A 283571-nucleotide genomic window follows, 5' to 3' on the forward strand; every position below is an offset into this window, starting at 1 on the left:
TTCTTAGAGATCATCTGGCAACCACCACAGCCATTGTGCTTACGGAAGCCTGCAGCCCAGAGGGTGAGGAGGGGTCCAAGGTCACAGAAACGACCCATGTTTTTCCTTTTCAATTATGCCGGTCCCCCAAAAAATCAGGAGAAGGCCTAGGAGTCCTCTGTTGCCCCGGGATGCATGGATTTTTATTTGGAGTATTGGGAAGGCAGAAGGACCCCAGGCTCTGCCCCACAGATCTACAGTATTGCCTGTGAAAGAAGCACTGCTTTGTCCCAGACTCTCATTCTCACAGTTAAGTTTCATCCTGTCCTGGGACCCCTTTCCCACCCAAACCACTGCAGCATCGGCACCCGGCAGGCAATTCTGCACCCTTTATCTGGCTTTCACAAAAGGATGGTGCTGGCAGGGTGCTGGGCCCAGCACCCCACCCCACCTCTGCCGCTCTAGTCCTGACTCAAAGTCCGTAACTGCCCTTTAACCTATCCCTCCAGAAATAGGGCACCGTTAGCTGTTGCCTTTATTTCAGGACAGAAAAATGAAAACTCGGGGGTAAGGGGGATCCAGGAAGCAACATCTCTCCCTCCCACAAGGTTACAGACAACCTGGGAATGGAGTGGGGGGGTGCGTGGGGTGGGGGTGGGGACGGCAGGAGGGGCTGCAGTTTGGAGGTTAGAATAATGGCATTTCTCTGGAACCTGCTCTGGAGGTGATTCTGTCCCCTCCCCCCACCAGAAGCCCCAGTGGCTCATTCCCCTCAGGCTTGGGAAGTTCTTCCCTGTGGCATGGGATCCAAACCTCAGGCCATCACTGGGAAGGGGCCCTAGCTCCACCATTTCTCAGTCAGGAAATCCTTTGCAATGTAGCTTGCCTAGGCTTCTGTCTTGTCCTTGGTCTATGGACAGTAACGTCCAGTCAACATGCTGAGCTCTGTGAAATGCAGTCCCTGCCAAGTGTGCACAAGAAGGCTCCTTAGACCATGCTTTCCTTGACCCAAGGAAGGGGTGGGGTGAGGTAAATGGACCCCTGTCTCTTTCTATACCTGACCGTGACTGGCTGGATGGAAGTTTGCCCAATAAACAAAGACACAAAGAATAGACCGGGGAAAATAAAAGCAGACATGAAAATGAGCTGGCATGGCAGCAGGTGACATCAGTTCTGTGACAGCGTCCAGCATGGGACATGAGGTAGGAATGCTGGCAGAGAGGGATGGTGGATACACACACACACACACACACACACACACACACACACGCACACACACACACACACGCACATATATAGAGACACAGAGACACACACATGCACACACGCGCACACACACAGAGAGACAGACTCACACACATGCACACACACATACACACGTGCACATATACAGAGACCCAGAGACACAGACATACACACACATGCACACACGCACACACACACGCACATATATAGAGACACAGAGACACACACACACACACACACATGCACACACGCGCACACACACAGAGAGACAGACTCACACACATGCACACACACATACACACAGAGGCAGACACAGACACACATACACAGAGACACAGACACAGACACACACTCGAGCACACACACACACAGACACACACACACATGCACACACAGATACAGACAGAGACACAGCCACACACATGCACACAGAGACACAGACACACACTCACACAGACACAGAGACCCAGACAGACACACACACACACATACATGCAACCACACACACACTTCTCTATTGCTGTGACAAAAAACCATCATGACCAAGGAAACTTAGAAAGTAAGTTGGGCTCCTGGTTTCAGAGGGTAGAGACCATGCAGGTGGAGAAAGGTCATGGCGACAGGACAGCTGAGAACTCACTTTTTTTTTTAAAGATTTATTATATGTAAGTACACTGTAGCTGTCTTCAGACACCCCAGAAAAGGACATCGGATCTCATTATGGTTGCTTATGAGTCACCCTGTGGTCGCTGGGATTTGATCTTAGGACCTTTGGAAGAGCAGTTAGTGCTCTTGACTGTTGAGCCATCTCTCCAGCCCCTGAGAGCTCACATTTTGATGCATAGGTGGGAGTGGGGGATTAGGAATGGTGTGGGCTTTTGAAAACTCAAAGCTGCCCGCCCCCCCCCCCCCCCAGTGACCCATCTTCTCCAACAAGGCCATACCGCCTAATCCTTCCCAGACAGCTCTACCAGCGGGGGACGACGCGGTCACACAAAGAGCCTGTGGAAATTATTCTCATTTAAGCCACAGGGACAGAGTCGAAGGAGCCTGGGGTCACGTGACTATTGTGACTGGTGCTCTATGCTCCATGCGTTCTTTCTTGTGGCTTCTTCAAAGTAACAGTCGCCGACACAGGTGGAGTGCTGATTATTGCCAGGCTTGGCCGGAGGTGGCGCTGTCTGAAACCCACAGAGTGGAGCTGGGGACCCGGTTAACAGAATGCCTGCCCGGCGGCGCGAAGCCCCGGGTTTTCTTCCCAGTACTGCATAGGCCGGGCGGGCGGGCGCGGTGTGGCAGCCTGCTATCCCAGCGCTAGGAAGGAGAAGGCAGGAGGAGCAGAAGGGCAAGGTTGTTGTCACACGGAGGCCAGCCTAGACTATATGAGACCCTGTTTCAAAACCATTTTTAAAATTTTCTTTTCTTTTTTTTCCAGACAGGGTGTAGCCTGGCTGTCCTAGAACTCACTCGGTAGACCAAGCTGGCATCCGTCAAATTCTTAGATCCGTCTGCCTCTGCCTCCGGGGTGCTGAGATTATAGGTGTGCAACGAAAACGTTTAAAAACAAAGAGAAAAAAACCGGGTCTGGGGAGGCAGCTCAGTAGTTGGAGTCACGTCCTGCCTTGCCTGGCAACCTGAATTCAATCTGCAGGACCTATACGGACAATTCAGCATCCGAGAGTTTACCCACTACCACCACACTCATGTTATGACCCTCGTCCTCATGCCTGTGCACACACTGCCATCCAAGCACGCATGTGAGCGCACACACAGATGTGATAAGTAACACGTAATGAAAATGCTTAAGTTTGATTTACAACGGACTTAGGAAGAGAGTTCTGTTTCAATCTCTTTTTTATAGCTAAGAAAAACGGAAGGGCAGAGGGTAAGAACACCTTACACGGCAGACACTGGTATGGGAAAATCTTACACACATTAACCCACTTAGCAGCTGCGGAGTCCCTACCACTCAGGAGCTGTCGTTCCCATTTACGGCCAGAGAACCCCTGTTCATACCCAAGTGACATGGCACCTGTGATATGGCCTCATAGGCCCAAAACTCTGCTGTGTAGACTCTATTGATGACAGATCAGGTGCCCTGGGGATGAGTGTTTGAACTCCGGAAGTTCACCAGGCTGCAAGTTGCCTGTGGCCCCAAGTCTTCCTCGTGTGTGTGTGTGTGTGTGTGTGTGTGTGTGTGAGTGGGTGGGGTTTTGGTAAGGAGCAGGCTCAGCGGGGGCCTCAGGGTGTAAGGAGAGCCGAGGAGGCTCCTGTGAGCCTTGTCCTCTTTCAGCAAGTGCTTTGCGCATGCACGCCCTCCCCCGCCCCGCCCCTCCCCCCAGCAAGGATTAATCATCTTTACAGCCTGTGCTGGAGTTGTACTGGTTTCCCTGTCCATCTGAGGAAGCCGAGGTCCAGACTTAGGCCACTTGTCCGAGAGCACACACATTAAGAAGGGGCCTGGAGCCAGCGCAGCTCTTGGCTAATAGATCTCCTTCTTGAAGGATGAGTAGGAGCTGAGTGTCCTCGTGTGAAGAGGGCAGCATGGTGCGTGCCGAAGGGGGAAGGCCTGAGCTGCTCAATCACCCTGCAGTCTGCTCGGTACTGTCCCCTACTCCCCTAGGCGCTCCCCCTCTGATGCGGGAAGGCGCGTGGCTCTCTCGGGTGGTTACTACAAAGCAGCTTTCTTGTGTCCTCGTGTCTGTGTCTTGGCAGCCAAAGCCGGCGCCATGCCGCACTTTCTGGACTGGTTTGTGCCTGTCTACCTGGTCATCTCCGTCCTCATCCTGATGGGCTTTGGAGCCTGCATCTACTACTTCGAGCCTGGCCTGCAGGAGGCGCACAAGTGGCGCATGCAGCGCCCCCTGGTGGACCGTGATCTCCGCAAGACGCTGATGATGCGGGACAACCTGGCTTTCGGAGGCCCGGAAGTCTGAGACCCTCCAAGCTGACAGAGGACGACTCCTTCGATCTTCCTATCCATCCATCTGCAGCCCAGTAGAGGTCCTAGTTGTCCAGGGAAGCCCCTTTCCGTGGAAACCAGGCACTTGAATCTTATTTGCTGCTGCGAGATCAAAAACCTCAGAGTCGAGCCCGTTCGCCCATGCCTTCCATTCCTAGCTCTGGGGACATCCTTCAGTAGCTCTCCGTGCCTTTGCGCTGCCCTTCCCTCTGCCACTCTACCTGGAGTCAGGTATGACTGACTGTCCCACTGATCTCTCAGTTGCTTTCTGCTCCCGTCTCTGCCTGGCGGCTGAGCTGCACTGCCCTCAAAGCTGACCCAGGAAAAGGATCGAATTCAGCGGGATCCCGGCTTGCCATAGATCAGCCCCGCCCACCTCTGAGGGCTCAGGCTTAGAACTAGTGATAGTGTATGTTGGCTTTTGCAGAAGGACAAGATTTGGGAAGGGTGTGCCTGTCTGCGTGCGCACGTGAGGTGGGGGAGGAGAGGGAGGGAGGGACGGGGAGGAGAGGAGGAGAGAGGAGAGGGTGGGGCCCCTGGCAGAGCAGGCAGTGGAGGGGATAATGGGCTCTGTGGGTCAGAGGGAGGACTATCCACGGCAGGTTCCACCCTTTGCCCTAGGCTGCCCCACGCTCCCTCTCTGTCCCATGCTGCGCTGCCAGGGTTGAGCTTATTCCTGCCGGCCCATTCTGGACGCTCCCCCGTGTAGAGGTCTCATTACTTGACTTTGCATACAAACTGAAGCCTCCCTCCCTCCCTCACCCCACCCCCCACTCCCGCGGAGGCTTCCGTCTTCATTTCTCCGACACTAATAAAGGTTCCACGGCTACCTTTGCAGGGTTATTCTTTATCAAAGTGGGTCTTTGTGAAAAACACAACAGCTTAGGGGGTCCCTGCATTGGAGATGGTAACACCAAATCGCTGCAAAGGTGAGCAGAGATTCTCAGCCGACAGCCCCGGCCATTGTTGGTTATGGGCAGGGGAGTGTCCTATGACCGTAGGAAGATGGTTAGCATCTGGCAGGCTACCCCACTAGAAGTTGCGCTAAATGTCTCCAAGTACCTGCAGGGAGAGAGAGGACTGGAGTTACAGGTGGTGGCTGGCCTCCTGACATGGATTTTGGGAGCCAAACTTGAGTCCACTGGAAGAGCTTGTTCTGTCTCTCCAGTTCCTGGGGACACGTGCTCACTGGAGTCCCTGGAGGAGAGGACAGGCTAGGAGAGAAAATTAATCACTAAGATGCAAAACAGCAGGTGTAAACACAGAGAGAGTGCTCAAGGCTGGTTTGGTGTTCATTTCCATTCAGGGACCCCAAGGCTTCCCGCACACCCCACCCCCCACCCGCCCTCGCTTTACCACACTTGGGACATTGCCTGTTTAGCATGAGTTGGTTCCTGGCAACCGGAGCAGCTCAGCATCAGGGAGATGGGGGTGGGGGTGGGGTGGAAGGCAGGGAGCTGATGCTTCTCTGGAGGACTCTCTGGTGATGGTAACTATGTATCTTCTCTGCTTGATATTTAAACACGTGGCTATCCTAGCTGCAAGGGAGTCTGGGGAATGTAGTCTTGAGCTGGGTGACTGTGTGTCCAGTTAAAAAGTCCAGTTAGGACTGGGAGTGGGGGTGCATGCTTTTAATCCCAGCAGTCAGGGGGCAGAGGTAGGTGGATCTCTGTAAATTTCAAAGCATCCAGAGCTACACTGGGAGGGCCTGTCTTTTTGTTTTAGTTGGTTGGTTGGTTGGTTTAGTTCCTCTGTGTAGCCTTAGCTGTCTTGGAACTCACTCTGTAGATCAGGCTGACCTCAAACTCATGGAGATCTGGCTCTACTTCCCAAATACTGGGATTAAAGGGGTGAACCACCATGGCCTATGGAGACCCTGTCTTAAAACAAAACAAAACAAAACTCAATTAAGAATCTTCTAGAACAAGCTGGGTGGTGGTGGCACATGCCTTTAATCCCAGCACTTGGGAGGCAGAGGCAGGCAGATTTCTGAGTTCGAGGCCAGCCTGGTCTACAGAGTGAGTTCCAGGACAGTCAGGGCTATAGAGAGAAACCCTGTCTTGAAAAAACAAACAACAACAACAAAAAAAAAATCTTCTAGAACAAAAAAGATGAGGAACGTGAGGCAGTCTCTTAAAGGTGAGAAAGTTCTGAAGGTAGATTCTTATTGGTCCCCAAAGCATGTGAGCTCTGGTTGGGATACCCTGATTGGTTAGACTGCTGGAGCCAGAGGTGAGCTGGTCCTATAGTTGAAGGTGACTCTAGGGAAGGAAGGAAGGAAGGAAGGAAGGAAGGAAGGAAGAAGGAAGGATGCTGGATGGGTGAAGGAGAGGAAACAAGCTTGAGGAACAGAGAGCCAGGTCATTTAGGGTCACCGTCTTTCCTGCTACTTGAGTGAGGGACTGGAAGTCGGAGGGCAGGCTGTGTGGACAGCAATTCCTAGATTTTGGTGAACTTGAGAGCTAGGGTCTGAATATGGGCTGTGGGCAGGCAGGGTGTGTCAGAGAGACCAGCAGGTGGGTGGGCTCTGTAAGAATCTCTTAGAGGTCAGAGTCCTTCCCATGCTTGTCAGATCACCTCACAAAATCACAGGGGCCAGCCTACTTCCACACCCTGTGTCACCTCAGTTTCTTCTGCAATGCCAGGCTCTTGTATATTTTAAAAATCTCTTGCCTACAGGTTATACTTCTGACATTTGAGGCTTCTGGTGTCACAAGTCCCTTGTGACATTTGTGTGTGTGTGTGATAATCTAATTAGCAAGAGGTGTGAAGGTATGAAGCCAGGACCTGAAGCTCAGTGCTGTCTGTTGTAAATATTATTCAGGGGTTCCTATCTCGCCTTTGATCATTTAGTTCCCAAATAAAAGACAGAAAACCTTTATATTTATAATAAGCCTTAAATCACTAGAGCTGGGCAGATGCCAACCCTTGGTGCCATTTTGTCTGCTTCCCCATTAGCAACGCTGACACACTGCCATGTCCCACCCAGCCACCCCCACTCCTTCCTCTTTTCCCCTCGATTTTCTCTCTTTTCTCCTGAGACCCTCCCCCCCAAGCCCAGTACCCTTTTCTCTGCCCGGTCTCTTCTGCCCAGCCCAGGCTGTAGGTGTCCTCATCAACCAGTCCTGGATAACTTGGGGGGCAAAGTTTACACAACAAAAGTTGGTGTCCATGAGGATCTGCTTGTCTTGGAGTGGCCAGATCTCGGAGTACAGAATCTAGCATCTGAAGGCAAGCAGCACCAGACCCACCTCTACGGTTGCCTTTGTTCAGGGTTCCAAGGGCCTGAGCCTGCGCCATGCGCATGACGGGAGTAGTGGCTTCTAGAGCAGAAATCCATCTCCCCAGCCTGGGCGAGGAAGGGAGGGACCAGAGAACATTGTGAACTCTGGTTCTTTACATAAAAGTTAACAGGAGTTCATTCAAGCTCTCTAGAACTAGGTGGATCCTGGAGGATTTATTTTATTTTATTTTATTTTATTTTATTTTATTTTGGAGCCAGGCTTTCTCTGTGTATCCCTGACGATCCTGGAACTTGCTCTGTAGACCAGGGTAGTCTCAAGCACCTGACCCTGCCTTCCAAGTGCCCAGGCCCTGTAGGATTCCCCTCCCCCACACCTTAGAGATGGGAGAGATGGGAGCTGGGGGGCCTTATTCTTGCTAGGAGAGGTCTCTACCCCTGAGCCACACCCTGGTCCTCTCTGACAACCTTCTATTCTTGCTTCTTCGCACCTTTTAAAATCAGCCATTGTCCTCTCACTATGGGGGTGAGAGTCAGCTAATGCCAGCTTTTTCTATTTCCCACCTTCCCTCCCCTCTGTCATCGCACTAGGGTCTCCTTCAGCCTCAGTTTGTTTTAAATTATTGAGCTGATGCTGGATTTGAACTCCTGAATCTCCTCTTGGGATGACGGGCATGTGCCACCACACCTGGTGTCCACACCAGCAGATTTTTTTCTGCCTCATATTGCCAGCCACCAGACATGCTCACCTGCTCTAGGCTCTCCCTGAAGTGCCAATAACCCAGGAAAGGGACTTAGCCCTCATCCTAGGTCAAGCGCCCATTTTTGAACCCATTTTCTTAATATGGCTCAGGGCCCTACACATGGTCCAGCTTGGATCTGGGGCTTTAATCCCAAAGATAAGAGGAGAAAGACCGCCCACTCAAATCATCATGGCCAAGTTAATTAAAGCAAGCTTTTTTTTTTTTTATCATGTACACGGGCTGTGTCCCCCTAAAGAGGGGTTCAAGGGGTCAGCGTCAGATGTGAAGAAGACAAGGCTTTACATCTTAGGGGAGGGGGTTTCTAAATGGGGGAAAATGGGCGGGGCTACAGGAGCAGAACACAGCCATCAAGACAAGGCTATCACTACAGGCAGTCATAATAAAGTAGTGATAGGGGGCCATATAAACTTTAGGGTTGCAAGACAATTGCAAATATCTTTGAAACAAAGACAACAGTTGCTGTTGCCTGGAACAGGCAGTGCAGAGCCATTCGTAGTTAAAGTTACAAGTGGGGCATAGCCTGATCCTCCAGAGACAGATTTAATCATAAGCAGGGGCGAGCCTAGTTCCCCTTTACTATAAGATGGCTTTTAAGTGGAAGATGGCGGCAGGTTGCTTCTTCAGGCTCACTGGGGCTGACTGACAACGCGCCCTGGCCTTGAGCTGCCTCAGAACAGGGCAGCTCTCTCAGATTGTCTTGGGGCGGGGAAGGTAGGTTCCAGAAAGAACACTAAAGTCACCCACTAGTCACCCTGCCATACCAAACAGATCCTTTGGGAGTAGACTGGGCTTGACCAGAAGAGCCCCAATGTGGCCTGCAGGCAAGTCTGGTTTATTCAGAGCAGTGCTTTGAAAAGATGCTATTGGTTGCCAGCATTCGCAAGTCAGGAGGTTTCACTTTAGAACCTCATTTCTGACACCTTTAAAAATAGAATTCAAGGTACTCTGGGTCTGAAGTGTGAAATCCCTGGCTCTGGGTGTGACACTGTGCTTGGCTGGGGTCCGACCAGAGTCTCCTAGGTAGCCAGGCTCCCAGAACAGCTGCCGCCGCTGCCTCTGTCCAGTGTCCACCACCTAGTGTTCCAAAGCCAGGAGGGTCATCACGCCTTCTCATCTCAGATCTGGACCTCCTGCTGATCTCACCGTGGGCCCTGGTTCATAAATGAATTTTTCATATCCTGTCTTTCCAGAAAGAACCTATGATGGTTTCACACAGATCCCTCTCATGCGTGCACACGCTATGATGGTTTCACACAGATCCCTCTCATGCGTGCACACGCTATGATGGTTTCACATAGATCCCTCTCATGCGTGCACACGCCGGTGTGTCAGGAGACGAGTGGCGCTCAGCTCACTATGGTTTGGTAAAATTCCAGCATCAGGATTTTGCAAGGGATAGCACCTGACCTGGGCTGGGTAGCTCTGTTGCTCAGAATGCTTGCCTTGTGTGCACAATGCTTTGTATACAATTATTAGGCTATAAGCTGGCTATAATGGCATATTCTTATAAGCCAGCACCTTGAGAGGTAGAGGCAGAAGAATCTTGAAATACACATTCTGGCTGTAATACTGTTATTTTTATCCTCGAGTTTTTTGACAGCCAGAGACAAAAGAGAAGCAGCAAGGAAGTATCATCCTCATCATCCTTGTCATCCAATTCTTTTATACTCAATAGGGAGCGACTCTTCGTGAAAGGTATGTTTTCTGCCTCTAAACAGTGGAAAGACATGTCTCCGGTGGGATAGTTAGAGCAGCAGAGTCCACTGAATCCTCAGCAGGTCTTACAGGGTTAGGCGGCGTGGCCACCAGCCACTGGCCAGTACTGGGGAAGGCAGAGTCTTTCCATCTGCCTGGGCATCTGCCAGAGGACAGGGCAGAGAGGGCCCTGAAGCCAGGGCCTGAGAACAGGAAACGCAGCAACAGTGGGGATGTAAGAGGCGTACCCCAGACAAGTTTCCTGAATCCACCGAGCATTTCTGTGTGCTAGGCACTGGTGTCAAAGATGAGTCCCCCTCCCGGCACCTGGCCCCAGGCTCAGCGTGTGTTATCTGTTCTGTAGACACCTGTTTCTTTTTTCTTCTTTTCTTTCCTTCTCTCTCTCTCTCTCTCTCTCTCTCTCTCTCTCTCTCTCTCCCCCTCTCTCTCTCTCCCTCTCTCTCTCTCTCCAGGGTTTCTCTGTGTAGCTCTGACTATCCTGGAACTCTTTTTGTAGATCAGGTTGGCCTTGAACTCAGAACTCTGGGATTAAAGGTGCCCATCGCCACCACCTGGATTGACATCTGTTTACTTGCACATCATATCTGCAAGACCACTTCACTGGTGGTCACAATTGTTAAGGAAGTCATGGGGGGAAGAAAATATTATATAGCCAAGGCATGTCAGTTAGCTACAGAGGCAAGTCAGAACCTACTCTGACCCCACACTCATTCCAGCACGGAGACTGTAAAGACCCCATGTTGCCCCTAACTGCAAAGAGCTAAAAAACAAAAACAAAAACAAAAACAAAAACAAAAACCAAACCAAACAAGCAAACAAACAAACAAAAAAACCCAGGATGAATGGAAAGATAACAGTGGTCAAAGCTGAGGGGAACTGAAAACATGATTGTAGAGTCTCCACAGGGGCCTGCCAAGGAAGGCTTGCCCTAGGAAGTGATCAGGAGGATGGGCTTTGAAGGTTGCATAAGAGTTTTCCTTGAAAGGAAGGGGAATATGCCAGCAAAAGCTGTGGTGTCCCTAGGGGACCTCCTGAGAGCTGGGTGGTGTCACGAGGCCAGAGCATGGGGTACACCTGTGAGTGGAGACCGGAGGGTGGCTTTACTTTCCTCTCTCCTTCCCTTCCTTCCTTTTCCTTCTCCTTCCTTCCTTCCTTCTTCCCTTCCTTCCTTCCTTCCTTCCTTCCTTCTTCCCTTCCTTCCTTCTTCCCTTCCTTTCTTCCTTTCTTCCTTCCTTTTCCTTCCTTCCTTCTTCCCTTCCTTCCTTTCTTCCTTCCTTCTTCCCTTCCTTTCTTCCCTTCTTCCTTCCTTTCTTCCCTTCTTCCTTCCTTCTTCCCTTCCTTCTTCCCTTCCTTCCTTCCTTCCTTCCTTCCTTCCTTCCTTCCTTCCTTCCTTCCTTCCTTCCTTCCTTCCTTTCTTCTTTCTCCACCCCTTTGTGCTGCTGTTGTTCTTTCCTCCATGACAGGGTTTCTCTATGTAGCTCTGGCTGTTCTAGAGCTCCATCTGGAGACCAGGCTGGCCTCGAACTCAAGAGATCCACCTGCCTCTGCCTCCTAAGGGCTGGGATTAGTGTGTGCTGCCGCCACCACCCAGCTGGATGGTGGCCTTTCCTTTCCTTTCCTTTCCTTTCCTTTCCTTTCCTTTCCTTTCCTTTCCTTTCCTTTCCTTTCCTTTCCTTTTCTTTTCTTTTTGGTTTTTTAGATTTGGTTTTTTCGAGACAGGGTTTCTCTGTGTAGCCCTGGCTGTCCTGGAACTCACTCTGTAGACGAGGCTGGCCTCAAACTCAGAAATCCGCCTGCCTCTGCCTCCCAAGTGCCCGGCTGGAGGGTGGCTTTTCAAGACAGCTTAGACCAAGGAGAAAACCTGATGAACTTGTCACTTCTGACCCCATCAGCAACTTATTCCTGCCCTGGTCTGTGTGTGATTTATTGACACGTCATGGGGAGGTGTCTCAGCATAGCGGCCAGTAGGCCTGGTGTTCTGCGGGGAACCCTGGAGACTGAGATTGCAGGGGATTTTTTCCCCAGCTGCTTTAGGAGATTTTGTGGAGTCCCAGGGACTGGCCGGGCTTGCCGGGGTGGGTGCGCAGGGTCCCGAGTGGGAATGGCTGCGATGTTCAGATTCCAGTCGAGAGGGCGGGACAGGCTTCTCTTTGTTCCTCCCCCACTGCTCTGCTGGAGCTCGAAGGCTGGAGAGGCCAAAAGAGCGGCTGAGAGGGAGGGAGGGAGGAGACTCTCAGTGCCCTTGAAAGGTGGCGTCAGGAGTCCCGCATGGCATGGCGGCGCACACCTTTGCTCCCAGCGCTCAGGAGGCAGAGGCAGGTGGATGTCTGAATTAGAGGAAGTGAGCTCCAGGGCAGCCAGTGCTACACAGAGAAACCCTGTCTCGAAAATGCAACAAAGTGTCAGACAGTGGTGGCGCATGCCTTTAATCCCAGCACTTGGGAGGCAGAGGCAGGGGGATTTCTTGAGTTCGAGGCCAGCCTGGTCTACAGAGTGAATTCCAGGACAGCCAGAGCTACACAGAGAAACCCTGTGTCGAAAAACCAAAAACCAAACCAAACCAAACCAAACCAAAACAAAAACCCACAAAGAAACCAACAAACGATGGCCGCGGGGCTGGGAAAATACTCCGTTGGTGATCCGGAAAATACTCCGTTGGTGATCCGGAAAATACTCCGTTGGTGAACCGCTAGCCATGTAAGCATGAGCGGGCTTCCCAGCCCCCACATAAAGGTCAAGTGTACCCGGACTCTTGGTAGGAGCGAGGCAGAGATGTGAGGTCCCCGGCGTTCACTGGGCAGGCACCCTAGCTAAATCAATGAGCTCCTTGCTCACTGAGAGACTCTGTCTGAGAAAACAAGGCGGCAAGCGTTTGAGGAAGACAACCAACATTGACTTCTGACCTCTCTATGCAGACAGATATCCATGCATGCACAGCACACACATGTGTGCGCACACACGAACAGGCACACATGGTGGCCACAATCCCCGTTAACAATCTTTCTGGAGGACTTAGGTCGGTAGACCTCCTCCCTCTCGCCATTAGAAGTTGAAGTACGGAGATCTGAGAGCCCACGCTTTTACTGTGTGACCGTGGCTTTGAGTAGCTTTCCACGGGTTCATGGTACTCGAAAGAAACCACGGGGTGGTAAATAGGCAAGAAAATAGAAATTCCAAGGCTGCAACTGTGTGTATGCAAATGTGTGTGCATGTGTAAGTGTGTATGTGTATGCTTGTGTGTGAGTATGTGCGTGGGCTTGCATGTATGTGTGTGTGTATGTTTATGGCTGGATTTAATGTCTTGGACGCTAGGCACACCATCCACCAGTGGCCAGGCTAACTGCCTCCAGGGAGTCAGTTTTCCTGGCTTCCATGGAGTGAGTGCAGTGACGGCAAAGACTTAGAGCCTCCCAGAGGTCTCTCTCTCTCTCTCTCTCTCTCTAAGATTTATTTATTTCATATTTCATGTATGTAAGTATATTGTAGCTGTATTCAAACATACCAGAAGGTGGCATCGGATCCCCATTACAGATTGTTGTGAACCACCATGTGGTTGCTGGAATTTGAACTCAGGACCTCTGGAAGAGCAGTCAGTGCCCTTAACCACTGAGCCATCTCTCCAGCCCCTGAGGTCACTTTTAAAGCTACCAGAAAATGTCTCCACACCAAACAGTCCTGGCTCCTCAGCTCTCAGTGCGCCAGAGAAGTTTACCTTCCTACCTTCTCGTAGCGGGTGTCCCAGCTAGCTAGCTCTGGCTAACGAGTTCTAATTAGGTCAAAGCCTTTAGTGGCTGGTAAGGGGGATTCATTAATCTTCAGTTTGTCACAATCCCTGGCAATGACCTGGAGGGTGCTAGAGGGAGGGTGACGTGGGTGAGTTGTGGACAGGAGGAGTCATGAATGAGAAACTAGTCCTTGGTGTCACAGCCCCTAAGTTTTGGAATAGTCTGTCACCCATGAGACACCAACCCCTATTTCAGAACAACGTGGGTCTCAGAAAGACAAAGGGATATTCAGATTCATGTGGCTGCAGAACGTGCAAGTTTGAGAGCTATCATAGCATGTGCCCTTTGTCAGGGAGGCCACCTGATTGGAGTGGAAGTGTCTGTCCTTGGAGGTCACTTGCAAGCTTCTCAGGTTTTGATGGGAAAGTGCACAGATGCACATTATCATTTTGGCCACTAGAGGGCAGCTGAACACAAGTTTGTAATTGTTGGGGACTGGGGTGGTGGGTGGTGGGGGTGGGGCAGCAGTGAACTTGGCTAAGCCCCTGCATTCGAAAAACTGTGGGTGTCCACCAGAAAATAATTGTGGGAGCAGAGAAAACTGGGCAACAGCAAGAGGTTTCTGAATGCACAACAACCCAAAATTATCAAACTCCAAATGAATCCGGGCTGTTTCTGCCAACTCTTGTGTATTGGTATTGAACATTGGATGGGCACACTTTGACCCATGCATGGCATACACCGAGCAATGCCACCTAGAAGCTCACAGAGACTATGGTACTTTGTAAATTGTAGTGTCTTTGCTGCTAATATGGAAACAGAGCGGTTTAGTGATGGAAAATGAAGTCAGCATTTCCTCCTGCTGCTCCTCACGGGCTAAGTAGAAACTAAGCTCAATCCATAGCTGTGCATAACCCAGGAGTGGCACAGCTCGCCCGTAACCCCAGCCACCACCACTGGAGGCCCAAGGACACCAGTTCAAGGCCATTCTGGGAAATCTGGGGCCAACTTGGTATATGTGAGACCCCATCTAAAGCAAAAACATCTGCCTCAGTTGCTGTCTAGAGTCTTAGAAGAAGATTAAGGGAAATCTGACTTGGGGGTAGGGAAACACATTTCTAACAATTTCTGAACACATGTCCTCTGCTACTATTTTAATTTACACAAAATGGCACTCTTGGCATTGCCAATCATAAAATCAAAATATCTGTCAGTTCTACAAACCTCTGATGATACTTTACATTCTACCATAGCAGGTAAACAGCTAAAATTTAGTTACGTATAAACAAAGGAGCTTGTCTCTGTCTTACCAGTATGCAAATCTGCCTTGGTCTTTAACAAATGGTAAAATCTTACGAGCATCAAAAAATTATTTTAAAATAAATTTCTTTTTCGAGTTAATGTTATCTATTTGGCGTTTTGTTTTGTCATTCTTGTGGCTGGGGGACTGAACTCAGAGTTTTCTGCATGCTAGCTGAGAGCTCTGTCACTGCAGCAATCCCCAGGCAAAATGAATCAATTCCTTTGAATTATTATCGGTAAGCACTCGATTTACTGTATTATATACCCATATACCTGACATCAAGTCGAGTCCAAACGTCTTGGCTACAGCTGCAGATGGAAAAATGCTAAGAAGCTTCCTCAGAGCTAGTCGACGCTGGAGAGAAAGGAGGTAGACCAGCAGGCGAAGGACAGAGATGGATGAGACGTTGGGCTTGCTCTGACGGGAGGGAGGAGGGGTGGATTCTAGATCTTCAGGCTGGAAGAAATCACTTCAGGGCAGCTAATCTCTAACTGAGAAGACAGCTGAGACCTAGGAGGGTTTTGTTGTTGGTTTCATTTTTCATTTTGTTTTTTTCTTTTTCTTTCTTGAGACAGGGTTTCTCTGTATAGCCCTGACTGTCCTAACTTGCTCTGACGCCCGCCTCTACCTCCCAGTGCTGGGAATAAAGGCATGCGCGACCACCTCCTGGCCTAACAGGTCTTATAATGAGTAGTCAGGCAAGGAGAACCTAGGGCCCCTGATTTCAGCCCTGGCTGCTGGATCTCCAGGAGGTAATAGAGCAGTGGAAGGCCCCACATAGCCGTCATCCCAGGCTGTTCAGGGTGATTTTCTTTCCTTGGTGGTGGTGGTGGTGGGAGCTCAAAACACGTAGGGAGGGAAAGAACTCAGACAGCGCCCCTCCCCCTCCACTGTGATTTCTTGCAGGTTGCCTGGTAACCAGGGCATAGCCAGCTATGGAAACCTAAGGCTTGGAGGGGAGAGAATGGATCAGGAGAGGAGAGGATCCTGGGCCCACACGTCCACCATTCAGTCACTGTGCAGAAACATACTGAGTGATTCTTGTCAGGCCCTGGATCCAGAGAAGAAGAAGATCTGCGTCTTTCAGAACTGGGCTGCCCAGTATGGTAGATATACATTCAAATGAAATAAAATTGAAAAAAAAAATCCATGTCCTTGGTCATCATAGAATAATGGTAAGTGCTTGGGAGCCACCTGTGGCTGGTGGCTATTTTATTGGACAGTGGACATATAGAACATTTCCATTATCACAGAAAGTTCTATTGACCAGGCCAGAAGCTCACTCGCCAAGGAGAGCAAGCAGCTCATAGGAAAGCAGGCCGGATCCCACAGTGTTGAGGAGTATGGCGTCCTCATTGGCAAAAAGGAAGCAACAAGACGATGGGTAGGGCGGGGCCAAGGGAACCGTTTGCTTAGCTCCTGGCTCAGAATGAGTGTTTAGGGCATGTCTGTGGCATGCGCTCTGTGGCTGGCACCGTGAGGATCTGCTTACATGCCCAGCTCTTCCAGAAGACCCTGAGTCTCCCCAGCCTGGCTCAGTCCCTGGCACCGAGTAAGTACTCAGCCAATGGAGACTCTCCCTGCCACTATCCTTCTTATACCATTGTGGGGCAGAGCCGCCCAGTGCTGGGGAACACAGCAACGGGGACTTATCTCAGCCCAGTGGCCAGAGGCGGCTGAGAATCTGCCTTGCCAGCGACAGCTTGGGTAGGTCTGTGGATTTCTTTGAGGTCTGGCCGGGGGCTGGCTGTCTTCATGCCCTGAGTCTTACTTAGTAGAGGATCTGTCTGAAGCAAGCGGGTGTCACAGAATGGATTCGAAGGGTACAGATGCGTGCTCAGACATCCCAACATGAAGCATGCTCTCAGGAGTAAGGACACTGATCACCCTGGGGTCAGCAAAGCTGCAAAGGGAAAGCAGGAGGGCATGGGACAAACAGCGACATCACTGTTGGAGTAGCTCAGTTCCCTCTTACTGGTGAGACTTCTCAAGGGTCCGTCTTGGGGACAAGAACACGTGGGCCATCCCCTCCCTGGGTGGCTGTGTTTAGAGCAGCTCAGCTGGCTGACGCCCATAGCTCTGAAGGATTCCAGAGACTCAGAGCAGCCATTCACTGCCACCCACTCTCGAGAGGCCAGCGCCTCCAGGCCCCAGAGCCCAGCCCAGCTGCTGGGGACATAGCTAGAGGGACAGGCCAGGGGAGAATTGGGCCCCGGTTTGTGGACTGTGATCGGGAGGCTTAGAGAAAGCTCGAGAGAGGACCCAGAGAAGAGAAGTCTCTGAGCCTGGCCGTATGGCTAAGCTCTGGGTGCAGAGGAGGGGGTGGGGCCTACAGGAGGTCCAGCGTCCTTGACTGAAAAACCAGGGGTCTCTTTTCTGTCTTCTGATCCAGGTAGGTGTGCGTGTATGTTTTTGTGGCTGTGTGTGTGTGTGTGTGTGTGTGTGTGTGTGTGTGGAGGGTAGGACTAAGGTGTTCACGGGACACGGGGCTCATTGAGGAGGCAGGGATCTAGTGACACAAGAACAAGGTGACCTCAGAAATTCTTGTCCTTGGGCTTCTGGGTAAGTGCAGTGTGAACATGGCGTGCCCAGGTGCCTGTGCTGGGAACAATGAGCGAGAGAGGTCAGAGAGGCAGGGACAGGTCAAATGGGGAAGAGGCTGGACAGCTACTCCGTCAGAGATGATGGGTTGAGCGCAATCCCTTAAGGCAGAATGAGGGTCCCACGCTTCCTGCTTCTCCTGTTCCAAACTTCAGAGAGACGGTTAACATAACATGCTGCTCTGTCAGCCCTTACACTCAGATCATCACCTGCCCCCAACCCCCAAGCAGCAGTCTGTGATGTTGAAAGTAATGGGAATAACTTTGTCTCAGAGGCGGCACCAGCCAGCCACCTGGGGACCCTGGAGACCACCTTGGGTCGGATGGTTCACCTGTCCAGATTACCTGGCACTGGGGCATCGAGCTGGGGACCCATTTTTCTCTCAACTCCCTGCCCCGGGACATTCTTTTCCAACTCCATCCCTGACCCACTGCCCAGACATGGAGTTCTTCAGTCACGCCCCACAGATCGACTACTGTCAGATCCATTCCCAACACTTCCCCTTCGACCTGTCTTTGAACGGTTGTTCCGAAGAGCAGAGGGGGCCAGGCTGTCTCGCAGGACCCGAACACCTTTGCAGCTTTGCCTGGGCCTTGTCTGCCTTCCGCCTTATATCTACCCTGCTGTGCACAGTCTGGGAGCCCTGGGCTGGGTCTTTCAAAAGGAGGCTTGCCCTTCTCACTGTGGGTTGTCCTTAGGAGCTGCCTGATGCCAGGCACAGCTTCCTTAAGCTGACATCCACTCTATCCAGGCTTCCCCCAAATGTCTCTGCCCAGCACTAGTCTGGCTCAGGGGCTCTTTCCTGGTGTGGTGTAGGAACCCCTGGTTCAGACTCTGTCCTCAGGTCATCTGGACATCCCTCAGCCTCTGACCCATACACCTGGATTCTTGTTTTGGTTTCTATGGTGGTTTCTGCAAGAGACAGGCAGATTGCCTTCCTCCAGGGTCCTTGAATACGTATGTAACCTTCACAGAGCTGTCCAGGGAGAGCGGCCACCCTCCTACCCAAGAAAAGAGAGAGCTAAACTCCATCCTGGGTTCTCTGATATCAAGGGCAAGTTCTTTGATGTCAGTGCCCATATTGTGGCCGCTGAATGGGCAGCTGTATGAGGTGTGTGTCAATCGGTAGCAGGTGAAAGCCTTGGGCTATAGGAAAACACAAACTCCCCCAATGACTCAACAGGCCCTCAAATTAGGGTTCCCGCAGGCTGGCAGCGCCACCTGCTGGTTGGGAGGAGGAGAGCTGAGACCTCGTTCTTGTCTGCCCTCTTCCCTCGTGATTGCCTTAGGGAAAGCTGGCCGGCCCGGATGAACCACGACTTTGCACCTGCTCCTCCGGAGATGCAGCCGCACAGGGCTCCAGGCTCCAGAACATCTTTCTCTCGCAGTCACATGCTGGGGCGCCACACCCACCAAAAGCTCGCTGCAGATGTGTCCCCCCTCATCCCTGTCATCAAGAAAACTGTGCATTTGGATGCCTTCCCTCAAAGCAATGCCCTACAGAATTCCAACCAGCCAAGCATTAGATCCAGGACCTGGAGTATGTCCCAACAGGGCACTGCCATGGGGGCCCTGAGTCCCATGCCTCCTAATAGCTATATGCCTAGGAAACTCAGCTCCATTTCCTTAACAATTCGCCAGAATGTCCAAACACAGCCCCTAGAAGCCTCACCTTCTCATTGGGAAGAATTGCCCAGTTTGCACAAGGAGGCTGCCACCCCCCGAGAAGGGAGGCCGACTGCCTCAAGCTTGCCACTCATGGCTCAAGTGCCACAGGTCAGGACCTCCTCTGAAGGCCTCGGGAAGCCAGACCTTACCAAATCCAACAGAACGCCCGCAGGGGATAAGCCTCTGGTGTCTTCATGTCTGACCTTACCTTTCCAAGCTCAGTTCACTCCGAGTTCATCAAACCTTCCGGGGCCAGGTCCTGTGGGTCAAGTCCCTACTAGAACTTCTCCAGGAAGAGGCAGGTGCAGGCCCAGGGGTATTCCCAGGTCGCGAGTATGCCTCCAAAGGGCTACCTCTGCTACGAACTTGTCTGTTGTGAGCACAAGATTAGGTAAAGTCAGAAATACAGGCTCAGTGGCTATCAACAGACCAGAGTTAGCTATCAATATGGCCACAGCAAACCCATCCAGACTGGTCAGAAGCACAGAGCTTCCTGTTATGGATTCCAAGATGGACCTGACCATCAACTTACCTGTAGTATCCAAGTCAGGAAAAGTCATAGACTCCATTACAGCAGGCACAGCCAGGAATTTAGCTAGAGCAGGGACAACCAAGCTAGGCCAAGTTATGAATTTGGGAACTACCGAGTCAGACAAGCAGGAGAATGTCACGTCTTTGACCACAGGGGGCTCAGACATGGCTTTGCCAACATCGGATGAGGCCAAGCGGGGCATAACCAGGTTGGACACAGTCAAAGTTTTGGCCGGAGCCACTGTAGGCAAGCCAGACACAACTACAGATTCTCCTGCGTTGGACACAAGCAGACTAGGTACAACCGTGGACTCAGTTGTGCTGCTCTGCCTAGACTCAGCCAGTAGTGAGGCCAAGACACATCTTGTCAGCAATCTGACTATCCCAGACACTGCGACCTATGCTGCCTCTCCTCTAATGCCGAGTGGGAGAACAGACCTAGCCCAGGACCACATCACTGTGGATGCTTCCACAGACAGTACCGAGGACTCCACCTCACTGGACCTGGCCAGAGAACCCAAAGGTAAATGCAAGAGCTTGCTTGGGGAGGCCCTGCTGCTGGGCAGGCAGGGATGCATCCTCTAAACAGGCTATGAAAGAGAGTGGGGAACTCTCTGGTCAGAACTGACTAGGTGGCAGAAAAGGGGATAGGGTTGAGGGGCTGTAGGGAAAGGAACTGACTGAGGGAAGCTGTCAGCTGGGGGTTCACAGTTTAGGATGTGCTGAGGCCCCTCCTGAGCATTATCTACGCTTGCTTCTTAGTTCTCTAAAACATCAGGATAATTGGGTGGTTAATAGGTGAGTCCGGCTTTAAGGAAAGTCTGAATTCGAGGCCTCCCTGGTCTACAGAGCAGGTTCCAGGATGTCTAGGGCTACATGGAGAAACCCTCTCTGGACGCCCTGCTGCTGGACACAGATCTGCAGATCTGCTTCTTAAAAGGGATGTCAGGATGTCAGTGACCGGGAGCTAAAGAGGTCACAGCCAGCCTTATCTGGAAGTCTTGGCTCCAGCACTCTAATGTTGGAGGTGTGTGTGTGTGTGTGTGTGTGTGTGTGTGTGTAAATCCTTCACATGCCTATAAACAGGTCAGTACAAGGGCTAGAAATTCTATGGATGTCTCAGCTCAGATCCCAGGTCGGGAAAAAGTTTTGGGAAGTATCCGGTCCAGTGCTTGAGCTGAGCCCGCGGCCTGTCAGAGTCTCTCCTGTCCCACTGAGCACACAGCCTCGTCCTCACTCTTTGCCCTGTGACCCCGGCTCTCCAGCTTCAGCTCAGCTTGCTCTCCTGAACTCTGCTGGGCTCCTCCCCTCCCCCCATCTCCAGGACAAGTCCAGAGGCAGGGAGTCCTTTTCTTCTAGAACCAGCTGCTGCCCTCCCCCATCTCCCTCCCTCTCTGCAGGCACCATGGTGATGGGATTCCCAGGTAACCCCCAGTCTTCTTCATTTTCTTCTACATCCCATTCAGTTTATTCCCATTCTGACTTATGTTCCTTCTCTGTCCTTGACCATGTGGCTGTCCTCGAACTAACTATAACTATGTAGATAGGGCTGGTTTCAAATATATGGTTCTCTCTCTATATATGTTTGTTCCTATATACATATATAATGTTTTAATATATGCATATATACATATATACATACACACATACACATATATAATACATATATACATATACACATGTATACATATGCACATATACACACATACATATATACACATATATACATACACATATACACATATACACATACATATATACATATACACACATACATATGCACATATACATATATACATATATGCATACATATACATATATAATAGATATACATTTCTATGTATATATTATTTCTATGTAGCCTTGGCTTGGCTGTCCTGGAACTATGTAGATTAGGCTGGTTTCAACCGACAGAACGTCCTAACCTCTGCACAGCCACATCACACAGCTGTCGCTACTGTGTATCCTTCTGCTGCTTCCCTTCTCCACAAAGCTGCGACAGGCACTTAGTTATTTGATGGCAGAAGGCAATAAAGTCTCACTATCCCCACCCCTAGACCCTCACTGTGCAGCCTGCCTCTCCACTCTATTAGATGGGGTAGCCCTTGTCTGCCATCTTTCTTGCCTCAGACCAGGTCCACGTTCTGAGCACCTGCACCGCGCTCTGCCACCTCCGGGCTTCCTGCCTGCATTGCCCTTCACTGGAAAACGTCCCTTTACTTTAGTCTTTTTCTCTCTTCTCCATTTGCCTTTCCATGTTGGCCCTCACTTGCTCCAAATCTCCATGGTGCCACAGCACCTGTGCGAACCAACTTTCTGTTTTCTCTATTAAGATCCAAAAAGCTTTAAGGTCAAGGAAGTTTGGTCATCCTCAGTCCTGTGCCCTCAGGGTCGATCAACTAGTCGGCACCAATGCATCAAAGACTTTTTGGGTGGGTAAGAGAGCCTCAGGGAAGTTCAGGGTTATAGGGTTCCGCATCCAGGCTGGGAGCTGGGTCTAGAACCCAGTTCTCTTGATTCGGAGCTCAGTCAGCAACCGCGCCTGGGCAGAACCGCGGTGAGCCAGCGCAATATCCCAATCACCGCGTGACTCACGCACGCGCACCGTCGCCGGCAGCTGCCACCGGGCTCCTGCACCCTGGACCCGGTAAGGGGTTAGGGACAGGGTCTAAGGAGACCGACAGGGACTGGATGCAAACACCTTACCCGGCCGGGCATCCCCAGCTCCGGCGCCCGCTGCCGCGTACTGGCGCGGGAGCTGCGGGAAGGGGAGGGGCCCTCGACGAGGTCGCCTTGCGCGGGGGTCACGTGGTGCCGGTGGCAGCGGCGGCATCGGTGCGCGCGGGTAGGGGCGGCGCGGCGCCGAGCGAGCGGAGGCGAGGTCCGGGGCGGGCGCGGGGCGCAGGGGCGGCACGGCCGGGTGGCGGGTCGGGCGGGTAGGCGGTACGGCGCCGAGGGGCGAGGCCCGGCTGCAGGGGCCGCTTGGCCCGGGGAGAGCCCGTGCCCGGCTCAGCCTTGCAGCCCCGCGCCCTGAGCATCTCCCGGAGGACCCGAGACAAAGGAGGATTCATGTCCAAAGGTAGGATTGTCGCTTGGGCGCCTGGCATCGGCCTGGAAGAGGCTGCGGCCCCAAGCCCTATCAAAGGGAGGGTTTGCTGTGCTGAGGACCCCACGTGCAGTGACATATGCATGGACACACGCACACCCGGTGGCACACACTTGGAAGCAGTCTCGGGCAAAGGCACGCAGAGAAGCTTGGGGAGAGACCCAGATGCTTAGAGAAAGCCTCCTCTGGATCACACCAGGGCACGCACACACATTCACAGCATGTGCTTCAAGCTCCGGTACCAGACCACCTACCAGAGATCTGTGCGCTGACACATCCGTCAGTCCCCCTTCCCCCACACTGAGACCGAGCACAGAGACAGGCACCAGCTGGTGGTCTCCAAGGGAACTCATTGGCCTCCTGACTAGAATGGGGGGAAGGGGAGTGTCCCAAGGCCCTTTGCTTCTTTTAATGAAGAAGGATTTGTTTCTTTCTTTTTCTTTTTTTCTTTTTTGGAGCTGCCCAGGGCTGGAACTGGGATGAACTGGAATTGGCTCTATGATGGAGGTGGGACTTAAAAGCTGCTGGTTACCAAGGGCTGAATAAAACCCCTCAGCTTGGGAGGGAAGAGAAAGTCTTAGCATTAAGCTGAGGGGCAGACACTGTTCTTGAAAGATCTCCTTCTCCTTTTGCCACCTTTCCAACAGAGGGGTGGGGTCTGTGGTCCAGACAAAGACAGAGCCATTCATTTTCCTGTAGGAGAAAGCACTACATCCTTGCTTGCCTTAGGGGTGGAGTCTGCTGTCCTGAGGGGCCAGAGCTGAGTCAGGTGGCAGGTTTCTCTTTCTGGAGCCCTGGGGTGGCAAGTAGCTAGCAGGGAGTACTGAAGACAGATGTCCCCCTTTCTGGGTGAGCTGGGAGCTTAGGAGGGGGGGCCCCCAAGGATCATCTATCTAGCTGCTTTCTGTTGTGAGCACTGTTACGAGCTCTTTCCCTCTCAGATGCCGAGACGAGGAGGTTTCTATAGGTGTATCTACCTTGACTGTGGTTTACAAATCAGCTATTTGTTGATTGGGGGTGCGGGGGTCCCCCAATCCTGGTGCTCTGCACAGAAAGTATCCTCTGAGGAAGGAAAGAGGTTTCTGCAGGGCACCTGCCTGGTGGAACTTTGATTCACCCACCATCCATCCACCCACCCATCCATCCATCCATCCACCCATCCATCCATCCATCCATCCACCCACCCACCCATCCATCCATCCATCCATCCATCCATCCATCCATCCACCCACCCACCCATCCATCCATCCATCCATCCATCCACCCTTCCATCCATCCATCCATCCATCCACCCATCCATCCATCCATCCACCCATCCATCCATCCATCCATCCATCCATCCATCCATCCATCCACCCATCCATCCATCCATCCATCCATCCATCCATCCATCCACCCATCCATTCATTCATTGTTGAGGGTCTGTGATGTGCTAGATGTGCTAGCTACAGAGAACAATAAGGCTTGGCTCCTCAGAGAGGACTGGGAACTTGCCCGTGTTCACTGGCAGGACATGTTCATGGTTTTCCATGGCTTTCATAGTAATCTGAGCAAGGCAGGTACATTCCCCTATCTTCTGAGGAAAACCAAGATCCTAGTCTTTTTTTTTTTTTTTCTTTGAGACAGGGTTTCTCTGTGTAGTCCTGGCTATCCTGGAACTCACTCTGTAGACCAGGCTGGCTTCGAACTCAGAAATCTGCCTGCCTCTGCCTCCCAGAGTGCTGGGATTACAGACATGCGCCACCACCGCCCAGCAACCCTACTCTTATAGGAATCACTTAGCTGGGATTCACACCTGTGTCAGCTGCCCATCCAAGGATGGCCTGGTGGGACCTGGGGGACAGGAGGAACAGACAATGGAGCCCTAGAGGCCAAGTCCAGAGCAGCATTTGCTCTGTTTGGTGTTGGTCTGCTGGGTAAGGCACCCTCACAGACAGTGTGGGTGGGTCCTTCATGACAACGACCTTGGCGTGCTTGGTTTCGTTGGGCTTTCATTTGACAGCAGATGGGACGGCCTGGAATGAATGGCTATGCTAAGTACTATAGAACCTACAGAGGCCTGAGGCAGCCCACTGTGAGGGGCCCTCCACAGCCAATGGGAAACTGAAAAGTGAGGAGTTGTTACTCAGCTGGGGTTTTGAGCAGGGACAGGGTGTTCCAGCAGCATGTCTGTGGCACTTGTAGCCACCCAATCAGTGGCTTTTCTTAGCCTGTGACTGGCATGTAATTGGCATGTGGTCAGGAGGAGGCTGGCTCGTAGTTGTTCTGTACCTTGCTTGTCATGGATGCTACCGCTGCTCCTGGGAAGAATGGATGTGAGAACCACTCCTGTCCTGAACTTACCTCAAGCTGGCTAGAGTCTGGGAGTTATTTGGGCATTTGGTCAGCTCCCCCTTTTAGTCAGGGTCATACAGACAGAGCCTTGTAGGCCACCATGTAAAGACACATGCTCTGTGAGCATACTTACAACCCCCACATCTACAAGTATCCTTGCCTGCATCCCTGGTTGCTTGTGTCACAACCCAGGCTGTGGGTACCAAATGTGCCCGGCAGCCACACAGGAAACCAAAAGGGCCAGGCTCTGAGAACAGCAGGAAGAAGAAACGGGGGCACTGGCTCCCAAGGCAGATGTGCTAGAGGGGAACCTGAGCCAGGTATGGAGTGGAGGGGGCAGGCTCAGGCTGTTCAGAGTCAGCTGTCACAGGGCTGAGCCAACCCTGCTGCCCTCTGGAGCCACCTGGCTGGCAACAGCTTCCTGGGAAGCAGGAGGGATCTGAGCCAGGCTCTGGGGAGGTGTTAAAGCATTGTCAGATTTAGCTGTGCCTGAGGAGGACAGGGGAAAAGAAGAGTTTCCCAGCAGGAAGCACATCTTGCCAGTACCAGGAGAAGGACCAGGTGGTGGGGGTACCAGAGCAGACTCCTGCCTGGGCTTGGTGGTGGGGAGGGAGACACGTTCCCACTTCCTCCTGACCATCTGCTGCTCTGTCGACTCTCCTCACAAGGCTTGAGATGCAGGGTGGCAGTCATGAGCCACCCTAAGATGGCAAAGCAGCCTCTAGAGAACATGGAGGCAAAGACTATGTTTGTGAAATTAGCACCTGGGGGCACCCCTCCTCCTAAATACGCTCCTGTGCACAGTTTCAAACCTTCCCCTCTCCAGAAAGCCGAACTTGAAAAGGGCAAGGGCGAAAGGGCCTGGGTGTGTGAGGCTGTCCTCTGGGCCTGTATGCATCGTACCTCATGTGACGCTCACCACGGTCTGGTCTTCATTGTGGCCCTGCCTACTACCATTCTCCAGAGGAGGAATCAGACAGAGAAGGGAAGTGGCCCACACAAGCCCACAAGCTGACAGACAGCCGAGCTAAGATTTTTTTTGCCGTACCTCCCTCCCGGACTCACCTCATAGAGAGGGACCCGGAGTTGGTTTCTTCTAGGACTTAACTCTGTTGGCCAGTGTGTGACCTGCCACATCTCCCCCATGTGTGAACACATCCACGGTCTGCCAAGGGCACCTTTGATCTTCTTCTCTGGGGAGGGAGAGCTCTTTCCTCAGCCTCCTGCTCTGTGTCATCATAGGGAAAATGCAGTCCTTGTTTGGGACTCAGTCCTTACCATGGGCTCTGTAGACACAAAACTTGGTGTGGGAGGGCTAGAGGGGATCCTCCGCTGCGCACCAGCTGTGCGGCTCATGGCACAGAGGGGAAACTGAGGCTGAAGGTGGAGTAACGCTTACTCTGCAGAGCAGGGTAACTCCGATGGCTTCTAAAAGACCCAAGTAACCAAGGCCATTGACAATTACTAGAGCTAGTGACATAGACTTAGGACCCTAAAGGTTCTTTGTTCCATAGCTGGTAAGGTAAGATGCAGGTCTGAGTAACTGAGATGTTCCGTGGACCAGTGATCTTTTGGAATGGAGTTACCCTCCAGGAAGTATTTGGTACCATGTAGAGATACTTTTGGTGGCCCCATCTAGTTGACACTATGGATGCTAGTGACCTTCTTGCAGACATAAGACAGTCAGTCCTGCTACAATAGCTACTCGAACATCAGTAGGGCTAAGGGGAAGGGGCCCTTGGATTGCACATACAGTTGTAGTGCTTGGGAGCAGGTTCAGGATGATGCAGCGCCCTCTTCTGGCCTCTGAAGATGCATGGTACACACACTTATGTTCAGGCAATGCACTTACCTTATGCATTTACATATGCATACGTTGGAAATAAATAACTCTTTACATAATAAACAAACGGGAGAAGCACATACTGGGACAGAGGTCGACACTGACCTAAACTCTGCTCTTGAGTACATCCTCAGGGCATCAAGGTGGGACCCAGACTGGATGAGGTCACAGTCTCTTCCAGTTCCAACTCTGTGACTCCACATCAAGATACTCTTGGCCTTCCACGAAACCCTCGCTGTTTGCCGCTCACCCTGCCTATCTCTCCCTCCTTGGCTTTTCAGGGCTCCCAGAGGCTAGGACGGACGCAGCCATGTCAGAGCTGGTACCCGAGCCCAGGCCTAAGCCGGCAGTGCCCATGAAACCGGTCAGCATCAACTCCAACCTGCTAGGCTACATTGGCATTGACACCATTATCGAACAGATGCGCAAGAAGACCATGAAGACTGGCTTTGACTTCAACATCATGGTCGTTGGTATGAAAAGCCATGGGGTCACCGAAGGCCTAGTGGTGGGCAGCACCCACGATCCCATTTCCTTCCCCAGAGTGGCCTGGCTTCTCTAGGGTGAGCTCTTCGTAGGAGAGAGGATTTCAACATGCTGATCACAAGGGTCTGATCCCCTCCTCCCAACCCGCTGATTCAAGGATAGGAGATTGGGATGGATGGCCAGTCAGAGTGTAGACAGGTAGCCTGTTGGTCACTCTGAGCTGGCTTTTAGGTTTGTGGAATGGGGTAGTCCTTTCCCACCTCCAAGAGCCATGAGAGGACTGGGAGAGAGATGGTCTTATTATTCATGTTTGTAGAGCAGCAGTAAAGCTTCAACATTTTCCAGGGTTTTGGTCACTAAGTAGCATCGGCGAGCTTTAAGCAGTGAGTGTAGCAGAAAGGTGCATTTGTCTAATCTGAGTTGTTCCCTGAGTGTGCAAACAGAGCAAGGCCCTTCTCCCTCCCTCTTCTCCCAGTCCAATCAACAAGCCCTGACCCTTTAACCTTATAAAGGTCTCCTAGGTGTGTCAGCTTCTGCCCATTCCTCCACCCCTACCCTAGGCTGAGCTAGGGTCTCACCTGGATTACTGCAGCTACCTAACCCAGTGTTGCTCACCAAGTGCTGACCTGGAGCAGGATAAGAACTGTGGCCAGGGTAGAAATCCTCCCAACGGTTTGCTACAAATCCACCAGCTGAGCTGACAGTGTGCCCTCTGAGGCAGATGTTTAACTCTTGCGTACTCAAGAACCAGAAGCAGTTGGTTCGTGGACACTTACAGCTGGGCTGTGGGACAGTTGGGGTGACCTTGACCCTCCTGGTCTCCCTTCCTCTTTAGTTCCTTGTCCACTGGCCACCCAATGGCTCCTCCAACCTGCACTGAACCATCCATCCTAATTCCATCGCTCTCTTTTAACCTCGGGGTACTTTTAGACTTCTCTCCCGACTGGGAGCTGCTCCAGGCCGGCTCTCACCGGTTCCCATCTTCAGTCCACTCTGCACACCGAGGCCTTCGCCTTGCTCTGCGCTTTCTTATAGAGCCGTTATTACAGGATGGTTTAAGTGGCTTTTGCCAACTCCCCAGGTGGGATGAGACGATGCATCTGTTTGCCACTCCTCATCTCTGCGGGTCCCCTCCCTCCTTATCCACCTGTAAAGAGACAGCAGGGATCACATGACAAGCCCAAAGCAGTGAGAACACCTCAGCGGGTGTTCACATCAGCCCATCACCCTGGGCTCTTTCCTCTCTGCCTGGCCACGCCCCCAACCCCCACTGATGCTTTAGACCAGCCCTTCTTGGACTTTATCATCTAGTTAATTCCTCTTAAAGTCCAGTTAAGCCACAGGTTCTACATTGAGGCTCTGAGGTGGAACTTCTGCAAACATCTGGGCGAATGGCAGCGTTGGTCACCAGCTCTGAGGTGTTCTGGGTAATTCTTACGCATGTGGTTCTTGGGCACACTTTCACTTGGAGGCCCTCCTCCTTTTGAAAGCAGAGCTATACAACTAACACAGGAGGAAAGGGAGCCATTGTGGAGGAAGGTGCTGTGGTCCTGCCCGCCTGGCTTCCCCTCCTCTCCAGGACTTCCCCAAGAGGCCATTAGGCCGTCTTGGAACACAATTTAAAAAGTAGTTGGGGCCGGGCGGTGGTGGCACATGCCTGTAATCCCAGCACTCTGGGAGGCAGAGGCAGGTGGATTTCTGAGTTTGAGGCCAGCCTGGTCTATAGAGTGAGTTCCAGGACAGCCAGGGCTATACAGAGAAACCCTGTCTCAAAAAAACCAAATCCAAAACAAACAAAAAAACAAAAACAAAAAAGTAGTTGGGGGGTGGGAACGATGGTTTAGTAAGTAAGAACACTGGTTGCCTGAGGAACTGAGTTTAAATCTCCAGCATCTACATAAAAAGCCAGGTGCAGCCAGCTACACTTGTGCCTGTGGCCCTGGTGCAGTGGGGAGGAGACATGGGAAGCTGACTGGGCCTTGCTGGCCACCAGCCTAACTCCAGGCTCAGTCAGAGATCTCGTCTCAAAGGAATAAGGTGGGGAGTGATAGGGCAGCAGTCTCAGGCTTTCCTGGCCTCTGCAAGCACATGCACTGGTACACATGCATGAATATAACATACAACACACATACTCTACCACGCCCCCATATGTACATACACCATACGCATACACATATAACAGTCATTCATACATATACACATTCACACATACACACGTTAAACATACATACATATGCATGCACACATATCTACACATGAGTATATATCACACATACTGCATATATAGTATTTACACATATCACACATATTTAGGTATACATACATGCATGCATACATGAACATATAACATCTATCCATACATAGCATATGATACATTACATATACACAGACATACATCACCCACTACACACACATGCACACACATGCAACATGAATATATAATATACATATATACACAGAACACACACACACACACACACACACACACACACACACACACACACACACACAAGGCATCATTCCTGGGGTGTGAGCCCTGGTTTCACATACACTAGCTCTGCTGTCTCACATATGTTATATTAGAAGAGGTTTCTAGGGGGCTGGAGAGATGGCTCAGTGGTTAAGAGTCCCGACTGCTCTTCCAAAGGTCCTGAGTTCAAATCCCAGCAACCACATGGTGGCTCACAACCATCTGTAATGAGATCTGACATACTCTTCTGGTGCATCTGAAGACAGTACAGTGTACTTAGATATAATAATAAATAAATCTTTAAAAAAAAAGAAAAAAAAAGAAAAAAAAGAGGTTTCTAGGGCCATCTTAGCTAGGGCTATAACTCTGTTATGAGATACAGAAGGATGGTATAAAGAATGATTTTAGGGGTTGGGGATTTAGTTCTGTGTCAGAGAGCCTGACTGTCAAGGACCGTGCCCTGGTTTTCAGTCCCCACCAGTTGAGAGTGGTGGTGGTTTAAAGACCAATTTTATTAACAGATGTGGAAATGCTCAGGCATCATGAGTCAGGATCTGAAAGTAAAGTAATTCTGTTCTCACCGTTACTGTTATTAAATACAGAAAAGCTAAGTTGAGCAAAACCACGAGCCAAACCAAACCAGAAAACTACACCACACACACCACCCAAATGCACAAATCGTGCTTCCTCTCACTGGTCCTGGAGTTCATGAAGGGACATGGGATCCAGCTGTCATTCCCCAAGGCCACTCTCTGATAAAGAGTCCCCAGTTCCTACCTGACGCTCATTACTCAAGGGGTGTTCAAATAAGGCTTGGCCTGGACCACAGCCCTGGAGCGCTGTAAGCTGACAGGAGGGCTCTGCCGCTCAGGAGGCAGATGTGGGGCCTGTCTCCCTTTCTCCGTCTCTCCTTTCCGTGCTGCAGGCCAGAGTGGACTGGGCAAGTCAACGCTGGTCAACACGCTCTTCAAGTCCCAAGTGAGCCGAAAGGCCTCCGGCTGGAGTCGGGAGGAAAAGATCCCGAAGACAGTGGAGATCAAAGCGATTGGGCACGGTGAGGATGAGGCCAGGATCCTCTGTGGACATCACTGGGGGGTCAGGGGGGCTGTGCCAAGTGGGAGAAAGGAAGGGGTGTATTGGGAACTAAGATGTTGAAGGCAACTGCAACGTGGAATTGAGCCCCAGATTTGTTGGACAAACTCTTAGGGTGCTAGGCCTAGATAGTGAGGTAGGAATGGGGAGTGTGTCTGTGTTGGTGGGTACAGACATGAAAGAGGTAGTTCTTGATCTAGGTGAGGAAGGCCAGGCAGGATTTAGACAGAAGTCGAAACAGGAAGAAGCCGGTCACGGTCTCCTAGGTGTAGCAAACAGCATGAGTAAACGTGTCAAGTGGGAAAAGTCTGTAACCTTGACTTTGCGGATAGCTGCTTCTAAGAAGTATGGGTGCTGCTGGCCAGTGGGCTGCAGAGCCCCAGGGGTCAGCCGTAGGGGTCAGCGACCTCTCGGATGCTTTCTGTTCTCTCTAGTGATAGAGGAAGGTGGGGTCAAAATGAAACTAACGGTCATCGACACGCCAGGCTTCGGAGACCAGATCAACAATGAAAACTGGTATGTGCCTGCCTCTGAGATTTCCTTCCCCTTAAATAATTTGCTAGGAAGACATGACACAGACTCATTCCCATGGAGAACCACCTGCAACCTCTCTTGGCAAGAAGCTTGGTCCTGTGGGAGCTATTCTTGCTGAACATCTGTGGAAAGCTATCCATTGGGGAGTCTGAGGGAGATCTGGCCATTGGGTGGAGAAAGGAGGGAGTGAGGGACTGTGCCCTGACTGTGCCTCAGAGGCATGCTGGAGTTTCGTCCTTTGGAGGGATGGCATCTGTCTTAGGGTTTTCCTGCTGTGAACAGACACCATGACCAAGGCAACTCTATAAGGACAACATTTAATTGGGGCTGGCTTATAGGTCAGAGGTTCAGTCCACTATCATCCAGGCAGGAGCATGGCTCGACGTGGGGCTGGAGGAGCTGAGAGTTCCACCTCTTCTTCTGAAGGCAGCTAGCAGGAGACTGGCTTCCAGGAAGCTAGGATGAGGGTCTTAAAGCCCACGCCCACAGTGACACACCCACTCCAACAGGACCACACCTAATAGTGCCACTCCCTGGGCCAAGCATATACAAACCATCACGCCATCAATTTTTTTCTCCTGCCCCTTAGCTGGGAGCCCATTGAGAAATACATCAATGAGCAGTACGAAAAGTTTCTGAAAGAGGAGGTGAACATTGCTAGGAAGAAGCGCATCCCTGACACCCGTGTGCACTGCTGCCTCTACTTCATCTCCCCGACGGGACACTCGTACGTACCAGGCGCACTCTGACTGCTGGGCCCCGCTCCAGTTTGTGTCATCTGTGCCATAGGTTGCAGACTCCATACCTGGACTTATCTGGGGAGAGCCAGAGGGCTGGAAGGTCATGGCCCTGAGACCTTAGAGTTCCCCAGGCCTCAGAAAGAGAGTAAAACTGGCCATTACTGCCTTCCATACTGTCCACTGGTGTCTCCGTACAGCCCGACTGTACCAGCAGAGAGAACTTAAGCAGAGGGCACCTCGTTTGTTCAATAGATACTTGCTTTGGACAAGGCTCGGGTATGGGGGTGGCAGGAACGGCAAAGCAATGAGAACTGGGGTGCCTGGATTCGGGCTGGTATTTAGGCAAGATACAGAACTTGGCAGTGGGGATCTAGAGTGGCCATCTCTGCAGGGGGACCCAGACATCTAGAGACGAGGAGGCTATGCTGGGCACGTGATTTGTAAGCAGCAGATGGACCCCATGCTAGGGAGTGTGGGGACAGACAGAGGTCGGACAGCTCACTGGTGTTTCCAGCAGGGCCGTGTGTATCTCCAAGCCCCTCTGCAGGGTCAGAATTTAAGCTTTTGAAGTTTGAAGGTGCCAGGGGTACCCAGCCAATGGTGAGGAATAGAGGTTGTAAAACAATAACAACCCTGAATCAGATCTAGGACCTCAATAAATTGAGGGCTTTTTAAAGTTTGTTTTTGTTTTGTTTTGTTTTTTAAGAGTGGGTACTAGGGATTGAACTCAGGGCCTCACGCATGCTAGGTAAGCACTGTCCACTGAGCTATATATTCCAGCCCTCCTTTTACCTTCTCCTCCCCTTCCTCTTCTTCCCCCTCCTCTTCTTCCTCCTCCTCCTCATATATATATATATATATGTATATATATACATATATATATATATGTATATATATATATATGTATATATATACATATATATATATATGTATGTATATATATATGTATGTATGTATATGTACACATACATACATATATATATATATTTTTGAGGTAAGGTTTCTCTGTGTAGCCCTGGCTGTCCTGGAACTGACTCTGTAGACCAGGCTGGCCTCGAACTCAGAGATCTGCCTGCCTCTGCCTCCCGAGTGCTGGCATGCGCCACCACCACCTGGTGATCCTTCTACTTTTTAAGACATGGTCTTACTTAGTTGTCCAAAATTACCTTGAACTTCCTCTGAAGCCCAGGCTGACCTTAAAATTGAGATCTTCCTGCCTCAGCTAGCAAGATAGTTTTAGCTCTTCCCAGACCTCAGTTAGTGGAAACTATCAGATAGTCTGACTTAAGGGATTCCCCAGATTGCAAACTAGAGTCAGACTGGGGTGCTAGGGCTTAGCTCTACAGGATGAGCTGTGGGGGTTGACAAGAGGCCGTTGAGAAGAGTTCATGGTGATGACTGACCATGTTTTTCCCCAAAGAAAGAAAGTCTTGGGTCAGAGGTGTCATGGGTGATTTGAGAGGGTTTAAGGAGAGGGATGCTTTGTGTGGAAACCGAGGAAGATAAGAGGAAGCTTGACTCAGGACAAAGTTGGGGACACGCAGCAGGCGCTGAAGCAGTAGACAGGTGCAAGAGAAGAGACTGCAGCTGCAGGGCCTCAGCTGCACAGCCTCAGCCAGGTTTTCCCAGAGCAGTCTGCTCCCCAGGACCGTCTGGTGGTCTTGCGTGGTGGCAGTGGCTGAGTCAGGAAGGGGATGTGGCTCTGACCTTTCTGCCTTCTCTGGGCCCCAGCTTACGACCACTCGATCTTGAGTTCATGAAACACCTCAGCAAAGTGGTGAACATCATTCCTGTCATTGCCAAGGCTGACACCATGACCCTGGAGGAGAAGTCTGAATTCAAGCAGAGGGTGAGCTGGGCCCTCTTTGTCCCTTTCCTACCTCTAGAGCCGCCTTCCCCTCCTGAGTCCCTACAATGTCCTACCTGCCATGGCTTCCACGTCCCCTCTTCTCCAGTTCTCCACCCTAACTCCCTCCCACTTCACCATCGGGAGGCAAGGGCTAGACGACCTTCCTGGGACCAAAGGTGAGGCCATCAGTTCCAGGTTGCCTTCCCCTCCCCGTCCACACTTGGCCAGCAGAGGCTCCCATTCATCACGTGAACCCATCCTAGAGTATGCTAATCGGCAGCCAAGCCCTGCTAGTTCCCACTGGGTGAAAAGAAAAACAAAAGAACCAAGATGAACACTGAAGAGGCCCTGGAGGAAGAGACTTAAGACGGTCTGCAGAGAGAGCTGAGAGCCCAGGAGGCGGGCTTTACCTCCCTTCCCTGCGAGCTGGACATCCCAGGGGCGGAGCCTGTGCTCACAGGCTCCTCCTCCTGCTGCCCTTGGCCTGGACCGACTTACCACCTTGCCGCTCTAGGTTCGCAAAGAGCTTGAAGTTAACGGCATTGAGTTCTACCCTCAGAAGGAGTTTGACGAGGATTTGGAGGACAAGACAGAGAATGACAAAATCCGGGTAGGTTCGTGGGACCAGATGCCCCCTGGGTCCCTTTCTGGGGTGCCTTCAGGCCCTTCCTCCTGCTCTTCCCTTACTATAACCTGTTGTCACTTCACCTAACCCAGACCACAGGAACTGTGGATGTCAGTGATCCTCACTAGGACTGTGAACTCACAGAGGGGCTTCCTGTGCTCAGGAAGCTAGCCCCGTCCATCAGCAGACATTAGGAAAGCCTCACCTTCCTTCCCAAGAGTTGGCAAAACCATTGTCAGGTGATGGGACACTGGGCTGGTGCCCAGAGGAATCTATACTCTAGTCAAAGTTTGCCTCCGTTTCTCCCTCTATAAAATAGAGGCTGGACTAGGCGAGTGGCTTATAGGCTTTCTTTGTCCCTAGAAGAACTATTTAAAGAATACGAATGAGCTCATGAATTGTTTAATGTGTAAAAGCACTTGGTGACAAGCTGATAGCCTGATGAATTGGATAACCAGGATTCATGTGGCATAAAGAAAGAATTCACTCCCAAAAGTTGTTCCCTGATCTCTGTATATACTTGAGAGAGCATGAGTATAAATACACACACACACACACACACACACACACACACACACACTGTAATTAAAAATTTTAAACAAAAACCAGCCTTTAGGGCTCTAATATTCAAACCACCACAGCAGGACTGCTTTGGCTGGGCCGGAGGCACAGAGCTCTGCTGCCCCTGCGGCTGCTAAGGAGCCTTCTGTGGCTCTCACTGAACCATGGAAACAGGTGTGGAGACCATGAGGTATATGACGTCTAAGGTCTTGCTCTCAATTAAAAATCCTATGATTCTGCACCAGAAACCTGGGCCTATTGACCAGCCCGTGTATTCTGTGACAAATCAAATTTCTTACAGCTTAGGTTTTGAGACCTTCTAGACTCTTCTAGAAAGTTGAATACTCTAGAGAGAGGCCTTTTGCTCCTTATAGTGGGACACACAGACAGTTGAAAAAGGCAACTGGATAGGATCATCACTTTAAAAAAACCCTTTTAAAAATGTTAATTTAATTATTTGTGTGTGGGGTGAGTGGCAGGGAATTGGTACGTGTCTATGGCATGTGTCACATGTGGCATAAGGAGAGGTGTCACATGACACCTGTCAGGAGTTACGTTTCTCCTTTTACCAAGTAGGTCCCATGGATGTAACTCAGGTCATCAGACTCAGTGGCAAGCATCTTTATGCACTGAGCCATTTCATCAGCTTCAGCCAAACATCATCTTTAAAAGTGATGTTTACAAATCTTAAATGTCAAAGAAGAAATGTTTTAGGTAGCTAAAATGCCTTTAAAATATGTCACATCCATCGGCTTTCATGTTTTTTTGTGGTGCTAGGGACATTGCCACACTCTTTGATCACACACACACACACATACACACACACATACACTCACAGACACATACACAGACAAACACATAGATATACACACATACAGACCAGAGACCTAGACAGACAGACACACACACAGATAGACACATACATACACACACACACACATACACACACACAGATCACTCACAGACAAACACATAGATATACACACATACAGACCAGAGACATAGACACACAGACACACACACAGACAGACAGACAGAAACACACATACGCTTTGTGCAGTGCTGAATCCAGGGCCTTGGGTCTGTTGGGTAAGCACTCCATCACTGGCCTGTACCCTCTGCCCAAAGTCTGCTCTTAACACCAAAGCAATTCACTTTCATTATCTGTATGCATACTTGGCTTAATATTCAGAGAACAGCTCTACACATATGTGTCCTCAGTTTACATATTGAATCCACATACTGCATGAAGAGATTTTGGCCAGCTAAGGGCCACATAAGAGTGTTTACCTGCAACCATATCATCTGGTAACATGGTCACTGCCTTATTACTCTGCATACTTCTATGCTATGAGTTCACCCCGTGGTATAGTCACCCATGATCTTTTCCTGAGTTTACTCTGTCGTTATGCCACACATGACTCTTGGATCCAATGACAAACACACACCAGGCAGATCCATGTGGGTGTTTGCCCTGATGGAGCAGAGCCCTGAGAGCTCAGTACCTGGGCATCTGCCAGTAGGTTTCACGGGAGCCGCATAACACATCCCAGAGTCAGGCTGGCGCCTGGGTGGGTGCTGTTTGTGAGAGAGTCTCCTAGCTAGCTCCCAGAGTGGTTCCAAATCAAATGGAAATATGTGCCCGAGCACAATGAACTGTTCAAAGTGCTGTCTAGTTGAAGGAAAGCCAACTTACTGCGACTAGCCAGTCAGACTACAGCGAGGTCAGGGTTGGGCCCAGGCCTTGAGTCCCAGCTCAGGCTTTTCAAGGGGCCGAGTGTTGCTGCTCTGGCCACCAGTAGTGTCATTGAATGGGCAAAGGAAGATGTGAAAGGCGGTCCCGCCCTGGACACTCTGTTTGGAGCCGAGGACTGAGTATGTGCATCTGGTTTTTGCTTCCCCCCCTCAGCAGGAGAGCATGCCCTTCGCTGTGGTGGGGAGTGACAAGGAGTACCAAGTGAACGGCAAGAGGGTCCTCGGGAGGAAAACGCCCTGGGGGATCATCGAAGGTAACCCAGCGCATCTCCCAGCAGGGAGGCTGTCCAGGCAGCAGCTGTTAAATACCAAGAGTTTAAAGTGTCACTGTCCTAGAATACTAGGATATTATTGCCAGCTGGCTACTTCCCTTAAGGAACTGAAGAGTTTGAGATGTTAGCCACAGGCAGAAAACAATGACACCATTTAACATGTGACCAGGAGGCAATGACTTGGCCTGTCAAATGAATATAGGACACAGACAAACTCTTAAAAAAAAAAAACAAACCAAAACAGGGGCTGGAGAGATGGCTCAGCGGTTAAGAGCACTGACTGCTCTTTCAAAGGTCTTGAGTTCAAACCCCAGCAGCCACATGATGGCTCACAACCATCTCGTAAAGAGATCTGACTCCCTCTTCTGGAGTGTCTGAAAACAGCTACAGTGTACTTACACATAATAAAATAAATAATCTTAAAACAAAAAACCAAAACCAAAACAAAACAAAAAAACCCAAAACATTTATTTATTTTATGTGTGAGTACATTGTTGCTGTCTTCAGACACACCAGAAGAGGGCATCAGCTCCCATTATGGATGGTTGTGAGCCACCATGTGGTTGCTGGAAATTGAACTCAGGACCTCTGGAAGAGCGGTCCGTGCTCTTAACCACTGAGCCATCTGTCCAGCCCTGACCTTGAGTTTACAATCTTTCTGTTTCTAACTCCTAAGTGCTGGGATGACAGTGGCGGGCCACCAACTTCACTACACCCAGCACCTTGGGATTTTATTTCATTATTTGCCTTGAATTAGAATTATTCATGAGAATGTTATATATGCATCGTTAAGACCAGAGTCATGTCTTGCCCTCCTCTCTTCCCACAGTTCTTGGTGAGTGGTTTGCAGACAGCAGTCACCCCGTCTCTGTCGAATCAGTTATAGAATGTGACCTTTGGAAGCTGGGCCAGTTATTAGGTCCTATGTGTTTTAGCTTCTTTCAATCTTTATTCTATCTCTAGAAGAGAAACTGTAACAGGCCTTCACAGGTTTCTTAAACTCCCACATTAAATTTTTGTAAAATATGGGACAAAACCAGTCCATATTAAGATTCATTCTCGGGTGGTGGTGGCGCACGCCTGTACTCCCAGCTCTCTGGGAGGCAGAGGCAGGTGGATTTCTGAGTTCCAGTCCAGCCTGGTCTACAGAGTGAGTTCCAGGACAGCCAGGGCTACACAGAAAAACCCTGTCTTGAAAAAAACAAATCCAAAAAACAAACAAACAAAAAAAGATTCTACAGTAGTACTTTGTTCATTATACCTGATTTAAAAGTATTTACTCAGTTAAAAGAAAGAAAGAAAGAAAGAAAGAAAGAAAGAAAGAAAGAAAGAAAGAAAGGACAAGAAAGAAAGGAAGGGAGCTAGTGTATTAGCGAGCAAACTTCAAGCAAGTCCACATAAGAACTTGCCTCATGCTCCCGTTAGAGTGGCCTACCTGCTGGGCTGGCACTAGTGAACTGGCTACCTGTTTCCTTCTGTTTTGTCTGTAGTGGAAAACCTCAACCACTGTGAGTTTGCCCTGCTCCGAGACTTCGTCATCAGGTACGATGTGCCCCGACGCTCCCCCAGGTGGCTGGCTTCATTGTCTGTGATCAAAGGCCATCTGCTCAGATTTACTTCCTGAGCATCTACCTTCTCTTACCGAGCTCTCTGTCCCAGTTCTAGCCCCTATCTGAAAGGGGTTGTAAAACTGACATTGGTCCTCAAGGGTGGGTCCCAGTCACTGGGTCCAGTGTACCAAGGAGCTGTGTTAGCCTCAGAGGTGGACCACCTTTTCCTCTTCTGACCCTTAATAGTATCTGCTTCTCTTTTCTGACTCTGTGTCCCTTCAGGACTCACCTCCAGGACCTCAAAGAAGTGACACACAATATCCACTATGAGACTTACAGGGCCAAGAGGCTCAATGACAATGGAGGCCTCCCTCCGGTGAGCGCGGACACAGAGGAAAACCACGACAGTAACGCGTGATGAGCCCTTCTCTGTGCTGTCATACATATTCCCTTCTTCACACACATCCCAGATACCACCTCCAGCCACCTCCTCCTTTAAGCTCTGCCCCACGGGCCTGTCTGGTATTTGTGCAGTATTTTGTCGTGTGTGTGTGTGTGTGTGTGTGTGTGTGTGTGTGTGTGTGTGTGTGATGGAGAGTGCCTCTGTGTGTGTGTGTGTGTACACGTGTGCTCAGGGGTGAGGTATTTTCACTCTCTGGAAAGTCTTTTGTAAGTCTGCTTTTCTCCATGACTCTCCATTCTGTCTTCTTTTTTCTTGTGCTCCAGAACAAAAAGCTGTGCTCCTCACTCAGGAGGTCTGGGGAAGGTTTTATTTTAAAATGCTGGGAGCAGGTGAGCCACAGGCAACTCTTTCTTACTTCTGACCCACCCACAAACTGGGGCTGCAAGTATTCTTCATGGACTGGTGGCTGAGCTAGCCTGTGGCGGGCTGTGGGAGCTCAGAACAACTTTTCACTGTAAGTTGAGGTAATCTGGAGGAAGGCTAGGACTTCTTGGGAAAACAGAAAGAAAATTCATGGAGAGCAGAGAAGAAAGCTGAGGGGTTCCTGCAGAATTGGTGTCTGGAAATGGAGCTCTACCCTTGTGTCTGTGTCGGGGTCACCGTCAAACAGCAGATCATCACTGCTGCAAACCACTGCTTCCTGTGCCCGCCCTCCCCATATTTCCAGGCTGGTTAGTTGCCTCCTCTTCTCTTCCCTTCTCCAGCGTCCTTTGCCTCCTTTCTTCATATAGTCATACATTCGCTTCATTTCCTGCTTGTCTCTGACCTTTTATCTCCTTTTGGAATAATCTATGTTAGCTTCCTTTCTATATTTAGAAATCATGCCCAGGTACTTCCTAAATTGACTTTCTACTGCCCTAAGAGAGACTCAGAACTGGGGGCTGGAGAGACAGCTCTGTCTTAGGAGCACCTTTCACTCTTGCAGGGGACCCAGGTTCAGTTCCCAACAGCACCTTCTTGATAGCTTACAGTTATCTGTGACTCCAGTTCCAGAGGATCTGACATCTCTTAGCCTCCATGAGCATGGTATATCTATATGCACATAAATAGGCAAGCACTCACACGCATAAGATAAAAATAAAAAGGCCTCAAAAGAATGAGATCCCAAGTAAAAGCATGGGGCAGTTATATACTGAGCTTGCAAGAGAATTCAGAGTTAGAGAGGAGACTAGGAAAGGCGGTTTCTGCAGCTGAGCCCTGAAATTTTCTCTGACTTGGGAGTAGCCTGGGGAAATGGGAGAACTTGGTAACTTGGGCTGCTCCCAGTGTTCTGATCAAGGAAGCACATATATATTGGCCAAATGAGGCAACCTTTAAGTGGAGGAAATTACATTCACCAACTAATTCTGAAGTATTGGGAAAAAAATACACAGAGTTTCTTAGGCAGCTGGACTTCTGAGACCAACCTTCCAACAGGTTTCCCTTTCTCTAGCAGCCTCTGTGTGCATTACGCTGGCTTCTCTGTGCTTCGTCACTCACTCTTTCTCTGTTCTCATTTGTCGGTCTGTCTGTCTTGGCTTCTCCCCTCCCGGCATTCTCTCACCGTCCGGTCCTGCAGATGTTCCCAGGAATACCCACAGTCGTTTCTTTAGCCTCCCGTTGCCTTCTCAGGAGCCCTGTATTTATTAATGCATACTTTTGCTGCTCCTTGCACATATAAGTTATTCTTTTTTCCTGTAGTTTCTAAGGCTGCTTTAAGGAAAGCCATTTAGCCTTAGGAAAGGGAAGACACCACGTGATTCTGTTTACACCTGATCTATCTGCTATCCCACCTCCTGGTCCAGCCTGGGTGTTGAACAGGTCCTCACTAAATGTCAGCATTTATGACCTCAGTCCTTTATTACCCAGTCACTAGAAAAGAACAAAAAAACAAACAAAAAACACAAAAGAGTTAGGAGACCCATAATTCAGTGGGCCAAGCGGAAGAGGAGGGAATGATCAGATCACGTGACCCTAATCCTATGGTCTTCCCCTTTCCTGGAGACTGCTCCATCACTAGCCCTCATCCCTCAACCCCACTTTCCCATCACTAAAGAGTGGTCAGCTGTCAGGATGGTGGCAGCATTATAGAGCTCTCTGATTGCTCCAGTGAGCTGCTCTGTATGGTGGGTGACATGGGATTGGGCACCTAGGCCCAGCAGGGGTAAGGATGGTGGGCATTGGCGTGGCCTGTCGCCCCTAAGCCGTGGTCTCGCTCTCCCTGGAGAAGCTGTTTTATGTGTCTGCTGCCAGCTGCCGGTCTCCACACCCTCAACCGTTCTCAACTCCCCCTGCAGGGAGAAGGCCTCCTGGGCACTGTCCTTCCACCTGTGCCAGCCACCCCCTGCCCCACTGCTGAATGAAGGCCATTTCAAGTGCTGCTTCTCCCTCATCCCTCCCAGCTGTTATGGCTGCAGGGCCACGCCCCTTTTAGTGCTGTGCTTGTCCACCCCACCAGCGCAGCCCCTCTCAGCCCTCGGCAGGTGGGAGGGGCTAGCTGCGTCTTTAGGACAGCCGCTTCCTCTGTTTGGCCAAACTACTCTTGACCTCCCAGTGGTATGGAGTTCCCGCCAGCACCACCCTGCCCTTGTGTAGGGAGGAGGATCTCGTGGAGAGCTCCTGCCCTTGCAAGTGCATACCAGCGACTTGTAACTGTCTCCAAGGGAACCGGCATTGCTTTCTAACCATTCATCTGCATGAGTACTTTCTTGGCTACCTTAAACGGTCAAGAAAGCAACCTTCCTGCTTGTCAGAGTCACTGAGGTCAGCCGTGTGAGCCCCTGTGTGGGACAAGGGTGTCTCCTTCATTGCTTAAAGGTATAAGGGTGATTCATTATCCACGTTGGGGAGCCAGAGGGCTAGCGTCTTAAAAAAAAAAATCACCGCTGGTGGCTGGCCCAGTATTATGTGTGTAGACAACCTGTTTACCCCAAAATAATGGCTATCTGGGAAGTGGTTTTGCTGAAAAGAGGTTGCTGGAGTTGATTTCATCCCCAAACTTTAAAAGAAAGGGAATTAAACACACATGGACTACCCCCCCCAACCCACAAGCTCTAGGAAGAAAAATAGCACCCTTTTGTACATTTAGCAATAAGAGGGCTCTCTTCCCACCCCTACCCTGACTTCCTCCTCCCATCCCCCACCCCGTTAATGTGAGCAATGCATTAGCCTGACCACAGGTGGTCGCTGTAGGCTAATGGAAAATACCCAATGGAGGGCAAAGCCCCCCTCAGATGCATGAATGTTTGGGAACTGCCACTGCCCCATACACTGTGTCTTTATAGAATCCTCCCTCCGCCACCCCACCTGCCATCTCCACCTGGACACAACTTGCTCAGAGGCTGGTGACTTGTGGGCCATTCATCTACAAGTCCCGATGGGACAAGAGGCCCAAGCCTAGGGGATGCCAGAACGACCCATTTTTAAAACGTTATTAAGTCCCAGCCAATGTTTTGGTGATATTCCAGTTTAGTTTCCCAATTGAAAACAAGCCAACAGACACACAGACTGGTCATGTAAATGTTGCTAGCCTCTGTTGTACAACTAAACATTACTGTTTGAACAATAACGGACTGGTCTTTGTCTTATTCACGTTTCTTGCTCCTTGATAAAAATCAGCTGTGACTGACACGATCTCACTGCGCGTGAGCCAGGGACCCTCTTGGCGAGGCAAGAAGTAGCCACAGATATTAGATGCCGAACATGTGGCATGTCTTCATTTTTGGGTGACCTGAGGCTATATCCCACTCATTTCCTGGAATTTTGAAACTCTAGTGAGCAGGAGAGCTGTCTCTCTTTGTTTTTCCAGGAAGTATTTAGTCCCAACTACTACTTAGAATCTCTCCTATCCCCAAAGCATAAGGACCAAGTCTATAAATGAAAGCCTAGTCTAGCCTAGAAAACTATTTTACTATCAATATATTAAGAATCTAAAGGGACCAGTGAGATAGCTCAGCTGGGAAGGGCACTTGCTATCAAAGCTGACAATCTGAGTTTAAACCCTAGAAAGGTTTAAACGCAGATACATGGTGCAAGGAGAGAATTAACTTCCATAAGTTGTCCTCTGACCTCCACATGTTCTCTCTCGCTCACGGGTGCATGCATGAGCATGCAGACACATAGATTCACAATTTAAAAGGGAACAGGGAGATGGCTCTGCTGGTAAGTGTAATGGTCACGCAAGCCTTAAGACTTGAGTTCAGATCCCTAACAGCCACATAAAACCAGATACGGATCCAGAGGCCCTTGCGTGCCATGTGGTGTGGTTGGACAAATGATAGCCAGGCCTAGGTGATGAGCAGGGGTGTGGTGGAGATGGAGAGAAAGAGGTGGGATGGTTGGTGTGCTATGAAAAGAGGCAGACTTGGAGGCTGGAGGGTGGGGAGGAACAGCCTGCTATGTGGCCTGTGATGCCACCTAAGGCCACGGCCCATACTGTCACTAGGGGCCATGTCTGTGTCTGAGGTCCTGCAGCAGTAGAGGTCTACGTCAGTGTCTGTGGCCCATGTTACCAATAAAGGCCATGCGGATGTCCCTGGTCTGGGGGTGCTTCCTGTGGCCATGTTGATGTCTGAGGACTGCATAAAGCTGGCCCTGCCCCTCACCTGGGCAGCTTGGGAGAGCTGGGCCTGGTGGTGTGGCTGTGGAACAGCTGACCCTGATGGTGGAAGAGCAGGAGAGGTGGCCCTTGTCCCCAAGGGTGTGAAAGTGAGAGTGAACCTTGCACCTCACCTGGGCAGCACAGGGGAGCTGGCACTGGTGCTGTGGCCTCAGGTGAGCCAGCCCTGAGGGTGTGAGTGGGGAGAGCTGGCCCTGGTGCCAGGGATGCAGGGAGCTGTTGGGCTGATGTGTCAACAGGTGCCACTCAGGCCCAGCCCCAGGACCTTGAGTTGCCGCATCTGCCCCATCTATGAACTGCTGGAGCCCTGAAGGGGTCAGCCCTGCAGAACAAAAGCCGCAGGATCTCCATGACATGGGGCAACAGGATTTCCAAGAGGAGTCCTGATGAGGAGCCAGTAGTGTAGCAGAAGCCAGCTGTCTCGAAGCAGATCAATAGCTCCTTGCAATGAACATTTGCAAATAAAGCTGTTATACTGTGTGATAAACCATGACACATCTTAGTTTCCATGGCAAGACGGTTTTGTTCTGTTTTTGTAATATACATTATATACATGTATATTTATTTAACAATATATTATATTTAATTTAATATTTATTTTCAATTTATATTATTTATATTTATATTTAATTTTATTTTCAATTTATATTATTTTATTTTAATTTAAACATAAAATGTGAATATTTTATGTTCAATTTATATTTAACTATATATTTAAACTATATTTATTTATTTAAACCAGGCTAATATATGTTAAATATATTTTATATACATATGTCTATATATACATATATATGTATATATTTATGTACATATATATACACACACACATACATTGTTTTCTTTTGGTGGGAGGAAGGTTGCAAGGGCAGAGGGTGGCTATGGAGGGATGAGGAGATGTGTGAGATTGGGGTACATGCTATGAAATTCACAAAGACTCAATAAAAAATTAAAAACAAACCAGGTGTGGCCCCATGCTTACTGGGGATTGCTGGTCAACCAGTCTGCTTCCAGTTCAATGAAATATTCTTTCTTGAGGAAAGAGGAGAGTGACAGGATAGGTGACATCCTCTTCTGGCGTCTTCATGTGCACACAGGCACACACAGCCAAACACACAAAATCCGCACATACTACTTGTCCACACAAAGTTACATGGTAGCACTTTTCTTGAATTTAGGGTGACTCTTCCATTCATTCATAGCTTAGTAAATGCCACAACTCTCACCGCTTGTTATTCCTTAAATTTTAATGTGAACTTTAAGCATTTATTTGGGACCTTGACTTTTTTTTTTTTAACAAAATCTCAAACATTCGATTTTGCCCATAAAGACTCAGGAGTCAGAAGCTGCGGTGAGAGCCTGCTAGCTCAGAGAGGCAGAGGAAGCGCCCAGCTAATCCTCCTCCTCAGCCAACATCCCAAAAGAAAAGCTCTCCTTCACACTGCCTCCGAACCGCCTCCAACTGAGTGTCCCTCCCTTCTACTTCCTGCGCGCCTCTCTATCCATTCTCTTGACTTCCTCTTCCTCTGTCTTTTTTCCTATGTTCCCTCCCTGCAACTGGTTGCTTGCCCCACTTCTTGGCCTATTGTTTACAATAAATAGAAGGCTCTTGGATTAAATAAAGGCGTGTGCTAGGGCGGAGCCACACCATAACTAGAAATAGGTTTTCCATAAAATAACACAAATCTCGGGGTTCGTAGTGTGAACAAGTATCCTGCGACACTTGACTTTCCATGAGGTGAACCTAAGGGGTAAATGAATGAAGAGGAAGAGCTTGGAGGGGCCGGGATGGAAGATGGACCAAGAGGGTCTTGAAACCATGCAAGTAAAATGAGGAAGATACCAACTGATGGTAACACAACAAACACAGAGGAAGGGACGTGACACGTGGGAGAGGCAGCTGTTTGGTGGACATCAACCATCACAGCCACAATAATCCTATATGCTAACATTCACGTGTGGAAGGTCAAGTCCAATCTTCCTGCTCAAGGTTTCACTGACCATGACAGGAGAAACTAGATTTCGATGTTTGCCACTGTATACTATTCCTATTAAGTTTGAGTCTTAAATCTAGTAACTCTTGTATATAAGAAATTATCTGTGCTAGGTGTGGTGGCACATACCTTTAAACCCAGCACTTGGGAGGCAGAGGCAGGAGGATCTCTGTGAGTCTGAGATATGTGTGGTCTACATAGTGAGTTCCAGAACAGTTAGGGTTACGTAGAGAGACCCTATTTACAAAAACAAAAACAACACACACAAACAAAATCTGAAATCAGGACATGCTTTACAATGATAACGTCTGACTATTTGGCAATTTTCGTGTCTTCACTAACACATTAACACTCTAGAGTGTCTTGAGCAACAGACTGAGTGGGTCACCTACGAAGGCTCAATGGATCCAAGAATTGGACCCACTGAAGGTTGAAATTCAGTCCTATTTCCTGACCTAGCTCACCTTTTCTGGATGTTCTCACACAAGACCATCAGTTCTGTCCTAGGCCCTCTTTGATGGAAGGAAGCTCTGGACTTAAAAGACTGAAGGAAATGTAAACCCTCAGTCTGGGTTGGTTTGGGGGTAATCTGGACTGAGATTTTGGGTTAATGGCTACTTTTTAAACCACAGCTCCTAGCTCCTAGCAGGACCAAGGCTGGCTGTAGGCCTACAGTGACGGAGGCTAGTCACCCATCCTTCCGATCGATCGTTCCCGTTCTAGAGGTGAAGCCAGCTCCACGAACACGCCCCTTTTCCTCACCCAGGCCCTGACTTGTGACAGCTCCTCTTGTGACAGCTGCTCACTCAACTCCAAGGTTTCTGCGCCATAATCTCCGCCCTCTCCTCAGGGACCCGCCCCCTGCCTTGCAGGCCCCGCCCCTTCCCATTTGAAGGGCGGGCGGCGGCGGGAGGGGACAAGAGCAAGATGGCGGTGAACCAGAACCATACGGTGGACCGCCGTGGGGCCGCCATCCCTCATGGTGAAAGGTGCCTGAGGGGACTTTCAGGCTGCTGTCGAGGAGGGAGGAGATGCTCAGGGTAGACATGCGCGCTAGAAAGCCCTCTGCGAATCAAGGACTTTCCCGCCCTTTTCGTGCTCGGTCCTCGGAGCTCCGCCCCTGACGTTTGAGCGCATGCGTCCGCGGCAGCGCCTGGGAGCCTGTGGCTAGGCGCGTGCGCGGGGGTGCGAGGGGTGCGAGGGGTGTGCGGGGTGCGAGGGGTGCGAGGGGTGCGCGGGGTACAGGCATTCTCAGAGGAGAGGCCTGAGTGAGGTTTGTGTGAAGAGTGGCTCAACCCTGGCATCGCGGGACAGCCTCCACTGGCTGTGTGCGACTTGATGACTTTAAGAGGGTGACAGTCACCCTGAGGGTCCTGGGTGCGCCTCACGGGACCAGAAACTAAGCGGTAGCTGGCCTGGAAGAAGGGCTAGGATGTGGAGTGTAGGTAACTAATCCAGAACTGTCACAAGCCTTCCTCCAAAATCCTCCCGAAGTTCCCTTTCCTCATTGCTTCAACCTTGGACATGACTTTGTCACCTTTACTGAAAAGATTAGGGAGCAAAAGTAGGGGTCCCTAGGAAGAAGGTCACTCCCAGTCTCTCACAGTGCTGGGCTTGTAAAGTGGCTTCTCTGTCAGGAGAAGCCCACCTCTAGGCAAACTTAATGACTTTGACGCATTTTCCTCTTTAATCCCCCCTCACCCACTTTCCTTACCCTCTTTCTCTGCCTTTTCTAGATTATGTCCTCTCTCTGCTGATTTTCTTCACTTGTCTATGAGACTCATTCAATAAAGTGCTCAAAAAGAACTCCGAGGTCAGGTTGAGGCCAGCCTGGTCGACAGCTAGAGCTATACTGTAGAAAGACTGTCACCAATAAATAAATAAATAAATAAATAAATAAATAAATAAATAAAAAAAAGAAAAAAAGAAAAAAGAAAGTAAGAAAGAAAGAAAAAGAAAGAAAGAAAGGGAAAGTCCTGATTTTTTTTCTTGTTGTTCCTTTAAATTGTTAGAATCTTTCTGAGTCAAGCGGTGGTTGCGCACACCTGTAATCCTAGCACTTGGGAGGCAGAGGCAGGTGGATTTCTGAGTTCGAGGCCAGCCTGATCTACAGAGTGAGTTCCAGGACAGCCAGGGCTATACAGAGTAACCCTGTCTGGAAAAGTAAAAAAAAAAAAAAAAAAAAAAAAAAAAAAATTAGAATTAGTGATTTGAGTTGGAGGTTGGAGGTGAAGCTCCTTGTCTCCCTCCTGCCTAAGTGCAGACATGTTGAACATTGGAGCCAGATGTGACGATGCAAATCTGCTGCATGCATGCCTCCATACCTGGCTTGTAGAAAACTTGTCATCATGGCTGAGGGGTCATAAGCATATGGGCCAGGCTGTGTTGTAAAATGGAAAAGGCTGAAATGTTTTATCCATATTTAAAATTGTGTAGATACTTGATGTCACAGTAGTAAAACGGGGGGGGGGGAATTAATTACCCAAATTCCAACATTCAGTCATTTTTGCATTTTGGTATGCTTTCTCTGCACTTTTTCTTATGGACACTTAAGCTGGTTTCCCCCCTTACCAACAGCTTTGTGTCTAATTTATATTTGCTAATATAGTGGGACAGTTTCCAGTACCACAACTATATTACTGCTGTCAATGGCGATACTCCAGTGTGCATACACCCTTGCTTAATTCTCAACGTGAACTCTTCTGAGGCTCTCCTCTCATCTAAAAGCATTACTGTTTAGATTTTTTTTAAAATAAACCTATGTGTGTGCGTGTGCTCATGCCAAAGCACATATAAAAGTCACAAAACAACCTGTAGGAGTCCTCTTACCTTCTAATACGTGCATCCCAGGGATCAAACTCAGCTCACCAGGATCAGTGGCAAGTGCCTTTACTAAAGGAGCTATCTTGCCAGGCCCTGTCTGAAAACTTTTGAAAATGTATCTTTACCCATCTATCAAAATGTGCCTTTGAGGCTGGTACCGTCTGGTTCTCTGCCTTGCTTGTGAAGCCAAGGCTGCTATGAGAGACAAGGAGAAGCCAGGTTGAGCCTCTCTTGTGCTGTGCAAAAAAACCAGTAATGACTTGGTTTTCAATAATAGCACAATGTATTCATCCTGCCTGTCCTGGGTGTTTTTCATGTGTCATAAATTGTGAAGGGCACCACATTGAAAGACAAAGATACTCAGCATTGTGAAGGAGTTGCATTTATCTAACGTTGGATAAAGTTACACCAGAGCAATAGACAAGCCTGTCATTTGGTGGAGTGCTAAAGTTAAGCATTGTTGTCCACAGAACAAGAGTAGCTAAGTTCGTCTGAAGGTGAAACTACCTTCAGTTTCACCTACCTACGATCAGTTAGGGGACTCTGCAAGCAGGGAACCTTCAAGATATTTCTGTCCTAAAAATACACTTGGAGCATTTCAGTCTCCAAAACAAAAGCAATGAAAGCAGAGAAGTTTATATGCTCAGCCAGGCCAAGGTATCCCAACAAGCCAAAGCCAAAGAAGATAATGAATGGAAAATCAGGGCAGAGGTCCCTCACTGTCAGATTCAAGATGCCCAAGGATAAAGGAAGAACTTAGGGTCTGTGTTGTAATTATCTTAGTATCATTAAAATAAAGATCGTGTGGAGTTTGTACTCCAAATTACAAGTCGAGTACAAACTTTGTACTACAAAGCTCAGCTGGGCTGGAAACTAAACATTACTTTTAGTACCTGAGCACAAGAATACCTACTACCAAATAGTTTTTTAAATAATAAAATAGTTCATAGGAAAACTTTTAATAGTTTTAGTGTTATGTTTCTATCTTGTCTTCACCCAGCACAGGTTGAACATCTCTGATCTGAAAATCCAAAATCTAAAATACTCCATTGAATTCAGGTGTGGTTGTGTTGGAGCCATGACTCACCTATTAAGAGCATATTCTGTTCTGCTACAGGACCCATGGTCAGTTCCCAGAACCTGTGGTGAATGACACACGTGTCTGTAGGTCCAGCTTTAGAAGGAGCTGGCCTCCTCTGACCTCCAGGGGCACCTACAGACTCGCATTTACTCCCTCCCCCACAGAGGCCATACACATAATTAAAAACAATCCAGATGGCACGTACTGAAGGTGAAATCACCTTGACAATCCCACCACTCAGGATGATGCAAGAGGATTGTAAGTTCTAGGCCAGCCTGGGCTATATAGCAAGACCCTATCTCAAAAACAAAAGAATCCTTGAGGCTTCCACCAAATACCTTGTCTGGAAAATTCTACTGTATTATACTTTGTTTTATACATAACTTTGCTTAAAATATTAAAGATAGTTACCTTCAGGTCATATGTATAAGATATATATGAAATAATTGACTGTCATTTTTTAGACTTGGATCTCATTCCCCCAAATTTCTTGTATACTCAAGCATTCCAAAGTCTAAAACTGTTCAGGTCCTAAATATTTCATTAAGAGATATCCAAATTAAACTAAAAATCAGGATTCAAGTAATTAATCTTGAATTAATTTTAATAAAAGCAGAAAAATAATACCACTAGTTATCTATTGCTATCCACTATAAAAGCTTTATTCACACATGGTTGGTTTATGTGAATTTTTTTTTTTTTTGTATTTTGTGGTTTGAATGAAAATGGTCCCCATAGGTTCAGAGAATGGGCACTATTAGGAGATGTGGCCTTGCTGAAGAAAGTGTCACAGGGGGGTGGGGTTTGGGGTTTCAAGTGCTCAAGTCAGACCCAGTGTCTCTCTCTTCCTGCTGCCTGCCAATCCAGATGTAGAACTCTCAGCTCCTTCTCTAGCACCGAGTCTGCCCATGAGCCGCCATGCTTCCCACCTTAATGGTAACAGACTAAACCTCTGAACTGTAAGCCAGTCCCAGTGCAATGTTCTCCTTGATACCATCCTCATAGCATTTCTTCACAGCAGTAACACCCTAAGACATTTTTATTTATTTTGTTTTAATTGTGTTGTTTGGGTGTTTTTGCTAGCTTGTTTGATGTGTTCCATGTGTGGAATGCCTATGGGGGCTAGAAGATGATGTAGGAACTATAGTTATAGGTCATTGTGAGTCACCATGTAGGTGCTGGGAATTGAACCTGAGTTCTCTCCAAGAGCAGTCTTGGAGTTATAAGAGTGCTCTTAATAACCAAGCCATCCCTGCAGCCCTGTTTGTTTTGAGACAGCATGTCACTACAGAGTCCAGCAGATCATTATATAAGTCCAGGATGTAAGCCTTGAATTCCATGTATGTGTGTGAAGGGTGTGTGCCGTGGTTGTGGATGTGCATGTGCCTGTGCTTGTGAAGTGTGTGTTTGTGAAGCGTGCCTTCGTCCTATAGCTGTGCTCACTCCCAAACCTTTACTGTCAGAAATTAGTTTTATATATTATCACAACCACTACAAATGTGTAATTATTGTTTTATCCTATGATCTTAAACAGGCCCTTCTGCTCTGTCACTCTAGCTAGCACCTCTTCCTCAGTCCATGCTGAAAAATCTAGGGCTTGCCGTTTCTTTTTGCTGGTCCAGTGAATTCCCCAATCTCAAATCCCAGGCAGCCTCCCAGCTTGGTCTCTGTTCTTCCTAACACTGCTCATGCTGTGACTTGGCTCATCCATATCAAGACCTTCTCCCCAGCAGGCAATCCTCTTTCCATTATCTGCCTCTCCATCTCCACTAGTGCCATTGACCCCTTTCTGGATTGCCCCTTGTCCACTAATGCCATTGACCCCTTTCTGGATTGTCCCTTGTCCACTAATGCCATTGACCCCTTTCTGGATTGTTCCTTGTCCACTAGTGCCATTGACCCCTTTCTAGATTGTCCCTTGTCCACTAGTGCCATTGACCCCTTTCTGGATTGCCCCTTGTCCACTAATGCCATTGACCCCTTTCTGGATTGTCCCTTGTCCACTAGTGCCATTGACCCCTTTCTGGATTGTCCCTTGTCCACTAGTGCCATTGACCACTTTCTAGATTGTCCCTTGTCCACTAATGCCATTGGCCCCTTTCTGGATTGCCCCTTGTCCACTAATGTCATTGACCCCTTTCTGGATTGTCCCTTGTCCACTAATGCCATTGACCCCTTTCTGGTTTGTCCCTTGTCCACTAATGCCATTGACCCCTTTCTGGATTGTCCCTTGTCCACTAATGCCATTGACCCCTTTCTGGATTGTCCCTTGTCCACTAATGCCATTGACCCCTTTCTGGATTGTCCCTTGTCCACTAATGCCATTGACCCCTTTCTGGATTGTCCCTTGTCCACTAATGCCATTGACCCCTTTCTGGATTGTCCCTTGTCCACTAGTGCCATTGACCCCTTTCTGGATTGTCCCTTGTCCTCTAGTGCCATTGACCCCTTTCTGGATTGCCCCTTGTCCACTAGTGCCATTGACCCCTTTCTGGATTGCCCCTTGTCCACTAGTGCCATTGACCCCTTTCTGGATTGCCCCTTGTCCACTAGTGCCATTGACCCCTTTCTGGATTGTCCCTTGTCCACTAGTGCCATTGACCCCTTTCTGGATTGTCCCTTGTCCACTAGTGCCATTGACCCCTTTCTGGATTGCCCCTCGTATCCTTACCTCTGCCTATTTAAACACTACCTATATCTTAAAAATCAGCTCCAGCCATGATCTTTCACAATCATTTCCACCACAAATAATTCCTCCTGTTGAACGACTGGGACATTTTTGTGCCATTTATGTGACACATGTCTCCTATTACTTGCGTGATGTTCTCCGTTCATGCTTCCTTTTCTTTTCTTTTTTTAAAGAATAAATGTGTAGTGACTTTCCCTTTGGTAGAGCCACAGCAGTGAAGCAGGTGGTTGTTTGAGGGGCACTGAACAAATAAACAGCAACAACAACAACAACAAAACCAAAAGAAGAAAGAAAAAAAAAGAAAAAGAAATTAGACAGCTAGATTCCATGGGTGAGGAGAGCACGAATCCAAATTGTCTCCGTCTGGAGAGAAGCTAAACTAATGTGCCGGGGTGGGGGAGGTGGGGGTGGGGGGTGTGAACAAGCACCTCCCTGCCTTGCCTTCTTTCCCAGCCAAACGTTCTGAGAGCCCAGTTCTTCCCCAAGAAATTTAAGAATTAGTGACAGACGTTGAGAATAGAAATAAGTTTGAAAAGACAAAGAAAGCCCTGCGATAAAAAGGGAAGAGATCTGTCTGGTACTGAGTGCTGGGGTTAAAGGTGTACACCACTCCTGCCCTGCTCATTTTATGCCCATCATAACATGCTGTCTGCCTTGCCTTTCTGCAGTCTCTTGAAGAAATGTTCATATGTGGACCTCTCCTTTCCCCAGTCACCGTCGGGCTCCAGCCTCTTCAGTGGTACAAAGAGGGGGGCTCTGTTTCTCACCTCATACCGGGTAATTTATACTTTCCTTTTGATTGGCTGATTGGTTTACATTTGCTTGTTCCTATCACTTAAAAAAAAAGTTAAACATTGGGTTTGAAGGTGTTTTAAAACATTTTTACTTTGAGACTTCCACTTTGAAGAAGGATGGAAGGAAAGAAATGATGTTTCTCTATTAGGCCACAGTGCCCAAGTGACCTGGACCTTGCTTTTTCAAGTCTATCCAAGGACAAATTCTGAATTCCTTTCCCAAAGTTTCCTTCCTCATTCAGGTGATTTTTGTGACTTCACGTTCAGACAATGATCCCATGTTGTCATTTATGATGCCGTTTCATCTAATGAATAACTGCACCGTTGAACAACCAATCTTTGGTGCAAACTACATTAAAGGGACAATTCAGGCAGCTCCAGATGGTAAGTTTTTTCCTCTTAGAAGTGCCTCACCTACACCCCAGAAAAGATGCTAGAAAGCTTAAGATTAAGACTTGTTTTATGTTAGAATTCAGACAGAAGCCCGCCTGTTAGAGAGTGTGTTCCTCACTGTGGTAAGCGTTTGCCATTTCTTCCTCCAGGTGGCTGGGAAGGGTCTGCTACTTTTAAAATAGTCTTCCGGAAAGGAGGTGCTATCAACTTTGCCCAGTTGATGGCCAAAGCTGCCTCTGCTGGTGAGTGATAAAACCAGTAAAAACTGTAGGGGTCAAGGAGTTGAAACAGGACTATTACTCAGGAGAGAGTGGCTAGCCTGGGTGTCAGGCATTTGGTATTTCTATATGAATTAATTCAACAAGCATTTCTGAGTTTACCTATTGTCTTAGTCAGGGTTTGTATTCCTGCACAAACATGACCAAGAAGCAAGTTGGGGAGGAAAGGGTTTATTCAGCTTACATTTCCACATTGCTGTTCATCACCAAAGGAAGTCAGGACTAGAACTCAAGCAGGTCAGGAAGCAGGAGCTGATGCAGAGGCCATGGAGGAATGTTCCTTACTGGCTTGTTTCTCCTGGCTTGCTCAGCTTGTTTTCTTATAGAACCCAGGACCACCCGCCCTAAGATGGCCCCACCCACAATGGGCTGGGCCCTCCTGCCTTGATCACTAATTGAGAAAATGCCTTACAGCTGGATCTCATGGAGACATTTCCTCAAGGGAGGCTTCTTTCTCTGTGATAACTCCAGCGTGTGTCAAGTTGACACACAAAACCAGTCAGTACACCTATGGTGTGTCAAATTCCACACTGTGATTATAGATATCACCGAGTCCTGTAGGAGCTGGGAACCTGTGGTCAGACATCTACATGACTATCCTAAAACTGCTGGTCTTAGTGCCACATCCTGCAGACCTGGATACCTGGCTGATCTGCTTGGGAATAAAGAACAAATGCATCTGTGTACAGGATAGCTGGGTAGGGTGGGTTTGCCCACTGTGCTGGAGCAGCACCATGAGCAGCCCAGAAAGCCAAGAGTGTTGCTAGGAAAGCACAAGCGGAAAGGCCAGCTGTTCTCAGTAGAGGACTGTGTGCGAGCTGGGAACAGCCAAGGCTTTCTGTGAGCTCTGTCAATATTTGTACATGGATTACAGGAAGGCTTTGCCAATTCCCTGAGCCTGGCTTTGCCATGTGCATTTTGACCTCCTCCCCTGGCCTTGGCCCTGCTTCTCTGCTTGCCCTTACCATCCATAGAGGGGACTGGGGATAACTACCGCCCTACACTTCTGACCTCATGGCTTTCTACGACTGATAAAATACTCTTCCAACCCGGCTTCTCCTCATGCCACCCACACTCTCTTACAATCCAATCAAATCCCCTCTCTTCTCCGGGTTGTCATTTTGTCCTGTCAGGAAAGGCTCTTTCCTTTCTATTTTTGCTGTCCTCCTCAAACTCCAATCTAGATGTTAAAACACAGTCCAGTGAAGATGGCCATTTGCAGACACATATGTTTGCTTTAACAGATGCAGGAATATGGTGCTGCAGATAAAATGGAAGAAGGGTCTGATGTTACTATAGTATGTGAACTAGGATGCTGTGCATCATGGTCAAGACCCATGATCAGTGTTAGACTGAGAGGAAATGAGCTCAGCTTAAAGACAAGAAATTTAGCTGGCGCTTTTGAAATGTTGACTACACCGGGCAGTGGTCTAAGCCCTTTACAATGGCTAGCTCAGTGCTCATAAAACCTTATGATAAAGATACTAATATTGGGCTGGAGAGATGGCTCGGCAGTTAAGCACCAACTGCTCTTCCAGAGGTCCTGAGCTCAATTCCCAGCAACCACATGGTCGATCACAACCATCTTTAATGGGATCTGTTGTCCTCTTCTGGGGTGTCTGAACACACCTAATGTACTCACATACATAAAAATAAGTAAATAAGTCTTTAAACAAAAGATACTAATATTATGCTCACTTGATAGATGGGAAAACAAATTATGGGATGGTTATCTAGGGATGTTAACCCTAAATAACCACAGGCAATAAGACAAAGTTGCTACTCTCAAGAAGTATGCAGTTTAAGAAGAGGGCCACCTGTGGTTTTTTTTTTTTTAACCTGGTACCACAAGACTATAGTTGCCTCACATGTAAGGTCGCAGTCAGTGCTGATGGTTATTCAGTTTATAGCTGACGTATACCCGATTTAAAAGAATAAAGACTTCTTATTTTGCCAAATTGTCTTCTCAGCTGCCCAAGGAGTTCCACTCAGAGTTGCAAGCTTCTGGATGGGTCCTCTAGGAATTTATGTCATCACTGGGGACAGGAGCATGTATCCCCCACAGGCGTTCCAAGGTGAGGTGTGGGTACAGGAGCATGTACGCCCCACAGGTGTTCCAAGGTGAGGTGTGGGTACAGGAGCATGCGTGCCCCACGGGTGTTCCAAGGTGAGGTGTGGGTACAGGAGCATGCATGCCCCACGGGTGTGCCAAGGTGAGGTGTGGGTACAGGAGCATGCGTGCCCCACGGGTGTGCCAAGGTGAGGTGTGGGTACAGGAGCATGCGTGCCCCACGGGTGTGCCAAGGTGAGGTGTGGGTACAGGAGCATGCGTGCCCCACAGGCGTGCCAAGGTGAGGTGTGGGTACAGGAGCATGCGTGCCCCACAGGCGTTCCAAGGTGAGGTGTGGGTACAGGAGCATGCGTGCCCCACGGGTGTGCCAAGGTGAGGTGTGGGTACAAAAGCATGCGTGCCCCACGGGTGTGCCAAGGTGAGGTGTGGGTACAGAAGCATGCGTGCCCCACGGGTGTGCCAAGGTGAGATGTGGGTACAGGAGCATGCGTGCCCCACGGGTGTGCCAAGGTGAGGTGTGGGGAGAGGTCGCCCTAGGAAGCGGAAAAGTATGCTAGATCCTCGAAGACAGTTCCCCACTACCTTGCTTCAGGGTTTGGGGCTTTCATGGCTTTGTTTCTCGGTTGAAACCCAACAGTGATAAGCAAATGGCTGGACTTGCATTCCAGCTTTCATTTTGCTTGCTTGCCTGTAAGTTTGTGTGTTTGAAACACGGCTGGCCTGGAATTTGCCATTCAGCTTCAGCCTGCTGAGTACCGAGGTTGTGTGGGCGTCGCAGAGTCACTCTGATCTTGGTGCGTAGGAGCACCTAAGCCACTCCTGTTAGTGAGGAGATCGCTCCTGCTCAGAGCCTGCACAGCAAACAGAGCTGCCCACCTCACCTCTGGTGCTGCACTATCATGGCCTCAAGCCAGCCAAGCCTCCAGCCACACCCTGAGCTTCACGACCTGTGCCTTTTCACATCTACCGTGCCTAAGGTGGAGAAAGTTGCAGGCTTCCATGAAGACCTGGCTTGCTCAGTAGTTTATGAGCAAGGTACCATCTCAATTATTTATGATATTTTTGAGATAAATGTTACCAATATGCTAAAATAATTTCTCACTTTGAAATCCAAGATTAAAAAGCCGTATACATATATGTCCAGATACATATTGATCACAGGCAGCCACGCCCAAGCGTCTCTCTAGTCTGTAAATGCCTGTCAGCAGTTTTCAGCACTGGAAGGCTGACTTGAAACCAAAGGAGACTGCAGAGTTTCTAGGATTAGCAGTACATAGAAACAAGGAAATGAACTAAAGGTAGCGTCAAGAGAGCCTTAAGGGAAGCTGGAGAGAGGGTTCAGTTGTTAAAGGTATTTGCTGTTTATCCAGGGGATCGAAGTTCAGTTCCTAGCACCCACATTGAGTGGTTCACAACTACCTAGAACCAGCCCCAGGGGATCTGATGCCCTCTTCAGACAGGCATACTCATGGAGCACACGCAGCCACACATACACATAAATAAAAATAAAATGTGGGGTGTGGTGGTACACACCTTTAGTTCCAGCACTCAAACTCCAGAGGGCAGAGGCAGGTGGATCTGTTCAAGTTCAAGACCAGTCTGATCTACATAGTGTGTTTCAGGACAACAGGGAGATACCTTGTTTCAAATAATAATGATAATGATAATGATGATAATAATTTTTTAAGAAAGCTTTTGATGTCAGACCCAAATAGCACTTTAGTGTACAGAAAAAGAAATGTTGATTTTTTCCCATCTCTCTGTGTTAGATTTCTGCCACTGAGATAATTATTAAAAGAAAAGGTTTTGTTATTGTTTTGAGATGGGTCTCTTGTAGCTCAGGCTGATCTCCACCTTACTGTGTAAGTTGGAGATGACTTTGAACTTCTGATACCCCTGCCTCTACCTCCCAAGTGCTGGGATTACAGGTGTCCAGTACATACCTAGTTGTAATGACAAGGTCTCCCACTGTGGCTTAGTCTGGCCTGGAGTTTATTCTGTACGCCATGCTGGCCTTGAACTGTGGTTGCCCTTGCCTCAGCCTCACCTTGGGCTCAGGTATTGGGTGTGAGCTAATAATTGTTTATTTTGCTGTTGTTTTTTTTTTTTTTCTGTGCATGCTATAGCGTTCATGTGGAAGTCGGAGGACAGCCTGTGGGAGTCAGTTCTCTCCTGCCAGTATGTGGCTCCCGGGGATGGAACATAGGTTATGAGGCTTGGTGCTACAGGCCTTTATCTCCTGAGCCATCTTGCAGGCCCTTCATGTTTATTTCTGTGGTTGGTTGGATTTCTGTTGTTGCTATTATTTTCTTTCTAAGACAGACTCTCACTGTATAGCTTGGGCTGACCTGGAACTTATGTAGACCAAGGTGGCTTCAAATGTGAAGATTTGCCTGTCTATGCCTCCAGATGAAAGATGTGTGCTGCAGTTCCCAGTTGTTCTTGCCCTTGAATTCAGTTACAGAACTAGATTGTGGGTTTTGATCTGGGCAGGAGCGAGAATCTTCACTTTCTCTGGTTGTAGGATTTAGTTCTCTTCTTGCTCCTTCCCCTTCTGCTGTCTTTGCCTTTTCATGGTAAATGCAGCAAGCATCCACATCTTCCTCACCTGTACCCACTGTTACACTGAAGCCCAGTTTCTGGCCTCTATATCCACGTCTCTCCGTATTTGGTGGTGGTAGCTTGCTTTGGAGTCTTAATTCATTGATGGATTTTCAGCTCATCTCTCTCCTTTTTAATTGTTATATGGAGATGGAAGTGATGGTTTCCAAGGTCTTCTCTCCCTGCCCCCAGGGTTCCTCTGTGTAGCCCTGGCTATCCAGAACTTGCTCTGTAGACCAGGCTGACCTTGAACTCAAGATCTGTTTGCCTCTGTCTCCCAAGTACTGGGATTAAAGGTGTGCCACACTACCAGCTGGCTGGTTTCCAAGCTCTTAACCTGTTCTACCACAGACATTGGACTTGTGAGACTCTTGATTTTATGACCTTCTGTTCATCTGGCTTGTTGACTTAAAAGGCAAGTGTGTGTCATGACCGAGAGCATCAGGCATCATTCTGTTTTTTAAAAAAATATGTTTTAGCCGGGCGGTGATGGTGCACACCTGTAATCCCAGAATTCTGAGAGGCAGAGGCAGGTGGGTTTCTGAGTTCGAGGCTAGCCTGGTCTACAGAGTGAGTTCCAGGACAGCCAGGGATAGACAGAGAAACCCTGTCTAGAAAAAAACAAAATCCAAAAAAACCACCCCCCCAAAAAAAACCCCAAAATATTTTTTTTAATCTGTCTTAGTGAGAGTTTCCATTGCTGTAAAGAGAATCCATGACCAAGGCACGTCTTATAAGGAAGGCATTTAATTGGGGCTGGCTTACAGGTTCAGAGTTTCAGTCCATTATCATTTAGGTGGGATCAGGGCAGCATCCAGGCAGGCATGGTGCAGGAGGAGCTGAGACTTCTACTTCTTGTTTGAAGGCAAACATAAGACTGGCTCTCATGTTGCTAGGACGAGGGTCTCAAAGCCCACCCCCACAGTGACACACTTCCTCCAACAAGGCCACACCTCCTACTTAGTGTCACTCCCTGTGCCAAGCATATTCAAACCACCACATTATTTTAAATTATAATGAAATTACGTCAGTTCTCCCTTCTCTTTTCTTCCTTCAAACCCTCCCATTCTCTCTCCTTCTCTGTCTGTCTGGGTCTGTCTGTCTGCCTGTCTCTCTCTCTCTCTCCCTCTCTCTCTCTCTCTCTCTCTCTCTCTCTCTCTCTCTCTCTCTCACACACACACACACACACACTGCTCTATTTCAAACTCATGGCCTTCTTTAGTTGTAGTTTTGTGTGTGTGTATTCCTAAATATATGAGTGAGATCTGCTCAGTGTATATAATATCACTTACATGTAAATGTTTTCAGGGCTGACCGTTTGGTAGTGGATAACCAATTTGTGTGGTCTTTTCTGGGGAAGACTTTTCTTCCACTCTCAGTGTGTCTTTGATGCCTATAGGTTTTTTGCCTAGGGTTGCCTAGGCTTTGCCCCTTCCAGAGTACCTTGTCCATTGCTGTCCTCCTTCAAGTCATGTTTAAGCAGCCATGCTGGTAAGACTTCATGAGTTAGTGTCTCTGACACTTTTAGGAGACAGTGCTGGAGGAGAAAGGTTATCCTCAGTATCACTCAGCCACACACCCTGTCATCTTTAACATCATCCACCTACAAGATATACTGATCCAGTAGTGGCACAGATGTTATGCTAGTAACCAGACAATTTCAGTTGGATTTACGGCCCACCGCATTAAGGAACTCATACCTGAGACTAGAAAGTCCATGAGCCCAAGGGAAACACTAATACTGTTATTCTGCTAAAGGAACATAGCAATAGAACTTTTCCTAATGACATATGATGTGCCCATTGATTAGCATGTCACTCAGTCCTCATCAGAGAGGCTTCTTGTTACAGGGGATGGTAATTAACTCAGGGACCCACAACTAGACAAATGCAGAGAGTGAGAGACTGCAGAGCACTCAGTTCTAAATGGGATATTTTCATCGATCCTGTCTTTCTTTTCCATTGCCATGAAAACACACCAGGATCAAGGCAATTTATAAAATAAAGCATGCATTTGAAGACTTGCTTACTTATAGCTCCAGAGACTGAGTCCATGGTTGCCATGGTGAGGAGCATGATGGCAGACAGGTGGGCATGGTGCTGGAGCAGTCACTGAACATTTCTATCTTCTAAAGAAAGTAGACAAAGTTTAATCTGGGCTTGGTATGGGCCTCTGAAACCTCAAACCTCCCCAGTGAACACCTCCTAACCCTTCCAAAAACAGTTCACCAACTGGGAGCCAGATATTCAGATACATGAGCATATCCGTACCATTCTCATTCAAACCACAAAAAACAAAACAAAACAAAACAAAAAAAAAAAAACAAAAAAAAAAAAAAAAAAAAAAAACCTCTCCTAAAGGCCCAGGGATCTGTACAGCAGAGGAGGCAGGAAGATTCTAAGAGCCAGAGGTGATGGAGGACTCCAAGGAACTAATGTTCTCTAGACACAACAGGAAGGATGCATAACTCAGAGACAGACAGCACATACAAGACCTTCACGAGTTCAAAAGAGACAAAAATCCCCTTATTTAGGGAGATGGACACAAAGTAGCTATTTGTAACTGATACCTTCTGGAAAAGGGAAAACTAGTTTCTCCAATGGTGTGTCACTGGGTCTATCAACCACTCTCCAGGGGGAGGGAAGATTGGAAGTCTGGGAGGAGCTGGAGGAGAAGAACTGGAGTTATAAATGGTTGTGCCCTGTAAGAACTGGTAATTGAACCAGAGTCGTCTGAGAGCAGCCAGTGTTTTTAACCACTGGGCCATGTCTCCAGAGGGCTCCCCCCCAATGACCTTGACCATTCTAGTTTCCAAATTATACTCCTCACTGAGAGGGTTTCTCTTTTCATAACCACAACAAACTACCAAATAAAATATGTATCTGCACAACTCTATGTAATGACCAATGTAACGGGAAGGCTATTTCCAGTTAATTCAGATCATCTCACCAAAAGAAACACCACCTTCCCCTGGTAACGGCTAAAGATCAGGTATTTAGCATGGCTCGATTCTCATGTGTGTTTTTCTTGGCCTTTTTTTTTTTTTTTATTCTTTAGTAATTCATTATTCACAGGGTAACAATTTTTTTCCTTTCTTATTGCTATTCCCAGTTGCCTACGGAGCCCCGCCTGCGGGGTACGGAGCCCCGCCTGTGGGGTACGGAGCCCCACCTGCGGGGTACGGAGCCCCACCTGCGGGGTACGGAGCCCCACCTGCTGGGTACGGAGCCCCACCTGCGGGATACGTAGCCCCACCTCCCAGATATGAAGTGCTGCCTCCTGGATACGGAGCTGTGAGATACGGATCCCCTCCTCCTCTATACGTAGCTACCCCCGTGGCCTATGGAGTCCCACCTCCTGGGTATGGACCTCCACCTGGGAGATACGGATCCCCACCTCCTGGATATGAAGCCCCCACTGTGGCGTATGGAGCCCAAACTCCCAGATACGTAACCACACCTATGAGCTCCAGTTCCCCGCCTCCCGGATATGAAGCCCCGCCTATGGGGTATGGAACTCCTTCCGGGCGTGAGTCCAACCCTCCTGGATCCACAGCCTTGTCTGTAGCACAGGAAGCTCCACCTGCTGGGCCATCCCACGCCCGTGACAGCCCACAATCCTGAATTTCAGGCATCTTTTCCCTCTACCTCATCTTCACAAGCCCATTCTTTCCCCTCTAAGATGTAAACCTTGAAGTTTCACCAAGCAAAAACACACCCTGGTGTTGAAGTCAAGATAACACGGAGCACTTAGGTATCTGATCACAGACCTGTTCTAGGCAGTTTGTCTCCCACCTGGGGAGTTCAGTCACAGGGTGGAGTCAAGCCTTATCTCCATACCTTGATTTTAGAAGCAGTGTCAATTCTTGGTTAGCTGGATAAAGAAGGAACAGCACCAGAGGGTTAAATCCCCTAATATCTTGCTTGACACCGGAAGCATTTAAAACATCATTGATGTGAGTTTGCAAAAAGCCTCCTGCCTTTATTCTCCTCTGTGTTCAAAGCTGCTATACTACTCTGGTAGGTAGTTACTAAGAGCTATTAAATGTCATGTTGAGAGCTGGCCCTGCGGGTCCAGGCCTGGAACCCCAGCAGCCAGAGAGAGGCAGGAGGATGGTAAGGTCAAGGCTTGCCACACTGTGGAGTCCACGGCAGCCTAGGCAGCTTGGTGAGATCCCGTCTCAAAAACTAAAAGCGCCAGGGACAGAGCTCAGTTGTGTGCTTGCCTCGTATGCTGATGGTTGTAGGCTTAATTCCCACTGATTAATAAAATTCCAGGTGCCAGGCATGAGAGCGCACACCTGAAATCCCACAGCACTTGAGAGGCAGAGGCAGGGGGCTCAGAAGTGCAAGGTCATCTCTGACTCTGTTGGGAGTTAACCATCAGCCTGGGCTACATTAGAACCTGTCTTAAAAGGAGAATCCAAACCGCATCACATCGAACACAGCTGTTTCATACAGTGTTCTTTACATTAGTGAAAGACTAGGACAACCTTAATTTCCGGTGAGAGAGGATCTTATCAATGACAGCATATACATACAGTATATGAACAGTATGTAGATGTGGGAAGTATAGAGAAGGCGACCTCTAAAGAGGTCTAAAGAGACAAAGCAGTAAGGGGTAAAAACATCTCAGGTCCAAAAGAGCAGACTAGGGTAGTAATTTCCAGCATGTGCAGTAACAGTCTGTGGTCAGAATAAGTGAAGAGATGGAAGAGAGAAGTGGGGTCAGGGAGATGGTCAGTTGCTTACATGCTTGTCAGAAGGGCCTGACGTTGATCACTAGCACTTATAATAAACCAGACTCGGGGCTGAAGAGATGGCTCAGTGATTAAGAGTACTGACTGCTCTTCCAGAGGTCCTGAGTTCAATTCCCAGCATCTACATGGTGGCTCACAACCATCTGTAATGAGATCAGATAATGACTCTTCTGGCCTGCAGACAGAACACTGTATACATAATAAATAAATAAATCTTAAAACACACACACACAAATAGAAGATGCAGCCAGAGCCGGCTGCACACACCTGTAATTCCTATCCTGTGGGTGGGAATCGCTGATTCCCACTAGCTAGTCAGCCTGAATCAGCCCCAGACCGGAGACCTTGTGGAGCAACTGAGGAACACACCCGACCTTGACCTCTGACCTCTTCAAGCCCATCACACACATACTTGTGCACATACTTAAACATTTTTAAGTTTAAATTAACAAGGGAGGCAATAATGTTAGCTGAGGCAGTAACATTTATGACAAAATGCTTAAAGAGATGCTAACTCCAATAGTGCTGGGGAACTTTGACCCAGAATGAGAGGACATTTCCAGATATTGAATGGCTTTGCTCCTGCACTGCTGAGGATTGAGCCCAGGGTGGTCCACACACTGGCCACCCTACCACTGAGCTGCCTTCTCCACCCCTATTAAAATCTTTGCTGTAACAGACTCTTTCAAAGGAGTGAGTGGAGTGATTCCAGGCTGCACTCGTGACCAGGAGTTTTCTTCTGACCTTCTACCCTCTGTTTGTCAATCTTGGTGATTAGTGCTGGTTACCCAGCTTCTTCCTGACCCCCAGAGTCCTCTATACTTCCAATGCCACCAGTCTTAGGGTTTTATTGCTGTGAAGATACCATGACAACTCTTATAAAGGACAGCATTTAGTTGGAGCTGGCTTACAGTCATTATGGCCATGCCAGGAACCATGGTGACATGCAGGCAGACATGGTGCTAGAGAGGTAGCTGAGAGTTCTACATCCTGATCATCAGGAAGCAGAAAAAAGGGTGTCACAGTGGATGTAGCTTGGGCATAGGAAATACTAAAGCCCACCCCTATAATGTGTTTCCTCCAAGGCCACACCTCATAATAGTGTCACTCCCTATGACCCAAGCACTCACACATGAATCTATGGGAGCCATCTCTAGTCAAACCACCACACCATCCATCCTTATCTCTTTACTTGTAATCTCTCTCTCTCTCTCTCTCTCTCTCTCTCTCTCTGAAAGATTTATTTTATATATGTGAGTACACTGTAACTGTCTTCAGACACACCAGAAGAGGGCGTCAGCTCCCATTACAGATGGTTGTGACCCACCATGTAGTAGTTGCTGGGAATTGAACTCAGGACCTCTGGAAGAACAGCTAGTGCTCTTAACTGTTGAGCCATCTCTCCAACCCTATAATATGTTTTTTGATCCAGTGTTGTTGTCACTAATATTCTAGGTCCTGTTTGTTCTCTAGGATCCATCTAAAAGGCAGGCAGGTACTTTCTGACACATTAGTCAAAAAATAAATACATAAATAAATTAAAAAAAAATCTAAGCATCTCTTTTGGGATTGCTGGGTAGAAAATTCCCCCAAATAATCTGGGCAGGCACAGCAGTGCACATCACTGGGGGAATTTGTTCTTTCCTTTAGGCTTAGCGGTAGGTGCCAGCATTTGGGAAGCTAAGGTAGAAGGCCTCGGTTGGAGGACAGTTGGAGCTGTACAGTGAAACCCTGTTACAAAAAAAGCATCAAACAACCAACAATAGTCTAACCTTCGAAATACAATAAAGAGTGAGTCACAGTTCACTACATTGGCTTCCCCACTACTACCTATGCAGTATTGAGCAGACCTCTGGGATAACCTTAGACAGTGTAAACAGGTTGTTTCTGGCTGGGGAGCTGCGTGACTTGGGGAAAAGGCTGTAGGGAGACTGTAAACTCCATTTTTACCTTTTCAATTTTGTCCTGTGTTCTTGCAAAACATATTCTTTAAATGAATAACTTAAAAGATGAGTGGACAGCTTGCCTAGCTCCACTGTGCTTCCAAACAGTACAGTGGCTTCCCACAGTCTCAGGGTAAAGGCTAGACTTGTGGCTCTTGTGTATTCAAGGACCTTGCTACTGTTCGAGCTCTATCTGCCCTACACTGACGGCTCCAGCTGTGCTGAACACTGGCAGACACTGAACTGAGCTGGCTTTGCCCCTGCGTCTTCCCAGTCATCCCAGTCTTCTTTCAAACCAGCCCAGAAGTCCTTTCTCCTAAGAGTGTGCTCTGAGCCCTGCCTCTGGGTTAATTATCTTCTGTTGAGCATGTGGGGTGCCCTTTGTGTGTTTCAGCAAAGAGCTGTGTCAGTCCTGTAGGGACTGTGTGTGTATCTTCTCTCCCCTGAAACCTGTGGGTTCCTGGAGAACAGTAACTCTGTCTCATTGCCAGTGCTGGCCTTAGAGTGGGCCACTAGGAATTTGTTGAGGGGAAAAAGGGCACATTGTGTTTGGCTGTACCACGCACGCATGCACTCACACACACATGAACGCGTGCATGTGTGTGCATTGTTGACTTCTAGCCACCAAGTGAAGGTAATAATTTGTAGAATCAGTTTTGTTTAGTTAGAAGAGGTAAGAACGTTCAGACTTGGGGAGCATTGAGACATTGGGGAGCACTGAGACATTCAGTGCTGAAGGCTGGGCTTTGTTCCACCCCTCCCAGGTCACAGCCATGGTTCATGGACTCCAGATGGCCGAAACTGACAAGTTCTATAGTCCCACAGGAGTCTGTGCTCAAAGGCTTCATTGGTTGCCAGGCAATATGGCAACTTAACCCTAGGGCGAGCCAGTGGGGTACTTGCTGTTCATAGCTTCATCTTTTAAAAAAAAAAAAACTATTTATTACATGTAAGTACACTGTAGCTGTCTTCAGACACACAAGAAGAGGGAGTCATATCTCATCATGGATGGTTGTGGCTGCTGAGATTTGAATTCAGGATCTTTTGGAAGAGCAGTCAGGTTTGGCCAGGTTTGGCAGTGAACACCTTTAAATCTAGAGGTAAGAGGAGCTCTGAGTTCAAGGCCAGCCTGGTCTACATACTGACTACCAGGCCAACTGTGATTGCACAATGAGAATCAGAGCTGTCTGGCCCTGTCCTCTGGAAAGAGACCATGGTTACCAAGTTTTCCTGCCAGGAACCCGTCAACCATCTTGTGAAAGCCCACATCAAAGTCTCCCATGTGGAGGATCCTGGCTCCAGCTGTGGTTAACACATAGAATTATGTTTTTAATTGAATTTTTGGGACTTTCATATCATTTACCCCAATCCCACTCCTTTTCCAGTCTTTCCCTGTCTGCCATACACCCTTGTAACCTCCCGTCAATAAGAAATTAAAATAAGACATCTTGCCCACCCCTCTGGTGGCGACCTGCTCCTTTACTAGCTGTTCTCTCACACCTCTCCCAGCTGTCTCGTCCCTAGTGCCCCCATGGGTGTGCTGCCTCCCTCCTCCTCCTCGCCCACCTTGGCATCACACATTTGCCCGCTGTAGTGGCACTGGGAGCTTCGGTGTATCCCACAGGATACCCTATGCCCAAATAGCTTTGCTTGCAGATGTTCATTGCAGATAGTTGTTGTTACAGTTCAAAGCCTCCTCAGTATGGAACCCTCACTGAGATGCCTCTCAGCTCTCCTGCTGCTGCCCCAGTCCTGGGGGTCCTGGGGTTGGGCTCCCTCCCTGTGCCTACACCACCAGGATCAGCTCTCCCACACCCCTGACACTGCAGTCATTGTTGTGTGGCTCAGGACTTGAGAGCACTGACTGCACTTCCAGAGGTCCTGAGTTCAATTCCCAGCCACCACATGGTGGCTCACAACCATCTGTAATGGGATCTGATGCACTCTTGTGGTGTGTCTGAAGACAGCTACAGTGTACTCAAAAAAAAAAAAAAAGATACCTTTATTTGGAAAATTAACCCTTACATTTTTTTTTCTTTTGCCATCAATAAGAAATTTACTTATTTTAAAAAAATCCAAATGCTGGTATTGTCCAGAAAATTTTAACAGGTTTATTTATAATTGTTATAAAATTGAACTGTTGAAATGTGTTCACTGAAATTTTGCTCGCATTAATGCTTTACATCTTGCATTTATATTAAAAATTCACACACAAATGAATGTGGAGAAACTGCCAATACCTGATTCTGTCCCCTATGTTTTTTTCACTCGCAATCATATACTTGGGTACTTTTGACCCCATGGAAAAAATATCTAACATTCAGAACTACTGATAACAGGAAGAAGAGGAAAAATTTTTTTTTGAGAATGAAATGTTTCCCCTCATGGTGGACTCTTAAGCACGCTCTCCGTGTATGCGGCGTGCTAGCTGGATATCTTTGGGCATAATTGTTACACGTTTGGCATGGATAGCACACAGGTTGGTATCTTCCAAAAGGCCAACCAGATAGGCCTCACTTGCCTCCTGCAAAGTACCAATAGCTGCACTCTGAAAGCGCAGATCTGTTTTGAAGTCCTGAGCAATTTCTCGCACCAGACGCTGAAAGGGAGCTTGAGATCAGAAGTTCAGCAGACTTCTGATAGCGCCTGATTTCATGGAGTGCCACAATACCAGGCCTGTAACGATGAGGTTTCTTCACCCCTCCAGTAGAGGGCGCACTCTTGCAAGCGGCTTTTGTAGCCAGTTGTTTCCTGGGTGCTTTGCCACCGGTGGATTTGCGGGCGGTCTGCTTTGTAGGAGCCATGGTATGGGCACCTCCTTACTTACCCCCCTTCTCCTTCGGCTGGAGCTCGGCAAGCGAGAGGCGGCGCTGGCGTTAGAAAGCGGCGGCGCGCGGCGAAGGCTGTGAACACTAACCCTTACATTTTATTTCTCACAATTCACATACTCAAACTGGTTTACCTAGTGTTCCTTGTGTGTGCATTGCTTCTCAATGCATGTGTTGTGTATAAACTGATAGTTTTGAAATGATCGTTCCAACATTTGGTATGGTTTAGGGGAAGGATTTTTCAGTGTAGAGATGAAGAGCCAGAGGCGTCTGGAAGAGTCCAGAACGGAAAAAGTAGGGAAAAAGAGAGGGGAGAGAGAGAGAAGAGGGAGGGAGGGAAAGACCAAAATAGCTTGGGGGAGGGGGAGCCCATGAGCTGGAGAATTTTAAGGGAGGGGAGGGCCAGGATGCCAGCATGGGCTTTGAAATGTGTAACAGGTGCTTGTGATACTAGATACTAGTATGTGCTTTGATATGCTGGTAGAAATCACAGAGGTCATTTGTCCCTTCTGCCAGTGATAAGGAAATGGTTACTTTGGTAGCGGGAACTGGCAGAACCCACAAGGCTACATACATCCTGCCTTTGTCCAATCAGGAGCAAGCATACATCTTGATGCACTTGCTGCCTACATGTATCCTACATGTATCCTGCTTACGTGTGATCAAGCACATCTTGCACAACTGAGGCAATCAAGCTTGTTTACAGAAGCAAAAAAAAATGGTGTCCTGCCATCTTACCTGAACAATGGCCTCCCGCATTCCAGGAAGTTTTCTGTCCTTGGGCAAGTGGTGCTTACAGGTTAGAGGCCTTTTCATTTTATAGATCTAAGTAATTTAAGTAACAGACACACAGTCTGTTGAGAGGGCGACACTGTAGCAAATACCGGAAAGACAAAACAGGTGAAGCAGCTGGCCTTGCAGACATCTGGAGAGTTGTTCCCATAGAGCAATAGCTAGCTCAGAGCAACAGCTGTTGCAGGTGGCTTAATTCTGAAGTACCTGTATTACATCTAAAACCCCCAAATATTGGTGAGTATGAGTATGAGCATAATCCTGTTTCTCCGTTTTTTTTTGTTTGTTTGTTTTTTGTTTTGTTTTTTTTTTTGTTTTTGGATTTGGTTTTTTTGAGACAGGGTTTCTCTGTGTAGCCCTGTCTGTCCTGAAACTCACTCTGTAGACCAGGCTGGCCTCGAACTCAGAAGTCCGCCTGCCTCTGCCTCCCAGAGTGCTGGGATTACAGGCCTGCGCCATCAACGCCTGGCTCACAGTCCTGTTTCTCAAGGAAAATATTTGAAAAAAGTATAGACCAATCAGAGCAAAATACTTGATCCCATCTATGTAAAGTAGCCTAGGGACAGACAGGGATACATACATACATATATACATATACATGTATATACATATGTATGTATGTATATATGTATGTATGTATGCTGCTGGGGGACAGGTTACCTAGCAACAGTCATTTATACAGTGGAAAGGCTGAGAGCCCTACTGCTTACTTATTGAAACTGTACACTTCAGAGGTGTCCATCTGGTGCTGAAGGCCTGAAGATTCCCAGAGGTTCACTGGTCTGTAGTCCATGAAGAAAATAATTTTTTTTTCTCAGAGGTGTTGAGGCCACCAGTGGCCAATATTCTCTCTCTTCCCAACCTTGTAAAGCTTTTATGCTAACCTTCTAATCTTCCCGATCTGTTTAAACTCTAGTTTATGCAGAGCCCTTGTTACCTTCCAAGAACTTCCTTTCCCCTGGGTGGGCTGTCTAGCCTGGTTTGGGTAGTGGTACACATTTTGCAAAAAGACAATGTCTTGCCAAATTACTTTTGCTGTGTTCATGTTCATGTGTTTCTTTGTGTGAAGACAATACTGAAAATATTCTTTACCAAGTCCACCCTGGAAGGCTGATGAAGTCAGAGCAGGATGTCACCACAGGACACTGAGAGGCTTGGCACAGCTCTGTGTCTGGGACACACGTCGGAAGATGCCATAGGCCCACTCTGAGGTGGCCATTCCTACTCTTCCCCCAGTTCGTCCTTTCTGGAAACACACTGAGATGCTGCCTTTTAGTTAAGATCCTAAAGAAATGACAGAATTAACCATTGAGATTCCTCAATGTTTTCGGCAAAAGGGAAAAGCAGCTATTTGAAGAACACACCCAAAACATTTAGTTTTCTTTAACAAGAACTGTTTGACTATTTCATCATAGCCTAACCAGCTAGGCCTAAATGACCTAGTGAAAGAGAAAGCCCTCCTCACCCCCTCGCATGCAGCTTGTTGTAAATAAAGACTTGTAAGGTCCAAGGCTAGGTCAGAGTTCACCAGAGTCTGAGACCTGACCTGAGGCTATTAACTCCTTCCTATCTCCTTCCCTGACACCCACATAAATATGCCTCCTTTTTAACCATGGGATTGATTACAGCTGAATGAACAGACGTATATGAAGTCCATCTCAGAAGGCAGGTGGTACAGACTTGTAATATCAGCTCTTGGTAGGCCAAGGTGGGAAGATAGCAAATTTGAGCCCAGCCTGGGCTACATTTAGAAACCATATCTCAAAACAGTAACAATACATACCTCCCAATGCAACAATAAAACCAAAAACTGAAAAAAAGTCCTGACTTCTGTCTGTGAGATGAAGTGAACCCACTGGAGAGCGTCACCTGATAAACCTGCCTTTCTATACATTTGGCTTGAATTGGCTTATTTTGTGGGTGGAGCTAACCTATCAAAAACGGCTTAGAACAGAAATGAAGTATTCTGGTGAGAATTCACCAATAAACTAAGCACTGCTGAAGAGAAAGCCATTCAGTTTGTGTACGTGCCAGTATACCCGGCAGGGGCAGGAGAGACTGCTCAGTGGGAAGGACGTCTTGCTGAGCTAGCATAAGGACCAGAGTTCAAATCGAAGCACCCAGGCATAGTTCCTGTAACTGCAGCACAGAGGGCAGCAGAGACAGGAGGATGACTGCGACTTGCTGGCTGGCTGCCAGTCCAGTAGAAAACTGAGCTCCAGGTTGTGAGAGACCCTCCCTCAGAGGTACAAGGCAGAGTGATAAAGAGCCAATACTGTCTTCTGGCCCTGGAGCCTGTGTGAAAGCATGTGTACTTGTACATACACACACACATATACATACACACATACATATATGCACACACATACACACATACACACGTGTAATGACTGAGACTAAAGCGTGAAGAGAAAACAAAAGGTAAACTGCAGAAGTCACAAATGGTGTGGGGCACATATCATAGGAATACCAGGAAGAAAGAGACCATCACAGAATGACAGACAGGGCATCTTTTAGGGTTAGGATGGAGGAACTCCTACTTCAGGACAAGGACAAGAGGACAAACTGACCCTCCAAAGACAAAACAGGATGAAGCAGCTAAAACCCCACACTCAGTGAGAGATTATCCTTGAAATAAAGGAGAATGAAACACGAATTTGTCTTTGGTAGAGCCTTTGGGGGAACGGCAGCTTTCTCCAGTGATATGGCTGCCAGACTGGGAAGATGTGGCGGCCTCGTTAGCATGCTTGTTTTAAATATCAGCTTGCCCCAGCCCGGAGTCATCGGGTCACTTAGACTCAACTGAGGAATTGGTTACATTCACCTTGACTATGGACTTGTCTGTGGGGGTGTTACGCTGATTGCCTAAATTCATATGGGAAAACCCTACCCAAATTTGAGCAGAACTGTCTGGGGACAGTCTAGATATCAAAGGACAGAGAAGGAGGGCTATTGGCTTTCCCTGTCACTGCTAAGTTAATTTACTGCAGATGAATCCTTTGATATCAGTACTAGTTTTTCTGGGCTTTTAATAGAGACAGGAGTGGCTCTCCAGGAATTCTTCAGGGTCTTCTAAACCAGATCAGGCTGCCTACGCACTCAGCCTTTAGGACGTGAGATAGATATTGTTGGAGTGTGCATGTTGAGGTATCCAGCTTTGAGAATTATCGGTTCTTGACATCTCAGGTGTGAGATAGTTACCAATGAGACTATTCTAACCCTATTTCCTAGACCAATTTAATAGATCATTTTAACACACACACACACACACACACACACACGAGTGAGGAGACATGTTGTGTTCCTCTAGAGAACCTATGTATGTCATGGTCATGGGTCAAGTGTGTTCTAAGATTTTTACACCTTACTGTAGACTCAAGGACCTCAAAAACCTAAAGGTGAAGTACAGATCTACTCAGAAGAAATGGCGGGACCAACACAAGGCCTGCAGCTCAGGCACCCCTGCATTAAGGGGTAAGAAGGACCTATCAGCCTGCTCTGCCAGCAGCATTGTGAATGGCAAAGAACCAGAGCTTCTGGGTGAAACGGGTCCTACGTCCTAAGCTGAATAGAGAGATCGGGGCTTGGAAGTCAGAACCGGTAATGGAGGTCGGAGTCTCCCATTCCCTGACTGTTGCTTCCCTTAGGCAGAGGAAGGGGCAACAGACCCCGGCATGGAAAGGGCCCCAGACTTGTGACCTTAGTGGGGAAATTTGAATCTCTTCTGCTGCCAGAATGGGAGATAAAGAGAGTGGGGTAGGTGGCAGCTACCAGGTTGTGGAGCTGGGGGACAAGGGACACTGCTGGGCAGAGCTTATGCTGGAGGGTCTCAGCATATTGCTGAGACATCTCACTATGTGAGCACACCAGGGATGCCCAAATTGGGAGGCAAGCCTAGCATTTCCAGGAAGTAGAAAATTCAGAAAAATAAAATTCTAAAAGAAATCAGGCCCAAACGTCACTGGAACAATGAACACATACATCTTGTGTTGATGTATGAGCCTCGCCGCCAGCGTCTGGCTAGTGCAATCCAGAGTCCCTCAATGGGTTCCCCTGACCCCTGCCACAGGTCCATAGTACCACTGCGTGATTAGAGAACAGTTTAAAAAAACAGCTTTATTAGTGACCTAAGGGAGCTAAGGTCTCCGATCCGGCCCTCACTCCCCAGGGTACCAACTGCAAAGGCCTTCTCTAGTAGGAAGGCCAATCACATGATTCTGAGAAATTCCTGGCATGGAGTCAGGTCTCTATTCTTAATTTAAAAAAATTCCAAATCCTGATTTCTGAGTCAGCAAAGTCAGAGGCTGGAGTCCGACGGGCATCAGGGTCCTGCCTGTGGGGGCTTGGGAGGCTGGCGGCTGAGCTGTTCAGCAAAATTTGCAGAGCTATGTGGGGGCAGAGTCCCAAAGGCCACAAGAAACTGTCCCAAGAATTCCAAGTTTCTAAGAGGGCCCCTGCTTCAGCTAAGCATGGCATGGAACCTGGCCCCGCAAATGCACTTTGGGCATGATGGAGGTCACGTCACCTGCCCTGTCCTCAGCATGCTAAGGCTCCGTGGTCCCGGCTCAGTGGGGCTACAATAGCCTGTCATTCTTGGGTCCTCACAACTGGGACAGCATCTTGGAGATCCCCAGGCCTTTGATGGGATATAGGTACCACATCACAACCCCCGAAGGATTGATTATCACAGTGAAGTTGAATTCAGTCTGGAGGCCACTGATGACATCTCCTGTGAAGACGTTCTGGCCCTGTATTGCAGAGGAATACATTGTTATCAAGGCTACACATACACACATGCCCCTGCCACTGGAGAAGGCTGTATTTCAGCCTATCTGAGCAAGGCCTCTAGTAGACCCCATACTTACTAGCAAGGCTGACAGATGTTCAAGTGGCAAACAGAAAAAAACCCCAACCCATGGAAAAATGTAAGGACAATGGCGGCAAAACCTAACCGGTGAGTAGGGACCAGCTTGGGAGGTCAAGGGTCATTCATATGCAGCAGCTCATTCTACACAGCTGGAAGCAACAGCACCACCTACAGACCTTGGTACCTAGGGCTGCCCCACCCCCACCCCAGGACCACCTAGGGCCCCAAGGCATCGGGGATATCACACTTGAAGCAGAGCCACCTGGATGCCAGAGGGCTGGGCCAGGGACGGCAGGTGACAGGGCACTCACCTCATACACTCTGCCTTTCGGGTAGTTCAGTTCCAAGAGGGAACAACGGAAGTGGAAAGGCATGTCTGTCCTGCGGCTGAAGAAGACCAGGGCACTGGCCTCGTTAGACAGATACCTCTTGAACACTTCGATATGGGTTTTGCTCTAGGCATAAAAGACAAGCACTGGCTGGAGCCTCGTGTTCAGTCTGGCCCCGACATCCCCACCTTCTCTACCACCCCTGCCAGCTCTCTTCTATATCAACCTCAGCCCACAGCTCTGTCACGGAGACCCGAGGAGATGCGACGTCCCAGTCACCTAGCACCTACGCTTTTCTTTCCCTTCCTTCCTGACTCAGCAGGTGCTGACCCTATACCAGGCCCCCCACCTCAGGATGTCAAGAGGGACAGACCCGAAGACCTGAGGGCACACTGTATGAGACCTGCCAAGACCATTCTGGGGCTGCAGTTGTAGGCACTGCTAAGAGGGGACAATGGACAGGGCTGGGGAGGGTGTGCTGCTGGCCTCAAGCACAGTTTCAATCTCCAGAGCATCCTCAGGCCTAGTTCCATCATTAGCCATGAGGCAGGGACTAGTTATCTCCTTGAGACATCAATAATTCAAAAGTGTGCCTTCTAGCGGTTTCATTTTGGGGTAAGATTTATTATTATAGTCATGTGTGTATTTTGCCTGTATACATGCTATTAAATATATGCATGTGCGTGTGCACGCACATGCATGTGCACACACATCAGAAAACAACTTGTGGCATTTGGTTCTCTCCTTCTACCTTGTAGGGTCTCAGGACTAAATCTAGGTCACTAGGTTCTGCAGCTTTACCAGCTGAGCCATCTTGCTGGTCCTCAACAAGTACCGTCTATAGCATGGTATATTTCTTTTCATTAGAGGCAGGGATTTATGCACAGAACAAAGGCTTCAGGGTGACACTGTCGGGTTCAAGTATAAATGTGTGGCTTTGGGAAAACTGCTTAGATTCTGGAAGTTCTGATTTCAGTAAAACAGAGTTACTGAGAAAATGCATGCAGAGTGCCCAGCCCTCAATGATGCTCAGTGAACAGACGCTTGTGGTAACAAGAGTATACAGCAGATGCTTGCAGTAGCAACAGTATACACTAGGCACTTGCAACAGCAATGGCATACAGTAGACACTTGCGGTAGCAACAGTATACAGTTAGGCACTTGGGGTAGCAACACTGTACTTTGCTACCAAAGCAACAAAGACTTTTAGTCTTTGGCTAAAACCTTCTTGAAACTGGAGGAAAGCACCTATTTTCTGCAGGACATCCCGTGCATCCAGCTGCTGTGACTCACCAATCCTCTATGCTCCTGTCATGTATCCCCACAGTGACTCCCAGGAACTGTCCTGCTCTGACCCAGGCAAGAAGCCAGCAGCTCCCAAGCATCCAGAATGGAGACCTGGCCCCAACTCCACTGCTCTCAGGAGAGCCCAGTCCATCAACCTTCCCGTCTCCCCATCCCCATCCCAGTACCTTGAAGATCCTACGTCCCTGGATGCCTAAGGGGTCCTGATTGATTTTGATCATGAGTGGATTCTGAAGAATGTCTATATTCTGGGGGGAGATGGTACGCAGGTCCGTGGACATGAAGAGGGGGGCTGCCAGTATCGTCCACAGGGCCATCTGTGCTCGGGATTCATCGAAGCTGAGGCCAAAGTTTCCAATGAGCAGCTGGGGACAAAGGAAAGGAGCAGTGAGTGCTGGCCTCCTCCTGCAGGTGGGCCCCAGGGTTGTTGTCAAACCTGTGGGCAAGGTAGGGCAGGCCTAGCACAGCCAAGGTTACTGGGCCAGCAAAGCCACATCCTACTGAGCATCAGCTCCCTTCCCCCAACCCCAGTGCGGAGCTGGGTGATGGGACTTTTGTGGCTGACTCAGGGGATGGGATGGGATCCTGGGGTCAGAAAGTCTGTGAGTGAGGATATGCAGGCTCATAAATACAAGGGCCTGCTCTGGTTAGAGGACGTTCAGAGTTAGTCTGAGCAACTCAATGAGATTCCTCTCAAAGTAAAAAAATATAGAGTGAAGTGTATAGCCAAATGTAGGATGCTTGCCTAGGGTGTGTAGAGACTGGGTTCAACCTCAGTACTGGGAGAAAAAAAAAGCCAACAAAACAAAACAAAACAAAACAAAAAAATGGAGGAAAGGCTCTGGAATTCCAGAACTTGGGAAGAAGCAGCCGCAAGAGGACATGCATCCATTCGCGGTCGATAACCTTGGCTACAGAAAGGCTCCACTAAATGAGACGGTCTCAAAAACAAACACGAAGACGCACACCTTTAACCTCAGCACTTGGTGGGTAGAGGAACGTGGATCTCCATGAGTTTAAGGGAAGCATGGTCTATAAAGCCAACCAGGGCTATACAGATGTCTCAAACAGAACATAAAACAAAAGAAAGAGAGAGGGGAGGAGGGAGGGAAAGGGAGGAATGAAAGGAAGAAATGCTAGAGAGAAGTGGCAGAAACCAGAGCTCCTGTGACTGCCACTGGCCACTCCGTGCCACTGCTGGATGGACCACAGCGATTCCTGGCACTGGCCACCCTTCCACAGCCACAGCTGGAAGGACAACAGCGATCCCTCACCACAAGCAACCAAGCAGTCCATAGTGGAGATGCACACAATTATGACTGAGGCTGCAGCCCCTGCATTATTCTGTTTCCACATGACAAGACTGAGGCATAGAAGATATTAAAGGGGGCTGGAGAGACGGCTCAGTGGTTAAGAGCACTGACTGCTCTTCCAGAGGTCCCGAGTTCAATTCCCAGCAACCGCATGGTGGCTCACAACCATCTGTAATGGTGTCCAAAGTCCTCTTCTCGGGTGTCCGAAGACAGGGACAGTGTACTCACATACATACAACAAACAAATCTTTAAAGAAAGAAAAAGAAGAAGCTAGAATTCCATAATGACATAGTGAGAGATTGGGGGTAAGTGGAGAGAGAGAGGAGAGAGGAGAGAGGAGAGAGGAGAGAGGAGAGAGGAGAGAGGAGAGGAGAGAGAGAGAGAGAGAGCGAAAGAGAGAGAGAGAGAGAGAGAGAGAGAGAGCGAGAGAGAGAGAGAGAGAGAGAGAGAGAGAGAGAGAGAGAGAGAGCGCCAGGTTTGGATTGGATCAGGAGCTCTAAAGGAGGTGACTCAGGTCTCCAGACTGAAACTCCCCCCCCCACCCCTCTCCCAGGTTGTCATTCCTGGTGATGCTTGCTGACTATATGAACGGATAATGACAGGAATATCTGTGTAAGCCCCCAGGGCTGTGATTGAGATCCAAGGACTAAAATCAGGATGGAGGGCCAGCATGCTGGGGGGGGGGTGCAGGGCTGGGGTGCTTTGCAGCAGGACAGAGTAGAGCATCAGAGGGACCAAAGCAGAGGAGGAGGGACCCAGGCCAACCGGACAACTGGACGGACGCTACAGACGGGCTTTCAGAGCTCTTTAAGAGACATCAGAATGTCCTGGGGAAGTGCTTAACAATGGGTTTTCCCAAACTCTGCTCTTGAACATTCTGATGTGAAAAGAGGGGGCGGGGGTGGAGCTTAAAAGACCCCAACACACCCAGTCCAGGGACACAGAGTAGTGTTGATCTAGGCCCTAAAACAGTGGTTCTCAACCTGTGGATCAAGACCCCAGTGGGGATCACACATCAGATATTTACATTACAATTCATAAGAGAAGCAAAATTAGTTATGAAGAAGCAGTAAAATAATTGTATGGTTGTGGGGGAGTGGGGTGGGGTGGGGCGGGGTCACCACAGCATGAGGAACTGAGACCCACTGCCCTGGAAGAAAGAGAAGCACAGGGCGGTACGTCGGAAGGGCTGCAGGGATGGAATGGATGACTGGGCTAGAGACCCCCTCTCCTTCCATGCTGGTACCATGTCTGGATCGTTCCAGTGCCCAGGACCCGCCACCGGCTGCAATATGTCCTGGTGTTTCACAAACCAATCCAGAATGGACATCACGCTCTTCCAGGAGTCCTGGATGTCTTTGTAGTTGCGCCAGAGATTGCAGATGTTGGCGAGTTCCGTGTAGTTCACCTGAAAGTCAGAAGAGGCAGGAGCTAGCATCGGTCACCTTGCTGCTCAAGGGGCCACCTACCGGCTGGGGAGGCAGACAGCTGGAGACTTGGAATGAGGCAGAGAACAGGGTCTTATGGTGTGTAGTGTGGGAAGGGGGCCCCACTCTGGCAATGCCCAGTCTTCTCCGTATTGGGGAGGGGGCGCCTCATCACCCCCCCCCCCCCCGTACCACATACATGCCGTACACTCCCATTTCAGCGACAGTGCCACCACCTGCCTCCTTTAGGTTTGGAGGACTGAGCCCTTCCAAGGCTCTGCATGGCTTCATCAGCCTTCCCGGCCCACATGGAAGCACCCAGGGGTTCTGACCACTCGCCGGACATTGTGCCTGTGGCTTGCCTGCCTTGGATACAACCCCAGAAGCCCACCTGATAAGCTGGCAGAGGCTATAGCTCCGTGATCTGGTCTCTAGACACCTACACATGGGTGTGTTGGCTATGAGGAGAGCAGCTCTAGCTGTGGTGGCAGCCTCCCAGAGGCCTGGCAGGTGGGAGGTGAGGGGCCCGGGGGTGGGGGGATAGGGGGTGAGGGTGGGAAGCTGTGGCAGGCAGAATGGCTTACCTTGGGGGGTAGGCCCCCTTCATAGGCTGGCCAGCTGCAAGAGAAGGCGATGGGCCGGCCCGTGGCGTTCAGGGCAGCAGCCATCATGGGGTAGCCTGCAGAAACCCCAATTCGGTGACTGAGTAGGCACAGGGGACAGCCTAAAGGTTGACTTCCTGGGTGCCAAGCCTTAGGAAGTAGCAACGATGCCATAGCTTTAGAAGGACCCGGGAGCCGTAAGCAGGGGTGAGGGCCTTGGGAGAGCTGCCACCACTGTGCGGACGGAGCTCCACAGCTGCCGGCCTCTCCCTCTCTCTATGTTCCGGCCAGAGGTGAACTCACCCTTGGCACGTTCTTCGGGACTGGAGAAGCAGCCGTCTAGCTTTAGCATGTCCACCTTCCACTCTGCGAAGGTCTGGGCATCCAGCTCCACTTTGTCTAGGGTGGTACCAGGGTAACCCATGCAGGTCATTTTGCCCATGTCCTCATAGATGCCCAGCTTCAGACCCAAAGAATGAGCCTGGGGGGGGGGGTGAAGAGACATGGCTCAAGTGAGACCCTCTTCGAAGGCACCTCTGATAGAGCTCATTAAAACCTTCAGTGGCTCCCAGGGCTGGGTATTTGCCTAACATATGTAAAGCCCTGGGTTCTAGCCCCACTCATTGCATAAACTGTGCAAGGTGGCATCAGACGTGTAGTGGTGTTTGTTTGCTTGAGACAGGGCCTCTCTATGTAACCCTGGAACTCTCTGTGCAGACTAGGCTGGCCTCTAACTCACATAGATCTGCCTGCCTCTGAAGCACAGGAGTAAACACATGCATCACCACACCCAGCTAGTGCCAGAAGCTTAAGGTTATCCTCAGCTACAGAGAGTTGGAGGTCATCCTGGGCTACACAAGACCTTGTCTAATAAAAAAGAAGAAACTCTTAGTGGTTTCCACTGAACAAAAGCTAGGTCCCAGCTGGATAGCTTCTGCCAGCTGTGGCCACCTTTTTCCAGCTGTCTCGTGCCTTGAGGTCTTTGCTACCGCTTCAGAGGCCTCATCTCTGTGATGGATTCAACCAGAGGCCTCCTCCAGGGGACCGTTCTTTTTGCTAAGGCCCCTTTCTGGCTCTCACCTCATTAGACCAATAGTATGTGTTCATTTTCAGTTTCTGCCACCGTGCTGAGTTCTCTGTGTAGCCCTGGCTGTCCTGGAACTCACTCTGTAGAGCAGGCTGGCCTAGAACTCAGAAATCCGCATGCCTCTGCCTCCCAAGTGCTGGGATTAAAGGCATGCGCCACCGCCTGGCTATGCTGAGTTCTCAATGAAGACTGCTGAGTCCCAGGCCCCCACACTAAGAGGCAGGGCTGGAGCAGGACTTACATAGTCAGCCAGGAAGGCAATCCCATGAGGGAAGCGCTTGGGATCAGGAATCAGGCGACCGGTGTCGTCACGCCCACCAATCCAGCAGTCATCAATGTTGAGATATACATAGCCCAGGTCCCGCCATCCGTCCTGAGCCAGTCTGTCAGCCATCTCCAAGAAGAGCCGTTCACTAGCAAGGGCAGGAGGGAGGTGCTGCTCAGTAGACCAAAAACCAAGCCTCTGCTGTCAGCTGAGCTGGACCCAGATAACAAGTGTAAATGACCTTCCAGGATTAGTGGAGGGTAAAAGAGGTGGTCTGGCCTCCAGGCCAAAGGGCAGGACTAGGCCAAGGGAAGCATATGGGGCTTGTCTGGCCTTTTATCTTCTTTCAGTTACCTCAGAGGCCAAGTATACCCAGTGAGGCCCCAAGCAGTCATGGGGCTAGGTGTCAGATACATCTCAAATCATTCTGACCCTCCTTTTTTTTTTTTTTTTTTTTTTTTTTTTTTTTTTGCTGATGAGTGTCTTTCTGACCCTCTGACCCACTGACCCCATTCCTCTCCCCGCCACCGCCCCGGTATGCAGATCTTACTCACCTGATGCAGTTCTTCGGGTCCTCCTCACAGTTGATGTTACAGCGGAACCGTTCCCAGGCCAGCCAGCCCATGGGTGGAGTTCGCAGGAGTCCATTCTCCAGCATCAGTGCCTGAGCCACCAGGGCCAGTAAGAGCACTGGAGGGGGCGGGGGGACGGAGAGGTGGGTGGTGACTTGTAAATGGCTCCTCCCGCCCTCCCCAGGCACTGGCCAGTGGGGTTAGAGATGCCTCAGCCTGTGAGTGCAGTATGGCGGGGAGGTACATGGGGCAAAGTTCTGTATTTAAAAAGCCGTTGCACCAGGCACGGTGGCGCACGCCTGTGATCCCAGCACTTGGGAGGCAGAGGCAGGCGGATTTCTGAGTTCGAGGCCAGCCTGGTCTACAGAGTGAGTTCCAGGACAGCCAGGGCTATACAGAGAAACCCTGTCTCGGAAAAAAAAAACAAAAACAAAAAATAAAATAAAATAAAAAACTGTTGGAACAGACTGGGAATCAACAGAACTGACCCCTGAAGTCATGTCCTTGACATATATATGTGAGGGCAGATCTGCTCTCCCCTCGCTACACAGACGCGGCGGTACATTGTGGCAAGACTCTAGGTTTCTGAGGCATTGGAGATTTTTGCTTTCCACCTCAGAAAGCCTCAGAAGGGCCTAAAGGGGTTGGTTGGATGGACTCACATCCATCTGCTCACCGACACAAGCCCTTTCCTCTTGGATTTCAGTTTCCTTGTAGATAAATTACCATACCAACATGTCAGGGCTGCTACTGCAGGCCAGTATCGGTAAGATAGAACCTTTACACTGGAGCAGAGATGAGGGAGGAAGTGGCCTCTTGGGAGGGGAAACGATTCTGGGGTGTGTCTCCTTGATTTTCCTGGCCCAGCTTCAAGGAGAGATACACTTCTCCCCACATACCCACATCCAGAAAGAGGAGGGCTGGGGTTTCCTCTCCACAGTCCTCCCCTGAAGGCCACCCGAGGAGGTGAGGGTACCTGTCTTCTGCAACATTGCTTTGGAGTCAAATCTCAGGACCCAATCGAATCTGCTCTTAGCAGCTCTATATATTGAACTGTGGAAGATAACAGACGTTATACATCCCACCGGGCATATTGGGGCCCACCTTCAATCACAGCACTCGGGAGGTAGAAGCAGGTGGATGGATCTCTTTGAATTCTGGGCCAGCCTGGTCCACATTGCGAGTTTCAGGCCAGCCAGGGCTACTAGGTAGAGAGATCCTATCTCGGAAAACAAACAGATTCCACATTTGGTCCCAAGTCGCTTTCATTACCATCACTTCTTCGCCAGCCATTACCTCCCGAAATCTACGCTCTTCTTTTAGAACTACAAGTAGTCTAGGACTTTTTGCTGAGAACAGTTGCGCCTGGTTCCAGGAATACCAGGAAGAAGGAAGACTATAGGCACTTCCCGGTTCCAGATTCCCGTATGTGTTCAGATTCCCGGTTCTTAAACATCACAGGCCCAGGGTCCCCCTTGATTCTTACCCTCGCGCTCGCTCAGTCCGCGGTTCGCTTAAGCCTTGAAAGCCCCTGCTGCACGTACCTATAGCGACCGGGGAGGCTGAATGTCACGGGACAACCCTTCCCGAGCAACCAATCAGAATCCCCTAGCAACGCCGTGCCCTCCCTCTATGTCCCGGCTCCCTGCCTCCATAAGCTCCGCCCATCTAAGCTCGCGTTCTGCGCGCTCCCGAGGCGCGCTCTCGTGGGAAGTCGGCTTGGGCGCCCTGTGCGCGCGCCGCGGTGCCACCGGTCTGGTTGATGGCCTCCGTGCTCCGCCCCAGAGGGCGCGGTGGTGGCCCGCACTGCCCGCGCTCGGTGAGTAGCTGTGCAGTGAATTCCTACAGAGAGCGAAACCTTGCTCCTCACCGCTCAAAAACGGTAGTGAAAGAGGCTGGGTGGGATTTCAGCTCTCGAACGGGCAGGAGGCTGCCCCTTCCACCCGGCACCCAAGGGGTTGTTTGCCCGCTCACTCCCCAAATGTATTTATTTATCCATTAGTCATTCATATGTTGAACATAGGCTAGGTGCCAAACGCTATTTCTGGATGTCTTCACGCGGATGGTAATCATAGCCGTCTCCTACCCGAGTCTGTGCCCTCTTCCTCCTATCAGGTAATGAATGGCAAACCTACTTCTCTGTCCATCCTATCTTCCACATGCAATTCTCTCCAAATCCTGTGAGCGCTGCCTTTAAATTCCACCTCTCATACCACACAGCATCATCACCTATTGCCTGGATGACTGAGATGCTCCTTAAGGGCCCCTCCTCTTTCCACCTTACTTTTCCACAGCAGCCAAGGCAAACCTGGAAACTCAGTGCCGTGAGCTGCTAAGATGGCTCAGTGGTTAAGAGCACTTATTGCAAAAAACCAAAAAACCCCCCAAACCCGGGCACACGCCTTTATCCTAGCACTCGGGAGGCAGAGGCAGGTTGATTTCTGAGTTCAAGGCCAGCCTGGTCTACAGAGTGAGTTCCAGGACAGCCAGGGCTATACAGAGAAACCCTGTCTCGAAAAAACAAACAAACAACCCCCCCCCCAAAAAAACCAAAAAACAAAAAACAAAAAGCACTTACTGCTCTAGCAGAGCACAGGGGTTCTGTCTGCAGACTCACACGGTGGCTCACAACCACACCTTCTCCAGTTCCAGGGGATCTGATGCCCTCTTCTGGACTCTGAGGTTACCAGGCATTCCCACGGTGCACACACATGCAGGCAAACGGGCACACACTTCATCTGAAAAACGAACCCAATCCAGCCCTGGTCACGCCTCTCTCGAGTCTATGCAATGGCTACTCTCTTAGTTTGGAGAAATGCTGTTTCTAAACCTCACCCTCTACCTTTTGACTTTATTCCCCGACGTCTGCTTCCTCACTGCCCTTCTCGTGGTGGCCCCGCAAACACAGCCTTTGGAACAGCTGTGCCCTCTGCCTGGAATGCACTTCTAGATAGCGGCATTGCGGACACCCTCATTTCCTTTAATTATATGTCCAAGGGAGGTCTACTCTGCCCGTTCTATTTAAAACGGCAAGCTGTCCCCTCCCCCCCTTAGGACTCCCATGCTCTAGCCCCACCCCACCACGACCTTCACATTTACTCTAGCTGAAACTATTAGTTGAAGAAAAGTTAGTAAACACCCCCGACACCAACCGCCGCACTGCCCCCTAGAAAACTATACAGCAAAACTCAGAATGTAGGGTATGCTTGTCTACACTGGGAGGTGAGGGAGGGGACCTCCGAGCTGACAGCTAAGACCTAAATGTCCAGGAGCTCTAAGCGGGTAGGGTGAGAGGGAAGGGCCGTCTGGGCTTCAGGAACTGCAAGGCAGGGGCTGAGGTGGGAACCCGCAAAGCCCTTGGTTCGGCATTTGAACACACTTGCCTTCGGGGCGACGACGGGGGATCCTGGTCTCCTGCCTTAGTGCTCTCCCCGCAGTCTTCCCTGCAAGTCTGTGGACAGACTCCAGGTAGAGCCTCAGGACCACGAGTGGGCTGCAGACCCGCATTTGCGGCCAGTCTCTAGAGGCAGAGATGGGGCTAAGCTTGGTTGTGAACCTTGGCAGGGTTTTGCAGGCTGTGTAGGAGCTCGCCTTAGGAAGCGCCCTATCCGATGATTTGTCCGGTTTGGCTCTGCGCGCGCGGGAGGGGAGGCGGGGGATAGGGAGAGACTGGATGGGCTGTAAGGGGAAACTTTTAGGGGAAAAAAAGCACCCCGAATTCTCCTTCGGGGCTGAGCTGGAGGCCTGTGGGTAGCCTGAGGTCGGGCTCGGGGTTTGAGACCACCCCTCACCGACGTGTCCTGTGGCTCAGGCGGGTCCCCGGCCTCCAGGGCCTCAGTTTCCCTCCAGTGTGCGAGCCGAGGCGACTTTGCGGATCCGGAGGCCTGGTGGGTACTGGGCGGGGAGCGGCCGGGGCGGTACCCCGAGCCTCCCGGGCGGGGTCTCCCGGCTCCTGCAGCCACGTTCGTGACCTGGGCGGAGGCGCGGGGTTCGCAGCGAGAAAGCCCAGGGGGCGACAGCATCGCACCCGACGGGCCAGGCCCTCGGGCGCCGGAGGTGAGAGCGGGCCGGGCGGGCTTCGGGAGGAGGTGACCAGGAGGGCGTGGCCGTGGACGTGGCTGGAGAGCCCGGGCGGGATCCAGGGACCCAGGCAGCAGGGCCGCCCGAGGGAGAGGCGGCAGCCGCAGGCGCTCGTGGACTCAGCTCCTCCTTGGGGCCCACAAAGGGCTGCGGCTAGAATGGCCTTCCTCTATTCCAGACCTGCTTGCTTCTCTCTTTGGAGCCCTTCTTCCCCTCCCGCCTCCTGGCTATGATTTCATCATTCACTACTTGATTAATTCATTATTTATTTAATTGTATTTGCTTACGGCGTGTCTCTTTTGCGGGAAAGTAGATTTCAGGAGGACGGGGACCTCGTTTTGTCTACTGATGCATTCCCACAAATTCAGCAAGTCTGCACAGGCCTGATTATTGGCGATTATCGGGCAGACAAACTTAGCTCACTCTAGATGTCCCACAAATGGGGACAGTGATAAATAAAAACATTGGGGCGGGGCGGGGGAGGGGGAGGGGTGCGGCGTGAGAAAGGGGCTAAGCCAGAATCTGAGGGCTGCTGGTTAGTTGACCTTAGATCAAGCCACTTTGGGTCCATCCGTGAACAGGAAACTTATCCGCAATGCCGTGGTGGCAAAATCCCAAAGGGAAAGCCCAGAAACCTTGGCTGGCACTTAACTGATCTACCTAGCCCCAGGGGCCCCAGAATTACAGTCAAGAGACAGTGGGCCAAGACACACAGTTCAGTTGCCCTAGGGGGATGAGCGGGTCATTAAAATGGGGAGGCGGGGCTTCCTGTGAGAGGCTGCCCCTTCCCTGGGGCCCCAATGTTAGAACAGTTCTCACATTCTTTGAGAACTGTTTTGCAGGCTCTCTGGAAACCATGTGGCTGAACTGTGTGGTTAGATAAGAGGCCACCCTGTCCCCTTTTGTGGACTCCGCTGATAAGTGTGTCACCAGCAAGACCCCACCTAGAAGGTCTAAGACCAAGCCCTGACTCTTCATCATATGACCCTTGCCAGATCAGCTGTATAGGAACCTTGGAGCACAGAATTTACTGGGTATGTCTTCAGTGCCCCAGGACACTCCACTGGAGCTTACAGAGATCCCCTTTGCCTCTGGTCACCTCCTCCCAGAGCCTGCCCAGTCTGTTCTCACCTCCAGTATTGGTGGTGCAATGCGGTTACCCCTGGGCTTTCTCAGTCACCGGCCTCTCCTTCCCCTGCTTTTATTTGGCTCTGAAATGCTCTTATTAAGGTGGGCTGGGAGCTGGAGAGATGGCTCAGTGGTTAAGAGCACTGACTGCTCTTCCAGAGGTCCTGAGTTCAATTCCCAGCAGCCACATTCACCCGTAATGAGGTCTGACGCCCTCTTCTGGTGTGTCTGAAGACAGCTACAGTGGACTCACATACATAAAATAAATAAAATCTTTAAAAAAAAAAGGTGGTCTGGATACCACTGAGGCTAGTAGGGGCTCAGGAGGATCATGGGATCCCTGGAGGTTGGGCTCAGACTTGCCGTGGGCGGCCCCATGTGTGGGGATGTTTGAAGCACAAAAGTGTCTTTGGGTTTAAGGGTCCCTTTCATCCCTCCCGGAGGTTATTTCTTTGGGTTAAAAAAGAATGTCAACAGGAATACCCAGTTAGCCAGGGATTTGGTGTGACCCAGTTTGAAAGCCACAATAAAGACCAGAATTGCTGGGGCTCAGTGTGTCCAGGGCCCCTTCAAAGCCTAGCAGGACAGAAGCTGAGCATGGGGCAGGGGCGCAGGAAGCACTGGGGGTGGGGCAGGCACAGTCTGCTCAGAGGCTGAAGTTCCTCCATCCTTGGCTACAGAGTGAGTCAAGCGCAGCTTGGGCTATGGGACTCTGTCTTCCAACAAACAAAACCCTGTGTCTGTATCTTGCTATTCCTCTTCTCCTGATACAATTAATGTCTTTTCTGTTACAGCTTTTTTGATGTCCAGGTTCTTTTTAAAAATTTTTTTTTTTTTTGGTGACCCTTATGTGACTTTTGAGATGAAAGGCATGGAAGATTAGTCCTTCAGCTGAAGTCTGAGAGCTGCAGGAACACGCTCGGTAGGAGCCCCAGGACTGGGCTGCAGTCTTCCGAGCTGGCTCCTGCCCTGCCGGTGCTGCCATCTCTCTACCTCGCCATTCTCGTGGGAGCCATGAAGCTGAACAAGAGGACTGTGGCCCACTATGCGCTGAGTGACTCCCCAGCAGACCGCACTGGCTTCCTGCGCAGTTGGGGAGGACCAGGCTCCCCACCCACTCCCAGTGGCACTGGCCGAAGATACTGGTTTGTTCTCAAGGGCAATCTGCTGTTCTCTTTCGAGAGTAGAGAGAGCCGGGTCCCACTGAGTCTCGTGGTATTGGAAGGCTGCACAGTGGAGCTGGCCGAGGCTCCTGTACCCGAGGAATTTGCCTTCGCCATTCGCTTTGATGCCCCTGGAGTACGCCCACACCTGCTGGCAGCAGATGGCCAGGTTGCCCAAGAGGCCTGGGTGAAGGCACTGTCTCGAGCCAGCTTTGGCTACATGCGACTTGTGGTACGAGAATTGGAGAACCAGTTGCAGGATGCCCGTCAGAGCCTGGCCTTGCATCGCTGTGGGTCACAGAGGGCTGTTGCCAGTTGCAGTCAATCTCAGGCTCCTGAGCACCGGGCTCCAGGCCCTGAGAATGGCCACTTTCTCCCCAGGGATGGCAATTCCATTGGTACTGTGGAAGAAAGGGGGATCCGGCCAATAGGTCGGGATTTGACGGAGTGGGAGTTACAGAGCCCTGCTAGTCTCCTCCTAAGCATGGGACAGAGCCCCGTGTCCCCTGAGACCTCCTGTTTCTCCACCCTGCATGACTGGTATGGGAAGGAGATCATGGAGCTGAGGCGAGGCTGGCAGCAAAGGGCCAAGGGGAGTCAGCCAGAGAGCAAGCCATAGAATAGGCCCTGAGCCAGGGCCCTGTAAGCTATGGCCCTGTCCTGCTGGCCAGGATGCTGGGGTCAGAACTTCAGGGGTTAAATATTTACTCATTTACCAGGTTGCTGTGTGTGTGTGTGTGTGTGTGTGTATGTTTGTGTGTGTGTGTGTGTCCGTGTGTCCCTCCTGCTCTGTAGACTTTCTCCAATTTCCAGATCCTCCCTTCACACTGAGGTCAACTGAAGAATCTTGACTTCCTATTTCCTGAGGTCTAGAACGGCCAGGTGGCTGATGGGAAGATAATGTAATGCAGGAAGGGAGCTGTGCTCTCCTGCCTCTGCAGGACACTCTAGCCATAACGTCCAACACAAGAAGTCTTGGGCATCTCAATGCCAGAAGTGACAGGAAGTGGCTTGAAGATTGACATCGATGTGTCTTGGGCAGGGCTCTTTGAAGGAGAAGGTCTTTGGGTCCTAAAGAGGGATTTCTCCTCTCTCCAGGTTCCCTGTCAGTGTACAGTGCTGGATGTTGCCAGCAGTGAGGCAGGCAGCCTTTTATACAGGAGAAACGCTCCCTGACCTGTTGTAATGGTCACTTGTAGGGACTCTTGTTACCTATCCTGCTTGTTCCTAAGGCTTGTCTGCCGAGGGCAGCCCTCATAGCTACTCTGTCCTGTACTGTGCAAAGTATCTTTTTCTTTTGTTCTAGGGCCAAATGGCTGGGTCTACAGAGCCAGAAGCCAGGCCCACCTGTCTCCTTTGTATAGATGTAGTGACAGGGGCTGTGCCTCTTCCTGACCTCCCTCCTTTCCCTATCTGGGGCCTTGGGACACCCTGACCAAAACCCATCAAGGCCTAAAGGCAGAACTTTGCTGCCAGGAAACTGAGTTTCATGGTCTCTCTCTGGCCAGGGCTAATTCCTGTGATGCTAGCCATGTTTCTCAAGACTGCTTATAACACCATACCCAGCTGCCCTCCCACACCCCCAAACACCCCCCTCCCCCATTGTACACACAGCTACCACAGGCCTTTGCTAATTTTCTTGTCACAGTAGTTAGTGTTTGGTCTTTCAACAGTTTCCGTTTTTGGAGACCAGGTCTTTGTGTCCCATGCAGGTCTGGGACTCCTCCTTAGCTTTGCAAGTGCTGGGAGGATAGATAGTAGCACCTTGGTTTTGGTGTTTGTTTTGCATCAGGACCTGGCAGGAAGGCCTACTAGCCTCCCCTTGCCCCTTCCCTTTCTAACAAGAACAGTGGAGTTCACAGGGTTGGTAACAAAGAGGTAGGGGAGGATCAGGAGTTCAAGGGCATCCTGGACTACACCGTGAATTCTTGGCTATGGACTATGTGTGAGACCTTCTCAGAAAATTATTCATTTTGGTTATTATAATCAGTGTGTTTACAAATGAAGAATCAGGTTGTCAGAACTGCAAAGCCTGCGTCTGAGGCTAGCAATTGAGTCCAAGAACCTGGGTTGGTGGTATAACCTCTATCAGGCCAATGCCTCTAGTTGCTTGTTCCCTAGACCTGTATGGGAAGCCCACTGTTCACTGCACTTGTTGTACCAATGTTCACAGAAACCATGGACAACCATGGGCTATTGTTAACTTCTTCTTCTTTTTTTTCTTTTCTTTTTTTTTTTTTTTTTTTTTTTTCGGTGCTATGTAGCTCTGGCTACTCCGGAACTTACTATGTAGATCAGATTGGATATAAACATAGAGATCCTCCTGCCTCTGCATCCCAAGTGGTGAAGTGTGCTATCACTTTGCCCAGCTCTTCTTTTTTTTGGGGGGGGGGGAGGGAGGGTGGTGTTTCGAGACAGGGTTTCTTTGGGCTGTCCTGGAACTCACTCTGTAGACCAGGCTAGCCTCTGCCTCCCAAGTGCTGGGATTAAAGGCGTGCACCACCTCTGTCCGGCTCGCCCAGGTTTTTCTTAACTTTTTATTGTTAGTTTTTTTTTTTTTTTGGTTTGTTTTTGTTTTAATAAATCCAGATACCAAGTAAAGTTTTTCATTTCACATTCGGGTCCCTTAATTCGTCTTCCATAGGTGAGTGGCAGGAACACCTACAAGAGAAGCCCCTGGCGGCCCCGCCCCCTGGAGCTCGGGAGGGGCGTCGTTCTCTTGACACGTCACCACGTTAGCTGTGCGCCAAGGACTTTCCCAACGCTGCAGGAATACGTGCTCTGCGCAGGCGGGGAGGGCGGTGCTTCCCGTGGGTGTCACGAGTCTCGCGAGTTTTGGAGACAGTTTCTGCTAGAGGGCCACATTGGATGTGTGGGGTGTGGCTCCCGGCGAGGGGCGGAGCTGGACATGGCGTCCTTGGCGGCTCGGCGGCTGGCCTGGCTATCAGTCCGACCCGGGGCTCTCTGGATCGGGCCGAGGGGGAGGAGAGGTGGTGATGTCTACACCGTACGGGGCAGCTCAGGTCTCAGCCAGGTACCGTCGAGGTCAGTCATCGTCACTCGCAGCGGCGCCATTTTGCCCAAGCCGGTGAAAGTGAGTGTCTGTGTAGAGGCGGGGCGAAGGGATAGAGGCCGGTCATTGGGGAAGTACATGTGACCTGTTCTGATTGACAGGCGCAGAGGCCAATCATAGTGTTGGCATGGACTGCGCACTGGACCTTGGACTCAATTTGCACAGTTGGGTTTTGCTGACTTTGACAGGTGGAGGAAAATGCTTCCTTAAAACCCAGCTTGGTTCCAGGACACAAAAGCTGGAGGGCAGCAGTGAAATGTGCAATATCTTATCTCGAGGGACATAATGATCCATTTCTTTAGGGCCAGAAGAAGGGCTTTGTGTCGATTTATACAAGTCATGTAAACTCTGCCTCAAAGGTGATGGGATAAAACAATCCCATTGAGGGCTGGAGAGATGGCTCAGCGCTTAAGAACTCTGACTGCTCTTCCAGAGGACCCGGGTTTAACTCCCAGCACCCACAGGACAGCTCACAACTATCTGTGACTTCAAGATCTGACACCTTCGCATAGATATATGTGAGGAGGCAAAATACCAATGCACATAAAATAATAAGTTACTGAAAGAGTGGGAAGGGAATGCGGAAGTAATATACTTAGTAAAAAGGAAATGAACGGGAAATGATGGGGGGGGGGGTGTATGCGAGCAGGACCTTCTGTCCTGAGGAATGTGCAGATTTTACAGATGAAATTAGGGTAGAGCCCTGAAGCCAGCATCCAAAGCTGGTAGCAGAGTTAGGTCTTGACAGCCAAAGACCACATCCTGTTTTTTTCACTCCTGAACTCTGTCACTTTCCCTTTGTACTCTTAGGGAAAATGTGTGTTTTTTGACTGCAGGCCTGTGTGGAGTTGAAGGGAAAACAAAATTCTTGAGAGCAAATATGAGCTGTCCTAAGCATTCTGAGCAGTACTGAGTGAGAAACAGGAAGGTGCAGCTGCCGCATGAAAAGGCACAGAGAGCGAATACCGGTGAAATCCCACTGGCGTTCCTCCAGTCCGTATTGCCTTTGCATGTTTCTGGGGTTTAATATGAAATAAGGTTGCTCAGCACAGGAACTGGGAGGAAGAACCCTTCAGTGCACATCTCTGTGTAACTCGATTTTTATTTTATGTGTTCGGGTGTTTTGCCTGCATGTATGTCTGTGCAGCACTTAAGTGCCAAATGCCCACAGAGGCCAGAAGAGACTGTAGCCTCATTGGAACTGGAGTTACTTGCTTGTGAGAGGCCATGTGGGTCTGAGAACCAGACCTGGGTCCTGTAGAAGAGCAGTCAGTGCTTCTAACCACTAGGCCATCCCTCCAGCCCCTGAACTCTTTTGCTACAGCCCCGCCAGCGTAGTGTTCTCTCCCAACTGTGTATGGTTCTTGCAAGGAATTAGCTGGTTGGGCCCTAATTTTTAGTTGCTTAGATTCCTAAATTTAGTTTAGCTTTATGTTTTTCCTTCTGATATCCATTTTGATGGCCATAAAACTCATTTTGTTTCTTTGTTGCTCTGAGTTTCTCCAAAGACTTTAACAATCAATGGTGTCTGGATCTGGGGTTCATTAGTGGAAATGCCCTTGGGACTGGGGCTTGGGGTACAGCCTCTGGTCTCTGGAGCTCACTGAATTCTTCTGTCTGCAGATGTCCTTTGGCCTTCTCCGTGTGTTCTCCATTGTGATCCCCTTTCTCTATGTTGGGACACTCATTAGCAAGAACTTTGCTGCTCTGCTTGAGGAACATGACATTTTTGTTCCAGAGGATGACGACGACGATGATTAACAGGTAGGACTTGCCCCTCTTATAGATGGACAGGCACAAGTAGGTGGATGATCTGATGTGTGATAGTCTGGCCTGCAGAACCATTTGAACCCTCAGGGCAGGAGGAGCAGTGTGTTCACCCACTTGAGACTTTTCTTATGTTGGATGACTTACAGATCCACTAGGTTAAGGTCCTCAATGGCCTTTTCATTGTCCTTGATGTAACTTCAGTCAACTGACATTCTTTTTTATGACTTATTGTGCTTTATACTTTATGAAGTCATGCAGTTTCTGCCTCAGAGATGAAGGGATAAAGAGAATCATGAAGGACAAAGAAAGGGAATGCAGAAGACACCAGTAAGAAGGGGCTGGGAAAGGAGTGTTCCAGGGTGGCGCCCCACAGGAACTTGCACTTCCGACTTTCCATTGTTAAAGCTAGAGTGCCCCCCCCATGCCCATCTCCAGGTACTGGCCACCCTCCTTCCACCATGTAACCCCACCCACTCTTCATTGTCTGCCATCTTCCTTTACTTTCCTATCTGGAAGTGACTACTGCTAAACCCTGGTGTGGGGTCTCAAGCTTTTGTGATCCCAGCACTGAAGAAGTAGAGGCAGAGCTCAAGGATAGCCTGGGTTAACAGGAGAGCTTATCTCAGAAAACAGAAGAGAAATGCCCCAGGCCTGGTGGCACACAGCAGCAATCCCAGCACTGAGGAGGTGGAGGCAGGACCCCCAGAATGTCAAGATCATCCGTAGCTACAGTGGGTAGTACTGACTATGGGCTGCGCAAGGCTGTCTTAAAAGTGACCGATGCACGCCTTTCTTACAGGGCACAGGGAGTCCAGGAGAAAGCACTACTGAAGTGGCGGCATGCTCAGCTCCTTCCCTGTTGGCAGAAGGGTCAAGGACAGCCCTCAGCCTCACTCCTCACGGTTTGTGACAACAGCCCAGAATCCAGTGCTTTGGGAGGCTTCCTCACGACTGTCCACAGAGCACTGGAAATAACAAGCAAGCAAATTATGAGTATATAATAAATGAGTCATGTATGATGAAAGATGGTTCCCGCTTCTCACTCCCAGCAGGCGGAGTTGCACTTTACTGTCTCTTCTGTGTTCAAGCAGCATCTGGTTTAGAGCCAGAATGTCCAGGCTATTACACAGCCACGAATGCAATTAAGGGGACTGAGACCTTTTTTCTTTTAAAATTACTTTTACCTGTGTATCTGTTTTCAGCTGCTCTTGGAGGCCAAAGGCATGTGATTCCCCCTAAAGCTGGAGTTAAAGGTTATTATGAATTGCTTCATGTGGGTGCTGGGAACTAACCATGGTCCTCTGCACGAGCAGCCCTTAACCTCTTAACCACTAAGCCATCTTTCCACAGACACCCTCCCCTGACTTGAAATTTTTTTACTTTACGTAAGTCCAGCAAAAACTTGCCTCAAAGCCACTTAGGTCTCGAGGTGTTGCCATGTGCTGATCATGCAAAGCTTTGTTATTGCTTAGTAGAATATTCTGTAATACTTGGGTCCCTCAGGGAAAAGGAGGATCCCTGGTGCGTTGTGGTCACTCAGTAACTAAACCCCAAGACTGAATGCCTTCCTCCAGCATTCAGGACTGTCCAGGGAAGAAGGTAGAAGCAAGAACATTGGTAGTTCAAGGTCATCCCTGGCTACACAGGGAGCAAGGCAGGCTATCCTTGGCTACATGAGATCCTGTTTGAACAAAAAAGTACAGAAATAGTAGGACCAGTGTGCTCTGCAGAGAGGTAGTAGCTGAGCTCATTTATAGACCAGTGCTCCTAAGCAGAAGGGCTAGCCTTGGAGCAGTCAGTTCCAGTGCTGTCCCCACAGTGTCCCCTCGGATTGGAGAGCCTTGACGCCAATCTTGGAAGCTATATACATAAGTACATATGTCACAGATACAGTGACAGTCGCCAGCTTCATGTCCACTGGGAGATCTGGACATAGCTTCACATCCCTTCCCGCTTCCCCATGCGAGGGTCTGATTCAGTCAGCAGCAAACAACATTCTCCAGGACAGGGGATAAGCATGGCGTGTATGCTAAGGCAAGAAGTAAGAGAGACCACAGGAAAAGGGTTCACTAGTGCAATTTTATCACAAACAGCCATCAAATAATGAGTTTATTTGTACTCTAAAATAGTTAAATATTAACATGCACCTTCCCATCAGGTGACCTCATGGGTCATGGCCAATATAGAACTTGGACAAGAAATCCTTTGGTCTTGGTGTTTCTGTTTCATGGAAAAACCGCATAACATGTGTGCGCTGCTTCCATACTTTGATGGTTTCCTGGAGCTCCATCTTCCCCTATGCACAGGAAGGAAAAGTCGTCAGGTCCAGCCTCGGATGAGGCGCACAGCACTCAGGTTCAGCTCTGTGGTGTTTGGCACTGCCTTGCTAACGACTGTAGTTCCCATACCCAGAGCCACTCTGCCTTCCTGTGGTTGCAGACAGGTGAGACAGTGTGTTCCAGGGTGGCATCCCACAGGAACTAACACTTCCTACTTCACGCTGTCGTAGCTGCTGAGTGTCTCTCCTCCCTCGCCCCAGGCCTCCCCTTCAGGGCCCAGGCTATATATTGAGACTATCTCAAAAGTAGAGACCTCCAAGTGGGGGTATGGTGGTACACACCTTTAATCTTGGCACTTGGCAGGCAGAGGCAGGTGACTCTCAGGGCCCCCTGGTCTACAGAGCAAGTTCCAGGACAGCCAGAACTACATAGTGAGACCTTGGCTTTAAAAGAAAAACAGGGTCCTCCAAGTTGACTTTGGAGACATGGCAGCTGCTAAGCGGTATTTACTTGACTCAGAAGCACAGGACAAGCCAGCAGATCTTCTAAGTCTGTCAGCAAGGGTCAGTTACCTTAATGACCAGAAGATCAACCACTCTGGGGTCTGTGACATGGGCATTCTTCATGAACATTTCTCGGACTTTATCCCGTCCTTGTTTCACCGTGATATCCAGCTGCATTAAGTGCACTAAAGAGAAAACCCGAGTGTAGAAACCAGACCTTTTAACATGCTTTTAGAAACTTACATCAGTGAGTGAGCACTGGACATGTCCAAGTGGCTCAGTTCCTTCATGCCACATGGCCCAACCCCCAGCCTGGACACACATCTTACTAAATTGCCAGCCTGGATCTTAATGCTCTACAACAGACCTCTGGAGAAGCTGTGTACCTACTTGCTTTTCGTGTATGGGCGGAACAGGTTGGGACAGAATCTAGGGCCTTGCACATGTTAGGCAAGGGCTCAATCACTGAGGAATATTATTTTTATATGGAATATATATAATATACTACCATATTATTTTTATATGGAATAACCAGCAAAAATAAAGGCACCATAGTGTGGGTTGTAAGTACTATATGAATTTGGAAGCTGAGGGTACTAAGGGTTTGCACAGGGAGGGAAGGCTGTCATTAAACCACCAGACAACCTGGGGCAGGACAGACAGACTCTAGGCCTTAACTGAGAGTGGGACAGTCACCTATGACTGCAAACAGGATACATGGCTGCCACTGTGGAACCATGAGCCACGCATGCCACCCTGTACCTCCACTCCCATATAAGGGACTGAAACAGAACACAATAAACTTCTCTTCCCTTAAAAAGCGGGGAGAGCCGGGCAATGGTGGTCTTTAATCCCAGCACTTGGGAGGCAGAGGCAGCGGATTTCTCAGTTCAAGGCCAGCCTGGTCTACAGAATGAGTTCCAGGACAGCCAGGGCTACACAGAGAAACCCTGTCTCAAAAAACCAAAAACCAAAACAAAAAAGCGGGGAGGCTGAGAGGTGGCTCGGCAGTTAAGAGCACACACTGCCTTTCCAATCCCCAGCAGCCATGTCAGGCAACTCACAAATCACCTGTAACCCCAGCTGCAGGGACCCACATGGGCCTCTGGACTCTGCCAACACTTGCATTCACCTGCACCATCCCCTCCCCCATACATATACACAAACACACATGATTTTAAAAGTAATAAAATATATGTTTAAAGTCACAATATTTGCCAGTCTATTAAGTCAGTGCCTAAACAGTGGCACAAACTCAAGTGACTGAACTTAGTATTCCACATGGGAGTCCTTTAGGAATCAGGCTGTAAACCCAGCCTGCACTCCAGGCCTGCCATGCCTGTGTGGTGCTAGGGATCCACAGCAAGATCTTGTTCCAAAAGAAAGTCAGGCTGTAGTCAGCCACCCCAACACTCAGAGACATCAAGGGTTTGCAAGTATTCTGGTGACAGAGGTCAGTCTATTCAGTTAATGAGGATGCCTTGTGCTTTGGCCGTTCTTTTGACATGTCCACTCTGATCTATAAAACCACAATCAGCCAACCATGGTGGCACATGCCTTTAATCCCAGCACTGAGAAATCAGGCTGATAGATCAAAGTATTGAGGCAAAATCCTAACAAAAACAAAAACAAGCCCACTGTGGCAGCACAGAGGGAGAGGGCTCTGAGTTCAAGGCCTGCCTGGTTCACATAGCAAGTTCCAGGCCAGCCAATGCTACCATGTGAGACACTGTCTCAGAAAAACAAAACAACAAAAAGTCACAAAAACACACACAGACAAAAGCATGCTGTATCTAAATCAGGTTTGAGTCTTTTGTTATACTCAAATTCAGTGATCATAGAAATAGTAAACACTACTATGTTAGGTTCTCAAAGAGCTGGTCACCAAGATCAGCGGGCACACAGGGATTTCAGGAAAGAACTGTAAAATGACAAACTGAGAAATGCAAATTGATACGGAAACGGTCATTCAGAATCTTGGTATTCGTGAAGCATCAGGCCTAGAGTCTGAAGTGCCCAAAGTTAGAACTGCTGTCAGGTAAATGTGGGCCTGTGTTCTAAGAACTAGGAGAAATCTTTTCCCCATTAGTGCCTCCCCCGAGTTTTATTATCAGTTACTATAGTAACCTATTTAATACAGTAACCCCCTGAAGAAGACAGTATTATGGCCATTTCACAGATGAACAAATACTGATGAGAAATCTTACCCAAGGTCACACAGCTAATAAAGGTCAGAATCTGAGGACAGTGTGGCTGCGTCTCGGCAGCGCTGAGGAGTGTCTGCCAAGGGGCTGTCACTTATGGGAAAATGCCTTTTCCCTCAGATCAGCTGTGGTGGTTCAAGTTAAATACATGTCTACTCAACAACAAAAGATGTCCCTGACATTTGTGGAACATTTGAACTCTCACTCCCTTTTAAGATCCACAATAGTGGCAGCATTGAGACAACCAAGATAACAGACTCACACTCACGACTCAGGTGAACAGATTAGATTCTCCCACTTATGGGGAAAGGGGTGTTTTGCAGCAGTAGGGCCTTAGACTTCAAAATTCTGGAGCAAGCTGGTTTCGTGAGCAAGGTTAGAGAGCTTTGAGAGGCCATTTAGTCTGGAGGCTTCAAAAGGCACCAGGGAGCTACTGGATGACCTTGGCCAAGTCGTTTCCCTCCGGTGATGCAGTTTGTTCTCCAGACTGGGTAATGGATAACTGCTAAAGCCCTTTGTCACTGTGGTTACAAAAATCTAATGGGCATCTGGAACATTTTTTGGAACTGTAACTTGGTTCAAGAAGCACCCGGGGCTAGCTCGGGACCGCGGACGCGTCAATTCGTCTCTCACAGTCCCTGCTCGCTCGCCCCACCCAGGGGCTCTAAGAAATACAGGAACAAAGGCCACCAAAGCGACTAGGACGCTCGGAAGCCCTGCCCCAGTGTGGGGCACTCTGGCTCGTGTGACCCCCTTTCCTCGAAGCCCAGCTCTCGTTTCTGCCCTAGTAGGTGACCTCAGCTCGGCCGAGAGACCTTGGACAGGTGTCCCCGGGGTCCGGAATGCGCCCCTGCCTCTCACCAGTGTTCGGCACCTCCCGATACCAAGCGCGGTAAAGCTCGCGCACCCTCCGCTTGGCCTCGTTCAGGTCGCGACTGAAAATGGGCTTCACCGAGGTACTGGCTGCAGCAGCCGCAGCAGCCCGGCGCAGACCGCTGGACGCGGCCGCCATCTTGCCAAGGAAGTCCCACCTCTCCCAGCGCGCGCACGCGCGGTGCTACGGGACGCGACGGCGCACCATTTGCGGTACTGGGGGGAGGGGAGGGAGGAGTGACTGGACTGGAGCTCGCGGATTGGCTGGAAGCCTCTGTGACGGGCTCTGTGATGCGCATGCTCTGCCGCGGAAACACCGATCCGTGGTTGGCTCCCTCGGCGGCGGCGCTGAGGCGCCACCAGGGGGCGCAGCGTCGAGGCTTCCGGCCCCGGTCTGCTTTTTGCCAAAAGTTTGGTTTCAACCCAGCACAGCGGGCTGCAGGCTCAGAGCAGACTGCAGGGTAGATAACGGTGCCAGGCGGCGATGGCGGTCTTTCGGCAGTAACTGTATAACTGCTGTACATATTGTGTATGTGCTTCCGAAATACCGTTTCTTCAAGAATGGTGTAGATTGCTTAAGCTTTTTGGCGTTTCTTAGCCCAGGGATTATAATAACTGCATTTTGATTGTTTTTGTTTGTTTGATTACTTATTGTCATCGTTTTGAGTTGTCGTCTGATTGCGCCTGGCCTGGCGCAATTATTGCTCACTTATGTAGACCAGCCAGGCTGGCCTCAGAACTTGCAGTGATTTCTCTGCCTCTGCAGGTTTGTGCTCACAGCACCCGTGGTTGCCTTCTTGTAAATAAATGTGTATGGATGTTTTGTATGTTTGTATGTCTGTGCACCACGTGTGCTTTTTGGTGTCCACGGAGGCCGGAAGAAGGTGATGGATTCCCCTGGGGCCGACGGTTGTGAATTACTTGTGGAGCTGGGAATTGAGTCCAGGTCCTCTGGAAGAACAGCCAGAGTGCCAGTCGCTCACGGAGGCATCTCTCCAGCCCCTGTGGCATGGAGTAGAATGTGGCAGCAGGCAGGTGGGAATGGCACTGAAGCAGTAGGTGAGGGCTTACATCTTATCTGGCCTCTAGTCACCTCTAATGACAATCTTCAACAAGGCCATGCCTCCTAGTCTTTCCCTAAACAGTTCCACCAACTAGGGACCTAGCAGTCAAATACATGAACTTATTGGGGACAAACCACCACATTATTGATGATTTTTTTTTTTTTTGGTATTTTTTTTCTTTCATTCTCTCCTCTCCTTTTTTGAAACCTGGCTAACCTGGAACTCTCTGTATAGACCCATGTTGGATGGTTCACAACTACCACAAGTAGCTCTAAATGACCCAGTAATCTTCTGGCCCCTACTGAGCACGGCATTAGAATGTACTTGGTGCTGAGTAAATTTTTCTCTCAGCAAATGATCACAGTGTTTTAGAGGCTTCTATGGTAGAGCCAGGAGGAAGGGTCCGGGAACCGAGTCCTGTATTTCCTGAGAAAGTTCTGGCTGGGGTGGCTCCTAGTCTCTGACCTCAGCAAGGCGGGGAACCACAAATGAGAAAGGATTCATTAAAGCCTGTATCTGCTGCTTCTGAAAGCCTCGATGTCTTCTTCTCAGGCCCCCAAGGCTGCCTTCGGATATTCATGCTCTTCCACCAGCTGCAGGAGCATACTTCCTGTTCCCTAATCTTACTGCTCCCTAATCTCATGTGTACTCTTCAGTGACACATGGGGGGTGGGGGTGGGGCCCAGGCTGGCCCATTGACACAGTGCTAGAATCCAGATGTTCTAGAACATGAGCTACACACACACACAAACACACACACACACGCACGCACGCACGCGCTGCGCTCCCACTGAGAACAGTGGTGGAGACAGGCTAGCTGGATACTGCTTGATCCTCTGGGGAAGTATGTCCCAAGCTCTCTGTCAGAGTGGAGTTTTCTGTCGCTGGATGTTACTAAATGCGCTGAAGTGTCAGGTGCTCTCCCTGTCCAGCTCAGCTCAGTTACCATTCCATAGAGAAGTGACAGGTAGCAGGGCCATCTCTCCTCATCCTAACTCTGTGGGAGGGGACAAAGCACCCAGCAACTGCAGGAAGGAAGGGTTTATTTTGTCTCCCAGTTTGAGGGTGTAGTTTAGCATGGTGGGGAAGGCGTGGCAGCAGAGGCTTGAAGTGGCTGGTCACACCGCTTCTGTAATCAGGAAGCAGAGAGGGATTGTTGCTTCTCTGCTCGCTCTCTGCTTTGCTTCAGCCCAAGCCCAAGGTGCTATCCAAGTTAACTGACTCAAGCTAGGAACTCCTCAGACATGGCCAGAGACTTGTCTCTTTGGTGACTCTACATTCTGTCAAGTTGAAACTATCCCCCATAGTGGGAACTGTAGGCCAGCCAAGGTCACAGGCCCAGGAGGCAATCTAGTATAGCTTTCTCTGAGTAGAATGGGGAAAAAACCAAGCCAAGACCAGTCATACCATGTGGTGTAGTGATATATGTGTGTGTGTGTGTATTTGTGTGTCTGTGTGTGTACGTATATATAAGAAATAAACATGTATTCTTATAATATATATACATATTTTTTTCTTAAAAAAAAAAAACCCCACAGAAATGAGAATACATTACGTTACGTTCCACATTGGTTCTATGGGCATGAGTCAGATCATGAAGTCATCTGGGGTTATATTGTCTCCTTAGCACTAATAGTTTGACAGATATTATTTTTTGTTTTATACAGCTAAGTAGGCAGTTGGGCTATCAGGGTCCTATAGTGAGAGGTAGAGGTAGAAGGGTTAATGGGCCAGCTATGGCCTGAAGTAGAGCAGTTAATGCGGGTGGGTGGGGGGAGGGGCGGAGAACAAAGACTGGTACTTGTTAGATTTTGATATCTCTCTCCTGTCTCCGTATTTTTAAGGGTATTTATTTGTTTTAATTAAAGGTCCCCTCTTTATTTTCCTAGTTTTCATTTGTACTTGGGGCACAGAAAGTTCCCCAGCAGTGAAGAATCATTTGTCTACAGCGCTGGCCAGAAACGAGGCTGTATCCTGTGCTGTTCTCCCACCCATTCTTTCTACCCCACCCCCAGTTTGAATCAGTTTCATTCTTCTCGCATATATTCCACCCTGACCACAATTTCTCCTCCTTCCCTCCTCCTCCCCCTCTTGAAGGTTTTTTTTTGTTTGCTTGTTTTTTTGTTTTTTTGAGACAGAGTCTCTCTGTGTAGCCCTGGCTGTCCTAGAACTCACTCTGTAGACCAGGCTGGCCTCGAACTCAGAAATCTGCCTGCCTCTGCCTCCTAAGTGCTGGAATTAAAGGTGTGCGCCACCACTGCCTGGCTTCAAAGGTTATTTTTAACTATGGCTAAATCTTTTAACTATGTCTGATTGACTGCCATAGAAACAAGATTTTTGGTTTTTTTTAGTATGATATACGCTTGTCTCATAAAGAGGAGGTCCAACCCTCTTCATTCTGAAGAGCAACCTCAGCTAAAGAATCTAACTGAGCTTCCTGGCTGGCAGCAGTGTTTTTTGACGGCTCAGGTCTATGTGACTTGAGTACTGAGTGTTTAAAAAGTCGCTCCCCCCCTCCCCCCATACTAGGGCTGAAGTTTCAACTGCAGCAGAGCCCATGATACTGGCCACCACCAACGGGGGAATGGGGACAGCTCGTTGTGCATGGGGAAGCCTGGACTCTAGATTTCGGTGGGCTTCGTGGCCACCACTGCTGCAGCATTGCCATAGCAACAACAGCAGCCACTGCCTCTGAGCCTGAGGGAAATCACAGGCCATGGGGTGGGGGGAGGAATGAGGGTAATGGTAGGACTGTTTTCTGTCCACGTTAGATGTATCTCCAGTCAACAGAACTGGACTGGAGAAACACAAAGACTCAAAGTGAAGACAACCAGGGGTGGCCAACACACACACACACACACACACACACACACACACACACACACCTGAACAGACCAGAGGAGTCTGGTAATGTCTCATCTGGATCCCAGACATTGGGTCAGCCATGCTTCTTTGTGTCCTAAACAGAAGGCACTGTAACCTCTGGGGTAACAGACCAGGCAACTTTTGAAATTATTTTTTTTGGGGGGAGGTGTTGCAGTGTTAGATTCCTCCAAAGCTTTAGGCAGAGATTGATCAAAGGGGGACGTAGGGCCCTGGAAAGTCTTCAGGTTGCACACCTCCTGGAAGCCCCTGATGACCATACTCTTCTCTGCTCCAAGGGGATCTGATGCCCATGGTGTCTCAAGGTCTGGTCTCTAAAGATCTTGGTGGAACCTTTAGAAATGTGGGGATATCTACCAGAGAAGACTACTCAGATATGGATTTAAACCAATAGAAGGTCTTTATTAGCTGGCTAGTGACTATACTGGGTGTTCAGAATCCCAGTGTAATCCTGAGCTGTACTCAGGGTGAGCTTTTACCAATAATCATATCCTGGATTGACATATTTCAGTTAGCAAGAATGTTGACATACTTCAGTTAGCAAGAACAGTTAGCTAGAACTACAGAGGCTAAAAAGCAAGATTATTATCTCTAGAGACTTTCCCAGAACTGTGGGTATTGATGGATTAGGTCTTTGTTTTCATTGTGGCACGAACTGCTGTCTACGTGCTGGCCCATGTAGTTTTATGGCCCAAATGGTACTTCCATCACGGAGTCAGTTGTGCTAAGGTCTGGGAGGCTGTTTCAACAACAAGCTTAAAGGTCCTACCAACCCTGGTTACAGAAGCACTTTCTTACTGTGCATGGCCTAGACGCCAGTATCCCTGTTGGGTCATTAGTGGTGAAAAGAAGCTTAGTAGGTAACCTGCTGCTGGACTCTCCCTCCCATAAAGCCTCTTCAGGAAGCATGTGGTAGCCAACAGGTAACCTGATATGCACTTAACCTGCATATCATTTCCAGCCTCCATGACTTCTCTACATCTCTGGGATGTCATATAAGAAGTTGTGATGATGCTGGCTGAGCAGTTAGCCTTGGTTGTGTAGTGGGTCTGAAATGGGGGTGTCTAGGAGAAAGAGGTCCTGCCCTTCCCTCATCTATATATCTTATACTGTCACATCTCAGCAGTCCTTTCTGGCCCTCCTTCCAGGTGTTGGTATCTATGTATAAACATCAATTTTGGTGGAAAAAGTGGGGGCAGGGTAAAGGCAAGAATGGCGTCATTTCTGAGGCCAACAGAGCAGTCCTTCCATTGGGGTCAAGTAGTCAAGTAAGAATAAGTAGGGGGTGTGGAAGTCCAGGGAAGGCTGCTTAGGCCCCTCAGAGCCTGGAGATCTCACAGGGATGATTTAGTTTAGAGTAAAATGATTTATCGCACATTAGGGCCCTAGCAAGCACAATGAGTGAGATGTCGTATGTCCTCTTAGCGAGGCAGAGCACAGAGCTGGTAGGGGGATGGAGTTGTCAGAGCCTCAAAGACGCCATGGTCGCTGGGCCTGGGCTGTCCATCGGGCACCGAGAAGCTAAAGCGCTGCAGGAGGCAGGTGAAGAAGAGGAAGAGTTCCATGCGGGCCAGGGGCTCCCCCAGGCATGCTCTGCGGCCTGTGGGTGGGAGAGGGTTCAGTCAGTCTGGGACCTGATTGGGGCTCCACCCTCCATGGCACCCTGGGGACAGACAGGCAGCCAGGCCTCCCCAGGCACCTGCAGAGAAAGGCATGAAGGCCTCAGGCTTCACAAAGTGACCCTGGGCATCCAGGAAGTGTTCAGGATGGAAGTGGAGGGGCTTCTCCCAGATAGTCTCATCCTTCAGCACAGAGGACAGGTTGGTGATGAGGGTCGTCCCCTGGAAGGAAGCACGTGGTGAGAACACAGACAGGGTGAGGCTTACTCGACCCTTGTCACCAACTTCAGAGGCACAGCCTCTACCACACACACTAGATGGTTTCAGGTAACCCTAGCCCTAGAGGCTTCTCAGCACTCATTAATACTATGACAGGGATAAGTGACAATTGACAGATGTACACATGCTGTCACCTGCATTTATAGGTAGTGGCTATAAATACAGCCACTCAACTTTTACTTTGCCTGACTTTCTAGCTGGGGATTCCAGTATATAGTTCTTGCTACTCTTTGTCTTCCCATACTTACCCAGGGGAAGTTGGTTCTGTGGAGTTGACAATTGGGCTGCCTAAATTCCAGTACTTCAAGAGTGGACAGCTCAGGCCACCAGCTAGCTGGCCACACTGACTAGACAGGGTCATTGGAGGGTCCCAGGCCTACCTTAGGGATAAGGAAGCCCTGCACTTCAATGTCACGAGAAGTCTTGTGTGGCACACCAAGAGGGAGAATGTCCCCAAAGCGTTGCACCTCATGAATGACAGCATTGGTATAGGGCAGGCGGGCCTGGTCTGCCATCTCTGGACACCGCACCTGCCCTATGACCTCGTCGATTTCCTGTTGTACTTGGCCTGGAAGGACAGTATCTCCTTAGTTACGGTGCCCCAGGGATGCCCCCTGTCCGTCCACCACCTCTCTGTTAAGGGCTGGGTCATGGGAAAAAGATGACCATCATCCTTGCTGGAGTCTGGGAGCCACACGTGTCCCAGGTAAGCTTAAGGAGTGCGCCTCTACCCTCCTCCTCTTCCTTCCCAGCTCCAGCCCCAGCCAGGCTCACGCTGCACATCCGGATGCAGGATCATGAGCAGCAGGGCCCAGGACAGCGTGGTTGAGGTGGTCACCATCCCTGCAGAGAACAGGTCACCCACCACCAAGCGCAGGTTCCCATCATTGAAGCTGCTGTCAGGATTCCCCTTGGCCTGGGCCAGGCAGAAGAATGGGCTCAGTAGGGAGAGGATACTGCCTCCCATTGTCCCCAGGGCAGCCCAGGTGCTGAGTTACTTGGTGACACACAGGACCCCACCCTTCTGGCCTCACAGCTCACAGGCCCTCAGCCCACAGCCTGACCACATGTCCTGGAGCTTTCTATCACCTTCTCTATTTCTGCCAGGAAGGCGTCAGTCAGGTCTCGGGGCGGCTGGGCAGGGTCCCAGGTCATCCTTTGCTCAGTTAGCAGCTCATCCAGCATGGCAACAAAGGCCTTTTTCCCAGAGAATACCTTGTCAACCAGCCCTGGGATGCGCAGGAACACGGGGAACACATTCAGCAGCTGTTAGCAGCAGAGAGGAACCAATAAAGAGGCCCGGCTGTGCTCACTTGGAAGAGCCCCGGGTCCCAGCCTCCTCCAGGGTAGACTCATGACTTAGTCCCTCCCTGCCAGCCTCTGACCTTCCTCTTTGCCCTGAGCTTCCCGAAGGAAGGGCTCATCATACTGTGGAACCGTCACAGACGTCACAGACGTCACAGACGTCACAGACGTGTGTGGCTGCCACGGGGATGGGGGGATGGGGAGCAAGGCACTCACCATTTTCGAGCACTTGACCCCAGCTTACGCCCTCCCCTCCCACTGATGTTTGTCCATCTCCTCCCAGAATGCCCTCTTCCTGTCTCTCCCGCGTGTCAATCAACTCCCTGAGAGTCTCTACTCTGTGAAGCTATCTGGGTACAGACATGCCTCACCCCCTCCCGAGTCCCTCACCATGGGCAGGAATCCAGATTCCTCCTTAAGAGTATCTTTCAACAAGCCCAGTAGCCTGATGAAGCGTGGGTCATCGTACTCAAAGCGGCAGGCGTAGAGGAGGGACGCGATCACATTGCACACTGCTTTATCCAATAGAGTGTTAGGGCTGAAAGGGCATCCTGGGAGTAGAAACAGCAGTCAGGGTGTTGGTTGTCTCCCCCACCTATCCCCCACCTATCCCCCACCTACCCATCACCTACCAGAATAGTCAGCGAAGGCTGCACAGAGGCTTCTGGCCTCCTCCGTCACCCACTGCTCCAGTGACTTCTTGCCCAGGCCAAAGTGACGCAGTGTAGACACGGAGAAGCGCCGCTGCTGGCGCCAGGCAGGTCCATACCGCGCTAGGACCACACCTGGAGGGCCACACTTAGGCCTGAGTCCTAGCCCTCTTTTCTGCTCCTGTGCTACGTTACTGCCACTATAGCCCATCACTACTGTAAGATCCTTTGTCTACCCTTTAGCCATCTGCCTTTGCTGTCTTTTCTCTGTTCCTGTCCCCCCTCCAACCCTCCCCCCCACTTAGGTCCCAAACTGCCTCCAATCCTCAAACCCTCTCTAGCCCCCATTGCCCGCCACTCCTGCCACTGTCTGTATTTGCCTTGAGAGTGTGGTCCAAAGCCCAGCTGGTCATTGAAATGCAGCGGCGGCCGGTCAGCAGTGTCCTCACTGTATCTCACCAGTGCCTCTCGCAGGACCGTCAACCCATTTAGTACAACCACGGACTCAAAGGCCAGCTGTAGGCTGAACAGATCTCCAAAGCGACATCGCAGCTGCAGGCAAGGAGAGTGCATTAGAGGCAGGCCTGGATCCCTGCGCTTAGCTGTACCGGACAGCACTTGGCAGGGGAGACTGGGAGCGCCCCCCCGCCAGGATGACATCTGCTATCATTTGTCCAAGTCCTCCTTGGACTCTGTCAACTACTTCATCATGACCTTGCCAGTGTCACATATTTGCCAGTTGGTCCCAGTAGCATCCCAATGTCTAGATGAGGAAACTAAGATTCACAGATGTAAGGGAGTCTGAGAATCTGAAATAGCAAAAGGATGGAAGCGGGGCACTTCCATCTCGCAACTTTGATTTCCTGACAGAAACACTTGTTTAGGATCAAGACCGCTCCCTCATTCTTTTTTTAAACTTTATGTATATGAGTACACTGTATCAGACACACCAGAAAAGAGAATTGGATCCCATTACAGATGGTTGTGAGCCACCATGCGGTTGCTGGGAATTGAACTCAGGACCTCTGGAAGAGCAGTCAGTGCTCTTACCTGCTGAGCCATCTCTCCAGTGCCCCTCCCACATTCTTGAAACATTTCCCTCTGGTGGAATGAAAAGGAATGTTAAGTCTTGACTTGATTTTCCTTTTTAGTGTGGTATGGTGTGTGTGTGTGTGTGTTTGTGTGTGTGTGTGTGTGTGTGTGTGTGTGTGTGTGTGCGTATGTGTGTATGTGTGTGTATGTGTGCGTATGTGTGTATGTGTGTGTATGTATGTGTGTGTAATTTTTGTCTTAGTATGCACCAAGGCTGGCTTGGAACTTTCTATGTAGGTCAAGCTGGTGCTGAATTCAGAGATGCACTGGCTTTTACCGCCTCTGAATACTGGGATTAAAGCTCTCTACCACTGCTTTGGACTTTTTTCTTTTAAAATGTTAGATTTCATTTTTCTTTTTCTTTTCTTTTTTTTTTTTTGTTTTTTTTTTTTTGTTTTGTTTTTTTGTTTTTTTTTTTTTTTTTTTTTTTTTTTTTTGAGACAGGGTTTCTCTGTGTATCCCTGGCTGTCCTGAAACTCACTTTTGTAGACCAGGCTGGCCTCGAACTCAAAAATCCAACTGCCTCTGCCTCCCAAGTGCTGGGATTAAAGGCATGTGCCACCACCGCCTGGATAGATTTCATTTTTCTTTTGAAACAGTTTCATTATGTAGCATGGGCTGGCCTGGAACTCAGTATGGTATGTGAGAACACAGTGGCTCAGGACTCAAAGAAATATACCTGCCTCTGCCTCTTAAGTGCTGGGATTAGAGGCATGCACCTCCACAGCTGGCCCTTAAGTCTTTGTTTTAGAGATAGTTTCGCTATGCAATTTAAGATGACATTTATAATCCAGCTGTTTTAGCCTTCTGATTACAGGCATGCTGGAATCAGAATGCAACCCCAGCACCAACACCACCATCCTGTTAACTGGATCTCAAACTGGCTGCTAGGACCCATCCATCCCACCGCCTAGCTGTTGCCTTTGGAAAACCCAGCGTGACCTCGGGTCCTACACCACTCCCCTCACAGGGAGCCTCTTAACCTGTCCAGCATGCAGTTTCACCACCACCCACTTGTTCTGAATAGGGGTCACCATGGCTTTTCCTGCCCTCCAACAATTAATTCCCTTACCTTTTGTAACCCCGCTGGCATATTCTGGAAGTCCATCTGCGGCAGGTTCCCAAGCACAGGCCATGGCACAGGGCCCGGAGGGTAGCGGGCAGCCCAGCGCTGCCGCCGGTGCATCAGGTCCACCAGAAGCAGGAAGATGACCGTGAATATGGCCACCGGCCACAGGTCAGCCCCTGTCGGCAGCCTCATGGCTGCCCTGCTGCTCCTTGGGTGTCTTTGGAAACACTTCTCAATCCTAACTCCAGCCACCTAGGACAAAGGAGCAATAGTGTTATCAGATCCTGGGCGCTCACCTGGCCTGGGCTCTACTCTTGTAAAGGAGTGGATGCTGCCCTTTATCCTCTGCCTTCAGCCAAGCTGCTGCATTGACCACGCAGAGGGCAAGGAAGGGTCAAGGCAGGCCAGGGGCAATGGCTTTAGAGTGTCTCTTCCCCCACAACATTAAGCTGGCTGGCAACCCCCACTCTTCGGATGGGTTACCTCCGGCCTTTGTTCCTTGGAACAATAAGGCGCCTTCACCTTGACTACCAACATTGCCTCAAGGCGGTTTCACCTGAGACCCAGCAGAGACCCCGCCAGACTGGAAGCAGGCGACCCGCTGAGATCTGGAGCCTAAGAGTTCTCGGCCTGCCCTTTGAAGTGACCAGCTTCTGGGAGGGGTTGGGTTATTCCCCTAAGACTATAAATCTTGACATAGAAATATTAAAGTTAGTCTTGACCGGCACTGTCGTCTTGACTCAGTCTCTCCTTTCGCCCCCTTCCCATCACCCTCAGAATTCTCTTCCAGGTAACCCGGTTCGTATGTGGCCGCTGGCAGTCAACATTAGAGGTCCCTCCATCTAAGTCCTCTGTGTGTGTGTGTGTGTGTGTGCATTTGTGTTCAAGTTCAAGTGCGTGTTCGTGTGCATGTGTATTGCATCTCCCCAGGAGCATCATCTCTTCAGGAGGAATGACAAAATTATAGGCCCAGGGCTATATATTGCCCAGGGCAATAGCTACTGATGGTGTCCGGAATTAAAAAGTCGTGATTAAGGGCTTGCCTTCTGGCAGCAGATTCAGCGCTTGGATGTCTGTGACCTTATCTAGAACCAGGTTCTCCACAGAATCAAGGAACACAGGTAATATAAACTGAACCATCAGACAAGCAGCATGGCTTGGCTGGGCTCCTGTGTGGTGTCTCCCACTCCCACAGGCCCTATTTCACTCTGCCACATGCTTCTCATCAAACGGGATGGCCAAAAGCCAGCTCAGACGCGTCTCAGACCCTTAAAGTGTGAGCGGCTGGCAAGTGCTAGCAATTGCATGATGCTGCAGGAGGCTCCCAGGCCCTCCAGTTCATTTAATCATCAAAATCTAGGCTTTTCCTAGTGACCCAGACTGGTCACTGTCCACTCCAGACCCACGAGAATGAAGATCATAGCTCTCCAAGACCTCTCCACAAGTCAGCGAGTTTAACATTAGCTTCTTATCCTATTCTAACCTAAAAACTTCCCAGTCTCTAAGCCAGACTATGTCAGTCTGCAACCAAGATACATTCCACTGGCATGTTATGAAAACGCCTTTGTTTGTGGGCAGAGAACCAAACAGGAAAAAAATATCCTTTGTTGAGTTACAGTCAACATCACTGAGTGGAAATCGCACAGCTCAAGTCTCCCTCCCCGGTCTTTCCCCACCCCTTCTCTCTTGTTTCCAGACAGCTGCATTATTTGGCAATTTTGAGGAAGTCACTTAGAAACTCTGGCTGCTTTCTTAGCTGGGAGAACCATGTCTGTGCACAGAGCACACATCCACTGCACACAAATCTCATTCTGTGGCCCCCAAATGATGAAACTTGTTCTTACTTCACTTTCCCCCAAATAATAACAGATCAGAATTCTTCTGAAATCCAAATGTAGGTGACCCCTGTACTCTAGTCTACATATGTCACCTGCCCTGGCCTCTTTCTCTTTGAAGAGAAAATTCAAACACAGGAAGTAGATCTGACTTCAAGGGGATTAATGTATGCAATATATTACACACACACACACACACACACACTTTTGACCAAATACTTGTGAAGCCTTCTTGTAGTCGTAATGCCTGCTGCTATGCCACCCAACAGACAGACAGACAGACGAGCCTCATAGCACTCATAAATCCAAAATTCCAAGATGGTGACAAGAAATGTTTGGGAAGATGATCCGATATTCCCAAAAGGCTTTCCTGAGAAAGGTCGGAATGTCATTGGCCCTCTGAATGTGTTACTATGTCCAAAGGCAAGGAAATGAGTGCAGTGAGCCCAGAAAGCACAACTCTTCCCCTGGCCTAACCGATATTCTTCACCTACCACAGATGTGGCCAGCGAGGCTCTGGGAAGGTGGCTGCCTTGTCAGCGACCTTCAAAGTGACAGTGTATGGCTGCTTATATGATCTGTCAACCCTAAATCTACATAGCATGGTCCCACAATCCTACTTTTTTTTTTTTAAACACCAGAGTGTTGCTGCTGAGTTATAGGACAGGCAGTGAAGAGACCAGGCAGGGCTCCCTGCCCCCTCCCCACAAAAAGAGACCACACCTAGGAGAACTCTGACGGGGCAGTGAAGGGGTGGTGTCTTAGAAATAGGAACACTTGCTTTTTGGCAATCTATTTCCAAGCAAGTACCCTTGTGAGAGCACAAGAAACTTCCCAGCACAACCACTGAACGGGCCCTCTTCTGCCCACTTAGTAGGACCACAATCTTCCGTTGAGTGCCCCCCAGCCCCCGCCCCCACCAAGAGTTGCCTTCTCATAGTCTGTCAGGACATAAGCAGCAGCATAAACTGCTCAAGACCCTAACTTCCATCCCCCCCCCACCCATCACCTGTCTGTGAATAAAGAGACAACCCTGCCCTTTGAACAGCATTTCTGATAGTGGAGACAAATCTCCCAGGGCATGTCTCTCCTCTCCCCCTCAGACAGAATGGGATGAGGGGTTGGTGGTTTGTAGTTGAGTAAAAACATACTTGGACCCAACTGTCTCAAAGCCATAACCTCTCATTTATCACTAGCATGGACTTGCCAACTGTGCCCTAGAGCTTAGAAATCACACATGGAACCGGCAGGTTCAAACCGGGCAAGCCAGCAGTCTAAAGGTCTAACACAGAGAGAACGCAGAGGCTGGAGACCCACTTCAGTCACTGCCAACACAGCGGCTGAGGCTTTTGGAACAACATCTCATCCACTTTCTCTTGAAACATTTTGTCCCATAAGAATTACTCCGAAACATTTTGATTTTTTGAACCTTCCTACCTTCAGAGCTGGGAGGCAGTAATACTTACAAAACTGTAGTTAAATACAAATAGTAGCTGACTTGTAATACCAGCCTTTGGGAGGCAGAGGCAGCAGGACTGTATCCACTGTGAGGCCAGCCTGGGCCATGGTATGAGATTTGGCAGAAAGCCGCAAAACCAACACAACAGCAGGGAAGAAAACCAAATCTCTACATTAGTTAACATAGGAAGAACTGGAGGACTCTTAGTTGGTGTGAGGAATGTTTGACTGTCACAGAAAGAATATGCCAGTGTCTGCTGCTGCTCTGACGCCCACAAGAACCGGGTGGGCTGCTTGGGTAGGGATAACAACAAGCTATTAACCGTAGTTCTAGTCGGTGGTCTGTGGGCATTTACTGTGAAACTCCTTGTATGTTCAGTGTAGAAATTCCCTTTTTTTCCTGATCATTCGTTTATTTGTTCATTTCTTTCTTCCCCCCTTCTTCCCTTCTTCCCCTCCCTCCCTCCTTTTCTTCCTTCCCTCCCTCTCTCCCTCCTTTCCTCTCTTCCTCCCTCCCTTCTTCCCTCTTCCCTCCCTCCCTCCCTCCCTCCCTCCCTCCCTCCCTCCCTCCCTTCCTTCCTTCCTTCCTTCCCTCCTTCCTTCCTTCCTTTCTGTTTGTTTTGAGACAGAGTCTCACTATGTAGCTCTGGCTGTTTTGGAATTCATTATGTAGATATGTAGACCAGGCTGTCCTGGAAACTAACAGAGATACTTCTGCTCCTGCCTCCCGTGTGCTGGGATTTGGGGGTCAGCTCAGTGTAGAATTTCTTGAGTTTTTTTCCTATTAAATGGGGGTGGGTCCTCTAAGATAGCCAATCAGTGAAAACAACATCCCAGCTCCTGAGAGTGAAGCAGGGTTAGTGAGGTCCGGGGTCCACTCGCCATCCCACCTCCTCCCTTCCCCACCTTTGCTGAGCCTCAAAGTGTAAGAAGCAGTGTCTCCGCAGAGAGCGCTGGTTGACTAGGCTGCTGCCTGTCCCCACTAAGGCCAGAATACACTCCAAAGGGCAAGTTATGCAAAGGTCCAGGGTCAGGCTCCACCCTGCTCATTGAAGGACAGAGATCCGCAGCCCTGAGGCCTGGCTACAGGTGGGTTCCCGGGCTCTGTGACTTCTGGGATGAACACCCTGCCCCCCACCCAGCTGCCCTCTATCAGACTCTAGGTGGTTCTAGCATTTTAGCCTCAGCCTAGGATAAATGAAAACAGTTAACTCCGAGGCCCTGGGGTTCCCCTCTGCCCACTCCAGCCCGGCCCAGAGGGGAGGGACTGCTATGCTCCAGTGCCAAGGTAGCCCCGCTCTGGAGTTGAGGGTGGGTTCACTCCCCCCCCCTCCCCCCCCCCCCCCCCCCCCCCGCTTCGCACCTCTTGCGCAGCGAATGGGCAGACCCTCAACCCTCTCTTTTACCAGTGCGTTCTGAAACTCAGCGGAGGAGAGGCAAGAGGTGTCTGGAGCCTCGCAGGGACGGGAGGAGGAGGAGCTCAGAGGAAGAAGAGCAACTCAGAGGAGGATCCACTCTGAGGTGGACGGGGAGCTGTGAGGAGCGGCAACTCTGAAGAGGAGGCACATTCTTAGGAGGAGGAGGAGGAGGAAGACGAGGCGGGGGAGGAGTCGGAGGAGGCGGGGGAGGAGTCGGAGGAGTGTGGGGGGGAGTTGTAGGCGAGTAGGCGGAGGAGGAGAGGGGGAGGAGGAGCAACCCTGAGGAGGAGGACCCACTCTGGGGAGAAGCTTCCACTCTGAGCAAGAGGGGGGGACACTTAGAGGAGGCAGATCCACTCCCGGGAGGTGGGACCTGTCGGGGTCCAGCCTCAACACAGGATCGGAGTTCTCAGCTGGAGCAGGGATATATGGAAGGCGCATACTAAATATACACACTACTTTTTTTGGGTACAAGCTGACGGGCAAGTTTTCAAGGCTTAAAGTTTCTCTTCTCTCTCATTTTTTGCTCTCTTTCTCTCTCGCTCATTCGCTCGCAGCTCGAGGCTGCACACAATCTGCTTTCTCCTGCGCGCTCCGCGTTCCCCATGCGCTCCGCGTTCCCCATGCGCGCTCCGCGTTTCCCATGCGCGCTCCGCGTTTCCCATGCGCGCTCCGCGTTCTCCTGCGCACTCTGCTTTTCTTGCACTCTCACTCTCATACACACCTCTGCGTGTTCCCCTTTCACTCTCCCACACAATCTTCACACACATCTCTCTCTCTCTCTCTCTCTCTCTCTCTCTCTCTCTCTCTCTCTCTCTCTCTCTCTCTCTCTCTCTCATACACACACACACACACACACACCATATGCACTCTCCTTTCACTCTTCACACACACACCTCACAGTCTCTCTCCACTCACTCTTCATAAGCTCTTCTCATGATCTGGGTATTCGGTCTCTCACTTGCTCTCCTCATGCCCACTACTCGCCCTCTACTCGCTCTCTTGCCTTCTTTTTGCCCCAGTCTTTTATTGATACTCCAAAAGCAGATGAAAAAAAAAAAAGACATTGTATAATCGTTGCCAAATCCAATTCAAAAGAATAACCACGTCCCACAAAGAATCAAGAATCACAATTGTTCCCCAGAGTTTCCAGCTTCCCTATTCCTAGGCCTATAGCCAAAATAATAATAATTACAAACTTATCATTATTTAAACTTTAACTTTAACTTATTGTACTTCAGAGCTCAGAGCTCCGAGGCCAGCTACTTGCATTTTCTTTTGAAGCTCTAATGATAAATGACATGGACAGAGCTGCCTTGCAGTGGCCAGAAAGAATCAAGTTGACCCTTAACTCAGTAGTTCCCCTAGCTTTCTGCTTCTACACACTGCACACAATGACTCTCCTAGGAGTCCCATGTTTTGACTTAGTTTTATGAATATAAGATTTTACATATTCTATACTTGCCTTTCCAGGAACCACTCTCAAATGTTATGCAAAACTTATTTCATAACTTTAATAGTTTTTTTCCTTTGGGGTCCCAATGTTGGCTCTAATTCATTTTCTTTTCTTTTTTCTTTTTTTGGCTTTTTGAGACAATGTTTCTCTGTGTAGCCCTGGCTGTCCTAGAACTCACTCTGTAGACCAGGCTGGCCTTGAACTCAGAAATCCACCTGCCTCTGCCTCCCAAGTGCTGGGATTAAAGGCGTGCGCCACCACTGCCCAGTGTTCTAATTCATTTTCTAATAATTTTGTCAAACTTTCTTTGTAAGTCAAGCATTAATCTGGAACTACCATTGTGCAGTTATTACATTGTTTCCAAGATGAGAGCACACAGCATGCACCTGGGCCATTGGGACTGTGCTGTGGTGTGCCCCATGCCTCAATTTATTTATTTATTTATTTATTTATTTTGGTTTTTTGGATTTGATTTTTTTGAGACAGGGTTTCTCTGTATAGCCCTGGCTGTCCTGGAACTCACTCTGTATACCAGGCTGGCCTCAAACTCAGAAATCCTCCTGCCTCTGCCTCCCAGAGTGCTGGGATTACAGGCATGTGCCACCCATGCCTCTATTTTTAATTGTTTAAGAATCATTACATCAGGGAACATCTAGTTTCACAGAATTCGCCAGAGTAGAAGGAGAAAGAAGAAAGTAAGTCAGATATGATAGAATAATTGTGTACACCAAGGTCAACTAAAAAACAGTCACACACAAATGAAATCTATATAGCCGTTGTCCAGGGCTAAGGTTAGTAGAAATGGGTACAACTGTTGTTACAAAGAGCTGCTGTGGGCTTCTGAGATGTCTCCATCCAGGCCTACTGCAGGCAGTCCCTTATTTCAGATGACTGGTCTCCTGGAGGAATGTGTCTCCTGCTTCTCAGGGTCCCTGACACTATCCTTTTCTACAAGGAGCTATCATGGGCTTCTGAGATGTCTCCATCCCAACCTGCTGTGGGCAGTCCCTGTCTTTGCTGTCCCCAGCAGGGACAGATCTGAGGAGAAGGGGGAGGTCTTCCTGGGAGTGGGATCTGCAATGAGAAAACAGGGCTCTGAGGAGGAGGCTTCAGCCCTGACAGGTCCAAGGTCAGAACTCTGCCATCTCCCCCAGCACTGGGACTTAGCTTGTGCTCCCAGAGGGATTAGGGACCTCAGTGAGCCATACTCAGATGGTTCTTGGGGACACTTAAGACAGAGGAAACTGCGGCGAGAATTTAAAAAGCAGTATAGAGTGCTCATTCACCTTTTACACACAAGGGACCATGATGAGATTAACAGTTAATTTCCGATCAGAGACCATAGGGACTGGAGGACAACAGGATAACACACACAAATCCTGAAGAACATCATCCACACCTTCTTTGTTAAGAAAAAATTTATCCTTCAGGAGTTAAGTAGAAAGCAGGTCATTTCCAGATAAAAGTTGAAGGTAATCATTGTCAGTGGACTTGGCAGTAGAGGGCGTTCTCCATGCTGAAATGAAGTGGTGCTAGCCAGTTAACTCTCAGCCATAGAAGAATTGCTGGCAGGGCATAGTAACAACACAGGGAAAGTGCTAGTGTGCTTTGGGTTGTAAATCCTTTCTTTTTGTCTGTACGCCTGAAAACCAATGCATAAAACACCAATTACAAGTCTGTGTTGACAAGTATAAAACATAAACATGCTGCTATCTGTGGCAAAGATAGCATAGCGGGGAAGGGAGAGAGATGGAAATGAGATATACCTGTATACTACAGATATGTCTGTATATTACAGAAAGTAATTTGTTATTCAAATAAGGATTTTGTAAGTTTAAGGTGTTGGTTTATTCCTGGAAGCTCCCTGGCTGGCTGTCGTTGGAGTATGTGGTGTGGCAGAAACAGCAAGGGAGACCTTGCCTTAGCAAGGAGGAAGATGAGAACTGAGTCCAAGATGTTGTCCTTTGACCTCTCTAGATGCTCTTGGTGGCATCTCCCCTGACCCCATGTACACACCCTAATAATGAAGGTGTTGGCTTAATCCCCAAAGTAAATAATGGGAATCAAATAAAATGCATTAAAGGAGGGTCAAAGAGGAACACTAAGATATCAACTGCATGAGAAAGGCAAGGGGAGGGGAAGAGGAAAGGAATGCAGAAATAAAAAAGAAATGAAAGAGGTGGTGTGTCGCTGTATCGCTGTATTGCTGAATCGCTGTGACAGGAACACTTGGATCAACAGTGACTCTGGGGAGGGAAGGTGGTTTCAGCTTACACTTCTAAGTCACAGTCCATCACAGGACAGTTGTGGCAGGAGTTGAAGCAGATGCTTAGGGGATTGTAGCGCCCCCCCCCCCCAAATGTTGCTTTTTGCTTCCCATTTTTTCCTTTATATTCTTATTGATACTTTGTGAGATCTTTTATCTGTCTCCTCACAATATCTTCTCTGGTTCAGCTCAACTGTTACCAACTGTCACCAACTGTCTTCTCAGTCTGCTAGCCCGATTCACTTTCAACTCTCTCATATTTTTGCTCTTCAAGAATAGCTTCTCTGTAGCCCTATTCAGCCTTCTTTCTTCCAGCATCAACTGTCTTCTCTGACTCTACTCTTCTGTCTCCTGGACCTTGCTTCTACTCACTCCCCAGTCCTAATACTCCCTCTGTCTCCTACAACTACTCTCTCTAGCTCCTTTTTCTCTGCTCTATTGTACTTGAAATCAAGCCTCCCATTCTGCCTAGCTACAATGGCTGCCACATGTCTTCCAATGTTTCTTTTCCCTTTAAACAACCTGCCACATTAGGTGCCAAATGTAGCTTTTTGTAAATGCTTCTTTTGGTTCTTTAATTCTTTTTTCTTTTATTTTTAACAGCTATTTTGTATGCTAAGAAGATCCATTCTAAAGTATCATCTTCTCTTTGCATAATGAGCCCACTAGGAGAATGAGTAGAAGGCAAATTACTAAAATATAATACAGTTTGTGAATCTATGCAATCCAAATATGCATCTTGGAATCTCTTTTCTACTAAATTTAACCCTTTCTCTGATTCCTTTGTTAGCTGTCATGGAGTGTCTAAGTCTGAATCTCTTTATAATGTTTAAAACAAATTACTTAACTGTATCCAATGAATATCTCCCATTAATTTTTGAAAAATTAATGATCTCTCCTGATCTGTATCCTCTGTAGTTGACTTTGTTTTTGATTTATTTTATAACCTAGATGGTGTATAGAGTCTTATCTCTGTTTTTTTTTTTAAACAGAAACAATCTGTAAACTCCAACAAGGTAGAATTCTTGTTTCCCCAAACATTTTCTCTAAGGTATCTGTGTTCAAGTCAGCCAGTAAAATATCATCCATGTAAATAACAGATTGAGGGAATTGCCTATGAATTATTTCTAGCTGTTGTTGCACAAAATATTGACATAAAGTTGGACTATTTAACAGTCCTTGTGGAAGAACTTTCCACTGATATCTTTTTACAGGTTGCTCATTATTTTATGTTGGCCCTGTGAAAACAAATTTTTCATTATCCTGCTGTTACAAGGGGATAGTAAAAAAGCACTCTTAAACCAATTATTATTATAGGCCATGCCTTAGGTAGTAAAGAAGGTAAAGGATTCCAGACTGTAATGGACCCATTGATTGGAGTACTTTGTTCACCACTTTCAATTCTGTTAACATCCTCCATTTCCCCGATTTCTTTTTTATAACATATATGGGGGGTGGGTATTCCATGGTAGACTCTTCTATATGTTGAACCTCCAGCTGTTCTTGTACCAACTACTCAAGTGCCTGTAATTTTTTTCTTCAGTTAAGGACCACTGCTCTATACACACAGGCAGGTTTGTGAACCATTTCAAAGGTAGTTTGTTGGTATAATTTGAGCAGTGCCCCCAACCATAAAGTTGGAAACTCAATCCCTGTTGCATCCTGACTTTAGACAACCTGCACAGTCTGGGATTGTTCTGGATTATATTTTTCAAGACCCTCCACTGAAGCATCTTCCACCTCACCCCTTATTTTAGGGATTGTCTCTGGAATTGAGGGAATATTAATCTGAGTTTCCAATGCTGTAATAAATCTTGTCCCCATACATTTATGGGCATGTTGGCCACTAAAGACCTTAACTTTCCTATTGACCTTCTGGTCTCACACATTTAACCCATCACACATTTTGTTTTATCTGAGATAAATTTCCAACTCCTAGAAACTTGGTCTAAACCTTTTGAAGTAGCCATGCTGAATTCCAAGATGATGATGATGATTAGTGAAATGATAGTTACATTAGCTCCTGTATCCACCAAATCTTCTATTTCAATGTCATTCACTTGTATCCTTAATTTTAGCCTCTGATCATTAACAACTACTTCCCAGAACACATGCTCTCCAGTATTTTCAAACCCTCCTGGTCCTTTCACTGGAGTAGCTTTGCCTTTGATATAAGGAAACAGTAACAGCTGAGCAATTCTATCACATGTGTTAAATTGTATCTTCCTGTCCCTCTCCCTCTCCCTCTCCCTCTCTCTCTCTGTCTCTCTCTGTCTCTCTCTGTCTCTCTCTCTCTCTACATAAGCAAGTATTTTAATTTCTCTTTTGAAATCTTCATATATAATTCCTGGATGCACAATAAATCCTTGGAAAGTCAAACTGCTCCTTCCGGAGACCATTCCTACCATCCCTGAGGGCAAAGGATCATAAACTCCAGTAGATATTTTATAACATATAACTTTCAGGGGTAGTGTAAGATGTTAATCTATGGCCAAGTCTAGGGCAGTTTTGCCTTTAGACATGGACTCATGGGTTCATGAAGACATTGCACCTACATGCATCGCCACATTGTCTGCACACTTCTAAAAGCCTGCACCTTCTTTCTGATTTATAGTTTTAAAAACCATTGCTCTTAGAGATACCTTGATCACAATTTTGTTTCAAATGTTCATATTTCCCCACACTTAAAGCACTAGGCCTTTTGATATTGGAGACCTCTAGCTATAAGTTGACCTATTTTAGCATGTTATACATTAGAACTAATATCATTTCTATCCTTTATTCATTCATCTATGGGTAGGGCCCATGCCTTCAGTGGTCTTATGACTTTTCTTTTACATTTTGCATTTGCATTTTCAAATGCTAGGGTCACTATCAACACCTATCTTGCATCAGGGTCTGATATGGTCTTATTTACTGCTGAGATCAATCTTTGTAAAAAAATCAGGGAAGGCTTCTCCAGAGCCTTGTATAATTTTTGTAAATGATGTGGATTTCTTTTCTGGCTCCTCAACTCTGTCTCAAGCTCTTAAAGCTGCTAGGTGACATTGTTCTATGATTTCATCTTCAAAGTGGACCTGCTCTTGTATATCAGCATAATAACCTTCACCTATCAACTGGTTCCTCACTATACAAACTCCCCTCGCTCTATTGTGCTGTTCCAAACTTCTGGCTTCTTCTCTTTACCATGACAACCACTGCAATTGAGGACCAACCTCTAGTATAGCTGTTACCAATGCCCTCCAGTATTGAGGAATAACTTTATTTTGCGTCGCCCAATTACTTAGAGAATGTTTCACATAGGGTAAGTGTGTACTGTAAGAAGTCATTGCCTCTTTAACTGCTTTAGGTCCTTTGTAGCCGCCTGCAGCTAAGGGAGCCAAGGTCTCCTGGAAGGAAAGCTGGGGATGAAATAGAACAGGCTTTCAAGAGAAATAAGGAACCAAGACAAAAGGTTTTCTGATCAAGGCTCGAAGTTTAATGGGGGTCTCCAAATATGAAGGCGGGGGCCGGGGGTGGAGTGGGACTCTTCCTCCAATGCTGGAAACTTGTCCACAAAACCCTTTCAGTTCCTCAGCAAGTGTTGGCTCCACCGCTCGCTGGTCATCTGTTTAATTTAGGAAATTGTAGATCTGGAAGAACAATGGACTTCACTTTGGTCCCAGTGCTCCATCCTAGGTAGGGGAGATTGTGGTTAGCACTGAGGTCTGGAATTCTTGTTCAGAAGGCTGCAGGGGGAGGGCACAATTCCTCCCTTTTGATTTATTAAAAATTGACTGGACTGGGGCAAAAGATTTTCTTATGCTCCATAGTCCTGTCTGGGAATTAAGGTGGCTGGTGGCCCTGCCTGTCTTAGGTCAGAATTCTAGACTTTCTCTAACCCGTCTTTGGAAATGCATGTGCATCTTGTTTGTGTTTATTTGCACAAACAGCCTTTAGCATTTATTTTAAATAAACTCGGCCTATAGGCACAAGTTCCTATCTTAGGCTGATGAAAGATCATAGAATTTCAGTTGCCCATCTCTGGCTAATAGGCCTTCATAGCACACCTTTTTCCTAATACAGACCAAGCCACAAAAGAACCTACAAATGTGCACTCAGTCCATTTCTTCATAGTGATGAAAAAAATTGTCACAGTGAGCCACTGAGCCTTGCTTGGATGAAAACAATCAACCTGCTTAAAATACAAAGTCAGAAGTTAAGAACCAAACAGGGTTAATTTGTCTTTGGATGGCCTAAGGTATTCAATTCAGTTGCAAATTAGCAGCTATCAGACACAAAGTCTAGTCTCTGCAGTGTGGGAGATAGCTTTGAGAATCAACAGAGAAGCTCTTACTAAATTAACTCAGCTGGCTGATAAAGATTACTAGCCATCTTCATAATTGGAATCTCTGATTTTGGATTTATTTCTAGAGCAGCTCATGACTGAGTCAGAATAACTGACTCACATTAAAGGAAAGAGAAGAGTCATTATAACTTCTCCTTTAGATACATTTTTCTAAGTTAGTTTTCACAGTCTCCATGTTCTCTGTCCCACAAAGTCTAAAAGCTTGAAGCAAAGCAGCTTGTCTTGTAAGACCCCCCCAAAAAACCGAGGGCGCCCCAGCACCCCACGCCTTGGAAGGTGACACCCATATCACTAGTGAGAAACGGTCTTGATGCAATAAGCAAGAGGATTTTTATTCCAGAACTCTGGGTTTCACAGCCGTACACCACGCAGGGGTAGAGGACTGTGGACCCTGGGCAACTGAAGTCAGGGGTATTTAAAGGGGAAAAATCACAAGGCAAGGGGTGGAGGACAATCGTGCACCAGACGGGAAGTACAGAATGAGCAAGTCAGGCAATAGTTTATGCCTTAAGGAAGGTTAAAGATTATCTGGAGCAAACATCCTTGGGGCACTGTATAGTTAGACATTGGGCCAGTCATCAGATGTGTCAAGAATGTGGTGAGCTTGTTCCTGGGGCAGGGTGGGCTACCTCTTGAGGCCAAAGGTCTCAAGCTGAGGGAGGAAAGGCAAGTTACTCAGTGACTCAGTGCTAAACTAATTGCTGGGGTCTAAAAATAATGAGTTGGGGTCTCTCAGTTTAATCTGGGGCATAAGCAAGTAAAGGTGGGTCAAGAACATACACCCAATACAGCTTTCCTGTCACCACTGTCGGGGCACTCAGCAAGCTCACAGTCGACATTACCTTCAGCATGCCATACCAATGACTCTGGCAGCTAGCATGCTCCTGCAGCATTCTGCGGAGAAAACACAAACATGCCTTCTTCCCCATATTAAATACCTGATTAGGATCATGCCATATGCCAATAAGTGGATCTTCCATCTCAACTAGGCATGAGTATGCCCAGTTGTAGGATGCTATAGACACTCAGCAAGGAGTTCCTTGGCATCCAGATTTTAGGATTTTCTTAAAAATATAAAAGCATGATTTAAATAATATGCACAGGGATATAATTTCTCCCTTTTTGTTTCTTTTAAGAAGATATTGTTTTAAAGTTCCACAATACCTCATCCTTGAGAATTATAAAGAAATAAATTGTTAAATTGTTGTCAAAACATCTCAAATGTTTGATGACTGTAATAAATAGCTAGTTCCATTATCTGTTTTAATCTAAGTTGGAACACCAAACATAGACAATAATGTAGGCAATGACTATACAAGCATAGACAATAAATGTAGCATTTTTAGTTGCTTTTCCTGTTAGAGCAGTTGCAACTAGAAAGCCTGAAAATGCATCATTAGTCATATGCACATATTTTAATTTTCTAAAATCAGAAACCATTCTAATTTTCTAAAATCATTTGGAAAATAATTTTCTAAAATCAGTACCATTCATTTGTAACAATTGATTAATTTCTCTAGAATTAACACCATTATGTGGCACAGGTAGAAACTGAGGACCCGCCGGGTGGTGGTGGCACACGCCTTTAATCCCAGCACTTGGGAGGCAGAGGCAGGTGGATTTCTGAGTTTGAGGCCAGCCTGGTCCACAAAGTGAGTTCCAGGACAGCCAAGGGCTACAGAGAAACCTTGTGTCAAAACGAACAAACAAACAAACAAATAAAACCAACAACAACAACAAAAAAGAGAGGTTGGCGTAAAAAAAAATACATGATTTTTTTTTTAAAAAAGAGTTACTAGCGTTTAATTTATGTATGCTGTGTGTGAGTGTGTGTGTATGTATATATGTGTTTGTGCACACGTGTGTGTAGTGTATGTGTGTCTGTGTGTCTGTGTGTCTGTGTGTGTGTGTATGTGTGTGTGTGCCATACTTGTATGGGTGCCTAGTTTCCTGTAAGGCCAGAGGATGTTGGATTCCCCTGGAGCTAGAGTTACATTTGCCTTGGTGTCCCCAGTGTAGGAGTAAGATGTAACTTGGGCCTCTGGAAGAACAGTAAGAGTGCTTAACTTCTGAGCCATCTCCACAACCTCTATAGGCTAAACACACACACACACACACACACACACACACACATACTATGATGTTTGTTTTATAAATCATGGGCCTCAAGAGATTAATAGCAATAACAAATGAGAGTTGTAAGAAACAAAAGACTTCCATGAAAGTTCTTCCAATGGGAATCCCTTCTCTCAGGTATCTCATGATTATCTACTGTAATTGAAAGCAGAGAAAGGCCAGTGCATTATGGGTGAACAGTGTTCATTCCTACAGTTCATCTATAAAGAGTTAGCGTGGCACCTGCTGAACATGAAGGAGCCTTGAAGGCTTAAGTCTGATTGCCCTCTGTCAAATCACAGAAACAGAAGGCAGAATGATGTGTGCTGGGGTTGTGCAGAGGAGAGAAAGAGGAGCTACTGTCCTGGGGTGCAGAGCGCCATTTACCAGATGAAGTGATCTGGGAGGGGTTGCAGTGGTGGCTGCGCACTGGGAATGAATTGCAACACTGCGCTGTAAGAGAGGATGAGCTGGGGGCCACTCACTGGAGCTGACCGCCTGAGCGCAGGCCTTGGGGTCAATCTCCAACACCACAGGAAATACAAGGTACTCCTGGTGGATATTAGTGATGCCGGACCAAAATAAGACAGAAAAGGCGCTCAGACAAATGCACCAATCTGCCTGGAACAGCAAGGAGTGTGGGCAGGACTGAAGAGCAAATGCAGGTTAAGGAGTTCTGTCCTGCACATTCCAAGAGAAGTGCTTGAGTCCTGTCAGGAAGAGGGAGACCTTGCCTGAGAGCCTGGGGCATGTGACAGCAGTGTCTCTGCACAACTGGGTCTTAGGGCCATGTGGCACCACTACACCTGCAACAGATTTAGGCAAATGGTCCCTGGTCACTTGAGTGTGACTTGGAGAGTCTGGGGACAAGTCAGCCATGTGGGTGCTCCATCTCTCTGGCACTCACAAAGACCCTGGACAGTGAGGCTCACTGAGGTTCCTTGTGAGCAGTGTCCTCAGCCTGAGTCACCCTGGTGACTGGGAGTCCCACCCTCTGACACATCTGACAGACAGCTGGGAGTGTGCCAGTCTCCCTGAGCTCTGCTGTCACTTTGCCTGCTCTTTTCTTCTCTGTCATTCTCTGTGGTCACCACTGTGAGGACAGAAGCTCCTGTCCCTGGGAGCCTTCCCAGTCACTCCTGGCTTCAGAGAGTGTTGGGGACCCCTGTGTCATGTCTCCAGACAGGAGAAGTGTTGACTCTTCACAGAAGCCTGCTACACCTGTCTCAGAAACCCAAGGAGACCTGACCTCTCCCTGTGGTTTGTCAACAACCTGGTCATCACTGATGAGCCTCAGTGGGTGATGCAGGGTCAGCAGTGATTGATGAACACAGCCTATGTTTTGGTTCTCTTCCTTCCTCCTCCCTTTCTCCCTCCCTCCTTCCGGTCTTCTTTGTGCATTTTCTTTGTAGCTCTGCTTTAGATTTACCAGGCAGAATGTCCTGGTTGTACAGCCCAGGCTGACCTAGGCCTTGCTGTATATCCCAGGATAGCTGCACACACAGGATTCTCCTGATTTGGGCTCCCAAGTGCTGAAACTGCAGCCCTGTGCCACTGGCCCAGGCTCAGGCATACCCTTTAATCACAGCAGTCAAGTTGTCTGTTGTGGAGGGATGAGGCAGGGGGGAAGGTTGTTTGGAGACTGTTGACTGAGAACTCAGCAAGAGAGGGCTGGGGACAAAGCAGAAAACAGCAGCAGCAGCCACAAGCCTGTTTTATTTTGCATGGCTCAGCCTGCCCTGCAGAGCAGGCCTGGACTTAGTGTCCTTGGTCACGAATCACAGCACAGAGCTGGTAGGGAGTGGGGCCAACTGGAAAAGGAAAGACACCAAGGTTGCTGGGCCTGGGCTGTCCATCGGGCACCGAGAAGCTAAAGCGCTGCAGGAGGCAGGTGAAGAAGAGGAAGAGTTCCATGCGGGCCAGGGGCTCCCCCAGGCATGCTCTGCGGCCTGTGGGTGGGAGAGGGTTCAGTCAGTCTGGGACCTGATTGGGGCTCCACCCTCCATGGCACCCTGGGGACAGACAGGCAGCCAGGCCTCCCCAGGCACCTGCAGAGAAAGGCATGAAGGCCTCAGGCTTCACAAAGTGGCCCTGGGCATCCAGGAAGTGTTCAGGATGGAAGCGGAGGGGCTTCTCCCAGACAGTCTCATCCTTCAGCACGGAGGACAGGTTGGGGATGAGGATCGTCCCCTGGCAGGAGGCAATGGTGTGAACATGGAGTGGGGTGGGGCTGCCTAGACCCTGGTCACTAGGATAACATGCAAAATGTCTTCCCTACACACACTGGATTCCCTCATTCAACCTCAACCCCAGAACCTCCCTACACCCTGGAGGGTTGAGTGACAGATCTCCCATGGGAGGCCAACCCAGTGTCCATCCCTGTGTGTGGTTCTCCATAAAGTGGCCTTGTGGCCTTATCATGTGACATTTCTCTTTCGTGAGGACTCTCGAAAGCTACAACCTGTGTGCACTCTGGTCTTGTGAGCACGTTAGGTATAGGATGTGGTGGCCTTGGTCTCTCCTGTTCTTCTTTAATAATGATCAAGATGAAGTGGTGACAGACACAGGCCTACCTTGGGGATGAGGAAGTTCTGAACTTCAATGTCACGACTAGTGATGCGTTGCAAATTCAATGGAGCAATGTCCCCAAAGCGCTGCACCTCGTGAATGACAGCATTGGTGTAGGGCATGTGGGCCTGGTCTGCCATCTCTGGACTCCTCACCTGTCCTATGACCTCGTCGATTTCCTGTTGGACTCTGCCTGGAGGGACAGCATACCCTCAGTGAAAGAGTCACAGGGGCTTTCCCTGTCTTACAACCATGCTAAGGACTGAGTCCCTGTGAGAAGGACACCAGTGAGTGGCACTGGAGTCTGGGTTGAGTTCCCACTGGCATCTCAGTCATCTGGGGAGTGTCCCTCTACCTCCCTCCCAGCCGCAGCCCCAGCCAGGCTCACGCTGCACATCTGGATGCAGGATCATGAGCAGCAGGGCCCAGGACAGCGTGGCTGAGGTGGTCACCATCCCTGCAGTGAACAGGTCACCCGCCACCATGCGCAGGTTCTCATCATTGAAGCTGCTCTCAGGATTCCCCTTGGCCTGGGCCAGGCAGAAAGAATGGTCCAGGGGCTAATTTACTTTAAGATATACAGAACCCCATCCTTCTTGCCTTACAGTTGACATGACCTCATCCCACAGCCCCTGGTGACATTTCTTGCAGCTGCCAATCACCTTTTCTATCTCTGCTAGGAAGGCATCAGTCAAATTTCGGGGTGGCTGGGCCGGGTCCCAGGTGGTCCTATTCTTAGTCAGCAGGTTAACCAGTATGGCCATGAAGGTCTTCTGATCTCGGAAGACCTTGTCAGCTAGCCCTGGGATGCGCAGGAGTATCGGGAATGAATTAAGAATCTGCAAGAGACACAGAGGAATTCTTAGAGATTCTTCTTCATAAAATTATTAGGGGATCAGGATCATGTATGGGGTTCATGTGCCACATTGTGTGGGAGCAGGTGATAGGACAATGCGTAGAGTCCATTGTCTGTATCCTACATGGGTTCCACACATCAAACTCCAGTCAGCAGGCTTGCTTGGCAGCTCTTATCCCACTCAGCACCTGTCTGGCCCCTCGGTGCTGGTTATGCTCGGTACCCACCTGGACCAGGCTCAGTTGCCAGCCTCCTTCACCACGGACCCAGAGCCTGTCTGTCCCCACCCGACACCTGCCTCCTCCTGAACTGTTAAATTTGAAAGTGCCACCTACAGTCTCTTGCAGCCCCAGATGAACAGAGGAATATTCTACCCCTACAATAACCACAGGCTTTGTGTCTTCCATGCAAACAGAGACCTCAGGTTCTCTCCTTTTCTTGGGAAATCCTGGTCTTGGTCCACATCTCCCCTCCGGTCATTGATGCGTTGTCAACAGGTGTATCCTGCAGTTGACCCCCAGATGGTCTCTCCCACAACCATGGCACATAGCTCCCCCCGCCCCCCTCACCCCCCCCTCCCCCCGCAGGGAAGACGGACTACACAGAAGTGGCTTTGTAGGCTGCACTGAACCTCCTACCGTAGGAATGAAGCCAGAGATTTCTGTCAAACTTTCTTCCTGTACTTTCAGCATCCTGATGAGGTGAGGGTCTTCATATTCAAAGCGACGGGCAAAAATGAGAGATGCAATCACATTGCACACAGCTTTGTCCAACATGGTATTTGGGTTGATGGCCTGCCCTGGGAGTGGAGGTGGAGTGGAGATTCCAGTGAGTCACTGGAGTGCCCATGTCTCCCTGTGCCCAACCACGTCCCTCACCCATCACCCACCAGCCTGGGCAGTGAAGGCGTCACAGAGATGACCGGCCTCCTTAATCACCCACTGCTCCAGAGATTTCTTGCCCAGGCCAAAGTTGCGCAAGGTAGACACAGAGAATCGCCTCTGCTCTCGCCACTCGGGTCCGTAAGATGCAAGGACCACACCTGCAGACACATCTGTGTGTAACCAACGATGCCCAGGCATGGTGTCTCCTGCTCTCATCAATTCTCTTTTCCTCTGGGTTTTGTCCTGCCTCTGAGCCTCCCAAAATCTTGCTCCCCCAATCCAGTACATGCAGCCTGGATGTCAGTGAGTTTTCCATGAATTGCTGGACCACATTCTCACCCACATTCATTCCCCGTGCTTCCTCTCCTCATTGCCATATCTCAGAAGCCATCTGCATCCTCCACACAGCCCCTTACCTTGGGATCTGGGCTTCACACCCAGGTACTCAAAGATGGGCACTGGTGGGCGGTCAGCGGTGTCTTCTCCATGGGTCACCAGCACTTCCTGCATCGCCTTCAGCCCGTTGATCACAACCACAGGCTTCCAGGCCATCTGCAGGCTGAACACTGCACCATAGCGGTTTTGAAGCTGAAGTAGAGGGACAGAGCACGTAGGGAGTAGAGGTCTCCAGAGATCACAGAACCAGGCTCACAGCACAGTAATGTTCAAAGTGTGAGCATGCACAGGCTGTTTCTGTGTGTGTAGGTGCATATTTGTGTATGTTTACACATGCATGCCTGTATATGTGATGTGTGTGTGTGTGTGTGTGTGTGCATGTGTATGTGAAGCCATGTCTCTCTCTGTGTATGTGTTCATGTGTGTCTCCGTGTATATATGTATATTTGTGTGTGTCTTGTTTGTTATTGACCCTTGGTCCTCATGTATCCTGGGAAAATGCTCTTCACTGAGCTCCATCCCCAGTCTGAGGATTCCCACCACTGTGGCATCTTATGTTTTAAGTTCAGGAAATGAATCATAGTAGATGCAACACTCCAGTGGTGACTTTGCCAGAGCTCAAAAACTGTCTTGTGGTCCCTTAGCATGTTTCTTCATGTTACATGAAGAAACTCTGGCTCCTCGAGATGGGCAGTGAGGCCAGAGAGCACAGTAGCAAGAGGTTCAGGCAGCCACAGCCCCTCTCTGCACTTGGTGTCCTGACTGACATGGTGGGGCGGTAGACCTCCCAGCAGGTCAAGTCCTCGTCTTATCAGGACCATAAGGGACATTGGACCTCTATGGCTGCTGCCCTGTCCAACCAGCCTGAATGTTGCAGCCACATCCTGCTTTACCTACTGGACTTTGACCTCCAAACCTTTTGCCCCAAAAAGTCCCAGTGGCTGCCACCAAAACATTTTTAAGCCTGTCCCCTCTTTGGGGCCCAGATCCCTGTGGCTCAAGCCCTACTATGGACAGCATGACTTCAGGTCCCATCCACCACTAAGTCACTCACCTTGTACAAGCTGTATGGCAGGTTATTTGGGTCCACCTGCAGCAGGTTACCCAGCACAGGCCATGGCACAGGGCCCGGTGGGTAGCGGGAAGACCAGCGCTGGCGCCGGTGCATCAGGTCCACCAGTAATATGAAGATGACTGTGAATAGGGCCACAGGCCAGAGGCCAGTCCCAGACAGCAACTCCATGACTGCTCCACTGCTGCCCAGGCTATCCAGAAACGAATGAACAACACTCAATACAGCACCTAGGATCAGGAAGTTCCAAGCCTGGATCCTGCCACCTTATAAAGGAGTGCCAGGCTTGCCCTTTGTTCTCTGTGTCCAGCCCCAATCCTGTGTTTTGTTTGTCCAAATGTTGAGAGGGCCCAGAGTTGACCAGTGCCTTCTAAGTATTGAGCATGCTGATTCTGCTGGGCTGAACACTGTAGCTAAATGTCCAGTGGACTCCTGCTTCAAGATGGATGAACTGATCATTGCGTGCAGAAAAATCATCTGGTATGCTACCCATGCAAAGCTTTGGGGCCTGAGGAAATTGCCTCACAGAGGAATGAGACATCCTAGACCTTCATGGAGTACTTTGTTGGCCGAACAGGAGGGCTGACTGTCATCTAGTCAATGGCTTCTGTGGGTGTGTGAGCAGTGGGAGGCTGTCTTCTGTAGTTAAGGGAAAAGTCTAGAGACCCTATGGGCAAAGGAGGGCAGTGGGAGAGGGAAGCTGTAATCCCTGGGGGTGAGTGGGGCAGGCAGCTGGAGCATTGCCATCTTCAGTACAGTTCTGTGGTCATCCAGTTGATTAGGCAGGAAGACATACAAGTCGGAATTTCTATGACCCAGTCTGTGGAAACTGAGAAATGTTGTGAGAATCTTGGGGGGTCACTAAGTAAGTCTATGGAACTGTCACATGCTGGCCTCTGTCTCTTATTCACACTGTGTTTCTTGCTGGGTCAATCTCACCTGGCCAGAGTCTTCCACCTGGAGATAGGTAAGGCAGTTTTCTTCCTCATGCCAGAGGCCTGTGGCCAAGGTGAGCAGCCATGAGGAAAACAGAAAGATGACTCCTGAGCCGTCTCACAAATGGTTTTTGTGTGCTGGTCACTGCTGGGGACACCGCACATGCCAGGTCACCTTTCACTAGGGTCAGCAGTGGCTCAGTCCCTGTCCTTGCTAGGGATACAGATCTAAAGATCAAAGGCTCAGAAATCCCTGTGGAATCCAGGCAGGCTCTCTCTGCTGCACCTTCCCTGCTCCAGAAGCGAGGCAGGGGCTGAATGGAGACCACATTGTGCAGCCCCACAGCAAAGACTAGGCATGGGACTGATCCTCTCTGAGGTGGATGCCACCACTGCACTGCCCAGCTCTGTGTCACTGGACCCTGTGGGTGACTCCATGGTTATTGCTGGTCTGAACCCTCCATGTCTTCTTCCTCTTCCTGTCCATGCTTCTTGGCCCTGCTCAACCCCATTCCATAGAATGGCACCATAGGGTGGGGCAGAGACAAGGGTCTTTCTCAAGCCTCAAAGGCCTGAAAGGGGGCCTGCATGGGAGGCAGGACACCAGCATGGAAAATGGTCAGAAAGGGGGATCAGGGATGCAATTTGCTGAGGTCGCTGACAGACTCAGGCTACTGGGCTCCCCTGGTTTGCTCCAGGACCCTTCAAAAATAACTTCTGGTACCTGATAACAAGCCCTGCCTGTCAGTGCTGGGACAACACATTTGGTCTCTCATCTCTGTCTGTGTCAGACATGACATTATCTAAGAGAAGCTGTGGTGCTGACTGGGTACTGGCTCCAGCGGGGAATGGGTTGACTCAGGTTGGATTTTCCTGCATCAGGTAAGTGAGCCCTTGTGAGGTAAGTGCACAGACAGCTGAGGGATGTCACTCACTGTGTGCTGTGATGGGTTTCCTGCCTGGCTCTTGGGAGAGGACAGTATGCTCTGCTCCTCCTGTGGACTGCTCTGGACAGACTGCTCTGTCCAGTTCCCTTCATCCTCTGTCCTTGTCCTTTCAGCCATGGTAACCACTGTGGTCTGTCTGGATCATGGGACTCGAGGGGCACTGGGGTCTGCATGTTTATGTTTGCAGCACAGGTGCACCATGTTCACAACAGGCAGCTGGGACTGAGTCCCTGTCCATCAAGCACTGTTGCACTGAGGCAACAGTGTTCCTAGGTTTGCAATTTTCTGCACACATGGCAACAGATAGTTGATCGCTGTACTTTGGACTCCACTAGAAGAGGTCACATGCAACCCAGGCACATTTGGACTCTGTGCCCGTGCAATTTATTTTTCTTTTTCTTGTCTTTGATTTGCCTAGTTTCATTGAAATCCAGATCAGAAGTGAGTCTCAGAGCCATCACTTTGTCTTCCTTCTTTCTCTAAGCATCCTGGGAATTGGGATGCGGCTCACTGGGATGATTGAGACTTTTGAGGGCAGCCTTGGGAAAGTTCAGTTTGGGAAAAGGCTGGGTGAAGTTGGCTATGGTTGGCTCATCCCTGGGTGGATACTGTACCCCTCATGGTGTGAGGTCACAGTGGGACTGTGTTCCATTACCATGGGCTGGTACCTATGAAATCTCAAACCATGGAACCAATGATTGATCAGCACTTTCAGTAAATAACAAAATTGCAGGAATTGTAAATATTTTGACTTAACCTCCATAGTAAACAATGAGAAAATAGTTACAAGACAGAAATGCAAGAAAAGGGATGGGAAGTTCCGCATGGGAACATCAGGTCCCAGACTGAGACTCACCAGGAAGAGACAAGTGTTGCTCTATGACTAGAGAGCCATGATTCTAGCCATCCTGGACAACTGAGGCAGCTCTGCATTGGTTTTTAGGGATTTAAAGGTCCCCGTGTTAGTTGAAGGGAACAATTTGAGACATAGCTCCATGATGAGAGACCTTCCCAATAAGGCTTCCATGGGGTTTGGTATTGTGGCTTACTGTTGTGTGGAGGTGGATGCTGGGATAGGGCTTGGAGCACACAAGTCTGAAGGACACATAGTAGAACCATGAGAGGTGCCCCCAAAGGAAACCTGCTCCTCACTGGACAGTAAAGCACATGCTTGTGGATAGAGTTACAGGAAATGCTAGGATAATGGAGATGGCAAGACTGAGACAGTAGACGGTAGAGAAGACCGAATGGAAAGGAAAGTTATTTGTTGTAACTTGTGAAAGTCATACTACATGTGGTAAAATTGTTGAGAAATACCACAGTCAAAGGGCAGAGCTGTGGGGTGAACAGGCCCTTTGTAAACAAGAGACACATGCTGTGGAATCCCAGAGAGGCCAGCAGGGAGATCTGGATATCAGAAGAGCTCTGGGGGAAGGTCTGGACGTGGTGTGGGTGATTGCAGTGTTGGTGGGCGCTTAGATGGAGGATGTGGCGTTCTAGGTACAGCAGGAGATGAGTCTGAGGTGATGTCCTGGCTATGGCAGTAGAGGGGCTGTGGTGATGGTTCACCAGGACATGGAAACCATGGTGCTGCATGCAGTGCAGGTGGGGAAGATAGGATGGCAAAATAAAGGAGGAAACATTGGCAAAGCTATCTGTGGGGAGGAGACTGTAGGGGTTCTGTAAATTACTGTGGATAAGAACATGAACACAGGCTACTCTTCCAGAGGTCCTGAGTTCAATTCTTAGAAACCACATGCTAACTCACAACCATGTGTAACAGGATCTGTTGACTTCTACTGGTATCTGAGGACAGCTACTGTGTACTCAGACCTAATATATAAAATGAATAAATAATTCTTTAAAGAAAAAGAACAATCAAATTTTGGAGCCACGAACAGAGTCAGGGTCTGTACAGGGCACTCAGCACTACAGATGGTGGTGGCTATGGATAAGGTGGTGCCATGGTGGCAGAAACAGTGGAAGATGGATCTCTGTGTCCAAGGCCAGCCTGTTCTGCATAGGGAGTTCCAGGCCATCCTGGGCTGCATAGAGAGACCCTGTCTGTAAAAAAGTCAAAAGCAGGATCTTTCCTGCCTCTGTGGCATGAGGCTATAAATCTACAGTTCAGTAGTGAAATGGAGCATGTGGAAATTAACAACAAAGATCTCAAACAACCAGATGGGCAAAATGTAAAGGAAATAAGACAAACTGAGACAAATGGAAACAGTATGGTATGTAAAGTACAACAAGAATGCCATCAACTTTCGCATTCATCCAAAAGGTTAGGGGTGTGACTAGTGTGCTCCAAACCCTGGGATCAACCCACAGCACCTCAAAAACTTGTACACAGAACTATCCAAGGAAGAAGCAACTGGAGTAGATCCAGACCGCCACCCTTGGGTTTCTATTGCTGTGATCTAACACAAAGGTGGGAGGGAAGGGTTCTATCATCCTCGAGATTACAATGCCATCATTTAGGGCAGTCAGGGCTGGGACCCAACGCAGGAACCGATGCAGAGACCATGGAGGAGTGCTGCTCACTGGCTTGTCAGCCTTCTTTCTCATGTCATTCAGGACTACCTGCCCTGGGGTGGCAGCACCACAGGATACTGGGTTCTCCCACAACACCCATCAATCAAGAAAATGCACTACACTCCAGTCTGCTGGGAACATCTTCTCAATGTAGGCTCTCTCTTCCCAAGGGATTAAAGCTGGGTCCCCTAAAAGTACATCATACAACAGTCTTAATTCATAATTGGGTAATTTAAGAAAGCTTCTAACCCAATTAATATCTCCAAGTAATTTTTGAAAATCATTTAAAGTTAATAATTTATCTTTCCTTAATTCTATCTTTTGAGGAACGATTTTATCTTTACTAATCGTGGCATCCAAGTAATCAACAACTTGGCCCTTTTGCACTTTCTCAGGGGCAATAAACAATTTTTTCTGTTCCAACAATTTAATTAGACAAGGATAGGAATCTTCCAAAATCTCATTATTCTTGGCAGCTAACAAAATATCATCCATATAATGAAAACATTTTCCTTGGGGAAATTTCTTTCTCATCGGTTCAATGGCATTACCAACAAATAATTGACACATAGTGGGACTATTTGCCATACCTTGTGGTAGTACAACCCATTCATAATGCTGATCGGTCTGTTCATGATTACATGACGGGAGTGTAAATGCAAAGCGTACACAATCTTTCTTATTAAGGGGTATGGAGAAGAAACAATCTTTAATATCAATGATAATTATGGGCCAATCTTTAGGCAAAGCTGATAATAAAGGAAGTCCACATTGCACTGGCCCCATGATCTGCATCTGCTGATTAATAGCTGTCAGATCATGAAGTAATCTCCATTTCCCTGATTTCTTTTTAATTACAAAGATGGGTGTATTCCAGGGAGACACAGAAAGCTGGATATGTTTAAGGGCCAATTGCTCTTTAACCAGCATTTGGGCAGCAGCTAACTTTTCAGAGGAGAGAGGCCACTGAGGAACCCACACCGGCTCCTCTGTTTTCCAGGTGATAAAAATGTTCTCCTCAGCGGCCCCTAAGAAAAACCCAATCCTTTCTTATCTCTTTTAGAGGTTGCTGTTACTGGATGTACATTCACCTGAGAGTCTTTACCCAATCCTTGTCCAGGTTGCCAGCCCATGCGCCGCATCATCTGCTGTGAGGCACTGAGTATTCACCATTGGTCAAATGATACCCCATGAGTGTTAACAGGTCTCTGCCCCATAAACTGATAGGCAACTCCAGCACATAAGGTTGGAATTGACCCTCATGCCCTTCTTCATCCTTCCAAAAGAGGAAGGCTGCACTCATATTAGGAGCTTTTGCATACCCCAAGCCCTGTAGGGACTGAGCAGATGCCTGTACTGGCCAGGCAGTAGGCCAATCCTTAGTGGCAATGATGCTACGATCAGCCCCAGTGTCCAATAGGCCCTGGATTTTCTTGCCACTAACGGTTAGTTGTAACATAGGCCGATCATCCAGATGTAAACTTAAAAATACAGCATCATTGCCTGTTGAACCAAACCCTTGATCACCGCGGCGAATTGTATGTGCAGCAAATGATCTATGGCAACTGGGCAAAAGCAAAAGTTGGGCAATACGATCCCCTGGGGAGATGGCTGTAACCCCCCTAGGAGAGGAGGCCATGATTTTGAACTGCTTCTTCATATGGCCCAAGATGGTGAATCCCCCATGTCTACCGACAACACTCACGTCCAGGCTAATGACAGTGGAGGCAAAAACAGCTGACTAGAGTTATCAGAACCGCTGCCACAAACACTGAGATGACAATTAACAGAGGGATTCCTCCCAGAATGAACATAATCTGTCGGCCGCTTTTACTTTCGCTTTAAGTAGCCTCCTTCCGAGGACTTAGAAAGAATGAGGCCTCCTTCCGAGGACTTTCAAATGCGGGGCCCAGCTTACCGGCCACTTACCAAGCACTTGCTCTGACTCTCAACAGGTTCTGGAACTCCCGGGATGTGAAGAACTCGTACGGGCCGCGCCGCCATACGATCTCCTGAACAGCAGGAAAGAACGACTAGCACACCAGTTCCTTCCAGAGAGAGTTTATTCAGAATGTATGCCAAATTACAGCTTGCTGGATATCTCCCTGAATCTCCCTTGAGTGCGACTGATATACCCTTGCTAGTATGGCCCACTAAGTGATCCACACCCCAAGCCTTATACGGACTTGTTTACTCCAGGCGGCCAGGCTCAAGCAGCGCCATCTTAAAGGCGCGGTCAGCTCTCCCCAAGGGATGATAGCTTTTGTCCAGCTGTTGGGACTGTCACATGCAGAGACAGCAGAGGGGGACGTATGACAGTTAAGAAGTACGATAAGGATGAGGAATCCTTGTTGAATGATCTGGGAGGAGTTGGGCAAGCAAAAAATAGCCAAAATTTATCAGATGGAACAACTTTATTTAGCCAGGTGCATGCCTTTAATTTTGGCATTTGGGAAGCAGAGGATGGTGGATCTCTGTGTTTGAGGCCAGACTGGTCAACACAATGAATTCTAAGATAGCCATGGCTACATAGAAAAATTCTGTCTCAAAATATAAAACCAAACCAAACCAACCAAATGAATAACATTAACCCCCCTACATGTATACAATTCCTTGAAAAAATAGAAAGTGGAGAGAAATCCCCGCAGCTAGTTGCCTCAATGATGTAGCTCTCAATGTGTATTTCTTTATAGCACTTCGAAGGCCAGGCTTTGAAAGAGACCTCTCTGTTTATTTGGGTTTCAGCCCTGTGGACAGGCACAGGATGGCTTCTTTCACCATTCAAGGTCAGTCAGATGCCAGGGTGGGGCCAGGCAGGAGCAGGGGGAGGGATCCTTAAACCCTGCAGGGTCCTCCTTTGTGCCAGGGCTACCTTTGCTGCCCTTCTGTGCCTACTAAGATATATTACAGTCCATAGGTCTGTGACCTTCAGTAACCATAGCATAACAGGATGGACTGGAAAACCTAGAAATGTTGTGACTTCTGAAATGTGGCTGGTGGGCAGGGCTGTGGGGCCTGTGCCCTCCTGATTCTATTGATGTGGTGTATGAGATTGTAGAGCAGGTCTGGAAAGCAGTAGAGTAGATCAAATCATGCAGAAAACGGGAAGGAGGAAAACCTCTAAAGAAACAGTCAGCCTAAGTAAGGACAGTGCTGAGACATGTCATGTGCCCCAGAATTGCTGTTTCTGTCACCACATCCAGGGGACTGCAGGGAGGTGGCTGCAGAGACGTCTCAGGTGGTAGAGGGCTTGCTGTCAAGGCACAAAGACCTGAGTTCAGATCCTAGTGCCTATGCGTACCTGGTCTTGACAGTACCTGGTCTTGTGTGACAGTAACCACAGCAGTGGGGGCAGGGACTGGTGCATCCTGGGAACTCACTGGCCAGCCAGGCTCGCTGACAGGATGAGCTCCATGTTTTCCATAGTCCAGGTGAAGAGGGACACTGAGAGACAGTTGGCATTGACCTCTGTGTGTTCACATGAATGTGCAGGCTGGAGCATCCCTACACACGCACATATACACACATGCACACACAGACACACACAGAGGCACATGCACACATATACACACTTTCACAGACACACACATAAACATAGGCACAAAGAAACACATGCACACACACATACATGCACACACATATACACACAGAGATAGACACATGAATACACACATACACACAGATACACAGTGATACACAGACATGGACACTTACATGCATGAACACATGAAGAGATGGATGGACACACACTTGCATAACACATGCACATACAGTCACTTTTACACACTGAGACAGACAGTTGGTTACACAATTACTTATAATACACATACAGACACAAGCCCATTCTCACATGTACACACAGACATATGTACACATGTATTCATTTATAGCATATACACACATGGCAATGAACACAAACCTATACCACACACATGCCCACACACAAATGTACCAATGCTACAGGTATGTGTCCACATAAGACACACATGAACACACACATACATACACTTTTGGGTATGGTGCACTGGAGTGCTCTGGCTGAGCATACATAAGGCCTTGGGGTGAATCCCCAACACCATGAGAAATACATGTTACTGCTTGTGAACATTAGTGATGCCTGACCACAATAAGACAGAAAAGGCGCTCAGACAAACGCACCAATCTGCCTGGAATGGCAAAGAATGTGGGCAGGGCTGAAGATCAACCGCAGGTTAAGGAGTTCTGTCCTGCACATTCCAAGAGAAGTGCTTGAGTCCTGTCAGGAAGAGGGAGACCTTGCCTGAGAGCCTGGGACATGTGACAGCAGTGTCTCTACATGACTGGGGATGAGGGCCATGTGGGACCATTTATATCTGTAACAAACTGGGTTAATGCAAGAGGTCCCTGGTTACCTGAGTATGATTTGGAGAGTGTGGGGACGGGTCAGCCATGTGGGTGCTCCACCATGTGGGTGCTCCACCATGTGGGTGCTCCACCATGTGGGTCCTCCATCTTTCTGGAACCAACCAAAACCCTGGACAGTGAGGCTCACTGAGGTTCCCTGTGAGCAGTGTCCTCAGCCTGAGTCACCCTGGTGACTGGGAGTCCCACCCTCTGACACATCTGACAGACAGCTGGGAGTGTGCCAGTCTCCCTGAGCTCTGCTGTCACTTTGCCTGCTCTTTTCTTCTCTGTCATTCTCTGTGGTCACCACTGTGAGGACAGAAGCTCCTGTCCCTGGGAGCCTTCCCTGTCACTCATGACTTCACAGAGTGTTGGGGATCCCCATGTCATGTCTCCAGAGAGGAACAGTGTTGACTCTTCATGGAAGCCTGCTATACCTGTCTCAGAAACCCGAGGAGAACAGACCTCTTCCTGCAGTCTGTCACCAAACTGGTCACCACTGATGAGTCTCAGTGGGTGACACAAGGTCAGCAGTCAGTGCTGAGCACAGCCTACCTTTGTGTTCGCTTCCTTCCTCCTCCCTTCCTCCCTCCCTCCTTCCTGTCTTCTTTGTATCTCTGCTTTAGATTTACCAGGCAGAATGCCCTGGTTGTATAGCCCAGGCTGACCTAGGCCTTGCTGTATATCCCAGGGTAGCTGCACACACAGGATTCTCCTGATCTGAACTCCCAAGTGCTGAAACTGCAGCCCTGTGCCAGTGGCCCAGGCTCAGGCACACCCTTTAATCACAGCAGTCAAGTTGTCTGTTGTGGAGGGATGAGGCAGGGGGGAAGGTTGTTTGGAGACTGTTGACTGAGGACTCAGCAAGAGAGGGCTGGGGACAAAGCAGAAAGCAGCAGCAGCAGCCACAAGCCTGTTTTATTTTGCATGGCTCAGCCTGCCCTGCAGAGCAGGCCTGGAATTAGTGTCCTTGGTCACGAATCACAGCACAGAGCTGGTATGGGGAGGGGACAACTAGAGCAGTAAAGATGCCATGGTCGCTGGGCCTGGGCTGTCCATCGGGCACTGAAAAACTAAAGCGCTGCAGGAGGCAGGTGAAGAAGAGGAAGAGTTCCATGCGGGCCAGGGGCTCCCCCAGGCATGCTCTGCGGCCTGTGGGTGGAGAGGGTTCAGTCAGTCTGGGACCTGATTGGGGCTCCACCCTCCAAGGCACCCTGGGGACAGACAGGCAGCCAGGCCTCCCCAGGCACCTGCAGAGAAAGGCATGAAGGCCTCAGGCTTCACAAAGTGGCCCTGGGCATCCAGGAAGTGTTCAGGATGGAAGTGGAGGAGCTTCTCCCAGACAGTCTCATCCTTCAGCACGGAGGACAGGTTGAGAATGAGGGTCGTCCCCTGGCAGGAGACAATGGTGTGAACATGGAGTGGGGTGGGGCTGCCTAGACCCTGGTCACTAGGATAACATGCAAAACATCTTCCCTACACACACTGAATCCCTCATTCATTCCCAACACCAGAGCCTCCTAGCACCTTGGAGGGCTGTGTGAAGATCTCCCATGGGAGGCCAACCCAGCATCCATCCCTGTGTGTGATTCTCCATAAAGTGTCCTGTGGCCATTTTTGTGTAACATTTTTCTCTCCTGAGGATGCTTGCTCTTGTGAGCACATTAGGATGTGGTGGCCCTGGCCTCTCCTGCCCTTGTTTGATAGTGATCTTGATGAACTGGTGACAGACCCAGGCCTACCTTGGGGATGAGGAAGTTCTGAACTTCAATGTCACGATTAGGGATGCGTGGGAAATTCAGTGGACTAATGTCCCCCAAACGCTGCACCTCATGAATTACAGCCTTGGTGTAGGGCATGCGGGCCTGGTCTGCCATCTCTGGACTCCACACCTGCCCTATGACCTGGTCGATTTCCTGTTGGACTCTGCCTGGAGGGACGGCATCCCCTCAGTGAAAGAGTCACAGGGGACTTCCTTGTCTTACAACCATGTTGAGGAAGGAGTCCCTGTGAGAAGGACACCAGTGAGTGGAGTCTGGGTTGAGTTCCCACTGGGAGCCACAAGCATCTCAATCATCTGGGGAGTGCGCCTCTACCTCCCTCCCTGTCCCAGCCCCAGCCCCAGCCCCAGCCAGGCTCACGCTGCACATCTGGATGCAGGATCATGAGCAGCAGGGCCCAGGACAGCGTGGCTGAGGTGGTCACCATCCCTCCAGCAAACAGGTCACCCACCACCTTGTGGAGGTTCTTATCATTGAAGCTGCTCTCAGGATTCCCCTTGGCCTGGGCCAGGCAGAAAGGATGGGTTCAATAGGGAGAGGAAATCCCACAAGGTCCCCATTTTCCCAACCTGCCCCATTCTGAGTTACTTGGTGAGACACAGGACCCCACCCTTCTGGACTCACAGCTATGTGTGCTTTATGGACCTCAGCCCACAGCCCCTGGATACAGTTTTGGAGCTGCCAATCACCTTCTCAATCTCTGCCAGGAAGGCATCAGTCAAATTTCGGGGTGGCTTGGCAGGGTTCCATGTCGTCCTGTTCTCAGTCAAGAGGTTATCCAGTATGGTCATGAAGGTCTTCTGACCTTGGAAGACTTTGTCATCCAGCCCTGGGATGCGCAGGAGTATTGGGAATGCCTTAAGAACCTGTGAGAGACACAGTCTCCACCACTAAGTCACTCACCTTGTACAAGCTGTATGGCAGATTATCTAGGTCCACCTGAGCAGGTTACCCAGCACAGGCCATGGCACAGGGCCTGGTGGGTAGCAGTGAGAGACCCCAACTCAATGTTTGTAGACCCCTGGACAACTACCCCAGCACAGAGTAACTTGTTTTTCTGCTTTTAGCTTGAGAAAGATAGCCCATCCTATTCTAGTTCCAATGTTTACCTATACAATGCCCCAAGGACGTTTGCTCCAGATAATCTCTAACCTTCCTTAAGGCAAAAACTATTGCCTGACTTCCTCATTCTGTACTTCCCCATTCCATGCATGATTTGTCTTCCACCCCTTGCCTTGTGATTTTTGTCCTCTACTCCTTGCTTTGTGATTTTCCCCCTTTAAATCCCCCTGACTTCAGTTGCACGTGGTCCCACAGTCCTCTACCCCTGCATGGCATATGACTGTGGACCTCAGACTCTGGAATAAAATTCCTCTTGCTTATTTCATCAAGATCATTTCTTGCGAGAGCTTTGGGTGTCACCTCCTAAGGCTTGGGGCACTGGTGTGCCCTCCGTGTTTTTGGGTCTTACATATTTTGGTGCATGGGCCAGGAAGTGTGACTACCCTTCACACTCGAGAACCAACTAGGAGGTAACGGGATCCTCTCTGGAATGTGTATGCTGGCCGGTGTCTCTGTTCTGAGTGTCTTGAGTGTCTGTCCTGTTCTATTTTCTGAATCTTGAGGAGATGTGCACTTTTGGTGGGCAGCTGTTCTCTAGGATCGTGAGGACCAGAGGACCATGGTGAGTAGACGTGCTCGGTAGACCACAGGCTGCAGCCCTGGGAGACGTCCCAGGAGGTTTGGGGGAACTCCAGGGATGCTTGGAAGATTCCTGTCTGGGTATCTGAGAGGACACAGTAGTTCTACTGAATTGGAGAACTTATATACCCTCCTGGCCATCTGGTTTTTTGATCTGGTTCTGTCTGCCTTGGTGGAGATGAATACTTGTCAGTCTTTGTCTTGTGTGTCTTTGTCTACAGTTTGACCACTAAATGGGTACCATGGTTTGTTTTCTGTCTCACCATTTGTCAAAGTTTGAGTCTATAAGCCTTTCTGAAAATTTTGATTTTGCTTGCAAGCTTCTTGGGCTCGGAAAGCCTGTCTCGTGTAGTGCATTTGACTGGCAGCTGTGCTAGAGTCAAGACTGCGGGGGTCTGGAGGAAGCTTTAGACCCTGGAGAGGGCTGAATAAGGCTCTTCTCCATCTGTAAACAGCAAGGCAGTAATGGTGGGAACCATGTTTTGCTGAATCTGGTTTATCTGGTTCCTGCAGTGTGTGCAGGGGCACCTGGTGTCTGAAACTGTGCCCCTCTATGTACAAATTATGTGATTTTCCTTTCTCTGCTTTCTTGAATCTAGAGGCTTGATGGTGGCAGGGTCAGGCTGTCTATGTGGTGTCATTTTGTATTGTGTTCTGAGTTCTTGGACTTAGATAGACGATATTGTTTGGACTTTAGACTGACTGAAAAGCAACTCTTTCTCTGTGGTGCCAAAATCAGGTCACGTGACTCAAGCATGCCAACATGGGGGGGGGGGAGGGAAAGGAGAGACAAAATACTTGGGCTCTGATGCCCCCTGGTGGGGAAAATAATAAGTCTTCACAAGACACTCAATGTGGCATATGCGAAAATTTAAGTTGGTTTAAGTTGGTACAGATGGTTCATTTCTTTTATTTTAAATTGTTGAAATTATTATGATTGATGTGATGTTAAACTTTGTGGTTACATTGTTCCTCTGGGAGAGAGGTCAAAATAAGGGCGACCTCCAGAAGACTAGGTTCTAAAATAGTAAGTGAAAAATCTGTCTTTGTGATACTAAAATCTTGTTTTGAGATTTATATAAAAAAATACCACTCCCCTTCATATCTCAACATCCATATTCAGCTTGAAGAAATTGTCTTTCTAGAGAACATAGAAATGGTCAGATTTAAAATGGGGAGAAAATAAAATTAATTATATAGACATAATTTTATTTGATAAAAATTTTTATAATTGTTATTAAGTTCAAGGCATTGTTTAAGCCTGTGAGTTTAGGGCCAAATAAAAATATAAGGCTCTGAGTTTATTGTTAGGTTGCTTTCTAGGTTTTAATCAGAAATAGCTGAAGATAGTTTAACAGACAACAGTCCACATTACTTTACATAGATAGTTGGTTTTCAAAAATGTCAAAAACCCATGGAATATGATGTTTAAGTCTTAGAAGCTACATTAATCTTTCTATATATTTTCAGTTAACATTGGTCACTCTTAGATTTCTGATGGTATTGTATACTGTTAGTCTCATAGACAGCCCAAGCTGTTTAATCTTGAGAAACCTGATAAAGATTTAGATAAATGATTTTCAGGTGACATAAAATTTAAAGCCAAGACATGAGTCAATTCTTACAATGTTAATTCTTAAGTGTTAGTTCTGACAGTCTTTTAAGATAATACAAATGAAAAGGTTCTTTTTAATTGACAGGGATGATAAATTAGGTGTTATGTCTATCTTATAGTTTATAATTTACAAAATGGTAATAATTATGCTCAATTGATATTTAGAGAGGATCACAGAGTGGAGCAGGAGAGGACCTGAGACCACCTATCTTGATACCATGGTAGCTCTATCACTAAGGGTATATTTCCCAAGAGATTAATTAATCTCTTCAAAACTGTTTTATTTGTAATACAGGAAGCCAAAAAGAATACCCCCTCAGACAAAAGGTAAGAGTCATCTGAAGGACCAACACCAGATTCCATTGGTAGGTCTCGAGGGTATAGCAGCCCACAAATTTGACCAAGATATGTGAGATTAAGCAGGGACTAGATGAGTCACCTGCAGCTTTTCTAGAGCAGCTCATAGACACATTCTTGCCAATATACATGCTATGACTCCAGGGGCAAGGAATATAAAGCTACTATGACAATGGCTTTTATAGACGGGGCTAGTAGTGATATCAGGAAAAAGCTTCAGAGGCTAGAGGGATTTGGTGCAGGTTGCTGAGAAGGTCTGTAGAAGGATATAGTGTAGGTTGTTGAGAAAGTCTGTAGAGAGATTTAGTGCAGTTTGCTGAGACAGGGAGACAGAGGAGGAGAAGAAATTGGGAAAAAGAAAGAAAAAATGACAGAGAAGGAAGCTACAGAGATTCCTGTCTATAATAGTTAAAAAAACAGAAAAGGGAGACAGAAAAGGACCAGTGTGCATACTGTAAGGAGAGAGGCCACTGAGCCAGAGTGTGCCCTAAGAAATAGAAGCTGGGAGCAGAAATTCCCAGGTCTTGGGAAAAGTGCCCCCAAATGGCAAACCCATGTGTTAGCCCTGGGTGAAGACAGTGACTAGGGGAGATGGGTTTTCTGACCACCTCCTCCAACCCAGGATAACTGTGGGAGTGAAAGAGAAACCCACTTAGTTCTTGGTGGACACAGGGGCTCAGTGCTCGGTCTTCCAAGCCAATGGCAATGTTTCCAAGAAAAGATCTTGGGTCCAAGAAGCCACTGGCACCAAAATGTATTCATGAACTACCCAAAGAACAGTGGACCTAGGGATGGGACGGGTAGCGCATTCATTTAGGGTCACCCCAGACTGTTCCTACTCTCTGTTGGAGTAAGACATACTCTCCAAAATGGAGCGGGGGCGGGGCAGATATACTTCCTGCCCAACAGGCTGCAGCTAACTGGCCTAAAAAGAGAGACTGACCCCTGCTGAAAGTCGCTACAGACAGGAGCAGTTTTGTCCATGATGGACAGAGATAAGCAGGTGCTGCTATGGTGGACGGCACAAATGTCATCTGGGTAGAAGAATCTTTATCCCCTGGCATGTCAATGCAGAAAGTGAAGCTAGTTGCCCTCACCAAGACATTGGAACTTGGAACCAGCAAGAAAATCAATATCCACATGGATAACAGGTATGTGTTTGCCACAGCCCACATCCACAGGGATATATGCCAAGAGGACTGCTCACTTCAGAGGAAACCAACAGGAAATCTTAGACCTCTTAGATGTCCTAATGAAGCCAGCAACTGTGAGTATTATTCACTGCCTAGGACATCAAAAGGGAAAAGACTCAATGGGCAATAACCAGGCAGAGCAAGTGGCTCCCGGAATGGATATGCAGGAGCCTATACTGGTTAAGAGTCTGTAAGAGGCACCCACTGGGAAATGGGACAAAATTAAGAAACAGCCTCACTTGGGCTGGTGAGATGGCTCAGTGGTTAAGGACTCTGACTGCTCTTCCAAAGGTCCTGAGTTCAAATCCCAGCAACCACATGGTGGCTCACAACCATCCATAATGAGATCTGACACTTGTGGTGTGTCTGAAGACAGCTACACTGTACTGAATATGTAAATATAACAATAAATAAATCTTTGCGCCAGAGTGAGCAGAGGTCCTGAGTTCAATTCCCAGCAACTACATGACTCACAACCATCTGTACAGCTACAGTACACTCATATACATGAAATAAATAAATAAATCTTTAAAAAAAAAAGAAACAGCCTCACTTAAAAGGACTGAGATTGCTTCCACCCTACCAACTATTACAAAGAGAAGGTGCACACAAGAAGGCATAACTATACTCCATAAAGTAAGCCAAAGACTCCCTAGGCCAAATGCACAGATGGACTCATTTAGGGGATTAAAAACCTTGTCCTGGCAGTTTAAGAGACCAAACTCGTATATTTATGACTCTTGTTTTAGGCTAGAGAGATAATAGAACAGTGTAAGATATGCCAGCAAGTAAATGCTTATGCAGCAAAGAGTAAACAGGGTAAAAGACCTAGAAGAGAACAGCCTAGAGTATATTAAGAGAATTTATAAAAGCTAAGGCAGGAGACTATGGTTATAAAATACCTTCTAGCATTATAGATACTTTCTCTAGATGGGCTGAGACTTTTTCAGTAAGCAGGAAACAGCTGCCAGGGTTGGAAGAAATTTTCCCGAGTTTCAAAGTGCCCAAGGTAATTGGATCAGACAATGGTTCTGTTTTTGCTTCTAAGGTAAGTCAGAAATTGACAGATATTGGGGACTAATTGGAAACATTATTGGACATACTGTCCCCAGGGCTCAAGACAGGTAGAGAAAACAAACAAAACCCAATGAAAGACCTTAACTAAATTGACCTTGGAGACTGGCTCAGGCTGGGTGGTGCCTCTCCCCTTGTTTCTGATCAGTCCCTGCCATTTTAACCTGACACCCCTAGAGATCCTCTTTGATACCCCAACTCCTTTGGTGTCCATTGGGCCCTCCCAGGAGGTGTCCCACGATATGAGATTTGCCTTAAATGCTCCAGGCATGCCAGAGTCTCCTCACTGCTTCCAGATAGGTGACTGGATCTGTATAAGAAGGCTTCAGGAACAGTTGCTGAAACCCTGATGAAATAAATCCTCACGAAATTGACCACAAAGACTGGTGTTAATGATTAGATAGCTCTCCTACCCTTTGTGCTCTTCAGGCCTTTGTTCTCTAGGCTCAAGGCGCTCGAGTGGGTGAAGCAGTGAGCTTGGAAGCAGCTCCGGGAGGCCTACTCAGGAGAAGGAGACTTGCAAGTCTCACATCACATCAACTTGCAAGTTGGAGATTTGGTCTATGTTAGATGCCACTGCGCAGAAAACCTTGAAACTCGGTTGAAAGGCTCCTTCCTATCTTGTACTCTTGACCACCCTGCTTTCTGCTTTGATGAGACCCTTTGTAATTTTACTCCTTTTGCTTACAATTGGAACCTGTGTGATTAACTGGTTAATAGTTTTTATTAGGGAGTGTATAAGTGCTGTGCAGATTCTTATGCTACACCAACAATATCAGAGATTAGGGCAGGACAATCTAGAATATATAGAGTCAGAGACTTAGTTCTATAGGTCTAAGATTAGAACTACTTACTAGAAGGAGTGGGAAATGAGAGACCCCAACTCAATGTTTTTAGACCCCTAAACAACTAGCCCAGCACAGAGTAACTTGTTTTTCTCCTTTCAGCTTGAGAAAAATAGCCCACCCTGTTCTAGTTCCAATGTTTAACTATACAATGCCCCATGGATATTTGCTCCAGATAATCTCTAACCTTCCTCAAGACGTAAACTATTGCCTGACTTCCTTCCTCATTCTGTACTTCCCCATTCCTTCACCCCTTGCCTTGTGATTTTTGTCCTCCACCCCTTGTTTTGTGTTTTCCCCTTTAAATACCCCTGACTTCAGTTGCATGTGGTCCCATAGTCCTCTATCCCTCCTCAGAGCTCTGGAAAAAAAATTCTCTTGCTTATTGTATCAAGACTGTTTCTTGCGAGTGATTTGGGTGTTGCCTTCTGAAGTGTGGGGCACTGCGGGGCCCTCAGTTTTTTTGGGTCTTACAACAGGAAGACCAGCGTTGGCGCCAGTGCATCAGGTCCACCAGTAATATGAAGATGACTGTGACTATGGCCACAGGCCACAGGCCAGTCCCAGTCAGCAGCTCCATGACTGCCCCACTGCTGCTCAGGTTTTCAAGAGGCCAATGACCAACACTCAAGACAGGACCTAGGATGAGGAAGTCCCAAGCTTGGATTGTGCCACCTTATAAGGAGTGCCAGGCTTGCCCATTGTCTTCTGAGTCCAGCCTCATTCCTTTGTTTTGTTAGGCCAGGTGCAGGGAGGGGCCATAGACAATCAGTCCCTTCTAGAAATTGAGTATGCTGATTTTGCTGGGCTGAGCATGGTAGCCAGATGTCCAGTGGACTCCTGCATCAAGATGGATGGTCTGATCATTGTGTGCAGAAAAAGCATTTGGTATGCTACCCATGCAAAGATTTGTGGCATGAGGACATTGTCTAACAGAGGAATGCTACCTCCTGGACCATCATGGAGCACTTTGTTGGCTGGACAGGAGGGGTAACTGTCATCTAGTCAATAGATTCTGTGGGTGTGTGAGCAGTGGGAGGAGTCTGTCTCTTGTAGTTGAGGGAAAAGGCTAGAGACACTCTTGGCAAAGGAGGGCAGTGAAAGAGGGAACCTGCAATCTCTGTGGGTGAGTGAGGGCCAGTGGGGCAGGCAGCTGGAGCATTTCCATCTTCAGTATAGGTCTTCGGTCATCCATTTGATCAGGCAGCAAGACCTTCAACCTGGGATTTCTCAGACCCAGTATGAACAAGCTGAGAAGAAATGTTCTGAGAATGTTGGGGGCCACTGAGTTGGTCCAGGGACGTGTCACATGCTGGCCTCTGTCTCTTATTCACACTGTGTTTCTTGGTGGGTCAGTCTCACCTGCCAAGAGTCTTCTACCTAAAGATAGGTAAGGCAGTTTTCTTCCTTAGAGGCCTGTGGCCAAGGTGAGCAGCCAAGAGGAAAACAGAAAGATGACTCCTGAGCCATCTCACAAATGGTGTTTGTGTGCTGGGTACTTCTGGGCACACTGCACATGCCAGCTCGCCATTCACTAGGGTCAGCAGTGGCTCAGTCCCTGTCCTTGCTGGGGATCCAGACCTTTGAAGACCAAAGGCTCAGAATTCCCAATGGAACCCAGGCAGGCTCTCTCTGCTGCACCTCCAGTGTGGCGGAAAGGAGGCAGGGGCTGAGCAGGGACCACAGCATGCAGCCCCACAGCAAAGACTACACAGCGGCCTCCTTTCTGCTACCATGCCACCCCTGCACTCACTGCTTCTGTGTCACTTGAGCCTGTGTGTGGCTCCATGCTTACGGCTGGCCTGAAGCCTCTAAGTCTGTTCTTCCTCTTCCTGTCCATGCTTCTTGCTAGTGCCCAACCCTGCTCCATAAAATGTCAAAATGCTTGGTGCAGAGACAATTGTCTTTCTCAAGCCATAATTTGGCTTAAAAGGAGACCTGCCATGGGAGTCAGGACACCAGCATGGATCATGGTCAGAAAGGGCGTCAGGGAGAAAACTTGCTGAGGTCACTGACAGACTCAGGCTGCTGGGGTCCTCCTGCTTTGCTCCAGGACCCATCTAGGGTAACATCTGGTGCCTGATGATTAACCCTGTGAGTCAGTGCTGGGACAACACATTTGGCCTCTCATCTCTCCCTGTCTGTCATACATGACATTATCTAAGAGAAGCAGCAGTGCTGAGTGGGTGCTGGCCCCAGTAGGGGATGGGACAACTCAGGCTGAATTTCCCTGCATCAGGTGAGTGAGCCCTAGTGAGGTAAGTGCACAGGCAGCTGAGGGATGTCACTTGCTTTAGGTTGTAGTAGGTTTCCTCTCTGGATCCAGCTCTTGTGAGGGGACCAGGATGCTCTGCTACTCATGTGCCTGCTGGCACAGTTTACTTCCCTTCAGCCTCTGTCCATGCCCTCTCAGCCATATGAACAACTGTGGTCTGTCAGAATCATGTGACTTTAGGAGGACTGGGTCTGGATCTTCATGTCAGCAGCACAGGTGTGCCATGTCCACAGCAGGAAGCTGGGACTGAGTCCCTGGCCATCAAGCATTGCTGCACTGGGGCAGGGGTGCTCCCAGGTTTGCAGTTTTCTGCAGTCATGTCTCCAGGTAGTTGATTGCTGTCCTTTGGATTCCACTGGAAGAGGTCAGGTGCATCTACGGCACATTTCTCCTGGACTCTGTCCTGGGAACTTTTATATTTCCCTTTCCTGCCTTTGATCTGCCTTGTATCGCTGAAATGAGGACTTGTATTGATTCTCAGAGCCATTGCTAGGTCTTCCTTCTTTCCCTAAGCATCCTGGGAAATGGGTTGTGGCTCATTGGGTGATTGTGACTCTTGAGGTAGCCTTGGGCAAGTTTAGTTTGAGCAAAGGCTGGCTTAGCTTGGCTATGGTTGGTGCATCCCTCGATGGATACTGTACCCACATGGTGTGAGGTTACAGCAGGACCGTGATCCATTACCATTGGATGGTACCTATGAAATCTCAAACTATGGAACCAATGATTGAGTAGCACTTTCAGTAAGTAGCAAACATGCAGAAATTGTAAATATTTGGCTTAATCTCCATATTAATGAATGAGAAAACAGTTACAGGAAAGGAAAGGAAATGGATGGAAAGTCCAGCATCTGAACATCTGGTCCCAGACTGAGACTTACCAGGAAGAGACAAGTGTCATTTTACAACCAGAGAGCCACGATCACAGCCATCCACAACAATTGAGGCAGTTCTGCATTTGTTTGTTTTTTTTTTTAAAGAGATTTAAAGCTCCTCATCTTAGTCGAAGGGAACAGTTTGATACATGGTTTGGTAGTGAGAGACCTTCCCAACAGGGTATGCATAGTGTTTGGTGTTGTGGCTTCCTGTTGTGTTGAGGTAGATGCCAGGATATGGGTTAGACTATACAAGGCTGAATGATCCATAGTAGAACTATCAAAAGCTGCTCCTGAATAGGAATCTGTACAACCTGCTACTCACTGGAGAGTAAAGCAAATGAATGGTTGTGGATAGAGTTTTAGGAGATGCTAGGATTGTAGAGATGGCAAGACTGAGACAGTAGATGGTGGAGAAGACTGAGCAGACAAGGAGAGTTATTTGTTATTTTAACTTGTGAAGGTGGTGCTACATTTGGAAAAATTGTTGAGAAATACCACAGTCAAAGGGCATAACTGTGGTTGAACAGGCCATTTGTAGACAAGAGACACCTGCTGTGGAAACCCAGAGAGGTCAGCAGGGAGATCTGGACATCTGATGAGCTCTGGGGGAATGTCTGGAACTTCTCTGGGTGAATGAGTTATTATTGGGACCTTAGATGGTAGAGGAGGCCTTGGTGGTGTCCTGTATAGAGCAGGAGATGAGTCTGTGGTGATGTCCTGGCTATGGCAGTAGAGGGGCTGCCACCAGGATATGGAAATCATGGTGCTGCATGCAGTGCAGGTGGAGGAAGATGTGATGGCAAAAATAAAGGAGGAAACATTGGCAAAGCTATCTGTGTGGGGGAGACCATAGGGTTTTTGAATATTACAGTGGATAAGAACAAGCAAATTGGATCTGGAGAGATGGCTCAGCAGTCAAGAGCACTGGCTGCTCTTCCAGAGGTCCTGAGTTCAACTCCTGGCAACCACATGTGGCTCCCAACCCTCTGTAACAGGATCCAGTGTCTTCTACTGATGTTTCTGAAAACAGCTACAGTGTACTCACACCTAATATACAAAATGAATAGGTAATTATTTTTTTGTCTTACACAATTTTTTATTCTCTTTTTTATTGAAAAGGGAAGTAAAAAACACTTTGTGATAAAATTAAAGTTTTACAAGAAAACATTTCAGATGAACATGTTAAAATTTATAATTTTCATGAAAAATTAAAGAGTAAAGTGGTAGACATGTGAAACATTGCTAATTTAATTGAAATGTGGGATAGAAACATATTATGATAGAAGTGAAGATTTACATGGAAAATATTTCTGATAAAACTGTAGAAAAATAGAAATGAAAACGGAGATATCACAACAGAAACCGAGGAAATTCAAAAAATCATCAGATCCTACTACAAAAACCTGTACTCAACACAACTGGAGAATCTGGAGGAAATGGACATTTCTTAGACAGATACCAATTACCAAAATTAAACCAGGATCAAATAGACCATCTAAACAGACCCATAACCCCTAAGGAAATAGTAGGGGTCATAGATAGGCTTCCAACCAAAAAAAGCACAGGACCAGATGGTTTCAGTGCAGAATTCTATCAGACCTTCAAAGAAGACTTAACACCAATACTCTTCAAACTCTTCCACCAAATAGAAACAGAAGGAATACTACCCAACTCCTTCTTCGAAGCCACTATTACGCTGATACCAAAACCACACAAAGACCCAACTAAGAAAGAGAATTTCAGGCCAATTTCCCTTATGGATATCGATGCAAAAATACTAAATAAAATTCTTGCCCACCGAATCCAAGAACACATCAAAACGATCATCCACCACGATCAAGTAGGCTTCATCCCAGGGATGCAGGGATGGTTCAATATACGGAAATCCATAAATGCTATCCACTACATAAACAAACTCAAAGAAAAAAAAACACATGATCATTTCATTAGATGCTGAAAAGGCATTTGACAAAATTCAGCATCCTTTCATGCTAAAAGTCTTGGAAAGGACAGGAATTCAAGGCCCATATCTAAACATAGTAAAAGCAATATACAGCAAACCGGTAGCCAACATCAAACTAAATGGAGAGAAACTTGAAGCAATCCCACTAAAATCAGGGACTAGACAAGGCTGCCCCCTCTCTCCATATCTTTTCAATATAGTTCTTGAAGTCCTAGCTAGAGCAATTAGACAACAGAAAGAAGTCAAAGGGATACAAATTGGAAAGGAAGAAGTCAAATTATCACTATTTGCAGATGATATGATCGTATACTTAAGTGACCCTAAAAACTCTACTAGAGAACTCCTACAGCTGATAAACAACTTCAGCAAAGTTGCTGGCTACAAAATCAATGCAAGCAAATCAGTAACCTTTATATATTCAAAGGATAAGCAGACTGAGAAAGAAATTAGGGAAATGACCCCCTTCACAATAGCTACAAACAACATAAAGTATCTTGGCGTGACTCTAACCAAACAAGTGAAAGACCTATATGACAAGAACTTCAGATCTCTGAAGAAGGAAATCGAAGATCTCAGAAAATGGAAAAACCTCCCATGCTCGTGGATTGGCAGGATTAATATAGTTAAAATGGCCATCTTGCCAAAGGCAATCTACAGATTCAATGCTATTCCCATAAAAATCCCAACCCAGTTCTTCATAGAGCTAGAAAGAGCAATTCTCAAATTCATCTGGGTTTTTGCATATTACAATGCATAAGAACAAGCAAATTGGAGCTGGATAGATGGCTCAGCAGTCAAGAGCACTGGCTGCTCTTCCAGAGGTCCTGAGTTCAAGTCCTGGCAACCACATGTGGCTCCCAACAGGATCCAATGCCCTCTACTGGTGTGTCTGAAAACAGCTACAGTGTACTCACACCTAATATACAAAATGAATAGGTAATTAATTTTTTGTCTTACACAGAATTTTTTATTCTCTTTTTTATTGAAAAGGGAAGTAAAAACACTTTGTGATAAAATTAAAGTTTTACATGGAAACATTTCAGATGAACACGTTAAAATTTATAATTTTCATGAAAAATTAAAGAGTGAAGTGGTAGACATGTGAAACATTGCTAATTTAATTGAAATATGGGATAGAAACATATTATGATAGAAGTGAAGATTTACATGGAAAATATTTCTGATAAAATTGTAGAAAAATGTAGAAAACCATGTTAGAATTGAAGATTATGATGGAACATTTTATATAGATATAATAATGGTAGGCATAAAAGTGTTCCTAAGTTGATTGAAAGTGGAATTATAAACATTTTCTGACAAACTTGAAGATTTACATGGAAAATGTTTCTGATAAAATTGGAGAAATATATAAAAACATGTTAAATTATAGATTTTCATTGAAATTATACAGATAAAACGATAGGTATAAAGATAATTCTAAGTTGATTGAAGGTGGAATTATAAACATTTTCAGACATAATTGAAGATTTAAATGGAAAATATTTTTGTAGAATTCAAGAAATATATAGACAAACATGTTAAAATTGACTATTACGTGGAAAATTTTACATATAAAATGGTAGCTATAAAAACTCTAAATTAATTGAAGGTGGAATTAGACACATTTGTGATAAAATCAAAGATTTACACTGAAAATATTTCTGATAAAATAGAGGAAATATATAGAAAGACATATTAAAAATGAAGATTATCATGAAAAATAATGTAGATAAAATGGTAGGCATAAAATATTACTAAATTAATTAAAAGGGAAATTACAAACATTTTCTGATTAAATTGAAGATTTGCATGAGAACTATTTTGTTAGTATATGTCTTTTTATTGGGGAGTCGAGTCCCTTGTTGTTAATAGATATTAAGGAATAGTGATTGTTGCTTCCTGTTATTTTTGATGTTATTTTTATGTTTGTGTGAGTATCTTCTTTTGGGTTTGTTGGAAGAAGATTACTTTCTTGCTTTTTCTAGGGTGTAGTTTCCCCTCCTTGTGTTGGCATTTTCCATTTATTATCCTTTGTAGGGCTGGATTTGTCAACAGATATTGTGTAAATTTGGTTTTATCATGGAATATCTTGGTTTCTCCATCTATGATGATTGAGAGTTTTGCTGGTTATAATAGCCTAGGCTGGCATTTGTGTTCTCTTAGGGTCTGTATGAGGTTTGCCCAGGATCTTCTAGCTTTCATCGTCTCTGGTGAGAAGTCTGGTATAATTCTGATAGGTCTGCTTTTAGAAGTTCTTGCCCCTTTTCCCTTACTGCTTTTAATATTCTTTCTATGTTTAGTGAATTTGGTGTTTTTATTATTATGTGTCGGAGGACTTTCTGTTCTGGTCCAGTCTGTTTGTAGTTCTGAAGGCTTTTTGTATGTTCATGGGCATCTCTTTCTCTAGGTTAGGGAAGTTTTCTTCTACAATTTTGTTGAAGATATTTACTTGGCCTTTAAGATGTAAATCCTCGCTCTCATTTATACCTATAATCCTTAGGTTTGGTCTTCTCATTGTGTCCTGGAGTTCCTGGATGTTTTGGGTTACCAGCTTTATGCATTTTGCATTTTCTTTGGCTGTTGAGTCAATGTTGTCTATGGTATCTTCAGCACCTGAGGGTCTTTCTTCTATCTCTTGTGTTCTGTTGTTGATGCTTGCATCTATGACTTCTGAATTCTTTCCAAGGTTTTCTATCTCCAGAGATGTCTCACTTTGTGGTTTCTTTATTGTTTCTACCTCAACTTTTAGATCCTGGATGGTTTTGTTCAGTCCCTTCACTTGATTGTTTGTGTGTTCCTGTAATCCTTTAAGGGATTTTGTGTTTCTTCTTTAAGGGCTTCTGCCTGTTGACCTATGATCTCCTGTGTCTCTTTAAGGGATTTTGTGTTTCCTCTTTAAGGGCTTTTACTTGTTGACCAATGTTCTCCTGTATTTCTTTAAGGGAGTTATTTATGTCTCTCTTGAAGCCCTCTATCAGCTTTATGAGATGTGATTTTAAATCAGTGTGTTGGGGGTATCCAGGACTTACTGTGGTGGGAGAACTGGGTTCTGATGTTGCCATGTGGCCTTGGTTTCTGTTGGTAGGGTTCTTGTGCTTGCCTTTCACCATCTGGTTATCTCTCATGCTGGTTGGTATTGTTGTCTTTGGCTGGAGTTTGTTCCTCCTGTGGGCCTGTAAGCCTGTGTACTTACATATACACAGAATCACAGAGATACCCACATACACTTAAATGCAGAAACACATCCAAATGTAGACACACACACATTACACATGCACATACAGTCACTCTCAGACACAGAGAGTGACATTTGATCTCTGTACACACAGACATATATACACATACATGAATTTATAACAAATACACATGCTAATGCACACAAATCACCATAAACATGACCACACACAAATGTACCTATGCCACAGGTATGTCTCTACATAAGAAACACATGAGCACACACACGCATATATTCTTGGTTATGGTGTACTGGAATGGTCTGGCTGAGTACATAAGGCCTGGTGGTCAATCCCCAACAACACAAGAAATACAAGGTACTCCTGGTGGATATTAGTGATGCCGGACCAAAATAAAACAGAAAAGGAGCTCAGACAAATGCACCAATATGCCTGGAACTGCAAGGAGTGTGGGCAGGACTGAAGAGCAACCGCAGGTTAAGGAGTTCTGTCCTGCACATTCCAAGAGAAGTGCTAGAGTCCTGTCAGGGTGAGGAGACCTTGCCTGAGAGCCTGGGACATGCTGACAGCAGTATCTTTACATGACTGGGGATGAGGGCCATGAGGGTCATTACACCTGCAACAGGGTTGAGGCAAGTGGTCTCTTGTCACCTGAGTGTGACTTGGAGAGCATGGAAACGGGTCAGCCATGTGGGTGCTCCATCTTTCTGGAACCAACCAAGATCCTGGTCAGTGAGGCTCACTGAGGTTCCCTGTGAGCAGTGTCCTCAGCCTGAGTCACCCTGGTGACTGGGAGTCCCACCCTCTGACACATCTGACAGACAGCTGGGAGTGTGCCAGTCTCCCTGAGCTCTGCTGTCACATTGCCTGCTCTTTTCTTCTCTGTCATTCTCTGTGGTCACCACTGTGAGGACAGCAGCTCCTGTCCCTGGGAGCCTTCCCAGTCACTCATGGCTTCACAGAGTGTTGGGGACCCCCATGTCATGTCTCCAGAGAGGAACAGGGTTGTCTTTTCATGGAAGCCTGCTATACCTGTCTCAGAAACCCGAGGAGAACAGACCTCTGCTTGCAGTCTGTCACCAACCTGGTCATCACTGATGAGTCTCAGTGGGTGACACAAGGTCAGCAGTCACTGCTGAGCACAGCCTACCTTTGTGTTCCCTTCCTCCTCCCTCCTTCTTGTCTTCTTCGCACATCTTTGTAGCTCTGCTTTAGATTTACCAGGCAGAATGCCCTGGTTGTATAGTCCAGGCTGACCTAGGCCTTGCTGTATATCCCAGGATAGCTGCACACACAGGATTCTCCTGATTTGGGCTCCCAAGGGCTGAACCTAAAGCCTTGTGTCAGTGGCCCAGGCTCAGGCACACCCTTTAATCACAGCAGTCAAGTTGTCTGTTGTGGAGGGATGAGGCAGGTGGGAATGTTGTTTGGAGACTGTTGACCGAGGACTCAGCAAGAGAGGGCTGGGGACAAAGCAGAAAACAGCAGCAGCAGCCACAAGATTGGTTTATTTTGCATGGCTCAGCCTGCCCTGCAGAGCAGGCCTGCAATTAGTGTCCTTGGTCACGAATCACAGCACAGAGCTGGTAGGGGGAGGGGACAACTAGAGTACCAAAGATGCCATGGTCGCTGGGCCTGGGCTGTCCATCGGGCACCGAGAAGCTAAAGCGCTGCAGGAGGCAGGTGAAGAAGAGGAAGAGTTCCATGCGGGCCAGGGGCTCCCCCAGGCATGCTCTGCGGCCTGTGGGTGGAGAGGGTTCAGTCAGTCTGGGACCTGATTGGGGCTCCACCCTTCAAGGCACCCTGGGGACAGACAGGCAGCCAGGCCTCCCCAGGCACCTGCAGAGAAAGACATGAAGGCCTCAGGCTTCACAAAGTGGCCCTGGGCATCCAGGAAGTGTTCAGGATGGAAGCGGAGGGGCTTCTCCCAGACAGTCTCATCCTTCAGCACGGAGGACAGGTTGGCGATGAGGGTCGTCCCCTGGCAGGAGGCAATCGTGTGAACGTGGAGTGGGGTGGGGCTGCCTAGACCCTGGTCACTAGGATAACATGCAAAACTTTTTCCCTGCACACACTGGATTCCCTCGCTCAACCTCAATCCCAGAGCCTCCCAGCTCCTTGGAGGGCTGTGTGAAGATCTCCCATGGGAGGCCAACCCAGCATCCATCCCTGTGTGCAGTGCTCCAAAAAGTGTCCTGTGAACATTTTCATTTGACATTTTGCTCTCGTGAGGTCTCTTCTTCTGAGCACATTAGGAATAGGATGTGGTTGACCTGGCCTCTCCTGCTCTAGTTTGATTGTGAACATGATGAACTAGAGACAGACCCAGGCCTACCTTGGGGATGAGGAAGTTCTGAACTTCAATGTCACGATTAGTGATTCGTGGCAAATTCAATGAAGCAATGTCCCCAAAGCGCTGCACCTCATGAATAACAGCATTGGTGTAGGGCATGCGGGCCTGGTCTGCCATCTCTGGATGCCGCACCCGCCCTATGACCTCATCGATTTCCTGTTGGACTCTGCCTGGAGTGACAATATCCTCTCAGTGAAAGAGTCACATGGAACTTTCCTGTCTTACAATCATGTTAAGGACTGAGTCCCTGTGAGAAAGACACCAGTGACTGTCACTGGATTCTGGTTTGAGTTCTCACTGGGAGCCACAAGCATCTCAATCACCTGGGGGTGTGCCTCTACTTCCCTCCCAGCCCCAGCCCGGCTCACGCTGCACATCCGGATGCAGGATCATGAGCAGCAGGGCCCAGGACAGTGTGGTTGAGGTGGTCACCATCCCTGCAGAGAACAGGTCTCCCACCACCTTTGGCAGGTTCTTATCATTGAAGCTGCTCTCAGGATTCCCCTTGGCCTGGGCCAGGCAGAAAGGATGGGCTCAGCAGGGAGATGAAGTCCCATACGTCCCCCATTTTCCCCAACCTGCCCCATTCTGAGTTACTTGGTGAGACACAGGACCCCACCCTTCTGGACTCACAGCTTTGTGTGTTTTATGGACCTCAGCCCACAGCCCCTGGATACAGTTTTGGGAGCCGCCAATCACCTTCTCAATCTCTGCCAGGAAGGCATCAGTCAAATTTCGGGGTGGCTGGGCAGGGTCCCATGTCGTCCTGTTCTCAGTCAAGAGGTTATCCAGTATGGCCATGAAGGACTTCTGACCTTGGAAGACCTTGTCACCCAGCCCTGGGATGCGCAGGAGTATTGGGAATGCATTAAGAACCTGTGAGAGACACAACGAGTCTCAGAGCTTCCTCTACATAAAATTAATTATTAGTGAATATTGATCTGTATGGTCTCCTATGTCACGGTGTGGGGGAGCATGTCATAGGACAATGTGTAGAGTCCATTGTGTCTGTCCTACATGGGTCCCCGGCACCAAACTCAGGTCGGGAGGCTTGCTTGGCAGCTCCTTACCCCTCACCATCTGTTTGGACCCTCGGTGCTAGTGCTGCTTCCTGTTCTCCTGGAGCAGCTCAGTTACCAGGCTCCTTCACAATGGACCCCGAGCCTGTCTGTCCACACCCGACACCTGCCTCTTCTTCAATTGTCAAATTTGCAATTTCCACCTAAAGGCTCTCTTAGCCCCAGATGAACAGAGGAATATTCTACCCCTACAATTACCACAGGCATTGTGTCTTTCATGCAAACATAGTGGGCATGTTCTCTTCCTTACTGGAAATCCTGATCTCAGTCCACTTCTCCCCTCCTGCCATCTATGTGTTGTCAACAGGCATATCCTCCTGCAGTTGACCTCCATAAGGCTCCTGCTACAGCTTTGTACATAGCCTATCCTAGTGAAGAAGGACAGTACAGAAGTGGCTCTGTGGGCAGCATTGTACCTCTTACCTCAGGAATGAAGCCAGAGACTTCTGTCAAACTTTCTTTCAGTAATTTAAGCATCCTGATGAAGTAAGGGTCTTCATATTCAAAGCGACGGGCAAAAATGAGAGATGCAATCACATTGCACACAGCTTTGTCCAACATGGTATTTGGGTTGATGGCCTTTCCTGGGAGTGGAGTTGCAAGCAAATCAGTGGAGTGCCCATGTCTCCCTGTGCCCAACCACGTCCCTCACCCATCACCCACCAGCCTGGGCAGTGAAGGTATCACAGAGATGACCGGCCTCCTTGATCACCCACTGCTCCAGAGATTTCTTGCCCAGGCCAAAGTTGCGCAAGGTAGACACAGAGAATCTCTTCTGCTCTCGCCACTCGGGTCCGTAAGATGCAAGGACCACACCTGCAGACACATCTGTGTGTAACCAACGATGCCCAGGTATGGTGTCTCCTGCTGTCATCAATTCTCTTTTCCTCTGGGTTTTGTCCTGCCTCTGAGCCTCCCAAAACCTTGCTCCCCCAATCCAGCACATGCAGCCTGGATTTCAGTGAGTTTTCCATGAATTGCTTGACTACATTCCCACCCACATTCATTCCCCGTGCTTCCTCTCTTCATTGCCATATCTTAGAAGCCATCTGCATCCTCCACACAGCTTTTACCTTGGGATCTGGGCTTCACACCCAGGTACTCAAAGATGGGCACTGGTGGGCGGTCAGCAGTGTCCTCTCCACAGGTCACCAGCACTTCCTGCACAGCCTTCAGCCCGTTGATCACAACCATGGGCTTCCAGGCCATCTGCAGGCTGAACACGGCACCATAGCGGTTTTGAAGCTGAAGTAGAGGGACAGAGCACTGAGAAAGTGGAGGTGTCCAGAGATCACAGAACCATGCTCACTGCACAGGCATGTTCAAAGTGTGAGCATGCACAGGCTGTTACTCTGTGTGTGTAAGTGCATATTTGTGTATGTTTACACAAGCATGTTTGTATATTTCAGTGTGTGTGTGTGTGTGTGTGTGTGTGTGTGTGAGGCCATTTCTTCCTCTCATTCTCTCTCCCTGTGTGTGTGTGTGTCTATGTGTGTCTGAGTGTGTGTGTGTGTCCATGTTTATTTGTGTGTGTGTCTTGCTTGTTGTTAACCCTTGGTCCTCATGTATCCTGGCAAAATGCTCTTCACTGAGCTCCATGCCCATCCTGAGGATGCCTCCCCTTGTGTCATCTTATGTTTTCAATTCAGCAAAGGAATCATAGCATATGCAACACTCTAGTGGTGACCTTGCCAGAGCAAGAAAACTCTCCTGGTGTCCCTTAGCATGTCAACATATATGAAGAAACTCTGGCTCCTTGAGATGTGCAGTGAGGCCAGAAAGCACAGCAGCAATTGATTCAGGCAGCCACAGCCCCTCTCTGTACTTGTGTCCTGACTGACATGGGTGGTAGACCTCCTAGAGGGCCAAGACCTCTAATTTGACAGATCTCTATGGCTGCTGCTCTGTCCCACCAGCCTGAACCCTGTTGTAACATCCTGCTTTACCTCCTGGACTATGGCCCCCCAAACTTTTGCCCTAGAAATTCCCAGTAACTGCCACTAAACCATTTTTAAGCCTGTGTTCTCTTTGGGGCTCAGATCCCTGTCTGACCTGTGGCCCAAGCCCTACTATGAACATCATGGCATCAGGTTCCATCAACCACAAAGTCACTCACCTTGTATAAGCTGTATGTCAGGTTATCTAGGTCCACCTGCAGCAGGTTACCCAGCACAGGCCATGGCACAGGACCCGGTGGGTAGCGGGAAGTCCAACACTTTTGCCGGTGCATCAGGTCCACCAGTAATATGAAGATGACTGTGAATATGGCCACAGGCCACAGGCCAGTCCCAGTCAGCAGCTCCATGACTGCCCCACTGATGACCAGGATTCCAAGAAGTCAATGACCAATACTCAATACAGCATCTAGGATCCTGCTACCTTATAAAGAAGTGCCAGGGTTGCCCTTTGTCCTCTGTGTCTAGGCCAAATCCTGGGTTTTGTTTGTCCTGTGTTTTGTTTGTTTGAGAGGGGCCAGAGTCAGTCAGTGCTTTCCAGGAACTGAGTATGCTGAGGGCAGATACACAGTGGACTCCTGCTTTAAGATGGATGATCTGATGATTGCCTTCAGGGAAATCATCTGGTATGGAACCCATGCAAAGCTTTAGGTGCTTGTGTTCATTGTCCCAGAGAGGAAGGAGACCTCTTAGACCTTCATGGAGCACTTTGTGGGCAGGACGTGAGGGGTGACTGGCATCCAGTCAATGGCTTCTTTAGATATGTGAGCAATGGTAGGCTGTCTCCTGCAGTTTAGGGAATGGGACTGGAGTCTCTATGGGCGAGGGAAGGGCAGTGGGGGAGGGTAGCTGAAACCCTGTGGAGGAGTGAGTGTCAGTGCTGAGAAGACAGCTAGAGGTCCCGTTGGGAAGTGAGGGCCAGTGGGGTAAGTGCAACTGGAGAAATTGCCATTTTGAGGACAGGTCTGTTGTCACCTGTCCCTTCCCCCACAGCATTGAGCTGGGCTTCTCAGCCCATTGGATCAGTCTGCAACATTCCTGGCCACCACCCCCAGCCTTCTGCTTGTGTTATCCCTGGCCTTTGTTCTTCTGAGAACCATATAGCTGCTTTCACCTGGAAATCAAGGCTGCCTCAGGGCAGTCTCACCTGGAAACATCCTGGGACCTGTAAGACATGAAGTCCTTTAATCCCAGCAGGTGACCCACTGAGAAGAGGAGCCAATGACTTCTCAGATATCTCCTTGAGTCTGAGGGGAAGTGTTTGCCCAAACTGTTAAAAGGTCTGATGACATTAAAGTTCTGCGCCTTGATCAGTGAAATATTGTCCTGGCCTTTTTTCTTTTCACCCCTTTCTCATCTGTCCCTCAGCTTCCGTCCCAGCAACCCAGTTCATGATAGCTGCAGGCAGCTATGGAATCCAACAGAGTGGTGCCCAACTCTATATATTTGAATATAGCCCAAGGCTTATATATTAAGCTCAAATATAGCCTTGCCTTATGTGAAAAGGAGTGTTTTGTCTCTGCTTCAATACAAAAAGCTGAGATCTTACATTTTTAAATATATTTTATTTATGGAAATATCTTTTGTTTTATAAAAATATTTGTTTATAAAATGTTTTGTTTATAGAGAAACAGGCCTTTGCTTATGGGTTTTTAAATTTTTTAAATAAATAATTTTCAAAGGTTATTAAAATAAGTTAATTGGCTAAGACATCTCTTTAAACTTGCCACAGGAGAACTTAAACCTCTGTTTTCAAGGCAGATAACGCTGCTATAATCAGCTGTTTATAAGATGTGTTCACTGCCATTCCTTGGCAAAAATAACATTGATATAGAATCACATTTTTTGCTCATGAAATAAGGTTTTATTTTACATCCTTCAATAAAGATATTGATGTGTTGTTAAAATATTATAGAGATATTTTAAAGAAATATTTTAATAGCCTAATAAAACATTTGGTCCTTGCTTCAAGCAGCAATCAAATTAATTATTATTAATGGTTGATCTATTACATGGCAAGCCTTTTTAGGCAAAATTAATAATTGTTATCCAAAAAATAAGTTGTTACAATTTACTTTATATTTCTATATGTATATCCCATAAATTACACATCAACTATGGGACTAAAGTTTATATAATGTCTAGTCCTTTAAGTTTTCCCTGCTTCAGCACTTGGGTGCTATAGCAGCTATTTTTAAAATGTTAATCAATCTTTTAATAATAGTAAATAAATATAAAGCTCATGGTTTACAATTGCTTAAAATTCTTCTATTTTTAATACTGCTAATTCTTAATTTTTACAATTGTTTATACAAATGTAATTCAAATTTCAAAGGATATGTTCTCTAAATTACTGTCCTTTAAATATTTAAAGGTTAACCAAAGGCTGAAGAGACAGCCATGGGTGCTAAGAGGAGCTAATGACTTCTCAGCTATCTCCTTGAGTCTGGGGGGAAGGGTTTTCCCAAACTGTTAAAAGGTCTGACCAACATTAAAGTTCTAGGCCTTGATCAGTGAAACATTGTCCTGGCCTTTTTTCTTTTCGCCCCTTCCTCATCTGTCCCTCAGCTTCTGTTCCAGCAACCCAGTTCATAATAGCTGCAGGCAGCTATGGAATCCAGCAGTCACCCAGCTGATCAGGCAGAAAAACATAGAACATGGCAGTTCTCAGACCCAGACTGAGGAAGCTAAGTAATGATCTGGGAATCTTTGGGGACCACTAATTTGTGACAGGAACTTGACACATGTTAGCCTCTGTATCTTATTCTTCCTTGTCCTGACCTGCAGGACAGTCAACAGCGTTCCTGGAACTCCCTAAGAAGAAGAAGGGGAAGTGGCAAAAGACACAAAGAGACCTACAGCAAGTCTAATTCTGATCAAGCTGTCAAATTTTATGTTTTACACAAGCCAATATAAAAGGGAAGCACACAAGGTTTGGGAGGGGCAAAGGGAGAACAATCTCAGGGGGTTGGCATCATTTCTAAGAAACAGTTTCTCATAATTTCTGGGTAAGGCTAGTTATTGTTGCTGGAATTTTTGCATGATAAAAGGGGGTCATGAGGAGGTGAAAGTGGAAAGGGTTTGCTATAGTAACCTATCCACAGATGAACTTCAAAAGGAGGGGGTTTTGAGATTTACGTAGGAAAGGTTCCTGGCATGGAGATCTAAGTGAGAATGACTCCTGGTAGTGAGGTCTCCTGGCATTGAGAGCCAGGTGGGGATGGCTCCTGGTATGAAGATTTCTTGGCATTGATATCTAAGTGAAGATGGCTCCTGGCATTCCTTTGTTTCTTGGTGGACCAAAAGGCAGTTTTCATCCTCATGCCAGAGGCCTGTGACCAGGGAAACAGCCATGGGAAAACCAGAAAGATGACTCCAGAAACTTCAGAAATGATGTTTGTGTGCTGGGCACTGCTGGGGACACCGCACATGCCAGGTCACCATTCACTAGTGTCAGCAGAGGCTCAGTCCATGTCTTTGCTCAGGATACAGACTTCTAAATGAACAAAGGCTCAGAAGTCCCTGTGGAATCCAGGCATGCTCTCTATGCTGCACCTTCCCTGTGCCAGAAGCTGGGCACAGGCTGAATGGAGACCACATTGTGCAGCCCCACAGCAAAGACTAGGCATGGGTCTGATCCTCTCTGAGGTGGATGCCACCCCTGCACTGCCCAGCTCTGTGTCACTGGACCCTGTGGGTGACTCCATGGTTATTGCTGGTCTGAACCCTCCATGTCTTCTTCCTCTTCCTGTCCATGCTTCTTGGCCCTGCCCAACCCCATTCCATAGAATGGTACCATAGGGTGGGGCAGAGACAAGGGTCTTTCTCAAGTCTCAAGTTGGCCTGAAAGGGGACCTGCATGGGAGGCAGGACACCAGCATGGATCGTGGTGATGGTTCCCCTGGCATTGCTACATGCAGTGCAGGTGGAGGAAGATGTAATGGCTAAAATAAAGAAGGAAATATTGACAAAGGTAACTGTGTGGAGACTATAGGGAATTTGAAAATTACAGTGGATAAGAAGAAGCAAATTAGAGCTGGAGGGATGGCTCAGCAGTTAAGAGCACCAGCTGCTCTTCCAGAGGTCCTGAGTTCAATTCTCATCAACTACATGCTGGCTCACAACCATGTGTAACAGGATCAGCTGACTTCTACTGGTGTGTCTGAAGACAGCTACCATGTACTCAGACCTAATACATAAAATGAATTAATAAGTCTTTAAAGAAAAATAACAATCAAACTTTGGAGCCATGAAGGAAGTCAGTGTCAGGGGAGGGCCACTTAGCAGTCTTTTTTTTGTGGTGGCTATGGATAAGGTGGTGCTTTGGTGGCAGAAACAGTAGAAGATATCTCTCCAAGTGAAAGTCCAGCCTGTTCTACACAGGGAGTTTCAGGCAAGACTGGGCTGTATAGAGAGACCCTGTCTGTAAATAAGTCAAAAGCAGGATCTTTCCTGCCTCTGTGTTATGAGTCTATAAATCTACAGTTCAGTAGTGAAATGGACACAAGACAAGCATGTGGAAATTAGCAACAACGATCTCAAATAACCAGAGGACCAAAAAGCAAAGGAAATGGGACAAACTGAGACAAATGGAAACAGCATGTTATGCCAAATACAACAACAATGTAATAAACCTTCAACTCTCCCACCCATCCAAAAGGTTTAGGGGTGTGACTAGCATGCTCCTAACCCTGGGTTCAACCCACAAAACCTCAAAAACATGTACACGGAACTATCTGAGGAAGAAGCAACTGGAGTCGATCCAGACTGCTGTCCTTCGGCTTCTATTGCTGTGATCCAACACAACGGTGGGAAGGAAGGGTTCTATCATCCTCGAGATTACAATGCCATCATTTAGGGCAGTCAGGGCTGGGACCCAAGGTAGGAACCAATTCAGAGACCATGGAGGAGTGCTGCTCACTGGCTTGACAGTCTTCTTTCTTTCTTTCTTTCTTTCTTTCTTTCTTTCTTTCTTTCTTTCTTTCTTTCTTTCTTTCTTTCTTTCTTTCTTTCTTTCTTTCTTTTGTATATATATATTTTATTTTCTATATTCTTTGTTTACATTCCAAATGCTTTCCTCTTTCCCAGTTCCCTCCTCCCCATATGTCCCATAAGTCCTCTTCTCTCCATCCATTCTCCTATCATCCCCCCTCCTTTTTCTCTGTTCTGGTATTCCCCTATAGTGCTGGATCAAGCCTTTCCAGGATCAGGGCCCTCTTCTTCCTTCCTCATGGCAATCATTTGCTATGCTAATTGTATCTTCAGTATTCAGGGCTTCTGGGCTAATTAATATCCACTTATCAATGATTGCATTCTATGTGTATTCTTTTGTGATTGGGTTACCTCACTTAGGATGATATTTTCCAGTTCCAACCATTTGCCTAAAAAATTCATGAATTAATTGATTTTAATTGCTGAGTAATACTCCATTGTGTAAATATTCCACATTTTCTATATCCATTCCTCCATTGAGGGACATCTGGGTTCTTTCCAGCTTTTGGTTATTATAAATAAGGCTGCTAGGAACATAGTGGAGTATGTGTCCTTATTGCATGCTGGGGAATCCTCTGGGTATATGCCCAGAAGAGGTATAGCAGGGTCCTCTGGAAGTGTCATGTCCAGTTTTCTGAGGAACTGCCAGACTGATTTCCATAGTGGTTGTACCATCTTACAATCCCACCAGCAGTGGCAGAGTGTTCCTCTTTCTCCACATCCTTGCCAACACCTGCTGTATTCTATGTTTTTAACCTTAGACATTCTGACTGGTGTGAGGTGAAATCTCAGGGTTGTTTTGATTTGCATTTCCCTAATGACTAATGATGTTGAGCATTTCTTAAGGTGCTTCTCGGCCATTCAAATTTCTTCAGGTGAAAATTCTTTGTTTAGATCTGTACCCCATTTTTTTAATAGGGTTATTTGGTTCCCTGGGGTCTAACTTCTTGAGTTCTTTGTATATATTGGATATTAGCCCTCTGTCGGATGTAGAGTTGGTGAAGATCTTTTCCCAATTTGTTGGTTGACATTTTGTCCTTTTGACAGTGTCATTTGCCTTACAGAAACTTTGTAATTTTATGAGATCCCATTTGTCAATTCTTGATCTTAGAGCATAAGCTATTGGTGTTCTGCTCAGGAACTTTCCCCCTGTGCCCATGTCCTCAAGGATTTTCCCCAGTTTCTTTTCTATTAGTTTCAGTGTGTCTGGTCTTACATGGAGGTCCTTGATCCACTTGGAGTTGAGTTTAGTACAAGAAGTTAAGAATGAATCAATTCACATTCTCCTGCATGCTGACCTCCAGTTGAACCAGTTTCACCATTTGTTGAAAAGGCTATTTATTTTCCACTGGATGTTTTCAGCTCCTTTGTCGAAGATCAAGTGACCATAGGTGTGTGGATTCATTTCTGGGTCTTCAATCCTATTCCATTGGTCCACTTGCCTGTCCCTGTGCCAATACCATGCAGTTTTTAACACTATTGCTCTGTAGCATTGCTTGAGGTCTGGCATATTGATTTCCCCAGAAGTTCTTTTACTGTTGAGAATAGTTTTAGATATCCTGGGTTTTTTGTTATTCCAGATGAATTTGAGAATTGCTCTTTCTAGCTCTGTGAAGAACTAAGTTGGGATTTTGATTGGGATTGCATTGAATCTGTATATTGCTTTTGGCAAGATGGCCATTTTAACTATATTAATCCTGCCAATCCACGAGCATGGCAGATTTTTCCATTTTCTGAGGTCTTCTTCAATTTCCTTCTTCAGAGACCTGAAGTTCTTGTCGTATAGATCTTTCACTTGTTGGTTAGAGTCACACCAAGATACTTTATATTGTTTGTGGCTATTGTGAAGGGTGTCATTTCCCTAACTTCTTTCTCAGCCTGTTTTCCATTGAGTATTGGAAGGCAACTGATTTGCTTGAGTTGATTTTATAACCTGTCACTTTGCTGAAGTTGTTTATCAGCTGTAGGAGTTCTCTGGTGGAGTTTTTTGGGTCACTTAAGTATACTATCATATCATCTGCAAATAGTGATAATTTGACTTCTTCCTTTCCAATTTGTATCCCTTTGACCTCCTTAAGTTGTCTAACTGCTCTAGCTAGAACTTCACGTACTATGTTGAAAAGATATGGAGAGAGAGGGCAGCCTTGTCTAGTCCCTGATTTTAGTGGGATTGCTTCAAGTTTCTCTCAGTTTAGTTTGATGTTGGCTACCGGTTTGCTGTATATTGCTTTAACTATGTTTAGGTATGGGCCTTGAATTCCTGTTCTTTCCAAGACTTTTAGCAGGAAAGGATGCTGAATTTTGTCAAATGCTTTTTCAGCATCTAATGAAATGATCATATGTTTTTTTTTCTTTGAGTTTGTTTATGTAGTGGATTGCATTTATGGATTTCCTTATATTGAACCATCCCTGAATCTCTGGGATGAAACCCACTTGATTGTGGTGGATGATCGTTTTGATGTGTTCTTGGGTTTGGTTGGCAAGAATTTTATTTAGTACTTTTGCATCGATATTCATAAGGGAAATTGGCCTGAAGTTCTCTTTCTTTGTTGGGTCTTTGTGTGGTTTTGGTATCAGCGTAATTGTGGCTTTGTAGAAAGAGCTGGGTAGTGTTCCTTCTGTTTCTATTTTGTGGAACATTTTGAAGAGTATTGGTGTTAGGTCTTTGAAGGTCTGATAGAATTCTGCACTGAAGCCATCTGGTCCCATGCTTTTTTTGGTTGGGAAACTTTCTATGACCCCTTTTATTTCTTTAGTGGTTATGGGACTGTTTAGATCATCTATTTTATCCTGATTTAATTTTGGTGTTTGATATCTGTCTAGGAAACTGCCCATTTCCTCCAGATTCTCCAGTTGTGTTGAGTATAGGATTTTGTAGTAGGATCTGATGATTTTTTGAATTTCCTCAGTTTCTGGTGTTATATCTCCCTTTTCATTTCTAATTTTGTTAATCTGGAAACTGTCTCTGTGCCCTTTGGGTAGTCTGGTTAATGGTTTTATCTATCTTGTTGATTTTCTCAAAGAACCAGCTCCTGGTTTTGTTGATTCTTTGTATGGTTCTCTTTGTTTCTACTTGATTGATTTCAGCCCTGAGTTTGATGATTTCCTGCCTTCTACTACTCGTGGGTGAATTAGCTTCTTTTTGTTCCAGGGCTTCAGGTGTGTCGTTAAGCTGCTAGTGTATGCTCTCTCCATTTTCTTTTTGGAGGCACTCAGGGCCATGAGTTTTCCTCTTAGCACTGCTTTCATTGTGTCTCATAGATTTGGATATGTTGTGCCTTCATTTTTGTTAAATTCTAAAAAGTCTTTGATTTCTTTTTTTATTTCTTCCTTGACCAAGGTGTCATTGAGTAGAGTGTTGTTTAGTTTCCATGTGTAAGTGGGATTTCTGTTGTTTTTGTTGCTATTGAAGACCACTTTTACTCCGTAGTGATCTGATAGGAGGCATGGGATTATTTTGATCTTCTTATATTTGCTGAGGTCTGTCTTGTGACCAATTATATGATCAGTTTTGGAGAAGGTGTCATGAGGTGCTGAGAAAAAAGGTATATTCTTTTGCTTTGGGATGAAATGTTCTATATATATCTGTTAAATCCAATTGGTCCAATGCTTCAATTACTTTCACTGTGTCCCTGTTTAGTTTGTTTTCCTGATCAGTCCATTGAGGAGAGTGGGGTGTTGAAGTCACCCACAATTATTGTGTTAGGTGCAATGTGTGCTTTGAGCTTTAGTAAAGTTTCTTTTATGAATAAGGGTCACCTTGCATTTGGAGCATAGGTGTTCAGAATTGAGAGTTCCTCTTGGTGGATTTTCCCTTTGATCAGCAAGAAGTGTCCTTCTGTGTCTCTTTTGATGACTTTAGGTTGAAAGTCAATTTTTATCTGATACTAGAATGGCAACTCCAGCTTGTTTCCTGAGACTATTTGCTTGTACAATTGTCTTCCAGCCTTTTACTCTAAGGTAGTTTTTGTCTTTGAGACTGAGGTGTGTTTCCTGTATGCAGCAAAATGTAGGGTCCTGTTTACACATCCAGTCTGTTAGTCTATGTCTTTTTATTGGGGAATTGAGTCCATTGATGTTAAGAGATGTTAAGGAATAGTGATTATTGCATTATATCTTTTTTGATGTTAATTTTATATTTGAGTGGTTATCTTCTTTTGGATTTGCTGAAAGAAGGTTATTATCTTGCTTTTTCCAGGGTATAGCTTCCTTCCTTGTATTGGTGTTTTCCCCCTATTGTCCTTTGTAAGGCTGGGTTTGTGGAAAGATATTGTGTAAATTTGGTTTTGTCATGGAATATCTTGGTTTCTCCATCTATAGTGATTGAGAGTTTTTCTGGGTATAGTTGTCTTGGCTGGCATTTGTGTTCCATTAGAGTCTGCATGAGATCTGCCCAGGATCTTCTAGCTTTTATGGTCTCTGGTGAGAAGTCTGGTGTAATTCTGATATGTCTTCCTTTATATGTTACTTGACCTTTTTCCTCTTACTGCCTTTAGTATTCTTTCTTTGTTTAGTACATTTGGGGCTTTGATTATTATATGACAGGAGGTATTTCTTTTCTGGCCCAGTCTGTTTGGAGTTCTGTAGGTTAGGGAAATTTTCTTCCATAATTTTGTTGAAGATGTTTGCTGGCCCTTTAAGTTGTGAATCTTCACTCTCATCTATGCCTATAATCCTTAGGTTTGGTCTTCTCATTGTGTCCTGAATTTCCTGGATGTTTTGGGTTACCAGCTTTTTGCATTTTGCATTTTATTTGACTGTTGAGCCCATGGTTTCTATGGTATCTTCGGCATCAGAGATTCTTTCTTCTATCTCTTGTATTCTGTTGTTGATATTTGCATCTATGTCCCCTGATTTCTTCCCAAGGTTTTCTACCTCCAAAGTTATCTACCTTTTCGATTTCTTAGTTGTTTCTACTTCTGTTTTTAGATCCTGCATGGTTTTGTTCAGCTCCTTCACTTGCTTGTTTGAGTTTTCCTGTAAATCTTTAAGAGATTTTTGTGTTTCCTCTTTCACGACTTCTGCCTGTTGACCAAAGTTCTCCTGAATTTCTTTAAGTGATTTTTGCATTTCCTCCTTATTGGCTTCTATTTTTGACCCATATTCTCCTGAATTTCTTTCAATGATTTTTGTGTTTCCCTTGTAAGGGCTTCTAAATTTTGATAATTTTTCTCCTGAATTTCTTTAAGATAGTTATTAATGTCCTTCATGTGTTCCTCTAACAACATTATGACCAGTGATTTTAAATCCAAATCTTGTTTTTCTGGTGTGATGGGGTATCCATGACTTGCTGTTATTGGAGAATTGGGTTCAGATGCTGCCATATTACCTTGGTTTCTGTTAGTAATGTTCCTACATTTGCCTTTAGCTATCTAGTTCTCACTGGTGTTAGTCGTCTTGTTGTCACTGGCTGATGCTTCAACCTCCTGTGAGTCTATAAGGCTATTTCCACGACACTGGATGACTGGGTTTCCCCTGGCATAAATTGCTGATGTACTGCCTTTCTTTAGTGTGCCATTGGAGCCCTGCTGTGTCTTGTCCCAAGCAGTGCTATACTTGGGTTGTCTCAGTGAACCTGGTGCTCCCCAACTGCTCTGTCATGGAGTGAAGATGGTGGCGGGGAGTCCCTCCAAATCCTAGCACCCCGTAGGGCACAGTACCCATGACCAGCTGGCACAGAGATGAACTGCCTATCTTCCCAGGTCCTGGGCACAGGCAGACCCCTGGTGGTTTGCACCCCCAGAAATCTTTTTTTTTTTTGTTGTTTTGGTTTTTCGAGACAGGGTTTCTCTGCGTAGTCCTGCCTGTCCTGGAACTCACTCTGTAGACCAGGCTGGCCTCAAACTCAGAGTGCTGGGATTACAGGCATGCGCCACCATGCCCAGCACGCCCCCAGAAATCTTAAACTCGGGATATCTCAGTACCTGGTGCTGCCTTTCTGCTCCAGCAGGCAGCGAAGGTGGTGGCAGGGAGTCACTCCCTGTGCTGACCCCCACGTAGGACATAGACCCCATGAAATGCTGACACACAGATGAACCATCTATCTGCCCAGGTCCTGGGTGCAGTCAGACCCCTGGTGGTTTGTGCCCCCAGAGATCTTTTTTTTTTCTTTTTTTATTCCATATATTCTTTATTTACATTTCAAATGATTTGCCTTTTCCTGCATCCCCCCTCCCCAAAAGTCCCATAAGCCCTCTTCTCTCCCCTGTTTCCCAATCCACCCCTTCCTGCTTCCCTGTTCCTATACTGCTTCACTGAGCCTTTCCAGGACCAGGGGCCTCTCCTTCCTCCTTCTTGGGCTTTATTTGATATGTAAATTGTGTCTTGGGTATTCCAAGCTTCTAGGCTAATATCCACTTATCAGTGAGTGCATACCATGTGTGTTCTTTTGTGACTGGGTTACCTCACTTAGGATGATATTCTCCAGTTCCATTCATTTGTCTAAAAATTTCAAGAATTCATTGTTTTTAATGGATGAATAGTACTTCATTGTGTAAATATACCACATTTTCTGTATCCATTCCTTCGTTGAGGGACATCTGGGTTCTTTCCAGCTTCTGGCTATTATAAATAAGGCTGCTATGAACATAGTGGAGAATGTATCCTTATTACATGCTGGGCAATCCTCTGGGTATATGCCCTGGAGTGGTATAGTGGGTCCTCCCATACTATTATGCTCAGTTTTCTGAGGAACCATCAGACTGATTTCCAGAGTGGTTGTTCCAGCTTGCAACCCCACCAGCAATGGAGGAGCGTTCCTGTTTCTCCATATCCTCGCCAGCATCTGTTTTCTCCTGAGTTTTTGATCTTAGCCATTCTGACTGGTGTGAGGTGAAATCTCATGGTTGTTTTTATTTGCATTTCCCTGATGACTAAGGATGTCGAACATTTCTTTAGGTGCTTCTCCACCATTAGATATTCCTCAGGTGAAAATTCTTTGTTTAGCTCTGTACCCCATTTTTTATTTTTTTATTTTTTTATTCAATATAATTTTTAATTTACATTTCAAATAATTTCCCCTTTTCTAGCCCCCCACTCCCCGAAAGTCCCGTAAGCCCCCTTCTCTTCCCCTGTCCTCCCACCCACCCCTTCCCACTTCCCCGTTCTGGTTTTGCCGAATACTGCTTCACTGAGTCTTTGCAGAACAAGGGGCCACTCCTCCTTTCTTCTTGTACCTCATTTGATGTGTGGATTATGTTTTGGGTATTCCAGTTTTCTAGGTTAATATCCACTTATTAGTGAGTGCATACCATGATTCATCTTTTGAGTCTGGGTTACCTCACTTAGTATGATGTTCTCTAGCTCCATCCATTTGTCTAAGAATTTCATGAATTCATTGTTTCTAATGGCTGAATAGTACTCCATTGTGTAGATATACCACATTTTTTGCATCCACTCTTCTGTTGAGGGATACCTGGGTTCTTTCCAGCATCTGGCAATTATAAATAGGGCTGCTATGAACATAGTAGAGCATGTATCCTTATTACATGGTGGGGAATCCTCTGGGTATATGCCCAGGAGTGGTATAGCAGGATCTTCTGGAAGTGAAGTGCCCAGTTTTCGGAGGAACCGCCAGACTGATTTCCAGAGTGGTTGTACCAATTTGCAACCCCACCACCAGTGGAGGAGTGTTCCACCCCCAGAGATCTTAAACTCAGGATATGTCAGAACCTGGTGCTGCTTTTTCTGCTCAGGCAGTAAGTGAAGATGGTGGTGGGGATTCACTCCCTGTGCCAATCCCCATGTAGGACACAGGCACCAGGACAGGCTGGCACACAGATGAACCTCCTATCTGCCCAGGTCCTGGGCACAGACAGAACCCTGGCAGTTTGTGCCCCCAGAGATCTTAAACTCAGGATATCTCAGTATCTGATGCTGCCTTTCTGCTCCAGCAGGCAGCAAAGGTCGTGGTGGGGAGTAATTCCCTGTGCTGATCCCCACATAGGACACAAGTCCCAGGACACATGCACACACAGACACATACATGCATACACACACATGCACACTCATGCACACACACATAGGCAAAACCACACACATGCACACACATGCACACAAACTCATACACTCTAATGCACATACAGAAACATGTACATGAACACAAACACTTGAGTACACACATGCACAAACACTTGCATATACACATGCACACACACATTTGCACACACAAGCATACAGGTGCACACACAAATGTACACACATGTATACATACATACAGCAAGAAACACAGAAATACACAATACTCTTAAATGCAGAAACACATAGAGAGGTGGACACACACATATTACATATGCACATACATATACATTTATACACAGAGACAGACATTTGATCACACAGATACACATAATTCACATACAGACATATGCACATTCACACATGTACACACAGTCATATGTACACATGTATTCATTTATAGCATATATACACAAGCCAATGCACACAAACCTACAATACACACATGCTCACAAAAAATGTACCTGTGCCACAGGTATGTGCCCACATAAGACACACATGAACACACATACACTCTTGGGTATGGTGCACTGGAGTGCTCTGGCTGAGAGTACATAAGGCCTTGTGGTGAATCCCCAACACCATGAAAAATACATGTTACTACTTGTGAATGTTAGTGATGCCTGACCAAAATAAAACAGAAAAGGCGCTCAGACAAATGCAGCAATCTGCCTGGAATGGCAAGGAGTGTGGTCAGGGCTGAAGAGCAACCACAGCTTAAGGAGTTCTGTCCTGCACATTCCAAGAGAAGTGCTAGAGTCCTGTCAGGGTGAGGAGACCTTGCCTGAGAGTCTGGGACATGCTAACAGCAGTGTCTCTGCACAGCTGGCCCTGAGGGCCATGTGGCACCACTACACCTGCAACAGGTTTAGGCAAGTGGTCCCTGGTCCCCTGAGTGTGACTTGGAGAGTCTGGGGACAGGTCAGCCATGTGGGTGCTCCATCTCTCTGGCACCCACCAAGCCCCTAGACAGTGAGGCTCACTGAGGTTCCCTGTGTTCAGTGTCCTCAGCTTGAGTCACAGTGGTGACTGGGAGTCCCTTCCTCTGACACATCTGACAGACAGGTGGGAGTGTGTCAGACTCCCTGAGCTCTGCTGTTACTTAGACTTTTGCTCCTTTCTTCTCTGTCATTCTCTGTGGTCACCACTGTGAGGACAGCAGTCATCCTGTTCCTTGACGTTTTTCCAGGCACTCATGGCTTCACAGAGTGTTGGGGACCCCATGGCATGTCTACAGACAGGAGCAGTGTTGACTCTTTGTGGAAGCCTACTATACCTGTCTCAGAGATGCAAGGAAACCTGACCTCATCCTGCACTTTGTCACCAACCTGGTCACCACTGAGGCGTCTCAGTGGGTGACACAAGGTAAGCAGTCACTGCTGAGCACAGCCTACCTTTTCATTTTCTTCCTTTATCCTTCCCTCCTTCCTGTCTTCTTTGTGCATTTTCTTTGTAGGTCTGCCTTAGTTTTACCAGGCAGAATCTCCTGCTTGTTTATCCCAGGATGACCTAGGCCTTGCTGTATATTCCAGGATAGCTACACACACAGGATTCTCCTGATTTGGGCTCCCAAGTGCTGATACTGCAGCCCTGTACCAGTGGGTCCAGGCTCAGGCACACCCTTTAATCACAGCAGTCAAGTTGTCTGTTGGAGAGAGATGAGGCAGGTGGGAAGGTTGTTTGGAGACTGTTGACTGAGGACTCAGCAAGAGGGGGCTGGATATGAATTAGAAAACAGCAGCAGCAGCCACAAGACTGGTTTATTTTGCATGGCTCAGCCAGCCCTGCAGAGCAGGCCTGGAATTAGTGTCCTTGGTCACGAATCACCAGAGCTGGTATGGGGACGGGACAACTAGAATAGTCAAGATGCCATTGTTGCTGGGCCTTGGGTGTCTATCATGCACCAAGAAGCTAAAGTGCTGCAGGAGACAGGTGAAGAAGAGGAAGAGTTCCATGGAGGCCAGGTGCTACCCCAGGCATGCTCAGCAGCCTGTGGATGGGAGAGGGTTCAGTCAGTCTGGGACCTGATTGGGGCTCCACCCCCCAAGGCACCCTGAGGACAGACAGGCAGCCAGGCCTCCCCAGGCACCTGCAGAGAAAGGCATGAAGGCCTCAGGCTTCACAAAGTGGCCCTGGGCATCCAGGAAGTGTTCAGGATGGAAGCGGAGGGGCTTCTCCCAGACAGTCTCATCCTTCAGCACGGAGGACAGGTTGGTGATGAGGGTTGTCCCCTGGCAGGAGGCAATGGTGTGAACATGGAGTGGGGTGGGGCTGCCTAGAGCCTGGTCACTAGGATAACATGCAAAATGTCTTCCATGCACGCACTGGATTCCCTCACTCATCCTCATCCCCAGAGCCTCCAAGCACCTTGGAGTGCCGAGTGACAGATCTTCCATTGGAGGCCAACCCAGCATCCATCCCTGTTTGCAATTCTCCCTAAAGTGTCCTGTGGCCATTTTTGTGTGCCATTTCTTTTTCATGAGGACTGTGAACAAGTTAGGAATAGGACGTGTTGGCCTTGGTCTATCATGCCCTAGTTTGATAGTGATCATTATGAAGTGGAGACAGACCCAGACCTACCTTGGGGATGAGGAAGTTCTGAACTTCAATGTCATGACTAGTTGTGCTTAGCAAATTCAATGGACCAACGTCTGCAAAGCACTGCACCTCATGAATGACAGCATTGGTGTAGGGCCTGGTCTGCCATTTCTGGATGCTGCTCCTGCCTTATGAACTGATTGATTTTCTGTTGGACTCTGTCTGGGGGGACAGCTTCTCCTCAGTGAGAGTCATAGGGGACTACCCTGTCTTACACCCATGTTAAAGACTGAGTCCCTGTGATAAAGACACCAGTGAGTGGCACTGGAGTCTGGGTTGAGTTCCCACTGGGAGTCACAAGCATCTCAATCATCTGGGGAGTGTGCCTCTACCTCCTCCCAGCCCCAGCCCCAGCCAGGCTCACACTGCACATCCAGATGCAGGATCATGAGCAGCAGGGCCCAGGACACATGGTTGAGGTGGTCACCATTCCTGCTGTGAAGAGGTCATCCACCACCCTGTGCAGGTTCTCATCATTGAAGCTGCTCTCAGGATTCCCCTTGGCCTGGGCCAGGTAGAAAATATGGGCTCAGTAGGGAGAGGAAGTGTCACATGGTCCCCAATTTTTTCTAGGGCTGCCCCATCCCAAGTTACTTGGTGAGACATAGGACCCCACCCTTCTGGACTCACAGCTATGTGTGCTTTATGCACCTCAGCCCACAGCCCCTGGATGCATTTTTTGGAGTTGCCAATCACCTTCTCAATCTCTGCCAGGAAGGCATCAGTCAAATTTCAGGGTGGATCAGCAGCCTCCCAGGTGGTCCTGTTTTCAGTCAAGAGGTTATCCAGAATGGCCGTGAAGGTTTTATGACTTCGGAAGACCATGTCAGCCAGCCCTGGGATGCGCAGAAGTATTGGCAATGCATTAAGAACCTGTGAGAGACACAGTTCAGAACTTTCTGTATATACAATTATTCACTCTACATTATTAGGGAATAATGATCATGTAAGGTCTCATATGTCATGGTGTGGGGGAGCATGCCATAGGACAATGTGTAGAGTCTATTGTGTCTGTCCTACATGGGTCCCCGGCACCAAACTCAGGTCGGGAGGCTTGCTTGGCAGCTCCTTACCCCTCACCATCTGTCTGGACCCTCGGTGCTAGCGCTGCTTCCTATTCACCTGGAGCAGCTCAGTTGCCAGGCTCCGTCACAATGGACCCCGAGCCTGTCTGTCCACACCCGACACCTGCCTCTTCTTCAATTGTCAAATTTGCAATTTCCACCTAAAGGCTCTCTTAACCCCAGATGAACAGAGGAATATTCTACCCCTACTATAACCATAGCTGTTGTGTCTTTTATGCAAGCAGAGGGTCCATGTTCTCTCCCTTACTGGAAATCCTGACTTTGATCAACTTCACCCCTCCTGCCATCGGTGAGTGGTCAACAGGCATATCCTCCTGCAGATGATCACCAGAAGGCCTCTGCTACAGCTTAGTACATAGCTTCCCCCAGGGAAGATGGACTCACAGAAGTGGCTCTGTGGGTAGCCTCACACCTCCTACCCCAGTAATGAAGCCAGAGACTTCTCTCAAACTTTCTTCCAGTACTTTCAGCATTCCGGTGAGGTAAGGGCTTTCATATTCAATGTGACAGGCAAAAATGAGAGATGCAATCACATTGCACATAGCTTTGTCCAACATGGTATTTGGGTTGGTGGCCTGCCCTGGGAGTGGAGATGTAAGCAAGTCAGTGGAGTGCCCATGTCTCCCTGTGCCCAACCACGTCCCTCACCCATCACCCACCAGCCTGGGCTGTAAAGGTATCACAGAGATGACCAGCCTCCGTGGTCACCCACTCCTTCAGAGATTTCTTGACCAGGCCAAAGTTGCGCAGAGTGGACACAGAGAATCGCCTCTGCTCTCGCCACTCGGGTCCGTAAGATGCAAGGACCACACCTGCAGACACATCTGTGTGTAACCAACGATGCCCAGGCATGGCATCTCCTGCTCTCATCAATTCTCTTTTCCTCTGGGTTTTGTCCTGCCTCTGAGCCTCTGAAAACCTTGCTCCCCCAATCCAGCACAAGCAGCCTGGATGTCAGTGAGTTTTCCATGAATTGCTGGACCACATTCCCACCCTCATTCATGCCCTCTGCTTCCTCTCCACATTGCCATATCTCAGAAACCGTCTGCACCCTCCACACAGCCCTTTACCTTGGGATCTGGGCTTCACACCCAGGTACTCGAAGATGGGCCTGGAAGGGCGGTCAGCGGTGTCCTCTCCATGGGTCACCAGCACTTCCTGCATCACCTTCAGCCCGTTGATCACAACCACAGCTTCCAAGCCATTTGCAGGCTGAACCCATCACCATAGTGGTTTTAAAATTGTAGTAGAGGAACAAAGCATGGAGGAAGTGGAGGTGTCCAGAGATCACAGAACCATGCTCACTGCACAAGCATATTCCAAGTGTGAGCATGCACAGGCATTTTGTGTGTGTGTATGTGCATTCTTATGTATGTTTACACATGCATATTTGTATATTTGAATGTGTGTGTGTGCATGTGTACATGAGGCCATGTCTCCCTCTCTCATTCTGTGTGTGTGTTTCCATGTGTGTCTCTGTGTGCGTGTGTGTGTCCATGCATATTTGTGTGTGTCTTGCTTGTTATTGACCCTTGGTCCTCATGTATCCTTGGAAAATGCTCTTCACTGAGCTCCATCCCCAGTCTGAGGATTCCCACCACTGTGGCATGTTATAAGTTCAGCAAAGCAATCATAACAGATGTGTCACTCTAGTGGTAACCTTGACAGAGTCAGAAATCTCCCCTGGGGTCCCTTAGCATGTCAACATACATGAAGAAACTCTGGTTCCTGGAGATGGGCATTGAGGCCAGGGAGCACAGCAGCAAGAGATTCAGGCAACCACATCCTCTCTCTGCACTCGGTGTCCTGACTGACATCAGGTATTAGACCTCCCAGCAGGCCACAACCTCCTCTTTGAGAGGATCATAAGGGACATGGGATCTCTATGGCTATTGATCTGTCCAACCAGCATGAACCCTGTTGCAACATCCTGCTTCACCTTCTAGACTATGACCTCCAAACTTTTCCCTAGAAATTCCCAGTGGCTGCCACCAAAACATTTTTAAGCCCTCCCCTGTTGGCCCAGATTGCTATCTGACCTCTGGCTCAAGCTCTAGTATGGGCAGCATGACTTAAGGTCCCATACACCACTATGTCACTCACCTTGTACAAGCTGTATGGCATGTTATCTAGGTCCACCTGCAGCAGGCTACCCAGCATAGGCCATGGCACAGGTCCTGGTGGGTAGTGGGAAGACCATCACTGGTGCTGGTACATGAGATCCACCAGTAATATGAAGATGACTGTGAATATGGCCACAGGCCACAGGCCAGTCTCAGCAGCTCCATCACAGCTCCACTGCTGCCCAGGTTTCCTAGAGGACAATGACCAACACTCAATACAACACCTAGGACTCTATATCCCCAAGCGTGGATCCTGCCACCTTGTACAGGAGTGCCAGGCTTGCCCTTTGTCCTCTGTATCCAGGCCCAATCCTGTGTTTTGTTTGTGCAGATGTAGGGAGGTGTCAGAATCCATTAGTGCCTTCTAGGAAGTGAGCATGCTGAATCTGCTGGACTTAACACAGTAGGCAGATGTCCTGTAGACTCCTTTTTTTTTTTTTTTTTTTTTTTTTTTTTTTTTTTTTTGCGGTTTGAACTGAATGTATTTTGGAGCTCTAAGGCAAGGATATTTATACAGGAAGAGTTGGTATTACTATTTCAAAAGATGTAGCCAGTGAGGCAGGTACAATTATCATAGCCATTTGGTACAAGGAAATGCAACATCAATCAGGAACAAAGTTTCTCAAGTAACAGATACAGAAGATCAATTTACAGATGCCATCAAACTTCCTGATTAGAATACAGAGTCACTCATAGTTTACAGCAAGCCTTCAAAGAGTTTGAAGTTTCTTTTTTTTTATTCGATATATTTTTTATTTACATTTCAAATGATTTCCCCTTTTCTAGCCCCCCACTCCCCGAAAGTCCCATAAGCCCCCTTTTCTCCCCCTGTCCTCCCACCCACCCCTTCCCACTTCCCCGTTCTGGTTTTGCCCTATACTTCTTCACTGAGTCTTTCTAGAACAAGGGGCCACTTCTCCTCCTTGAGGACATTGGTACAGGGAGAAAATTTCTGAACAGAACACCAATAGCGTATGCTCTAAGATCAAGAATTGACAAATGGGACCTCATAAAATTACAAAGTTTCTGTACGGCAAAGGACACCATCAAAAGGACAAATCGGCAACCAACAAATTGGGAAAAGATCTTCACCAATCCTGCATCAGATAGAGGGCTAATATCCAATATATATAAAGAACTTAAGAAGTTAGACTCCAGAAAACCAAACAACCCTATTAAAAAATGGGGTACAGAGTTAAACAGGGAATTCTCACCTGAAGAACTTCGGATGGCGGAGAAGCATCTTAAAAAATGCTCAACTTCATTAGTCATTAGGGAAATGCAAATTAAAACAACTCTGAGATTTCACCTTACACCAGTCAGAATGGCTAAGATTAAAAATTCAGGAGACAGCAGGTGTTGGAGAGGATGTGGAGAAAGAGGAACACTCCTCCACTGCTGGTGGGGTTGCAAATTGGTACAACCACTCTGGAAATCAGTCTGGCGGTTCTTCCAAAAACTGGGCACCTCACTTCCAGAAGATCCTGCTATACCACTCCTGGGCATATACCCAGAGGATTCCCCACCATGTAATAAGGATACATGCTCTACTATGTTCATAGCAGCCCTATTTATAATTGCCAGATGCTGGAAAGAACCCAGGTGTCCCTTAACTGTAGACTCCTTCTTAAAGATGGATGATCTGATCATTGCGTGCAGGAAAATAATCTGGTATGGTACCCATGCAAAGTTTTGGGAGCTTGTGTTCATTGTCTCAGAGAGGAATGATATGTCCTAGACCTCCATGGAGCACTTTGTGGGCAGTAAGTGAGGAGTGACTGGCATCTAGTCAATGGCTTCTTTAGATATGTGAGCAGTGGGAGGCTGTCTTCTGCAGTTGAGGGAAAGGGACTGGAGTCCATATGAGTGAGGGAAGGGCAGTGGGGGAGGGAAACGGGAATCCCTGTGGGAGACTGAGTGTCAGTGCTGAGAAGACAGCTAGAGGCCCTGTTGGGAAGTGAGGGCCAGTGGGGTAAGTGCAGCTGTAGAACTGCCATCTTGAGGACAGGTCTGTTGTCACCTAGCTGATCCGGCAGGAACACATAGAACATGGGAATTCTCAGACCCAGACTGAGGAAGCTGAGTAATGATCTGAGATTCTTTGGGGACCACTAATTTGGGACAGGAACTTGACACATGCTGGCCTCTGTTTCATATTCCTCCTTGTTTCTTGGTGGATCAATCTGACTTGGCAACAGTCTTGGATATATCTTCCACTGTTTCTGCCACCAAGGCACCACCAGATCCATAGCCGCCACCAAACATGCTGCTGAGTGGCCCTCCCCTGACATTGACTCCCTTTAGAGCTCCATAATTTGATTGTTTTTGTTTAAAAGTATTGCTTTTTCATTTTATGTATTAGATATGAGTACACTGTAGCTGTCTACAGACACACCAGTAGAGGACATTGGATCCTATTTCAGAGGGCTTGCTCATGGTACAGATATCTAAAGATCAAAGGCTCAGAAATCCCAGTGGAATCCAGGCATGATCTCTCTGCTGCACCTTAAGTGTGTCAGAAAGGAGGCAGGGGCTGAATGGAGACCACATTGTGCAGCCCACAACAAAGACTAGGCACAGGTATGATCCTCTCTGATTGTGGATGCCACCCCTGCACTGCCCACCTCTGTGACACTGATACCTATGGGTGACTCCATGCTTATTGCTGGTCTGAACCCTCCATGTCTTCTTCTTTCTATCCATGCTTCTTGGCCTTGCTCAACCCCATTCCATAGAATGGAACCATAGATTGGGGCTGAGACAAGGGTCTATCTCAAGCCCCAATTTGGCCTGAAAGGAGACTTGTGTGGGAGTCAGAACACCAGCATGGTCATGTGTCCCAACCTGCAGGACAGTCAGCGGGGTTCCCTGGACTACCTAGGAGAGAATGGAGGACAAGAGACTCAAGAGATGGACAGCAAGACTGGATTCTGATCAAGCTGTCAAATTTTCTTTTCTCACACCACAATATAAAGGAAAGCAAGCAAGATATGGGGAAGGGGTTTGAGGGGGCAAACATTGTCTCCAGGGAAGTGTCTCTCAGGGGGCAAGCATTGTCTCTAAACATTGTCTCTAGGGAGTAGTCTCTCAGAACTCTCTCTCAGAATTGTCATGGGAACGCTGGCTATCACTGCAGGAAGTTGGCTAGGTAAAATGGTCATGAGTAGGTGAAGTGGAAAAAAGGAAACATGGTAACCTAACTGCAGGTGAGCTCTGTTTCTTCTAATCAACTCAGGTGAGCTCTGTATGTACTGGCCAACTTGCTATTTGGCAAACCTGAGAGCTAGTATTTTTTCTTCTAAAAGCAGGTTTGAGCATGTAAGATGGCTGAAAGAAGGAGGTTTTGAGATCTATGTGAGAATGGCTCCTGGCATCTCTCCCTTCTCTGTATTATATAGAGCAGAGGTCGGAAATCATTGATGAATAAAGCAGATGAGGAACCAAAAGATGGGGTAGCACCTGTCTTAGGAATTTCGACCCTTACCCATCCCTGGAGATCTCTGCCAGTCTCCAGAGATTCCTGCCTTAGGTGGGCATGGTCCTGGGAAGGTGCCCGTCATTGGCTAACTGCTCAGCAATGGTATTATTACGAGTGACTTGAGTTTGAAGCCTCCTTCTGGAGTCCTGACTTGAATGGCTGTGATAGGCATGCTCTCTCTCTCTGCTGGGGCACAAGATAGTGCCATTTGGGCTGTTTTGTAACTTCCCTGGGGTACTGGGTAGCCATCTCTTGATTCTCTATAGCCAAATGATGGTAATGTGTCTGAATGGGCTTGACTGCCAGGTCATCTACCTGTTGCTCAATTAGGGTGGTGAGGCGATTAAAAACCCATGTCCAAAAGAACATAACAATAATAGATCCGCAAAGGGTCCAAGAATACTGGGTAAAATGGTAGTGAGCCATGGGGAGGTGGAAAAGCAATTTTCATACCAACTTTCTGCCTGTTCTCTTTTTCTCTTTTGTTTTACTAGCTCTTCTCTAACTTCTCTCATGCTATCTTTGACAACTCCTGTTTTACTACTATAGAAGCAGCATTCTTCTTTTAAAGCTGCACAAAGTCCACCTTGTTGAAAGAACAGGAGATCAAGTCCTCACCTATTTTGTAGGACAACCTCAGCTAGGGAGTCAATGAAGTCAGAGAGGTTATTTATCCATTGTTGAAGGCGTTGGACATCTCGGTTGATGGTAGCACTGAGCTCTGTGTAGCTGGAATTGGAAAGAACAAGGGAAGAGATATCTGTCCCCACTCCCACAGCTCTGAGTCCAAGTATGACAGAGATAGTAATGTCAGAGATAGGTTCTCTGCAGGAGCGGCTCAAAGAGGTGGAGATATTAATGGATATGGGTTGATCCCATAGGTAGAAAAAAATCTTCAAAGTGGTAATAAACTAAACAAGGAACCATCTTAAGAAGGATACAAAATTCAGGGATTGCTCCATCCATTTGATTTTGAAAAACCGAGGCAGAGAGACAAGGTGTGAGGCTATCAAGGCACACCCACCAGGTTCCATTTGTGGAGGGAATAAAAAAAATTGCCAGGAGGGGGAGAAAAAGTTTCATTGCACAAATGAGCATAGGCTGAGGTGACATTCTTTCCACTAGAGGCCACATAAAGTCCCAGGCCAGATATTTGAGTTAATAAAAGACATGGCCATGTGCCCTTCTGCCAAATGGCAGTATCGGTGTCGTGGATCATCAACATGGAGGGGATCACCGAGAATGGCAATTCCTTGTAAAATGGTAGCACAACCAGCAATCTTCAAGTTCAGGGGAAAATTCATTTAAGGTAAGAAAGGTCTGATTAACTAAAGAAAGGACTAGATTTTTAGTGGAAGCTGGTTGTGGGGGTGGTATAGGCAGAATAGTGGCTAGTGGCCTGGCTGGTGGCCATTGGATAAATACAGAAGGCAGGGAGGTGCCTTTAATAGAGGGAACATGGGTGGTGTCCTGGTCTGTTCCTCTAGGAGGAGCAGGAAGAGGTACCAACACAGGATTAGGCCCCTTTGGGACTGGCTGGATATGATGTAAAGGCTCTTTAAGAAGCTTAATAGTGAAGATAATACCCATATCTGAGCCAGATTGGTAGAGGCGAAGACCCCATTCATAACCTTTTTGTCAATTTAAATTGGCAGATTTTCTGTAGGTGCTTAGCTTAATTTGTAAAGGTGTGCATCATCCCTTGGTAGAGGGCTTAGAGGCCTTGCAGGACTTGTCAATTATTGGAGAACTGGGCGGGGGTGTAAAGTTGCATTTTACTTGGATGAAATCCTACAAGGAAAAGTCCAGCGGCTATCCCAAGAGTCCCAAACAACCAAAGTAAATCCTGTGGATCTCTTAAAGAAAACAAAGGGCAGGCCACGTTCTACCTAGTCTACACTTTAAAACTGTAAAATTTAAATATATGGCCTTTTGACACCCTGAAGGGGGATAAGCAGCAGTAGCCAATATCTCCTCTTTAATCTATTTATAATTTGTCCAATTTTCAGCTAAATAAAATCGCCATGCAGTGAGGGATGTTGAATCTACAAATGTCTGTGGTATCAGCATTAGTAGGAGGCATCCAAAGGTGTTGAGGACAGCAGCCATTTTCAATGACTATAATCAGCATCATTCTTTGTCTCAGCATTAGCATACTCTGGCAGCTAGCATGTTCCTTTGGGATTCTCCAGAAAAAAACCACAAACAAGCCCTCTTCTCCACACTCAGAGAGTTCCTTGGCATTGAAATTTTAATTTTTTTGTGGGATACAGAGATAAGATTCTCCCCTCTTTATTTTTCAAAATATTGTTTTAAAGTTCTATGGGCCTGTTCCACAATATCTTGTCCTTGAAGATTATAAGGATTCTCAGTAATATGACTAATATTAAATTGTTAATAAAACATCTCAAACTACTGACTGTAAGTCAGTTATAATATTTGTCTTAATCTGATTTGGAACATCCAGTATAGAAAAATAATGCATGTAATGACTAATTTTATTTTTTAGTTGTTTCTTCTGTTAAAACAGTTGTAACTAGAAAACTTGAAAATTTGCCAGTAGTCATATGCGTATTTTTTAATTTTTTAACTTGAATTTTATTTGTATAAATAAGTTTAAAATTTAAGAATTAACAGATTTTAAAAAACAATTTCAATTAATTGTAAGCCAAGATATAGATATATATACATATATATGTATATATATATTATCATTATCTTAATTAAAAATGTGATTTTTAGCATTTTCAAAATAGCAACTACAGCACCTAATTTAATTATCTGTGCTGAAGCAAGGGGAAACTCAAAAGAATAAACTTGAGATCTAATTATATGAGCTTTACTCCCACAATAGATGCAGTTTTTTATAGACTCCATGTATAGAAATATAAAAGCATGTATGGAATCAAATTTTAACAATTTATCTTTTGGATAATAATTATTAATTTGTCCAAAAAGGCTTGCCATGTAACAGATAAACTATCCATAACAATCAATTTGATTACTGTTTGAAACAAGGAACAAATGTTTCATCTGTCTCTTAAAATATTTTTAAAAAATATTTTTATGATTTTTCTTGAAACACTTTATTATCACATCAAATCTTTAATGGAAGATTTTAAAACTTCATTTGGAGAGATTTTACATTAATGTCGTCTTGGTCAAGAAATGGCAGTGAACACATATCATAAACTGTTGACAAATGCTTACAGTAGCTTTCTCTAAGTTATGTCTCTCACAATTTATTTTCCATCTACCTTGAGAACATCAGAGGCTTAAATCCTCTTGTGGCAAGCTTAAAGCAGTATCTTAACCAAATAATTTATCTTAACACCTTTGGAAAATCATTTACTTACAAAGTTTAAAAGCCCATTGTTAAGAGCAAAGGCCTGTAATCAAATTCTATAAACAATATATATTGAAAAATTTAAGATCTTAGCTTCTTGTATTGAAGCAGAGACAAAACAGTTTTCCCATATAAGGTAAGGCTATTAGTCATTCCTTGAGGAAAAACTTTATAATGAAATCATTTTATTGGTTTTTTAAAGTTAGCTTATGCTCTTTTAAAGTTAGAAGCAAATGCTTTTATAATTATCAGGATCTGCAAAGCAAAAAACAACCCTTTAAATATATAATAATTTTGTATGGAGTAGGTAGGCCAAATTTTAATGCCTTCATAATTTCTATATAGCTTTGTTAATCTTTCACAGATCTAAGTTTGAACTGTATTTTGAACCACATCTGTATGAATCTGTTAAAAATATTCTTTTGACCAGAAAGTCTCAAGGTGAGGCCTGCAAGACAAAAGCAGCATCACACAAGCCTCTGCTGAGGCAGCTCTGAGCTTTGTATTAACTCAAATGTAAATCTTCTGATCTGAGTTTATTGTCTCTAAGGCCAGACCCTCCAGTCCTGCATGTAATAGCGTGTAACCAGACTCCATTGTATGAAGGTCAAATAACAGATGTACCTGTAATTTTAGGATTCTCGGAAAAATTTTATTAGCTGTTTTTAGTAGTCAAAGGAGCCTGTTTGATATCAAATAAAATTTCACTGAGATATCCTTTTCAATCTTGGGCATTAAATTTTACTTCTACCACTGTAGCTAATAAACTTGTGAAGAAGTCACAACAGGCCCATACTGGCCACAGCTGTTTTTCACAGTTATTACTCTTGAAATCATCTTAATTACAAACTATGTTAAAAATCATGAGCCTTCAATCAGACTGCAAACTGCACTCAATGGTACACTGGCAATTTTTACCTTAATTTTTTATTTTCTTTTGTAATATTAAAGCATAACTACAATTTTGGAAAGCAAAACCAAATTTTAAACAATCTTTTCTCCCTAAAATAAATGGCAAATGGGTTACTTTCACACTGCAAAGTTTGTCTACCAGTTCCCATATTCCAATGTATGACAGTGTAACTTATTAAAGAGACATCATTTTAAATCTTATTCCTCTTAAGTCTAACTTCTAGGATAAGATCCACACAAAACATCATGTCAATTTAGAAATATCTTAGAGGCCTCTTTTTCTTGGGGTGTGTCATGCCATATGCTGCCTAAGATAGCTCTAACCCTGAATTGTCAGTTTTAAGCTAACTTTTTGTTACCATCATTATACCTTTGAAATCATGTCCAATAACTTATGAGCCAATACTCTATAGTCAAGACATGCAAAACATTTATATCTTTAAGACCAATTAGAAACAAAAATGAAGTGATTACATGATTAAAGGAAAAAAAGCACTTTGAACCCAATCATCACCATTGTAGAAGTATTTGTAGGAGAAATAACCATTAGTCCACTTGCCCTAGAACTTGAGGCTGCTGGCCTTTTAAGAAGTAACATTTTCTCCTGCTGTGTTTCACTCTTAGTTAAGAATTTGAGGCACCTTAAATCAGCTTTCCACTGTGTAAACTGCTACTGGCCGGACTGCCAGCAGATGATGGTTTTTTGTTTTGTTTTGCTTTGTTTTTTTACCATTTTTTATTTTTAACAAGTAACATAGTACAACAATCATTCAAACAACAAAACAAAGTCAAACATAAATTGACAGGCATATGGTCAGATTGGTGCACCAAGGACAGAAGAAAGACAGAGAGGGAAGAGAACTTGATGTCCCAAAGAGATCCAAATATACTAACCCGAACTAAGGATATCTCCAATAGGATTCAGAGAGAAAGCAGGGTGTCTCCCACTTTTCTCTTGTGCCCAAGAGAGAAATAGGTGAAATAGCTTTTAACAAGTTCCTTTTTTCGATACAACATCCCGGACATGGAACAACTGCTTTTCTGAAATCTACTTTTTTCTCTCTTTCACTTAAGATTTACCTCTTTGGGGTGCGGAGAAAGAGGAACACTCCTCCACTGCTGGTGGGGTTGCAAATTGGTACAACCACTCTGGAAAGCAGTCTGGCGGTTCCTCCGAAAACTGGGCACCTCACTTCCAGAAGATCCTGCTATACCACTCCTGGGCATATACCCAGAGGATTCCCCACCATGTAATAAGGATACATGCTCTACTATGTTCATAGCAGCCCTATTTATAATTGCCAGATGCTGGAAAGAACCCAGGTATCCCTCAACAGAAGAGTGGATGCAAAAAATGTGGTATATCTACACAATGGAGTACTATTCAGCCATTAGAAACAATGAATTCATGAAATTCTTAGGTAAATGGATGGAGCTAGAGAACATCATACTAAGTGAGGTAACCCAGACTCAAAAGGTGAATCATGGTATGCACTCACTAATAAGTGGTTATTAACCTAGAAAACTAGAATACCCAAAACATAATCCACACATCAAATGAGGTACAAGAAGAAAGGAGGACTGGCCCCTGGTTCTGGAAAGACTCAGTGAAACAGTATTTGGCAAAACCAGAACGGGGAACTGGGAAGGGGTGGGAGGGAGGACAGGGGAAGAGAAGGGGGCTTATGGGACTTTCGGGGAGTGGGGGGGGGCTAGAAAAGGGGAAATCATTTGAAATGTAAATAAATTATATCGAATAAAAAAAAAGATTTACCTCTTTGTCTTTTACTTCTTCTGGGAATTCTGCCAGAGAAGAGAGAGGAGGCACAGTACCAGCCACTAATAGTTGCTCCCCAGTGCTCTGCTTTTGTAACCTCTTTAATTCCTCCTCAACATGTATAATTTTTTATTTATATATTTACCATTTCTACTTCTAAGAGCCATGTATAATATAAATATATTTGAGCTAAAATTTTTCCATCATCGATTTTTCATTTTTTGTTTTTTAGACTTTTTTTCTTTTATTTTACATAAAATAAAACATTTGTGAAGATCTTACTTTTTAACCTAAATTTTTCAATTGTCTCTTCTTCTGGGAACCAAGGACAAATTTGTCTGACAAAGTCTAAGAAATTCTTAAAATCCTTTTTCTTAATCCTGGACCTTCACGTCTTGAGAGATTATTTAATCCATGAAATGAACAGGGATTGCTAAATGAATTCTTGTCCCATGTCTTACCTTCCAAGACCTGTGCCATGATCATTATTCCTTGACCAGTCATCGACAGGTCAACTGTGCCTTGACCTATCTGCTCTAGGAGCTACAATCGAAGGGCCCTTTCCTAGCATGGTGTTCTCTCCTGGATGACTCCACAGGGGGCCTCAACATTGGGTGACAGATTGTCCTGACCCACAGGACAGTAATGGGGTTCCCTGGACCACCTAGGAGAGAACTGGGGACAAGAGACTCAAGAGATGAAGAGCAAGACAGGATTCTAATCAAGCTGTCAAATTTTATTTTCTCACACCACAATATAAAGGAAAACAAGCAGGATGTAGGGAGGGGGTATGAGGGGGCAAATATTGTTTGCAGTGAACACTTTCCAGGGGAGAAGCATTGTCTCTAGGGAGTAGTCTCTCAGAATTGTCTCTCAGAATCTCATGGGAAAGCTGGCTACTACTACAGAAAGTTGGCTAGGTAAAATGGTCAAGAGGAGGTGAGGTGGAAAGAGGTTGGTTTGGTAACCTAACTGCAGGTGGCCTGTTTGTTCTAACCAACTCAGGTGAGCTCTGTATGTACTGACCAATTTGCTATTTGACAAACCTAGAGCTAGTATTTTTCCTTCTAAAAGCAGGCTTTAGCACATAATACGGCTGAAAGGAGGAGGTTTTGCTATCTATGTGAGAATGTTTCCTGGCAGTCATGGTCAGAAAGGGGATTAGGGAAGCAACTTGCTGAGGACACTGACAGACTCAGGCTGCTGTGTTCCACCTGGTTTGCTCCAGGACCTTTCCAGGGTAACTTCTGGTACCTGATAACTAGCCCTGACTCTCAGTGCTGGGACAACACATTTGGACTCTCATCTCTCCCTGTGTGTGTCAGTCATGACATTATCAAAGAGAAGCAGTGGTGCTGACTGAGTGCTGGCCCCTGTCAGCGATGGGATGACTCAGGCTGGATTTTCCTGCATCAGGTAAGTGAACCCTTGTGAGTTAAGTGCACAGACAGTGCTGAGGAGAGGGTGCTGTGATGGGTTTCCTGTCTGGCTCTTGGGAGAGGACAGTATGCTCTGCTCCTCCTGCGCCTTCTGCCACTGTCCAGTTCCCTTTATCCTCTGTCCATGTCCTCTCAGCTGTGGTAACCACTGTGGTCTGTCAGGATCATGTGACTTGAGGGGCACTGGCATCTGCATAGTCATGGTAGCAGCACAGATGCACCATGTCCAAAACAGGACTGAGTCCCTGTCCATCAAGCATTGCTGCAGTGGGACAGCACTTTTCCTAGGTTTGCAATTTTCTGCATACATGTCAACAGATAGTTGATCGCTTTCCTTTGGACTCCACTGGAAGTGATCACATGCAACCTGGCCACATTTCTCCTGGGCTCTGTCCTGTCCACTGTTTATTTCTCTTTAATACCTTTGAATTGGCTAGTTTCATTGAAATGAGGACCAGCAGTGAGTGTCAGGGCCATCTCTAGGTCTTCCTTCTTTCCCTAAGCATTCTGGGGAGTTGGATGTGACCCATTGTGTGACTGTGACTCTTGAGGGCAGCCTTGGGTAAGTTTAGTTTGGGCAGAGGCTGGCTGAGGTTGGGTATGGTTGGTTCATTCCTGGATCGATAGTGTTGGCCTAGTGATGTGAGGTCACAGTGGGACTGTGTTTCATTACCATGGGCTGGTACCTATGAAATCTCAAACCATGGAACCAATGATTGAGCAGTACTTTCAGTAAGTAGCAAAAATGAAGGAATTGTAAATATTTTGACTTAACCTCCATAGTAAACAATGAGAAAATAGTTACAAGATAGAAATGCAAGCAAAAGGCTGGAAAGTCCAGCATGAACTTCAAGTCCAAGACTGAGACTTACCAGAAAGAGACAAGAGTTGCTTTATGACTGGAGAGCCATGTTCCCAGCCATCCACAGCTATTGATCCACTTTGGTATTTAGAGCTTTAATGCTCCTAATATTCATTGAGGAGTATGTTTTGAGACATGATAGGTTAATGAGAGAGAGACCTTCCCAACAAGGCTTCTGTGGGGTTTGGTATTGTGACTTCCTCTTGTGTGTAGGTGGATGCCAGCATGTGTGTTGGGCCACAACAAGGCTGAAGGACACATATTTGAACCATGAGAAGTGCACCCCCCAAACAGCAAACTGTTAAACCTGCTGCTCACCGGACAGTAAAGCACATGGTTGTGTATTGAGTGATAGGATATTCTAGGATGATAGGGATGGAAAGACTGGGAGAGTAGAAGTTTTGAAGACTGAGTGGAAAAGGATACTTATTTGTTGTTGTAACTTGTGACAGTCATGCTGTATTTGATAAAATTGTTGAGAAATACGACAGTCAAAGGGCATAGCTGTGGAACGGGATGAACAGGCCCTTTGTAAACAAGAGACACATGCTGCATGATCAATGAGAGGTCAGCAGGGAGATCTGGACATCTGAAGAGCTCTGGAGGAAGGTCTGGACGTGGTATGGGTGATTGCAGTGTTGGTCAGACCTTAGAGGGACAATGTGGCATCCTAAATACAGCAGGAGATGAGTCTGTAGTGATGTTCTCACTATGTCAGTAGACAGCCTGCAGTGATGGTTCCTGAGGATATGGAAACCAGGGTGCTGCGTGCAGTGCAGGTGGAGGAAGATATGATGGCAAAAATGAAGGGGAAAAATTGAAAGAAGTGTCAGATATAGGGATTTAGAATATTACAGTGGATTAAATACATTCAAATAGGAGCAGGAGAGATTGCTCAGCCGTTAAGAGCACTGGCTGTTCTTCCAGAGGTCCTGAGTTCAATTCCCACAACCCCATTTTGGCTCCCAATTCTCGGAAACAGGGTCCAATATATTCTACTGGTATGTCTGAAGACAGCTACAATGTACTCAGACCTAATACATACAATGTATAAATAATTCATTTAAAAATAGAACAATCAAAAATTGGAGCCATGAAGGGAGTCAGTGTCAGGGTAGGGCCACTCAGCAGTCTCTTTGGTGGTGGCTATGGATAAGGTGGTACCTTGGAGACAGAAACAGTGGAAGATGTATCTCTGAGTTCAAGGCCTGCCTGTTCTATATAGGGAGTTCCAGGTCAGCCTGGGCTGCATAGAGAGACCCTGTCTGTAAAAAAGTCAAAAGTAGGATCTTTCCTGCCTCTGTGGCATGAGGCTATAAATCTGCAGTTCAGTAGTAAAATGGACTAAAGATGAGCATGTAAAAATTAACAACAAAGATCTCAAACAACCAGATGGTCAAGATGTAAAGGAAATGGGAAAAACTGAGGCCAATGGAAACAGTATGGTATGTAAAATACAAGAATGAAATTAACCATCAACTCTCCCACCCATCTAAAAGGTTTAGGGGTGTGACTAGTGTGCTTCTAACCCTGGGTTCAACCCACAAAACCTCAGAAACATGTACACAGAACTATCAAAGGAAGAAACAACTGGAGTAGATCCAGACTGCTGTCCTTGGGTTTCTATTGCTGTGATCCAACACAAAGGTGGGAGGGAAGGGTTCTATCATCCTCGAGATTACAATGCCCTCATTTAGAGCAGTCGGGCCGAGACCCAAGGCAGGAACTGATGCAGAGACCATGGAGGAGTGCTGCTCACTGGCTTGTCAGCCTTCTTTCTCATGTCATTCAGGACTACCTGCCCTGGGGTGGCAGCACCACAGGATACTGAGTCCTCCCACAGCACCCATCAATCAAGGAAATGCACTACAGTCCAGTCTGCTGGGAGCGTCTTCTCAATGTAGGCTCTCTCTTCCCAAGGGATTATTGCTTTTGTCCAGCTGACAGGACTGGCACATGCAGAGACAGCAGAGGGGGACGTATGACTGTTAAGAAGAATGTTAAGAATGAGGCGTCCTTGGTTGGTTATCTGGGAGGAGTTGGGGAAGCCACAAAATAGTCAAAATTTATCGGATGGAAAAACTATATTTACCCAGGAAGTGATGGAGTATGTCTGTAATTTCAGCACTTGGAGTGTAGGGGCTGGTGGATCTCTGAGTTTGGTGCCTGCTTGGTGTACAGGATGAATTCTAAGATAGTTGTGGCTACACAGAATATTTCTGTCTCAGAAAACTAAACCAACCAAATAAATACCAAAACCCCCCCTACATGTATACAATTCCTTCAAACACAATGTGGAGAAAAAGCCCCACAGCTAGTTGCCTCAATGATGTAACTCTGTGGAAATCTTCTCTATAGCCCTTTGAAGGCCAGGCATTGAAAGATGCCTCTCTGTTTATTTGGGTTTGTGGATAGACACAGGATGGCTTCTTTCACCATTCAGGGTCAATCAGATGCCAGGGTGGGGCCAGGCAGGATCAAGGGGATACATCCTCAAACCCTGCAGATTCCTCCTATGTCTCAGGCTACCTTTGCTGCCATCTTGTGGCTACTGAGAGACAGCTCAGCCAATCAAGTCTGTGACCTTCAGTAACCATATCATCTCAGGATAGACTGGGGAACCTAGAAGCTAGAAAAGTTGTGACTTCTGAAATGTAGCTGGTGGGCAGGGCTGTGGGTCCTGTGCTCTCCTGATTCTATTGATGTGGTTTGAGATTGTAGAGCAGGTCTGGAAAGCAGTAGAGTAGATCAAATTATGCAGAAAACGGGAAGGAGGAATACCTCCAAAGAAACAGTCAGTCTAAGTAAGGACAGTACTGAGACATGTCATGTGCTCCAGGACTGTTGCTTCTGCCACCACATCCAGGGGACTGCAGGGAGGTGGCTGCAGAGACAGCTCAGGGGGTAGAGGACTTGCTGTCAAGGCACAAAGACCCGAGTTCAGATCCTAGCACCTATGTACACCTGGTCTTGGTGTTGTGTGACAGTAACAACAGCAGTGGGTGCAGGGACTGGTGCATCCTCATTGGCCAGCCAGAATCCCTGACAAGATAAGCTCCATGATCTCCATAGTAAAACTGAAGGGGGACACTGGGAGACAGTTGGCATTGTCCTCTGTGTGCTCACATGGCTGTGCAGGCCTGATTATCAGGACACACGGCACTCAAGCATACTTGAACAAACAGCCTCCCCCAGAACCCCCCACAAATGCACACCTGCATGCACACATATAGGAACATGCACACATGCTCATGATCACATATACACACACATGCACACAGGCACATGGGCAAAACCACACACATGCACACACACGCACACAAACTTGTACACACAAATGCATATGCACACTCATGTACATGAACAGGCACACTTGAGCACACACATTCATACACATTCACACACATGCATATACACACAGACACACATGCTCACACACACATTTACACACACAAGCATACAGGTGCACACAGATGTGCACATACATGTGTACATACATACAGCAAGAAACACAGATACACACGTACTCTTAAATGCAGAAGCATATAGAGAGGTGGACATACATATTACACATGCACATCCATACACTTTCATACACAGAGACAGTCATTTGATCACATAGATACACACAATTCACATATAGACATATGCATATTCACACATGTACACACAGGCATATGTACACATGTATTCATTTATAGCATATATACACATGGCAATGAACACAAACCTATACCACACACATGCCCACACACAAATGTACCAATGCTACAGGTATATGTGACCACATAAGAAACACATGAACACACACATACACATACACCTTGGGTATGGTGCACTGGAGTGCTCTGGCTGAGAGTACATAAGGCCTTGGGGTGAATCCCCAACACCATGAGAAATACATGTTACTGCTTGTGAACATTAGTGATGCCTGACCACAATAAGACAGAAAAGGGGCTCAGACAAACGCACCAATCTGCCTAGAATGGCAAGGAGTGTGGACAGGGCTGAAGATCAACTGCAGCTTAAGAAGTTCTGTCCTGCACATTCCAAGAGATGTGCTAGAGTCCTGTCAGGAAGAGGGAGACCTTGCCTGAGAGCCTGGGACATGTGACAGCAGTGTCTCTACATGACTGGGGATGAGGGCCATGTGGGACCATTTACATTGGTAACAGTGTTTAGGCAAGTGGTCCCTGGTCACCTGAGTCTGACTTGGAGAGTGTGGAGACAGGTCATCCATGTGGGTGCTCCATCTCTCTGGCACTCACGAAGACCCTGGTCAGTGAGGCTCACTGAGGTTCCCTGTGAGCAGTGTCCTCAGCCTGAGTCACCCTGGTGACTGGGAGTCCCACCCTCTGACACATCTGACAGACAGCTGGGAGTGTGCCAGTCTCCCTGAGCTCTGCTGTCACTTTGCCTCCTGCTCCTTTCTTCTCTGTCATTCTCTGTGGTCACCACTGTGAGGACAGCAGCTCCTGTCCCTGTCTTCCCAAGTCACTCATGGTACCACAGAGTGTTGGAGACCCCCATGTCATGTCTCCAGACAGGAGCAGTGTTGTCTACACCTGTCTCAGAAACCCGAGAAGAACTGACCTCCTCCTGCAGTCTGTCACCAACCTGGTCATCACTGATGAGTCTCAGTGGGTGACACAAGGTCAGCAGTCACTGCTGAGCACAGCCTACCTTTGTGTTCCCTTCCTCCCTCCCTCCTTCTTGTCTTCTTCGCACATCTCTGTATCTCTGCTTTAGATTTACCAGGCAGAATGTCCTGGTTGTATAGCCCAGGCTGACCTAGGCCTTGCTGTATATCCCAGGATAGCTGCACACCCACGATTCTCCTGATTTGGGCTCCCAAGTGCTGAAACTGCAGCCCTGTGCCAGTGGCCCAGGCTCAGGCACACCCTTTAATCACAGCAGTCAAGTTGTCTGTTGTGGAGGGATGAAGAAGGTGGGAAGGTTGTTTGGAGACTGTTGACTGAGGACTCAGCAAGAGAGGGCTGGGGACAAAGCAGAAAACAGCAGCAGCAGCCACAAGCCTGTTTTATTTTGCATGGCTCAGCCTGCCCTGCAGAGCAGGCCTGCAATTAGTGTTCTTGGTCACGAATCACAGCACAGAGCTGGTAGGGGGAGGGGGTAGCTACAGTACAAAAGATGCCATGGTCTCTGGGCCTGGGCTGTCCATCGGGCACTGAAAAACTAAAGCGCTGCAGGAGGCAGGTGAAGAAGAGGAAGAGTTCCATGCGGGCCAGGGGCTCCATCAGGCATGCTCTGCGGCCTGTGGGTGGGAGAGGGTTCAGTCAGTCTGGGACCTGATTGGGGCTCCATCCTCCATGGTACCCTGGGGACAGACAGGCAGCCAGGCCTCCCCTGGCACCTGCAGAGAAAGGCATGAAGGCCTCAGGCTTCACAAAGTGGCCCTGGGCATCCAGGAAGTGTTCAGGATGGAAGCGGAGGGGCTTCTCCCAGACAGTCTCATCCTTCAGCACGGAGGACAGGTTGGGGATGAGGGTCGTCCTGGCAGGAGGCAATGGTGTGAACATGGACTGGGTGTGGTTGTCTAGACCCTGGTCACTAGGATAACATGCAAAACGTCTTCCCTGCACTCACTGGATTCCTTCAATCATCCTCAACCTCAGAGCCTCCCAGCCCTGTGAGAGATCTGCCATGGAAGGCCAGCTCAGCATCCATCCCTGTGTGCAGTTCTCCATAGTGTCCTGTGGCCATTTATCTCTCCTGAGGACTGTGAGCATGTTAGGAATAGTATGTGGTAGCCTTGGTCTATCCTGCCATTGTTTGATAGTGATCATGATGAAGTGGTGACAGACCAAGTCCTACCTTGGGCATGAGGAACCCCTTAACTTCAATGTCATGACTAGTGATGTGTGGCAAAGTCAATGGGCCAATATTTGCAAAGCGCTGCACCTCATGATTGACAGCATGAGGTTTAGGGAATACTGGCCTGGTCTGCCATCTCTGGCTGCCACATGTGCCCTATGACCTCATCGATTTCTTGTTGAACTCTACCTGGTGGGACAGCATCTTCTCAGTAAAAGAGTCACAGGAGACTTCCTTGTCTTACAACCATGTTGAGGAAGGAGTCCCTGTGATAAAGACACCAGTGAGTGACACTGGGGTCTGGGTTGAGTTCTCACTGAGAGTCACAAGCATCTCAATCATCTGGGGAGTGTGCCTCTACCTCCCTCCCCATCCCAGCCCTAGCCAGGCTCACACTGTTCATCCAGATGGAGGATCATGAGCAGCAGGGCCCAGGACAGTGTTGTTGAGGTAGACATAATCCCTGCAGTGAACAGGTCAGCCACCAGCCTGTGCATGTTCTCATCACTGAAGCTGCTCTCAGGATTCCCCCTTGGCCTGGGCCAGGCTGAAAGCATGGGCTGAGTAGGGAGAGGAAGTGTCCCTTGGACCCCGATTTTCCCCATGACCGTCCCATCATGAGTAACTTAGTAATATACAGGATGGCACTCTTCTGGACTGACAGTTATGTGTGTTTTATGGATCTAAGCCCACAGTCACTGGATATATTTTTTGGGAGTTGCCAATCACCTCAATCTCTGTCAGGAAGGCATCAGCCAAATTTCAGGATGGCACAGCAGCATCCCAGGTGGTCCTGTTCTCAGTCAGAGGTTATCCAGTATGGCCATGAAGTTTTTATGGTGTTGGAAGATCTTGTCACCCAGCCCTGGGATGCGCAGGAGTATTGGGAATGCATTAAGAACCTGTGAGAGACACACACTGTCTCAGAGCTTCCTCTATATAAAATTAATTATTAGTGAATAATGATCATATATGAGTCTCATATGTCATGGTGTGGGGGAGCATGCCATAGGACAATGTGTACAGTCCATTGTGTCTGTCCTACATGGGTCCCAGGCATCAAATTCAGGTCAATAAGCTTCATTGGCAAGTTCCTTACCCACTCACCATCTGTCTTACCCTTTGATGCTAGTGCTGCTTCCTATTCAACTGGACCAGGCTCAGTTGCCAGGCTCCTTCACAATGGACCCCGAGCCTGTCTGTCCACACCTGACACTTGCCTCTTCTTCAATTGTTAAAATTTCAAGAGCTACCTAAAAGCTCTCTCAGCCCCAGATGAACAGAGAAATATTCTACCCCTACTATAACCACAGGCATTGTGTCTTCCATGCAAACAGAGGGCCTATGCTCTCTCCCTTAATGGAATCCTCATCTTGGTCCACTTCTCCCCTCCTGTCATAGATGAGTTGCCAACAGGCATATCCTCCTGCAGTTGACCTCCAAAAGGCCTCTGCTACATCTTAGCACATAGCTTTCCCCAGGTAAGATGGACAGTACAGAAGTGGCTCTGTGGGCAGCCTTGTACTTCCTACCTCAGGAATGAAGCCAGAGACTTCTGTCAAACTTTCTTCCAGTACCTTCAGCATCCTGATGAGGTAAGGGTCTTCATATTCAAAGACACGGGCAAAAATGAAAGATGCAATCTCATTGCACACAGCTTTGTCCAACATGGTATTTGGGTTGATGGACTGCCCTGGAAGTGGAGATGCAAGCAAGTCAATAGAGTGCCCATGTCTCCTTGTGCCCAACCACGTCCCTCACCCATCACCCACCAGCCTGGGCCGTGAAGCTGTCACAGAGATGGCCAGCCTCCTTGGTCACCCACTCCTCCAGAGATTTCTTGACCAGGCCTAAGTTGTGCAGAGCAGACACAGAGAATCGCCTCCTCTCTCAGGACTCAGGACCATAAGATGCAAGGAACACACCTGCAGACACATCTGTGTGTAACCAAGGATGCCCAGGCATGCTGTCTCCTGCTCTAATTAATTCACTTTTCCTCTGGGCTTTGTCCTGGCTCTGATCCTCCCAACACCTTGCTCCCCCAATCCAGCACATGCAGCCTGGATTCAATGAGTTTTCCATGAATTGCCTGACCACATTCCTACCCACATTCATGTTCCGTGCTTCCTCTCCTCATTGCCATATCTCAGAAGCCATCTGCTACCTCCACACAGCCCTTTACCTTGGTATTTGGGCTTCACACCCAGGTACTCAAAGATGGGCTCTGGAGGGCAGTCAGCGGTGTACTCTCCATGGGTACCAGAACTTACTGCATTGCTTTCAGCCTGCTGATCACAACCACGGGCTTTCAGGCCATCTGCAGGCTGAACACGGCACCATAGCAGTTTTGAAGCTGAAGTAGAGGGACAGAGCACGTGGGAAATGGAGGTTTCCAGAGATCACAGAACCAGGCTCACTGCACAAGCATGGTCAAAGAGTGAGCATGCACAGGCAGTTTCTGTGTGTGTATGTGCATATTTGTGTATGTTTACACATGCATATTTGTATATGTGAATGTGTGTGCATGTGCATATGAGCCCATGCCTCTCTCTCATTCTATCTCTCACTGTGCGTGGGTTTGTGTTTCCATGTGTGTCTCCGTGTGTGTGTGTGTCCATGTATATTTGTGTGTGTCTTGCTTGTTATTGACCCTTGGTCCTCATGTATCTTTGGAAAATGCTCTTCACTGAACTCTATCCTCAGCCTGAGGATTCCCACCACTGTGGCATGTTATAAGTTCAGCAAAGCAATCATAACAGATGTGTCACTCTGGTTGTGACCTTGACAGAGCCAGAAATCTGTCCTGGGGTCGCTTAGCAGGTCAACAGACACAAAGAAACTCTGGTTCCTGGAGATGGGCAGTGAGGCCAGAGAGCACAGCAGCAAGAGATTCTGGCAGACACATCCTCTCTCCACTCAGTGTCCTGAATGACATGGGGCGTTAGACCTCCCAGCAAGCTACAACCTGCTCTTTGAGAGGATCATAAGGGACATGGGATCTCTATGGCTACTGATCTGTCCAACCAGCCTGAACCCTATTGTAACATCCTGCTTCACTTCCTGGACTATGATCCCCAAAATTTCCCTTAGAAATTCCCAGTGTCTGCCACCAAAACATTTTTAAGCCTGCCCCCTCTTGGGCGCCCAGATTGCTGTCTGACCTGTGGTTCAAGCCCTAGCATGGGCAGCATGGCTTCAGTCCATCACTATGCCACTAACCTTGTACAAGCTGTATGGAAGGTCCATCTGCAGCAGGTTACCCAGCACAGGCCATGGCACAGGGCCTGGTGGGTAGCGGGAAGACCAGAGCTGGTGCTGGTGTATCAGGTCCACCAGTAATATGAAGATGGCTGTGAATAGGGCCACAGGCCACAGGCCAGTCACAGTCAGCAGCTCCATCACAGCTCTACTGCTGCCCAGGTTCCCCATAGGCCAATGGACAACACTCAATACAACACCTAGGACTCTAAACCCCAAGTTTGTATCCTGACACCTTATAAAGGAGTGCCAGGCTTGCTCTTTGTTCTCTGTGTCCAGCCCCAATCCCGTGTTTTGTTTGTTCAGGTGTAGGGAGGCATCAGATCCCATTAGATCCTTCCAGGGATGGAAGCATGCTGATTCTGCTGGACTGACCACGGTAGGCAGATGTCCAGCGCACTCCTGTTTCAAGAAGGATGATCTGATCATTGCGGGCAGGAAAATCATCTGGTATGGTATCAATGCAAAGCTTTGATTGGGCTTGAGGACATTGTCTCAGAGAGGAGTGAGATGTCCTAGACCTTCATGGAGCACTTGGTGTGCAGGTCCTGAGGGGTGACTGTCATCCAGTCAATGGCTTCTTTAGATATTTGAGCAGTGGGAGGCTGTCTTCTGCAGTTGAGGCAAAGGGACTAGAGTCCCTATGAGTGAGGGAAGGGCAGTGGGGGAGGGAAGCTGTAATTCCTGTGGAGGACTGGGTGTCAGTGCTGAGAAGACAGCTAGAGGCCCTGTTGGGAAGTGAGGGCCAGTGGGGTAAGTGCAGCTGTAGAATTGCCATCTTGAGGACAGGTCTGTTGTCACCCAGCTGATCCAGCAGGAACACATAGAACATGGGCGTTCTCAGACCCAATCTGAGGAAGCTGAGTAATGATCTGAGAATCTTTGGGGACCACTAATTTGGGACAGGAACTTGACACATGCTGGCCTCTGTATCTTATTCCTCTTTGTTTCTTGGTGGATCAATCTGACTTGGCAACAGTCTTGGATACGTCTTCCACTGATTCTGCCCCCAAGGCACCACCAGATCCATAGCCTCCACCAAACATGCTGGTGAGTGGTCCTCCCCCCCCCCCCCCCGCCCCCCGACATTGACTCCCTTCAGGACTCCATAATTTGATTGTTTTTTTTAAAAAGAGTTGCTTATTCATTTTATATATTAGATCTGAGTACACTGAAGATGTCTTCAGACACACCAGTAGAGAACTTCAGATCCATTTCAGAGGGTTTGCTCAGGATACAAATATCTAAAGATCAAAGGCTCAGAAATCCCTGTGGAATCTGGGTATGCTCTCTCTGCTGCACCTTCAGTGTGCCAGAAGGGAGGCAGGGCCTGAATGGAGACCACATTGTGAAACCCCACAGCAAAGACTAGGCATCGGTCTGATCTCTCTGACGTGGGTGCCACCCCTGAACTGCCCAGCTCTGTGTCACTGGAGCTAGTGGGTGACATATGTTTATTGCTGTCTGAACCCTCCATGTCTTCTTTCTCTTCCTCTCCATTCTTCTTGGCCCTGCCCAACCCCATTTTAAGAATGCCACCATTGGTTGGGGCAGTGACAAGGGTTTATCTCAAGCCCCAATTTGTCCTGAAAGGAGACCTGCATAGGAGTCATGACACCAGCATGGCCATGTGTCCCAGTGTGCAGGACAGTCAACTGGGTTCCCTGGACCACCTAGGAAAGAATGGGGGACAAGAGACTCAAGAGATGGACAGCAAGAATGGATTCTGATCAAGCTGTCAACTTTTCTTTTCTCACACCACAATATAAAGGAAAGCAAGCAGGATGTGGGGAGGCGGTTTGAGGGGCAAACATTGTCTCGAGGGAAGTGTCTCTCAGGGGGCAAGCATTGTCTCTAAACATTGTCTCTAGGGAGTAGGCTCTCAGAATTTTCTCTCAGAATCTCATGGGAAAGCTAGCTACTACTGCAGGAAGTTGGCTAGGTAAAATGGTCAAGAGAAGGTGAAGTGGAAAGTGGATTCTATGGTAACCTAACTGCAGGTGAGCTCTGTTTGTTTTGACTAACTCAGGTGGGCTCTGTATGTACTGACCAATTTGCTATTTGGACAACCTGAGAGCTAGTATTTTTCCTTCTAAAAGCAGGCTTGAGCATGTAAGATAGCTGGAAGAAGGAGGTTTTGAGATCTATGTGAGAATGGCTCCTGGCATCTCTCCCTTCTCTGTATTATAGAGAGCAGAGGTCAGACAGCCATGATGAATAAAGCAGATGAGGAACCAAAAGATGGGGTAGCACCTGTCTTAGGAATTCAACCCTTACCCATCCCTGGAGATCTCTGCCAGTCTCCAGAGATTCCTGCCTTAGGTGGGCATGGTCCTGGGAAGGTACTCGTCATCGGCTAACTACTCAGCAATGATATTATGAGTGACTTGAGTTTGCCTACTACTTCTGGAGTCCTGACTGGAATGGCTGTGATAGGCATGTTATCTCTGCTGGGGCACAAGATTGTGCCATTTGGGCTGTTTTGTAACTGCCCTGGGGGGCTGGGTAGCCATCTCTTGATCCTCCATAGCCAAACGATGGTAATGTATCTGAATGAGTTTGGCTGCCAAGTTATCTACCTGTTGTTTAATTAGGGTAGTGAGGCGATTAAAAGCCCATGGCCAAAAGAACATAATAATAGACTCAGGAAGGGTCCCAGGATACTGGGTAAAATTGTAGTGAGCCATGGAGAGGTGGAAAACCAATTTTCTTTCTTTTCTTTTTTTATTAATTATATGTTTATTTCTTATATTCTTTGTTTACATTCCAAATGATTTCCCCTTTCCCAGTTCCCCCCTCCCCATATGTCCCTTCTTCTCTCCACCCATTCTCCAATCACCTCTCTCCTTTTTCTCTGTCACACCAACTTTCTGCCTGTTCTCTTTTTCTCTTTCGTTTTTCTAGTCCTTCTCTGACTTTTCTCATGCTATCTTTTACAACTCCTGTTTTACTAGTATAGAAGCAGCATTCTTCTTTTAAAGCTGCACAAAATCCACCTTGTTGAAGGAACAGGAGATCAAGTCCCCACCTATTTTGTAGGACGACCTCAGCAAGGGAGTCAATGGACTCAGAGAGATCATCTTTCTCCTGTTGAAGGCATTGGACATCTTGGTCAGTGGTGGCACTGAGCTCTGTGTACCTGGAGTTCGAGAGAACATGGAAGAGATACCTGTTCCCACTTCCACAGCTCCGAGTCCAAGTATGACAGAGATAGTAATGGCAGAGATAGGTTCTCTACAGGAACAGCTCAAAGAGGTGGAGACATCAGTGGATATGGATTGATCCCATAGGTGGAAAAAATCATCAGAGTGATAATAAACTAAACAAGGAACCATCCAATAAAGATGCAAAACTCAGGGATCTCTCCATCCTTTTGATTTTGAAAAACTGAGGTGGAGCGGCATGGTGTGAGGCCATCAAGGCACACTCACCAGGTTCTATCCAGGGGGGAGAATAAAATAATTGCCATGGGGGGGGGGAATAGGCTTCCTTACACAAGTGAGCATAAACTGAGGGGACATTTGTTCCACTAGAGGTCACACAAAGTACCAGGCCAAATATTTGGGCAAATGAAAGATCTCACCAAGTGCCTTTCTGCCAACAGCAGTGTCTTGGATCATCAACATAGAGGGGATCACTGAGAATGGCAATTCCTTCATAAAAAGGTGTTTTGGAATGGTAGCACAACCAGAAATCTTATACAAATTGAGGGGAAGTTTCATTTAAGGTAAGAAAGGTCTTATTAACTAAAGAAAGGACAAGATTTTTAGTGGAAGCTGGTTGTGGGATGGTAAAGGTAGAATAGTAACTAGTGGCCTGGCTGGTGGCCAGTGGGTAAACACAGAAGGCAGGCAGGTGCCTTTAAGAGAAGGAGCATGGGTGGTGCTCTGGTCAGTTCCTTTAGGAGGAGCAGGACAAAGTAACAACACAGGATTAGGCCCCATTGGGACTGGCTGGGCATGATGTAAAGGCTCTTTAAGAAGCTTAATAGTGAAGATAATACCCCTATCTGAGCCGGACTGGTAGAGGTGAAGACCCCATTCATAACCTTTTTGCTAATTTAAATTGGTAGATTTTTCCATAGGTGGTTAGCTTAATTTGTAAAGGTGTGCACCATCCCCTTGTAGAGGGCTTAGAGGCCTTGCAGGACTTGCCAATTATTAGAGAACTGGCTGGCGGTATAAAATTGCATTTTACTTGGATGAAATCCTACAAGGAGAAGTCCAGCAGCTATCCCAAGGGTCCCAAACAACCAAAGTAAATCCTGTGGATGTCTTAAAGAAAACAAAGGGCAGGCCATGTTCTACCTGGTCTACACTTGATATCTGTAAAATTTAAATATATGGCCTTTTGACACCCTGAAGCAGGGCAATCAGCAATAGCCAATAACTCCCCTTTAATCTATTTAAAATTTGTCCAATTTTCAGCTAAATAAAATCGCCATGCAAAGAGGAATGCTGAATCTGCAAATGTCTGTGGAGTCAGCATTATTAGGAGGCATCCAAAGGTGTTGAGGACAGCGGCCATTTTCAATGATTATAATCAGCATCATTCTTTGTCTCAGCATTAGCATACTCTGGCAGCTAGCATGTTCCTTTGGGATTAGCCAGGAAAAAAACCACAAACAAGCCCTCTTCTCCACACTCAGAAAGTTTCTTGGCATTGAAATTTTAAAATTTTGTGGTATACAGAGATATGATTCTCCCTTCTGTATTTTTCAAAATATTGTTTTAAAGTTCTATGGGCCTGTTCCACAACATCTTGTCCTTGAGGATTATAAGGAATCTCAGTAATATGACTAATATTAAATTGTTAATAAAACATCTCAAATTACTGACTCTAAGTCAGTTATAGTATTTGTCTTAATCTGATTAGGAACATCCAGTACAGGAAAATTTTTTTAGTTGTTTCCTCTGTTAAAACAGTTCTAACTATAAACCTGGAAATTTCTGTCAGTAGTCATATGTAGATATTTTATTTTTTAACTTCAATTTTATTTGTATAAATAAGTGTACAATTTAAGAATTAGCAGAATTAAAAAATTAATTTCAAGTAATTGTAAGCCATTATATATATATATATATATATAATCAATATATAAATTATAAATTTGATTTTTAGCATTTTCAAAATAGCAGCTACAGCACCCAATTAAAGTATTTGTGCTGAAGCAAGGGGAAACTCAAAAGAATAAACTTGTGGTATAATTATATGAGCTTTATTCCCACAGTAGATGCATTTTTTATAGAATGCATGTTTAGAAATATAAAAGCATGTATGGAAACAAATTTTAACAATTTATCTTTTGGATAACAATTACAAATTTTGTCAAAAAAGGCTTGCCATGTAATAGATAAACTATCAATAACAATCAATTTGATTACTGTTTGAAACAAGGAACAAAAGTTTCATCAGGTTCTTAAAACATTTTTTAAAAGGATTTTTATGATTTTATCTTGGAACATTTTATTATTACACCAACTCTTTACTGGAGGATGTTAAAATTTTATTTGAAGAGATTTTACATTAATGTCTTCTTTGTCAAGGAATGGCAGTGAACACATATCATAAACTGTTGACAAATGCTTACAGTAGCTTTCTCCAAGTTATGTCTCTCACAATTTATTTTGCATCTACCTTGAGAACATCAGAGGCTTAAATCCTCTTGTGGCAAGCTTAAAGCAGTGTCTTAGCCAAATGATTTATCTTAACACCTTTTGAAAATCATTTACTTAAAAGTTTAAATGCCCATTGTTAATAGCAAAGGCCTGTAATAAAATTCTATAAACAGTATATATTGAAAAATTTAAGATCTTAGCTTCTTGTATTGAAGCAGAGACAAAACATTTTTCCCATATAAGGTAAGGCTATTAGCCACTCCGTGAGGAAAAACTTTCTAATGAAATTGTTTTATTGGTTTTTTTAAAGTTACCTTATGCTCTTTTAAAGTTAGAAGCAAATGCTTTTATAATTATCAGAATCTGCAAAGCAAAAAACAACCCTTTAAATATATAATAATTTTGTATGGAGTAGGTAGGTCAAATTTTAATGCCTTCATAATTTCTATATAGCTTTGTTAATCTTTCACAGATCTAAGTTTGAACTGTATTTTGAACCACATCTGTATGAATCTGTTAAAAACATTCTTTTGACCAGAAACTCTCAAGGTGAGGCCTGCAAGACAAAAGCAGCATCACACAAACCTCTGCTGAGGCAGTTGTGAGCTTTGTATTAACTCAAATGTAAATCTTCTGATCTGAGTCTATTGTCTCTTAAGGCCAGACCCACACTCACAGGTCCTGCATGTAATAGCGTGTAACCAGACCCCATTGTATGAAGGTCAAATAACAAAAGGAACCTGTAATTTTAGGATTCTCAGAAAAATTTTATTAGCTGTTTTTAGTAATCAAAGGAGCCTGTATGATATCAAATTAAGTTTCACTGAGATCTCCTTTTCAATCTTGGGTGGTTAACTTTTGCTTTTACCACTGTAGCTAATAAACATGTGAAAAAGTTGCAACAGGCCCATACTGGGCACAGTTGTTTTTCACAGTTATCACTCTTGAAATCATCATAATCACAAACTATGTTAAAAATCATGAGCCTTCAATCAGACTGCAAACTGCACTCAATGGTACCCTGGTAATTTTTACCATAATTTTTAGTTTTATTTTGTAATATTAAAGCATAACTACAATTTTGGAAAGTAAAACCAAATTTTAAACAATCTTTTCTCCTTAAAATTAATGGCAAATGCATTACTTTCACACTGCAATCTTTGTCTGCCAGTTCCTATGTTCCAGTGTATGACAGTATAACTTATTAAAGAGACATTATTTTAAATCTTATTCCTTATAAATCTAATTTCTAGGATAAGATCCACATAAAACATCATGTCAATTTAGAAATATCTTAGAGTTCTCCTTTTCTTGTGTTGTGTCATGTCACGTGCTACTTAAGATAGCTCTAACCCTGAATTATCAATTTTAAACTAACTTTTTGTTACTATCATTATACCTTTTAAATCATGTCCAATAACCTATGAGCCAATACTCTATAGTCAGGACATTTATATTTTTAAGACCAATTAGAAACAAAAATAAAGTGATTACATGATTAAGGGAAAAAAGCACTTTGAACCCAATCATCACCATTGTAGATTTTTTTCTAGGAGAAATAACCATTAGTCCACTTGTCCTAGAACTTGAGGCTGCTGGCCCTTTAAGAAGTAGCATTTTCTCCAGCTGTGTTTCACTCCTAGTTAAGAATTCGAGGCACCTTAAATCAGCTTCCACTGTGTAGACTGCTACTGGTAGGACTGCCAGCAGATGATGGTTTTTTGTTTTGTTTTTTGTTTTGTTACCATTTTTTCTTTTTAACATGTAACATAACACAACAATCATTCAAACACTGAAACAAAGTCAAACATAAATTGACAGGCATATGGACAGATTGGTGCACCAAGGACATACAAGAGACAGAGAGAAAAGAGAACCTGATGTCTCAAAGAGATCCAAATATCCTAACCTGAACTAAGGATATCTCCAGTATGATTCAGAGAGGAAGCAGTGTGCCTCCCACTTTTCTCTCATTCCCAGGAGAGTTCTGAAATAGCTTTTAAACATTTTCCTTCTCTTAATACAACATCCTGGACATGATACAACTGCTTTTTAAACCCCCCCCTCTCTCTCTCTTTCTCTCTCTCTCAAGATTTAACTCTTTGTCTCTATTTTTTCTGGAAATTCTGCCAGAGAAGGGAGAGGAGGCACAGTGGCAGACACTAATAGTTGCTCCCCAGTGCCCTGATTTTTTAACTGCTTTAATTCCTCCTCAACATGTATATTTTTTTACTTATATATTTACGATTTCTACTTCTAAGAGCCATGTATAATATAAATATACTTGAGCTAAATTTTTTCTAGCATCTATTTTTTATTTTTGTTTTTTAGTCTTATTATTTTATTTTACATAAAAATAGAACATTTGTGAAGATCTTACTCTTTAACCCAAAATTTTCAATCATCCCTTCTTCCAGGAACCAAGGACAAATTTGTCTGACAAAGTCTAAGTAATTCGTAAAATCCTTTTTCTTAATCCTGGACCCTCTCATCTTGAAAGATTCTTTAAGCCATGAAATGAACAGGGATTGCTAAGTTAATGCTTGTCCCATGTCTTACCTTCCAAGACCTGTGCTGTGATGATGATTCCCTGGCCAAGCGCAGGCAGGTTAACTGTATCTGGACCTATCTGCTCCTGGAGCTACAATTGAAAGGCTCTTCCATATGTGCAGCATGGTATTTTCTCCTGGATGACTCTACAGGGGGCCTCAACATTGGGCGGCAGAATGTCCTGACCTACAGGACAGTAATGGGGTTCCCTGGACCACCTAGGAAAGAATGGGGACAAGAGACTCAAGAGATGGACAGCAAGACAGGATTCTGATCAAGCTGTCAAATTTTATTTTCTCACACCACAATATAAAGGAAAGCAAGCAGGATGAAAGGACGGGGTATGAGGGGGCACATATTATCTCCAGGGAACAGTCTCTCAGGCGCAAGCATTGTCTTTAAACATTGTCTCTAGGGAGTAATCTCTCATAATTGTCTTTCAGAATCTCATGGGAAAGCTGGCTATTACTGCAGGAAGTTGGCTAGGTAAAATGTTCAAGAGGAGGTGAAGTGGAAAGAAGTTGCTATGGTAACCTAACTGCAGGTGAGCTCTGTTTGTTCTAACCAACTCAGGTGAGCTCTGTATGTACTGATCAACTTGCTATTTGGCAAACCTGAGAGCTAGTATTTTTTCCTTCTAAAAGCAGGAGGCTTTAGCACATAATACGGCTGAAAGGAGGAGGTTTTAAGATCTATGTGAGAATGTCTCCTGGCAGTCATGGTCAGAAAGGGGATTAGGGAAGCAACTTGATGAAGCCATTGACAGACTCAGGCTGCTGTGTTCCTGCTAGTTTGCTCCAGGACCTTTCCAGGGTAACTTCTGGCACATGATAACTAACCCTGCCTCTCAGTGCTGGGACAACACATTTGGCCTCTCATCTCTCCCTGTCTTCGTCAGACATGATATTATCAAAGGGAAGCAGTGGTTCTAACTGGGTGCTGGCCCCATTGGGTGATGGGCTGACTCAGCCTGGATTTTCCTGCATCAGGTAAGTGAACCCTTGTGAGGTAAGTGCACAGACAGCTGAGGGATGTCACTCACTGTGTGCTGTGATGGGTTTCCTGTCTGGCTCTTGGGAGAGGACAGTATGCTCTGCTCCTCCTGTGGACTGCTCTGGACAGACTGCTTTGTCCAGTTCCCTTCATCCTCTGTCCATGTTCTCTCAGCCGTGGTAACCACTGTGGTCTCTTCAGGACCATATGACTTGAGGGGGACTGGCATCCGCATAGTCATGGCAGCAGCACAGGTGCACCATGTCCACAACAGGAAGCTGGGACTGAGTCCCTGTCCATCAAGCATTGCTGCACTGCAGCAGCAATGTTCCTAGGTTTTCAATTTCCTGCACACAAGTCAAGAGATTGTTGATTGCTGTCCTTTGGACTACACTGGAAGATGACACATGCAACCTGGGCACATTTCTCCTGGGCTCTGTCCTGTCCACTGTTTATTTCTCTTTCCTACCTTTGAACTACCACATTTCATTGAAATGAGGACATGCAGTGAGCCTCAGGGACATATCTAGGTCTTCCTACTTTCCCTAAGTATCCTGGGATGTGGGATGTGGCTCATTGGGTGATTGTGACTCTTGAGGACAACCAAGGGCAAGCTTAGTTTGAGCGAAGGATGGCTGAGTTTGGCTGTGTCTGGTTCATCCCTGGATGGATACTGTACCCTCATGGTGTGAGGCCACAGTGGTACTGTGATCCATTACCATGGGCTGGTACCTATGAAATCTCAAACCATGGAACTAATGATTGAGCAGCACTTTCAGTAAGTGAGAAAATGCAGGAATTTTAAATATTTTGACTTAACCTCCATAGTAAACAATGAGAAAATTGTTACAGGACAGAAATGCAAGCAATGGGTTGGAAAGTCCAGCATCTGAACATCAGTCACAGACTGAGACTTACCAGGAAGTGACATGTGTCTCTTTATGACTGGAGAGCCACGATCACAGCCATGCACAGCAATTGATCTGCATTGGTTTTTAGAGTTTTAATGCTCCTCATATTCATTGAGGAGAACACTTTGAGACATGGTTTGGTAATGATAGACCTTCCCAAAAGGAATCCATGGGTTTGGGTATTGTGGATTTCTGTTGTGTTGGCATGGATGCCGGGATGCCTGGTGGACTACAACAAGGCTGAAGGACAAGTAGTAGAACTATGAAGAGCTTGCCTGGAACAGGAAACTGTAGCACCTACCGCTCATTGGACAGTAAAGCAAATGGTTGTTTCAAGCAAATAGGAGATTCTAGCATAATAGAGATGGCAACAGTGAGACAGAAGAAATTCTGAAAACTGAGTGGACAAGGAGAACTATTTTTTGTAACTTGTGAAAGTCATGCTACATGTGGTAAAATTGTTGAGAAATACCAGAGTCAAAGGGCACAGCTGTGGGGTGAACAGCCCCTTTGTAAACAAGAGACACATGCTGTGAGATCTCAGAGAAGTCAGCAGAGAGATCTGGACATTGGAAGAGCCCTGGGGGAAGGTCTGGACGTGGTATGGGTGATTGCAGCGTTGGTGGGACCTTAGATGGAGGATGTAGTGTCCTGCATGTAGCAGGATATGATTCTGCAGTGGTGTCCTTGCCATGGCAGTAGAGGGACTGAGGTGATGTTTCACCAGGATATGGAAACCTCAGTGCTGCATGCAGTGCAGGTAGAAGAAGATGTGATGGCAAAAATAAAGGGGGAAATATTAAAAAAAGTGTCAGTGCAAGGGAGAATTTAGTGAATTTGAAAATTACAATGGATAAGAACAAGCAAATAAGAGCTGGAGAGATGACTCAGCGGTTGTGTACTGGTGGCTCTTCCAGAGGTCCTGAGTTCAATTCTCTTCAACCACATGCTGGCTCACAACCATGTGTAATGTGATCCGATGTCCTCTACTGATGTGTCCGAAGACAGCTGCAGTGTATTCAGAACTAATACATAAAATGAATAAATAATTCTTTTTAAAAAAGAACAATCAAACTTTGGAGCCATGAAGGGAGTCAGTGTCAGGGAAGGGGCCACTCAGCAGTCTCTTTGCTGGTTGAAATGGACAATGTGGTGTCTTGGTGGCAGAAAGAGTAGAAAAATATCTGAGTTCAAGTCCAGCCTTTCTACATAGTGAGTTCCAGGCCAGCTTGGACTGCATGGAGAGACCCTGTCTATAAAAAGTCAAAAGCAGGATCTTTCCTGCCTCTGTGGCATGAGGCTATAAATCTGCAGTTCAGAGGTGAAATGGACACAAGACGAGCATGTAAAAATTAACAACAAAGCTCTCAAACAACCAGAGAGGGTCAAAATGCAAAGGAAATGTGACCAACTGAGACAAATGGAAACAGTATGTCATGCAAAATACAACAACAATGAAAAAACCATCAACTCTCCCATTCATCCTAAAGGTTAGGGGTGTGACTAGCATGCTCCTAACCCTGAGTTCAACCCACAGGACCTCAAAAATATATACAAAGAATTATTCAAAGAAGATACAACTGGAGTAGATCCAGACTGCCATACCTGGGTTTCTATTGCTGTGATCCAACACAAAGGTGGAAGGGAAGAGTTTGCATCATCTTAGAGTTTGCAGTGCCATCATTTAGAGCAGTCAGGACTGAGACCCAAGGCAGGAACTGATGCAGAGACCATGGAGGAGTGCTGCTCACTGGCTTGTCAGCCTTCTTTCTTATATCATTCAGGACTACCTACCCTGGGGTGGCAGCACCACAGGATGTTGGGTCCTCCCACTGTACCCATCATTCAAGGAAATGCACTACAGTCCAGTCTGCCTGGGACATCTTCTTAGGGTAGGCTCTCTCTTCCTGGTAGATGCTAGCTTGTGACATGCTGATAGAACTGGCAGATGCAGAGATAGCAGAGGGGGACTTATGACATTTAACAAGATGTTAACACAGAAGAACCCTAGATCAGTGATCTGGAAGTCGTTGGGCAAGCCAAAAAATTGTCAAAATGTATCACGTGGAAAAACTTTATTTAGCCAGGCAGTGATGGAGTATGCCTTTAATTTTAGCATTTGGGACACAGAGGCTCATGGATCTCTGAGTTCCTGGCCAGCTTGGTCTACACGGTGAGTTCTAAGATAGCCATGGCTACCCAAAAATATTTTGTCTCAAAAACCAAACCAAACTCAACCAACCAAATAAATATCAAGAACCCCCTACACACATACAATTTCTTCTTTTAAATTTTTTATTAGATATATTCTTGGTTTACATTTCAAATGTCCCATTTTCTTTCCCCCCCCCTGAAAATCCCATAACCTATCTTCCCTACCCCTCTTCTCCAATCAACCCACTCCCACTTCCCTGTCCTGGTATTCCCCTACACTGAGGCCTTGAGCCTTCCCAGGACCAAGGGCCTCTCCTCACTTTGATGTCCAACAAGGTCAAACTCTGCTGCCTATGCATCTGGAGCCACGGGTCCCTCCATGTGTACTATTTGGTTGATGGTTTGTCCCTGGGAGCTCTGGGGGCACTGGGTGTCTCACATAGTCGTTCCTCCTATGGTGTTGCAAACCCCTTCAGCTCCATACAATCTCTTGAAAAAAACAGAAAGTAGAGAAAAATCCCCATAGGTAGTTGCCTCAATGGTGTAGCTTATGGTAAAACATTTGTTTACAGAACTTTGAAGGCTAGGCTTTGAAAGAGACCTCTGTTTATTTGGGTTTCAGCCCTGTGGACAGGCACAGGATGGCTTCTTTCATCATTCAGGGTCAGTCAATCAGATACCAGTGTGGGGCCAGGCAGGATCAGGGGGAGGGATCCTCAAACCCTGCAGGTTCCTCCTATGTCCCAGGCTACCTTTGCTGCCATCTGTGGCTACTGAGAGACATTGCAGCCCATAGGTCTGTGACCTTTAGTAACCATAGCATAACAGGATGGACTGGGGAACCTAGAAGCTAGAAATATGGCATGTGTACTGTGGCTTGTGGGCAGGGCTGAGGGGCCTGTGCCCTCCTGATTCTATTGATGGATTGTGAGATTGTAGAGAAGGTCTGGAAAGCAGTAGAGTAGATCAAATCATGCAGAAAACGGGAAGGAGGAAAATCTCCAAAGAAACAGTCAATTTAAGTAAGGACAGTGCTGAGACATGCCATGTGCCCCAGAATTGCTGCTTCTGTCACCACATCCAGGGGACTGCAGGGATGTGGCTGCAGACATGGCTCAGGGGGTAGAGGGCTTGCTGTGGAAGCACAAAGACCTGAGTTCAGATCCTAGCACCTATGCATACCAGGCTGAGGTGTTATTTGACAGTAACCACAGCAGTGGGTGCAGGGACTGGTGCATCCTGGGAACTCATTGGCCAGTCAGTCTCCCGGACAGGATGAGGTCCATGTTCTTCATAGTAAAGGTGAAGGGGATACTGGGAGACAGTTGACATTAACCTCTATGTGCTCACATGGATGGCCAGGCCAGAGCATCAGCACACATGTGCATGCAAGCATACTTGCACAAACACCCCCCCACACAAATGCACATCTGCATACACACACAGGAGCATGTGTACATGCACATGATCACATGGACACATGTGTACACATACATGCACACACAGACTCATAAATGCACATGCACACACATACACATACACCCACACTCATGCACATACATGTGCATAGGCAAAAACACATACATGTGGACACTGGCACATACACATGCATACAAACTTGTACACACAAATGCACATGCACACACATGTACATGAACACGAACACTTGAGCACACACATGCACACACATGCATATACATAGAGAGACACATGTGCACACACACATTTGAACACACAAGCATACAGGTGCACACACAAATGTACACATACATGTGTACATATATACAGCAAGAAACACAGAGATATACACATACTGTTAAATGCAGAAACACATAGAGAGGTGGACACACACACATTACACATGCACATACATGTACTTTCATACACAGAGACAGACATTTGATCACAGAGATACACACTATTCACATACAGACATGCACATTCACACATGTACACTTGTATTCATTTCTAGCATATATACACAAGCAAATGCACACAAACCTACAACACATACATGCTCACAAAAAATGTATCTATGCCACAGGTGTGTGCCCACATAAGACACACATGAACACACATACACATACATTCTTGGGTATGGTGCACTTGAGTGCTCTGTCTGAGTATACATAAGGCCTTAGGGTGAATCCCCAACACCATGAGAAATACATGTTACTGCTTGTGAACATTAGTGATGCCTGACCACAATAAGACAGAAAAGGGGCTTAGACAAATGCACCAATCTGCCTGGAACTGCAAGGAGTGTGGGCAGGGCTGAAGAGCAACCGCAGGTTAAGGAGTTCTGTCCTGCACATTCCAAGAGAAGTGCTTGAGTCCTGTCAGGAAGAGGGAGACCTTGCCTGAGAGCCTGGGACATGTGACAGCAGTGTCTCTACATGACTGGGGATGAGGGTCATGTGGCACCATCACACCTGCAACACAGTTTAGGCAAGTGGTCCCTGGTCACCTGAGTGTGAATTGGAGAGCATGGAGACGGGTCAGCCATGTGGGTGCTCCATCTCTCTGGCACCCACCAAGCCCCTGGACACTGAGGCTCACTGAGGTTCCCTGTGAGCAGTGTCCTCAGCCTGAGTCCCCCTGGTGACTGGGAGTCCCACCCTCTGACACATCTGACAGACAGCTGGGAGTGTGCCAGTCTCCCTGCGTTCTGTTTTCACTTTGCCTGCTGCTCCTTTCTTCTGTCATTCTCTGTGGTCACCACTGTGAGGACAGCAGCCTTCCTGTCCTGGGAGCCTTCCCAAGTCACTCATGGTACCACAGAGTGTTGGAGACCCCCATGTCATGTCTCCAGAGAGGAACAGTGTTGTCTACACCTGTCTCAGAAACCCGAGAAGAACTGACCTCCTCCTGCAGTCTGTCACCAACCTGGTCACCACTGATGAGTCTACCTTTGTGTTCTCTTCCTTCCTCCTCCCTTCCTCCCTCCCTCCTTCCTGTCTTCTTATCACATCTTCTTTGTAGCTCTCTGTAGTTTTAGCAGTCGGATTCTTCTGGTTGTACAGCTCAGGCTGACCTAGACCTTGCTGTGTATCCCAGGGTAGCTGCACACACAGGATTCTCCTGATTTGGGCTCCCAAGTGCTGAAACTGCAGCCCTGTGCCAGTGGCCCAGGCTCAGGCACACCCTTTAATCACAGCAGTCAAATTGTCTGTTGTGGAGGGATGAGGCAGGGGGAAAGTTGTTTGGAGACTGTTGACTGAGGACTCAGCAAGAGAGGGCTGGGGACAAAGCAGAAAACAGCAGCAGCAGCCACAAGCCTGGTTTATTTTGCATAGCTCAGCCTGCCCTGCAGAGCAGGCCTGGAATTAGTGTCCTTGGTCACGTCTCACAGCACAGAGCTGGTATGGGGAGGGGACAACTAGAGCAGTAAAGATGCCATGGTCGCTGGGCCTGGGCTGTCCATCGGGCACCGAGAAGCTAAAGCGCTGCAGGAGGCAGGTGAAGAAGAGGAAGAGTTCCATGCGGGCCAGGGGCTCCCCCAGGCATGCTCTGCGGCCTGTGGGTGGAGAGGGTTCAGTCAGTCTGGGACCTGATTGGGGCTCCACCCTCCAAGGCACCCTGGGGACAGACAGGCAGCCAGGACTCCCCAGGCACCTGCAGAGAAAGGCATGAAGGCCTCAGGCTTCACAAAGTGGCCCTGGTCATCCAGGAAGTGTTCAGGATGGAAGCGGAGGGGCTTCTCCCAGACAGTCTCATCCTTCAGCACGGAGGACAGGTTGGGGATGAGGGTCGTCCCCTGGCAGGAGGCAATGGTGTGAACATGGAGTGGGGTGGGGCTGCCTAGACCCTGGTCACTAGGATAACATGCAAAATGTCTTTTCTGTACACACTGGATTCCCTCATTTAACCTCAACCCCAGATCCTCCCAGCACCTTGGAGGGCTGTGTGAAGATCTCCCATGGGAGTTCAGCCCAGCATTTATCCCTGTGTCCAGTTCTCCATAAAGTGTCCTGTGGCCATTTCCATGTAACATTTCTTTCTTCTGGGGACTCTTGTTCTTGTGAGCACATTAGGAATAGGATGTGGTGGCCATGGCCTGCCCTGCCATAGTTTGATTGTGAACATGATGAAGCGGAGACAGACCCAGGCCTACCTTGGGGATGAGGAAGTTTTGAACTTCAATGTCACGACTAGTGATACGTGGTAAATTCAATGAAGCAATGTCCCCAAAACGCTGCACCTCATGAATGACAGCATTGGTGTAGGGCATGTGGACCTGGTCTGCCATCTCTGGATGCCGCACCTGCCCTATGACTTGGTCAATTTCCTGTTGGACTTTGCCTGGAGGGACAGCATCCGCTCAGTTAAAGAGTCACAGGGGCCTTCCCTGTCTTACAACCATGTTAAGGACTGAGTCCCTGTGAGAAAGACACTAATGGGTGGCACTGGAGTCTGGATTGAGTTCATGCTTAGGGCCACAAGCATCTCAATCATCTGGGGAGTGCGCCTTTATCTCCCTCCCAGCCCCAGCCCCAGCCAGGCTCACGCTGCACATCCGGATGCAGGATCATGAGCAGCAGGGCCCAGGACAGTGTGGTTGAGGTGGTCACCATCCCTGCAGCGAACAGGTCTCCCACCACCTTGTGCAGGTTCTTATCATTGAAGCTGCTCTCAGGATTTCCCTTGGCCTGGGCCAGGCAGAAAGGATGGGCTCAGCAGGGAGAGGAAGTCCCATACGTCCCCCATTTTCCCAACCTGCCCCATCCTGAGTTACTTGGTGAGACACAGGACCCCACCCTTCTGGACTCACAGCTTTGTGTGCTGTATGGACCTCAGCCCACAGCCCCTGGATACAGTTTTGGGAGCCGCCAATCACCTTCTCAATCTCTGCCAGGAAGGCATCAGTCAAATTTCGGGGTGGCTGGGCAGGGTCCCATGTCGTCCTGTTCTCAGTCAAGAGGTTATCCAGTATGGCCATGAAGGACTTCTGACCTTGGAAGACCTTGTCACCCAGCCCTGGGATGCGCAGGAGTATTGGGAATGCATTAAGAACCTGTGAGAGACACAACGAGTCTCAGAGCTTCCTCTACATAAAATTAATTATTAGTGAATAATGATCACGTATGCGTCTCCTATGTCACAGTGTGGGGGAGCATGTCATAGGACAATGTGTAGAGTCCATTGTGTCTATCCTACATGGGTCCCCAGCATCAAACTCAGGTCGGGAGGCTTGCTTGGCAGCTCCTTACCCCTCACCATCTGTCTGGACCCTCGGTGCTAGCGCTGCTTCCTATTCACCTGGAGCAGCTCAGTCGCCAGGCTCCTTCACAATGGACCCGGAGCCTGTCCGTCCACACCCGACACCTGCCTCTTCTTCAATTGTCAAATTTGCAATTTCCACCTAAAGGCTCTCATAGCACCAGATGAACAGAGAAATGTTCTACCCCTACTATAATCATAGTTGTTGTGTCTTTTATGCAAACAGAGGGTCCATGTTCTCTCCCTTACTGGAAATCCTGATCTTGGTCCACCTCACCCCTCCTGCCATCTTTGAGTGGTCAACAGGCGTATCCTCCTGCAGATGATCGTCAAAAGGCCTCTACTACAGCTTAGCACATAGCCTACCCCAGTGAAGATGGACTGCACAGAAGTGGCTCTGTGGGCAGCCTTGTACCTCCTACCTCAGGAATGAAGCCAGAGATTTCTGTCAAACTTTCTTCCTGTACTTTCAGCATCCTGATGAGGTGAGGGTCTTCATATTCAAAGCGACGGGCAAAAATGAGAGATGCAATCACATTGCACACAGCTTTGTCCAACATGGTATTTGGGTTGATGGCCTGCCCTGGGAGTGGAGTTGCAAGCAAGTTACTGGAGTGCCCATCTCTCCCTGTGCCCAACCATGTCCCTCACTCATCACCCACCAGCCTGGGCCATGAAGGCATCACAGAGATGACCGGCCTCCTTGATCACCCACTCCTCCAGAGATTTCTTGCCCAGGCCGAAGTTGCGCAAGGTAGACACAGAGAATCTCCTCTGCTCTCGCCACTCGGGTCCGTAAGATGCAAGGGCCACACCTGCAGGCACATCTGTGTGTAACCAACGATGCCCAGGCATGGTGTCTCCTGCTCTCATCAATTCTCTTTTCCTCTGGGTTTTGTCCTGCCTGTGAGCCTCCCAAAACCTTGCTACCACAATCCAGCACATGCAGCCTGGATGTCAGTGAGTTTTCCATGAATTACAGGACCACAGTCTTACCCATATTCATTCCCCGTGCTTCCTCTCCTCATTGCCATATCTCAGAAGCCATCTGCATCTTCCACAAACCCCTTTACCTTGGGATCTGGGCTTCACACCCAGGTACTCAAAGATGGGCAATGGAGGGTGGTCAGCGGTGTCCTCTCCATGGGTCACCAGCACTTCCTGCATTGCCTTTAGCCCGTTGATTACAACCACAGGCTTCCAGGCCATCTGCAGGCTGAACACGGCACCATAGCGGTTTTGAAGCTGAAGTAGAGGGACAGAGCACTGAGAAAGTGGAGGTCTCTAGAGATTACAGAACCATGCTCACTACACAGGCATGTTCAAAGTGTGAGTGTGCACAAGCTGTTTCTGTGTGTATGTGCATATTTGTGTATGCTTAGACAAGCATGTTTTTATATGTGAATGTGAGTGTGCATGTGTATGTGAGGTCATGTCTCTCTCTCCCTGTGTATGTGTGTGAGTGTGTGTGTGTCCATGTTTATTTGTGTGTGTCTTACTTGTTATTGACCCTTGGTCCTCATGCATCCTAGCAAAATGCTCTTCACTGAGCTCCATGCCCTTCCTGAGGATGCCTGCCATTGTGTCATCTTATGTTTTCAGTTCAGCAAAGGAATCATAGTATACGCGATACTTCAGTGGTGACCTTGCCAGAGCAAGAAAACTGTCCTGGTGTCCCTTAGCATGTCAACATACATGAAGAAACTCTGGTTCCTCAAGATGGGCAGTGAGACCAGAGAGTGCAGCACCAAGCGATTCAGGCAGCCACAGCCTCTCTCTGCATTTGGTGTCCTGACTGACATGGGGCCTTAGACTTCACAGCAGACCAAGACCTCTAATTTGACAGATCCATAAGGGACTTGGGACTTCTATGGCTGCTGCTCTGTCCAACCAGCCTGAACCCTGTTGTAACATCCTGCTTCACCTCCTGGACTATGGCCCCCAATCTTTTGCCCTAGAAATTCCCAGTTACTGCCACTAAAACATTTTTAAGCCTGTGTTCTCTTTGGGGCCCAGATTCCTGTCCAACCTGTGGCTCAAGCCCTACTATGGACAGCATGACTTCAGGTCCCATCCACCACTAAATCACTCACCTTGTACATGCTGTACTGAAGGTTATCTAGGTCCACCTGCAGCAGGTTACCCAGCACAGGCCATGGCACAGGGCCCGGTGGGTAGCGGGAAGACCAACGCTGTTGCCGGTGCATCAGGTCCACCAGTAATATGAAGATGACTGTGAATATGGCCACAGGCCACAGGCCAGTCCCAGACAGCAGCTCCATGACCACCCCACTGATAACCAGGGTTCTCACAGGCAATGACCAACACTTAATATAACACCTACGATCAGGTATCCCCAAGCCTGGATCCTGCCACCTTATAAAGGAGTGCCAGGGTTGCCCTTTGTCCTCTGTGTCCAGCCCCAATCCTGTGTTTTGTTTGTCCAAATGTTGAGAGGGTCCAGAGTCGATCAGTGCCTTCCCGGAATTGAGCATGCTGAATCTGCTGGGCTGAGCGTGGTAGGCAGATGTTCAGTGGACTCCTGCTTCAGGGTGGATGATCTGATCATTGTGTGTTGGAAAATCATCTGGTATGGTACCCATGCAGAGCTTTGGGGGCGCGTGTTCATTGTCTCAGAGAGGAAGGAGACATCCTAGACCTTCATGGATCACGTTGTGATCAGCATGTGAGGGGTGACTGGCATCCAGTCAATGGCTTCTTTAGATAAGTGAGCAGTGGGAGGCTGTCTTCTGCAGTTGAGGGAAAGGGACTGGAGTCTCTATGGGCGAGGAAAATGCAGTGGGGCAGGGTAGCTGGAATCCCTGTGGAGCAGTGAGTGTCAGTGCTGAGGAGACAGCTAGAGGCCCTGTTGGGAAGTGAGGGCCAGTGGGGTAAGTGCAGCTGGAGAATTGCCATCTTGAGGACAGGTCTGTTGTCACCCAGCTGATCCGGCAGGAACACATAGAACATGGGAGTTCTCAGCCCCAGACTGAGGAAGCTGAGTAATGACCTGAGAATCGTTGGGGACCACTAATTTGGGACAGGAACTTGACACATGCTGGCCTCTGCATCTTATTGCACCTTTGTTTCTTGGTGGATCAAAAGGCAGTTTTCATCTCATGCAAGAGGCCTGTGACCAGGGTGAGCAGCCATGAGAAAAACAGAAAGATGACTCCAGAAACTTTTCAGAAATGATGTTTGTGTGCTGGGCACTGCTGGGGACACCGCACATGCCAGGTCACCATTCACTAGTGTCAGCAGATCCTCAATCCCTGTCCTTTCTGGGGATCCAAATCTAAAGATCAAAGGCTCAGAAATCCCAGAGGATCCAGGCAGGCTCTCTCTGCTGCACCTTCAGTGTGCTGGAAGGGAGACAGGGGATTAATGGAGACCACATTGTGCAGCCCCACAGCAAGGACTAGGCACGGGTCTGATCCTCTCTGATATGGATGCCACCCCTGCACTACCCACTTCTGTGGGAAAAAAAGGAGCACGTGGAGGGGTGGGGTGGGGGTGGGGTGGGGGGGGGCAACAGCATTCCTGCATAGAACTCTAGCATTCAGAACCCAGGGAGACAGGGGATCAATGGCAGGACCGTGCACATTGCCAGGGTAGGGAATGCTGGGTGCCAGAGTATCTGTGGAGCATCAGGCTGCCTGGCTAGCATGGAGGTCTTTGCCTGGAGGGCGGGGCCATTTGCATGGCCCCAGGTACCTGTTGAGGAAGCTGCTTGGCTGTGAGAAGGTTTGATCCTTCCCTGGTGGCTGGAAAAGCTGAGGCCTGTTCCATGCTTTTACATGGCAGGTTTTAATAAGAAGGGGCAGTTCATGGTTTTAAGACTTTATTATTAAAAGAATAGAGAGATAAAAGGAGATACAGAAGAAAAAAGAGAAAGAAGAGAGAAATGAGGGATGGTCATGACCACGTGGAAAGGAGGGAAGAGAGAGATGGGGGAGGGAGAGAGGGGAGGGAGAGAGAGAGGGGGAGAGAGGGGGAGGGAGAGAGAGGGAGGGGGAGGGAGGGAAAGAGAGGGAAAGACAGAGGGAGGGAGAGATGGAGATGGAGAGAGGAGGGAGGGAGGGAGAGAGAGGGAAGGAAGGAAGAAGGAACGGAGCGAAAGAGAGAGAAGAAGGGAGAGAGAGGGAGGGAGAAAGGGAGGGAGGGAAGAGGGAGAGCTAGAGAGAGGAGAGACAAGAAGCCTGCCTGTAGAGTGGGCTGGGTTACCTGGCTGTGGTGACCGAGGAGTGGGGAAAGCCTGGCTCTAACCAGGTGACTGCAGAGGTGGAGTCCAGCCACAACAGTAGAGGCTTGGGGTGTGGCCACGCGTGACTGAGGACCACACATCTCTCCTGCTGGGGGTGGTTGTGGGGGCTGCAGGGGCTGGGGTATAGGACGCAGTGACTGATGTCCTCCTGTTCCGTGCAGGTGGAAGCTCTGTCTGCAAGGTTGCAGGTAGAAGCCACCCACCACTGGGTCTCCAGGGTTCAAAGTCTTTGCTGTACCTGAAATCAGGCTGCCTGTGCACAGATCACCTCTCGACAACTCCCCCCTTTTCTTTTCTTTTTTGTTTTTAAAGGCGATGGGTCATTGGAGTGGCTATGTCATTTGTGGTGAAAGTTTTGGGTGGGGTGGAGGCATCAGAAGAAAGCCACAGTGGTAAAGAGGATGGGGTGGGGGGGAGACAAGGGATGATGAAATCAATGGGTAGTAAAATCTGAGGGTAATAACATCAGTTTTAAACAAAAATCTGTTTTAAACAGCAATCAATTAATAATCTAGATAGACATTGTTTTTCTCACCATCACTTTCTCAAGCCCCAAGTTGGTCTGAAAGGGGACCTGCATGGGAGTCAGGACACCAGCATGGTCATGGTCAGAGAGAGGATCAGGGATGCAACTTGCTGAGGGCACTGACAGACTCAGGCTGCTGGGTTTCTCCTGGTTTGCTCCAGGACCCTTCCAAGGTAACTTCTGGTACCTGATAACTAACCTTGCCTGTCAGTACTGGGACCTCAAATTTGGCCTCTCATCTCTTCCTGTCTGTGTCAGACATGACATTATCAAAGAGAAGCAGTGGTGCTCACTGGGTGTTGGCCCCTGTGGGGGATGGGTGACTCAGTCTGGAAACTGTTGAACCTGCTGCTCACTGGACAGTAAAGCACATGGTTGTGTAATAGGAGATTCTAGGATAATAGACATGGAAGACTGAGAGAGTAGAAGTTATGAAGCTTCAGTGGAAAAGGAACGCTATTTGTTGTTGTAACTTGTGACAGTCATGGTACATTTGGTAAAACTGTTGAGAAATACCACAGTCAAAGGGCAGAGCTGTGGGGTGAACAGGCCATTTGTAAACAAAACACACATGTTGTGAGATCCCAGAGAGGTCAGCAGGGAGGTCTGGACTTCTGAAGAGCTCTGGGGGAAGGTCTGGACGTGGTATGGGTGATTGCAGTGTTGGTGGGAGCTTAGATGGAGGATGTGGTGTCCTGAATACAGCAGGAGATGAGTCTGGGATGGTGTCCTCGCCATGGCAGTAGAGGGGCTGAGGTGATGTTTCCCCAGGATATGGAAATCACAGTGCTGCATGCGGTGCAGATGGAGGAAGATGTGATGGCAAAAATAAAGGGGGAATATTGCAAAAAGTGTCAGTGCGAGGGGGAGTATAGGGATTTTGAAAATTACATTGGATAAGAACATTGAAATCAGAGCTGGAGAGATTGCTCAGCGGTTAAGAGCACTGGCTGCTCTTCCAGATGTCTTGAGTTGAATTCCCACAACCACATTGTGGCTCCCAACCCTCTGAAACAGGATCCAATGTCCTCTACTGATGTGTCTGAAGACAGCTACAGTAGACTCAGACCTAATACATAAAATGTATAAATAATTCTTTTAAAAATAGAATAATCAAAATTTGGAGCCCTAAAGGGACTCAGTGACAGGGGAGGGCCACCACTTTGGTGGTGGCTGTAGATTTGGTTGTGCCTTGATGGCAGAAACAGTGGAAGATGGATCTCTGAGTTCAAGTCTAGCTTGTTCCATACATGGAGTTCCAGGTCAGCCTGGGCTGCATAGAGAGACCCTGTCTGTAAGAAAGTCAAAAGCAGGATCTTTCCTGCCTCTGTGGCATGAGGCTATAAATGTACAATTCAGTAGTGAAATGGACATAGGACGAGCAGGTGGAAATTAGCAACAAAGATCTCAAACAACCAGAGGGTCATAATGCAAAGGAAATGGGACAAACTGAGGTAAATGGAAACAGTATGTTATTCAAAATACAACAATGAAATAAAACATCAACTCTCCCACCTGTCCAAAAGGTTAGGCATGCTCCTAACCCTGGGTTCAACCCACATCACCTCAAAAATATGTACACAGAACTTCTGAGTAAGAAGCAACTGGAGTAGATCCAGACTGCCATCCTTGGGTTTCTGTTTCTGTGATCCAACACAAAGGTGGGAGGGAAGAGTTTGCATCATCTTAGAGTCTAGAATGCCATCATTTAGGGCAGTCAGGACTGAGACCCAAGAAGGAGACCATGGAGGAGTGCTGGTCACTAGCTTGTCAGCCTTCTTTCTTATATCATTCAGGACTACCTGCCCTGGGGTGGAAGCCCCACAGCATGCTGGATCCTCCCACTGCACCCATCAATCAAGAAAATGCACTTCAGGCCAGTCTGCCTGGGACATCTTCTCCATGTAGGCTCTCTCTTCCCAGGGTATGCACGCTAGAGTCTAGCAGACTGTACTGACACATGCAGAGACAGCAGAGGGGGAAACTTAACAAGGATGTTAAGAATGAGGAACCCGGGAAACTCCACAGCCTTCTGTGCACAGCCAGCCAGGAGAGAGTCATCTCCCAGCAGTGCTTTCACTTCTGAGCACAGAGGTGAGATCATCACGTTCTCTCTGAAGGGGAAAAGCTAGCAGCACACAGGGCATAAGATCAGTGGATCAGCTGGAACAGAAGTCTTCTTGCCGCCATTTGCACCAGGGAGCCAGAAAACACCACAACCTTCTGTGCTTAGCCAGCCAGGAGAGAGAGATCTTTCAGCAGTGCTTACAATTCTGAGCTCAGAAGAATAAGGACACAGGCTTACAGGCCCACAGGAGGAACAAACTCCAGCAAGAGACAACAATACCAACTACTGCCAGAGATATCCAGATGGTGAAAGTCAAGAACAAGAACCCTACCAACAGAAACCAAGGCCACATGGCAGTGTCGGTGCCTAGTTTTCCCACTACAGCAAGTCCCCAATACACTGGAAAAGCAAGAGTCAGATTTAAAATCACATCTCATGATGCTAATAGAGGGCTTCAAGAAAGACTTAAATAACTACCTTAAAGAAATACCAGAGAACATGGGTCAACAGGTAAAAGCCCTTAAAGAAGAAACACAAAACTCCCTTAAAGAATTACAGGAAAACACAAACAATCAAGTGAAGGAACTGAACAAAACCATCCAGGATCTAAAAGTGGAAGTAGAAACAATAAAGAAATCACAAAGTGAGACATCTCTGGAGATAGAAAACCTTGGAAAGAATTCAGGAGTCATAGACGCAAGCATCAACAACAAAATACAAGAGATAGAAGAAAGACCCTCAGGTGCTGAAGATACCATAGACAACATTGACTCAACAGTCAAAGAAAATGCAAAATGCATAAATCTGGTAACCCAAAACATCCAGGAAATCCAGGACACAATGAGAAGACTGAACCTAAGGATTATAGGTATAGATGCAAGCGAAGATTTACATCTTTTTTTTTTTGATGCAATAGCAAGAGGATTTTTATTCCAGAGGCCCCGGGGTCCACAGTCATACACCATGCAGGGGTAGAGGACTGTGGAACCCCAAGTACAGAATCAGGACAGCTTTTATTTTTTGTAACAAAGCCCACAAATCACAAACCAATCATTCCTTAGCATCGAGAGCCCGTATAGTGTGAGCCAATCGAATTGTACCACTCCATAGTTTATTTTATTTTATTTTCTATATTCTTTGCTTACATTCTGAATGCTTTCCCCTTTCCCTGGTCCCCTCTCCCCATCGGTCTCATAGGCCCTCTTCCTCTGCCCTTTTCCCAATCACCCCTTCCCATTTGCCTGTCCTGGTACTCCCCTACAATGCTGGATCAACTCTTTTCAGAACCAGGGCCCTCTCTTTCTCTCTTTTTGGGTATTATTTGATATGCTAACTGTGTCTTGAGTATTCAGAGCTTCTGGGCTAATTAATATCCACTTATCAGTGATTGCATTCCATATGTATTCTTTTGTGACTGGGTTACCTCACTTAGGATGACATTTTCCAGTTCCAACCATTTGCCTAAGAATTTCATGAATTCATTGTTTTTAATTGCTTAATAGTACTCCATTGTGTAAATATGCCACATTTTCTGTATCCATTCCTCCATTGAGGAGCATCTGGGTTCTTTCCAGCTTCTGACTATTATGAATAAGACTGCTATGAACATAGTGGAGCATGTGTCCTTATTGCATGCAGGGGAATCCTCTGGGTATATCCCCAGGAGAGGTATAGCAGGGTCCTCCGGAAGTGTCATGTCCAGTTTTCTGAGGAACCACCAGACTGACTTCCAAAGTGGTTGCCCGTCTTGCAATCCCACCAGCAGTGGAGGAGTGTTCCTCTTTCTCCACATCCTCGCCAACACCTGCTGTCTCCTGAGTTTTTAGCCTTAGCCATTCTGACTGGTGTGAGATGAAATCTCAGGGTTGTTTTGATTTGTATTTCCCTAATGATTAATGATGTTGAACATTTCTTAAGGTGCTTCTCAGCCATCCAAAGTTCTTCAGGTAAAAATTCTTTGTTTAGCTCTGTACCCCATTTTTAATAGGGTTATTTGGTTCTCTGGGGTCTAACTTCTTAAGTTCTTTGTATATATTGGATATCAGCCCTCTGTCGGATTTAGGGTTGGTGAAGATCCTTTCCCAATCAGTTGATTGCCATTTTATCCTTTTGACAGTGTCCTTTGCATTACAGAAACGTTGAAATTTTATGAAGTCCCATTTGTCAATTCTTGATCTTAGAGCATAAGCTATTGGTGTTCTGTTCAGGAACTTTTCCGCTGTGCCCATGTCCTCCAGAGTCTTCCCCAGTTTCTTTTCTATTAGTTTCAGTGTGTCAGGTTTTATGTGGAGGTCCTTAATCCACTTGGAGTTGATCTTAGTACAAGGAGATAAGAATAGATCAATTCGCACTCTTCTGCATGCTGACCTCCAATTGAACCAGCACCATTTGTTGAAAAGGCTATCTTTTTTCCACTGGATGTTTTCAGCTCCTTTGTCGAAGATCAAGTGACCATAGGTGTGTGGGTTCATTTCTGGGTCTTCAATCCTATTCTATTGATCCACTTGCATGTCATTGTACCAATACCATGCAGTTTTTATCACTATTGCTCTGTAATAATGTTTGAGGTCTGGGATACTGATTCCCCCAGAAGTTCTTTTACTGTTGAGAATAGTTTTAGCTATCCTGGGTTTTTTGTTATTCCAGATGAATTTGAGAATTGCTCTTTCTAACTCTATGAAGAACTGAGTTGGGATCTTGATGTGGATTGCATTGAATCTGTAGATTGCTTTTGGCAAGATGGCCATTTTAACTGTATTAATCCTGCCAATCCAAAAGCATGGTAGATTTTTCCATTTTCTGAGATCTTCTTTGACTTCCTTCTTCAGAGAGCTGAAGTTCTTGTGGTAAAGGTCTTTCACTTGTTTGGTTAGAGTCACCCCAAGATACCTTATGCTGTTTGTGACTATTGTGAAGGGTGTCATTTCCCTAACTTCTTTCTCAGTCTGCTTATCCTTTGAGTATAGAAAGGCTACTGATTTGCTTGAGTTGATTTTGTAACCAGCCACTTTGCTGAAGTTGTGTATCAGCTATAGGAGTTCTCTGGTAGAATTTTTTGGTGTCACTTAAATATACTATCATATCATCTGCAAATAGTGATAGTTTGACTTCTTCCTTTCCAATTTGTATCCCTTTGACCTCCTTATGTTGTCTAATTGCTCTAGCTAGGATTTCAAGAACTATATTGAAAATATATGGAGAGAGGGTCAGCCTTGTCTAGTTCCTGATTTTATTGGAATTGCTTCAAGTTTCTCTCCATTTAATTTGATGTTGGCTACCGGTTTGCTGAATATTGCTTTAAATACATTTAGATCTGGGCCTTGAATTCCGGTTCATTCTAAGTCTTTTAGTATGAAAGGATGCTGAATTTTGTCAAATGCTTTTTCAGCATCTAATGAAATGATCATGTGGTTTTTTTCTTTGAGTTTGTTTATGTAGTGGATAGCATTGATGGATTTCCATATATTGAACCATCCCTGCATCCCTGGGATGAAGCCTACTTGATCATGGTGGATGATTGTTTTTGATGTGATTTTGGATTCAGTTGACAAGAAGTTTATTGAGTATTTTTGCATCGATGTTCATAAGTAAGCCATCTGGTCCTGTGCTTTTTTTCGTTGGAAGGCTTTCTATGACCCCTTCTATTTCTTTAGGGATTATGGGACTGTTTAGATGATCTATTTGATCCTGATTAACTTTGGTATTTGGTATCTGACTAAGAAATTGTCCATTTCCTTCAGATTCTTCAGTTGTGTTGAGTACAGGCTTTTGTAGTGGGATCTGATGATTTTTTTAATTTCCTCAGTTTCTGTTGTTATATCAACCTTTCCATTTCTAATTTTGTTAATTTGGATACTGTCTCTGTGCCCTTTAGTTAGTCGGGCTAAGGGTTTATCTATCTTGTTGATTTTTTTTCAAAGAACCAGTTCCTGGTTTTGTTGATTTTTTTGTATGGTTCTCTTTGTTTTTACTTGATTGATTTCAGCCCTAAGTTTGATGATTTCCTGTCCTCTTCTCCTCCTGGGTGAATTAGCTTCTTTTTGTTCCATGACTTTCAGCTCTGCTGTTAAGCTAGTGTATGCTCTCTCCATTTTCTTTTTGGAGGCACTCAGGGCTATGAGTTTTCCTCTTAGCACTGCTTTCATTGTGTCCCATATATTTGGGTATGTTGTGCCTTCACTTTCATTAAATGCTAAAAAGTCTTTGATTTCTTTCTTTATTTCTTCCTTGACCAAGGAATCATTGAGTAGAGTATTGTTCAGTTTCCATGTGTAAGTGGGCTTTCTGTTGTTTTTGTTACTATTGAAGGCCACTTTTACTCCATAGTGATCTGATAGGAGGCATGGGATTATTTCGATCTTCTTATATTTGCTGAGGTCTGTCCTGTGACCAATTATATGATCGATTTTGGAGAGGGTACCATGAGGTGCTGAGAAAAAGGTATATTCTTTTGCTTTGGGATGAAATGTTCTATATATATCTGTTAAATCCAATTGGTCCAACGCTTCAATTAGTTTCACTGTGTTCCTGTTTAGTTTCTGTTTTCCTGATCAGTCCATTGAGGAGAGTGGGATGTTGAAGTCACCCACAATTATTGTGTTAGGTGTAATGTGTGCTTTGAGCTCTAGTAAAGTTTCTTTTATGAATGAGGGTCCCCTTGCATTTGGAGCATAGATGTTCAGAATTGAGATTTCTTCTTGGTGGATTTTTCCTTTGACCAGTAAGAAGTGTCCTTCTGTGTCTCTTTTTATGACTTTAGGTTGAAAGTCAATTTTATCTGATACTAGAATGGCAACTCCGGCTTGTTTCCTGAGACTATTTGCTTGTAGAATTGTCTTCCAGCCTTTTACTCTAAGGTGGTTTTTGTCTTTGAGACTGACGTGTGTTTCCTGTTTGCGGCAAAATGTAGGGTCCTGTTTACACATCCAGTGTGCTAGTTTTGATTATTATGTGACAGGAGGTATTTCTGTTCTGGTCCAATCTGTTTGGAGTTCTGTAGGCTTCTTGTATATTCATGGACATCTCTCTCTTTAAGTTAGGGACGTTTTCTTCCATAATTTTGTTGAAGATATTTGCTGGCCCTTTAAGTTGTAAATATTCACTCTCATCTATGCCTATAATCCTTAGGTTTGGTCTTCTCATTGTGTCCTGGATTTCCTGGATGTTTTGGGTTACCAGCTTTTTGCATTTTGCATTTTCTTTGACTGTTGAGTCCATGGTTTCTATGGTATCTTTGGCATCAGAGATTCTTTCTTCTATCTGTTGTATTCTGTTGTTGATATACGCATCTATGTCCCCTGACATCTTCCCAAGGTTTTCTATCTCCCAAGTTATCTCCCTTTGTGATTTCTTTGTTGTTTATACTTCTGTATTTAGGTCCTGGATGGTTTTGCTCAGTTCCTTCACTTGCTTGTTTGTGTTTTCCTGTAAATCTTTAAGAGATTTTTGTGTTTCCTCTTTCATGACTTCTGCCTGTTGACCAAAGTTCTCCTGTATTTCTTTAAGTGATTTTTGCATTTCCTCCTTATTGGCTTCTATTTTTTGACCCATATTCTCCTGAATTTCTTTCAATGATTTTTGTGTTTCCCTTGTAAGGGCTTCTAACTTTTGATCATTTTTCTCCTGAATTTCTTTAAGATATTTATTAATGTCCTTCATGTGTTCCTCTATCAGCATCATGACCAGTGATTTTAAATCCTAATCTTGTTTTTCTGATGTGATGGGGTATTCAGGACTTGCTGTTATTGGAGAATAAGATTCAGATGCTGCCATATTGCCTTGGTTTCTGTTAGTAATGTTCCTACATTTGCCTTTAGCCATCTAGTTCTCACTGGTTTTAGTGGTCTTGTTGTCACTGGCTGATGCTTCAACCTCCTGTGAGCCTGTAAGGCTATTTCCACGACACTGGATGACTGGGTTTCCCCTGGCACAGATTGCTGATGTACTGCCTTCCTCTAGTGTGCCATTGGAGCCCTGCTGTGTCTTGCCCCAAGCAGTGTTATACTTGGGTTGTCTCAGCGAACCTGGTGCTCCCTAACTGCTCTGTCATGGAGCGAAGATGGTGGCAGGGCGTCCCTCCAAATACTGAGCACCCCATAAGGCACAGGACCCATGACGAGCTGGCACACAGATGAACCACCTATTTTCCCAGGTCCTGGGCACAGGCAGAACCCTGGTGGTTTGTACCCCCCAGAAATCTTAAACTAGGGATATCTCAGTATCTGGTTCTGCCTTTCTGCTCTGGAAGGCAGTGATGCTGGTGGCAGGGAGTCACTCCCTGTGCTGATCCCCAAGTAGGACACAGGCCCCATGAAATGCTGACACACAGATGAACTGCCTATCTGCCCAGGTCCTGGGCTCAGGCAGACCTCTGGCGCTTTGCCCCCCCAGAGATCTTAAACTCGGGGTGTCTCAGAACCTGGTACTGCCTTTCTGCTCAGGCAGTCAGCGAAGATGGTGGCAGGAATTCACTCCCTGTGCTGATCCCCACACAGGACACAGACCCCACGACAGGCTGGCACCCAAAACGCTGCACCTCATGAATGACAGCATTGGTGTAGGGCATGTGGACCTGGTCTGCCATCTCTGGATGCCGCACCTGCCCTATGACTTGGTCAATTTCCTGTTGGACTTTGCCTGGAGGGACAGCATCCGCTCAGTTAAAGAGTCACAGGGGCCTTCCCTGTCTTACAACCATGTTAAGGACTGAGTCCCTGTGAGAAAGACACTAATGGGTGGCACTGGAGTCTGGATTGAGTTCATGCTTAGGGCCACAAGCATCTCAATCATCTGGGGAGTGCGCCTTTATCTCCCTCCCAGCCCCAGCCCCAGCCAGGCTCACGCTGCACATCCGGATGCAGGATCATGAGCAGCAGGGCCCAGGACAGTGTGGTTGAGGTGGTCACCATCCCTGCAGTGAACAGGTCTCCCACCACCTTTTGCATGTTCTCATCATTGAAGCTGCTCTCAGGATTCCCTTTGGCCTGGACCAGGGAGATAGGATGGGTTCAATAGGGAGAGGAAGTCCCACAAGGTCCCCATTTTCCCCAACCTGCCCCATCCTGAGTTACTTGGTGAGACACAGGACCCCACCCTTCTGGACTCACAGCTTTGTGTGTTTTATAGACCTCAGCCCACAGCCCCTGGATACATTTTTGGGAGCCGCCAATCACCTTCTCAATCTCTGCAAGGAAGGCATCCGTCAAATTTCGGGGTGGCTGGGCAGGGTCCCATGTCGTCCTGTTCTCAGTCAAGAGGTTATCCAGTATGGCCATGAAGGACTTCTGACCTTGGAAGACCTTATCACCCAGCCATGGGATGCGCAGGAGTATTGGGAATGCATTAAGAACCTGTGAGAGACACACACAGTCTCAGAGCTTCTACATAAAATTGATCACGTATGCATCTCATATGTCACAGTGTGGGGGAACATGTCATAGGACAATGTGTAGAGTCCATTGTGTCTATCCTACATGGGTCCCCGGCACCAATCTCAGGTCGGGAGGCTTGCTTGGCAGCTCCTTACCCCTCACCATCTGTTTGGACCCTCGGTGCTAGCGCTGCTTCCTGTTCTCCTGGAGCAGCTCAGTTGCCAGGCTCCTTCACAATGGACCCCGAGCCTGTCTGTCCCCACCCGACACCTGCCTCTTCTTCAATTGTCAAATTTGCAAGAGCCACCTAAAGGCTCTCTTAGCACCAGATGAACAGAGGAATATTCTACCCCTACAATAAATAACCACAAGCGTTGTCTTCCATGCAGACCGAGTGCCCATGTTCTCTCCCTTACTCGAATTCCTGATCTTGGTCCACTTCTCCCCTCCTGCCATCTATGAGTGGTCAACAGGCATATCCTCCTGCAGATGATCGTCAAAAGGCCTCTACTACAGCTTAGCACATAGCCTACCCCAGTGAAGATGGACTGCACAGAAGTGACTCTGTGGGCAGCCTTGTACCTCCTACCTCAGGAATGAAGCCAGAGATTTCTGCCAAACTTTCTTCCAGTACTTTCAGCATCCTGATGAGGTGAGGGTCTTCATATTCAAAGCGATGGGCAAAAATGAGAGATGCAATCACATTGCACACAGCTTTGTCCAACATGGTATTTGGGTTGATGGCCTTCCCTGGGAGTGGAGTTGCAAGCAAATCAGTGGAGTGCCCATGTCTCCCTGTGCCCAACCACGTCCCTCACCCATCACCCACCAGCCTGGGCCGTGAAGGCGTCACAGAGATGACCGGCCTCCTTGATCACCCACTCCTCCAGAGATTTCTTGCCCAGGCCGAAGTTGCGCAAGGTGGACACAGAGAATCTCCTCTGCTCTCGCCACTCGGGTCCGTAAGATGCAAGGGCCACACCTGCAGACACATCTGTGTGTAACCAATGATGCCCAGGCATGGTGTCTCCTGCTCCAATCAATTCTCTTTTCCTCTGGGTTTTATCCTGCCTGTGAGCCTCCCCAAAACTTGCTACCACAATCCAGCACATGTAGCCTAGATTTCAGTGAGTTTTCTATGAATTACAGGACCACAGTCTTACCCACATTCATGCCCGTGCTTCCTCTCTTCATTGCCATATCTCAGAAGCCATCTGCATCCTCCACACTGCCCCTTACCTTGGGATCTGGGCTTCACTCCCAGGTACTCAAAGATGGGCACTGGAGGGTGGTCAGCAGTGTCCTCTCCACAGGTCACCAGCACTTCCTGCATTGCCTTCAGCCCATTGATCACAACCACGGGCTTCCAGGCCATCTGCAGGCTGAACACGGCACCATAGCGGTTTTGAAGCTGAAGTAGAGGGACAGAGCACTGAGAAAGTGGAGGTCTCTAGAGATCACAGAACCATGCTCACTACACAGGCATGTTCAAAGTGTGAGTGTGCACAAGCTGCTTCTGTGTGTATGTGCATATTTGTGTATGCTTAGACAAGCATGTTTTTATATGTGAATGTGAGTGTGCATGTGTATGTGAGGTCATGTCTCTCTCTCATTCTCTCTCCCGGTGTTTGTGTGTGTCTATGTGTGTGTCCATGTTTATTTGTGTGTCTTGCTTGTTATTGACCCTTGGTCCTCATGTATCCTGGCAAAATGCTCTTCACTGAGCTCCATGCCCTTCCTGAGGATGCCACCCATTGTGTCATCTTATGTTTTCAGTTCAGCAAAGGAATCATAGTATATGCGATACTTCAGTGGTGACCTTGCCAGAGCAAGAAAGCTGTCCTTGTGTCCCTTAGCATGTCAACATACATGAAGAAACTCTGGTTCCTCAAGATGGGCAGTGAGGCCAGAGAGTGCAACACCAAGCGATTCAGGCAGCCACAGCCTCTCTCTGCACTTGATGTCCTGACTGACATGGGGCCTTAGACTTCACAGCAGAACAAGACCTCTAATTTGACAGAGCCATAAGGGACTTGGGACCTCTATGGCTGCTGCTCTGTCCAACCAGCCTGAACCCTGTTGCAACATCCTGCTTCACCTCCTGGACTATGGCCCCCAATCTTTTGCCCTAGAAATTCCCAGTTACTGCCACTAAAACATTTTTAAGCCTGTGTTCTCTTTGGGGCCAGGATCCCTGTGGCTCAAGCCCTACTATGGACAGCGTGACTTCAGGTCCCATCCACCGCTAAGTCACTCACCTTGTACAAGCTGTATGGAAGGTTATCTAGGTCCACCTGCAGCAGGTTACCCAGCACAGGCCATGGCACAGGGCCCGGTGGGTAGCGGGAAGACCAACGCTGATGCCGGTGCATCAGGTCCACCAGTAATATGAAGATGGCTGTGAATATGGCCACAGGCCACAGGCCTGTCCCAGACAGCAGCTCCATGACCACCCCACTGATAACCAGGGTTTCCACAGGCAATGACCAACACTTAATATAACACCTACGATCAGGTATCCCCAAGCCTGGATCCTGCCACCTTATAAAGGAGTGCCAGGCTTGCCCTTTGTCCTCTGTGTCCAGCCCCAATCCTGTGTTTTGTTTGTCCAGATGTTGAGAGGGTCCAGAGTCGATCAGTGCCTTCCTGGAACTGAGCATGCTGAATCTGCTGGGCTGAGCGTGGTAGGCAGACATTCAGTGGACTCCTGCTTCAAGATGGATGACATGATCATTGTGTGCAGAAAAATCATCTGGTATGCTACCTATGCAAAGCTTTGGGGCCTGAGGAAATTGCCTCACAGAGGAATGAGACGCCCTAGACCTTCATGGAGTACTTTGTTGGCCGAACAGGAGGGCTGACTGTCATCTAGTCAATGGCTTCTGTGGGTGTGTGAGCAGTGGGAGGCTGTTTCCTGTAGTTAAGGGAAAAGTCTAGAGACCCTATGGGCAAAGGAGGGCAGTGGGAAAGGGAAGCTATAATCCCTGGGGGTGAGTGAGGGCCAGTGGGGCAGGCAGCTGGAGCATTGCCATCTTCAGTATAGTTCTGTGGTCATCCAGTTGATTAGGCAGGAAGACATACAAGTTGGAATTTCTATGACCCAGTCTGTGGAAACTGAGAAATGTTGTGAGAATCTTGGGGGTCACTAAGTAAGTCTATGGAGCTGTCACATGCTGGCCTCTTGTCTCTTATTCACCCTGTGTTTCTTGCTGGGTCAATCTCACCTGGCCAGAGTCTTCCACCTGGAGATAGGTAAGGAAGTTTTCTTCCTCATGCCAGAGGCCTGTGGCCAAGGTGAGCAGCCAAGAGGAAAACAGAAAGATGACTCCTGAGCCATCTCACAAATGGTGTTTGTGTGCTGGGCACTGCTGAGCACACCACACATGCTAGCTCACCATTCACTAGTGTCAACAGAGGATCAGTCCCTGTCCTTGCTGGGGGTACAGACTTCTAAATGAACAAAGGCTCAGAAGTCCCTGTGAAATCTAGGCAGGCTCTCTCTTCTGCACCTTCAGTGTGCCAGAGCGAGGCAGGGGCTGAATGGAGACCACATTGTGCAGCCCCACAGCAAAGACTAGGCATGGGTCTGATCCTCTCTGATGTGGGTGCCACCCCTGCACTGCCCAGCTCTGTGTCACTGGACCCTGTGGGTGACTCCATGGTTATTGCTGGTCTGAACCCTCCATGTCTTCTTCCTCTTTCTGTCTATGCTTCTTGGCCCTGCCTAACCCTATTCCATAGAATGGCACCATAGGGTGGGGAAAAGACAAGGGTCTTTCTCAAGTCTCAAGTTGGCCTGAAAGGGGACCTGCATGGGAGGCAGGACATCAGCATTGTCATGATCAGACAGGGGATTAGGGATGCGACTTGCTGAGGTCACTGACACACTCAGGCTGCTGGGCTCCCCTGGTTTGCTCCAGGACCCTTCCAGGGTAACTTCTGGTACCTGATAACTAACCCTGCCTGTCAGTGCTGGGACAACACATTTGGCCTCTCATCTCTCCCTGTCTGTGTCAGACATGACATTATCTAAGAGAAGCTGTGGTGCTGACTGGGTCCTGGCCCCAGCGGGGAATGGGCTGACTCAGGTTGGATTTTCCTGCATCAGGTAAGTGAGCCCTTGTGAGGTAAATGCACAGACAACTGAGGGATGGCACTCACTGTGTGGTGTGATGGGTTTCCTGTCTGGCTCTTGGGAGAGGACAGTATGCTCTGCTCCTCCTGTGCCTGCTGCCACTGTCCAGTTCCCTTCATCCTTTGTCCATGTCCTCTCAGCTGTGGTAACCACTGTGGTCTGTCAGGATCATGTGACTTGAGGGGCACTGGGGTCTGCATGTTTATGTTTGCAGCACAGGTGCACCATGTTCACAACAGGCAGCTGGGACTGAGTCCCTGTCCATCAAGCACTGTTGCACTGAGGCAACAGTGTTCCTAGGTTTGCAATTTTCTGCACACATGGCAACAGATAGTTGATCGCTGTACTTTGGACTCCACTAGAAGAGGTCACATGCAACCCAGGCACATTTCTTTTGGACTCTGTCCTGTGCAATTTATTTTTCTCTTTCTTGTCTTTGATCTGCCAAGTTTCACTAAAATCCAGATCAGAAGTGAGTCTCAGAGCCATCACTTTGTCTTCCTTCTTTCTCTAAGCATCCTGGGAAGTGGGATGTGGCTCACTGGGATGATTGAGACTTTTAGGGCAGCCTTGGGAAAGTTCAGTTTGGGAAAAGGCTGGCTGAAGTTGGCTATGGTTGGCTCATCCCTGGGTGGATACTGTACCCCTCATGGTGTGAGGTCACAGTAGGACTGTGGTCCATTACCATGGGCTGGTACCTATGAAATCTCAAACCATGGAACCAATGATTGAGCAGCACTTTCAGTAAATAACAAAAATGCAGGAATTGTAAATATTTTGACTTAACCTCCATAGTAAACAATGAGAAAATAGTTACAAGACAAAAATGCAAGAAAAGGGATGGGAAGTTCCACATGGGAACATCAGGTCCCAGACTGAGACTCACCAGGAAGAGACAAGTGTTGCTCTATGACTAGAGAGCCATGATTCCAGCCATCCTGGACAACTGAGGCAGCTCTGCATTGGTTTTTAGGGATTTAAAGGTCCCCATGTTAGTTGAAGGGAACATTTTGAGACATGGCTCCATGATGAGAGACCTTCCCAACAAGGCTTCCATGGGGTTTGGTATTGTGGCTTACTCTTGTGTTGAGGTGGATGCTGGGATAGGGCTTGGAGCACACAAGTCTGAAGGACACATGGTAGAACCATGAGAGGTGCCCCCAAAGGAAACCTGTTCCTCACTGGACAGTAAAGCACATGCTTGTGGATAGAGTTACAGGAAATGCTAGGATAATGGAGATGGCAAGACTGAGACAGTAGACGATAGAGAAGACCGAGTGGAAAGGAGAGTTATTTGTTGTAACTTGTGAAAGTCATACTAAAATTGTTGAGAAATACCACAGTCAAAGGGCAGAGCTGTGGGGTGAACAGGCCCTTTGTAAACAAGAGACACATGCTGTGGATTTCCAGAGAGGTCAGCAGGGAGATCTGGATATCTGAAGAGCTTTCGGCAAAGGTCTGGGCGTGGTATGGGTGATTGCATTGTTGGTGGGAGCTTAGATGGAGGATGTAGCGTTCTAGGTACAGCAGGAGATGAGTCTGAGGTGATGTCCTGGCTATGGCAGTAGAGGGGCTGTGGTGATGGTTCACCAGGACATGGAAACCATGGTGCTGCATGCAGTGCAGGTGGGGAAGATAGGATGGCAAAATAAAGGAGGAAACATTGGCAAAGCTATCTGTGGGGAGGAGACTATAGGGGTTTTGTAAATTACCGTGGATAAGAACATGAACACAGGCTACTCTTCCAGAGGTCCTGAGTTCAATTCTTAGAAACCACATGCTAACTCACAACCATGTGTAACAGGATCTGTTGACTTCTACTGGTATCTGAGGACAGCTACTGTGTACTCAGCCCTAATATATAAAATGAATAAATAATTCTTTAAAGAAAAAGAACAATCAAATTTTGGAGCCACGAACAGAGTCAGGGTCTGTACAGGGCACTCAGCACTACAGATGGTGGTGGCTATGGATAAGGTGGTGCCATGGTGGCAGAAACAGTGGAAGATGGATCTCTGAGTCCAAGGCCAGCCTGTTCTGCATAGGGAGTTCCAGGCCATCCTGGGCTGCATAGAGAGACCCTGTCTGTAAAAAAGTCAAAAGCAGGATCTTTCCTGCCTCTGTGGCATGAGGCTATAAATCTACAGTTCAGTAGTGAAATGGAGCATGTGGAAATTAACAACAAAGATCTCAAACAACCAGATGGGCAAAATGCAAAGGAAATAAGACAAACTGAGACAAATGGAAACAGTATGGTATGTAAAGTACAACAAGAATGCCATCAACTTTCGCATTCATCCAAAAGGTTAGGGGTGTGACTAGTGTGCTCCAAACCCTGGGATCAACCCACAGCACCTCAAAAACTTGTACACAGAACTATCCAAGGAAGAAGCAACTGGAGTAGATCCAGACCGCCACCCTTGGGTTTCTATTGCTGTGATCCAACACAAAGGTGGGAGGGAAGGATTCTATCATCCTTAAGATTACAATGCCATCATTTAGGGCAGTCAGGGCTGGGACCCAAGGCAGGAACTGATGCAGAGACCATGGCGGAGTGCTACTCACTGGCTTGTCAGCCTTCTTTCTCATGTCATTCAGGACTACCTGCCCTGGGGTGGCAGCCCCACAGGATGTTGGGTCCTCCCACAGCAACCATCAATCAAGGAAATGCACCATAGTCCAGTCTGCTGGGAGCATCTTCTCAATGTAGGCTCTCTCTTCCCAAGGGATGATAGCTTTTGTCCAGCTGTTGGGACTGTCACATGCAGAGACAGCAGAGGGGGATGTATGGCAGTTAAGAAGTACGGTAAGGATGAGGAATCCTTGTTGAGTGATCTGGGAGGAGTTTGGGCAAGCAAAAAAAAATAGCCAAAATTTATAAGATGGAACAACTTTATTTAGCCAGGTACGTGCCTTTAATTTCGGCATTTGGGAAGCAGAGGATGGTGGATCTCTGAGTTTGAGGCCAGACTGGTCAACACAATGAATTCTAAGATAGCCATGGCTACATAGAAAAATTCTGTCTCAAAATATAAAACCAAATCAAACCAACCAAATGAATAACATTAACCCCCCTACATGTATACAATTCCTTGAAAAAATAGAAAGTGGAGAGAAATCCCCGCAGCTAGTTGCCTCAATGATGTAGCTCTCTGGGAAAGTATTTCTTTATAGCACATGTATACAATTCCTTGAAAAAATAGAAAGTGGAGAGAAATCCCCGCAGCTAGTTGCCTCAATGATGTAGCTCTCTGGGAAAGTATTTCTTTATAGCACTTCGAAGGCCAGGCTTTGAAAGAGACCTCTCTGTTTATTTGGGTTTCAGCCCTGTGGACAGGCACAGGATGGCTTCTTTCACCATTCAGGGTCAATCAGATGCCAGGGTGGGGCCAGGCAGGAGCAGGGGGAGGGATCCTTAAACCCTGCAGGTTCCTCCTTTGTGCCAGGGCTACCTTTGCCGCTCTCCTGTGGCTACTAAGATATATTACAGTCCATAGGTCTGTGACCTTCAGTAACCATAGCATAACAGGATGGACTGGAAAACCTAGAAATGTTGTGACTTCTGAAATGTGGCTGGTGGGCAGGGCTGTGGGGCCTGTGCCCTCCTGATTCTATTGATGTGGTGTATGAGATTGTAGAGCAGGTCTGGAAAGCAGTAGAGTAGATCAAATCATGCAGAAAACGGGAAGGAGGAAAACCTCTAAAGAAACAGTCAGCCTAAGTAAGGACAGTGCTGAGACATGTCATGTGCCCCAGAATTGCTGTTTCTGTCACCACATCCAGGGGACTGCAGGGAGGTGGCTGCAGAGACGTCTCAGATGGTAGAGGGCATGCTGTCAAGGCACAAAGACCTGAGTTCAGATCCTAGTGCCTATGCGTACCTGGTCTTGACAGTACCTGGTTTTGTGTGACAGTAACCACAGCAGTGGGGGCAGGGACTGGTGCATCCTGGGAACTCATTGGCCCGCCAGGCTCGCTGACAGGATGAGCTCCATGTTTTCTATGGTCCAGGTGAAGGGGGACACTGAGAGACAGTTGGCATTGACATCTGTCTGTTCACATGAATGTGCAGGCTGGAGCATCCCCACACACGCACATATATACACATGCACACACAGATGCACACAGAGGCACATGCACACATATATACACTTTCACAGACACACACATAAGCACAGGTACAAAGAAACACATGCACACAGAGATAGACACATGAATACACACATACACACAGATACACAGTGATACACAGACATAGACACTTACATGCATGAACACATGAAGAGATGGATGGACACACAGATGCATAACACATGCACATACAGTCACTTTTACACACTGAGACAGACAGTTGGTTACACAGTTACTTATAATATACATACAGACACAAGTCCATTCTCACATGTACACACAGACATATGTACACATACATGCATTCATAGCATATACACTTTCACATTCATACAAACCTACACAACACAAACAACATACACAAATGTACCTGTGCCACAGGTGTGTGCCCACATAAGACACACATGAACACATACATACATACACTTTTGGGTATGGTCCTGTTGGACTCTGCCTGTAGGGACAGCTTCTCCTCAGTGAAAGAGTCACAGGGGCCTTCCCTGTCTTTCAACCATGCTAAGGACTGAGTCCCTGTGAGAAAGACACCAGTGAGTGGCACTGGAGTCTGGGTTGAGTTCCCACTGGGAGACAAAAGCATCTCAATCATCTGGGGAGTGTGCCTCTACCTCCCTCCCAGCCGCAGCCCCAGCCAGGCTCACGCTGTACATCCGGATGCAGGATCATGAGCAGCAGGGCCCAGGACAGCGTGGTTGAGGTGGTCACCATCCCTGCAGTGAACAGGTCACCCGCCACCTTGTGCAGGTTCTTATCATTGAAGCTGCTCTCAGGATTCCCCTTGGCCTGGGCCAGGCAGAAAGGATGGGCTCAGCAGGAGAGGAAGTGTCACATGGTCCCCAAATTTCTCCAGGGCTTCCCCATCCTGAGTTACTTGGTGAGACACAGGACCCCACCCTTCTGGACTCACAGCTATGTGTGCTTTATGCACCTCAGCCCACAGCCCCTGGATACATTTTTTGGAGTTGCCAATCACCTTCTCAATCTCTGCCAGGAAGGCATCAGTCAAATTTCAGGGTGGATCAGCAGCCTCCCAGGTGGTCCTGTTTTCAGTCAAGACGTTATCCAGAATGGCCGTGAAGGTTTTATGACTTCGGAAGACCATGTCAGCCAGCCCTGGGATGCACAGAAGTATTGGCAATGCGTTAGAACCTATGAGAGACACAGCTCAGAACTTTCTCTACATACAATTATTCACTCTACATTATTAGTGAATATTGATCACGTATGCGTCTCGTATGTCACGGTGTGGGGGAACCTGTCATAGGACAATGTGTAGAGTCCATTGTGTCTATCCTACATGGGTCCCCGGCACCAAACTCAGGTCGGGAGGCTTGCTTGGCAGCTCCTTACCCCTCACCATCTGTCTGGACCCTCGGTGCTAGCGCTGCTTCCTATTCTCCTGGAGCAGCTCAGTTGCCAGGCTCCTTCACAATGGACCCCGAGCCTGTCTGTCCACACCCGACACCTGCCTCTTCTTCAATTGTCAAATTTGCTATTTCCACCTAAAGGCTCTCTTAGTACCAGATGAACAGAGGAATATTCTACCCTGACAATAGCCACAGGCATTGTGTCTTCCATGCAAACAGAGGGCCCATGTTCTCTTCCTTACTGGAAATCCCGACCTCGGTCCACTTCTCCCCTCCTGTCATCCATGAGTTGTCAACAGGCATATCCTCCTGCAGTTGACCTCCATAAGGCTCGTGCTGCAGCTTAGCACATAGCTTCCCCCAGGAAGATGGACTGCACAGAAGTGGCTCTGTGAGCAGCCTTGTACCTCCTACCTCAGGAATGAAGCCAAAGACTTCTGTCAAACTTTCTTCTGGTACTTTAAGCATCCTGATGAAGTAAGGGTCTTCATATTCAAAGTGACGGGTAAAAATGAGAGATGCAACCACATTGCACACAGCTTTGTCCAACATGGTATTTGGGTTGATGACCTTCCCTGGGAGTGGAGTTGCAAGCAAATCAGTGGAGTGCCCATGTCTCCCTGTGCCCAACCACGTCCCTCACCCATCACCCACCAGCCTGGGCAGTGAAGGCATCACAGAGATGACCGGCCTCCTTGATCACCCACTGCTCCAGAGATTTCTTGCCCAGGCCAAAGTTGCGCAAGGTGGACACAGAGAATCTCCTCTGCTCTCGCCACTCGGGTCCGTAAGATGCAAGGACCACACCTGCAGACACATCTGTGTGTAGCCAACGATGCCCAGGCATGGTGTCTCCTGCTCTCATCAATCTCTTTTCCTCTGGGTTTTGTCCTGCCTCTGAGCCTCCCAAAACCTTGCTCCCCCAATCCAGCACATGCAGCCTGGATTTCAGTGAGTTTTCCATGAATTGCTTGACTACATTCCCACCCACATTCATTCCCCGTGCTTCCTCTCTTCATTGCCATATCTTAGAAGCCATCTGCATCCTCCACACAGCTTTTACCTTGGGATCTGGGCTTCACACCCAGGTACTCAAAGACGGGCACTGGTGGGCGGTGAGCAGTGTCCTCTCCACAGGTCACCAGCACTTCCTGCATCGCCTTCAGCCCGTTGATCACAACCATGGGCTTCCAGGCCATCTGCAGGCTGAACATGGCACCATAGCGGTTTTGAAGCTGAAGTAGAGGGACAGAGCACGTGGGAAGTGGAGGTCTCTAGAGATCACAGAACCAGGCTCACTGCACAGTCACGTTCACAGTGTGAGCGTGCACAGGCTGTTTCTCTGTGTGTATGTGCATATTTGCGTATGTTTACATATGTATGTTTTTATATGTGAATGTGTGTGTGCATGTGTAGGTGAGGTAATGCCTCTTTCTCATTCTCTCTTCCTGTGTGTGTCCATGTGTGTGAGTGTGTGTGTGTGCATCCATGTGTGTCTATGGTTGTGTGTGTGTATACATGTATATTTGTTTGTGTCTTGCTTGTTATTGACTCTTGGTCCTTATGTATCCTGGAAAAATGCTCTTTGCTGAGCTCCATCCTAAGCCTGAGGATTTTCACCACTGTGGCATCTCATGTTTTAAGTTCAGCAAAGCAATTAAATAGATGCGACACTCCAGTGGTGACCTTGCCAGAGCCAGAAACCTGTCCTAGTATCCCTTAGCATGTCAACATATATGAAGAAACTCTGGTTCCTCAAGATGGGCAGTGAGGCCAGAGAGCACAGCAGCAAGAGGTTCAGGCAGCCACAGCCCCTCTCTGCACTTGGTGTCTTGATTGACGTGGGGTGGTAGACGTCACAGCAGGTCAAGTCCTTGTCTTATCAGGACCATAAGGGACATTGGACCTCTATGGCTGCTGCTCTGTCCAACCAGGCTGAATGGTGCTGTCACATCCTCATTCACCTACTGGAATTTGAGCCCCAAAACTTTTGTCCCCCAAAATCCCAGTGGCTGCCACCAAAACATTTTTAAGCCTGTCCCCTCTTTGGGACCCAGATCTCTGATCTGTGACTCAAGCCCTACTATGTGCCGCTATGGACACCATAACCTCAGTTACCATCCACTCCTACATTTCTCACCTTGTACATGCTGTATGGAAGGTTATCTAGGTATACCTGCAGCAGGTTACCCAGCACAGGCCATGGCACAGGGCCCGGTGTGTAGCGGGAAGTCCTGCGCTGTCGCCGTTGCATCAGGTCCACCAGTAATATGAAGATGACTGTGAATATGGCCACAGGCCACAGGTCAGTCCCAGTCAGCAGCTCCATTACATCCCCACTGCTGCCCAAGCTTCCCAGAGGCCAATGACCAACACTCAACACAACACCTAGAATCAGGAAGTCCCAAGCCTGGATCCTGCCACCTTATAAAGGAGTGCCAGGGTTGCCCTTTGTCCTCTGTGTCCAGCCCCAATCCTGTGTTTTGTTTGTCCAAATGTTGAGAGGGTCCAGAGTCGATCAGTGCCTTCCCGGAATTGAGCATGCTGAATCTGCTGGGCTGAGCGTGGTAGGCAGATGTTCAGTGGACTCCTGCTTCAGGATGGATGATCTGATCATTGTGTGTTGGAAAATCATCTGGTATGGTACCCATGCAGAGCTTTGGGGGCGCGTGTTCATTGTCTCAGAGAGGAAGGAGACATCCTAGACCTTCATGGATCACGTTGTGATCAGCATGTGAGGGGTGACTGGCATCCAGTCAATGGCTTCTTTAGATAAGTGAGCAGTGGGAGGCTGTCTTCTGCAGTTGAGGGAAAGGGACTGGAGTCTCTATGGCTGAGGAAAATGCAGTGGGGCAGGGTAGCTGGAATCCCTGTGGAGCAGTGAGTGTCAGTGCTGAGGAGACAGCTAGAGGCCCTGTTGGGAAGTGAGGGCCAGTGGGGTAAGTGCAGCTGTAGAATTGCCATCTTGAGGACAGGTCTGTTGTCACCCAGCTGATCCGGCAGGAACACATAGAACATGGGAGTTCTCAGCCCCAGACTGAGGAAGCTGAGTAATGACCTGAGAATCGTTGGGGACCACTAATTTGGGACAGGAACTTGACACATGCTGGCCTCTGCATCTTATTGCACCTTTGTTTCTTGGTGGATCAAAAGGCAGTTTTCATCTCATGCAAGAGGCCTGTGACCAGGGTGAGCAGCCATGAGAAAAACAGAAAGATGACTCCAGAAACTTTTCAGAAATGATGTTTGTGTGCTGGGCACTGCTGGGGACACCGCACATGCCAGGTCACCATTCACTAGTGTCAGCAGATCCTCAATCCCTGTCCTTTCTGGGGATCCAAATCTAAAGATCAAAGGCTCAGAAATCCCAGAGGATCCAGGCAGGCTCTCTCTGCTGCACCTTCAGTGTGCTGGAAGGGAGACAGGGGATTAATGGAGACCACATTGTGCAGCCCCACAGCAAGGACTAGGCACGGGTCTGATCCTCTCTGATATGGATGCCACCCCTGCACTACCCACTTCTGTGGGAAAAAAAGGAGCACGTGGAGGGGTGGGGTGGGGGTGGGGTGGGGGGGGGGCAACAGCATTCCTGCATAGAACTCTAGCATTCAGAACCCAGGGAGACAGGGGATCAATGGCAGGACCGTGCACATTGCCAGGGTAGGGAATGCTGGGTGCCAGAGTATCTGTGGAGCATCAGGCTGCCTGGCTAGCATGGAGGTCTTTGCCTGGAGGGCGGGGCCATTTGCATGGCCCCAGGTACCTGTTGAGGAAGCTGCTTGGCTGTGAGAAGGTTTGATCCTTCCCTGGTGGCTGGAAAAGCTGAGGCCTGTTCCATGCTTTTACATGGCAGGTTTTAATAAGAAGGGGCAGTTCATGGTTTTAAGACTTTATTATTAAAAGAATAGAGAGATAAAAGGAGATACAGAAGAAAAAAGAGAAAGAAGAGAGAAATGAGGGATGGTCATGACCACGTGGAAAGGAGGGAAGAGAGAGATGGGGGAGGGAGAGAGGGGAGGGAGAGAGAGAGGGGGAGAGAGGGGGAGGGAGAGAGAGGGAGGGGGAGGGAGGGAAAGAGAGGGAAAGACAGAGGGAGGGAGAGATGGAGATGGAGAGAGGAGGGAGGGAGGGAGAGAGAGGGAAGGAAGGAAGAAGGAACGGAGCGAAAGAGAGAGAAGAAGGGAGAGAGAGGGAGGGAGAAAGGGAGGGAGGGAAGAGGGAGAGCTAGAGAGAGGAGAGACAAGAAGCCTGCCTGTAGAGTGGGCTGGGTTACCTGGCTGTGGTGACCGAGGAGTGGGGAAAGCCTGGCTCTAACCAGGTGACTGCAGAGGTGGAGTCCAGCCACAACAGTAGAGGCTTGGGGTGTGGCCACGCGTGACTGAGGACCACACATCTCTCCTGCTGGGGGTGGTTGTGGGGGCTGCAGGGGCTGGGGTATAGGACGCAGTGACTGATGTCCTCCTGTTCCGTGCAGGTGGAAGCTCTGTCTGCAAGGTTGCAGGTAGAAGCCACCCACCACTGGGTCTCCAGGGTTCAAAGTCTTTGCTGTACCTGAAATCAGGCTGCCTGTGCACAGATCACCTCTCGACAACTCCCCCCTTTTCTTTTCTTTTTTGTTTTTAAAGGCGATGGGTCATTGGAGTGGCTATGTCATTTGTGGTGAAAGTTTTGGGTGGGGTGGAGGCATCAGAAGAAAGCCACAGTGGTAAAGAGGATGGGGTGGGGGGGAGACAAGGGATGATGAAATCAATGGGTAGTAAAATCTGAGGGTAATAACATCAGTTTTAAACAAAAATCTGTTTTAAACAGCAATCAATTAATAATCTAGATAGACATTGTTTTTCTCACCATCACTTTCTCAAGCCCCAAGTTGGTCTGAAAGGGGACCTGCATGGGAGTCAGGACACCAGCATGGTCATGGTCAGAGAGAGGATCAGGGATGCAACTTGCTGAGGGCACTGACAGACTCAGGCTGCTGGGTTTCTCCTGGTTTGCTCCAGGACCCTTCCAAGGTAACTTCTGGTACCTGATAACTAACCTTGCCTGTCAGTACTGGGACCTCAAATTTGGCCTCTCATCTCTTCCTGTCTGTGTCAGACATGACATTATCAAAGAGAAGCAGTGGTGCTCACTGGGTGTTGGCCCCTGTGGGGGATGGGTGACTCAGTCTGGAAACTGTTGAACCTGCTGCTCACTGGACAGTAAAGCACATGGTTGTGTAATAGGAGATTCTAGGATAATAGACATGGAAGACTGAGAGAGTAGAAGTTATGAAGCTTCAGTGGAAAAGGAACGCTATTTGTTGTTGTAACTTGTGACAGTCATGGTACATTTGGTAAAACTGTTGAGAAATACCACAGTCAAAGGGCAGAGCTGTGGGGTGAACAGGCCATTTGTAAACAAAACACACATGTTGTGAGATCCCAGAGAGGTCAGCAGGGAGGTCTGGACTTCTGAAGAGCTCTGGGGGAAGGTCTGGACGTGGTATGGGTGATTGCAGTGTTGGTGGGAGCTTAGATGGAGGATGTGGTGTCCTGAATACAGCAGGAGATGAGTCTGGGATGGTGTCCTCGCCATGGCAGTAGAGGGGCTGAGGTGATGTTTCCCCAGGATATGGAAATCACAGTGCTGCATGCGGTGCAGATGGAGGAAGATGTGATGGCAAAAATAAAGGGGGAATATTGCAAAAAGTGTCAGTGCGAGGGGGAGTATAGGGATTTTGAAAATTACATTGGATAAGAACATTGAAATCAGAGCTGGAGAGATTGCTCAGCGGTTAAGAGCACTGGCTGCTCTTCCAGATGTCTTGAGTTGAATTCCCACAACCACATTGTGGCTCCCAACCCTCTGAAACAGGATCCAATGTCCTCTACTGATGTGTCTGAAGACAGCTACAGTAGACTCAGACCTAATACATAAAATGTATAAATAATTCTTTTAAAAATAGAATAATCAAAATTTGGAGCCCTAAAGGGACTCAGTGACAGGGGAGGGCCACCACTTTGGTGGTGGCTGCAGATTTGGTTGTGCCTTGATGGCAGAAACAGTGGAAGATGGATCTCTGAGTTCAAGTCTAGCTTGTTCCATACATGGAGTTCCAGGTCAGCCTGGGCTGCATAGAGAGACCCTGTCTGTAAGAAAGTCAAAAGCAGGATCTTTCCTGCCTCTGTGGCATGAGGCTATAAATGTACAATTCAGTAGTGAAATGGACATAGGACGAGCAGGTGGAAATTAGCAACAAAGATCTCAAACAACCAGAGGGTCATAATGCAAAGGAAATGGGACAAACTGAGGTAAATGGAAACAGTATGTTATTCAAAATACAACAATGAAATAAAACATCAACTCTCCCACCTGTCCAAAAGGTTAGGCGTGCTCCTAACCCTGGGTTCAACGCACATCACCTCAAAAATATGTACACAGAACTTCTGAGTAAGAAGCGACTGGAGTAGATCCAGACTGCCATCCTTGGGTTTCTGTTTCTGTGATCCAACACAAAGGTGGGAGGGAAGAGTTTGCATCATCTTAGATTCTAGAATGCCATCATTTAGGGCAGTCAGGACTGAGACCCAAGAAGGAGACCATGGAGGAGTGCTGGTCACTAGCTTGTCAGCCTTCTTTCTTATATCATTCAGGACTACCTGCCCTGGGGTGGCAGCACCACAGCATGCTGGATCCTCCCACTGCACCCATCAATCAAGAAAATGCACTTCAGGCCAGTCTGCCTGGGACATCTTCTCCATGTAGGCTCTCTCTTCCCAGGGGATGCAAGCTAGAGTCTAGCAGACTGTACTGACACATGCAGAGACAGCAGAGGGGGAAACTTAACAAGGATGTTAAGAATGAGGAACCCGGGAGACTCCACAGCCTTCTGTGCACAGCCAGCCAGGAGAGAGTCATCTCCCAGCAGTGCTTTCACTTCTGAGCACAGAGGTGAGATCATCACGTTCTCTCTGAAGGGGAAAAGCTAGCAGCACACAGGGCATAAGATCAGTGGATCAGCTGGAACAGAAGTCTTCTTGCCGCCATTTGCACCAGGGAGCCAGAAAACACCACAATCTTCTGTGCTTAGCCAGCCAGGAGAGAGAGATCTTTCAGCAGTGCTTACAATTCTGAGCTCAGAAGAATAAGGACACAGGCTTACAGGCCCACAGGAGGAACAAACTCCAGCAAGAGACAACAATACCAACTACTGCCAGAGATATCCAGATGGTGAAAGTCAAGAACAAGAACCCTACCAACAGAAACCAAGGCCACATGGCAGTGTCGGTGCCTAGTTTTCCCACTACAGCAAGTCCCCAATACACTGGAAAAGCAAGAGTCAGATTTAAAATCACATCTCATGATGCTAATAGAGGGCTTCAAGAAAGACTTAAATAACTACCTTAAAGAAATACCAGAGAACATGGGTCAACAGGTAAAAGCCCTTAAAGAAGAAACACAAAACTCCCTTAAAGAATTACAGGAAAACACAAACAATCAAGTGAAGGAACTGAACAAAACCACCCAGGATCTAAAAGTGGAAGTAGAAACAATAAAGAAATCACAAAGTGAGATATCTCTGGAGATAGAAAACCTTGGAAAGAATTCAGGAGTCATAGACGCAAGCATCAACAACAAAATACAAGAGATAGAAGAAAGACCCTCAGGTGCTGAAGATACCATAGACAACATTGACTCAACAGTCAAAGAAAATGCAAAATGCATAAAGCTGGTAACCCAAAACATCCAGGAACTCCAGGACACAATGAGAAGACTGAACCTAAGGATTATAGGTATAGATGCAAGGGAAGATTTACATTTTTTTTTGATGCAATAGCAAGAGGATTTTTATTCCAGAGGCCCTGGGGTCCACAGTCATACACCATGCAGGGGTAGAGGACTGTGGAACCCCAAGTACAGAATCAGGACAGTTTTTATTTTTTGTAACAAAGCCCACAAATCACAAACCAATCATTCCTTAGCATCGAGAGCCCGTGTAGTGTGAGCCAATCGAATTGTACCACTCCATAGTTTATTTTATTTTATTTTCTATATTCTTTGCTTACATTCTGAATGCTTTCCCCTTTCCCTGGTCCCCTCTCCCCATTGGTCTCATAGGCCCTCTTCCTCTGCCCTTTTCCCAATCACCCCTTCCCATTTGCCTGTCCTGGTACTCCCCTACAATGCTGGATCAACTCTTTTCAGAACCAGGGCCCTCTCTTTCTCTCTTTTTGGGTATTATTTGATATGCTAACTGTGTCTTGAGTATTCAGAGCTTCTGGGCTAATTAATATCCACTTATCAATGATTGCATTCCATATGTATTCTTTTGTGACTGGGTTACCTCACTTAGGATGACATTTTCCAGTTCCAACCATTTGCCTAAGAATTTCATGAATTTATTGTTTTTAATTGCTTAATAGTACTCCATTGTGTAAATATGCCACATTTTCTGTATCCATTCCTCCATTGAGGAGCATCTGGGTTCTTTCCAGCTTCTGGCTATTATGAATAAGACTGCTATGAACATAGTGGAGCATGTGTCCTTATTGCATGCAGGGGAATCCTCTGGGTATATCCCCAGGAGAGGTATAGCAGGGTCCTCCGGAAGTGTCATGTCCAGTTTTCTGAGGAACCACCAGATTGACTTCCAAAGTGGTTGCCCGTCTTGCAATCCCACCAGCAGTGGAGGAGTGTTCCTCTTTCTCCACATCCTCGCCAACACCTGCTGTCTCCTGAGTTTTTAACCTTAGCCATTCTGACTGGTGTGAGATGAAATCTCAGGGTTGTTTTGATTTGTATTTCCCTAATGATTAATGATGTTGAACATTTCTTAAGGTGCTTCTCAGCCATCCAAAGTTCTTCAGGTAAAAATTCTTTGTTTAGCTCTGTACCCCATTTTTAATAGGGTTATTTGGTTCTCTGGGGTCTAACTTCTTAAGTTCTTTGTATATATTGGATATCAGCCCTCTGTCGGATTTAGGGTTGGTGAAGATCCTTTCCCAATCAGTTGATTGCCATTTTGTCCTTTTGACAGTGTCCTTTGCATTACAGAAACGTTGAAATTTTATGAAGTCCCATTTGTCAATTCTTGATCTTAGAGCATAAGCTATTGGTGTTCTGTTCAGGAACTTTTCCGCTGTGCCCATGTCCTCCAGGGTCTTCCCCAGTTTCTTTTCTATTAGTTTCAGTGTGTCAGGTTTTATGTGGAGGTCCTTAATCCACTTGGAGTTGATCTTAGTACAAGGAGATAAGAATAGATCAATTCGCACTCTTCTGCATGCTGACCTCCAATTGAACCAGCACCATTTGTTGAAAAGGCTATCTTTTTTCCACTGGATGTTTTCAGCTCCTTTGTCGAAGATCAAGTGACCATAGGTGTGTGGGTTCATTTCTGGGTCTTCAATCCTATTCTATTTATCCACTTGCCTGTCATTGTACCAATACCATGCAGTTTTTATCACTATTGCTCTGTAATAATGTTTGAGGTCTGGGATACTGATTCCCCCAGAAGTTCTTTTACTGTTGAGAATAGTTTTAGCTATCCTGGGTATTTTGTTATTCCAGATGAATTTGAGAATTGCTCTTTCTAACTCTATGAAGAACTGAGTTGGGATCTTGATGTGGATTGCATTGAATCTGTAGATTGCTTTTGGCAAGATGGCCATTTTAACTGTATTAATCCTGCCAATCCAAAAGCATGGTAGATTTTTCCATTTTCTGAGATCTTCTTTGACTTCCTTCTTCAGAGATCTGAAGTTCTTGTGGTAAAGGTCTTTCACTTGTTTGGTTAGAGTCACCCCAAGATACTTTATGCTGTTTGTGACTATTGTGAAGGGTGTCATTTCCCTAACTTCTTTCTCAGTCTGCTTATCCTTTGAGTATAGAAAGGCTACTGATTTGCTTGAGTTGATTTTGTAACCAGCCACTTTGCTGAAGTTGTGTATCAGCTATAGGAGTTCTCTGGTAGAATTTTTTGGTGTCACTTAAATATACTATCATATCATCTGCAAATAGTGATAGTTTGACTTCTTCCGTTCCAATTTGTATCCCTTTGACCTCCTTATGTTGTCTAATTGCTCTAGCTAGGATTTCAAGAACTATATTGAAAATATATGGAGAGAGGGCCAGCCTTGTCTAGTTCCTGATTTTATTGGAATTGCTTCAAGTTTATCTCCATTTAATTTGATGTTGGCTACGGGTTTGCTGAATATTGCTTTAAATACATTTAGATCTGGGCCTTGAATTCCAGTTCATTCTAAGGCTTTTAGCATGAAAGGATGCTGAATTTTGTCAAATGCTTTTTCAGCATCTAATGAAATGATCATGTGGTTTTTTTCTTTGAGTTTGTTTATGTAGTGGATAGCATTGATGGATTTCCTATATTGAACCATCCCTGCATCCCTGGGATGAAGCCTACTTGATCATGGTGGATGATTGTTTTTGATGTGATTTTGGATTCAGTTGGCAAGAAGTTTATTGAGTATTTTTGCATCGATGTTAATAAATAAGCCATCTGGTCCTGTGCTTTTTTTGTTGGAAGGCTTTCTATGACCCCTTCTATTTCTTTAGGGATTATTGGACTGTTTAGATGATCTATTTGATCCTGATTAATTTTGGTATTTGGTATCTGACTAAGAAATTGTCCATTTCCTTCAGATTCTTCAGTTGTGTTGAGTACAGGCTTTTGTAGTGGGATCTGATGATTTTTTTTAATTTCCTCAGTTTTTGTTGTTATATCTCCCTTTCCATTTCTAATTTTGTTAATTTGGATACTGTCTCTGTGCCCTTTAGTTAGTCTGGCTAAGGGTTTATCTATCTTGTTGATTTTTTTTTCAAAGAACCAGTTCCTGGTTTTGTTGATTTTTTGTATAGTTCTCTTTGTTTTTACTTGATTGATTTCAGCCCTAAGTTTGATGATTTCCTGTCCTCTTCTCCTCCTGGGTGAATTAGCCTCTTTTTGTTCCATGGCTTTCAGCTCTGCTGTTAAGTTAGTGTATGCTCTCTCCATTTTCTTTTTGGAGGCACTCAGGGCTATGAGTTTTCCTCTTAGCACTGCTTTCATTGTGTCCCATATATTTGGGTATGTTGTGCCTTCACTTTCGTTAAATGCTAAAAAGTCTTTGATTTCTTTCTTTATTTCTTCCTTGACCAAGGAATCATTGAGTAGAGTATTGTTCAGTTTCCACGTGTAAGTGGGCTTTCTGTTGTTTTTGTTACTATTGAAGGCCACTTTTACTCCATAGTGATCTGATAGGAGGCATGGGATTATTTCAATCTTCTTATATTTGCTGAGGTCTGTCCTGTGACCAATTATATGATCAATTTTGGAGAAGGTACCGTGAGGTGCTGAGAAAAACGTATATTCTTTTGCTTTGGGATGAAATGTTCTATATATATCTGTTAAATCCAATTGGTCCAACGCTTCAATTACTTTCACTGTGTTCCTGTTTAGTTTCTGTTTTCCTGATCAGTCCATTGAGGAGAGTGGGATGTTGAAGTCACCCACAATTATTGTGTTAGGTGCAATGTGTGCTTTGAGCTCTAGTAAAGTTTCTTTTATGAATGAGGGTCCCCTTGCATTTGGAGCATAGATGTTCAGAATTGAGATTTCTTCTTGGTGGATTTTTCCTTTGACCAGTAAGAAGTGTCCTTCTGTGTCTCTTTTGATGACTTTAGGTTGAAAGTCAATTTTATCTGATACTAGAATGGCAACTCCAGCTTGTTTCCTGAGACTATTTGCTTGTAGAATTGTCTTCCAGCCTTTTACTCTAAGGCAGTTTTTGTCTTTGAGACTGAGGTGTGTTTCCTGTATGCGGCAAAATGTAGGGTCCTGTCTACACATCCACTGTGCTAGTCTATGTCTTTTTATTGGAGAATTGAGTCCATTGATGTTAAGAGATATTAAGGAATAGTGATTATTGTATCCTATCTTTTTTGGTGTTAATTTTATATTTGAGTGGTTATCTTCTTTTGGATTTGCTGAAAGAAGGTTATTATCTTGCTTTTTCCAGGGTATAGTTTCCCTCCTTGTATTGGTGTTTTCCCCCTATTGTCCTTTTTAGGGCTGGGTTTGTGGAAAGATATTGTGTAAATTTGGTTTTGTCATGGAATATCTCGGTTTCTCCATCTATAGTGATTGAGAGTTTTGCTGGGAATAGTAGTCTTGGCTGGCATTTGTGTTCTCTTAGAGTCTGCATGAGATCAGCCAGGATCTTCTAGCTTTCATGGTCTCTGGTGAGAAGTCTGGTGTAATTTTAATAGGTCTTCCTTTATGTGTTACTTGGTCTTTCCCCCTTACTGCTTTAGTATTCTTTCTTTGTTTAGTACATTTGGGGTTTTGATTATTATGTGACAGGAGGTATTTCTGTTCTGGTCCAATCTGTTTGGAGTTCTGTAGGCTTCTTGTATATTCATAGACATCTCTCTCTTTAAGTTAGAGACGTTTTCTTCCATACTTTTGTTGAAGATATTTGCTGGCCCTTTAAGTTGTAAATATTCACTCTCATCTATGCCTATAATCCTTAGGTTTGGTCTTCTCATTGTGTCCTGGATTTCCTGGATGTTTTGGGTTACCAGCTTTTTGCATTTTGCATTTTCTTTGACTGTTGAGTCCATGGTTTCTATGGTATCTTTGGCATCAGAGATTCTTTCTTCTATCTGTTGCATTCTGTTGTTGATATTTGCATCTATGTCCCCTGACATCTTCCCAAGGTTTTCTATCTCCCAAGTTATCTCCCTTTGTGATTTCTTTGTTGTTTATTCTTCTGTATTTAGGTCCTGGATGGTTTTGCTCAGCTCCTTCACTTGCTTGTTTGTGTTTTCCTGTAAATCTTTAAGAGATTTTTGTGTTTCCTCTTTCATGACTTCTGCCTGTTGACCAAAGTTCTCCTGTATTTCTTTAAGTGATTTTTGCATTTCCTCCTTATTGGCTTCTATTTTTTGACCCATATTCTCCTGAATTTCTTTCAATGATTTTTGTGTTTCCCTTGTAAGGGCTTCTAACTTTTGATCATTTTTCTCCTGAATTTCTTTAAGATATTTATTAATGTCCTTCATGTGTTCCTCTATCAGCATCATGACCAGTGATTTTAAATCCAAATCTTGTTTTTCTGGTGTGATGGGGTATTCAGGACTTGCTGTTATTGGAGAATAAGATTCAGATGCTGCCATATTGCCTTGGTTTCTGTTAGTAATGTTCCTACATTTGCCTTTAGCCATCTAGTTCTCACTGGTTTTAGTGGTCTTGTTGTCACTGGCTGATGCTTCAACCTCCTGTGAGCCTGTAAGGCTATTTCCACGACACTGGATGACTGGGTTTCCCCTGGCACAGATTGCTGATGTACTGCCTTCCTCTAGTGTGCCATTGGAGCCCTGCTGTGTCTTGCCCCAAGCAGTGTTATACTTGGGTTGTCTCAGTGAACCTGGTGCTCCCTAACTGCTCTGTCATGGAGCAAAGATGGTGGCAGTGCGTCCCTCCAAATACTGAGCACCCCATAAGGCACAGGACCCACGACGAGCTGGCACACAGATGAACCACCTATTTTCCCAGGTCCTGGGCACAGGCAGACCCCTGGTGGTTTGCACCCTCCAGAAATCTTAAACTAGGGATATCTCAGTATCTGGTGCTGCCTTTCTGCTCTGGCAGGCAGTGATGCTGGTGGCAGGGAGTCACTCCCTGTGCTGATCCCCAAGTAGGACACAGGCCCCATGAAATGCTGACACACAGCTGAACTGCCTATCTGCCCAGGTCCTGGGCACAGGCAGACCTCTGGCGCTTTGCCCCCCCAGAGATCTTAAACTCGGGTGTCTCAGAACTTGGTACTGCCTTTCTGCTCAGGCAGTCAGCGAAGATGGTGGCAGGAATTCACTCCCTGTGCTGATCCCCACATAGGACACAGACCCCACGACAGGCTGGCACCCAGACAAACCACCTATCTGCCGAGGTCCTGGGCACAGGCAGACCTCTGGCGCTTTGCGCCCCCAGAGATCTTAAACTCAGGATATCTCAGTGCCTGATACTGCCTTTCTTCTCTGGCAGGCAGCCAAGATTGGAGATTTACATCTTAAAGGCCCAGTAAATATCTTCAACAAAATTGTAGAAGAAAACTTCCCTAACCTAGAGAAAGAGATGCCAATGAACATACAAGAAGCCTTCAGAATTCCAAACAGACTGGAGCAGAACAGAAAGTCCTCCTGGCATATAATAATCAAAACATCAAATTCACTAAACAAAGAAAGAATATTTAAAGCAGTAAGGGGAAAAGGGCAAGTAACTTCAAAAGCAGACCTATCAGAATTACACCAGACTTCTCACCAGAGATGATAAAAGCTAGAAAATCCTGGGCAGACCTCATACAGACCCTAAGAGAACACAAATGCCAGCACAGGCTACTATACCCAACAACACTCTCAATCATCATAGATGGAGAAACCAAGATATTTCATGATTAAACCAAATCTACACAATATCTGTCCACAAATCCAGTCTTACAAGGGATAATAGATGAAAAATGCCAACACAAGGAGGTAAACTACACCCTAGAAAAAGTAAGAAAGTAATCTTCTTCCAACAAACCCAAAAGAAAATACCCACACAAACATAAAAATAACATCAAAAATAACAGGAAGCAACAATCACTATTCCTTAATATCTCTTAACAACAACGAACTCAACTCTATTAGAAATGTTTTCAATGTAAATCCTTGATTTTATCACAAATGTTTCTAATTCAACCTTCAATTAATTTAGAAAGTGTTTTTATATATACCAATTTATATGTAAACTTTTCCATGAAATAGTCAATTTTAACGTGTTTGTCTATATATTTCTTGAATTTTACCAGAAGTATTTTCCATGTAAATCTTCAAGTTTATCAGAAAATGTTTATAATTCCACTTTCAATCAACTTAGGAATACTTTTATGCCTACTATTATTATACCTATATAAAATTTTGATAATCTTCAATTCTAACATGTTTTCTACATTTTCTACAATTTTATCCAAAATATTTTCCATGTAAATCTTCAGTTCTATCATAAAATGTTTCTATTTCATATTTCAATTAATGTAGCAATGTTTTTATGTGTACCACTTTACTCTTTAATTTTCCATGAAAATTGTCAATTTTAACGTGCTTTTCTATGTATCTCTTCTATTATATCTGAAATATTTTCCATGTAAATCTTTAATTTTTATTATAGTTTTTACTTTACTTTTCAATATAAAAAAGGAAATTAAGAAAAGGAGAGAATGAGGAACCCATGGTGGGTAATCTGGGAGGAGTTGGGCAAGCAAAAAATTAGTGAAAATATATCACATAAAACAACTTTATTTAGCCAGGCAGTGGTGGAGTATGCCTTTAATTTCAGAACTTGGAAGGCAGGTAGAGGCTAGTGGATCTCTGAGTTTGGGGCCAGTTTGGTCTATAGCGTGAGTCTTTTTTTTTTTTATTATTCGATATAATTTATTTACATTTCAAATGATTTACCCTTTTCTAGCCCCCCCCCACTCCCCGAAAGTCCCATAAGCCCCCTTCTCTTCCCCTGTCCTCCCTCCCACTCCTTCCCAGTTCCCTGTTCTGGTTTTGCCGAATACTGTTTCACTGAGTCTTTCCAGAACCAGGGACCACTCCTCCTTTCTTCTTGTATCTCATTTGATGTGTGGATTATGTTTTGGGTATTCCAGTTTTCTAGGTTAATAACCACTTATTAGTGAGTGCATACCATGATTCACCTTTTGAGTCTGGGTTACCTCACTTAGTATGATGTTCTCTAGCTCTATCCATTTGCCTAAGAATTTCATGAATTCATTGTTTCTAATGGCTGAATAGTACTCCATTGTGTAGACATACCACATTTTTTGCATCCACTCTTCTGTTGAGGGATACCTGGGTTCTTTCCAGCATCTGGCAATTATAAATAGGGCTGCTATGAACATAGTAGAGCATGTATCCTTATTACATGGTGGGGAATCCTCTGGGTATATGCCCAGGAGTGGTATAGCAGGATCTTCTGGAAGTGAGGTGCCCAGTTTTCGGAGGAACCGCCAGACTGATTTCCAGAGTGGTTGTACCAATTTGCAACCCCACCAGCAGTGGAGGAGTGTTCCTCTTTCTCCACACCCTCTCCAACACCTGCTGTCTCCTGAATTTTTAATCTTAGCCATTCTGACTGGTGTAAGATGAAATCTTAGGGTTGTTTTGATTTGCATTTCCCTAATGACTAATGAAGTTGAGCATGTTTTAAGATGCTTCTCCGCCATCCGAAGTTCTTCAGGTGAGAATTCTTTGTTTAACTCTGTACCCCATTTTTTAATAGGGTTGTTCGGTTTTCTGGAGTCTAACTTCTTGAATTCTTTATATATATTGGATATTAGCCCTCTATCTGATGTAGGATTGGTGAAGATCTTTTCCCAATTTGTTGGTTGCCGATCTGTCCTCTTGATGGTGTCCTTTGCCTTACAGAAACTCTGTAACCTTATGAGGTCCCATTTGTCAATTCTTGCTCTTAGAGCATACGCTATTGGTGTTCTGTTCAGAAACTTTCTCCCTGTACCGATGTCCTCAAGGGTCTTCCCCAGTTTCTTTTCTATTAGCTTCAGAGTGTCTGGCTTTATGTGGAGGTCCTTGATCCATTTGGATTTGAGCTTAGTACAAGGAGACAAGGAAGGATGAATCAATTCGCATTCTTCTGCATGCTGACCTCCAGTTGAACCAGCACCATTTGTTGAAAAGGCTATCTTTTTTCCATTGGATGTTTTCAGCCTCTTTGTCGAGGATCAAGTGGCCATAGGTGTGTGGGTTCATTTCTGGATCTTCAATCCTGTTCCATTGATCCTCCTGCCTGTCACTGTACCAATACCATGCAGTTTTTAACACTATTGCTCTGTAGTATTGATTGAGGTCAGGGATACTGATTCCCCCAGATTTTCTTTTGTTGCTGAGAATAGTTTTAGCTATTCTGGGTTTTTTGTTGTTCCAGATGAATTTGATAATTGCTCTTTCTAACTCTGTGAAGAATTGAGTTGGGATTTTGATGGGTATTGCATTGAATCTGTATATTGCTTTTGGCAAAATGGCCATTTTAACTATATTGATTCTACCGATCCATGAGCATGGGAGGTTTTCCCATTTTTTGAGGTCTTCTTCCATTTCCTTCCACAAAAAGTGGAAAAAAAATTCCCCACACTGCATTGCCTCAATGATGTAGCTCTCTGGAAGTTTATTTCTTTCTAGCCAGTTGAAGGCCAGGCTTTGAAAGAGACCTCTCTGTTTATTTGAGTTTCAGCCCCATGGACAGGCACAGGATGGCTTCTTCAACATTCAGGGTCAATCAGATGCCAGGGTGGGGCCAGGCAGGAGCAGAGGGGAAGCATCCTCAAACCCTGTAGGTTCCTCCTATGTCCCAGGTTACCTTTGCTACCCTCTTGTTGCTACTGAGAGATATTACAGCCCATAGGTCTGTGACCTTCAGTAACCATAGCACCCCAGGATACATTGGGGAACCTAGAAGCTAGAAAAGTTGTGACTTCTGAAATGTGGCTGGTGGGCAGGGCTGTGGGGTCTGTGCTCTCCTGATTCTATTTATGGGGTGTGAGATTGTAGAGAAGGTCTGGAAAGCAGTAGAGTAGATTAAATCATGCCGAAAATGGGAAGGAGGAAAACCACCAAAGAAATAGTCAGTCTAAGTAAGGACAGTGCTGAGACATGCCATGTGCCCCAGAATTGCTGCTTCTGTCACCACATCCAGGGGACTGCAGGGACGTGGCTGCAGAGACGGCTCAGGGGGTAGAGGGCTTGGTGTGGAGGCACAAAGACCTGAGTTCAGATCATAGCACCTATGCGTACCTGGTCTTGGTGTTGTTGACAGTAACCACAGCAGTGGGGACAGGAACTGGTGTGTCCTGGGAACTCATTGGCCAGCCAGTCTCCCTGACAGGATGAGCTCCATGTTCTCCATAGTAAAGGTGAAGGGGGACACTGAGAGACAGTTGACATTGACCTCTGTGTGCTCACATGGATGGCCAGGCTAGAGCATCAGCACACATGTGCATGCAATCATACTTGCACAAATACACACACACACACACAGAAATGCACATCTTCATTCACACACATACACACATGAACATGCTCACATGTACATTATCACATGGACACACACATGTGTACACACACAGGCACACCAGACACATACATGCACATGCAAACACTCATACACACACCCACACTCATGCACACACATGAGCACAGGCAAAAACACACATAGGCAAAACCACACACATGTACACAAAGCACACACACATGCACACAAACTAGTGCACACAAATGCACATGCACACACATGTACATGAACACAAACACTTGAGCACACACATGCACACACACATTCATATATGCACACAGACATGCATGAAGAAACACATTTGAACACACCAGCATACAGGCACACACACAAAAGTAATCACACATGTGTACATACATAGAGCAAGAAACACTGAGAAACACACATACTCTTAAATGCAGAAACACATAGAGAGGTAGATACACACACACACTACACATGCTCATAATACACTTTCATACCCAGAGACAGATATTTGATCACAGAGATACACACAATTCACATACAAACACGCACATTCACACATGTACACCCAGGCATATGTACACATGTATTCATTTATAGCATATATACACAAGCCAATGCACACAAACCTACATATACCACACATATGCTCACAAAAATTGTACCTATGCTACAGGTATGTGCCTACATAAGACACACATGAACACACATACACATACACCTTGGGTATGGTGCACTGGAGTGCTCTCCCTGAGAGTACATAAGGCCTTGGGGTGAATCCCCAACACCATGAGAAATACGTGTTACTGCTTGTGAACATTAGTGATGCCTGACTACAATAAGACAGAAAAGGGGCTCAGACAAACACACCAATATGCCTGGAATGGCAAGGAGTGTGGGCAGGGCTGAAGAGCAACCGCAGGTTAAGGAGTTCTGTCCTGCACATTCCAAGAGAAGTGCTTGAGTCCTGTCAGGAAGAGGGAGACCTTGCTTGAGAGCCTGGGACATACTGACAGCAGTGTCTCTACATGACTGGGGATGAGGGCCAAGCGGCACCATTTATACCTGTTACACGGTTTAGGCAATTGCTCTCACGTTCCTTGAGTGTGACTTGGAGAGTGTAGGGACAGGTCAGCCATGTGGGTGCTCCATCTCTCCGGCACCCACCAAGCCCCTAGTCAGTGAGGCTCACTGAGGTTCACTGTGTTCAGTGTCCTCAGCCTGAATCACAGTGGTGACTGGGAGTCCCTTCCTCTGACACATCTGACAGACAGCTGGGAGTGTGCCAGTCTCCCTGAGCTCTGCTGTCACTTTGCCTGCTGCTCCTTTCTCTGTCATTCTCTGTGGTCACCACTGTGAGGACAGCAGTCATCCTGTTCCTGGACGTTTTTCCAGACATTCATGGCTTCACTGAGTGTTGGGGACCCCATGGCATGTCTACAGACAGGAACAGTGTTGACTCTTTGTGGAAACCTACCATACCTGTCTCAGAGATACAAGGAACCGTGATCTCAGCCTGCGCGTTGTCACCAACCTGGTTACCACTGATGCGTCTCAGTGCGTGACACAAGGTAAGCAGTCACTGCTGAGCACAGCCTACCTCTTCATTCTTTTCCCTTATCCTTCCCTCCTTCCTGTCTTCTTTGTGCATCTTCTTTGTATGTCTGCCTTAGTTTTACCAGGCAGAATCTCCTGCTTGTTTAGCCCAGGATGACCTAGGTCTTGCACACACACAATTCTCCGGATTTGGGCTCCCAAGTGCTGAAATGGCAGCACTGTGCCAGTGGTCCAGGCTCAGGCACACCCTTTAATCACAGCAGTCAAATTGTCTGTTGTGGAGGGATGACGAAGGTGGGAAGGTTGTTTGGAGACTGTTGACTGAGGACTCAGCAAGAGAGGGCTGGGGACAAAGCAGAAAACAGAAGTCAGCCATAAGACTGGTTTATTTTGCATGGCTCAGCCTGCCCTGCCGAGCAGGCCTGCAATTAGTGTCCTTGGTCACAAATCACAGCACAGAGCTGGTAGGGGGAGGGGGCAACTAGAGCACCAAAGATGCCATGGTCGCTGGGCCTGGGCTGTCCATCGGGCACCGAGAAGCTAAAGCGCTGCAGGAGGCAGGTGAAGAAGAGGAAGAGTTCCATGCGGGCCAGGGGCTGCACCAGGCATGCTCTGCGGCCTGTGGGTGGGAGAAGGTTCAGTCAGTCTGGGACCTGAGTGGGGCTCCACCCTCCATGGCACCCTGGGGACAGACAGGCAGCCAGGCCTCCCCAGGCACCTGCAGAGAAAGGCATGAAGGCCTCAGGCTTCACAAAGTGGCCCTGGGCATCCAGGAAGTGTTCAGGATGGAAGCGGAGGGGCTTCTCCCAGACAGTCTCATCCTTCAGCATGGAGGACAGGTTAGGGATGAGGGTCGTCCCCTGGCAGGAGGCAATGGTGTGGACATGGACTGGGGTGGGGCTGCCTAGACCCTGGTCACTAGGATAACATGCAAAATGTCTTCCCTGCACTCACTGGATTCCCTCACTCATCACCAACCCCAGATCCTCCCAACATCTTGGAGGGCTGAGTGACAGATCTCCCACGGGAGGCCAGCCCAGCATCCATCCCTGTGTGCAGTGCTCCACAAAGTGTCCTGTGGCCATTTTCAGGTGATATTTCTCTCTCCTGAGGACTGTTGTTCTTGTGAGCACATTAGGAATAGGATGTGGTGGCCCTGGCCTCTCCTGCCCTTGTTTGATAGCCATAATGATGAAGTGGAGACAGACCCAGGCCTACCTTGGGGATTAGGAAATTCTGAACTTCAATGTCAAGACTAATGATGCGTGGCAAATTCAATGGACCCATGTCTGCAAAGCGCTGCACCTCATGAATGACAGCATTGGTGTAGGGCATGCAGGCCTGGTCTCCCATCTCTGCATGCTGCTCCTGCCCTATGACTGGATCAATTTCCTGTTGGACTCTGTCTGGAGGGACAGCTTCTCCTCAGTGAAAGAGTCACAGGGGACTACCCTGTCTTACAACTGTGTTAACAACTGAGCCCCTGTGAGAAGGACACCAGTGAGTGGCACTGGAGTCTGGGTTGAGTTCCCACTGGGAGCCACAAACATCTCAATCATCTGAAGAGTGTGCCTCTACTTCCCTCCCAGCCCCAGCCCCAGCCCCAGCCCCAGCCAGACTCACGCTGCACATCTGGATGCAGGATCATGAGCAGTGGGGCCCAGGACACATGGTTGAGGTGGTCACAATCCCTGCAGTGAGCAGGTCACCCACCAGCCTGTGCAGGTTCTCATCACTGAAGCTACTCTCAGGATTCCCCTTGGCCTGGGCCAGGCAGAAAATTTGGGCTCGGTAGGGAGAGGAAATGTCACATGGCCCCGATTTTCCCCAGGGCTGCCCCATCCTGAGTTACTTGGTGATACACAGGACCCCACCCTTCTGGACTCACAACTATGTGTGCTTTATGGACCTCAGCCCACAGCCCCTGGATACATTTTCTGGAGCTGCCAATCATCTTCTCAATCTCTGCCAGGAAGGCATCAGTCAAATTTCGGTAGCTCGGCAGTGTCCTAGGTGGTCCTGTTCTCAGTCAAGAGGTTATCCAGTATGGCCATGAAGGTTTTATGACCTTGGAAGACCTTGTCAGCCAGCCCTGGGATGCGCAGGAGTATTGGGAATGCGTTAAGAACCTGTGAGAGACACACACAGTCTCAGAACTTCCTCTACATAAAATTGATCACGTATGCGTCTCATATGTCACGGTGTGGGGGAGCATGTCATAGGACAATGTGTAGAGTCCATTGTGTCTATCCTACATGGGTCCCCGGCACCAAACTCAGGTCGGGAGGCTTGCTTGGCAGCTCCTTCCCCCTCACCATCTGTCTGGACCCTCAGTGCTAGTGCTGCTTCCTATTCACCTGGAGCAGCTCAGTCGCCAGGCTCCGTCACAATGGACCCCGAGCCTGTCTGTCCACACACGACACCTGCCTCTTCTTCAATTGTCAAATTTGCTATTTCCACCTAAATGCTCTCGTAGCACCAGATGAACAGAGGAATATTCTACCCCTACTATAACCACAGTCATTGTGCCTTTCATGCAGAGTGCCCATGTTCTCTCCCTTATTGGATGTCTTGGTCAGGGTTTCTATTCCTGCACAAACATCATGACCAAGAAGCAAGTTGGGGGGGAAAGGGTTTATTGAGATTTCCATGCTGCTATTCATCACTATAGGAAGCAGGACTGGAACTCAAGCATGTCAGGAAGCAGGAGCTGATGCAGAGGCCATGGAGGGATGTTTCTTACTGGCTTGCTTCCCCTGGCTTGCTCAGCCTGCTCTCTGATAGACCCCAACAATACCAGACCAGAGATGTTACCACCCACAAGGGGTATTTCCCCCTTGATCACTAATTAAGAAAATGTCCCACAGCTGTATCTCATGGAGGCACTCCCCAACTGAAGCTCCTTTCTCCTGATAACTGCAGCCTGTGTCAAGTTGACACATAAAACCAGCCAGTACACTAGAAATCCTGATGTTGATCAACTGCACCCCTCCTGCCATCTATGAGTTGTCAACATGCATATCCTCCTGCAGTTGATCACCAGAAGGCCTCTGCTAAAGCTTAGTACAGATTCCCCCAGGGAAGATGGACTCACAGTAGTGGCTCTGTGGGCAGCTTTGTACCTCCTACCTCAGGAATGAAGCCAGAGACTTCTGTCAAACTTTCTTCCAGTACTTTCAGCATCCTGATGAGGTGAGGGTCTTCATATTCAAAGCAGCGGGGAAAAATGAGAGATGCAATCACATTGCACACAGCTTTGTCCAACATGGTATTTGGGTTGATGGGCTGCCCTGGGAGTGGAAATGCAAGCAAGTCAATGGAGTGCCCATGTCTCCCTGTGCCCAACCACGTCCCTCACCCATCACCCACCAGCCTGGGCCATGAAGGCATCACAGATACGGCTGGCCTCCTTGGTCACCCACTCCTCCAGAGATTTCTTGCCCAGGCCAAAGTTGTACAGAGTGGACACAGAGAATCACCTCTGCTCTCACCACTCAGGCCCATAAGGAGCAAGGACCACACCTGCAGACACATCTGTGTGTAACCAACGATGCCAGGCATGGTGTCTCCTGCTCTCATCAATTCTCTTTTCTCTGAGTTTTGTCCTGCCTGTGAGCCTCCCAAAATCTTGCCCCCCTATTCCAACACATGCAGCCTGGATTCAGTGAGGTTTCCATGAATTGCTTGACCACATTCCCACCTACATTCATGACCCGTGCTTCCTTTCCTCAATCCCATATCTCTGAAGCCATCTGCACCCTCCACACTGCCCTTTACCTTGGAATCCGGGCTTCACACCCAGGTACTCATAAATGGGCATTGGAGGGCAGTCAGTGGTTTCTCTCCACAGGTCACCAGCACTTCCTGCATTGCCTCCAGCCTGTTGATCACAACCATGGGCTTCCAGGCCATCTGCAGGCTGAACACTGCACTATAGGTTTTGAAGCTGAAGTAGAGGGACAGAGCATGGAGGAAGTGGAGGTCTTCAGAAATCACAGAACCATGCTCACTGCACAAGCATATTCAAAGTGTGAGTGTGCACAGGCAGTTTCTCTGTGTGTATGTGCATTCTTATGTATGTTTACACATGCATATTTGTATATTTGAATGTGTGTGTGTGCATGTGTATATGAGGCCATTTCTCCCTCTCTCATTCTGTGTGTGTGTGAGTCCATGTGTGTCTTTGTGTGTGTGTGTGTGTGTGTGTGCATGTATATTTGTGTGTGTCTTGCTTGTTATTGTCCCTTGGTCCTCATGTATTCTTGGAAAATGCTCTTCACTGAGCCCCATCCCCAGACTGAGGATTCCTACCACTGTGGCATGTTATAAGTTCAGCAAAGCAATCATAACAGATGTGTCACTCTAGCAGTGACTTTGACAGAGTCAGAAATCTCTCCTGGGATCCCTTAGCAGATCAACATATAGGAAGAAACTCTGGTTCATGGAGATGGGCAGTGAGGCCAGAGAGGACAAGAGCAAGAGATTCAGGCAGCTACATCCTCTCACTGCAGTCGTTGTAGTGACTGACATTGGGTGTTAGATCTCCCAGCGGGCCACAACCTGCTCTTTGAGATGATCATAAGGGACATAGGACCTCTATGGCTATTGATCTGTCCAACCACCATGAACCCTGTTGTAATATCCTGCTTCACCTCCTACACTATGACCTCCAAACTTTGCTATAGAAATTCCCAGTGACTGCCACCAAGCCTGTCTGTTCTTGGGGGCCCAGATTGCTGTCTGATCTGTGGCTCAAGCCCTAGTATGGACAGCATGACTTCAGGTCCCATCCACCACTAAGTAACTCACCTTGTACACGCTGTATGGCAAGTTATCTAGGTCTACCTCCAGCAGGTTACATAGCACAGGCCATGACACAGGTCCTGGTGGATAGCGGGAAGACCAGCACTGGTGTCGGTACATGAGATCCACCAGTAATATGACGATGGCTGGGACACAGGCCAGTCCCAGTCAGCAGCTCCATCACAGCTCCACTGCTGCCCAGGTTTCCCAGAGGCCAATGACCAACACTCAGTACAACACCTAGGACTCTAAATCCCCAAGCGTGGATCCTGCCACCTTGTACAGGAGTGCCAGGCTTGCCCTTTGTCCTGTGTCCAGCCGCAATCCTGTGTTTTGTTTGTGGAGATGTAGGGAGACGCCAGAATCCATCAGTGCCTTCTAGGAAGTGAGCATGCTGATTCTGCTGGACTGAACACAGTAGGCAGATGTCCAGTAGACTCCTTCTTCAAGATAGATGATCTGATCATTGTGTGCAGGAAAATCATCTGGTATGGTACCCATGTAAAGCATTGGGGGCTTGTGTTCATTGTCTCAGAGAGGAATGAGACTCCTAGACCTCCATGGGGCATTTTGTGGGCAGGAAGTGAGGAGTGACTGGCATCCAGTCAATGGCTTCTTTAGATATGTGAGCAGTGGGAGGCTGTCTTATGCAGTTGAAGGAAAGGGACTGGAGTCCCTATGGGTGAGGAAAGGGCAGTGGGGCAGGGTAGCTGGAATCCCTGTGGGAGACTGAGTGTCGGTGGTGAGAAGACAGCTAGAGGCCCTGTTGGGAAGTGAGGGCCAGTGGGGTAAGTGCAGCTGTAGAATTACCATCTTGAGTACAGGTCTGTTGTCACCCAGTTGATCCAGCAGGAACTCATAGAACATGGGAATTCTCAGACCCAATCTGAGGAAGCTGAGTAATGACCTGAGAATCTTTGGGGACCACTAATTTGGGACAGGAACTTGACACATGCTGGCCTCTGTATTTTATTCCTCCTTGTTTCTTGGTGGATCAATCTGACTTGGCAACAGTCTTGGATATATCTTCCACTGTTTCTACCACCAAGGCACCACCAGATCCATAGCCTCCACCAAACATGCTGCTGAGTGGCCCTCCCCTGATATTGACTCCCTTTAGGGCTCCATAATTTGATTGTTTTTTGTTTAAAAGTATTACTTTTTCATTTTATGTATTAGATATGAGTACACCGTAGCTCTCTTCAGACACACCAGTAGAGGACATTGGATCCTATTTGAGAGGGTTTGCTCATGGTACAGATATCTAAAGATCAAAGGCTCAGAAATCCCAGTGGAATCCAGGCATGATCTCTCTGCTGCACCTTCAGTGTTCCAGAAGGGAGGCAGGAGCAGAATGGGGACCACATTGTGCAGCCCACAACAAAGACTAGGCACAGGTATGAGCCTCTCTGATTGTGGATGCCACCCTTGCACTGCCCACCTCTACTTCACTGATGCCTGTGGGTGACTCCATGGTTATTGCTGGACTGAACCCTCCATGTCTTCTTCCTCTTTCTGTCCATGCTTCTTGGCCCTGCCCAACCCCATTCCGTAGAATGGCACCATAGGTTGGGGCAGAGACAAGGGTCTATCTCAAGCCCCAATTTAGCCTGAAAGGAGACCTGTGTGGGAAGCAGGACACCAGCATGGTCATGTGTCCCAACCTGCAGGAAAGGGTTCCCTGGACCACCTAGGAGAGAATGGGGGATAAGAAACTCAAGAGATGGACAGCAAGACAGGATTCTGATCAAGCTGTCAAATTTTCTTTTTTCACACCACAATATAAAGGAAAGCAAGCAGGATGTGGGGAGGTGGTTTGAGGGGCAAGCATTGTCTCCAGGGAAGTGTCTCTCAGGGGGCAAGCATTGTCTCTAGACATTGTCTCTAGGGAGTAGGCTCTCAGAATTTTCTCTCAGAATCTCATGGGAAAGCTGGCTACTACTGCAGGAAGTTGGCTAGGTAAAATGGTCAAGAGAAGGTGAAGTGGAAAGTGGTTTCTATGGTAACCTAACTGCAGGTGAGCTCTGTTTGTTTTAAACAACTCAGGTGAGCTCTGTATGTACTGACCAACTTGCTATTTGGCAAACACGAGAGCTAGTATTTTTCCTTCTAAAAGCAGGCTTGAGCATGTAAGATGGCTGAAAGAAGGAGGTTTTGAGATCTATGTGAGAATGGCTCCTGGCATCTCTCCCTTCTCTGTATTATATAGAGCAGAGGTCGGAAATCATTGATGAATAAAGCAGATGAGGAACCAAAAGATGGGGTAGCACCTGTCTTAGGAATTTCGACCCTTACCCATCTCTGGAGATCTCTGCCAGTCTCCAGAGATTCCTGTCTTATGTGGGCATGATCCTGGGAAGGTGCCCGTCATTAGCTAACTGCTCAGCAATGGTATTATTACGAGTGACTTGAGTTTGAGGGCTCCTTCTGGAGTCCTGACTGGAATAGCTGTAATAGGCATGCTCTCTCTGCTGGGGCACAAGATTGTGCCATTTGGGCTGTTTTGTAACTGCCCTTGGGGGCTGGGTAGCCATCTCTTGATTCTCTATAGCCAAATGATGTCTGAATAGGCCTGGCTGCCAAGTTATCTACCTGTTGTTTAATTAGGGTAGTGAGACGATTAAAAGTCCATGGCCAAAAGAACATAACAATAATAGATCCACAAAGGGTCCGTTCCAGGATACTGGGTAAAAGGGTAGTGAGCCATGAAGACGTGGAAAACCAATTTCATTACCAACTTTCTGCCTGTTCTTTTTTTTCTCTTTCATTTTACTAGTTCATCTCTGACTTTTTTCATGCTATCTTTGACAACTCCTGTTTTACTAGTATAGAAGCAGCATTCTTTTAAAGCTGCCCAAACTCTGCCTTGTTGAAGGAACAGGAGATCAAGTCTCACCTCCCTCAACTTAGCTAGGGAGTCAATGGAGTCAGAGAGATTATTCATCCCTTGTTGAATGCGTTGGACATCTTGGTCAATGGTGGCACTGAGCTCTGTGTACCTGGAGTTAGAGAGAACAAGGGAAGAGATACCTGTCCCCACTCCCACAGGTCCGAGTCCCAGTATGACAGAGATAGTAATGGCAAAATAGGTCCTCTGCAGGAGCTGCTCAAAGAGGTGGAGATATCAATAGATATGGATTGATCCCATAGGTGGAAAAAATCATCAGAGTGGTAATAAACTAAACAAGGAACCATCTTAATAAGGATGCAAAACTCAGGGATCTCTCCATCCTTTTGATTTTGAAAAACAGGCAGAGGCAAGGTGTGAGGCCATCAAGGCACACCTACCAGGTTACATTGGGGGGGGGGGAGAATAAAAAAATTGTCAGGGATGCTGCAGAAAAAACACAAACATGCCCTCTTCTCCATACTCAGAGAGTTCCTTGGCATTGATATTTTAAAATTTTTGTGGTATACAGAGATAAGATTCTTCCCTCTTTTATTTTTAAAAAGATTATTTTAAAGGTCTATGGGCCTGTTCCACAATATCTTGTCCTTGAGGATTATAAGGAATATCAGTAATATGACTAATATTAAATTGTTAATAAAACATCTCAAATGATTATCTGTGAGTAAGTTATAATATTTGTCTTAATCTGATTTGGAACATCCAGTATAGAAAAATAATGTATGTAATGACTAATTTTATTTTTTAGTTGTTTCTTCTTTTAAAACAGCTGTAACTACAAAACTTGAAAATCTGTCAGTAGTCATATGTATATTTTTAATTTTTTAGCTTGAATTGTATTTGTATAAATAATTCTAAAATTTAAGAATTAGCAGAACTTAAAAAAACAATAATTTCAAGTAATTGTAAGCCATGATATATTTATATATACATATACTAATGTATACTATCAATATAGAAATTAAAAGTTTGATTTTTAACATTTTCCAAATAGCAGCTACAGCACCCAATTTAATTATCTTTGCTGAAGCAAGGGGAAACTCAAAAGAATAAACTTGTGATCTAATTATATGAGCTTTACTCCCACAATAGATGCATTTTTTATAGGAAACATGTATAGAAATATAAAAGCATGTATGGAAGCATATTTTAACAATTTATCTTTTGGATAACAATTATTAATTTTGATCCAAAAAGGCTTGCCATTTAATAGATAAACTATCAATAACAATCAATTTGATTAGTGTTTGAAACAAGGAACAAACGTTTCATCAGTCTCTTAAAATATTGTTTAAAATATTTTTATGATTTTCTCTTGCAACACTTTATTATCACACCAAATCTTTAATGGAGGATGTTAAAACTTTATTTGGAGAGATTTTACATTAATGTCGTCTTTGTCACGGAATGGCAGTGAACACATATCATAAACTGTTGACAAATTCTTACAGTAGCTTTCTCCAAGTTATGTCTCTCACTATTTATTTTGCATCTACCTTGAGAACATCAGAGGCTTAAATCCTCTTGTGGCAAGCTTAAATCAGTGCCTTATCCAAATAATTTATCTTAACAACTTTTGAAAATCGTTTACTTAAAAAATTTAAAAGCCCATTGTTAAGAGCAAAGGCCTATAATAAAATTCTATAAACAATATATATTGAAAAATTTAAGATCTTAGCTTCTTGTATTGAAGCAGAGACAAAACATTTTTTCCATATAAGGTAAGGCTATTAGCCATTCCTTGAAGAAAAACTTTAACCCAAATTTTTCATTCATCCCTTCTTCCAGAAACCAAGGACAAATTTGTCCAACAAAGTCTAATTCTTAAAATCCTTTTTCATAATCCTGAACCCTCACATCTTAAGAGATTCTTTAAGCCATGAAATGAACAGGAATGATTAAGTGAATGCTTGTCCTATGTCTTACCTTCCAAGACCTGTACCATGATGATTATTCCCTGGCCAAGTGCCTGCAGGTCAACCATGCCTTGACCTATCTACTCCTAGAGCTGCATTCGAAGGGCCCTTCCCTATGTGTAGCACAGTGTTCTCTCCTGGATGACTCCACAGGGGGCCTCAACATTGGGTGACAGAGTGTCCTGACCTGCAGGACAGTAACGGGGTTCCCTGGACCACCTGGAGAGAGAATGGGGGACAAGAGACTCAAGAGATAAACAGCAAGACAGGATTCTGATCAAGTCGTCAAATTTTATTTTCTCACAACACAATATAAAGGAAAGCAAGCAGGATGTAGGGAGGGGGTATGAGGAGGCAAACATTGTCTCCAGGGAACAGTCTCTGGGGGGGGGGCAAGCATTGTATCTAAACATTGTCTCTAGGGAGTAGTCTCTCAGAATTGTCTCTCAGAATCTCATGGTAAAGCTGGCTACTACTACAGGAAGTTGGCTAGGTAAACAAGAGGAGGTAAAGTGGAAAGAAGTTGCTATGGTAACCTAACTGCAGATGAGCTCTGTTTGTTCTAACCAACTCAGTTGAGCTCTGTATGTACTGACCAACTTGCTATTTGGCAAAACTGAGAGCTAGTATTTTTCCTTCTAAAAGTGGGCTTGAGCATGTAAGACAGCTGAAAGGAGGAGGTTTTGAGATCTATGTGAGAATAGCTCCTGGCAGTCATGGTCAGAAAGGGGATTAGAGAAGCAACTTGCTGAGGCCACTGACAGACTCAGGCTGCTGTGTTCCACCTGGTTTGCTCCAGGACCTTTCCAGTGTAACTTCTGGTACCTGATAACTAGCCCTGCCTCTCAGTGCTGGGACAACACATTTGGACTCTCATCTCTCCCTGTCTGTGTCAGACATGATATTATCAAAGAGAAGCAGTGGTGCTGACTGAGTTCTGGCCCCTGTGGGTTATGGGCTGACTCAGCCTGGATTTTTCTGCATCGGGTAAGTGAGCCCTTGTGAGGTAAGTGCACAGACAGTGCTGAGGAGAGTGTGGTGTGATGGGTTTCCTGTCTGGCTCTTGGGAGAGGATGGTATGCTCTGCTGTATGCTCTGCTGGTACTTGAAGGGCACTGGCCTCTGCATAGTCATAGCAGCAGTACAGGTGCACCATGTCCAAAACAGGAAGGTGGGACTGAGTCCCTGTCCACCAAGCATTTATGCAGTGGGGCAACACTGTTCCTAGGTTTGCAATTTTCTGCACACATGTCAACATAGTTGATTGTTCTCCTTTGGACTCCACTGGAAGAAATCACATGCAACATGGCCACATTTCTCCTGGGTCTGTCGTGTCCACTGATTATTTCTCTTTAATACCTTTGAACTGTCTAGTTTCATTGAAATGAGGACCAGCAGTGGGTGTCAGGGCGATCTCTAGGTCTTCCTTCTTTCCCTAAGCATTCCTGGGAGTTGGATGTAGTTTATTGTGTGACTATCACTCTTGAGGCAGCCATGGGTAAGTTTAGTTTGGGCAGAGGCTGGCTGAGGTTGGGTATGGTTGGTTCATTCCTAGATTGATAGTGTTCGCCTCGTGATGTGAGGTCACAATGGGACTGTGTTCCATTACCATGGGCTGGTACCTATGAAATCTCAAACCATGGAACCAATGATTAAGCAGCACTTTCACTAAGTAGCAAAAATGCAGGAGTTGTAAATATTTTGACTTAACCTCCATAGTAAACAGTGAGCAAATAGTTACCAGACAGAAATGCAAGCAAAAGGCTGGAAAGTCCAGCATCTGAACATCAAGTCACGGGAAGACACAAGAGTTGCTTTATGACTTTAGAGCTGTGTTCCCAGACACCCACAGCTATTATCTGCTTTGGTATTTAGACCTTTAATGTTTCTCATATTCATTGAGGAGAATGTTTTGAGACATGATAGGTTAATGAGAGACCTTCCCACCAAGGCTTCTGTGGGGTTTGGTATTGTGACTTCTTCTTGTGTGTAGGTGGATGTCAGCATGTGTGTTGGACCACAACAAGGCTGAAGGACACATATTCAAACCATGAGTGGTACCCTCAACAGGAAACTGTTAAACCTGCTGCTCACTGGACAGTAAAGCACATGCTTGTGTATTGAGTGATAGGAGATGCTAGGATAATAGGGATGGAAAGACCGGGAGAGTAGAAATTTTGAAGACTGAGTGGAAAAGGATCATTATTTGTTGTTGTAACTTGTGACAGTCATGCTGTATTTGATAAAATGTTTGAGAAATACCACAGTCAAAGGGCATAGCTATAGAACAGGGGTGAACAGGCCCTTTGTAAACAAGAGACCCATACCACATGATCAATGAGAAGTCAGTAGGGAGATCTGGACATCTGAAGAGTTCTGGGGGAAGATCTGGACGTGGTATGGGTGATTGCAGTGTTGGTCAGACCTTAGATGGACAATGTGGCATCCTACATACAGCAGGAGATGAGTCTGGGGTGGTGTTCTGGATATGTCAGTAGATGGGCTGCAGTGATGGTTCCTGAGGATATGGAAACCAGGGTGCTGCATGCAGTGCAGGTGGAAGAAGATGTGATGGCAAAAATGAAGGGGAAATATCTAAAGTAGTGTCAGATATAGGGATTTTGAAAATTTCAGTGGATAAGAACATTCAAATAGGAGCTGGAGAGATTGCTCAGCCGTTAAGAGCACTGGCTGTTCTTCCAGAGGTCCTGAGTTCAAATCCCACAACCGCATTTTGGTTCCCAGCCCTCTGAAACAGGATCCAATGTCCTCTACTGGTGTGTCTGAAGACAGCTACAGTGTACTCAGTCCTAATACATAAAATGTATAAATAATTCTTTTAAAAATAGAACAATCAAAATTTGGAGCCATGAAGGGAGTCAGCGTCAGGGTAGGGCCACTCAGCAGTCTCTTTGATGGTAACTATGGAAAAGGTGGTTCCTTGGAGGCAGAAACAGTGGAAGATGTATCTCTGAGTTCAAGGCCTGCCTGTTTTATATAGGGAGTTCCAGGTCAGCCTGGGCTGCATAGAGAGACCCTGTCTGTAAAAATATCAAAAGTAGGATCTTTCCTGCCTCTGTGGTATGAGGCTACAAATCTGCAGTTCAGTAGTGAAATGGATACAGGACGAGCACGTGGAAATTAACAACAAAGATCTCAAACAACCAGAGGAGCAAAATGCAAAGGAAATGGGACAAACTGAGGCTAATGGAAACAGTATGGTATGTAAAGTACAACAAGAATGAAATTAACCATCAACTCTCCCACCCCTCCAAAAGGTTTAGGGGTGCGACTAGTGTGCTTCTAACCCTGGGTTCAACCCACAAAACCTCAGAAACATGTACACAGAACTATCAAAGGAAGAAAAACTGGAGTAGATCCAGACTGCCATCCTTGGGTTTCTATTGCTGTGATCCAACTCAAAGATGGGAGGGAAGGGTTCTATCGAGATTACAATGCCATCATTTAGGGCAGTCGGGGTGAGACCCAAGGCAGGAACCGATGCAGAGACCATGGAGGAGTGCTGCTCACTGGCTTGTCAGCCTTCTTTCTCATGTCATTCAGGACTACCTGCCCTGGGATGGAAGCACCACAGGATGATGGGTCCTCCCACAGCACCCATCAATCAAGGAAATGCACCACAGTCCAGTCTGCCTGGGGCATCTTCTCAATGTAGGCTCTCTCTTCCCAGTGGATGCTAGTTTGCATACAGCTGATAGGATTGGCACATGCAGAGACAGCATGGGGGGACTTATTACAGTTAATAAGATGTTAACAAAGAAGAATCCTAGGTTGGTGATCTGGAAGGAATTCAGAAAGCCAAAAAATTGTTGAAACCTATCACATGAAAAAACTTTATTAAGCCAGGCAGTGGTGGAGTATGTCTTTAATTTTAGCATGTGGGAGGCAGAGGCTGGTGTATCTCTGAGTTCAGGGCCAGCTTGGTCTACACAGTGAGTTCTAAGATAGCCATGGCTACTCAGAAAAATTCTGTCTCGAAAAACCAAACTAAAGGAAAACAACCAAATAAAAAACAAAACCTCCCTACATGTATACAATTTCTTTCCTAAAAAAATTATTTATTAGATTTATTCTTTTTGGAGGCACTCAGGACTATGAGTTTTCCTCTTAGCACTGCTTTCACTGTGTCCCATAGATTTGGGTATGTTGTGTCTTCATTTTCATTAAATTCTAAAAAGTCTTTAATTTCTTTCTTTATTTCTTCCTTGACCAAGGTATCATTGAATAGAATATTGTTCAGTTTTCATGTGTATGTGGGTTTTCTGTTGTTCTTGTTGCTATTGAAGACCACTTTTACTCCATAGTGATCTGATAGGAGGCATGGGATTATTTCGATCTTATATTTGTTGAGGTCTGTCTTGTGACCAATTATAAAATCGATTTTGAAGAAGGTACCATGGTGCTGAGAAAAAGGTATATTCTTTTGCTTTAGGATAAAATGTTCTATATATATCTGTTAAATCTGATAGCACAAACCACATAACAAATTACTCCCATGAAGAAGTATGGAGAGGGTCCTGATCCTGGAAAGGATTGATCTAATGTTGGAGGGGAGTATAAGAACAGAGAAAAAAGAGGGAGGTGATTGTAGAATGGGTGGAGAGAAGAAGGTTATGGGACATATGGGGAGGGGGGATCTGGGAAAGGGTAAATCATTTGGAATGTAAACAAAGAATATAGAAAATAAAAATATTTAAAAGATTTATTCTTTATTTATATTTCAAATGTTGTCCCCTTTTCCTGTTCCCCCACCCTGAAAATCCCATAATCCATCTCCCCTTCCCCTCTTCCCCCAATAAACCCACTCCCACTTCCCTCTTCTCCTATTCCCCTACACTGAGGCTTTGAGCCTTCCCAGGGCCAAGGGCCTCTCCTCACTTTGACGTCCAACAAGGCCAAACTCTGCTGCCTATGTATCTGGAGCCTTGGGTCCCTCCATGTGTACTCTTTGGTTGATGGTTTAGTCCCCTGGGAGCTCTGGGGGTACTGGGTATCTCATATAGTTGTTCCTCCTACGGTACTGCAAACCCCTTCAGCTCCATACAATTTCTTGAAAAAAAAAAAAGAACAGAAAGTGGAAAAAAAGCCCCACAGCTAGTTGCCTCAATGATGTAGCTCATGGTAAACATTTGTTTGCAGGACTTTTAAAGCCAGTCTTTGAAAGAGACTTCTCTGTTTATTTGGGTTTCAGCCCTGTGGACAGGCACAGGATGGCTTCTTTCACCATTCAGGGTCAATCTGATGCCAGGCAGGATTAGGAAGAGGGATCCTCAAACCCTGCAGGTTCCTCCTATGTAGCAGGCTACCTTTGCTACCCTCTTGTGGCTACTGAGAGACAGCACAGCCCTTAGCTCTGTGACCTTCAGTAACCATAGCACCCCAGGATACACTGGGGAACCTAGAAGCTAGAAAAGCTGTGACTTCTGTAATGTGGTTGGTGGGCAGGGCTGAGGGGCCTGTGCCCTCCTGATTCTATTGATGGGGTGTGAGATTGTAGAGCAGGTCTGGAAAGCAGTAGAGTAGATTAAATCATGCCAAAAACGGGAATGAGGAAAACCTCCAAAGAAACAGTCAATCTAAGTAAGGACAGTGCTGAGACATGCCATGTGCCCCAGAATTGCTGCTTCTGTCACCACATCCAGGGGACTGCAGGGAGGTAGCTGCAGAGACAGCTCAGGGGTTAGAGGGCTTGCTGTGGCGGCACAAAGACCTGAGTTCAGATCCTAGTGCCTATGCGCACCTGGTCTTGGTGTTGTGTGACAGTAAGCACAGCAGTGGATGCAGGGACTGGTGCATCCTGGGAACTCATTGGCCAGCCAGTCTCCCTGACAGGATGAGCTCCATGTTCTCCATAGTAAAGGTGAAGGGGGACACTGAGAGACAGTTGACATTGACCTCTGTGTGCTCACATGGATGCACAGACTAGAGCATCAGCACACATGTGCATGTAAGGATACTTGCACAAATACCCACACACACATATGCATATCTGCATACATACACAGGAATATGCAAACATACTCATGATCACATGGACACACACATGCACACCAGACACATACATGCACACACACACATGTACACTCATGCACACACAGAGACATAGGCAAACACACATACACATGCATACACAGGCACACACACAAATGCACACAAACACGTACACACAAATGCACATGTATACACATGTACATGAACACACACACTTGAGTACGCACATGCTAACAGACACACACATGCATATATACACATAAACACACCTGTACACAAACACATTTGCACACACACAAGCATACAGGTACACACACAAAAGTACACACACACATGTGTACATACATACAGCAGGAAACACAGAGATACACACATAATCTTAAATGCCCAAACAATACAGAGTTGGACACACACTTTACACAGGCACATAATACACTTTCATACACAGAGACAGACATTTGATCACACAGATACAATTCACATACAGACACATGCACATTCACACATGTACACACAGACATATGTACACATGTATTCATTTAAAGCATATGTACACATGCGAATGCATACAAACCTGCATCACACACATACCAACATACAAATGTTCCTATGCCACAGGCATGTGCCCACATAAGACACACATGAACACACATACACATACTCTCTTGGGTATGGTGCACTGGAGTGCTCTGGCTGAGAGTACATAAGACCTTGGGGCCAATCCCCAACACCATGAGAAATACATGTTACTGCTTGTGAATGTTAGCGATGCCTGACCACAATAAGACAGAAAAGGAGCTCAGACAAACGCACCAATCTGCCTGGAACTGCAAGGAGTGTGGGCAGGGCTGAAGAGCAACCGCAGGTTAAGGAGTTCTGTCCTGCACATTCCAAGAGAAGTGCTTGAGTCCTGTCAGGAAGAGGGAGACCTTGCCTGAGAGCCTGGGGCATGTGACAGCAGTGTCTCTGCACAGCTGGACCTTAGATCCTTAGGTAACCAGCACTTCCTACACTGCCTTCAGTCCGTTGATCATAACCCCAGGCTCCAGAGATTACAGAACCAAGGATCACTGCACAGGCAAGTTCAAAGTGTGAGAGTGCACAGGCAGTTTCTGTGTGTGTATGTGCATATTTGTATATGTTTACACATGCATGATTGTGTATGTGAGTGTGTGTGTATGCATGTGTAGGTGAGGCCATACCTTTTTCTCATTCTCTCTCTCTTCCTGTGTGTGTGAGTGTGTCCATGTGTGTGTGAGTGTGTGTGTGTGTGTGTGTATACATGTATATTTGTGTGTGTCTTGCTTGTTATCGACCCTTGGTCCTCATGTGTCCTGGGGAAATGCTCTTCACTGAGCTCTATCCCCAGCTTGAGGATTCCCACCACTGTGACATCTTATGTTTTAAGTTCAGCAAAGCAATTGTCATAGATGCGACACTCTAATGGTGACCTTGCCAGAGCCAGAAAACTGTCCTGTGGTCCATTAGCATGTCAACATGCATGAAGAAACTCTGGTTCCTCCAGATGGGCAGTGAGGCCAGAAAGCACAGCAGCAAGATATTCAGGCAGTTCCTCTCTGCACTTGGTGTCCTGACTGACATGGGCGATAGACCTCCTGGCAGGCTACCACCTCTTATTTGATACATAGAGGGACTTGGGACCTCTATGGCTGCTGCTCTGTCCAACCCGCCTGAACCCTGTTGTAACATCCTGCTTCACCTCCTGGACTATGACCCCCACTCTTTTGCCCAAGAAATTCCCAGTAACTGCCACTAAACATTTTTAAGCCTGTCCTCTCTTGGGGGCCCAGATCCCTGTCTGACCTGTGGCTCAAGGAAGCAGTTTGCAGAGGTCACTGACAGTCAGGTTTCTGGGTTTCTCCTGGTTTGCTCCAAGACCCTTCCAGGGTAAAATCTGGTAATTGAAATCTAACCCTGCCTCTCAGTACTGGGACAACACATTTGGCCTCTCATCTCTTGCTGTCTTGTCATACATGACATTATCTAAGAGAAGCAGTGGTGTTGACTGGGTGCTGGCCCCTGTGGGTGATGGGCTGACTCAGACTGGATTTTCCTGCCTCAGGTAAGTGAGCCCTTGTGAGGTAAGTGCACAGACAGCTGAGGGATGTCACTCACTGTGTGCTGTGATGGGCTTCCTGTCTGGCTCTTGGGAGAGGACAGTATGCTCTGCTCCTCCTGTGCCTGCTGCCACTGTCCAGTTCCCTTCATCCTCTGCCCATGTCCTCTCAGCTGTGGTCTGTCAGCATCATGGGACTCGAGGGGGACTGGCATCTGCATAGTCATGGGAGCAGCACAGGTGCACCATGTCCACAACAGGAAGCTGGGACTGAGTCCCTGTCCATCAAGAATTGCTGCACTGGGGCAACAGTGTTCCTAGGTTTGAAATTTTCTGCGCACATGTCAACAGAGAGTTGATCGCTGTCCTTTGCACTCCACTGGAAGAGGTCACATGCAACCTGGCCACATTTCTTCTGGACTCTGTCTTGTGCACTGTTTATTTCCCTTTCCTAACTTTGAACTATGTAATTTCATTGAAATGAGGACTAGCAGTGAGATTCAGGGCCATCCCTAGTGCTTCCTTCTTTCCCTTAGCACCCTGGAAAGTTGGATGTGGCTCATTTGGTAATTGCACTCTTGAGGCAGCCTTAGGAGAGTTTAGTTTGGCCAAAGGGTGGTTGAGGTTGCTTATGGTTGCTTCATCCCTGAATCAATACAATACCCCTCATGGTGTGAGGTCACAGTGGAATGTGGTCCATTACCATGGGTTGGTACCTATGAAATCTCAAACCATGGTACCAATGCTTGAGCAGCACTTTCAGTAAGTAACAAAAATGCAAAAATTGTAAATATTTTGACTTAACCTCCATAGTAAACAATGAGAAAGTAGTTACAAGGCTGAAATGCAAGCAACAGGATGGAAAGTCCAGCATCTGAACATCAAGTCCCAGAATGAGACTTACCAGGAAGAGACAAGTGTTGCTTTATGACTGGGGAGCCATGATCCCAGCCATCCACAGCAATTGATCTGCATTGGTTTTTAGAGATTTAAAGCTCCTCATATTCATTGAGGAGAACATTTTGAGACATGGATTGACATGAGAGGCCTTCCCAACAAGGCCTCCATGGGGTTTGGTATTGTGACTTCCTCTTGTGTGGATGTGGATGCCAGCGTGTGTGGTGGAACACAAGTTTGAAGGACACATTGTTGAAACATGAGAGGTGTCGCCCAACAGGAAACTGTGGAACCTGCTGCTCACTGGACAGTAAACCACATGGTTGTGTAGGCTGTGTATAGAGTGATAGGAGATTATAGGATAATAGAAATACAAAACTGAGAGAGTAGAAGCCTGAGTGGAAAAGGAACCTTATTTTTTGTTGTAACTTGTAACAATCATGCTACATTTGATAAAATCGTTGAGAAATAACACAGTCAAAGGACATAGCTGTGAGGTGAACAGGCACATTGTAAACAAAGGATACCTGCTGTGGGATCCCAGAGAGGTCAGCAGGGAGATCTGGATATCTGAAGAGCTCTGGGGGAAGTTCTAGATGTGGTATGGGTGATTGCAGTGTTGGTGGGACCTTAGATGAGGGATGTGTGTAGCTGTCAGCAGCTACTGCAAACTGTGTCCCTGGAAGAGAAACTGGGGGATAGATGGGAGGGCAGAGAAAAGAAGGAGGGCTAGGACAACAGTTCTTGATTGAGGTCAAAGTTTAATGGAGGTCCGACAATTTAACAGTTTGGATGAGCCCCTCCCACAGACTCCGGGGTAAGTTCCAGGGAAGTGGTCTTGCATCTTCTTGGCTCTGCTGCTCAGGCATCTGGGCAGGTCACCTGCTAATCTAGGAATTCATAGGTCAGGAAGCTCAGCAGACTTCAGGCTCCATCCCAGGCTATCTCTAGTGCTGGTTAGCGATGGCTCCCAGGTGAAAACTAGAAGCTGTATTGTTCTATTAAGAACTTGAGGACATGGGCACAGGGAGAAAGTTGATGAGCAGAACACCAAAGAGCTTACACTCTAAGATCAAGAATTGACAAATGAGACCTCATAAAATTACAAAGTTTCTGTAAGGCAAAGGATACTGTCAAAAGGACAAAACATCAACCACCAGATTGGGAAAGAATCTTCACCAACCCTAAATCTGACAGAGGGCTAATATCTAATATATACAAAGAACTCAAGAAGGTGGACCCCAGAGAACCAAATAACTCTATTAAAAAGTGGGCTACAGAACTAAAGAAAGAAGTTTCACACGAAGAACTTCAGATAGCTGAGAAGCATCTTAAGAAATGTTCAACATCATTAGTCATTAGGGAAATGCAAATCAAAACAACCCTGAGATTTCACCTCACACCAGTCAGAATGGCTAAGGTTAAAAACTCAGGAGACAGCAGGTGTTGGTGAGGATGTGGAGAAAGAGGAACACTCCTTCACTGCTGATGGGATTGCAAGATGGTACAACCACTCTGGAAATCAGTCTGCGGTTCCTCAGAAAACTGGGCATGACACTTCTGGAGGACCCTGCTATACCACTCCTGGGCATATACCCAGAGGATTCCCCAGCATGCAATAAGGACACATGTTCCACTATGTTCATAGCAGCCCTGATTGTAATAGCCAGAAGCTGGAAAGAACCCAGATGTCCCTCCGTGGAGGAATGGATACCAAAAATGTGGTATATTTACACAATGGAGTACTTACTATTCAGCCATCAGAAACAATAAATTTATGAAATTCTAAGTCAAATAGATGGAGCTGGAGAACATCTTACTAAGTGAGGCAACCCAGTCTCAAAAGATCAATCATGGTATGCAATCACTGATAAGTGGATATTAGCTTAGAAATGTGGAATACCCAAGACATAATCCACATATTAAATGATGTCCAAGAGGAACGGAAGAGTGGCCCCTGGTTCTTGAAGGACTCAGTAGTGCAGCAGTGTAGGGGAATACCAGAACAGGGTAGTAGGAAGGTGTGGATGGGGGAATAGGGGAAGTGAAGAGGACTTATGGGATTTTCGGGGAGTGCGGAGCCAGAAAAGGGGAAATCATTTGAAATGTAAATAAAAATATATCAGAAAAAATAAAAGAAGAACAAAGGTTCAGGTGCTCCACTCCTGAGAACTAGTGATTAGCGCAGAGGTTCCAAAGCCCAGCTCAATGCTGGGGGAGGGAAGAGGCGGTGGCCTGCATACAGCAGGATATGATTCTGTGGTGGTGTCCTGGCCAAGGCAGTAGATGGATTGCAGTGATGTTTCCCCAGGATATGGAAACAATGATGCTGCATGCAGTGCAGGTGGAGGAAGATGTGATGGCAAAAATAAAGGGGGAATATTGAAAAACGTGTGAGTGCGAGGGGGAGTATAGGGATTTTGATAATTACATTTCATACATTTTCATTACATAAAAACATTCAAATAGGTTATAGAGAGATTGCTCAGTGGTTAAGAGCACTGGCTGTTCTTCCAGAAGTCCCGAGTTCACTTCCCACGACAGTGTTGTGGCTCCCAACACTCAGAAACAGGATCCAATATCTTCTACAGGTGTGTCTGAAGAAAGCTACAGTGTACTCAGACCTAATTGATAAAATACTTAAATAATTCTTTTAAAAATAGAACAATCAGCCGGGCGGTGGTGGCGCACGCCTGTAATCCCAGCACTCTGGGAGGCAGAGGCAGGCAGATTTCTGAGTTCGAGGCCAGCCTGGTCTACAAAGTGAGTTCCAGGACAGCCAGGGCTAAACAGAGAAACTCTGTCTCGGAAAAAAAAAAAAAAAAAAAAAAAAAAAAAAAAAAAAATAGAACAATCAATATTTGGAGACATGAAGGGAGTCAGTGTCAGGGTAGGACCACTCAGCAGTCTCTTTGGTGATGGCTATGGATTTCGTTGTGCCTTGGTGACATAAACAGTGGAAGATGGATCTCTAAGTTCAAGGCCAGCTTGTTCCATATGTGGAGTTCCAGGCCATCCTGGGCTGTATAGATAGACCCTGTCTATAAAAAAGTCCAAAGCAGGATCTTTCCTGCCTGTGTGGCATGAGGCTATAAATCTACAGTTCAGTAGTGAAATGGACACAAGACAAGCATGTGGAAATTAGCAATAATGATCTTAAACAATAATAGGGTCAAAATGCAAAGTAAATGGGATGAACTGAGACAAATGGAAACAATATGTTAAGCAAAATACAACTACAATGAAATAAACCATTAACTCTCCCACCCATCCAAAAGGTTAGGGGTGAGACTGGCGTGCTCCCACACCTGGATTCAATCTACAGCACCTCAAAAATATGTACACAGAACTAATTGAGAAACAAACAACTGCAGTAGATCCTGACTGTTGTCCTTGGGTTTCTATTGCTGTGATCCAGCACAAAGGTGGGAGGGAAGGGTTCTATCATCCTAGGGATTACAGTGCAACATTTAGAGCAGTCGGGGCTGGGACCCAAGGCAGGAACCAATGCAGAGACCATGGAGGAGTGCTGCTCACTGGCTTGTCAGCCTTCTTTCTCATGTCATTCAGGTCTGGGGTGGCAGCACCTTGGGGTGGCAGCACCACAGGATACTGGGTTCTCCTACAGCATGCATCAATCAAGAAAATGCAGGCCAGACCAGTCTGCTGGGAGCATCTTGTCAATGGAGGCTCTCTCATTCCAGGGGATGCCAGCTTTGTGCAGCTGATGGGACTGACATATGCAGAGACAGCACAGGAGGACTTATGACAGTTAACCAGGACCTTAAGAAGGAGGAACTCTTGGTTGGTGATCTGGGAGGAGCTGGAAAAGAAAAAAATAGCCAAAATGTATCACATGAAAAAACTTTATTTAGCCAGGCAGAACTTAGGGGGCAGAGCCTGGTGGATCTCTGAGTTTGGGACCAGCTTGGTCTACACAGTGAGTACTAAGATAACCAGTTAGGCTACACAGAAAATTCTGTCTCAGAAAACCAAACCAAACTGACCAAATAAATAACATGAAACCCCTACATGTATACAATTCCTCCAAACAACAGAACATAGAGAAAAAGCCCCACAGCCAGTTGCTTCAATGATGTAGCTCTCTGGGAAAGTATTTCTCTATAGCACTTTGAAGGTCAGGCTTTGAAAGATACCTCTCTGTGTATTTCGGTTTCAGTCTAGCGGATAGGTACAGGATGACTTCTTTCACCATTCAGGGTCAATCAGATGCCAGGGTGGGGCCAGGCAGGAGCAGGGAGAGGGATTCTCAAACCCTGCAGGTTCCTCCTTTGTGCCAGGCCTACCTTTGCTGCCCTCCTGTGGCTACTGAGAGATATTACAGCCCATAGGTCTGTGACCTTCAGTAACCATAGTATCCCAGGATGGACCAGGGAACCTAGAAGCTAGAAATGTTGTGACATCTGTAGTGTGGCTGGCGGGCAGGGCTGTGGGGCCTGTGCCTTCCTGATTCTATTGATGGGGTGTGAGATTGTAGAGCAGGTCTGGAAAGCAGTAGAGTAGATCAAATCATGCTGAAAACGGGAAGGAGGAAAACCTCCAAAGAAACAGTCAGTCTAAGTAAGGACAGTGCTGAGACATGCCATGTGCCCCAGGATTTTTGTTCTGTCACCACATCCAAGGGACTTCAGGGAGGTGGCTGCAGATCCAGCTCAGGGGGTAGAGGGCTT

General features: G+C 47.1%; 12 protein-coding genes and 6 pseudogenes across 28 annotated transcripts; 5 read left to right on the forward strand and 13 right to left on the reverse strand.

Annotated features, from left to right (window-relative positions):
- Positions 1–3953: 3953 nt before the first annotated feature.
- Smim45 (small integral membrane protein 45) lies at positions 3954–4160 on the forward strand. The gene has a single exon (XM_052160968.1). The coding sequence runs from the start codon at positions 3954–3956 to the stop codon at positions 4158–4160; it is 207 nt and encodes a 68-aa protein (XP_052016928.1).
- Positions 4161–18844: 14684 nt separating this feature from the next.
- On the forward strand, positions 18845–42513 carry Septin3 (septin 3). 5 transcript variants are annotated; one of them, XM_052161422.1, is made up of 11 exons: positions 18845–20258; positions 27300–27491; positions 30900–31028; positions 31501–31582; positions 32190–32327; positions 34072–34189; positions 34704–34799; positions 37285–37384; positions 38893–38944; positions 39235–39328; positions 39679–42513. In XM_052161422.1, exons 1-11 carry the CDS (start codon positions 18845–18847, stop codon positions 39823–39825), a joined length of 2562 nt encoding a protein of 853 aa, XP_052017382.1. In that variant the 3' UTR covers positions 39826–42513. The 5 variants fall into 5 exon arrangements, with proteins under 5 accessions (XP_052017382.1, XP_052017384.1, XP_052017385.1 ...); XM_052161424.1 differs by having other exon boundaries at positions 41692–42513; XM_052161427.1 differs by lacking the exon at positions 18845–20258 and adding an exon at positions 22653–22814 and having other exon boundaries at positions 41692–42513.
- A 4420-nt stretch (positions 42514–46933) lies between these two features.
- Wbp2nl (WBP2 N-terminal like) lies at positions 46934–62359 on the forward strand. The gene is made up of 6 exons (XM_052160302.1): positions 46934–46995; positions 53268–53376; positions 53636–53777; positions 53936–54028; positions 56035–56139; positions 61848–62359. Exons 1-6 carry the CDS (start codon positions 46934–46936, stop codon positions 62357–62359), a joined length of 1023 nt encoding a protein of 340 aa, XP_052016262.1.
- A 5456-nt stretch (positions 62360–67815) lies between these two features.
- LOC127667994 (histone H3.3A-like) lies at positions 67816–68366 on the reverse strand (annotated as a pseudogene).
- Positions 68367–73148: 4782 nt separating this feature from the next.
- Naga (alpha-N-acetylgalactosaminidase) lies at positions 73149–83815 on the reverse strand. Of its 4 annotated transcripts, XM_052161742.1 has the most exons (12): positions 83669–83815; positions 83405–83564; positions 82313–82370; positions 81803–81879; positions 80809–80944; positions 80231–80402; positions 79206–79383; positions 78885–78979; positions 78120–78281; positions 75727–75924; positions 74237–74380; positions 73149–73806 (listed from the first exon to the last, which is right to left on the reverse strand). In XM_052161742.1, exons 4-12 carry the CDS (start codon positions 81816–81818, stop codon positions 73660–73662), a joined length of 1248 nt encoding a protein of 415 aa, XP_052017702.1. In that variant the 5' UTR covers positions 81819–81879; positions 82313–82370; positions 83405–83564; positions 83669–83815; the 3' UTR covers positions 73149–73659. The 4 variants fall into 4 exon arrangements, with proteins under 4 accessions (XP_052017702.1, XP_052017704.1, XP_052017703.1 ...); XM_052161744.1 differs by lacking the exon at positions 83405–83564; XM_052161743.1 differs by lacking the exon at positions 83669–83815 and having other exon boundaries at positions 83405–83573.
- A 199-nt stretch (positions 83816–84014) lies between these two features.
- Pheta2 (PH domain containing endocytic trafficking adaptor 2) lies at positions 84015–89811 on the forward strand. Of its 6 annotated transcripts, none has more exons than XM_052161750.1 (3): positions 84015–84294; positions 85749–85940; positions 86829–89811. In XM_052161750.1, exon 3 carries the CDS (start codon positions 87049–87051, stop codon positions 87814–87816), a length of 768 nt encoding a protein of 255 aa, XP_052017710.1. In that variant the 5' UTR covers positions 84015–84294; positions 85749–85940; positions 86829–87048; the 3' UTR covers positions 87817–89811. The 6 variants fall into 6 exon arrangements, with proteins under 6 accessions (XP_052017710.1, XP_052017712.1, XP_052017711.1 ...); XM_052161749.1 differs by lacking the exon at positions 84015–84294 and adding an exon at positions 84646–84713; XM_052161748.1 differs by lacking the exon at positions 84015–84294 and adding an exon at positions 84793–84882.
- A 219-nt stretch (positions 89812–90030) lies between these two features.
- On the forward strand, positions 90031–93064 carry Smdt1 (single-pass membrane protein with aspartate rich tail 1). Its single transcript, XM_052161754.1, has 3 exons — positions 90031–90291; positions 91894–92034; positions 92840–93064. The coding sequence occupies exons 1-2, from the start codon at positions 90106–90108 to the stop codon at positions 92029–92031; spliced, it is 324 nt and encodes a 107-aa protein (XP_052017714.1). The 5' UTR covers positions 90031–90105; the 3' UTR covers positions 92032–92034; positions 92840–93064.
- Positions 93065–94118: 1054 nt separating this feature from the next.
- Ndufa6 (NADH:ubiquinone oxidoreductase subunit A6) lies at positions 94119–98074 on the reverse strand. Its single transcript, XM_052161753.1, has 3 exons — positions 97888–98074; positions 94892–95007; positions 94119–94336 (listed from the first exon to the last, which is right to left on the reverse strand). Exons 1-3 carry the CDS (start codon positions 98036–98038, stop codon positions 94205–94207), a joined length of 399 nt encoding a protein of 132 aa, XP_052017713.1. The 5' UTR covers positions 98039–98074; the 3' UTR covers positions 94119–94204.
- Positions 98075–102223: 4149 nt separating this feature from the next.
- Positions 102224–112751, reverse strand: LOC127667312 (cytochrome P450 2D4). 2 transcript variants are annotated; one of them, XM_052160305.1, is made up of 10 exons: positions 112560–112751; positions 107864–108112; positions 106080–106251; positions 105682–105834; positions 105440–105600; positions 104834–105010; positions 104519–104660; positions 104125–104312; positions 103546–103687; positions 102224–103446 (listed from the first exon to the last, which is right to left on the reverse strand). In XM_052160305.1, the coding sequence occupies exons 2-10, from the start codon at positions 108050–108052 to the stop codon at positions 103268–103270; spliced, it is 1503 nt and encodes a 500-aa protein (XP_052016265.1). In that variant the 5' UTR covers positions 108053–108112; positions 112560–112751; the 3' UTR covers positions 102224–103267. The 2 variants fall into 2 exon arrangements, with proteins under 2 accessions (XP_052016265.1, XP_052016266.1); XM_052160306.1 differs by having other exon boundaries at positions 112517–112751.
- Positions 112752–124514: 11763 nt separating this feature from the next.
- On the reverse strand, positions 124515–128703 carry LOC127667315 (cytochrome P450 2D10). 2 transcript variants are annotated; one of them, XM_052160311.1, is made up of 9 exons: positions 128515–128703; positions 127481–127652; positions 127070–127222; positions 126819–126979; positions 125987–126163; positions 125713–125854; positions 125330–125517; positions 124805–124946; positions 124515–124705 (listed from the first exon to the last, which is right to left on the reverse strand). In XM_052160311.1, exons 1-9 carry the CDS (start codon positions 128701–128703, stop codon positions 124515–124517), a joined length of 1515 nt encoding a protein of 504 aa, XP_052016271.1. The 2 variants fall into 2 exon arrangements, with proteins under 2 accessions (XP_052016271.1, XP_052016272.1); XM_052160312.1 differs by lacking the exon at positions 127070–127222.
- Positions 128704–138270: 9567 nt separating this feature from the next.
- LOC127667322 (cytochrome P450 2D9-like) lies at positions 138271–146478 on the reverse strand (annotated as a pseudogene).
- A 9276-nt stretch (positions 146479–155754) lies between these two features.
- Positions 155755–159941, reverse strand: LOC127667318 (cytochrome P450 2D9). 2 transcript variants are annotated; one of them, XM_052160313.1, is made up of 9 exons: positions 159753–159941; positions 158710–158881; positions 158300–158452; positions 158060–158220; positions 157257–157433; positions 156926–157067; positions 156540–156727; positions 156044–156185; positions 155755–155945 (listed from the first exon to the last, which is right to left on the reverse strand). In XM_052160313.1, the coding sequence occupies exons 1-9, from the start codon at positions 159939–159941 to the stop codon at positions 155755–155757; spliced, it is 1515 nt and encodes a 504-aa protein (XP_052016273.1). The 2 variants fall into 2 exon arrangements, with proteins under 2 accessions (XP_052016273.1, XP_052016274.1); XM_052160314.1 differs by lacking the exon at positions 158300–158452.
- A 14481-nt stretch (positions 159942–174422) lies between these two features.
- Positions 174423–180670, reverse strand: LOC127667360 (cytochrome P450 2D9-like; annotated as a pseudogene).
- A 14633-nt stretch (positions 180671–195303) lies between these two features.
- LOC127667317 (cytochrome P450 2D9-like) lies at positions 195304–199453 on the reverse strand (annotated as a pseudogene).
- A 15411-nt stretch (positions 199454–214864) lies between these two features.
- LOC127667313 (cytochrome P450 2D9-like) lies at positions 214865–219040 on the reverse strand. 2 transcript variants are annotated; one of them, XM_052160307.1, is made up of 9 exons: positions 218852–219040; positions 217832–218003; positions 217421–217573; positions 217181–217341; positions 216376–216552; positions 216046–216187; positions 215653–215840; positions 215154–215295; positions 214865–215055 (listed from the first exon to the last, which is right to left on the reverse strand). In XM_052160307.1, the coding sequence occupies exons 1-9, from the start codon at positions 219038–219040 to the stop codon at positions 214865–214867; spliced, it is 1515 nt and encodes a 504-aa protein (XP_052016267.1). The 2 variants fall into 2 exon arrangements, with proteins under 2 accessions (XP_052016267.1, XP_052016268.1); XM_052160308.1 differs by lacking the exon at positions 217421–217573.
- An 11179-nt stretch (positions 219041–230219) lies between these two features.
- On the reverse strand, positions 230220–233433 carry LOC127667323 (cytochrome P450 2D9-like). The gene is made up of 6 exons (XM_052160320.1): positions 233245–233433; positions 232226–232397; positions 231816–231968; positions 231576–231736; positions 230789–230965; positions 230220–230252 (listed from the first exon to the last, which is right to left on the reverse strand). The coding sequence occupies exons 1-6, from the start codon at positions 233431–233433 to the stop codon at positions 230220–230222; spliced, it is 885 nt and encodes a 294-aa protein (XP_052016280.1).
- A 5644-nt stretch (positions 233434–239077) lies between these two features.
- Positions 239078–242966, reverse strand: LOC127667362 (cytochrome P450 2D9-like; annotated as a pseudogene).
- A 17729-nt stretch (positions 242967–260695) lies between these two features.
- LOC127667320 (cytochrome P450 2D9-like) lies at positions 260696–265251 on the reverse strand (annotated as a pseudogene).
- Positions 265252–283571: the final 18320 nt, after the last annotated feature.

Source organism: Apodemus sylvaticus, chromosome 17 (genome assembly GCF_947179515.1).
Source record: "Apodemus sylvaticus chromosome 17, mApoSyl1.1, whole genome shotgun sequence".
In the NCBI taxonomy this organism is placed as follows: Eukaryota; Metazoa; Chordata; class Mammalia; order Rodentia; family Muridae; genus Apodemus; species Apodemus sylvaticus.

Coding starts and splice junctions, on each gene's coding strand:
- Smim45 (XM_052160968.1), top strand. CDS start 3,954: ATGCCGCACTTTCTGGACTGGTTTGTGCCTGTCTACCTGGTCATCTCC.
- Septin3 (XM_052161422.1), top strand. CDS start 18,845: ATGAACCACGACTTTGCACCTGCTCCTCCGGAGATGCAGCCGCACAGG. Junction 27,492..30,899: donor CTTCAACATCATGGTCGTTG/GTATGAAAAGCC, acceptor TCCGTGCTGCAG/GCCAGAGTGGACTGGGCAAG. Junction 31,583..32,189: donor CAGATCAACAATGAAAACTG/GTATGTGCCTGC, acceptor CCTGCCCCTTAG/CTGGGAGCCCATTGAGAAAT.
- Wbp2nl (XM_052160302.1), top strand. CDS start 46,934: ATGGCGGTGAACCAGAACCATACGGTGGACCGCCGTGGGGCCGCCATC. Junction 46,996..53,267: donor GCCATCCCTCATGGTGAAAG/GTGCCTGAGGGG, acceptor GCCTTTCTGCAG/TCTCTTGAAGAAATGTTCAT. Junction 53,377..53,635: donor TGTTTCTCACCTCATACCGG/GTAATTTATACT, acceptor TTCCTCATTCAG/GTGATTTTTGTGACTTCACG.
- Naga (XM_052161744.1), bottom strand. Junction 79,384..80,230: donor TTGCCTTCCTGGCTGACTAT/GTAAGTCCTGCT, acceptor CCCCCCCCCCAG/GCTCATTCTTTGGGTCTGAA. Junction 75,925..78,119: donor ACTGGAACGATCCAGACATG/GTACCAGCATGG, acceptor CTTTGTCCCCAG/CTGCTCATTGGAAACTTTGG.
- Pheta2 (XM_052161750.1), top strand. CDS start 87,049: ATGAAGCTGAACAAGAGGACTGTGGCCCACTATGCGCTGAGTGACTCC.
- Smdt1 (XM_052161754.1), top strand. CDS start 90,106: ATGGCGTCCTTGGCGGCTCGGCGGCTGGCCTGGCTATCAGTCCGACCC. Junction 90,292..91,893: donor TTTTGCCCAAGCCGGTGAAA/GTGAGTGTCTGT, acceptor TTCTGTCTGCAG/ATGTCCTTTGGCCTTCTCCG.
- Ndufa6 (XM_052161753.1), bottom strand. CDS start 98,038: ATGGCGGCCGCGTCCAGCGGTCTGCGCCGGGCTGCTGCGGCTGCTGCA. Junction 95,008..97,887: donor TCGGGAGGTGCCGAACACTG/GTGAGAGGCAGG, acceptor TTTTCTCTTTAG/TGCACTTAATGCAGCTGGAT. Junction 94,337..94,891: donor TTGATCTTCTGGTCATTAAG/GTAACTGACCCT, acceptor TCCTGTGCATAG/GGGAAGATGGAGCTCCAGGA.
- LOC127667312 (XM_052160305.1), bottom strand. CDS start 108,052: ATGAGGCTGCCGACAGGGGCTGACCTGTGGCCGGTGGCCATATTCACG. Junction 105,835..106,079: donor CTTTGGACCACACTCTCAAG/GCAAATACAGAC, acceptor GTGGCCCTCCAG/GTGTGGTCCTAGCGCGGTAT. Junction 104,313..104,518: donor CCTGCATCCGGATGTGCAGC/GTGAGCCTGGCT, acceptor CTGTCCTTCCAG/GCCAAGTACAACAGGAAATC.
- LOC127667315 (XM_052160311.1), bottom strand. CDS start 128,703: ATGGAGTTGCTGTCTGGGACTGGCCTCTGGCCTGTGGCCCTATTCACA. Junction 127,653..128,514: donor TGCCATACAGCTTGTACAAG/GTGAGTGACTTA, acceptor CCTCTACTTCAG/CTTCAAAACCGCTATGGTGC. Junction 125,518..125,712: donor CCTGCATCCAGATGTGCAGC/GTGAGCCTGGCT, acceptor CTGTCCCTCCAG/GCAGAGTCCAACAGGAAATC.
- LOC127667318 (XM_052160313.1), bottom strand. CDS start 159,941: ATGGAGCTGCTGACTGGGACTGGCCTGTGGCCTGTGGCCATATTCACA. Junction 158,221..158,299: donor TACCTTCACTGCCCAGGCTG/GTGGGTGATGGG, acceptor CTCCACTCCCAG/GAAAGGCCATCAACCCAAAT. Junction 155,946..156,043: donor CTTCATGTCTTTCTCTGCAG/GTGCCTGGGGAG, acceptor CTCCACCCACAG/GCCGCAGAGCATGCCTGGGG.
- LOC127667313 (XM_052160307.1), bottom strand. CDS start 219,040: ATGGAGCTGCTGTCTGGGACTGGCCTGTGGCCTGTGGCCATATTCACA. Junction 217,574..217,831: donor TGTGAAGCCCAGATCCCAAG/GTAAAGGGGTTT, acceptor ATGTGCCTGCAG/GTGTGGCCCTTGCATCTTAC. Junction 215,056..215,153: donor CTTCATGCCTTTCTCTGCAG/GTGCCTGGGGAG, acceptor CTCCACCCACAG/GCCGCAGAGCATGCCTGGGG.
- LOC127667323 (XM_052160320.1), bottom strand. CDS start 233,433: ATGGAGCTGCTGTCTGGGACAGGCCTGTGGCCTGTGGCCATATTCACA. Junction 231,969..232,225: donor AGTGAAGCCCAGATCCCAAG/GTAAGGGGCAGT, acceptor ATGTGTCTGCAG/GTGTGGCCCTTGCATCTTAC. Junction 230,966..231,575: donor TCTCTGGCTTCATTCCTGAG/GTAGGAGGTACA, acceptor TGTCTCTCACAG/GTTCTTAATGCATTCCCAAT.